The sequence below is a fragment of the Acanthaster planci genome, linkage group LG09, assembly GCF_054643075.1.
Source record: "Acanthaster planci isolate LZ-2023a linkage group LG09, COTS_SCS, whole genome shotgun sequence".
Lineage (NCBI taxonomy): Eukaryota > Metazoa > Echinodermata > Asteroidea > Valvatida > Acanthasteridae > Acanthaster > Acanthaster planci.
The window spans coordinates 11,590,239-11,878,596 of record NC_141785.1 but is presented as its reverse complement, the minus strand read 5'-3'; the positions used below and the strand labels follow the sequence as shown (position 1 = coordinate 11,878,596).

General features: G+C 41.5%; 9 protein-coding genes, 1 long non-coding RNA gene and 1 other non-coding gene across 27 annotated transcripts in view; 8 read left to right on the top strand and 3 right to left on the bottom strand.

Annotated features, from left to right (window-relative positions):
• Positions 1-1,426, top strand: part of LOC110982011 (monocarboxylate transporter 12-like) — a 6,342-nt gene extending 4,916 nt beyond the window's left edge. Inside the window, exon 5 of the mRNA XM_087141747.1 lies at positions 1-1,426. This exon is cut by the window's left edge and continues 131 nt beyond it. The gene's annotated coding sequence lies outside the window, so the exon portion shown is untranslated.
• A 3,379-nt stretch (positions 1,427-4,805) lies between these two features.
• LOC147798138 (monocarboxylate transporter 12-like) lies at positions 4,806-10,973 on the top strand. Of its 2 annotated transcripts, none has more exons than XM_087141609.1 (4): positions 4,806-5,197; positions 8,177-8,320; positions 8,880-9,722; positions 9,938-10,973. In XM_087141609.1, the coding sequence occupies exons 1-4, from the start codon at positions 5,059-5,061 to the stop codon at positions 10,063-10,065; spliced, it is 1,254 nt and encodes a 417-aa protein (XP_086997735.1). In that variant the 5' UTR covers positions 4,806-5,058; the 3' UTR covers positions 10,066-10,973. The 2 variants fall into 2 exon arrangements, with proteins under 2 accessions (XP_086997735.1, XP_086997734.1); XM_087141608.1 differs by having other exon boundaries at positions 4,806-5,239.
• A 7,747-nt stretch (positions 10,974-18,720) lies between these two features.
• LOC110981966 (carbonic anhydrase 3-like) lies at positions 18,721-25,029 on the top strand. The gene is made up of 8 exons (XM_022240034.2): positions 18,721-18,879; positions 19,675-19,710; positions 20,052-20,228; positions 21,116-21,264; positions 22,760-22,852; positions 23,056-23,122; positions 23,497-23,663; positions 24,087-25,029. The coding sequence occupies exons 1-8, from the start codon at positions 18,828-18,830 to the stop codon at positions 24,219-24,221; spliced, it is 876 nt and encodes a 291-aa protein (XP_022095726.1). The 5' UTR covers positions 18,721-18,827; the 3' UTR covers positions 24,222-25,029.
• A 7,593-nt stretch (positions 25,030-32,622) lies between these two features.
• Positions 32,623-55,916, bottom strand: LOC110981994 (proline dehydrogenase 1, mitochondrial-like). Of its 3 annotated transcripts, XM_087141181.1 has the most exons (13): positions 55,129-55,716; positions 52,600-52,808; positions 51,519-51,551; positions 49,509-49,543; positions 49,219-49,362; positions 44,858-44,922; positions 43,125-43,309; positions 42,684-42,765; positions 42,124-42,216; positions 41,604-41,750; positions 39,939-40,213; positions 38,956-39,044; positions 32,623-37,221 (listed from the first exon to the last, which is right to left on the bottom strand). In XM_087141181.1, the coding sequence occupies exons 1-13, from the start codon at positions 55,570-55,572 to the stop codon at positions 37,028-37,030; spliced, it is 1,995 nt and encodes a 664-aa protein (XP_086997307.1). In that variant the 5' UTR covers positions 55,573-55,716; the 3' UTR covers positions 32,623-37,027. The 3 variants fall into 3 exon arrangements, with proteins under 3 accessions (XP_086997307.1, XP_086997308.1, XP_022095788.2); XM_087141182.1 differs by lacking the exon at positions 41,604-41,750 and having other exon boundaries at positions 55,129-55,916; XM_022240096.2 differs by lacking the exon at positions 51,519-51,551 and having other exon boundaries at positions 55,129-55,712.
• Positions 55,917-62,274: 6,358 nt separating this feature from the next.
• LOC110981989 (histamine H2 receptor-like) lies at positions 62,275-113,413 on the bottom strand. Of its 8 annotated transcripts, none has more exons than XM_087141092.1 (6): positions 112,996-113,413; positions 86,447-87,547; positions 84,898-84,921; positions 83,281-83,311; positions 77,934-78,076; positions 62,275-65,013 (listed from the first exon to the last, which is right to left on the bottom strand). In XM_087141092.1, exons 2-6 carry the CDS (start codon positions 87,507-87,509, stop codon positions 64,481-64,483), a joined length of 1,794 nt encoding a protein of 597 aa, XP_086997218.1. In that variant the 5' UTR covers positions 87,510-87,547; positions 112,996-113,413; the 3' UTR covers positions 62,275-64,480. The 8 variants fall into 8 exon arrangements, with proteins under 8 accessions (XP_086997218.1, XP_022095770.1, XP_086997217.1 ...); XM_022240078.2 differs by having other exon boundaries at positions 86,447-87,603; positions 112,996-113,407; XM_087141091.1 differs by lacking the exon at positions 112,996-113,413 and adding an exon at positions 108,603-108,622 and having other exon boundaries at positions 86,447-87,603.
• Positions 113,414-116,471: 3,058 nt separating this feature from the next.
• On the top strand, positions 116,472-126,420 carry LOC110982021 (iron-sulfur cluster co-chaperone protein HscB-like). Its single transcript, XM_022240145.2, has 6 exons — positions 116,472-117,097; positions 117,510-117,606; positions 119,391-119,480; positions 120,085-120,226; positions 123,098-123,145; positions 125,536-126,420. Exons 1-6 carry the CDS (start codon positions 116,493-116,495, stop codon positions 125,628-125,630), a joined length of 1,077 nt encoding a protein of 358 aa, XP_022095837.2. The 5' UTR covers positions 116,472-116,492; the 3' UTR covers positions 125,631-126,420.
• Positions 126,421-128,074: 1,654 nt separating this feature from the next.
• On the bottom strand, positions 128,075-128,147 carry Trnaa-ugc (transfer RNA alanine (anticodon UGC)). The gene has a single exon. It is a non-coding gene; the product is annotated as a tRNA-Ala (tRNA).
• A 1,043-nt stretch (positions 128,148-129,190) lies between these two features.
• LOC110982005 (uncharacterized) lies at positions 129,191-132,944 on the top strand. The gene is made up of 5 exons (XM_022240116.2): positions 129,191-129,429; positions 129,541-129,666; positions 130,657-130,774; positions 131,121-131,235; positions 131,835-132,944. Exons 1-5 carry the CDS (start codon positions 129,354-129,356, stop codon positions 131,970-131,972), a joined length of 573 nt encoding a protein of 190 aa, XP_022095808.1. The 5' UTR covers positions 129,191-129,353; the 3' UTR covers positions 131,973-132,944.
• Positions 132,945-133,030: 86 nt separating this feature from the next.
• LOC110981975 (mediator of RNA polymerase II transcription subunit 13-like) lies at positions 133,031-208,648 on the top strand. Its single transcript, XM_022240048.2, has 34 exons — positions 133,031-133,718; positions 138,862-139,135; positions 157,536-157,620; positions 160,529-160,615; positions 168,184-168,329; positions 168,804-169,004; positions 172,233-172,388; positions 173,672-173,906; positions 175,637-175,792; positions 182,767-183,588; positions 183,971-184,145; positions 184,792-184,987; positions 185,704-185,828; positions 186,185-186,260; positions 186,716-186,939; positions 187,587-187,727; positions 188,395-188,441; positions 188,977-189,704; positions 191,019-191,144; positions 192,397-192,567; positions 192,996-193,093; positions 193,602-193,727; positions 194,207-194,330; positions 194,887-194,946; positions 195,381-195,722; positions 196,600-196,868; positions 196,994-197,185; positions 197,969-198,195; positions 198,780-198,922; positions 199,669-199,955; positions 200,525-200,791; positions 201,524-201,685; positions 202,535-202,641; positions 203,448-208,648. Exons 1-34 carry the CDS (start codon positions 133,650-133,652, stop codon positions 203,578-203,580), a joined length of 6,777 nt encoding a protein of 2,258 aa, XP_022095740.2. The 5' UTR covers positions 133,031-133,649; the 3' UTR covers positions 203,581-208,648.
• On the top strand, positions 206,922-272,246 carry LOC110981990 (plexin domain-containing protein 2-like). 7 transcript variants are annotated; one of them, XM_087140877.1, is made up of 16 exons: positions 206,922-207,060; positions 220,720-220,943; positions 225,166-225,323; positions 234,086-234,229; positions 237,555-237,624; positions 237,981-238,106; positions 241,937-241,990; positions 250,488-250,552; positions 251,453-251,546; positions 252,788-252,883; positions 256,643-256,785; positions 259,851-260,016; positions 261,987-262,082; positions 263,133-263,246; positions 264,952-265,118; positions 267,702-272,246. In XM_087140877.1, the coding sequence occupies exons 2-16, from the start codon at positions 220,850-220,852 to the stop codon at positions 267,798-267,800; spliced, it is 1,686 nt and encodes a 561-aa protein (XP_086997003.1). In that variant the 5' UTR covers positions 206,922-207,060; positions 220,720-220,849; the 3' UTR covers positions 267,801-272,246. The 7 variants fall into 7 exon arrangements, with proteins under 7 accessions (XP_086997003.1, XP_086997002.1, XP_086997005.1 ...); XM_087140876.1 differs by having other exon boundaries at positions 261,984-262,082; XM_022240088.2 differs by lacking the exon at positions 206,922-207,060 and adding an exon at positions 215,446-215,841 and having other exon boundaries at positions 261,984-262,082.
• Positions 272,247-278,612: 6,366 nt separating this feature from the next.
• LOC110981993 (uncharacterized) lies at positions 278,613-285,358 on the top strand. The gene is made up of 3 exons (XR_015426337.1): positions 278,613-281,012; positions 283,972-284,113; positions 284,969-285,358. It is a non-coding gene; the product is annotated as an uncharacterized LOC110981993 (long non-coding RNA).
• Positions 285,359-288,358: the final 3,000 nt, after the last annotated feature.

Sequence of the window (288,358 nt, the reverse complement as noted above, 5' to 3'; positions counted from 1 at the left end):
CACTTAGAAGGTACACCCTGGTTAGTCACAACAGCAAGAATCACCTTGCATTTATTTAATCGTTTGCTGCAGTATTGTTAGACCAGCCAACCCTATATCATATCCTCCATTATCCAGCATTATGTTCTCTTGATTTCTAATTTCAGAAAACTGTCACCATTACTAGACCCGTTTATATCCGTGTCCCTAAATGTACATTTTTTAGAGTAAGCCTGCATCCTAAAATCCCACGTTGGACGGGTCAAACCAATTCACGGAAGAGGGGCTTTCGGTAAATGAAAGAAATGACATTGTGATATTCCTACCAATCCTACGCATCACTGCTAATGTCAAGTGGTTTACTGAACATAGTTACGGTACATCTAGGTTTGTGTTATGAGTCATCTAGCTAAAAGCTCCGTTATTTTCCCGGGCTGCATATTTCCCTTGACAAACGATGACGAACATTTTGATTGCTTAATGGCAGACATAACTTGCATATTAGCGACCGGTTCAGCGATACACACGCTTATATTTATATATGAGCGTATATCTATATATACGAGCAGCCAGTTCGGTATCCGGTTCGTAAGTGTGACGTCATTTCAGTTTAAACCACGCCCACTGCACATGCACTCCACCGAGAGTTACATGCATTGCGGGGGGGCGCAAGGGGTTTGCACGTGATGTGCGCACAACAGTCTGAAAGCCTATTCCATTCATTGAAAGGGGGTGTCCATAAGGAACTAATTCATTCAAATTTACAATTTCCAGCGTTTCCACTATCTACATTGTTCATCGACAGAGGTCCATCTTCAAGCAGCTAAGAAACAGGGGATGTGCACGCCATCGCTGCACAATACTGAATGAGAAGAATTTGAACGTAGGGGGCGCTTGTCGCAAAACACCCTTCCACCCCCCCATGCATTGACTGCCGTTTACATGGAACCATGGAACCGGAAGTTAACGCACAACTTCAGCGATCGTCCATAGGGAGACTTCAAATCATGGCGCGTCGGACTTTGTGACGAGGTCACTTACGAACCAGATTCCAAACAGTGCGTGCCGAGCCCAATATGAAGTGCGTCCAAGGTCGTGTTCATCTGAAAGAATGTCAAGTTTGTAGTTTCAAAATCTGCTAAGAGTACGTAGGACAAGAAGTTGAGCATGTGACTTAAGGCGTTAGCAGGGCGTTAGTGTGAAAATAATTATCTCATCACTTCAAACTGAAAATCAACAAGGTGAGACGAGTTTTAGTTACAAACGAAGTGATGGGGCGATCACTACATCACAAATCTTGATGTACAGGTCATTAAAAAATTTACTGGGTCATTTGTGCGAGATAACATCTTTGGAGTATTTTAATAAATCGAAGTCAAATAAAGAAGGAAACTGATCATCTCGAAACTTATCCCCTCTTCTTCCAGGATGACGGTGTCATTGCTTTGAAACTTCTTGACATAATGCATTTGTATTTAATAAGTGGTTTTCATCTGATATCGTGAGAATACAGCAAACTAATCTCAAACGTAAAACATTAACTGACTTTGATGTGCCACGTCAGGGTGCACTTTCATATTATGACATCAACAATCCTCGTATAGTGCTCAGCATACCACTCTCAACATTTTTTGTGAGTTGGCTGGCTGTAGAAAAATTCTTTCGATTTTGAGTTATCATCACGTATCACTGTACTTCCGGTTACCCTGGATGCCAAGGTCACGTGACTTTCCTCTGCAATCAGTAATTGTGCCCAAGATAATGGTCTACTACGTTTCTAAATATCCAATTGCTTCCTCATTCAAATCAAGTTACAGTTGGAAATTCTTGTTTGATGCCTGACGTGTCACAGTGACGTCACGAAGGCACAAATATTTTGACATCAGAGTAAGATAGTGGAGGTTTCGAAGTATCAAAGTGTTTGAAAGATTTTAACCGTTGTATTAATCTGAGTGTTTACAAATTTAAATTGTTCTTGAAATTAGACCCTTCATTAACCTGGAAAGGGAAAGTTAAATGACTTATATACCCAAATAAATTGGTTGCCCAGCTTAAGATCTATCAGATCCCAAAATACGAACACCATACCTTTATCAGTTCATGAGATACAGCTGATAGATTTTGGTTATTTTTAAACTAAAATTGTTAGTAATTCAATACCTCTTGCATCGTCTTGACGTTACATATTAGTTTGCATGACTAGTGATAAGCGTTACTGTTCATGTCACGTTTTGATAAAGTTTAAAATCTTGGGAGTATGAGCCCCTAGCTGGACCAAGAGAGGGCACTTTTCCTATCAACAGGGGCTCCTTTGGTGGGAAGTGCACTTAGCTGGTTCACAAACGAATATGAAATGTTCGCGTTGCGGTCGCGTCGCAACCAACAAAATGAGTGCTCCCCACCAAAATGACTCTTTTCAACCGATGAGGGGGTGCTTCTGCTCAAGGCAGATTATTACCGTCCAGAAAAAATGGGAGAGACATGGACCACTACAAACCCTAAAAAGGCATTGAAGAATATCAGGAGACTGCACACCGATAAAGGCACAGAATGTTATCAGCGCCCACATGAACACATATTTCACTCCCATTCATAAAGCCTTTCAAGTAAAAAAGTTAATCAAGTTTTAAACTTTATAAATTTCCAGCGATTTTTTTCCGAAATTTTTACTTTATTTTTCCAAACACCCCTCAGGCCATTTTATGGTATACACCTCTTGGGAGTAATTGCAGAGAATCTCCTTATAAGGAAATTGTTGTGCGTGTGGTGTATACCGCTTGAGGTGGCGCAGTGCGCGATGAACCACGAAGTGAGTCTCATTGGTAGTAGTAATAGTAATGCGCAAACATAAGTGAAGAATGTGAACGTTCAGATATAATACACACGTTTCACACTTACACCTACAGGTACATGTATCCACACATTTAATACACGTAATCCTCTCGCTTTCATCTGTCACCTCCAATTAAAATTAGTTTCACCATCGCACTCATGCATTCAGTATACCAAATGTCCGTGTGCCCTGGCACATTCACCTGCCAGTTTGTTTCTAACAATGGTGAGTTTGTTTGTGCATTCAATTGGGGACCCCTCTATGGGGACGCTTTAATTTGCAGCTAGGCTGTTGATGTCAAAACTGACAGGAAGCTGCGTGGCTTCAAGATAGGGATGTCAATAAGTGCACCAGTCAACCATTGGGCAATGGTTGCACAACAAACGTGATATGTAGACTGAGGGTCTTTGGCGCCAATCTAACGACGATGGGCGCGTCCACGTGGAAAAATAGCTTCTATTCAATAAAGTCCTGTATGGTTTCGCTTGCCTTAGCAAGATCATTTAAAAAGAGGCTTGCGCACGGAACATGTGAGGAGCAGCACAGCGGAGTGTGATTTTGGTTCAGATAAGGTCGCATTGCGCAAATTTCAACAATGAATTACCATGGTCGGGAATACCTACAGTATCGACGAGACTGCAACTATATACTTTTTGCATCATACAAGACTACTTCGCCTTATTAGAACGTTCTCATCAGCTACAATGGACATCACAGTAAAGCTCGCCAAATAACAACGCCACGATTTGCATTTCCATTGGGTGCATTCGATTAGCTTCCCTGAATACACCAGTCTTTTAGTTCAAAAGAGCCCAAAAAGTTTATCCTTGATGGTGCGTTACCGGATCCCTTGGATAGGAAAAACAACGTGCCAAGAGTTAAGAATTCTCAATCTGTTTCGTCTTTTTACTTCTTAATAAAAGTCAAATGGAAAAGGCCTTCGTAAAATATTTGCTGGCGTATCAATTTATAGAGACTGAAAAATTACCTGACATAAAAGAGATACATCCTACCAAAATTAACCTATCACTTCCAAAGATCTAAAAATGCATGAAGACCGGGCACTTCAGTTTCCTCGTAAGCAGATGAAGAGTAACGAAATTATGTATTCTGGCAATCGTTCGGTAAAAGCCAAAATAAAAAGAGATACAAATATTTTAAGCATTTAAGCATAAGAAAGTAAACGTAAACGGATAATCTGATTTTATGAAATATTTCAAAGTTAAACTGAAAATTTAGTGACAAGAACTATGTCAGGTAATAATCTAGAGTCCATTGACTGCAGGTAGTTAAATCTTTGCAACGTTGTACAGTCTCATTTCACACAAGTACATGAAGTGAAAACAAACTCGCATGAACAAGGAGACCTACGAACAAGAGTGAAAAGTCTTTTATGAAATTCGCTTTTTAACTATCTCCCTATCTTCCTAAAGTGTCTCGGGCGGTGGAGCTTCAGCTACAGGGATCATTCTTTCAAAACCTATCAAACATAATATGGTGGCTCGATGTAAAATTGCCACAGGTGGACCGCGCGAGGGTTCCGGGAGGTTGCTGCGTGGCAGGCTGCATTGACCCATGAGTGAAGCAGTTTTGGACTTTCTGAAGCTTTACATCAAAAGTGCGGCGACGGAACAATGCAAATTCAGCCTTGGTCCAAGGTAAGGGGTGAGTCGTGATCTAAATAGAGGTATTAACAGCAAGGCCGAATAATGGTCCATGCGTAACGGTCATCAGTGACACTGGTTTGGAAACGGACATGCTTGAGTGGTGTTAGGGCACTGACCACGACACTTTGAATACGTTCCTTCACTGTAACAGGACAAAATAATTCATGAATTTACTATTTACTTTTGGACTGGAAATACTACCTAGCATAATGAAGAAACAATGGGACAGAGAGAACCCCCCCCCCGGCCTTTGTGTTGGTCGTTGTTATACTGGTATCTCGGAATTCTTTTCAGACATCTGGGGGGGTTTTAATTGACAATAGGCTGGGGTGTGTACGGTATAGGGATTGAACTTGTTGGGGGGGTACCCCTCTGTCCCATTTCGTGCCTGGTATACTACCTACTTATTGTGGTCATCGCAGTTGGAGCATATGATGTGTGCAGTGTCGACCATAAAAGCAGAAGGCAGGGCAAAAGGCATTCCACAGTATTGGACTGGGTGGAACTTGTGAGAGACGTGTGCACTTGCGGTGATTATGCGGAATAGTTACATGCCGTGAAACTTAACTAAAAGGCAACATGAGGGTGTCAGGTCCCGGATTTTTAGCGACAGTTTCTGTCTTTCTGCAGTTTTTTGTAAACATAACCACCGTGAAATCTCTTGGCATGATGTTGGTGGCCATGCAAGAGGAGTTTGACTCCGACACCTGGGTGCTAGGTACGGTCTTTGCGGTCATCGAGTGTGTGAGTGATCTCTTGGGTGAGCATATATTTCTTAAGGCTATCATACAGACTTGATGACAAGTTGTTAGATATGTTTGGTCCATGAACTTCAGACGAAAGCGGTGGGCGCTGCTCTAGTCTAAGATACTGGCCAAGTTTCGATTATAACGACTTATACTTCTCGTATTGTTGTGCGGGCAACGCATATTCGGTATATTTCTGGGGTGTGATCCAATCGCGTAGCGCCATGCAAACGAGACGACTCATTCACGTCTTCCCTGCATGGTAGGCATATCGTTTATCTGATGAACTGAAGCAAAACGCATCAGTGTGAAATAGTTTATTCATTTGAGTCGTCACTGTCTTATAATTAATGTTATCCTCAGACAAAGTTGAATTCTCAATTCTGATCGGTCGATCTATGACAACAAACAGTGGGACATATAACTTGGCGTTTGTTCCACCTGCGGTATATCATGGCAAGCCATGGTTCCCCTGATGAAGGTGCCTCGCACCGAGAGCTCGGGTCATTTCATCCGGCGAGCACTTCTTCCATTTTTATTCACTTTTGTGCTATTTTTACGCTAAAAGCAAAATGCACATCTGCAACCCGAAGGACTAGACGTCAGAAAATTCGGCAGACCTTGGCCTCGATGAGCACTTGCAACCTTTCTTTTGCAAAATTTACCGTCAATTCCAAGGTGGCGCGTTTTCGCGCATAGGTCCCTATAGGCTTAACATCTTTACTGCGCGTAAAGTTTGCTTGCGGATAAATTCGCTATAATGTGGTGCGTTTGTGTCCCGTATAATGTTTTTCACATGACGTAACATGACGGGCAAAGGCATTTCAAAAAGCGTACCATATCCGTGGCCGTGTGTGCATTTTCGAATCTGTGTATTTTGGTTGGCAGCTTCATGGACAACAGAATGTTGGAGACTTCGAAGGCGTGCGCATTCCCATGCATATCTGTGTAAATTGAACGATGACCGTCAAAAATCACGTAACTGAAAACCCTCTCGAGACTAATCCGAGTAGACGCCATCACTGCGGTGCCATCGCACTCACGCGCACATTCCTCGGCTGACGCGCGCGTGCTGTTGGCATATCACGACACCCTAATGGTCGAAGAGGCATGTACCATACGTGTGAACAGCAAAACATTTACACCGATGTACCACAATATAGTCGTCAATAGCCGCAAATAATATTTAAAAGGACCGGGAAACGTAATGTAATGTTTGTACGTACAATTCGTGACGATCGGCACGGGTAATAGCCCCACTTTCGAATTTATAGCCATTCAGATGTGTGTTTGCTTTTAGCGTAAAAACTGTGCAGTGCGTTGAGTTACAACAGCGCATTATGCGGGGCTTGACAGGAACCCTTCAACACTTACGAATTGTTGCCTGCAGTGTAGGGGTCCATGGTGTTTTGTACACCCAAGGGGGCAAATGACACTCGAGACGATGGCGTAATTTTGGGTACGAGGGTAGATACCCATGATGGTATGACCATGATGGAGACCTGTGAACATCCGTTCGTGCACCCAGCTACGCTCGTGGAACAAGAGTATGCTCTGATCACCGTTTCTGCTGCTATGTCAATACGTTTCAACAGAATTTGGCGTAAATAATGTTCTTTAAACTCAACCAGTCGACATAATCCTCAGGGTTTTATGAATCCCTGGTTTCTTTGTTAAACACGTTTGTATCGGTGATTTCTCCCTCCCCCAAAAATAGGTCAACAAAGGACATCAACGTCGATAACTTTCTTTAAAATTTAGTATTTAGTTTACTGTTCATTTGTTTCAATTTGTCAGAGTGTTTAAATTTATGATGCAAGATCCTTTCATGCAGTGAAATCTATTACAATGGTATAACAAAACAATTATTGTTGTCTGCAGTGACGGGGTCCATGGGTTTTGTACGTCCTCGGGGCCAAATGACATCCTGGACTTGGCTTGGCCTGGCCTCGAGTGCCATTTGCCCCCTCGGGTTTGCAAAACACCATGTCACACTGTTGTTGCCATTGATCGACCAATCAGGTCGGAGAATTCAAGTTTGCCTGAAGATAATACGAGTAGTTATGCCCTCTTGAGTAAATTAATGAGGAGTGGAGCCAAAACTGGAAAATCATCGACGTGTCAAATGTGAGCCTGGAGCTAGACCGGGAAAGGACGCCATTTTCTTACCGAAGGAGGCTCTTTCGGAGCCTATGGTCGGAACTGAACTTCGCTGGTTCACAAACGCCAACGAAATGCATGCGTTACGGTCGCATCGCTAACAACAAAATGAACACTCCCCACCATCTTTTCAAACGCTGAAGGGGTGCTTCTGCTAGAGGCGGAATGTCGGCAAGTTCATGAATATCATCCTTGCTACACGTGTTGCGGCAGTAAGATTTCTCCATAGCAAATAGACTGCCCGCGTGGAAGTCAAAAGCATTTCTCGCATGTTATGTATAAAACTGAAAACGAATTCTCCAAATTGGTAAATGGATGGCCAATCCTCAGCAAACTGGGGAAGAGGTATTCAGTGTCCCTGCCGTGTATGTACAACTGTATCCCGCGTGAATCGCGTGCGGAAAACGAAACCCACTCAGTTTAACCGCCGTACTTGGATAAGAATATAAACACAAATAGCTTTTTTCGCGCATATTCTTGTTGTAATGTAAAATTGTAATAATTTGTCCAACTAAAATCATTGCGCAAGGCCAAGTCAGCAGTAATTTACAAAAACTACCATCCACAAATCCACTGCCAAATGACTTACTAGAGTTTACCGTGATTACTTGATGGATAGAGGAGAAAAACGCAGTCATCGTTGACAATGCTAAGCCACGGTTAAATTCTAAAAGGTGCACGAGCGCATTTCTTACAATAATACTAGGCAAGAATACAACAAGACAGGACAAGAAAAAAACCTAAGACCAAGATGAAGATGATTCTGCGTCTCGTTTTTCTCCTTTGCGCAGGACCATTAGCCGGGCCTTTGGGTAAAAGATTTGGTGCCCGACTGGTTGTCATAGTTGCTGGTGTCATGGTAACGGCTGGGCTCATCATTGCGTCACAAGCATCGAGCGTTCTACAGCTGGCACTCTCACTGAATTTATTACTAGGTAGGATGTGCTTTACAGTAATCAAAGCGAGCTTGACCAGACCAGGTCACTCGTTAGTTTTAAAAAAAAGTCACTAATGGCGTAGCCACGGCCTTAGATACGACTTGACTACTCAAGCAAAGTGACGTTCGTAATCACTGAGCGGAGTGATCATGAACAGTGGGGTAACCGTTATGGACGGTCACTGTACACCAGGCCGGGTATGCAATAGGGTCCCTCTGGGGTCATCATTATCTAACCATTCGTACACAGAAATTCCATCAGTATTCGCACAGTATCCGTTCTTCGTTCATTTCTCATCACTGGTTCCTTCTGTCGTGAATTACGGGACGAAGAAATAAAGTAGCGGAACCACTCAGAGTTGGAACCGAGGTTCGCTCATCAGTCGTCAGCGATATGGCTTTAAGCATATCGTGCTTCAATGAACCAAGCGAAGGGAACATTTGGTTTGATCAATCAATTTGTTTAGGAAACGAGGCACTTTTTTTCTCACATCAGTCCATATCGTATTTATACCTTTAATGGGGAGACTAAGTCTTGTCTTTTCCTCCGTTAACAGCGACAGGATACTGTATGGCCAACGTTCTGACGCGGGCTACCCTCGCACAGCATTTTGACAACAGAGACTTCGCTTTGGCTTCTGGAATCGGTCAAACTGGCAATTCATTCAGTCTGATTACCCAACCTCCTCTGATACAACTGTTTATAGACACGTATGGATGGCGAGGAGCTTTATTCCTCATTGGATCAATTGGCGCCCATCTTATAGTATGTGGCGCACTTCTCATCCCCGCGGTTGAACCAATTAGTGGCAACAATTCATCGACCAAATACGTACCCCTCGAGCCGCCTACCACTCAACAAAACCAGATTGACGGAACCAAAGACAGCAACATGTCGCGTTTCAAATCTTTCTGCCGAAGCGCATGGAAAGGTTTTGACTTTTCCCTGATGACAGACTACAATTTTTGGATTATAACTTCCATGGTCGTGGTTAACAGAATCAATAAGGGTGCATGGGTCATTTACTTTGTTCCACACGCCGTTACCAAGGGTATTGACAATAATACAGCTGCTTCCATGGTGGCAGCGGCTGGATTGGCCCATTTGATGGGTATCCTCGTATCCAGTGTGGTTGTATTCAAAAAGATTGTCACGAGTACCAGCGTTATGTTGGTAACCGTCGTCCTCGTATCCACTTCATTTCTCGTTGAACCACTGCTGACGTCTGGGTGGTTGATATCGATAAACGCCATTGTCTATGTAGCTGGAATGGCAGCGGTTTTCGCCATTGGTGACGTCATGGTGAAGGAGTTCTTAGGGATCGATAGAATGGCCAACGCCATCGGCTGGATGGGCTTCCTGTCTGGAGTCTTTCGGTTTTTTTCCGGATTTGTTCCAGGTATGATCCTCTCTATTAAGATTAGGAATGGCTTTTAGGGGTACATCTTAGAACACAAGAAGAGTCCCACTGAAATCAGGTATACATGTACTTCCCACATACATGTACCTACTTCGATCAGATAACAAAATTGAATCTTTACGTTAACTTTGCTTCCACCATGACCCAGAAACATGCAGTAAATTATTTTAAGAAGTGTTCTGGTTTTTTTTCAGGGTGGATTTATGATCATTCTGGTAGTTACGATCTGGCTTTCTTCTGCCTTGGCGTCGTCCAGATGGTTTCGGCAGTCCCACTTCTTTGCTTGTGTCTGCACAACAGCAACCCTTGCAGAAAATCTTAGGGCTAAGACGTGGCATTTTGTTAACTCGTGAGAAAGGATTAATCTACCTATTAATCTAGTAGAAATGTGTAACAATGTGATTTAATAATACATGGAGGCCTAACAGGACCTGGCAAACCTGTTCCTCGGAGCACGTGCGTATCCGTAGCTTTTGGTGGGGGGAATCAAAAGCGAATGCAGCTTCGAGCTCACGTTTGTTCATGCCCTCACTTAGTTTGTGCACATGCGTACTGTATCCCACTATAGCCAGAAGCCAGTAAAATGGCTCTTGACTCGGACAGGTGGACCCCAAAGGCAATCGGTCAACATCAAGCTCAGAAAACGTTGTTTGCCCCTTATTTACATACCGATTAGTATTTAAACACTCAAAGTCCCTTTTGATAACTTGCACATGACAAAAATACTATTTCTGCCAAACTTTTGCCCGTCTTTCTTACGTACCTCCAAAGTAACAGAGTCAGAAGTTGGAAGTGAAGCCAACATTTTAGAGAGGATTTTTTTTAGTTTCGCCGAGTTTTCCCTGACATTTCTCTACTAGTGAATGGTGAGGAATATTATGAACGCTCTAATGAGAAAGTAGCATGTAAGAAAGAAACTGTATGGATGACAACGGAAAGTTTTTGTTCGGGTCTTTTAGTCGGGCAATTTGACGTCGTTATACGTATTAGTACAATGCAGTAAAGTCAACTCGTACCGAAACGCACTCGTCCCCAGGTGTGTGTGAGTTTGTTTCAGCATTCAATTGGGGACCCTGAACAATAGAGGACAATAAGGTCCCCGATTCACAGAGGGTCCCCGATTGACAACTGTGTACAAAACATATGGGTGGTCTTCTAAAAAAGTTAAAGTACAAACAAAAGAGGAACAATAGGGGGTCCCCAGTTGCAGGCAAATACACACTTGTCTGTGTGTGTGTACGTGTATGCCATGCCCAAAATCCGGACATTTCATTTATGACCGCTGTCTAGTCATGTCGGACTCAGTGCGGAAATTTGAATCCGCATGAAAAAAGAACCGAACTTTAGACAAATGGTTCTCTGTCTTGAAGAAATGAACTGATGGATACAAAGGATTCATCAGTCTTCCAGTAAGTATCACCGATGACCCGAGGGGAATCACGGAAGGTGAAAAACACGGAAAATGACGAAAATGGGTCCCAACAAAAAACGAAGTAAAGTTCAAAAAAAGGTTTCCTACCTGGAAGAAATAAATTTTTTTGATCAGAAGAGTTACTAGTCTTTTATGTGAAATCAAGTAATTTCAAGGTAAACCCAGCAAAAAGGGAAAAATTAAACACAAAGTTAGCTAAAACGATAAATTTTCATATCCTCTGTCGTAAAATTGACGTTTTCCACTTCTTTGATTAGTTTCCGCAGATCTGTCTTACCAGAAGCTATTATATATCACCATTTGATGGATTCTTGGCAATTTATTCACACAAGAGATCTTCCAGGGAAATGGCAGAACAAATCTCTCACCGATATGCGTCGTCTGCTAGAATATCTGTTTTCAGGCCGACGACCATACGTTGCTATTGCGCATGCGCGAATTCACAAACTGAATACACCTACAGTCTATGGGGACCGAACATGCGTGAGGTAGCTAGCTCATTCAACATAATGTTGGGGGGAAAATATCAAAAGCCTTACTTACGGTCTTGATAGCCTTGCTTTTATTTCGTGATGTTGGGTTTTGGTGCTAATATTTGATAAATAAGAATACCGATTACTGATACCCTACTGAACTTGAAAGTATTATTTGTAAAATAAATTAATAAATTACAAAATCCGCAGCCCCTGCTGGATACGCCATTGCCATGGAGCCGTATCACTTTCTTGACGTGCTCGGCACCCGCGACAGAAGCCACTCGTATAACCTCGATGTCAACATTATAACTTTCATTATAGGCGAGGCGGGAGCCTGACGCAACAAACGTCTAATAACGTTCGTGTATGCCAATTTTCGGCCTGCCAGCAATCGAAGCTGTGTTGGATCGACAAGGCTGTTGATTTGCTGAAAGCTGTTAGCAAACTATATGCTTAGAAGGTGCGCTCTGATTGGCCAGAATGGCAAGAAACATCTTGCATTAATCGTTTGCTATGGTATCAGTGACCATCTAACCCCATATCTTGTCCTTTATTATCCAGATACGTTCGCTTTATTTCGAATTTCTGAAAACTCTCACCATTACTAGATCGGATGATATCCGTGTCCCTAAATGTACACAATTGTTAGCGTCTGACTGCCTCCAAAATGCCACGCGAGAAAGGGTAAAAAACAAAAACCTTTTGCGAGTTAAATTTAAGTGAAATCTGGTACACTGACTTCTCTAAACTCACGTGAACATAACAATTAAAATTCTCCACACTAAAACACTACCGCGAGTTTCGGGGCAAGTGTTTGCTCGGTCACAAAGGAGATGCCTTTCAACAATACACTGTTCTCAATGGATAAGAAGGGCACAAAGGAACCAGTTTATTCCAAGGATGGTGGTCGCTCCACAAAAGCTTGCCCGAATCACGAGGTATAGCAAGCGTGTCTGAATTCAAACTATTACGTTTATGTACAATCAGATAATTCATTGTAATAAGCAAATGCCTTATTCATGGAAGAGGGACTATCGGTAAATAAGAGAAATAACATTGTGATATTCATACCAATCCCACGCATCACTGCAAATGTTAAGTGATTAATTATATCAGCCGCGCAAAGCGCGCTGATATACTGTATAATTAATCGTCGACTTTATTTCTTTCTTTCTTCGGTCAAACGCTCACAAAAATTGCAATATATTCCAAATTCATTCACCGCTAGCTGGGCCGGAGTTTCATGTGTAGTGGCTAGCATGTTTGGCCAGTGGTCACTAGTGGTCATTTTCTTCAAAATGTAAATGTTATGCTGTATAAAGTTATATGGAGGGGGATGGACAGAGTTGCAAGGAATCAGATGATTCAAGATTATAAACATGGCTGTGTCAAGATGGTTGATTTAAGTTTGTACATTGAAGCTCATAAGTGTATGTGGATCCGTAGACTACTAATAGCAACATCTCTAGCTAGGCTTCTTTGTTTATAAGATTAGTGATATTCAGAATGTGTTGTTTCTTGAAGTTGGTCACTTTAGCATCACTTATTTTCTTCAGCAGGTAAAGTAGCCACATCAGTTTTGGATTGACATTTTAAAGCCTGGAGTCATTTTGTTAAGTGTCATGCCCCTTCGCGGGGCAGGATGTGCTTGAAAATGTTTCGTGATACAACCATAGAATTACGATTTGCAAAAAAAATGTACTTTTTAAGCACTGGGCTAAAAAAGGAGTTAATTTTGTAAGTGACCTGCTCGGCAGTGAAGGTCACTTCTTAAGCCCAGATAACTTTATGCTAAAATCAGACATCAGGATAAACTGTTTGGAGTGTGGCGGGGTTATTAATACCGTTAGAAATTGTTTTCGTAGCATATTGTCACGGATCAACTGTAATATATATTTTCCACTAATTCTTTTTAATTTACAGTTACTTGCGCTGGATAAAAAGGGCTCTACTCGTCTGTATTATTTTTTTACCCCTTCAGTGAAGGTTGTCCATAAGGTTTATTGATAGATGGGAATGAAGCTGGCTTGTAATCTTCCTCTTATTGGTTGGAGTTATGTAGTTTGCCCTTTCCATTAATATGAGACACAATATTGCGATGGTTTCAATATAGACCTACTCGCAGAATCTCGGCCGTTAAATCTTATTTGTATAAAACTCGAAAGGAGATTATGACTTACGCTTTTTTGGCCAAGCTGAGAGTGAAAGCTTGATGCATCTGTTTTGTACTTGTGAGTTTTCTACCTCTTTTCTGAATCAGATTGGTGATTGGCTTAAAAATACCCTGACCATTGATCTGCTTTCGAATAACAATTTCTAATAACTCCTCAATTTAATTCTTTTGCTTTGCCGCTTCCATATTTGTAAGATGAAAATGGACGAAAGTAAACCATCATTTTTAAAGACGATTTAAAAAGATATTATGGTATAAACAGATTTATTTTCACATGTAACGGAAATTCTGTTAAATTCAGTACTAAATGAGACCTTTTTTCTTTGCTGTTTAATTGATTAATGTTTAATGTGAATTGACAGTGTTTTGATTTCTTTTCTTTGTTAAATCTAATGTAATACACAAGAGAAACTTGAATAAAAGGCCCTGAGTTGGGGGGGTACGTAGAGAATTCTGTGCAACGCCCGTTTCCCGAAGCAGGCTATACACGATTTGCGTAGGCCTCTGCAATACGAACTGCAATATCCGTCCAGCCAGCTAGCCATGTTCACCTTGCTTGAACACTAGACTTGGACGACCTTGTCATTTCTGCTAAGAGGCCCCTATGACATAAAGACCTCCGCAGCCATCAGTTTATGCACAAAAATCTCTGCTCTAATATTCTTTAGCCCATTTAAGCCGCACTTGCCAGTATGTGTACCTTCAACATTTCCACATGAACATCAGCTGTTCACGGCTGATATACCCGTGCTTCCTGAAGCACATTAGCTCTAGTTGTAGACTGTTATGAGTCATTTGGCTAAAAGCTTTTCCCAGGCTGCACATTTCCCTTGGCAAACGGTGAGGAACATTTTGATCGCTTAATGGCGGACATTTTGCCTTCTTCCTGGATGGTACCGCTCATTTTGTCAAGTTTCAGAACTGCACTTAACCGAATCTTACCGCATGTATTTGATAATTTTTTGAGTTGAAAGTTTGCCACGTAGACAGCGATTTTTAAATGGATACTTCAAATAAACTAAAAAAAAACAACGACTTTGGTTTCCACTTATCCATGTGTTTGTCAGGGTATTCTTTGTTTTTGGTGTCCTTTCCAGTTCCATTCCATTTACTTTAATTCTGATGTTCCTTCGCGTAAGAACTGTATTCGTTATGTTATATTTGTAGAAAAGCGAGCTTGGGGGGTAGCCGTGTGATTACTTGACCCACTGACCAACGTCTTGTAAAATAACTCATGCAAAGACAGTGCGGCGAGCCCTGGAAGTCTACTTTTTTCAGTAAGGATGCCATAAAGTACCTTGTGCATTGAATTACGCCATTCCCAGAACTTATCATTCTAAAATAGCAGATTAGCAGAAGCTTTACTTTCTGAATCTAATATGCCACTGTGTCTATCACTGTATCCCTGAATATTAAGCTCCTAAAGTGTCACTAAATAGTGATTTTTAAGTAAGTTTTTACCATCTTTCCAGGGAGGTTTCCCGTTCAGAGCACATTGTGTGCCTTCTCATAACGATGCATGCATGGCTGTTACGTAGCAGTCGTGTTGCGACTCTTGGATGTTTTATCCATGGATTTCGATCCCTTCTTCACTATTACCGTCTCATGGTGTAATTTAAGGCGAAGTCCTCGCAGCGCAATCGCATACCGGCCTTGCGTTCAGGGGTATGGAATTGGGAATTTGAAATATTCAATTTAGACATTAGATTTTGGGTTATTTAGACGTCAAGAATTATTAAAGAAGGGTTAGAGTCACTTGAACAAGTTCTGTGAGAGCGCTGAACTTATGAGTCAGTGTGATATAACAAGCTTGGTAACATCATACATAAGAACAAGAACATCTTACCCCTGTTTTCACTCCATCTGCGTGTCTTCGTTGATTTGGCGTCCTTAACTTAACAATTTAGACAGACCTTCTTGATGGCAAACCACTATCGATGCAAAGATCGATGTCTGCCTCGATGGACATTTTAAGCTTTAATTTCATATCTCGTTTCGAAAAGATGACTTTGGAGAACCTACTTAGTAATAACTTTTTCCTAAATAAGCTTGTCTTGATTTAAAGTTTATCGCAATGATTTGCGTCACTTCAAGACCCCAAGACAGATCTCTTAATTGGAAAAATCCTTTAAGCCAAAGACCATTACGTCCATTGAACAAACGAGTGGCAAAATTTTACAATCAGACTTTGCTTCTCAGAGAAACTTATTTTGAATCCAAAGAGACGCCGCACTTACATTTCGCTTCTCTATGATCATGGCAAGGTATTACTCATTACTCCTGGCCATGCTTACGTACGGACATTATGAAATTTTCTCTCATCCAAAACCCAGGCTGATACAAAATCTTCTTGAAAAGGGTTGAACAACAGTATAACAGTTTATTGACACACAACCTACCAACCTACATACATGTACGCGTAGGTGTGTTGTACGTGTATGCCAGCTACCACGTGACGTCATTCCATTTGACCCCGGCTAAATGTCATTTCCCGGACTGTATATTTGGCTGGTCTATTTTAAGTTTTTCTTCTTATAATAGCCTTTGCTGATTTTGCCTCATATTTCGACTGAGGCGATATTGTCACTAACAGAAGCGGAAACGCGGTTAATTGGGATTAATCATGGCCACAAAGGTAACATAAGTTTAACGCTTCAGCAAATGACAGAATGGAACAAAGTAGCCTTGTCGCATGACTAGTGAAGTTTTCGAGATTTAAAGAAGGAAAGAAGAGTATTGAGGTTTCCTAACAATGTCCACTTCTGATGTTGTGAAAGAGTGAAAAACACAAATCTTCCTCTTCTTTTTCAATAATTAAACAGTTGAATCCTTTTTAGTTTACATGTATCGTATAAAGCTAAAATATGCAGCTGTATTTGCACAAAGTTAGGATAGCAATGCTGTCAGAAAGATCAACACTTTTCTGCGAAAGGAAACCACCACACGCAAGCTGTCGCTTGTCAACAAAACAATAACAGGTGCGGCTTATTTCGGTTGGATGGTTAACTTGCCGTCAACGCCCGTCAATTAGGACACTGCACGAAAACTAGACAATAATGCTAACGGCCGTAAACACACCGTTATACAATGTGTAATTGTTACAGGAAAGTTGGAAATTGCCTCAAACACGATCAAACCTGAGACAATTTTCTTCTATCAATCCACATCAAACAAAAGACCAGGACCTCAACCGTTTTAATGATTTTTAAAATCGGCAGCACGGGTGTGAATAACTGTTACAGGCAAATTAAATGCATAGCGAACACTACTCCTGCAGTTGCCCTTTGGTACTTCCGTGCTACTGTTGAGTCAACAGGCACACAGTGGGCTGTGACTCAATGGCGAAGATTCAGGGATAGTGTTCATGTTTCAGTTTTCAACCGAAAAACAATCCAATCAAACAAATATTTTTAAAATGGAGAATATAGGAAAATCTTTTATTAGGGAGACAAGGGATGAACAAACTCAATTGTTATTTCATGTGAGAGCTTTCCTATTGTGATAAAGATCCAGGACATGATTGATCTGGAAAGTCTTTAAGATATCCCATTTCCATCAGTCCAAGTTGCAGCAGGGGGATAAGCCTACAAAGCACGGACATCTTTCATCACAAATTATTTTATTGCCCTCGTTTTTTTGTTTTTGTTTTTTTCTTTCTGTTTTTTTCTTTCTCTCCACTTTTGATTGATACCAGGATCACTCCGGGAGTTACGTATTGTCTGTAACTCGGCTACCTGTTATCAGGGATCTTATTCAAAATCTCGAAAGTGCCAGTTCTTATTTTGACATGGTCCCTGAAGGGGAGAATCCTTGCTCAAAACTTGCAATCCAGAAACATTGAAACGAGTAACTGATAGTTAGAAGGAAAACATGCTAGACCTTTAAAGGCATGCGCATACGCAGGCACACGCAGGTTTCAAAATCCATTGCATAGTATAAGCCAATTCATCACAGGGAAACATTAACCCTTTGCACATATTAAAACACATTTCTCACTCCCTAACTATGTTACTATTTTCAATTAGTTTTTATTGCTTACCCAATTTCAAGGACATTATAAAAAATATTCAAAGTTGTAAAGTCCATCAGGGGTCAAGAAATGCACATCTACATGTACACTCTATCCCTTCTCACGAGGGAAATTAGATCATCGTTTCGGAAATTGTTCTAAATAAAGTTTTCCTTTAAAGGGTAGCTAAGTGCAAAACTGAATTGACTCAAAACCGCCATTTTGGTCAATGACTGTTCCCGGCCGTTTAAAAAGTATATGCATAATGCTAAATAAATTATGATAACGAAGATTCTGCATATATATGCAGTCGCAAGGTAAAAGGGGGATCTTTAGTAGGTATAAAGTTGACATGGCACACTTCTGAAATGAAAACAGGGTAGTTAAGAAACTCTTGAGGAAGTTTCCAGAAAAAGGTCCTTTGACATGAGTTCTTTCTGAGGGATTGGCTTTAAGCCTGCATGACTCACTCTCATCAGCTATTTTTGTCATGGGCCAGATCACCCTCGATTTCCGGCCAATAATAAAATGTTAAATATCCATCAAGGGCAGCTGATACCTTTTCATGATCACCTCTCTTTGGCTCAGTTGCATAGGTCGAGGTGTTCATTAATGCAAATTGACAAGACCGCCCTCTGTACGTGGACAAGATGACTCATGTCTTGTTAAGCTAGACGCCTATTTCCCTCTCAGGAAAAATCCACGCCAAGCTGCGCATGAGGAGAGAACCGACACAGCAACCAGCCAATCAGGAGCCTATTCTATTTTTAAGAGCTCACGGGCGAGCCACGCTGATGCTCGGCAGGCTTCCAGGGTTTTGTGGACGCGTGATGCGCTACGGAAATCCAACCGGATTTAGGCCAGAGCAGGGGGGAGGGGGACTGGCTACCGTATAAAAACCCGACGAATCTAGTCAGTGATCTTATTCATCGACAGCCCCCCCATCAGCATATCAAGCAACAGGATTTTTGGAGGAGTCTGGCACAGCCTAACGATGCAATTGCTATTGTTCGTCTCAGGATTATGTGCTATCATTCCATTTGTCCGTAAGTATCAAAATGGTCACCATTACACAACACCTGTAGCGGTACTGGTACCCATTGCATAGAATCTCCTTTTCCTTGACTGTTCCCCTTCCTCATTTTATATATCCGATTCCAAGTTAGAAAGAGGAAAATGTAGGGACGGAAACCAGTACCCCAGCAATCCATTTCGCAAAATGACGGACGTTAGTGCGTACGCGTGTGCGGGACCTATTTTGTTCTCTTAAAAGAAGAGAATTTATGCAGGTATTGTATAAAACAATGAATGTTTCACACTCATGCAACGGGAAGAATAATTTCATGAGGTGACAGGTGAAATGCCGAGTGAGAGACATTGCCTCATGAAATCGAACATTAGTTTCATCTCTCACCTCGTGGAATCATTGTTATCACTGCATCATTAATATTCATTATTGTCAGCAATTTCAGTTCTTCGCTTCATTAGATGAAAGTGCACGAACAGCCTGATATTACTGGTATTTTGTGGACTTGTAACTTATCACCAGTACCGCTCACTGAGCTTGATTTGCTGCTTCTTGTCCGAACAGGTCTGATACTATAGGTCCTGTTGTCTGGGCATGTGCCTTGTCTTGACAAGTCCAATATGAAACATGAGAAGCTTTTAAATTTCTGCGAACGACCGAGGACTTGGACTTAGATACTCAACCGCGTTTCTGTTCCCTCGTATAAACCTTTTGTTCTGTGTCCTCACCCCAGCGCAAGTCAGTGTACTAAATTAATAAAGTTTCTGTTTTGTGATGCATGAAATAACATTGTCTATTAATGTTTACATTTCAGATACAGTACCATGGGGTTACCCGGAAACAAAGCCAGGTAAGTTGATATTATGAAGATTTACACAGTCAACGTTGAATTTTACAACTTCAACTACACTACCGAAAGTCTTGGATTAAGCACGTGGTTCAATCGTTTCAACAAGAAGTTCAGCGTTCGTGTAAACTTAGAAGTCGTTGGACCACTGTCAAGCCTTAGGCCAGATTCATACTCATTTTGGGGGACTTTACGGCAAATGTTCGCTTTGCAACGTCGCAAAGTGACGGGAAAATTTCACTACAGCATGTGACATCAATTCTCGCCTAGTGTGAGACGGCCTACATTATGTCTTTGACGATGCCGTTTTCTCTGTTTTCGATTTTGTCCTCCCACCCGTCTAGGTACCGACTACTGGCCGAAGATCTTCCCGCTTTACTGTTCTGGGCTTGCCCAGTCACCGATCAACATTACGCCGCGTACTGCGATCAAAATGACCCCTGCCTCCTTTGACCTGATCGGGTTTGGTACCACCCCGCCGAGAGGGGCGAAGATCACCGTGCAGAACGGCGGCCTCAGTGGTAAGAGCTGTGAAGCTACAATCTGACGGCACGTAAAAGTGTTTGTGACGTACGAGTGATACAAGCTACAAATAAGACGGGTGTTGGCACGGCTTCTCGGGTATATCCTCGTCGCTTCACACTTACTCAACGACGGCCGGGTTTGAGAGAATTTCCTCTGAATTCGACATTTCTTTTCTCGTGCCCGAACGGCAAGATCATCACCTCTATAACCTATGAGCGTTTTTGGAACTGGATCTTACACCATCCTACGGGCGATGTTTCATTTTGATACACAGCATAGTAACACAGAAATTAATCCGTTATGGATTGCTATCAAGCAACTTCAGTGACTCAAATTACTGTGCTCTTAACCGGTACTTTCTGTTTTCATTTAAAATACTGCATTGGTGTATTTCGTACTTTTGGGCAGCTAGTTTGGGGTGTTTTGTTCTTAACAATTATCGTCATTTAAAAAAAATGGTCAAAGCAATCTATCAAAATAGAACCCAGCTGAGTCAGTCACTCTGAACGGGACCCTTCACGCGGAATAAAATCAACTTCCGCTTGATGTCTATTTTTAAAGCCAGTGAATTACTAACACGTGCGAGCTGTTATATTTGATGATTGTCTAGTAGCGTCACGCTTGCTGTATAGCGATGTGCTACCAAATTGAATTTCCGCCCCACCCAAAAGTAGTCGCAGAACTGTAAGGTGAAAAATATCAGGGAGCGCCGAGGTTGCAAAGACTTCTTTCAAGGGGGGAACGGAAAGCAAAGTAATGATGTCTTGTGTACAAATGCCGTGTACTTTTCCAAATTTCGAGGGGACACCAATACCCAAAACACCTTTCATTTCAAGATTTCACTCACCTTTGCGTGACGATATTGACTGATCCTGCTTTGCAGCCCAGATCAAATTAACCGGCGACTACTTGATGTCTGGGGGCGGGCTACCCGGTCGACGGTACCGCGCAGCTGGGATCCATTTCCACTGGGGCAGTACCGACAACCAAGGTTCGGAGCACACCATTGACGGAATGAGTTTCCCTGCAGAGGTAAAGCGACCACACCAAAAAGTTGTAGAGTTATTGGTGAAGCTTTCAAAACTGGAGTCATAACTTTAGGCTACGTGCTCTGGGCTCCTTAAGCACGCCTCGCCAACTCGAGATAAAAAAATGCTCCCAATACAACGCATCATTTTTGCTTGAGAATCGAAGATTTTTTTCTCTGGAAAATGGCTTGAGGCAATGTAAACTCGGATTGTTTCATAGACTGGGGGTTTAGGTATTATTATATATGTATATATATACACCGAGAATTTCAGATGAAGAATCTTAAGAGGCCTATGCAATAATACAGGCGTTTCACAATAGTGCGCCTCCAAGAGTTTGTAACACATTGACCAATCACAATGCGCGAAATCTGTCGACCCAACGCACGTTTGGAAAGGGTCGACAGATTACGCGCACTGTTAATCGTGAACGCGTTGCAAACTCTTGGAGGCGCACTATTGTGAATCGCCCGTATTGCATGAAGCTTTTTTTTCACGAACAAAATTGATGCTTTGCCCATGCAGTAATAAAAATCAACCTGGAAATCGATTGATAGCCACCCAAACGTCTCCACCGATCCGAAAGTATCAGACGAAATAAAAAACACAGGCAAAAAACACATTTTTAACACAGGCAAGATTACACGAAAAACACAATGTCAGACGCCCCCCAAAATTTTGTGTGCAAGAACTTCTAGCTTTCGACTGTGTCGCTCGGGGTTTTTTTTTCACGTCACGAAGTCGGCTGTGAAATCCTCACGCATGTCTGTACAGGTGTACATGGCTGTGTCCGACTGCTTGACCACGGGATTGAAAATTCTACACGCTACCCATAGGAACGGCTGTCGTGTTTTTACTTCTTGTGAAACCGTGCTTTACAGACTATAAACAAACTTAAAAAGTACTTTAAGCATTTGCAGTTTTCTTGTCCAACAAGTTTCATTTTTCTATTTCCCAAACCTTGCAGGAACACTAATTTGTTGTTGAGAATAAAAGAAAAGGTGGCTGTCTTGAAAATAAAAACAATAAGTAAAAAGTCCCGGCTCATATTTATTTTAAAAACCCGGACGCCAAACAAACTCCAGGGCCTTGTGTGTAAAACCAATGAACATTTTTAAACGAATATATTTCAAATTAAATTCAATTTATGATAAAAAAGCACGATTCAGTTTTAAAGAGATAAAAAACAGCGAAATTGGAAAAAAACGGTACAGAAATTTACATTTTTATTATTCAGTGAAACCACTGTAAAAAAAAAGGATGAAACTGGTGTCAACAAATCGTAAGAACATGGTGGAGTGCAGAATACAACCCCCACTCCGTTAGCGGATTTATCCCCCACTCCGTTATCCATTGCGGATATATCCCCACCGCACCCACGCGATTTAAGCACCCGACAGCAACTTCCCATATATGAGATCCTAGCCGCGCCTAAGTTAGTTGATTCTGACACATTCTAAAAGCCCATTTTCATCAACGTTTCTTCGCTTCCATATTAGATGCACCTTGTGACTTATGACACGAGATTTTCCACCGTAAGCGAGGCTGCGTACAAGGTTGACGGACTGGCAGTGCTAGGATTTTTTCTAGAGGTAAGTCCAATGTCATCCTGGTCTACCCGCTGAGTGATCCCGAAAGACCTATCTAATTCCTTTCGTCTCATTCTCCCCATCGGAAGGGAGCCATTCTTACAAAGTGCCGAACCTACACACTGATTGTCCTATCTGTAAAGTCTCATGCAATACTGGATTGGAAATGAAGTCACACAACATATTTTTCAACCTTCCACACTCAGATTCAGGATTCAGACAACCCGGGATTTGTTCCATTCTTGGAAGCTCTTTCGAAGACGAAATACGATGGTAAGTCCACCTCTGCTAAGAATGACCGAACTTCATCATTCGTCAACATAAAGTACACAGCCAATTTATAAGCATGTTTCCTTCCCTACACAGATGAACGACCTTACCTTTCAGTGGTAGTGTCTCATTTTTGTATTTGGAGTAATTCCCGATGAATGTTAATTAAAGTGCAGTAACTAGCTCAAATTCTCTTGCTGAATGTTCACTCAAGTGAACAGAGTGATTTCTAACAACGTCTAAAACATCTTAAGAATGTCGCCTTTATTCATTGCCGGACTCCAAACGTACGAGAGGCGTTTTCAGTCTTAGATAAGGAACGCATGCTCATGCTCGTTCGGAGTCTGTTAATTTTCCTGTTGGTATTTGCATTCCAGGCAACAGTATCAATCTTGCCACTCCCTTCCCGATCTCCAACTTGTTCCCAAGCACCAGCATCATGCAGCCTTATTTCCGGTACCGTGGATCGCTCACAACGCCGACGTGTAACGAGGTTGTGGTGTGGACCGTTTTCAAAATGCCGATCAGAATATCACAAGATCAGGTAATTTCCCTTCAGCCGACTTCCCCTGCGTCAATGCTTGCACGCTTTGGTGGACTCCGGAAAAATAAAAGTTTGAAGAACATGTAGAACTATGTCCACCTGTCTTATCCTCGGCTGTACCACTATTTTCTATCCCAAACATGCCGTTTCCAGTAGAAAGATTATGTAACGTTTTATTTCTAATTCCGTAACTGACACAATAGTGTGAAATCACAACAGTTTTTTTTTTCAATGGCAGGGGTGGTGAAATGAGCTCCTGACTCCACTGTAATGCAGATTCAAGTAATTGTTATGCAAGTGTCACTGGAGCCCGACCATTTGCCCTGGCGTGCCAGGTCCAGAAACGAAAGAAGAATATATGCTTCGTTGTCCATGTCAGGATTCCCACTAATATACAGCTTTCCTTTCCCCCTCCTTTTCCAGCTGAACGTCTTCCGTTCACTTGTGTCGAACCGCGTTGGCAGTTCTCCAGACATTCCGATTGTCAACAACTACCGGCCGCCCCAGCCCCTCAACGGGCGAAAGGTTTTCCACTCGGCGGGTATGCTACGCGTCTAACTTAGGATGGATCCCTTCGGGATCAACACGGCAGCCATCTTGAATCCTGCAAACTGCCATTACCGGGCAATGATTCTTTGAGTCCAAACATAATACCCAGCCATGCACAGCATTCTAGAGGCGAATTAATCTTGCTACCAACACAATTACATGCCGAGTCGTTCAATACCAAGACGCTGTCCATTCAGAGTCAACAGTATTCAACAAATTTCACTTATTTACTTACGTGTGGATGTTATAATGGTGGACACGCCTTCTCCAAACGACTACATGTAAATGAATCCCTCCCTTGAACTGCAGGCAGTTTAAACTTCATACGTTGCTTTTTTGTGAACGTCGTCGCCCCAAACATTGAACAGGTATTTGTAAGCACAAAACGACCGCACCAGAAGCATTCATCATAAGCCCAACCTGAAACAACATAATTGTACAACCTGTGCAACCGCTTTATATTTAGCTCAATGTTTGTTCAACGTCGTTATGGTTATTCAATGTGAAATGATTTCAGAGAACTATGAAGTTTTAATTCTGTCTCGTGTCAAGTTATTTTATTTGAAAATAACTTCAATGTAAATAAAAACCGAATAATCATAACTTTGTCTTACTTAAGTTCTTAATATGGAAGTTGATATGAAACACATTATTTAAAAACAGAAATGCACAATGATTTGTATATTCAAAACATTTAAAGAGCTCAAATGCATGCCTTTTTATTGTGAGGACTTATTTTCTCGTACTTTGTAATTTGTGTTGATTGACTCAAGACAAACGGAATGTGACGGAAAATAAACCAAAAGTTTGAAAGGAAGTGCAGGTCCCCGAAAATGCGATGTTTATTATGAGCCCCGTGCAGGGCCAAGAAAGGACGCAATTTTTTTAGCAACGAAGGCTCTTTTAGGATACATCCACATAAATAGCCTGGAAATACGTCCGCCAGGCTCAGATAATAATATTGTTAGAACATGAAATTGGGGGATTTGAAGAGATTTGAAGAGGTTTATTGCACCGACACTCTGGCCTGGACTTGCAGCTTCTAATTCTGAGCGATTTGAATGCAATAGAGGGATTCCAATACGACGCTTTTAGCATCGATCTGCGCACTTCCGCGTTTGAAAACGACGCTGTGTGTGTCAGCTTCAATTCTTAATACGATCAGACTATTGAAAGTAAGGAGTCAAGACACAAAATACATAAAAGTATGTTAAATTCAGGCTTTTCAGGCTGAAAAGTTTTGTAGAAGAGTCTTTCAGGGTGACTTGACCCGTAAAATCAAAAGAAAAAATAACGACAATTGACCGCGAACTAACGTACCTGCGATAGTCGTGTATCTTGTGCAGTGGGCGTGGTTTAAACTGAAGTGGCGTCACACTTACGAACTTGATACTCCACGTACTGTGTGGACTCCGCGGTGTGGTCTACTGTGGGTGGGAATGTTTCAAAAACTCATTGGTCAACCAACTAAATATTGAAAGGAAAATGAAAGACAACTTATTAATCATTTTTCTGTGCAGCCTGAACACCTGTGAGAGTTGAGATTATTTAAAAAAATTTTGAAGTACAGGGATGAAGCACTGGTGTCTATGAGAATTTATTTGCTAGAGTGAACCCTTTTGTCGGAAATGCACTTCGCTAGTTCACTAACTAGAATGAAATGCACACTTTCAGGTTGCGTTGAGGCTACCAGTAGAATGGACACTCCCGACCAACATGGCTCTTTTAAACCGATTAAAATGTGCTTCCGCTAAAGGAGGATTACATTCAACTACTACATATCGAACTGTCACACCGGTTATTCTATTAGTTCCCAATGTGACTATCACCGTTCTGAATAAGCGGGGACCAAACGAGATCAAGAGAGGGCGCAATTTTCCTAAGAAGGGAAGCTCTATATAGGTCGAGTTCGGGCGACCTGTTCTTGACACGGGTTTCACGTTCGCGAGCTCGATTGGCGGGAACATGCCCCAAGAACACTGTTCTCGGAACAGATTCACACATCACCTCCTCGTCAGGGTTTTACAGGAACACACGGAAAACTCGTGAGATTTGATTTTTGAAAAGCTGCAAAAACTAAGATGGCTTACAAAACTGGAGACAATGGAAAGTTTTAACATCAATAATTTTCCATGACAGATATGATTTTTTAAATGGAAAAGAAGTTTGCTCAAACAATAACTCTCGGAGAATGTACCAGGACGCCGCCATGTTGCATGTTTGTTGTATGTTGCTTGCATGGTACAAGTAACTAGTAGCGATAACCGGTTGTACGTTACCAGCGTTCGAGCGGCCGACCCACAAACAACAATTCGAGCTGTTCGTGATACGAAAACAAGCCGCCCGAACTCAGCCTATGTGAGAACGGAACTGCAGTTCGCTGGTTCACAAACCACTATGAAAGGCAAGTGTTACGGTAGCGTCGTTATCAACAAACGAACACTACCCGACCATATGGCTCTTTACAACCGATGAGGGGGTGCTTCTGCTCAAGGCAAATTCTCACGCTGTCAGCACGTACGGACGCATAATAAAATCTGGACAAGCAATGTAGCATTCGTGATATGGACGTCGTTGAGGCTACCGGAAGTACAGTGGCAGCCATTTTACCGTTCCGAAAGTTCACGTGTATGTTCATGGCGCTCATTACCAAACTGCGCGAGCAGGATTTGCACTTAACAACGTAGCACCAGGCTATGTCTGATTTCGCGCGCTCTGGTCGCAAAATGAGGCGTCGTCTTTGTTAAAGAATTTTCAGGAAACCAAGCAAAATGATAAAGTTTTCATGACAAATCTAAATGATTTTATTTTTCAGTAGCATTGATTTTGTGCCCTGTGTCAGAAAATGCAATGAAAAACTCAGTTTTAAATTACCTCAAATTGTTTTATTTGTCACCTAAAATGCATTGAGTGTTGCCGATCTTGATCGATTTCTATTAAAAATAAGTTTTCCTGCTTATAAAAATTAGATTTATATAAAGAAGAAGAGTGTCTTAATCGCTTAATAGCTTGCACAAATTTGAAATCCGCCGTATCATTTGTAAACTAAGTTTGAATTTGAACCAAATCTTTGCGCCAGTTCGCGTGAATCCAGTCATTTTGTAATGGAAAAGTCCGTCACATATCTAATATATATCTAATACATCTAATAATATCTCATAGCTAATCAAAATTTACTGAAAATATGTGGCGTCCGTACATGTATACGGAACTCTCTCCCTATATGCAATACACCATAATGTGTAATAAACTATTTGAGTACCACGAAGAAAGTAAAATATTGAGCCTAACTTTATGCATCAAATGTATCTTGTTTCTTTTCAAGTTGACTGCCACGTCTGAATTCAAGTTAAATATTAATAATTATACATCAAGGTTTCATTTTTATTGCCAGCGTTATGAACGAAATCTTTAACGTTTTACTTGAGAGCTACCAAGACGAAATATACATCTTTAATTGCCTCAACACTAAGAACAGATAAAATGTTTTCAGGGAAATTCTAATGGAAGACATGAGGCTCGATATTGCAGTAAACTGACTGAGTTCAAAGACTTCTAGAGTCTATGAGTTCTATGAACCTTTCTTTTGTTTGCAAACAATAACCACCAAGTTGTAATTTTGGGGTTGACGTTTGTGGAAATTGCCTCTCGGTTCCCAATATAAGTGCTGTCGCCACAAGGCTTTAGAGTCTCCCGTCAGACCCAGCACTCTTAATCCGCATTTGCTCTCGATTGTTTTCCTTTAAAATAGACCAGTTTCAAATGAGCTTCAGCCTTTAAAGCTGTCACTGACTCGTGAAAGTGTTCGATCTCCGTCGATTATTCCAAGCCATGCAAGGGCAGGACGTAGTCAAAGCAGAATGTATACTATAGTATGAATTCATGGGACCAAACCCATTAATAGGAAGATTATCTTTACACAGAGCTTTTTAGTTATGTAATATCTCAAAGTTTAATGAATGCTTTTGCCTTGTAAATTCCTTTCGACTGAGTGTACAACTGAGTCGATCTGTGAATCGATTTGAGTATTTGATTTGGTTAGTTGTGATTTTCACGTTCTTTTCCTACCGAGCAGAAAATAGTGACGGCTCGGATGTGGTGCGATCCTACAACATCCTAGCCTTTGATCAAGGCACCCGCGGCGAAATGGATAGTCAAGACCGCACGACGAACTGCATGCAAGCCCAAAATTAACCCTGCATGCGCATGCATTTGCCGAGCTGTGTGAGTCGTGGACTGTACGCGCCGCCGCAAGCACCTTTGGAGCTTTGTTTCTAGTGGTTATCTGAATTATTCAATATGCTAATATTTATGAATTATTCACATTTCTCTGAACCAATTGTGTTTTGGGGGCTAAATAGTCCGAGCATGTCTAGGCTACGTTCATGATGTCTTTGCACGGTGCGTCCTGGTATTTGAAACTTTGCCATATCCAGTTTGAAGATTGACAAATACGTCTTGACCCCACGGACGTATATAAAAAAAAACTGGACTTGCAACGCCTTTGTATGAAAAAGAAGCCAACCAGCGTCCATTTTACCGAGCCGAATACAAAACCGTGGGTTGGCTCCCTTCTATTGACGTCAGGAAGAACAAAGGCTGGCATTGCCGGGAAAGCTTTGTATTCGGCTCGGTAAAATGGCCGCGAGTGGATTCAATGACTCTATAAGCTGATTAAGGGCATTGCGAGTCCAGATTTTATTATACACGTCCATGCTTGACCCTCCAGAACAGCCTTCACGGCCAACATTTGCTGTGGTTTCAATTTGTCGATCGGATACCCAAGCTTTGGTGCTGCATATTTGAGGCAATTCTGGAAGAGATTGTCGTCTGGAGCTTACATCACTGCCGGAAAGGACGCCGTGTTGAATACGCGCGCCATTGTAATGATGAATAATTTATTACATGCGCGACAGATGTCGATCGTTTTGATTGGTGGAGACTTGCGCATACGCATAATCGCACTGCTACCGAAACGGTAGCAAATGTAAAGAAAAACATAAGCTACGTGGGCAGAACTCCAAAGGCGTGCGGGGCGTGCGTGCGGTTCTAGTCTGTAATAGTGCGTTGTTTGGTGCTTAAACTAGTCTCTTCCAGCTCCTCGCTCTTGAGCGATGATCCATTTCGCTGCCGGCACCTTGATCAAAGGCTAACAACATCCTGGCGAATGCGACCTGTGCTAATCCCAAACACACTGCTCACTGCATGCACTGCAACCGTGCCCCTCGCTGGTTCGATGTTTCGTCTGCGAAATAATGCCGCAAATTGTGTTTGTGGATGTTGTCTGCAACCAAGTGTGGTTTGTGTCGCGGTCTTTGGACCGAGACTACCAAGACATAGCTCTACTAAGTGGAGCGTAATCAAGACACGTAGACAGTTTCTGTATGATCCGTTTTATCCATTGATACATGTACATATGACACATCCTGGTTTTTTTCCTCTTAAGGCACTTCTAAAACCAGACTAAGGACATTGCATGACATCCTGTAACCGCACAATCCAAAGCAAACTTAGCAACCAAAGATGAAATCATGTCTGCTTACCATTCTTCCACTGTCCTTCCTTGCTCGCACGCTTATGTGTCTCAACACCGAACCGGGCGCGGCCAGAAACCGGGTCTTTCCGGTACAACTTCTGGGGCCTCAAGAATGTTTTCACATGTACACGAGGCCCTATACAAAACATGCTTAACATTCCGTCGGATCAGCGCACTGCCCCGGCCCCTTGACATGGTGCAAGTCGGCCATTCAGTAGGTTTGTTCTCCATGCTTGTCTTGGCCCGAGACTGGTTTTACTGTTTTTCACGGTGGACCAAGACATGAATCAAGTCGGATTTACGTTGCTGTTCCCTAGTTAAACATCCCTTCAGCCGGTACGCACCACACGGTCGTCGAGCCACTGACCACTGCAGTCAGCTTGCCCAGCATGCAGCTCGCATAATCCTTATAGGGCGCCCTCATTTGATGCCTTTTTTGTCCGTGTGCCAAATATAATACGTCACCAGTTACTCTGGATACCAGACCCGATGATTCTGACTACCCGAGGAATCAAGGTTGCACAAATATTTTAAAAATACTCACAACTCTCACAGGTGTTCAGGCTGCACAGAAAAATGATGTTCCACACGTCCTCTTTCATTTTCCTTTCCATTTTTAATGGGTTGACAAACGAATTTTTGAGAAATTCTCGCCCAAAGCAGACCCCCCCCAAAACGAAGGAAATTTCACTGCCCAGGAAAGTAGCCATTTTGAAAATGCCTTCCTCTGCAAATTGGCTCAAATAGTGCCACTTTCGGACCCGATTGCATCCAACTTGCTCAAAATTGGAAGCCCTGAGCCCGGCCCAGAGGTCCAGTCTCATATTTTTTTTAAATATTTGTGAAGTATGGGGATTTATCACTGCTGTCTATGGGAATTTATTTGTAGTGGTGCACCCTCAAGGGTCCGGTGTGGCGGTCTCAGCCACGGACGTATATAAAAAAACCTGGACTTGCAACGCCTTTGTATGAAAAAGAAGCCAGCCAGCGGCCATTTTACCGAGCCGAATACAAATGCGTAGGTTGGCTTGCTTGTATTGACGTCAGGAAGAACTTCTGGTCCCTGACCCTTGCGTCGTATCCGTGGGTGATGCCTGACCTAAGATTTTTATCAAGAGTCGTCAGGGAATCTTTGGGCAGGGAACCAGACCAGTCAGAAGTCCAACTTGATAGGCCAATCGGACCCCCCGTCGGTGATATGCAGTTACTCATTATTGCATATGAACGACATGATCTTGCATACTGTATACAAAATTTCCCCAATCAAAATAATCAGACTTGTAGACTCGTTCGTTATAATGCAGGCATAAAACGACGTAAAAACAAGTTCGGCACTGTGGTTGGCTGCAACCACTTTTAGTAGATGACCCCATTCGTTGTGCACAAACGGTTGGAAGATTCTTTAAGTTGGATTTTCTGAACAACAGTTGAACTCATAGTAGTAAGTGGACACAAGAGGCCGCGAAGAAACTAACAATGTGCGGCCTCGATATCCAAAACAGAAACAAAGACGTTAAAGATATTCCGACTTGAGTAAAGTCTACGGTTCACCGTGCAGATGACATGCGCTGGCGATGGAGGGCGGCACAGCCTAATACCGCACGCCATGCAGACTTCGGTTTTTCGTAGTGCGCATGAGCAATTATTCATGAATTTAGAGTGTGAGGTTTCGCACGGTGCACGGGCCAAAACAGTGAAACTAGTCTTGGGGCAATATTATCTCCACGCCTGCCGCGATTTTTTTCCTTACGTGGGCGAGTCAAAGTACATGAATTATTCATGAGGCTGTCAACTGCACATGCACCATGTAGTACATGCACAGCACGTGTGTGCACCGTGAATTCTGTGAATGCTTCCATATCCCGAGAATGGAATGTAATTAAGTCTGAACAATAACTTCTTTGGTTACATTTTGGATAGTTGCAAAATGTGTGCTGTCCCTTGAAGTGGACTAGCCGTTTTTAATTTGATAAATAAAGTTGTATTTTTTGTTTCATTTTTTATCTAAAAACAAGTCCAAGGTCAATTTCCATCTCCGTTCAAATCAACTCAAATTTCCCCACCAGTTTCTGAATAGTTTACATGCACTGTAGTTGGGTTTAATTCATGGTTTGATCAAGTTCAATTTTTGTGTCGAAAAGGAAATCCGATATTGACACAAATCAGAAGAAGACTTTTGACATTGGAAAATCCAGATTTAAAGAGGACAGCATAACCCAATCCTTGACATTAGCTTAAATGAATGATGATAAGATGCAGAACTAATAATAAAACAGTAAGCGCTTCATCGAATGCAGTAGTTTCGGGACGAATGCACGTAGCCATTATTTGGCAAGCACGTTGGTTTATCCTCTACGAACGAGCAATGGGCGGGGCCGCGGGTTCACCTCGTTTTCTGTTTTCTCCAAATGACGCAATCTACATTCAGAGTTCGGATCTTGGCATGAAAAAAACACCCCTTTTTTGCTTGTTATAGGTGACTTGGAAGACAAAATGACACTGCGTTTGATTTGGCTACTTATTTAACCAGATAAAATTAGAGAAAACATGTTCTACTAAGAGGTGCTCTTTAAATCTACCGCCAGCAGTTTGGATATATGTTCACTACCGTCATATGTGCAGGCAGATGTACGTGTACATGCACACCAAATTTGAGACCACAACCAAAGATCGTATAGCGCCGAAGGCGCGACCACAAGAGACCTCAGCTGCGAAAACAAATTCTGACTGGTAGGGCACGTACTTTAACGGGGACAATAAAATGTCGTCTGTATGTCATTGCTATTCTGAAAAAGAACAAGAAATAACCCGTAACATGAAAAGGATTGCTCTGGCGGTAGTAGGCTCTAGAACAAGTAATGTTAGGACACAAGATGAATTTCTACGATTTATTTTAAATTCAGAAAATGTGAATGTTTATTCACACCTCAGATGAATTAAATGGGCTGCTTAATCAGTGAAAGCATGAAACAGGCAGAGGGAAGGACTAAATCTGAGAAACTTGATTTTTTCCAAAGGAACTTTGAAGGAATACAAACTTTAGAAAAAAAACCTTACATTGAACCTTTCTGGGCTTATATTAATGAAAAGGCTTTTGTTGTCAAAATCTCCACCCTCCATGCTGAAGTTGAAACATGCGTCTAATGTGTATCTTGCTCTAGCTCATTTATTATTCATACATATTCTGGCTTTTACAACGTTGTGAGCACCAGCCATATTTTTCTGTTATGGCTGGTTGTACTTTTATCCAACTGCTCTTTTTATTATGATAGCTTGTATATACATCACAACATCAACCAATCATGCGTAATTTGTTCAAGGACTCCACATAAGACTCGGAAATGTTACTATAAGCACGTTCACAGAAGGCACATCCAGAACATTTTCATTCCTGACATCAGAAATACACCTCAAAGTTTCCACCAGGAAGTGGGTATTTTGCCGTCGCCGACCGAAGTTCTGAAACGACATTCTGCTGGGAGTCGTAAAATGGTGCAGCTCCTAACGTGGCCCACCTTTATTTATTTTTTTTTCCTGTGAGAGCAATATTGTTACCTCAATTACTTTCACAATGAGTGAAATTTGATCAAGCTCCGATATTCCCGTGCATAAATCTCAAGTTTCTGTTTCTCTGTCAAAATTCCGATGAAATTTTATTACGGCCCCATTTCCTGGTTTTTTTTCTCAACCAAATGAACTCTATTAATATGGGCCACAAAACAATGGAATAATTTCCTCATACTTAAAGTTGGGTATGTGGGTGAAAATGATTTTTCTAAACGTCATGGACTTTGGAGGACTTCTTACATGTCAACGTGAGATTTACTGAAATATGTTTTTGAAGTGCGCCATGTCAGAACATTTGAAGGTTTTTCACAAAATTTCGGCAGACCGGTCGAATAGCTATCAACAGGTACTGCCGGAAACAATGACGTCATAAATATAGCCCAATAAAAAAGTCCAGGAGCAGGATATCGTTTGGGAACTTTTGACGGTGACAGATATATATCCACTGCCCTTTTAATATATTGCAGTAAAACAAAATGTTTTCAACCTCAAAATTTGTTTTAAAATAATAGAAATAATTATTCTTTAGAGTATAAAAATATATTGCAAGCACATTCAATACAGAAGAAAAGTGTCTGTAATATTCAACTCTGTGTACACACACACAAACATTTCTTATCATAAATCATTCCTTAAAAAGACTTTCAAAACAACCTCCATGTTAAAGTGATCCATATGCCCCAGTGTTCCCACGCCTATACACTGTACGCCACTCTTATCACCATCACTAATTCAATGGAGCCTGCTTATATTTATTTACTCTGTCCTATCGGGAAATCACGACCTTGGATTTGAATCATGGAGTAGGGCAAAGCTGGCTGGCTGTTTTGCGCCGGTCCTGTCTCCTGCGATAGGGCTTTGAATTTTAATCAAATGAGGCAGCGGTGGAGAGCTGTAGCCAGTGTTCGATACTTGTGCATGCTGTAGTCTCACATGGAGACACCGCACCGCGTGTAGCCAACATGCCATACAGTACAACATAAACTGTTGAAAATATTTCTTGTAGGGGTTTTCCTGAAGATATACCCCACATATATATTTGTAATGGACGTTTGTAATGACACACTCGATAAAGCGAAAAGTGCAAACGCTTTTTTAAAAGAGATATTGAGCCATTTTATGCAACAGCGTCATTAGAAGCGAGTATCGTTCCTTGACATATCACAAACTGATTTTTATCGACACAATTAATCCCTACTAAATTCTACACTATTCGAATTGTGTAAACCCAGACGACAAAAAAAATGTCGCTAGCAAGGTCCTCAAACACAGAAAAACCTTCACCGACTACCCCATGTGTAATGACGGAGCACAAGCGGGAAGGAGTAGGAGTATCCCGCGGTATTACTGTTAGACACGGTTGTGTAACATTCGAAATTATAATTCACAAAGACTAACTCGCAAGGGATTGTTTAAATCTGAAGTTTCATAAATAAGAATTCTAAATCACATCAAAATTCGGTTTATGTGTCTCAAACCTCATTCTCATATACAGAAAAGTATAAAGAAAATTGCAAGAGTCACAACTGTATCCTAACACGGCAGGTGTTTTGGAACTTGCTCTAGTTTCGAGCAAAGCTTCCTATAGAACGAACCTAATTTAAAGTCAATTTATGAATTGTTGGTCAGAAATACAAGGCTACCAAAAATATGAGGCATGAAGAACACCTTAATAAAAAGGTGTTCGATGTGACAACTCAATGTCGATCCAGGATAAAGTTTCGAGCAAGGAACTAGTCGGAGGTTGGCAAAGCATCATAAAGAAAAGCCAGAAAATCCAAAGACGAGTTGCAACCGACGACAAGACGGCCCATGGGGCGTAACTATAACCCCCGAACGAAACAGAAAATTCAGGAACAAAAACGAAATCACTAAAAAAAAGTCTTCATGCCAAGGTGGTTGGTGCAGGAATGAGCCCCACAACCAAGAGTCAGTCATTATAAGGGGACACACCCTCTTGGGCTCAATGCCATTACATAATCAAAAGGCATGGCCTAGCTCACAGATCCAGCCAAACTAATAGCTCCAGGAATGTCATTCACTAAAAATAAAAATCAAACCGGTATGCAAATTAGATGCCACACAAACCTAAATAAGTGACCAATTGACCTGAAAGCTCAGGTCGGTTGGTTAAAATATCAACTGGACTTTCGGTTAAGCAATGTATTGCTGTGACAGAATAAAATCACAGCGAACCTGATTTGTAAGTTCATTGAATGTGGCTTTAAAAAACTTTTACAAGCTAATGACCATCAGGATGGCCTTTAGTTCAATGCTGGCTTCATATTTATGTGTTTCACGTTCTTGTGAAAACCACGATTGCAAGAATATCATGATTTGTTTAGCACGAAGACAGGAATTAAACGAATTTTCACTGCTTGAAAAAGGCTACTGCATATTTGATAACCGCTGACTCACAAAATAATCCATCAAACGTCTCGTTTCCACCACAAAAGCTCAATGGCATTGTAGTGTTGGACCTGAACAATAAGCAAAACTAAGTTGTGGAAGGAAACATGTGCCAGACACAGCAGCAGATGCTGGAAAGCCCTTTCCTTCATGGTAATTTTTACAAAGGGAAATACATGCTTAAGGCTCGATCATACCATTAACCTGCCCGAGTACTACCCTCTTCAAACATCACCTGTCTTTATAAAGGCATTCGGAACCTTTGGTAGAGGAAACTTTCAAATCCTCCACTGTGCTGAATGGCTTCCTTATACATGTACTATGATTTTCAAAAAAAAAAAGAAAAGATCATCCAGTTCAATGCAGAGCAACTGTTTTCACAAGACAGCGTCCTATTTCTCTAAATAAGGTCCACCTGGAGAATGGGGCTGTAGACAGAAAAGGATTAATACTTAGTTGCATTAGTACATTTGAGAGCAACTACACATTATTAACATCAGATTTTTCTTGATAAATAAACAGAATGGAAAGACACCGCATGCATAAAGCTAGAAAAACAATATTGCAACTATATAGAAATACAATTTCTTTTTGGGGAAAAACACGTAAGAAATAAATAGTAAAAAATGAGAACATAAGTGAATGTATGCAGAGTTAGCAAAATAAGTATACATAAATTTCTTCAGAAGCAGTCAGAGAACACTTACACAGGTTTTCAAGATACTCTGAGATCACTGAAACTAAATTTATCCTGTATTTGCCCAAACAATATCTTCAACCATACATTAGTATGGTTGAAGATATGCGTCACACTTCACAACTACAAAAGACACAACTACAAAAGACACAAATGCTGCTTTCGTTGACTGCGAGATTACAGAAACCACAAGCAATCTGTCATGTTGTGAAACAACATGTATTAGTGCTTCAAAACTGGCACCACTTCTGTTTACAAATCTTAACAGTCAGTTTGTCTGGCTGAAATCTGCAGACAGTTCATCACCTCTGATTGTCCAGCACATTATTGCTTCATCAGTGCTAAAAATGGGAGGAGTTTTATTTCATTTCAGAATATATTGTTCAGTGTCTTAAGGGTTTCATAACAGGTTTCGGAAACTTTCTTTTTTGGCACTTAAATGATTCCTCAATACTCCATCCCAAGAACAGCAGTAGTACTGTTTGTAAAAAAATAATGCTGGCCCCTTTTTATTCCTAAAGGGAAAAAATACTTGGCAACATGCCAAGAGGGTGGGGGGGCAAGGGATGCACCACTGGCTGTTATTATTTTCTGTTGTGGATGAGATCAAGCTTGTGTGGGAGAATACAGCACCTGTCCCTGTCGAATCCTTCGCCTGAGCTCCTGCCATAGGAGTTGACGCTCCTTCTTGACACCCTTAAGCATGCCCCGGTTCTCCAGGGCTCGGCGGGAGAGGTATGGCAGGACGTCTTCAACAGGGCCGTAGGGGACGTACTTATAAACGGCATACCCCGCTTGACCTGTGAGTGATGATGTTGAGGAAGAGAGGGTGCAGCTGATTTAATGAAAATCCCGTTTGTAAGTGACTTCGTCACAAAGGCGGACGCGCCACGATTTGTAGGCTCTCATTGGACAATCGCTGAATATTCGTGTTAACTTCCAGTTCCATGGTTCCATGTAAACGGTGATCAATGCATGTAACCCTATGTGCAGTGCACGTGTGCAGTGGCAGTGGTTTAAATCGAAGTGATGTCACACTTACGAACCAGATAGAGGTTGTGCATGGAAGCCATCTTTCTGGCAACTGCTTATGTTATGGAGGGACAGCACATAAGGTGTGCTCAAAAATATTCATGTGTTTTTCCATGAGGAACAAAACCTCTTACCAGCAAAATGGCTGTCATGCACAACTTCTGAAGTGATGTTCACTTAGCATCTTTTCCTACAGTGTACTTAAACGGCTCACCATGCAGCTGGCGAGACAATATGAAGATCAACACTTCTGAGGCAAATTTCCTCAGTGATTCAGTGCAAGGAAAATACAGGTTAAAACCCAACCAACTTGACACTGTGATCAATTTATGACAGATCTGCAGTCACGTTTGTAAGTTCACGAACAGGGAATGAACAGAACGGAATGATGTTGCTGCAGCTCATTTGCGTATCTTGCAACTTGGCTCGAGACTCAACTTCGTTCCCATAGGTATGATCTTGCAGTGCCATGTTGGTTCCCAACATACCTTGCATGATTTTAACCTCTGATACTGTATTATTTAAATATCCTGCTATTTGGGAGATTTAAATTAGGACTGTAGTGTTGTTTTTTTGTTTTTTGGGTTTTTTTTTCTGTTGAATATTTTTATTTCTTTATATTTTTTATATATTTCTTTATATTTTTCATCTTTCATTTTATTTCAAATAAGCTTAATATTTTTAAAGAATATCTTATTTATTTTTAATTTCCAGTGAGACGCGGGGTGGTAGGTCCCTGTGGCCATAGTGAGTCTCCTTGCTTTTGTCTCCCCTATGCCCGTCTCGCTGGGGTATGTTTTTATTTCTGGCATGAATAAATAATAATAATAATAATGTGTCTACGTGTGTTGCAGATTTATGTGTGCATGACGTGCAGGCGAATACCAGCATAAGAGTGTGCGGCTTGAGAAATATGCAGGCGTTTCACTTTACGCCTATGTGTATTCATCCTGAATAGCTAGTCAGGGTCATTTTCATATGCTACACAACCAGGGGCTAATGGTGGAACACACACGCAGCCCCCGGAGTAGAGGTTGCATGAGACTAGATAACTTGTGAAAGACTACTGGTGGGTTGTGAGTCAGTCTAAATCAAGCTGAACATCTAACTATGCTTGATGGCCTAACAATGTTGCCTGTAATTCCGAAAAACATACGTTATTTTTTATTCTATTGCACTGATGAGCCAGTTGAGTATTCCAACTGTGCATATCAATAATGAAGCGCATCCCAGGCTCGATTAAGAACAGCAACGGGAGACACGCTAAGTCTAACCCTATCAGCTTGGTCATACACTGACTCGTAGACTTGCTTTGTTCTCGAAAGACCTTGCCCTATTGAAATACCTAGGGGGGCTGTCAGTAAAAAATGGCACCAAAGTTTGGGTTTTTATTTTTTGTTCCAAAACATAACACAGGGTTCTGAATGATTTGAGGAAAGTAAAAGTGGATAAGAGTATACGGACAAGAACAAGGTCCAACTCTGGGGTGGAAGGAAACCTACCTAGCGGGAATGAGACTTGGTCACACATGCCCAACAACTGGCCAAAGTAGACCACACGATCTTTGGGCTTGATCTTCAGTTCTTCCATTCTGGGGGGAGCAAAGAAGAGAATTTCCGATGTGAAAAAAGTAAAAAATAATCAAAACGAAGCCACCAAGGATTGGGCTTGATCCCACTAGCCGTCAAATGATCGTGGCAGAGGAATTTCAATTTTGGATCCCGTCGGGAAGTCAACATTTGTTAGGGTTCCCCTAATGTTTGAATGTGTCTCCGCAGGGCGGTGGCACATACATTACTGTATTTCCCCTTTCACATTATTTCCTGCTCATGTAGCAACATGGATCCCCTGATAGGAGTAACAGAGGAAGTCCAGCTTCCTGTTTTTTCTTTAAAGATGAGTACTGGCAATGAAAAGAATTGAATTGATTAACAGGAAGAACTGGCCGGGAAACAAAAACAGACTAAGCTGGCAAGGCCAAGGAGATTAGGAAACGGTGGTATCATTTTTATCAACAGAAATCTCCCGGAGGTTTTGACAGTGGATTTGATTTCAAGTTTTTTGTGGTCAGACAGTATCTGTTACATGGAGGCATGATTTCATAATTACCAATGTGTAACATGATATCACTGTACTAGTACAAGATACTTACACTCCATAGAGATACCACATCTGTGACATTCTGAAGTGATTTGATTTGGAACAGTGCCAAAAAAATGACAAGTAGAAGAAAATTATATAAATTTACATGCAAATAGTTGAATTATTTTAAAACATCAAACAATGACGTTACCGCGACTTCACTTTGGGTTTTCAACAAAGAAGTCGTCTTTCACCTTTCCACAGAGTTTGAAGACAACCAGATGTTCCTTCAGTATATGGGAATCCAACTATCAGATTTTGATGATGTCATCATGACATTTCCAAACAGGCTTAACCATGTGTGCAGCATCTTCAAAATGCATCAGTGCTAAAAAAAACTAACCTTTCCACGGCAAAGCAGACCGTTTTTTCATTGTGTGACGCCACCATGATCTTCACGCTCCCCCGGTTCCGGATTGTCTCCAAGACCATGTCCAGGCATCGGTGATACATGGCACTCGTGGCCTCATAGTTTGGATTGATGGGGTCCTCGTAGCCGATCTCCTTGGCTCGCTTGCGCTCCTGGTCCATGTAAGCGCCACGGACGAGCTTTGCACCGAAGTGGAAGCCCTCTCGGTGGGCCAGTTCCATGTCAATGCTCAGGTTGTTGAATGCTTGCTGTTGGAGAGAAACAGAATGTTACCTAAAGTCTCTAATTGAGAGATTTGAGAGAGGTTCTCCCCCCATGCTTGTTTGCTGTGAACATTCATTCAAAGGGTGGTAACTCAACAGTCAGGCTGAACCAATGGTGCTTCCTTTGTCTTCTGCTTCTTTGATTCAGGGTTGGCATCCCAACCAGGCTGACAGGTCAATGGAGTTTTCTGTCCCTGCCTGATTAATTGGGTTTTTCTCCCCCCTCAACAACTGAACACCTCTTCGCTGTCTTCCTTCTCCAGATTTCGTCAGGCTTGCAGGGTACAGTGCCATAGGCACTTTTCAAGAATCCTTGATTTCGTTTCCGGATATCATACAGTAAAAGCATACTGAGCAATAAGGGTACACCTCAACCCTGTATTTGACACTGGTGTTAACGTAGTCCAACTCATCCTAAGTCCTTCTCATAAGTAACAGATTACAGAATTCACCCTTTGCAAGCAGCCACCATACGCAAGCACAGCCTCGATCTGGCAGCTTTACACAATAGCTATAGCTGGTTCAGTAATTCCCGTGTATGTTGCTTGGTAATTTTGCACCTGCTGCGTCAGCTCTTATACCATGCGATTGGAAAATATTTCAAAAGCTGGGTTGACGTGATTTTGATGCAATTCTACAAGCTGCCAGGTTGAGGCTCTGCCTCCCACATAGGCAGCGTACAAGGAGCAAATGACAGCAATGCTGAGGTCACAGTGCACAGGAGTAGCCCATGACTTGATTTAACACTGGATGACTTGTGACGGACCTGAAGGGACTTATGAGATGGCAGACATGAGCAGAAGAGTGACAGGCAAATTCAAACAATGACCATCTGTAGACAACTGATTGATTTTCGCTCATAATCTGAACACAACATGCATCCGGGGGACCAAGCACACTTGACCAATGGCTGACATGCAAACAAAATGAGTAGTCTTGATTTAAAACTAACAACAGTCAAGATTGTACAAGGTATGAGAGGAACGCATATAGTGTGGAAAATGGCAGCATTTTCAACATGTCTGCCTGCACTTGCCATCATTGCTGGGATCGCTCATAACCATCTGTACATAAGATACTGAGGCTAATTTCATTGTGCTGCTTAAGCGAAAAATTTGTTTAAGCTTGAAAAACCCTTGCTGGATAAATCAGGTTACCAGCCAAAACTTCTTGTGATGTATATTGTTTTGGAATGGTTTTTTACCTGTCTTTTGGTTAGCATGACAATCACATAGAGTTTGAGCTGGTCACCTTTGTTTATTAAGAAAGGTTTTTTCGTGCTTAAGCAAACTCAGTGCTTAAGCAGCTCTATTAAATTTTGCCCCAGATTGTCTCCTTTACTCTTGTCAATCCAAGGTCAAGCCTACACGTGTACCTTCAAGTAGCACTGATAAGTGTTGAATATGGTGGGCTGTTCCTTGTTGAACTTGCGCATGAGTTCCATGGCTAGCCTGTTGATTGCTGGCTGGAAGTAGGTTTGCTCGGCGTCAATCATCAACCTGACGCCTTTGTCCCGGGCTCTCTGTTGAATTTTGTTTGGAAAGGAAAAGAGAAAAGAGCACACTTGGTCCCATGAAGTCTACAGTTGTGCCTACATGTACCTAGAGCATCTTTTCAAAGCCGTGACCACAAACATGTTTCTGCTTTGGTCACTGGTTGGGTGTTTTCAAGACTTTGGTTTTTCTGACCAAACAAGAACAACGTTGGAATTGGTTCCTCACTGATTCCAAACAACAGAAAATAAGTACACAATTTTTGTTGTACCCAAAATAAGCGAATTCAGCTGAAATCAGCTGAGTGAGTTTTTTTCCCCGCTTAATAGCTCTGTGAAATTTAGCCCCGGGTGCTATTCTTTACGTGCAATGTCTGAAGTTATTTTGAGATTCCAATCCTACCTTGGCCAGTGTGTTGATGCGAGACAGCATCCTCTTCATCTGACTCTCCTCCTCCTCGGTCAGACTCAGCTGCAGAGGCTCAAGATGTCCTCTCTGAACAGGTGAACAAACGTTAAAAACAGTTTATCTGTACCGGCACGAGCCTGTGTTTGCATTGCTAGGCACACCTTGCGGCAAGTTTGAGCATCACATTACAGAGTTATGAAGAAGGTCCAGTTTTAGAGGCAGGAGGAAACCGGAGTACCCCGGAGAAAAACCTGTGAGAGAGAGTATGGACTTGAAACCAAATGCACTTAAAGCCTGGGCCAAGCTGGGACTCAAACCCGGGCATCATTGGTGCAAAGTGACGAAAGAACTGCTACGCTAACTCACTTCCTTGAAACCGCTATGCTAACCCTTGACAAGTAAAATAGGCAAATCCAGCAACACTTTACTAGACATTCTTGATGGCCCCCAGCAATGGTAGAATGCACTGACTTGGGTTTTGTAAGGAGTGACTGCCTGGCACCATGTCTCCATACAGAGCCTACTTCCCCGCTTGACTTATTATTTCTACCTACCTGTATTTGGGGGACTTTGAAAATTTTCGTCAGCTTGATCTCAGGCTCCATCAGCCTGTCCCAGTCGAGGAGATCAATACGACTGAAACCAGACAGACAAAGAACTTTGAATTAGAAATATTCTCTACAATGACAGGACAACTTAATGCGGCACTTACTTCCTGGGCCAAGCCAAAGAAGTAGTTTAAAATCTGCCTCTACAGGCATGTGGAGAATGTACCAAAAGCACACTAACGGAACACTGTGTTTAAATGTACATCTTTCTAATAAGGGCTTGATAAATTATGTCCTATCGGTACCTCAACGTCAAAGAAAAGTGCAAATGTAAACAAAGCGTGATGCAATTATGTTACAGGTCTGTGGAAATTTCAAATAATTTAAGGGACTTTCTCCAGGGAAAATCCCTCCAAAGATGTGTCCCCAAAGGTGAAAAATACTGACCCATCCTGATCGTAGTCCATCCAGGTGAACCACTCTCCCGTGTCGTCGCGCGATGTGATCCCCAAGGCCTCAAGCTCTGACTGGAACTGCTCCTTGGTCAGCTGCAAATCAATAAGGGCGTTGTTGGTTCCCGCTATCTGGACGAACACTTGTCGGGTGCGGATGAGGACCTCAGACAAATTGAGCTGGTTACATAGAAAGGTGAGTGTTAAAGGGATTCTGAACACATAATAGGTTCGAGTTCCGTTAAATAAATCACTTGATCAGCAAATAAATACGCACGAGTCTGGCAAAAACTTGCTTGCCAACATCTTTGGAACTTGGACAGTCTCAAGTAATAAAATCCGCATGACACTCTGACTGCACGGTACTTCTACATGTGCCCAAGGAAATGAACTCACAAAAAGTTTCACCATGTCTGAATAGATGCCCAGTCAGGTAAACGGCAATGATTGGGGGAGGGATGACCCCCTTTTGGCTCCACCTACATGTGGATCAGCAAATGTTATACCCTGAGAAGTTAGGACTTGATTGTATACTACTGATACAATCGGGTCATAAAATTTCACACAGTTCTAGATCTTGATCAGTAATCTGTCATTAGTCAAGGACGCTTTGAACCTGCCTAATGGATGGAGTGAGCCAGCATCCGGATACATGTAGCTGATACAGATCCAGATAAATGTGAACTATATATACAGGCCCATAAATTCCACATTAAAACAGGTTGAGCATAAACCCATGACTATTAACTGTCTAATGGGCAACATTTTTCCTTAATAATTGGCTCAATAAAGCATAGGCAAAGCACATGGCACATGCTGTATGTACTTCCTGTCAACAAAAGCCCCAATGCATTACTGCTATAAATGATTCAGGCACTCGGTGAACAGTTTGGGGATTCTCTCCACAGACTGTGACCCTGTAATGTGCTGTGGCAGTAGCTCAATACAACAGCAAGCAACGTGTTCAGATCACTTTCCCTACAATCACTTGTGCATGCACATCTGCGTTTAATGTCACACTCATGTGACTTTTCACAGGACATGAACATGCAAGACTCATCGAGTCAGTAACTTGGGGGGGTACCAGTACATGTACCCCAAAATACAATGCAAAAAAACAACGCAAGGCAAATTCGATACAACTGGGAAGGGTTCAGAAAAATGAAGAGGCCAATCGTCTGGAGTTCATGCAAGTCCTGGAGTCCTTAAAAATGATCCGAATTGTTCGTTTGGATGCCCATTGTGTTTCCAACTTCATTTTCGTTTCGCACTTATAATCGCTGTGTGACCTCGGGTTCTGATCAGTTGTGGCTGACCTCAAGAAGCTCAAGAAAACCACAGATTGTGCATGCCCATCTGTACAAGTGGCGAGAGTGGCGGTAAACTCAAGAGAAATGACTGAACGTGCTCTAAGTGCATATTCACATATTGACATTGCACACAAATACCTTAAGCTTCAACCAAAGACGACTTCACTGATTTTACTCACGAACATGGTTAAATATCTATTAGCAAACTTACTGCAATCCCTGAAACCCTCTTGAAATATGGCAAAAAGAGTGCTGGACACCAAGACAAACATGGCACAAGAAAATATGTGTCAATGATTTCATGAAAACCACTAAGGCATGACCACTTTCCCAATTTCATTACGGTTCTTGATGTAAGTGCATTAATTGGTTGTCGGGGCAAGGGTGATCAGGTAAATATTAATTAGAGACAACTTACAAGCATCTGTGGTCTGCCTAGGGCTGTGAATTTAACTGCGGTGAAGCCATCCCTTGATGTGGCACCTGGATAGAAATGAAACAGCATTGGAAAGGACAATGGTTGGTATCAAAAACAATAAACAGCAGTAGAACTGATGCGTATACACTGTATGCAACTTAATTGATGACAATAAAATGACGCCTTTGAATTAAAGATGCTGTTAGATACTGTGCACCTTACCTGTATAAATGGTTTGATATTGTTATTATTAACTGCTCTGTAAGGACACTGAATACATGTGCATTATGGAAGTTCCATTAATAATTTTGATATTGATCATCCATGAAATGACGCACCACCATCATGTTCATTGCTTTAAACTGCACCGTCTAAACACATGTTGGATGTTTGTTTGCTGGCTGTGGTAGCTATTTGTTCCGAAAAGCCAGTTGCAAATTTTGTAATCTTGGGAGAGAAAGTTAAAACAGACCATTACTTCCACAATGAACTGATGTTTAGTGTTATTACATTTACTGTAAATTCAAAGATGGCGCATTTGCGTGCATATCTTTGATGTGCATCAGGCCAGTATCTCACAAATTGACATAAAGTCTGAGTCACTTCAAAGAATTTGATGTCAAATATTACCTTCCATTTGACTGAATGCCGGTATTCAATCGTACTACATTCTAACAAAAGCAGAGTCAAATTACATCATACTTGTTCACAAAAAGTAAAGGATAATACGGAAGCAAAGGTATTTTTTGGCCTCCTAGTTGGGCATATGCATTCAGCTGCCTTTAAGTTTCATACACTTTAACACCTTGAAATATGCTTTCAGGATGTAATATCAGTAACCAAGCAACTGATTTTTTCTATTCTCCCCTTGACTATTTGATTGCAAAATAAATATTCAACAATTAATCCAACATCTGATATTGAGTAATTGGCCCAGGCCCAACTGGCACACATGAATGTAGCACACGAGTATGGTCACAGAATATGGTTATATTCACAAACTTTATTTTGACATACATGTAAGTTCCAGTGTTGGAAAGTTTTTAGTTAATATCCCCATACATGAATTCCATATACCTGTGGAATACATAGGGAATAAATCACTGATGGAGATAATCCAGCCAATAATTTCATATATTTCCTCTTACTAATATATACATATCCACAATATGCTTGAGTGTCAGTTCATGAAAGCAAGATTATTCCCTCTGCAGATGCCACAAAGGTTGTTGGTTCAAAAAACTCCAGTGTGAACAAAGATTCATTGCAAATCTTTATACATAGCCCCTGAATAACATTAGGCAAATGACTTGATGGGCATTACAAAACTACATTGAATACATAGGGAGAACAGACAACATGCTGGTTATGAAGCAAATTCACAAAAATCGTTTATACATTTGTAAATACATGTACAATCTCTTCTTTTTCAAGCAAAAGTCAGGATTTCAGCAAGTCTCAGGCAGCTCTGTTTGTCAATCTACTGATGATTCAAAACTATTCCAAACATACAAACAAATACATGATTAAACAAGTCATATGGCAGAAAGCATTTGTTTCTTTAATGCACAACATCTGGGCTGGTTTTTCCTGGATTCAAAGCCTAATTATGCATGTATGATTTTATAAATGTACATGTATCATCACACGATTATCTTTAAAATATTACATTTCACATGCTTCATTGGCCACCCACTCAGTTGAAAAACAACATACATGTACATGTACAGTTAAGCTGGTAAACTTTGCACATGTATGCATCCAACCTTAACGTTAATTTTCTAAACATGTATGGACAATATGGCACTGACAAAAAGTTCACAATATGGTGGTAGTTTTATTCATTGTACTGGTTAATAGCTCAACATAAAAGGCTTGGTTATGGTACTGGGGTGCCTGGGAAGTGAGTACCAGCACACCGTGGTGCCACTATGGACAACCTGTAATAGAGCTGAATACAGGGCTATATTTGGCAAAAATTAAAATGAGGCGCCACTGGTTCCTAAAAAAAAAGTAAGGAGCCAGGTCCATTTTTGTACAAACTGTACACACATTTGCAAAATATATGCAGACAATCTGACAGAACACACGGAAACATTATTCAGTATGTAATATTATCTGCATGTCAGACAGGCTTTGGATTTTGTGCTTGCAGAAGAAATAAAGAATGGCCACTAATTACATGTTTTTGGAAAAAAGTTGAAAGAAAAGACAAGGCATGTTTGTTCTCTTACATGTACATTTGAGTATTTCGTACCTGGGACTGGACTGGACCAAGGGAAGCTTTGGTTTTGAAAATCAAATACATTTCGGACTGAAACAAGTTTGTTGGGCTGGAATTGTGGCATGCATAGACTGCAAATGCATTAAGAACATGTGAAATGTGTCAGCTCCCCATACACACTCTATACAGCGTGTGACCACAAACCAGTCGACTCAGGTACCTACAGGTGCATGTAGTACCTGTACATGTATGTGCGTGTATGTACCTGCATGTAAGGTACGTTGCAGTTAACCTGGGCTCATGCTGTGTACATAGTAAAACAGAGAAAAAAACATGTGATCATACAGCCACATCCCTCAGTGCACCAGAAAACTGGGCAGTGATCGTTTGTGAATGACTGACAAGGTTGGAACCAAACTGGCTATTCATTATGTGTGCAGCACAGCATGCAACTATAACTTATCAATGTGCAATGATGCATACTCCCCCATTTTGATTCCAACACTTGAAACACTCACGTCACAACTCTCTCTATAAACAACTCTGACCTGCAGAGTTCCCTCGGCATTAGGCCACATGAACATAATACCCAGTTTCTCAGCAGCACCCAAAATTGGTGCCGCATCCATTTCCTGCTTTTATTTAATTTATCAAATAAGTCTGGTTGGCAGCAGGATGGCAGCAAGGTACAAGGCTGGTTTTGAGAAAATTGAGACTACCCCCAAAATTTTAGACCAGTGATTCATTTAGATGATCCCGAATTCTCCCGATCATCCCAGCTGAACTGTTCCCAAGTCAATGTACATGTATTTGTTGGCAGAAATAGATGGCTTTAAACATGTACATGTACATGCATACCTCGTTATTATTTAATATGCAGCTTCGTAACTACATTGGAGGCAAAGTAAAGTATGTGTACTTCATGAAAAAAAACGAACATAAATCCCAAAAAATGCACGGCTCATTGAATGTTTCAAAAGGTTCTGATGAGAAACCAAGAATTCTATTTAGGTGGCCTTACAGCACTTTTAACCACATTCACATACATGTACATGTACAAGCACAGAATGCATCATGCATCATCGACTGCAAATGGCAAAGCACTTTTTTAGTCTGCCCGTGGGATCATGCTCTTTCCAAGAATCGGACTGGCAGACTGTGGCCCGGTTGCGATTTGTAATAATCAAAATGCACCTGTTTTCTCATATATTGAACAGCGTTAGAGTTAAGGACAGCCTCTCATGATCAGTCAGTCAGTCAGTCAGTCAGTCAGTCAGTCAGTGCACATTGCAATGGAAAGCCAAATCAAGGATACAGAAATATTTGCAAAAGTTCTCCGATTTCATTTGTCACGCAGCCTTGTTTAATGTGAACATCCTACAAACACGGCCCATAATGAGCTCCACTTGCAGGACAATGAACCCCCCCACATTGCAAAGAGAGACGCTAAGCCTGGACATCAATGCAATTACCATGTGTGCCCTCTGCTGTTGTGAAGACCCAAAAGTTGGTTCATTTTTGGATGCAGAGCATTTGTTCGTATGCTGTGCCACGTGCATACAAAGACATGTGATAAACTGGAGTCCTTCGCTCTTTGCACGCTGCCGCAATTGGCAAGCAGAGCCTCAAAGTGGAAGCTTCGGTGAAAGAACTAACGCAGCACGCACAAAATTACATAAGTAACACATATGAGAATCACTGAACTTGCTATCTTTTATGCGTAGAGCTGCCAGGTCGAGGCTCTGCATGCCTTATGGGGGTAGAGTGCAAAGCGCGTGTGGGATGCAGATGCCACGCAACAAAGTGCCCTATGCACCAAGCCCATGCAGCAGAATTTATAACCAGCACCTAATAAAAAGACAGCAGCTGTTATTCCAAGGGCGTTGGTAAGGGGTCAAAAGTTGACATCTGAAGATTTGCATGGTGGGGGAAACAATGCGGAGTAACTTGCGGTAACAGCTAAGAAATATCTCCTTGGGGAGTCTGGTACCTGGTGCTACCGCTAGCTACTCTACAGGGTCAAAGGTTAAAAATCATCCCTGTCCCTGATCTACAACCCCTACCAGTGTCCTCAGTACACCAGTGACTGGGTGGTAGGTCAAGAGCCCCTCAATCACCACCTTGACCTCAAACTCACCAGCAACATCCACACAATCCAGCAGGGTCTTTAGGTTGTCATCACATTTTTCCTCATCTTCATAGAAGTAGGTCCGTGCACTTTCCACGTCAGCCCTTCTGTCTGCAAACTCGCGGTAGGCTTTAAACTGTTTCAGGTGGGTTTCTGTGGTAAACAGGAAGGGGAAAACATTTCTCTTACACGATTATCCATTTGTGAACATTTTGAACCGGTTCTTAGAAAGATCAATTTAAACATCATTTTCAACATTTCCATATTGTTACTTAATAAAGACAATGTTTGCAGTTCACCTTCTTTTCCCGTTTCAGCATGAGACACACAGGACCTGGCAAGAAATGAAAAAAGACAATAAGGCCATTGCAGAAACAGACAGAGTGCTTTCAGTGTAAGATGTGAAAAGATGAAGCATACGATATTCCTAACATTGTACAACGGATGGTAGCAATGCGACAAGGGTGAACAGGATGATGACGGTGATGGCAATGGTGAATGTCAAAGATGATGGTGGTGACTTGTGGGTAGCATAGAGCGAAGTCAATGAGAACGCAAACGGAAAAGGATGTTAGTGGGCCAGGTACACACACAGGTGATCCTTTTTTGAAATTTATAATCACATTTTAAGTTTTTGCACTCCCCTCTCTAATGAAAAAATTAGTTATGTCTGAAATTTACACTGAAGTTTTGTTAATACTGTAATAGAAAAAGCAATGTACCTTCTTATGTACAAAAAATCTTGATTTAAAATAAATGTTTCATGCCAACAACCTTTGCCAGGAACTTGTGCCTAAAAAGTGAACTTAAGCGGAATGTTCAATTCTAACAACCTTCTGCCGAGAATGAAGTTTGCTTTACATCCTCATCTCAGTGGAATGCTAACGCCGCTTTGTTGCATGCATGTATGAGTATATAATGTCCTTATTTCAGGCAAATACAATGAAACACTATCTTCCTTTTTTTGATTGTTATATTAGCCCCTTGCCAAATAAAGATATTTCAATGCTCTATCAATTTCCTGAGAAATCTGAATTTGACCTTTGACCAACTACTTACCCTTAGGATCTTCATCCAGGCACTCGCCTGACTTTTTTTTCACCGCTTTAAAGTAGCCCTTGACCTACTGGTGCCCACCATTCTGACCTGAGTCACTGGCCAATGTGAGGGAAAGATTGACAATTCTCTCCCCTTCCCCCGCCCCCGGCCCACACTCCCTACCCCCACTATGGTGCACCATGCCAGTGGAAATCGTTCTGTATTCAAAAAGTAGCAGTGCCATGCTTAGAACTGAAACTAGTTCTACCAGTGAACTTTTGTCAACCGCTGATGAACTTTGTCAAGTAACCTATGCACAACAGTTGCACATATGTCCTGTGTTTTGGCAAAATAGGCTAGTGGTTGACCGACAGTCAACGATCAGTCTTGCCTTAAATATTTCACACTGCCCTCTATAATGAATAGCTTGTGTGAAAATGCCAACGCATTTTAAACTCAAGTACAGGGCCCACCTGAGTTGGCATGGGTTGGCCCTAAATCATTCAGTGAACCCTGGCATCTAACTCAGGACTCAAACTGGTCAGACACCAGAAACCCCGCTCGCAGAGCTGCATCAGTGATGGGAGTTACATGTACATCACAAGCATGCATGGGCAGTCTTGTAAGCCTGTTCAACAGCTCAGGTGGGAAAAGTAGCTTTCTTTTGTATTGAAACATTGATCACCAATTTGTGTGGGTGGGCCAAAGCATGAAGAAAGTTCACCCCTGGTAGGCAGTAGCTTTTGCCTCAAAATGCATATTTGCTTCATTAGTGTTCAAGAGTGAGGTACATGTACTTTCACTGAATTTTGGGTACTAGTGTTTAGTTTTAGTGTTTTGTTTTGGTACATGTAGCTGCCTGAGATTCTTTTAATTAGGGCAAACCCGTTATATATAATTCTTTTAATTAATTATACATTGTTCACTGGCAAAAGCTATGACTGCGACAAAGCAAAGAAGGTCAACTCCGAGTTACATGGGAAAGCACGTATGAAGCTCTATTCTCCCTATCATCCATGCACTAACCATGCACTGTTCTATATCCCATCAAACCATGTTCATTTCTTCACAAGGGGTGCAAGTGGAATGGACCTTCAAACGTCCACGTCCATCTGCGTAAGTGTATGTCTTGTATTCATGCGAGGGGGTGACCTTTGAAAATTGCCCATACACAAGAGGCCTATTATTTGTGCTTCCTGAACACAAGATTGAAAGAAGCTGTTGGTGTCACCCTTAACCTTGGAGAGTGTGATGGATACAGAATGTATCACCTTGAGTGGTCCTTTCCAAGGCTTTGTAGAGGCCTACTTCATGAACAAGAAACCAAGTGATGATGATGAATGATTTACATAGATCTGTTCACGTCCATGTAAGTAAACACTTCAAGAATGGCAGGGTTGATGACATTTTGGGGGCTGTATTGAGGAGATGCCAATTTGGATTTGCACATAGCCAAAACTCAAACAAAATGCATTGTTTATGTATGACTTGTGGACTAGGCCAATCAGATTAGAGGGGGAAAGGCAGTATTTAAATGGAGCAAAGCAAGCAATGCAATTTCAGAGGTTTGTTGCCTCCCATCATTTTCAGGAGACAATTTTTATGGAGACGCTGAGCACAGCAATTAGCTACGCATAGCAAATATTTCAACAGTTTCAACAGAATACCAGCCAAATATATGTATATCATGATGCACATTATCCCTCATGGCTGGTTCTCAGCTGACTTTTGCTTTGCACAAGAATTTACGACACACAAAGCATCTACTCAGCTGCAAAAGGAATTCAGGCCAACTGTTGACAACTGTTGTTAATTATGATTTGACAAACATTATCCAAAAAATGGATGATTTGGACCAGAGAGTTGACCATTTGGAACCACTCCATAGGGCGTGGTCACACCACTGGTTATCAATAGGCAATATGTATCAGTGCAAAGGAAATCATTCACATGGAAATACATGTACGACGCTTGAGTCGGAGACATATGCTAAATGTTCAATAAGGGCCATTTTTGTGTAGTTGTTTCGAAAATGGCATTGCTGTTAAAAAGCTCCGGACAAATGGCCAAATTTAGTTTGCGATTCGCACCTCAACTTGCCCCAAGACATTACATGAGGTCAGTGGCCAATTCATGGAGCTACACGATGGGTACAGATATTTGTTCAGCACGGCAAATTTCGGCTCTGCAGAAGAAATAGGGAACCAGCCTTAAAAAAGACATGTGTTGGATATTGTTTCCGACTTGTTCCTTGCTCGATTTTTCTCAACACAGAAATCTGGCAGAGCGATCTCCGTTTGCCTCGCAAAGCTCTGTGACACGGGGCCATGCATGTCTCCAGCTGACTCTTACCCCATCTCTGCCTCCACAGCGTCGCTGTGGGGCATGTCTTCCTCTACACTGTAGTCGAGGATGGACCCCACACCAAACTGGGCAAGCCGGTCGATGGTGGGCTGGATGGACACCTGGTCACGGCCGGCGACAAAGTGTCCATAAAAGGTGGCATCCATGGCAAGCTCAAACAGACGTTTACCGAAAACCTTCCTGGAGAATTTCATGATCTGGACATAATTAGGATAAAGAAAAAATAATATCTTGGTTTTGGGTTTGAATATTTTTAGATCTAGTCACAGTCACGGTCAAACAAGGAATTACTCAGAAATGACATGACTACAGCATTATAAAATTGAAGTGAATCTGGTCATTCCATAAGGTTTGGGCACAAGTTGTGACGGTGTCCTTGTTACATGGGTAACTTTTATCGTCTGCCATGACCTGTAGAGTAGATCCTTTACTCTGTAAAAGTAACACACACCTTTGTATTCAGCCTTGCAAGATGTAAAACAATGTCAGTTTGGAATCCACATGCAGGGAAATAGGTGTCCATTTTATGGAACCCATGTAACAATTGACACCGTCACAAATTGTGCCCCAACCTCATGGAATGACCCAAATAACAACAAATGATTCCAAACAAATCTTACTTCAAATACATAATGCAAAGTCATTCTACCTTTAGAAGATGAAAAAAATTGCTGCCAATACCATGAAAGATACTAGCATTGTAGTGATGCTCTTTGAATTTTTGTATACATGTACTTCCATTAACAATTTTGAATGCGTAAATATAACACAGACTTTCCAAAGATAGCTCAGTATAAATACAGATTGGATATTTTTAATCAGTCTGTTCTTTTTTTTCCACACTGCACTGTTTACATGTCGTTGGACCTTGCCATGTTTACATCTGTTATCCATAAAGTGAACATCCGGTTTCCACTCATTGGAGCACCTCACTCATTATGGTGGATTTATTGTACCAGGACAATTTTTTAACACATCAGTATACTTAAAATACACCACTCTAATTTTTACCTACTATTTGTATGGGCAGCCAAAGTATGCAGAACTCCCTTCGTTTGGTTGGTTTTTATTTCTCTTTCAATATCATCATCACCTTCACTTTATTTTCCATATGATTCATATATTGTGAAGACAATAGTCTGTATGGATGGAGACCCCTAAAAAGCATTGCTTGTCGAGTAGAGGTCCCCAGTTATTAATACAATTAATTCATTCACAATGGACATTTGTTCCATTGATTTTAAATAGGGTTATATTTTCAATTGGTACAGAGGAACATGTATTATCATCGGGTGTTTTAACACTTTCTGAATTAGGCCTATTCTTGTATTTTGAACCGACAGCCAACCATAGCTTTAGCTGCCACAAGTAGGAAAAACACGACTGTGACGTCAAAAGAGCAGACCCTACATGTTACCTTTTAAGTGTGGTTTGAAGAAAAGACCATCCGTGATTGCTATTAGTTGCAAATAGAGTGCCTCTTGGATGTTTGCTTTATATTTATTTATTCACTCATGTGAGATGGCTAATAATAGAGTTACGTTTGAAAAAAATCAGCTTTATGACTGTGACTTGTGACATGGAGACCACAGGGTTTATGACTGAATCTTCTCATGTTGTGAGCCTTCACGGGACTGGGTTCTTCCAGGGAAACAAATCACTGCATTGGCTTTGCTGGGGCTCTAAATCCTTTATCATGTTTAACCCTAACCCCATAGACTGTATGTAAAATCATAGAGCAAGGTCATATTGAGATTGGAGGATTTGGGACTGTTGGGACTATGAATATACTGGTAATCAGTGGGGTAGCTAGGATTTTACTGGGGGGGCACAAGGGGGCACAAGCATCTTACGGGGGCACCAGCTTTCAGGGGTGTGGTTTTTTGGGGCAAGCTTTTGTTAGCCTTGTTCAATATCCATTCATAGGTTTTTTAGTGGGGGGAGGGGCACCGGGAAATTGTAGGGGGACACGCTTCCCCCCTCCCCCAGCTACTGTACACCACTGCTGGTAATTACTTAGAACGTTTCAGGCATATCAGGATACTCAATGTGGAGAGTCCCATTCATGGACATCACTTGACACCGTGTGCAGAGTGCACATTGGTCTGAAAAAATGTTATTTTTCAAAAGTTAAAGGCTTCGGAAAGAGTTCCATACACGGATGCCACTTGACACCCTGTGCACAAACCCTATGGGACTGGTCTGAAAAATTTTAAGTTTTTTCTAAGTAAACAACTTTTCTGGACATGTTTTTGCTTTCTGACAGCTAATAGGTCACTGTAGGGAATATTTCCTTTCGTCCGTATATGGAACTTCCCCAAGGCCTCTTTATTTTTCTGGTAAATTTAACTTTTTATCATGTTTAACGTTATACTAACATGAATAATCACTTTCTGAAGGCTGACGTCCTACCACTGTAGCCTATGGGGAAAAATAATGATGTCTATACATGAAACTCTTCCTGGATCCTTTCCAAATTTGCACAACTCCCGCTCATGTCAAGTTATGAAATCCTACCTCTTTGTTGTAATTCACCAGAAAATTCAACTGGCATAACTTGAAAACCAAGAAGGCCCTGGCAATTTCCAAGGTGGTCTTGCTGCGATATGCCTCCTTGCAGTCACAGAAGACGGTATCTAGGCCTAAACCATCTGCCCTGCCTCCAGGATGTCTACGCTTGTCCAAAGAGGTTGCCGCCGTAGCCATTGTTGCTGGTAATGGCCCCACGGCCGCCGAGGTTCGCCGGCCATTCCCCTGGAGGACACGGGGGCTGTGGTTGGACAGTTGCCGGCTCTCTGCGTTGTTTTCGGCATCGTCGCCATTTTCAAGAGAGATTTTTGTGCCAGAAGCCGCCGTCGTTTTGAGTCGAGCAAAACATGCTTTCATTGGATTGATACTTCGAGAAAAATAGCAACAGCATCTTCTGAATGAAACATTTCCACATATGGCGTGTCTAGCCATCCTGATTTCGCTTACTAAAAGGCTAAAGTCACTGTCATTTCAAGATTTGAAGAAACGATACTTTCTCTTCTACAAACTTTCACAGGTACATATGACGACTCGGCTTTTTTGTATTACGTAAACTATACTATAGTACGAGGCCGTAATACGATCCGATAGCATGGACCGTTTTCTAATGTTCGACTACGCCTCAGTAGTCCAGGCTTCATCTGTTTTTACCACTTGACTGTGAAGTCATTAGCTCAAAAGTAAGCCTAGTGGTACAACCTAAATATCGTATTAATTATGAAAGAGCAAAATATTACAGTTTTAAAATTCAATTCAAACGCTTCAGACCTTGGATCGGGAATTGACATTGGAGATGAAGCCTGGTACCGAGACGAAGTCGAGTATTCAAAAACGGCAATGGGTGCAAATATTGCGGACAGGCTCGATCATGACGTCAGGGACCCACCATTCTGTTTAGGAGGCGGAGTTAAAGAAATTGTAATTAACGTACCTCTTTTAGTAAAATATTACCATTTACTGCAATTTAATGGAAAATTTAGATTTTAAAGGATTAGTTTTTATTGGTATCTTCTACTGATTTATCAACCGAACGAGGCAAAAGAACTGAGTAACACAAACGCGACCCCCTATTTATCGTGACGGCTTAGATTGGTCTGGAGGTGTGTCAGAAATAGTCTTGACCCAAGACGTCGGGGATTCGTAGTTGTTTCATTTCTGTTGAAGAGCACCCTCGCACAAAGTGCAAGCTGGCGCACAGTCTAATTATGAGGCGTGAAATGGCGCGGCTATGCACGATGTCCTTTATCAAGCACTAACGTCTTGAAACCAAGACTAGGCACGAGCGTGCTTGGTACAGTACAATTCCCATCAAAGCTATTAAAAAACCCTATGTTAAGGGCCAAATAAGTAATAACATACACAACAACATGACTGACGTTTCTGAAGCAAACATAAAATTATTGTCTGGTCCCTAATCTAGGTGCTTCAAATTTCTTTTATTTTTTGTGTTAACTGATTACATTTTAATTATTCCCACAACCACCCCCCCGAAAAACGATTTTTACGAAGGCTGCTTGCTGCCATTTTTCAAGTGGCAACCCTCAACTTTCTCAGGCACTTAGGACCATTTTTCAACAGTATTTTTCAGCCATTTGGCTCTCAGATGGATTTACAAAATATCACCATTTAGGGTGTCACCAAACAATTTCCTTTTTCTAAGGAACTGCAGGACACTTTTCATGCTAATAAACTGGCCAGAAGTTCTCACTTGAATTAGTGGACTGCACCTAAAGACGTTGGTTAACCAACTAGCCGCCACAAGAGGGCGCTATCACGGCAAATCAACTCACGAAGTTGTGGGGCGAGTGCGAGCCGTGAACTAGTTCGAGCACTTGTCCAAGCCCCCTCCTTCAAAAAATATGAGGGGTGCATTGAAAGTAACGTAAACATATTCATGTAAATGGTTCTCTTAAGTAGGCCACGTCCGAATCACATGGCTGTGGCTTGAAATTACACACAACTTTATGGGGACTGGCTGCGGCAGCCAAGTAATTCGGACACGGCCTTATATTATATTGGCTAGACGGACAATTACTACCAAGGCACCATGCAGTCTCACCTGCATTATGGCCAAGATCTACAGCCGCCTGATTCTCAGCAGGATCCGAGTATGCATGGACGCCGCAATGTTGAGATACGACCAAGATGGCTTCAGAGAAGGGAGGTGTCAGTTGATCAGTACACTGCACTTCGAAGGATCAAGAACCATGGCCGTCCTTATCTTCAGAGACTTTACAAAAGCTTTTAAATGGATCCATTGCAGGAAAATGATGAAGATCTTAAAGGAGTGCAGAATGCCTCCACGCCTTCTGAAAACCATTCAGGCCACTTACACGAATACCAAGACCAACTTGATCACCCATTGAATTGAAGGGGCGGTGTGTTCGACATCCTGGCTAGAGTCCTCCGCGGGGGTACACGCCTGCCATTTGTCTTCATTGTGCTCAACTACATCCTGTTGCAAGATCTCAAGGACCACGGTAAGCTTGACGTCATCATTATGGCATAGAGGTCGAGGAGAATCCAGTCAGTCAAGTTCTCAGACCTGGACTTTCCGAATGATATCGTCCTGCTCTCAGACCAGACCAGAGAAGCCTAAGAAATACTAAGACGAGTGGAGGAGAGCGTAGCAAGGTTAGTCTATTCACTTGGACGCCAGGAGGAAAGAGTAAATAGCATAATGTGGGACAGCGTGAACCCTTCGAAGATTAATTATGGTACATGCCTCAAGCGTGTTAAGACTTCAAAAACTTGAGTCCAGGATGCAGAGCTCGGAGAAAGATATGAAGACCAGAAAACCCCTTGCTCGGAGAACACTCAGTGATATGAGCAAAATCTAGATGTCCCACCTATCAAGGAATCTCAAGCTAATTGAAACCATCCTCATCTACGGGTGTAAGGTAAAATGTATAAGGACCCTCATTCAGCCTTTGGTGAAGTCCCTTGATGGGTGCTGTACAAGGATGATCCAGAATGTCATCAATGACAGCTGATAATGCACACGACCAATGAAGAGCTGCATGGGGATCTCCTGATTGGCATCCGTTAAGATTCAGAAGCGGAGATTGCGCCTCGCAGGTCACTGCTACCGCCATGCCAACAAACAGGGTTGTAAGCCCCCTGGCACGGCAAGCCATCCAGGGGGAGATCAGCAAAGACGATAGTTAATGTTCTAGTGGAAGATGTAGAAACTGACAACAAAACTTTCAGCTGTATGGGTGACCATGACGAGTGGCGTGGCAGGCAACGTGCTCTTCTCAAGCCAAAATGACTGTCTGACGGATAAGCAGGTGGATAAACAATAGTAGATAGTCCAAGCCATCCTCGTTCAGGCGATGGATAACTTGGACTAATCCATATTAGCTATAACACCTTGCAAACGGACTTTGTATCTTGATTGGGCGAAAGCTAGTCACATGACGTTGATTTTCCCCGCTATTTATGTTGTCTTACTCACTGCCAAAATTAATTAATGAAGTCTACCCTTTGCAACTAAAGGACTGTACCAGCTGCAACCAAAAGACGCCGGTCCATGATGTACGTTTTTTTTTTTTTTTGGTGCATTGCGTACGCAATGCGTTCATGCGTTTCACTTGAAATCACGGCCAGGACTTACGAATCGACTCCATTAAAAAGGCGCCTTCCAATACGCACGTTAACACTCCCGCCAAGCGTTGCGTATCCATCAAAATCACTCCCGATGCGATTTTGACGGTCGAAAGCAACGCATCCGTGCGTTATGTTAATGGAGTCGATTTTTTGTGTCCGTGAAAGTGGAACGCATGAACGCATCGTGTATGCAACGCAGCCAAAAACGTACATACTGGAATATGGACCTTTCACAATAGTGCGCCTCCAAGCGTTTGCAACGCGTTGGCCAATCACAACGCGCGAACTCTGTCGATCCTTTCCAAACGCGCATCATGGGTCGACAGATTTCGCGCGTTGCAAACTCTTGTGAGTTGCCCGTATTCCAAGTGCATGCAAGCGCTGCAGAGCTGGGTTCAAGTACTGAAGAGAAGTTTGGAAAAAAATCTTATTAGTTATATTCAACAAGTTTCTTATTCAAATAGACGTACCTTTTCCTATTGAGATCAGATTAATTAGTTATCGCTTAAATCAAGCAGAATCTGTGTAAGAGGTGCTATTGACTGGTTAGGCCTTCATTGGGTTAAGGGGACAATCTTTTTTTTTTTTGAGGCAAATGAGGATCGAGTCACGGAAACGTTTCTCTGGCCTCATAACGTTTTCGGTGCCCACAAAATAGGTGAAATGGCTAGTTTTTACTACACCACTCAAAGCATACAGTCATTATTCATATACATCTGTCATTATTATCTCATGGTGCAATAAACCTTGCCTCCGATGATCCCTCGGCTTCGCCATGGCAAAATAACTGTTTTATAGATCACCGAGGAGTTTTACTACACCACTCGAGTCAGTCTTTCAAAGGTGTCCGTAGTTTATGGTTCTCGTTTCCGACCGACCCCTATTTTAGGCTGCAATCGAGAAGTATAAATCTTTTTTTCTGTTGCCGACCCTGTCTTCATTTCCTACCAAGAAAAAAGTGCTTATCTCAAGAATTCCCTCAGTCGACAGACCCTCCTTTAACTTACAAACACATGACAACCACGAAATTAGCTGCGAATGCCCCCATAATGCTGCTCGAACCTCGCCCATGAGCAATTGCAGTTGGTCATCGCGAACGCCCTCTCGCGACATGAGGTTCGTGAACGGAATGAATAGCAGCCTCCAGGAAACACGGAGCCATTTTGTCTTGCAGAGTGTACTTTGTCAAGTTGAAGAACTAGTGTAGATTATGAGCGAATTCCACGAGGAGTATCAAACATGCTAGAAATGTGTCAGATAGAGGACAGGAAACAAGCCACTAATCTCAGCTGGAGGTGGGAAAAATGCAAGGGGGTCATTCTGCATCACATCAGTAGAATAACATGGGGGAGGGGTTACATGAGACACGTGCCCCATTCCCAGTGGGAGTTCTTGCCCCTGGCCCGTTCCTCCTCCCCATTTAAAATGTTGAAATGTGCACAGCTTTAATATGTACAAGCCATACTTCATATTCCGTTCATTGCCTCCTTGTGTTCATCCCTGGCCCCAGATGCCCCCCCCCCCGTCTGACTAAAGTTGTACTGCTGCTATCAAATCTAGAGCGGGTGTTCGGTTATTTCTTTGGAAGCATTTGTTGTGTTAAACTATTTTACATTAACATCTAATTTCTAGGAAGTTACAGTTATTGAAAATAAACCTGATTATTACAACAGTATGTGGTAAATTTGTTTTCTTGGTTTTTTTTTTCAAGCGTAGGCCTATTTCTTGAACCAAGCATGGTGTCCAAACGAATCACCTCACATTACTATCACTCTTGGGCTGAAATTCTTTCACGTGAATCACGATTTCGAATTTAGCCTAACCTCGTTAGTGATACCGTGCACGATATGGGGCCGATGGGTACCCCCCCCACATGTCCAATCCTTATACACACTCTAGACTATTGTTACCCAACACATCTCCCCAAAAGTCTGTAAAAACTTCCTGAGATTCCGATCAAACAATGACCAACACAAAGGTGGGGGGGTTCTCTCTGCCCAATATCTTGCATCATCTGTCGTTAGTAATAGTAAGAGCACTGTTACAGGCACAATTTTAGATTCCAAACCTTTTGTTTTTCATTGTTTTATTCCTGATAATGTAGGTTTTCCCGGAAAGTTTCGGAAAATGTGTAAACGAATTAGTATAAATAGCAGCATTCTACAATTATAACTCAGTGGACACGACACATCAACTGTGGGAAAGATGACCATTTGGCCTATCCATCATTTTTTGCGGGCTGGCAACATCCCCGCGTCGCGCTCGACGCCTGAATGATACATGCGCACTTATGGCATATCATGATCAATTTGCGATCAATAAATATTCAGTATCTACGACTGTGGTATAACAAACCTCTTTCTTACAATGTAACAGTTGCCCGCTTGAACATGTGTGCCCCTTCCCCATGAAAAAATACATTGCACAGAAGGGCCACAAAGTAGGAAAACTTGGAAAGCACGAACAGACACGCATCTTTATTAATAGATTGATTTCGGCTAATTAAGCACTGTATTCATTTAAATTACTTAGTTCTCAAAGAATCATTTGAGGTTTTTTGCTGCATTAACTTGTTCCATATAGTTATTTTTTCAAGTTGCTGCTTTGAAAGAGGACTAGCCTCTAGGGTGTTTTCTCCGAAAACTAGTTTTTCTTTAAAAATTCAATGTGTGGCTCTTCTTAACGGTGACGAAATAATGTCGCTATTCAACTTTAACGATGTCGCCATATCCAGTGGTAAGTTATCTCGGAAGTCGTCTTCCAACTTATAAGATACTGTCATGCCGTTTTCCGTGATTCTGAGAAACTTCAGACTTTCAGAGATGCATGATCATTGATCAATGTTCCCACAAAGCGTTATCGTTTAACTCCGTATTTAATTTAAGGGGTAATTTATCTCTGATGATCCAGTGTATCTTTTTGTTTCCACATGACAGCATATTTTGCAATTCTTGTTGAGCATTTCAAGGTAATAATATTTTAACTTTTTTACGAGTAAACTGTAATGTATTTTCCAAGGCAAAAATCCCATATTGATAAAGTGTAATTGGTGTTAGAAAAAAAGAGGTAAGCTTTTTGAAAAATATTCTAGGAAAGACAAAATTTTGGCTTTTGAAAAATACCAAATGGAGTTCGCGAACAATGAGGAATATTCTTTTTTCTCTTCAGATAAATACGCTGGCAACCTCCCCACATATAAAACTGTCGAAGCCGAATGCCTTGCTGGCTCACGTCCAGGCTTACAAGGGGCCCAGGGAATGGCAAAGTCTTGAAAAGGAAACGTGTCACAGCTCCGGTGCATGCACAAGGCGTAGCGCATTGCTTCGTTTCCTAATCCTCGCATGAACACGGACTATATATTGAGCGCATGCGCACCCATGTCACTGTTAATGAACTTTATCCAATGAATGCTTAACAAAATTACGTCATACATATACCCTTCCGGATTCCCTTCCCAGTAGCGCGCTAAAACATAAGGGCTAAAGATGAAACACTTTGGAATAAATAGAAAACAAGTGGGAAGAGTCACAGTAAATGATAATAGTATAGATCTTGTTTAATTTATTTAAGGCAACATACGTGACACATTCATAATAAATTACTAGATGGAAAGAACATCGCGCAAGGCGTTTGACTATATATGTACAAAGTATACAACTGCCTACACATTTTGTAGTTACACAATTACATTAAAGTTTCCCCAATTTAACCCACCACAACTAACCCATCAACTTTGTCAGGTCCATTTGGAATTTTTTCGCGAAGTATAATTTTTAAAAAGAAATCTTGGTCTTTAAAATTCATCTGGGCGAGATTCTCCGAGCAATAGCATAAAAGTTAAAACAATGGAGTTATTGAAAATAAAAAGCCAATCCAAAAAGTCACAAAGAAATTGCTGTACTTCAGAGGATTTCAGGTGGACATCAACATAGACACAAATGAATGCTGCTCTTAAGTACCTCAACTTGCTCTGCAAAATTACAGTTCCTCGTGAAAAACGTTTAGTTTTTGTCTGTAAGGCACTGCTCATATTGCAAATTCGACTTCGGGAAGTCAAATCTGACAGAAACTAGAGACAAGGTGAAATGCAGTGAAATAGACAAGTCTCGAATGATTTTTGTTTACTCTTTCAATCTAACATAATGAACTTTTCGATTTTATTGTCTGGTCTCTGTAGTTACGGTGAGAGCGATAATTCACTCTTTCGGAATTGTGCAGTGGTACATATAACATGTTTATACCAAAAGAAAATTTCTTAATAGGCATTAAACATTCTTCCCATTTCAATGAATGACACAGCGTTTAAGTTCTTTATTCTCAGTACTTGGTGTACAGTTAGTTCACGTATGTAAAGAATAATATTCCCTTTTTCCAACAAAAACAATGTTGGGTCAAACTTCAGTTTTACAAAACAAACTTTTTTCTAAAAGCAAAAGGAAGAAAAATGTTTGAATTACCCAATGCACATTGCACTCTAGATTAGATTGCATTTACTTTTGCATGTTTGGTCTCAAGATGACATAAAAATCTTTTTCCACTACATTACGTTCAACTTGAAGCTTTGCTATAATACGCAACAGATGAGTCTCTCATCTACTTATCGTGGCTCATACTGAAGTGCTGTAGAGGAGAGAACTTGACACTAATCATGATATGCTGTATGGTAATTTTCAATGTCCGATTGCATTGACCATCATACACATGGGGCGCAAGGTAAGCATCCTTTAAAAACCTAAACAAGAAGTTAGCCTTTGACTTAGTACACTTTTACCACAGATTTGGCTTGTAGTTTAAAGTTTAATCTAAACACATGCATATTTTAGCAGCTTTTCTGCAAGGCAAAACGTTAAATTTCAAATGTAAGCTTCAGCTTTCTTTGGGGGCAGAAGGCTGAACTCTAAAACTGCATATTGTTATTGTTTGTGCTCATTCTGATGAACACTGGTCATAACTTTTGTGCAATGTGTGGTGGATCGGTGGCATTCTTTTGATGAGCAGAGGAAGTACCTCATGGCTAAGGTGTCTCAGACATATGGCTGGAAGCCAGTTTGGGGCAACACCGTAGCTGCATAATGTAGTCAATCAAACCAGGCCTATGCGTTCTTTACCAGGACAAAGGCTTACAGCCTAGGGAATGTTTTCCTTTCTAAGTGAAGACAGGGCATAGAACTCAAACATGTGAAGAGAATTGCTACTTTTTTATTGTTTTAGGTTATACTTTTATTGTAAGCTTGAAAATTTCCAAATGGAAATGATGGCATAAGAAAAACTGGAACTACGGAAATCTCGGGCTAAATGCGTGAGAATTAGCCACCGTGACATGCATGTACATATCTATCCATCCTACAGAGACCACAGTTTACTTAGTACTGTAGAACATAAGACGATTACATGTATACATGAAGCATTTAAATACTTGTCCAAGGTTTTTTTAAAGCCTTCAAAAGAGCTTTAAAGGCTCTTTTGTTTAAATTAAAAGAATAAATATATATTTCACAGTTTTGTGCAATTGCGAGAACAAATCTTTCAGCAGATAAGGAAACATCACTCCTTTGAAGTCTAATAACCACTTGTTGACCATTTACACGCACCCTCTGTTTTCCACTTTGCTGATGAAGAAATGAGTTAACAGCATTAAGACAAAGGAAAACAAGCAAGATGCAAATGTTTGTAGGTAATGCCTACTGCTTCTGACATGTAATCAATTGCACGAGGGCGCTCGTGCAATTGATTATACTATTGTGGATCGTCCAAGCAGGGCTCTCCGTGCCTTGGCATCTGGCTCCCAGTTAATGTTTGGAATTTGTTGAGTCGGGGGCTCCTGTTGTTTGAGTCCAATGGAGAGTGACTTTTTTAACCCGCGCTTGCCAGGGTCCGAGCGGTAGGGGAAATGGTTCTTAGCCCTAGGTGTGACCTCAAAGTGCTTCCTCTCCAGCCACTCCTTGTCCGTCTCGCTCTGACTGCGCCTCAGTGCCCTGTCCGGCAAGAAGACATCGTCTTCATCATCATCGCTGGAGGTGCCCTGGAGTCCAGTGTGTCCATTGACCCCGACTAGCCCACGCAGCCAGATGTCACCGTGGTTGGTTTTGACATCCTTGACAAGGATGGCTGTAGGTCGGTTGGTGCTAGATCCATGATCCCGGCGGGGAACTGGTGACGGTTTCAGGATGCTGTTTAGGCTGCTGCTTTTACTGCCAGGTTGGGATCCCGGATAACCCCCCTGTAAGATGCGGCTGCGACGCAGCAGAGCTGGAGACGCGAATTCTGCAGACAGATTGACATAAAAAATCTCATTTATTAAGGTGGAAGATACACGTACATATAGTTTCATGTGAATGCCGTAATGAGGAATGTATGGTACTGCGTCGATCACTTCTGCACAACTACTGGAAAAAATATACAACTGTTAGTACCATGCATGTGCTGAATGGAGACAAAGATATAAGAAAAATGAAGTTCAAAATCCACAATAAATGAAAGGTTTCTTCCACAAAGGTAGAGGAGATATTCTTTTGATTCATTCTTGATATTTTACACCGCTTTAATCACTACATGAAAAAATTTCATAATTTATGTATTACAGGCAAAAAAACGGCAAATTCTTTGTTGATGCTGGGGAAAAACTAGTAATAACTGCACACTGATACCATGGCTTTGTGAAAATGCTGTAACTTAAGAGTAACTGGGTTCAAGAATTTGAATGGGGGGGAATAAATTCCAAGTTTAAATTCCAAGCCTCAACATTGGAAAACCTGTCATGTGTACAAGGGGAAAGGCAGTGTCAAGGGAGCAGATTAGGCAGTATCAAGCAGCAGGTGGGGAGATTGAAGCCAGTGACCACTGGTAAAGTACGTTTTTCATAGATACAGAAGTAACTGGGTGAAAAAAAAAGCCGCCTCCTTATTCACAGTATACAAGTCAGTTACAGGGCATAACCTGTAGCATGTGAGAAGTTACTGAATTTGTGTTTGGAAACTGCACTTTGAAATTGCCTGCTTCTGTAAACACTTCACTCCACAACTGCTGGACAGAAAGTGAACAGAATTCAGTTGCAGTTTCATTCCTTATGCCAGTAGTGGATGTCAATTCAACACTGTTACAAAATTTGAAGAGTGAACCAAAAGTAGGGAATGTTTGAGTATCTCTCTGACTCATTCAAATTATTATTTGTTTCAGAAGATTCAGAGAGCTGTTTCAGATCCTGTTTCAGAGGTTGAACACAAAATGGGGAAGTTTGGTCATTCCAGTCTGTTTTTCAATTGATGAGTAGAAAAACCACTGGTCCCAGATGTGTATGGTAGATTTCCTGCATTTGACCGAGTTTGCTAACCTAGGCGAAGTGGATAATTCACTTAAGCATAATGTCAGGTGAAATCTTACTGACATGTAAAGTCATTTAAGAGTAGTTTTTATCCAATTTAAGGAACATTTTAAAAATGTTATGTCCTCAAACCATATCAAAGGAAAAATGAAAATAAACCAGCAGTTGACATTGATGACCAAGTGCTTAAACTGCCCAAATGAGCAATTTCAAATAAATAAGGTGATCATGATCCTAGAGACAATCTGTACTAAAATTCCTTGATAAGCCAAAACTAGAGTAATAAATTTAGATGAGAAAAGCTTGCAAAATGAATTGCATGGCTCATTGGCCAGGCAAATCTACAGGACTGATCTGTGAAACCGTGAGGCTCCATAACAAAACACTGAGACCTAATGCTTCAATTTTCATTAGCGCCGCCAGACAGTGTGTGTCCATGTGGAACTCATTTGCAGTCTGGCAATCTGTCGCCAGTGGACTCCAATTGGTGGTGCTCCAATGATGCTTTGAACAATTTACAGCAAGCAGAGGTAGATGATTAGAAGCAAACGACTTGAGAACAAATGGATGCTGGGGGAAAACGGGTGTGCATAAACTGTAACTTGTTTGCAGAACTGCAAACGTGTAATGTTTTTAGTTATTGCCAGTGGAAATGCCTTTAGTAACTGCAATGTGCTGAAAGAAATACAGCGCAATGTAGGTGTCCAAGGTAGCCTGTTTTCTGCGACAGGATTTATAACGATGACTGCTTCACTATTTTTCTCAAGGGTATACTTTTTAAAATGCTTTGACACTCCACCAAGCTCAATATTGTGAGTTTCATTCTTGAACAAGATGCATGGACTCAGCTACACTTGGAACACTGTCTGCTTTCCAGCAGAACCGGTCACTTTTAAAATGTTCTGTAACTTTGTAATAAAATAACTTTGCAATTCACTTGTGTGAATGCATGAGTCATAATCATGATGATTAAATATGATGACTGAATTTCAAGAATTTCATGGTAATCACAGGGAGGGTCCAGCATGAAAGACTCCAATTTTTTTATTACTATAAAGATACACCCCTTGAACTCAGCTGGCCATGGGCCTGAGGAAAAACCTAAAGAAACGACGGGCAAATATGGAATTCTCCAGCCTCTCCCTATCACACCATCACTGGCTTCCTGCCCCTAAATGGTCCTAACATTTCTGACACTTGGTCGATAACAGCATAATTTTGACAGTGACACCCATGCCAGACGGCATTCATAAAAAAAATCAACATTCACAATACTTCCTCTGACATTAAAATCCTCCAGGCACATTTCCTCGTTAAAATTTCACAGTCAATGTGCAACCACTGCATTGTACATCAATCATCAACAGCAAGCTTAGGATGTAGAAAGGCTATCACATTATCTTCAGATGGAAATTACCCAGAAAATTGCCCAGTAGTCACATACCAAGAATGCTACAGTTGGCTTCAACAAGGGCGAATCAGGTCAATCTACCAATCAGGGAGGTACTTGTATATGCCTCACAGCTGGGGATCACTTAGTTCATAATAGCTCAGTGAGAGACGAGTCTCCATTTCAGATGAATAAATGCAGACATGTTTATAATCACACAGATTGGCAACCATGCCTGATGTGAAGGCCAGGCCACAATTTTTGTTTTCCCTACCACATATTCGTTATGGGCCCATAAAACAGAAATCTGACTGGACGTATTTCATGAAGCCAACTGGTATGATTGGACCACTGTAGCAAAGGTCATGCTTGATGCATGAGCACGCTTGGCTATCATCTACAAAGTCTCTTGTGTGCCATACAAGGCTATGTACTTGTACATGTACATGTAACAGTCCAATGGGTGTTATTTACTGTGTTCCTCCCTCAACGACTGGCGCTTTGTTTGACTCGCACTGGAGACTTTTTTAATTGATTTGTATTGGGAAAATTGACTTGGATACAACATCATCAGCACACGTACATAATTACAAAAAACTTTCGCAAACACTACCTCCATGGCTTTTAAGAGTCACTCTGAAGTTAAAATTGACCATAAATGACTTGATTTACCAAATGCGGTTTTTGGACATCACACAGGGTTTATGAAAACAGAAAGTCCTGAGTTGTATCCAGTATTGGGACAACTAAGGGAACCAACGACCAGAGGAAAGGAACCACAGAAACCCATCAAAACCAAGGCTATTTCAAGTGACAGGGCAGCTAATATGCAAATTATAAGTAAATAAATGACTAAATGAATAAATAGTAACAATGTCCCAATGAAGAATCTAAGGTAGGGTATTCCTTAGCTCCACAGAGAGACCAGAAGTAAAATTTTCTGCAACATCTGAGGGTCAAAAGCAGTAAAAAATCAGAGTGGTGAAAAGCAAGAGTTCGTGACGATACATAAGGTCATGGTCAACGTATGACAAGTGTTACTCCAATTATGGGGGTCTTTTCCTCCCTGCATGCACCATTTTGCAATAAATACTATCACTACATTCATGGAGGAAAAGACTTTTGAGGACTTGGTGCAGTTGTGCAGTTGGGTCTTGCTCACTGCTATTTTATTTCGAGACGGTAAGTCCGTGTCTACACTAAGCAGTGACACAGAGAGTGGCCGATAAATTATGAGATTATTTTATGACTGGAGGGCCAAAAGGTTCCAGTATTAGGTAAGGGTAAAAATGTAAAGATTTACGATATTGATTTTGACATCTGGAAATCATAGTAACCTTTGGAGCAATTATAGGTACAAGGTTTATGACTTTGCTCTTGTGAGGTAATCATTTGCTTACTGGTCATAGTCGGGGAAAGTTTCAAGGATATGGTCCACTATAAGATCTTCCTCCATGACACATTGTACTTCACACTTCAGGAGTGAGGATGGACAAACAACGTATACATACCTTGATGTTCTCTGGAAGGGTGGGTGTTGGAGCAAATATGATAGTATCCTCCATACATGCCACATTATTATTAGGAACGACTGTGACAATCGATGATTTGTTGGAGCAGAACCCATTGTCAGGCCTGCACATGCATACATACGCATGTAAGCAACACTTTTCAAGTGCAATATGCACAAAAGTAACGTTGAGCAGCGACGCATGGGCCATAGCGAATATGTGGTGTGGAAAAAAAAAATCCTGGCCAGGCCAGCCAGTGTCTCTCATATTTGACCTCTCAGAGCATAGGAAAATATATTCAGAGGGATTTTCTCCCCGTATTCAGAAAACTTGCAAACCATATTGAAATCTTTTCTGTTTCGGTTATAACAATGCTTCCATAGACTTGATATGCATTTATTTCCTGTATTTGCTCTTGAGTGAAAATAGTGAAATCATAATGTGTAGTGTGCAAAGTATGTGCAGGGTCAGGCTGAAATACTGATCTAGCTCATTCCTACGAGTGTAGATGCCAACTGCTCCGAGGTACGTTATGGTAAAGGTACAGTGTATATACGTATGTCATACATATACCCTTCAATCCAAGGGATCTGTCATCGAGCACCATCAGCATCATTAACATGTCAAACATCGTAATATAAGTACTACCCTAATGTCAATTGCAGAGTACACAATGTGCACAAAGAAAAGAAGTCCCAACTTGTTTCATAAACACTGAGTAGAACAGCTTCTAGTTGTATTAACTTCGGTTAACCCTTCAATGAATTAGCACTGTGAGCTATTATGATGCATATCTTCCCCAGGCTAAAACAACAAGTGATACAGCCAAAATTCCTAAAAAGGCACGTGCATTGAAAACTCATGAAAAAATCATGAGAAACCTGATAAATCCATCTGCGAGATTACTTCCTTGATTTCTTGGGCATTCTTCTTGTCCCAGGTCATAAAACGGTCCATCCGGAATGCTTCAGGAAGACTCTGACTCTCCTAATTAGTGTAATAAGACTCCAGCGCGTTATATGTAGGACTGCGATTGCCAGAGTCAAATAATGACATGTGGGCTCCTTGCCGAGAATTGATGGATTGTGGAAAAACAATTGGCCCTATAAAGAGGGACCACTGGGAGGGATTTTTGGGGGACTAAAAAGACTTTATAATATTGCTATGGAAAATGAGCAATGTACATGTGAATATACCCGGACAACAACAATTATGTGACTTGATACCGGTCAATAGTTGTAAGGTCCTTTCCTCGTGGCGATTGGATCATTTCATCTGTCACCAACTGCGATTTCTTCTTCAACTGCATGAATGTAAAACATTCAATACACTTGTTTTATACAGTAATGTTATAAATGCCCCGCTGGACAACTGTTTGCAACACCTTTGAAATGAGACATATATCTCACAGTCTGTGCAATGGGATGTTCTATTTACAACCCAACACGGATTAGAATGTTCTATTTTTGCAGTGTGGCCATAGAATGCTTTGCAGTTATTAGTGTGAGTTCGTGAAATGGGATGAAAAACTCAGTGGCTGGTGATTGACAGATGATGGTCTTTTCAGGAGTTTGCATAAAGTGAAATGTGAGTAGGAAAGCTGCAAATCATCAAATTAAAGTTCAATTCCTCATCTTACATTTTCCTTCAATTTTAAATGGCTTATCCGATGGCTTTTAGAGATATTTCTATCAAGAGATGATCCCCTAAAAAGTCAGGAAGCCCATTGCCATTTTAAAAAGTGGTGACTACAAGATCCAATACATAATTGAGCAATTTGGAGGGCCCTGTTTTGTCTAACACTTTCAGAAATACAAGCTGGCAGTCCTGGTGGGATCTACCAACCTTCTTTGCGATAAACCATCCAAACCACGCCTCACAAAATGCTCTAATCTGTGCTGGCAATTTGGAGCCTATTTACTGGCCTGCAACCTGAAACCATTTCCTAGTATGGGCATCAACAGTGGTGAAGAACAGTGGGTAGGGCATCCCATTTATTAATTTCACCACAGGGACCCTCACCGATATGCCAGCTTTGTTAATACACCCTTGTCCCTGGGCCAACCAGGAGATTTATTTTTACTTCTTTAATTTTTGGGGACTGCCAACAGTTGATCTCTCCATGCATTCCACGTGTGTTCAGCAACATCAGAGACCTGTTTCAAGACTTAATTCATCAAGATCTGTGTGAAGGAGTAACTAGCTTGATCTTCACTGAATGCAAATACGTCAGCATGAGCTTACAAATGCAGCCCAAGCTCCGCAATCCCGATGTCAAGCTTACATTTTACTCCTTCATGCTCAATCAGTGCCTGATAAAGTGGGGGGGCCTGCCATCTCCTCATCAGGAGCTCCTGGAGATGTACGACCCAATAGGATCATGAAGGATGATGGAATTAGGGTTCCTTAAAATGTACCAGTGAGTTTTGAGTTTTCTCGTGGGTGGGGGTGATGCTAGGATGGATGTGTCAGTATTACTATAATTCGTCGGGTGCCCAGCAGAAGGGCATAAGCGCACTTAGGCCCTTTCACTGGGAAGCATGATCACAACAGAAAAAATGTTCCCAGCAAAAGGGAGTAAGAAATATACTCTCTTTATTTAGTAAAAACGGATATAATTTACTACAAAATCAACCTGGGCTGTACAAAAAGTAACCTTTGAACAAGAGTGTGCTGATGGGAATAGCCAAAACCTTCAAAGGATTGTGCATTTCTAATGGGTAATGGGACCACCATACTCTCATAACACACAAACACTAACTACATGATAAAAAACTGATTTCTGCAGACCTGTCCAACCCATGGAGCTATATTATGTGCACTAACTTCTCATCCTCCGTGCGAAAAAATTTGACACATCCTAGGTGCAGACATTTTGAATCGATGTGCATGCTCGTAGAACATTCAAAATGAAATAGAATGAACATCGAACTGTGTATTTTGAATGCAATGTGCACCGGGTACCGATAAAATTGTTAAAACACCTGCAGCGCATACGTGCACACCTAGAGCAAAATGAAATGCTCATTTACTGATTGTGCGTTTAGGTTTTTGCGCATTGGCTTTGTTGATGCATCGTTTTAGAATACAGAGACATACAAAATAGCAGTACAGAGCTGTACAAAATCTCTATTTTTCACAGGTTTGTGCTTAAACATGGATACGTCCAGCAGGCATCATTCTGTATATCAGTCAGCACTCTAGTTTTTATATACAGCTCTACTGTCAGATCATTGAGACCAACACTTCTAATTTGCCAAGGAATTCAGTAAAAAGTACAGTCAACTCAGTTAATACAGTACACTGTTGTAGCAAAATCCTGATATCAAACAAATATTACGAGAACCACAATTCTATGAATTGTTGTGTTTTCTTTGTTTTTCCACTCCTTTTTATGAGGAAATCCTGGTAAAGCAAAGTAATCTCTCTGGTCCCTTCATATTGTATTTAAAGAAACAGGGCTGACTGCATCAGTATCAGTGTACTATGTGGCTGTGATCACTGATCGACCAAAAAGTCAAAGAAAACAGAGCACGCACTTTAATAAACCTGACAACATGACTGCACTGACAAATAAATAACCCAGAACAATTTCAAAGGTTCTCCGTCCAAGGTAATCGTTTTTGATTTCCAATTCCTTGGTCAGTAAAAGTTTAATTTAGTCAGGTTTGGGTGCCGCAAAAAAAGGAGGAAAATCATACATCATGCCCAAGCACAAAAAGTCAACAATGTGACCTTCAACAAACGTTTATTCCATGCAGTTGCATATAGTAAACCACTTGAATTGATTTTCATGGAATGCAATATAGCATGCTTACAACAGCTTTGTCAATACTGATCTCGAGCATTTTTATTCCACGAAAGAACAAAGTATCGGTGTCGGTGCACTATTGTTTCAGAGTACATAGTGCATGTATATCTTCGTATCCTTGCAGCCTCTGTCAAAACTATACTGTGCCACGTACATGTACATTAACTGAATACATGTATGTCACCAGAGCCAGCTGTACACCAGAGCTATCTGTCTGCTGAGCATAGAATCACACCAGGTTGTTCCCACAGCATGTACCTAACTATGTGCTGTTACTTGAGTTTTCTGCTGTGTGAGCCGTTTCACAAATATCAATCAGGACAGATAACTTCGCCTCACGGAAGATAGCGCAGCAAATATTGACTGTGCACATTGAGCTACGAGGTACAAGCTCAGGAAACGGCTACAAATTACTTTCGGGTCAGATACAGCTCTGGCGTGCGGTGGGCTTAAGGTTTGGGAGAATGATTAATTGAGGTTTCTTCTTTGTACTAATAATGATTTTGGGGAGGGGTTGTAGTGCTGTTACTGCATGTATGTACACAGGTATGTATGTACTGGTGAATAAGTAAATGTTGATATATAACGTCTTTCAGATCAAAAGAAGCAGTGACACAGACACATCAGTGACCAAAATAACCGAAGAAATGTCTGCACGTGTGATTTCCTGTACCACAGCTGAAGTCCATACCTTCACGGTGCCCAGTTTGGTAATAAAAGTCCACTTGAAAAAAGTGTATTCCCCCATGCCCCTAAGAAATTTCACCCTTGTTACACTCGGTACTTCTTGGGCAGGACAGAGCTTGTTAAAAAACAAAGCCATAAACTCCAACCCACAGAAGGGGTAATTTTTTTCCCAAGAGAAGTCCATCTGTTACATATACATGTAATAATAATTATATGTACATACCTGAGGCTTCAATCAATACCCTCTTTGTGCTCAAATGAAGACAATTATCCGGGGATTGTAACAAGTGGAAATGGGACAGATGTGCATACAGTATGGAGATATTTACACAAACAACTGCACTGAAGATTTTCATTACATTACATTTCATACAGTTTGTACATTGCTCACTGCAGAGGATTTTCACCTTGTCACATAAGCCATGCAGCAAAAGTGATGAAGTGCTTACATAATAAATATATAAAGCTGGACAAAGAAATTGACTGGTGTGGGATTCGAACCTGCAACCCCCATAACACAAGTGCTCAGAGCTATAATACAGTGGCACTTTGTGCATTTTCCGCCGTGTGGCCATACATCAATGTCATTTCCCATTGTATCACATGCATCTTATAATGAACAGTATAAAATGCCCCCAAATTTGACTTAACATCTTCGGGAAGTTCATATAATGTATATCATGTAACGAAATAGTCAGTTTTTTCTAGATCAACCCTTGCTCCATAGATTGGGTCTTTCTCAGCCCGCGTTTCCTTGAAAATACCATTTTCATCTACTTTATCATCAATTCTAAACTTCAGTACTAGTTAATTGATTCAGAAAGTGCCAAGCAACTATATCCTATGCTCAACATCTGGGGAAAACCTGCTTTCAGAGAAATGCAATTTAGCTGTCACTTTGTAAATAATGAAGTATTGACTGCTTGTGTAAAAGACAAAGAAAAAAAAACCCACTGTCATTAGGGACAGTCCCTGGTGGCAACTCAATCAGGAGGTAAATAGAAAAAAGCTTCACGTTCACAATAAATAAAGCTACCATAAATCCTCTACTGAATTAAAATCTGCCGGGCATGACACTACCTGTCACAGAAATTGCCCGTGGGTGATGTCAACCATGTGAAAATCAATCTTCATAAGTTAAAAGACACAATTAACTATGCTCTCTTTCTGAGCAATGACAAAACCGACTCAGGGCAGTAAACAATTACTCTATAAGCTCAGCTAAGTGCACAACTACAGGGGCAAATCTAGGAATTTTTCTGGGGGAGAGGAGGGAGTCATGCCAGTCAGAATTTTTCATGTCCAATTGTTGTGGACAGGCAGAAACATAATTAGGCTTACCTTTATGGACGCAGTAGGATGTCCTTTTATGAACTGTTACAATAATTTCATTTCATTTTAAAGTATTTGGTTATCTTTTATTTATCTATTGTTTGTGTCTGAGTGGGAGGGTTGACCGCAAAACCCTCCCCCCCATCCAGGCTGAAAGTAATTGACTTCTTTGTAATAAAAGTGGGCCTTTGAATACAAAAGTGACATATTTACATATGCAGGCTCTATCAATACATGCGGGCTCATGCATGATCGCTTTTCACACTAATTTGGACTTACCCAGGTAATTAATTACCCGGGTAGTTGTTCATTCCCCGGTAGGAACTAACCCGGATAATCGGTTTTACACTACAAAACTTCACCCCGCAGTTTAGCAGTAGCTTACCCACTTTCGTGTGAACCAGGGTAATTCGCAAGAGCGGCAACCCGGAAAATCGGGTGCACGTGCATGTAGCTCAATCTCCTACACTACAGAATCTTAGCAAAATGGCGCCTGTCATGACATTGGAAACCCCTAGCATTGATTGTACTTCTGAATTTTGCCTGTTTTGCCATAGATAATGAAAAACAAGCGTATGTGAAACAAAAAACATATATCGGTAAAGCCACGTATGTTCAAGTGTGCAGCATGAGGTCGCGACTAGTGCCTTGCGAATAGCGTACACAAAATTAATTCTAAAAGAAAAGTTACTGTACTCCATATGAAGTACATGTGAAAATAATGCGCTGTCCTGTCTGTTCAACAAAAAAAGGTAACGGGCAGTAGACACTGCTGAAGGTAATGCAGAGAATTGTCGAGGCCACCTTATCCGGGAACCCTGAGATCGGTGGGTTAACCCACCTTGGGAGTAAGGTTAGAAATTACCTGGGCTAGTGGCGTTTTGAGGCAGTTAACCAGGAGGATTTCTAACGCCGAGAAAGGCAGCATGAATGGGCCCAATACCCTGGGTTATTTTGGGGTTTAATTTTTCAATAACCTCGAGATAATCTGGGTAACAGCGTCATGTGAAACCTGCTATATCCCACTACATACCCTAGCAGTGCAGACATTCCTTAAACTTGGTGAAAATCCTCCTTTTTCTTGGACTATGAATATTATCGTTGTGTTGGACTTCTGTTGATGGTTTCCTTGACTGTTCCTCTTTGTTTTTCTTTAGAAAAACTTTAACCCAGAAGCGCCTCTAGAACAGTTTTCCAGCATGTAACTTTAAGTGATTGGTCCACACAAGGTTTGCACAAACTGCATAATGGGGACATCTTTCATTCATGGTTCCACACCAAGCGTACCATGCATAAGATTGACACCACATACACTGACCTCTCACAAAAGGCATTAAGAAAATGCGTGTAAAATTTGATCCCTTCTGCACTATCCATTTTCCAAATATGGGATTAAGTACTTTTCGATGAGTTTGTGAGTGGACACAGAAATGGAAACATTTTCACTCAAGTGGTGCAAGCCAGATATTGTGCTGGTTGGGTTGAGCAGCACAGTAGGCTTGGGCAATTCCATGATTGGAATAGAGTTTGCTTCTGTTACCTTACATTGACCCCAAATTTCCCCGGCCAAACAAAAATGGGCACTCTGCTTAAACAAAATTTTAATATATAATAAGGAAGTGTTGCAGTGAATTACTAACAATTTCGAAGTCATCAAAGACCATGATTGGAAATGGTTATTTGCAGGCAAACATGTTCAGTATGCCTAGTTCACCAGTTTCTACAGAGCAAGCAGTATCAGAGGCAGATACAGAGCACGTGTGCATGTACAAGTTTTTAAAGCAAATTCAAAAGCCTGTGCCTCACCTTAAACTGCCCAATCTTTGAAATCATGTTGGAATCTACTTAGAGCAAACCCCATGTAAAATTGGCAACCAAGAGAACTTGATTCTTAATAAATAAAACAAGTGGAGTAATGTTTCCAATTCAAAGAAGTCAAAGATATGAATGTCTCCCGCAACAAAAAAGTGTACACTAAAGCCAATGAAAATCATCCTTCGACTATAGGCTTCGTGAAATGCCAACATACCACAATTGCAAGCAAAGAACAAAGCAGGCCCATATTTTTGTGTTTTAGTGCTGTCTCTGCTTTGGGCCATTGTCCAATACTCAACTTCGTCTCCGTCTCAGGCTTCATCCCCAATTGTGGGCCTGAGGCATTTAAATCAAATTGGATTTCTGTAATTTTTCGTTTTCTTGCAACATATTTGATGTTTTGTGGCACTATTAGACTAATCATTGCGCTTCCAGCTTCAAAGTCAGGTTGTAAAAAAACAGCTGAAGCCTGAGACGGAGCCAAAGTTAAGCACTGGAAAATGGCCTTGTACTAGTGCAGTTTCCATCTCCTTTTCTTTCGTAGATGTTGAAAGCACTGGCATACTAAAATGTCTGTCAGTTATTAAGCTGGACCTTTAATTCAAGAGTGCAACCTTTTCTCACTTGCCAGGAGTCCCTGGCTCACAGACTCATGTTCAGTGATTCCAAGAATCAGTCGCGATTCGAGATTTACTATTAGAGCAAATTACTGAAGCAGAAAATTCTTTTTCAATGTGATCCTCCCTTTCCCCATCCTGTTTCCATCCACATAAGGGGCCTCCTTGGGTAGATAATCAGCTTTTCACCCAACTACAGACCTTAAAGATGTCTAGGACCAAGCAGAAGTCACTTATTATGTGCCATTCCCTATCCTTACTACTGACTCAATCCCCACAATGCACTTTTCCAAATGCTCAGAAATTCAACAATTTCTAAAAATAGCCTTGCAGAAATCTCTTACATGAAGACAAAGTACATTCATACCATATGTCAACCCCACAATCTGGGAAAGTCCCTCAAAACCCCACATGCACTAATTCCAAGAATGCAGTGATCCTGGAAACAAATCATCTTTCCCTCACTTGGAAGCATTTCTGCCAAACTGAAACTTAATGACCTTGCGGAACAATGCCTAAATGTCTACCTGTAAAAACAACTGTTGAAGTAGACTATGAGCTCGGGTGCAGCATTATTTTTTAACACAGAGCAGGCCTAGGAGGGATGGTGATTCAATGAGGTGCAGCTAGGGTGTGGGATATGGGTGGATCAAGACAAGCAGCTGGAGAATGAAAGGGGTTGAAGAATGGCAAAATTTACCATGGACTTCAACACATGGGGATGGTGAACCTTTCTCTCCCTTTTTGCTCTGTGCTGACATGACGCCCTGCTGGCCCCACACCTGCTGGTAACATGAGCTTTTTCTGCAGACTAGCTCTGGAGTCAATATACTGGGTCTAGCTCTGGGTCAAGGAAAATAAAATTGGGTTACGGCAGGCATATAAACAGTTCAAATGAGAAAGAACAAACCTCCCCAAAATGCAAGGCAAATTTGATTTGATAATCCGTAGATTTTATGCGAATGACAAACTACTGTTTACATAATTGTTAATGGCCACAATTAAAACTCCTACTCAGAGGCTGATTATTCAAATGACACGTGCGATGTATGTATGTATGTATTCATTCATCTATAAATATTCATACATTGTCAAATGCGCATGCGTGGATAAGAGCTTGGAGATTCAGATTCAGGAATTAAACAGACCTAGCAACAGATCACAATTGCAGACCACTTTGATAGGGTGGGCTCCCTAATTATTCCACCAGCGTGTACACTGTCCCAACTATAGGAGCATAACAACACAGAAGTCACTGTGCCTTGGGACAAGAATGTAGAAAAGTTGGAAGGCAAACCATATGGCTGTGCTATAAATTACAAAACACACAAGCAAAGGTGCTCTCTCTTAATTCTTGATTTTGCAAAAGCTTCATAGCTCACTCGTGCATAGATTTCTCCAGCCGTAGCGCTTGTGTTCCTGGCTACTCTAGCCAAACGTACGTGGCGTGCTAGGTCCCAGCACTGCGGTGTAGGGCCTATGGATATTTAGGCCCACACTGGTGCTTAGAGATGATGAGTACTAAATGAAAGTCAGTCATGCGTGAGGCTCCACAAACACACAGGCACCAACTGGTGACTGATCTTCAAGGGAGGCTATCCCTTGGTAATGCAGAGCCCTCACTGTTGCACACTCACGCACACGATGCAGAGGAATCCGATTAATGCAAGAAAGAAGAATCTTGGGCGGCTAGGACAGTTAATTTGGCAAGCTGTCTGCTGCCTAATCCCTACCCCTTCTCACCGTCAACATTCAGATCAGTCTCACCTCAACACGTGTCCAAATACATCTCCCCCCTCGAACATAAACCAAAATTCATCCAGCACTCCCTGCAGCAGTTTTGACTTCCCAGAAGGATGGGGATTACCTTACACAGGCCTTAGACGAGAGTTTACACAGCCAGAAGAAAATTCCTCAAGTTCTCTCTCGAGCATTGACATCCCGGTACTTTTATTGTTGACATGACCCACAAATTATCTGATGATGTTATGTAATGCAAATTTCAGAAATAAATAAAAAAATTGTCAGAAGAACACAGTGGCTGATGCTCCAGATCCAATTACAAACGTGGAGCAAACCTGTGTAAGGCGTGGCCTTAGCTCAAGAAACACACACACTGACATGTACATGTACTCAAGCCAACATGACAATTTGTAAATTTCTGATTAATAAAAACTCTCTCATTGGATTTAGAATTACATCCAAATTTCACTGACGGGGTTAATTGGTTCACAGCTATTTGAAAACTTGTGCATACACTGGTACATGTGTACCACACAGCGGCTAATTGCCAAGACTTGCCAGACCATGGAAATTTTCACTTTTACATTCCTACAGTAAATGGCATATACAGATTGCTTTATAAGTCTCTGTGCCTGCTGCTTAATTTAAAATAATCTTTGAGAAGTGGACAAAGGCTGCCTTGGCAGAAACGTGTGTTTGCTACGGTGTGTTGGAACTATGCAGTACATGACAGGTTTCAGGGTACATCTTTGCTTGTCGGCTTTCTGAGAAAGTGATGTACAGCTCAGCAAATACATGTACTTCCTCCATCCAATCCACTCTGACTAGAACTGCCCTTGCAATGGAAAAGACAGTGTAGTGGGAAGCTTTCCAACAGGGTTCATGGCATGCCGTGCATGGCATGCACATGCATATGGTGCAGGTGTGATCGAGAACTGTATTTGCAGTAGAAACTTGATGCTACATGTATGCTCAAGGCAACAGCAGCGGTACGATTTTCAAAGTGGGGTGGGGGAGTTATGAGACCATCAGGCATATGCATCAGCCATAAATAGGCCGATCCATTTAATATGCCTTGCCCCATTATACGACCTGCAAAATGCGGGAGGGGGATCCCCCGTGAAAAGTGGGGGCCACTGGCTCCTCCCTGGCCTCCCCCCCCAATTTTGCCGCCAGTGACTCCATCCATTCTACACATGCATAAAGTGTGTGCCCAAATGGTGTTTTCTCCCAGAAATGGATAAAACACTAAAGCTCTTATTCCTGTGTACATGGAACAATGTAGATATAAATTAATTTTGATCATTTGTGCTGAATGACCTAAAACAAGCAACATATCCATGAAGGGGGGGACAACTTTCTCCCTGTCCTACCCCTAATAACACGGTAATAAAAAAAGCAGTGATGCCGTTGAATACCACTGTTCATTCCTCTTCTTGCCACAGTGTTGGTGTGCCCCGGCAACACCTGGCCACTTCAGATGTTGTCTACGTATCTACTTTCAGTTTGTGGAAAAATTTGTGCCCATTTCAAAATATTTTACACCTTGACATGCATGCAAAGGGAATTGACATGCACAACTACATGTACCTATATAAGTAAAGAACAGACCGCATATGCCACATACATGTACATGTACAGTCACCCTTTCAGAAGAGGCTGGCCTTGCAATGCCATCAGTAATTAGCTGGGTCTGCAACAACTTAAAGGCAGAAGCTCCAATTTCAAGGAATGATTTCAACAAATTTTCAAATAAAAGATGCATAATTTTCTTTGGCAACTATTCTACGATTTCAAATCAAAACTGTGGACTTAAATGCTTAAAAAAATAGTCCAATCCCCTCACTTTCCTCAATAGCATCTACACACAATCTAATAACTAACAAATTTAAGTCAGAATGCCAGCAAACCGAGCAGAGAAGAACGCAATTAGCCAGAAGGGCCTAAATTCCCATGCAAATCTCATCACTGGAATGTGCAATCAACAATGGTACATACTTCATTTAGGGCAAAGGAATTTTGATGCAAAACACATTAATGATAACAATTTAGCTGTGCCAATGTGGCACCACTCACTGCTATCTCACTACTGTGGCCTTGCAATAAATTAAATACAAAAGGGAGTATCGAGCCACCTTGGTTAATATCAAATGCAACATCTGGGGCCTGGGCCCCCCCCCAAAAAAAATGAATGAATAAAATGCAGAAAAAAAGACATCACAGGGAAGTGGTTGCTATACACTGAGGAGAGGGATCTAGTGATGGGGTAATACATGCATGCATCTCCATGGACTTTTGTTAGTGATGGTAAGCACTGCTCCAAACTGGTGCTTGATTTTTTACAAGCTTTCATCAGGACACAGACATATAAGTACACGAACATGAGACTACGATTTCAACTTCATTTGGGGATATTTGCCAATTTGGAGCCACGTTAATGAAATGAAGTGCTGAAAGAAACACCACCAAATTACATCCTCCATAAATATTTTCTATATAGGCCTTCTTCCCCAAAGTTATCTTTTCTCTGAAAGACAATTTTATTGATATATCTATAATGCATGTATCTTCAGTGGATATACTTTCACTAGAAAATGTAAATCACCATCTATAGTGAAAGCTACGTTTTGTCATCAAAAAATTTTAATAAATACATCCCAGAGACTCATTCCAGCGATGACGCTTTTTTCCTTGAAAGGGAAACAAAGCCTGGAGTCATTAGAGACAGAAATACCCACATACATGTACTACCGACATTAACAGGAGAAATATGTTGGCCAATGAAAACACTCATCAGACTCAGTTAAGCAAACGATTAAAGTAATAGCAATAAAACTGTCAGGTACTGTACTTGTGGATTATTCATCATTACAGAAGAAAAAATATGGCGTCAGATCCAGTTACGGTAATAAACTTTCACGCAGACAAATGAGCATGAACAACAACATGAGCTCAGCTGGTCCATATTGTCAGCAGTGTGTCTGTGAGTGCTGGCTATGGGCTGCTCTAGGCGTTTGCTTAGTGGCTATGGAAACAAAGCACACTTAATACCATAGGTGCACGCACCTCTGTCTTCTCTTGGTGATGAGACATACATGTATGTCCCTGTTGATGAATGGTGGCGAAATTTGATTGCGCCAGTCTAAATAATCCTGCACCCCCTAACAAGCACCAAGGAAGAATCACTCTGATTCATCGACATTGTAAGGAACACAGTTTTTGTCTCGTGCATTGAGGTACATGTAAAAAGCAAGCCAGTCTTGACAGGAAACAATGACATCAAAGCATGACCGTGGTATGGCATTGCAGATGAAGGGGAGAAGCAAGGAAAGAGGCAGGAGGCGGGAGGAGAGTGATCAATCTTTGGTTGCTGCCTGCTCAATCAACACATTCTGGTAATGGCGTTACCATCACAAAGTGAAGTGAGCTGGCCGGTCCACTTCAGTATGCGAAACTCCAAGGAATTTATTTCGGCATCAAACTTGCAGCAGCACACTGGCACTGCCTAAAGTTGCTTCACTCTTGCCAAATACATCTGTTTACATGTACATGAAGGATTTTTTACTGTCAATATGTGGCATGCCTTGCACCAACCAAAGATTGGCAGCAACGAACATGTACAGTGAGAATCGCATGCAAGCTGCCTTTCCTCAAGTTGTGCAATTATCATGCAAACATGGGGTGTTCCTTTGCAGGTGGAAGACACCTTAAGACACCTGTAAAGTTCAGCTCCAAACATGGGGAAGCGTGGGATTTCATAAACTTTTTTGGATGCTGTGTTATTGCTACTTTCATGATGGGAGCCATGTTCATGTTAAATAATGGAAGGCAAGATTCTTCCACCTACATGTACACATATTAAACTGCACATGTAACTTTGAGCAAATACCAGTACACAGCGATGGAATTTACGTATGTTTAGTGTTCACTGGTAACAGGCCTTTAGACTGAGACACAACACTTTGTTTACATGTGGTTGCATCTTTCCTACAGTGCTCAGTGAAATTTGGGCTGCCTGGCTCTACAGGAAAACCTACACATGCAAACCAAGTGATATCTTCAGTACACAGGCCTATATTCTAATGCCTATGGGATAAGAGTCAAGATGCCCATACCCAGGCTGCACTTTACTTTTCAATCAAGCACTACCTACATGTACATGTATCTATTGTCAAAGATGCAATACAGTGAACATTTATGTATTGTACATCTGCAGCGTTCAGGGGAGAAAAGACGACAAACAAAGAGAAGCTGACATGAGCGAGCAACTACATGTACATATACAAAAAAATCCACACACTTACCTGCTAAGCCTCAGGGCAACGCTGGAGCTGTCTTTGTTTGTTTGGTTTTTTTTAAAGAAAATATTGTGTAAACCAAAAAAAGTCACAAAGTAAAACAACGGAAACCAGCATGAAGGTACATGAACACGCAGTGGTAGCTGCTCTGATCAAAATAAGGATTTTTGAGACTCATGGTTGGGGTCATGATGGTCCTTGAAGTTTTGGTTTTACTCTACCCAGGCTTACAAAATTCCCCTGAAAATCAAATGGAAACTGATCCCTTAAACAAACCCTCGTCAGGTCCAGGGTTTATCATTTATCATTTCCTTCCCGAGTTCTGACTGATTACCAAAAAATGTGTCTTACTTTAAAGTCTACCTTAAGTCATAACTGAAGAAATGAGAGGGCTAAAAGTGGTACCCAACATCTGAAATACGGAATGAACAAAAACTAAAAAAACTGAAGTAAATATACCACTGGATGAATACAATTGACGGACTGAGGGAGTGGAATTTGATGGAAGCAAAACAACTGGCAGTAAGACAAACTTTTTTGCAGGTCCCCCAAAGGGAACGATGTAGCACTAACAGGTGGCATGATATATGAGCAGACAGAGCTGGGATTAAATATCCTAGAGTAATGAGACAGAGTAATGAGAATTCCGTTTTCATTTCCTTATACTGCAGATTAATGTTCATGTACTTTGGCCACAAATGTTTCTGTAGGCCAGCTGGGCACAACACCCATTATGGCAGAGAGATGGCAATTTGCAACGCCTGTTTTAAACCGCAGATTTACCCCTCTGCCTCAAAACAACCATTGCACTGCAGCACACAGCGGTACATTTACATGCATAACAAATGACAACATTGGCACCATGACAAAACTGAAAACATAAAAAAAAGAAAATAAAAAGAACAATATGCCAAAAAAAAATTTAAAAAGAGACTACAGAAGAGGAGGAAAATCCTCAATTTGATTGAAACGCCATCAAAACTTACCCCCTTCCACTGTTAACAGTATAGTACTACATTTTCATTGTATGCCTACATTGTATGTACATGTAGGGTGTACTGAAATTCCAAACTTTCAATTTTAAGATCTGAATGGGCTAAAAATGATGCTCTAGCAATATTTAAGACCTTACCATATGGAAACAGAACAAACCAAAAAACTTTGCCCAACCTAAAATTTAATTGAAACTTCTGTTAAAAAGTGCCAAGTCACATCAAGTCAGTATTTTGGTTACTCCTGTGGAGTTTCCCGGGTGAAAACACCCCAATGTACAATGTACACATGAAAATGAAGCAATGCTTAAATCAACTGTTGATACACATCTTTGTACGAAACTTGCCAGATGGCAGAACTTTGCAATGTTACTGGACAGGCAAGGGAGTTCAATATGACTGACTCCAGGAAAACACACTGTTCACAGTTTGACAACTTTAACTACCGTACATGTGATTTCTTGAAATACATCTAATTCAACTTCAAGCACAAAACGACATATATCTTCAAGGCCCTTTCCAATCAGCACATGCAGTTCACCCACCTGGTAACATATAGCGATTCCCTGAATTATCGGAAAACCGAACTACAGTGTAAGTTAACTGAAAAAATGATAAACATGTAACTTACCCCCATTGTTGGCTGTCCCGGTGTCTGTAGAAAAGATAAAGAAATAAACAATATAATTCAGTCAGATTTAAAATTCTCAACAACAAAATACAGATATAAATACATTTCTTTCAAGTTACTGTCCAACTGAACAAGTCTTGGATGTCCTAGAATTTTGAGGACTGACTGAGAAAGTGCAATACAATGCTGAGCTTGTTTACATTTTGTAAATTCAACGTTTTGTATTTGTTCACAACTTAAGATGAGAAGTTGAATCACTGGTTTCTCTTATGCCCTCATGTCCCTGCCAATGCCAGAAAAAAAGGACGAAACTTTTGTTCAGAAACAGGGCAATTCAAGTTGTAGGCCTATGGCCATGGAGTTGATGGTTTTTCAATTGAAGCCGTGCTGATGCAGGCAGCCCCAGGAGTAAAACCTCAGAGGACACTCAGTCTGGAAATTAGGTCAAGACAACAACCAGATCAGCACTGGGCTCCCTAATTTCTATTGAACCAGGGTCGTCAGACTTGCATCTATTAACCGACTATAACCCCTTCAACCTACATGTGCATGTAATAGCCTGTCAATACAATTCCAACACTGCATTATGGAGATAATATTATGCAAATTGTTCGTTTTCAAATTTATTCTCACTCTGCTTCTTTTCTTTCCTTTTTTTCCCCAGTGAATCAAGTTATTGGTAACTTTTTACCGTACAGTATGTTTAATTACTTGACAACCCCTCTGCCAAAATAGGGGGCTTCCTTTTATAGGTGCCGAGGGCATGCACTAAAAATTTCTCCAGCCAAAATTCTCAAATACTCCACATGCATAGGGAAGTGGGATGAACACAAAGACACACATGAAACTACATGCAATAGATTCAAAGTGGGAGAGAGGTAGCACACATGTACAGGAATATGCACAACAAAATGTACATGGTATGTTCCACCTCTCCAACAAATATAAACACATTTTCAAACACCAGCCATTATTATCAAAAATTGTAACCAAGAAGGGAATGTGTCCCCCAAAATCCTTTCTAAATTTGCAGCCCTGGAAATAGTCTAAATAAAGGGTAATTTTTAAGTTACACTGATTGATGTATTGGTAGGGGTTCTCACAATGATATCCAATTCTTTCACGTGGTGGTAAGTTAAATATAAGGCCTAAAAATAATGTTGTTTCTTTGTTGCAAGTGTCTCTCTACCATAGAGATTTCATTTAAAAATTTTCATTTTGTAAGGATTTGGTAAAGTTATATGTGTTGCTGTGGTAACAGACTGACATCTTTGCAACATAATGTATAATGTGGGGAAAAAGCTCACTGAAGCTGGTAAACAAAAAGTAATCTGTTGATGTTGATTGTTTTCCAACATCATCACCAAAACAACAGTGCCCTAATTTCTGTAAACACAAATGAAATTTGAAATCCAGGATGACCTTTGCACAGAACTGTACTGCAACAAAAAACACACTTCATCAATGAATATTTGAATTAATACTGATATCGTTTAGCTTTACTATTTAGCTACCAATGACTTTCACAAAATGTTGTTTTGAAACTTACCAGACAAAAGACTGCCTTTAACATTACAGCAGAAGATCTTCCTGAAGGCTTTTCGGTAAGACTTGGCCCTCCATGCATAAATAATTGGGTTGAGTGCTGAGTTGGTGTAACCACTCCAGTATGCAGCCACATTCAAGATTGTGGGAACTTTCTGGAAGCCGAGGGAAAATCCCAAGGTTGAGTATACAAAGTAGGGAGTCCAGCAAATGAAGAAGGCCACAAAGACAATGAAGAGGGTGATGGTGATGCGCTTCTGCTGGTGGAAAATCTTGTCCTCCGTCATGCTGGTGTGGCTGCGAAGCCGCCGACTGTATTTGCGAATCGTGTTGAAAATGACGCCGTAGACGAGAATCAGGCACGTCAACGGAATGATGATGCCCACGAGGGGTACATAGAGCCCGATGATTTTCTCAGAGAGTTTCTCCGGGTATTTGGGCCCGCACTGTGAGGTGCCAGGCTTGTAGACGTTCTTGGTGAGCCCGACCAGGGGCCCAATGGCACAGGTGAGGCCGATGAACCAGGCGAAGGTAACCATGGCAATCGCCCGGCGGAGGTTGATGATGCGTTTCAGTGGCAGCACCAGGGAGGAAAACTTGTGCAGGGCAATGGCCATGAGCCCATGGGTAGAGGCCACCAGAAACAGTGCCTCAAAGAAGGCATTGGCATTGCACAGCACCGGGCCAAACGTCCAGTCGCCTTGGATGACTGTGGCCAGCGAGAACGGCATGCAGAGGACTGAGACGCCCAGGTCGGCACAGGCCAGGTTGGTGATGAACATATTGGTCTTGCTCCGCATTCCCTTGAAGAAAATGATGGTCAGGATGATGAGTGAGTTCCCAATGATGCTTATCACCATGACGATGGACAGCACCGACGCCAAGGTGATGACGACTGGCAAATCCCAATACGGTGGCTGCAGCCCGGGGGCTGGCGTGGTCAAATTGTTGGTACTGGCAGAGTCCCATGTCAGAGAATCTGAGATGTTAGGAATAACTGTTGCATCGGTTGCAGCACTCTCCGTTACTGCCATGATGAAGACAGTCTCAGTGTCTGCTTGGCTCATAGTCTATCAGATGTTTCTCCTTGAGTGTAAGCTCTCTCCTTGAATTGAAGACAATTGGAGCAAAGTAAATGGCAGGGCAACTCAACACAGAACTCTGAAAAAGAAACAAAAAACTTTATTTACCAATGTAAAGTTGTGGCCAAATATCTCAATTTCATAATTCTGCTGAAGCAATACTTCTTTCTTTTTTGGAATATGATTTCTTTTTTCCTGGGAGCAATGTCAGTGGACGGTGTAAGAATTAATATCCAACATACAAAATATGCTTATATTGCATAATTTTCACTGTAGTATGCAGAGATTCTTTGCCTACAGTAAGCAACTTCATGGGTCTGGGAGCTTCTGAAAACAATTCAAGAAATCAAGGTGATTTATGTACCATAGCTCTGTGCAGGTAACGTGGAAAATAGTAATCAATAAAAAATGATACTGATTAAGGGATGTCAAATACTGTTGCTTTAGAAACAGACTGTTTTTCCCATTAATTTTAATGGGAAATGAATAAAACGTGACTCTACGGTCTGGTCGCTGGCTTGCTGGTTCCACAATGTCACAGTGTGATCCGGGATCATGTGGCTTCACCATAATGAGTGCTGCAGTTAAATGTCATCTCACTAATTCTCAGAGACACACACTGGTCCATGAAAAAATCCATTAGATCAAAAATACATTAGATCTCCTCCGGCTCACTCAAGAGCCACTAGTATTGAAAACAAAAGCGGTGACACATGACATCACGGATGATAGATGACATTTTTGAAAATTTCATAACCTGGTACACAAATGGTGAGTCTCTCCTTAGGGCAGACACACTCTACACCAAGATTCCCCTTTTGTAGGAGTTACACGTAGGTGTACATTGGACATGTGTCTACAGCCGATGCTGGAAATTTAGTTTGGCAGTTGGGAGGTTTCGGTGGTTGAAAAGTCCCCACTGGCAAAGCGTAAGACTGCAGGTTTGTGTCCCCCTCGAGAATACCTACCAAATGTCTAACAAAGTCTCTCAGGAAGTTATCATCCTATGTTTAAGGAACCAAATCTTTATTAAAATCTTAACAGTAGGATTTTCTAGTGCAATATAATCCATGAAAAACATCTGGAACAGCACTCATGCATAATTGAATTACTTTCAGAAGCAACTTAGATGGTACAAACACATGTGTAAAATGCAATCTGTTTTAATTGCAGACTTCCAGACACAAGCTGTTTTTACTGTACACTTCTGCTGGAACTAAGGACAAAAAAAAGTGAAAAACAAGGAGGTTTTCCTTTCAACAGGGTAGAGATTTGGAGAAGAAAAATCCACAAGGTTATAACCAAGGCAATAATAACACACTGTAATTTTACATGGCTTTTTAACAGCTGTCAAAAAGGCAAGAGATCTCTCCAAAATGTCCTGTGATTATGACAATCTTGCACATAATTTCTGGTAAATGGTAAATGTTAATGATTATAAATGTCTAACATCCAGACGTTTTAGTTCCACATCCTGGCATCAGGAACCACATCCCTGCACCATTCCTGTTACTGTATAGGAGTGGGTGCTTGGAGCACTACCGTACATTTAAAAAATACACGTACAGGTGCATGTACAAGCAGAATGCATGCTTATTTTGTTTGCTGACTCTCCAGAGAGGTTACGAAGGGGACCAATGATCCACCCACTGTCTTCAAAGGGAACTTGTAAGGTTCCTTCACTGCGTCCCCTTCATTTTAAAGCCTCTTTGTAGAACAGTTCCTCAATTGATGGCCCGTTCAAAGCCTCTGGTCACGCTTTCAAATGCCTTGGATCACTGAACCGGGTCTAATGCTTTCTACAACCAGATTACAATGCACTGTAGGACTTGTTATTTTACAAACTACTGATAACTGTGTTCTACATGCTTCATGCATGTCAAGTTCCGTTGGACTAAGTTACTGGTCCATCTACTGGTAACTGAATTAGTGTTCTCAACTTTTGATTTTCCATAAACATTTTCAAACAATGACCAGAATATTCATGTTATGTCCTAATATCAGAATAGAAACCTTTTCAGTTCAAACTGGGATTTCTGATTTTGAAGAACCTGATCGGGTAAAACTTGTACCACTAATTCAAAGGGACATCAAGTGTTCAGGGGTACTATGAATAAATATCACAGGAAAAAATCCTGAATTTTCCCTTCAAAAAAGGAATACCACACACTAAACCAAAATTCAAAATACAATTAGTTCACAGCATAAGGCCTTTGGTGTTATAACACACGTATGAATGTGATGTACTGTACATGTACATCTAGGCCTACAGTCCTGGCCCTCAGATATCAGTTATCCCGCTTTGAAAAATCCTGTCTCAGTCACTGACAGCAGTATAGAGTTTTTCCAGAAGGCGGCCATGGCCACCACCTCCAAAATGGGAAATGATGTGCAGAGATTTAAAGACAAGAAGACAATTATATGGCCTATTTCATTTCCCATATTCAGCCTTCACCTTATAAAAAAAAGTTATTACCATCCCTCAGAAAGCCTATAAAGTTACCAATACATAAAGAAACAAATTAAGAACTCCTCCAATTACTTCAGCCCCTCCCTCAACATTTTGCTCTAGATCTACCCTAGCTAGAATGCATCACACAATCTAGTAAATTGCTTCATGTATTATTCACTTACACATGTACACATGTATGTTTATGCTGTCCACTGTAAATCTCCAATTACTAATTACTACATTCCAGTATGAGTTGTTACAACATTGTGTAACATTATATAGTGAACAGTATAAATGGGTGTACGTGCACATGTATGTGGCTAGTGAATACTGGGAAAAAAGGAAATAAATTATGGGCTTCGTGTCAAAGTCAAAAACACCAGGCCAACCCCCTCACCCACTACTCCGCCAGGAAGGTAGGCAGAATTCTTCAAATTTCTGGCTCTAATGACACTGACGGATGTTTTCTTCTCAACTCTTTTTGCAGGAATATCCCTACTCTTTTGAAAAGATGTAAGAGCATTCATTTCTACTCATACTATATACTTTCTAGAAATTTTTATCGTTGCTACCACACCCTCTAAATATAGCAACATGTAGAATTTACATGTATATGTACAGTACATGTACATGTACATGCACACAAAACATGCACAAATGTGGTCACAAACATTGTACTCTGCAAGGTGAATGGTGACATATACAGTCATATTGATACAATGCCTTTGTAACATGGATTTCAGTAAGCTCTGACACTTCTGCCTAAAATTCTGGGCATACAAGAAACAAGTTTTACGTGGTGCTCTATGTTCATGGGTGTCGTGAGGGAATATATGAGGGAGCACTTGTCACTCCTGGAAGTACCGGCGGTACGTACAGGAGAAAGAAAAGAAAACATCAAGGAAAATGGAAAGAACATAAAAAGTATTAATGGATGGAAATTGCCAATTCCTTCAGAACTGTCCAAGAATTGACTGCTCTATCACTGTTTATTGTTGGTCATTCTACTACAGAACAAATGAATGTTTTGCCTCTTCCCCCGGCCCCCCCCCAAAAAAATGGCCCTAGCAAGTCTAAAATTGGGTTACAGCAGATGCACATAAAAATTCCAGCTTTAGGATCAGTTCATATTTGGCATGAAAGTAAACGCGAACAGATTTGTTGGTGTCAATTTTAAACAGAACTGCAAATTCGCAAAAAGTTGAACACATGTATACCGGTATTTCATCTCTAGTGAATTTTTCTGTAAACATTTTGTGAAGTCAAATTTGCTATGCTTTCATATTTGTAGGATGTCTGAACCGGCCTTCAGTACATGTATTGCATACATGTATGTACACTGTTTTTTTTTTACTCTAGTTGTGACTTGAGAAAGTGCATCTGTGCCTAAAAGCCACTGTCACGGCGCTCACTTTTCCAGAGTTGAGCCTTTAATCCCCGCTTCACCTAGATCCAACTGCTATCCTAATCCACTACAAATAGTGCATGCCTCCAATGAAACTGACACTTTCTGTTCCCAAATGTATGCATTCACCAGTCCATCAAGTCCCCCCAAGGATGCAGCTTGACACTCTGAGCTGCAGCCATCTGTCTTCCTTAGACCATTACTATCACATAGTCAGGAAAACAAAAGCATAGGGAGAGGGGCAGAACCAGTGGTGTAACTAGTGCTAAATGTCCGAGGTGGGGGTGGGGGCACCCAGGGCTGTACATATTTTTTCAAGGGGGCACCATGAGAAAGTAAGCCTAAGCTACATTTCAATAGAGATTATTCATAGATTTCAAATGGGGAGGGGACAGGGGCATCCACTGGGGAGGAATTGCCCTCCCCCTGTCATGCCATCGGGCGGAGCAGTGAAAGTACATGTTTGGTACATGTACATTTCCAAAGTTTATATGTTGCACATACATGTATACATTATGCGGGAACCGGGCCGAGAATACTTCCGGTGCAAAGTGTGAGGACAGGTCTGTTCACTGACACTCCAATACATGCAGCTATAAGTCCACATCTCTGACCATTTTGAAGCAAAAAGAAATTAAAATACAAGACAGTGAACTGAAACAGAACTGCCAAAATCATTTTCAAAAAACCTGACTCCCTCCAACACTGATGCAACAACTACTGTACTGCACCAATATTGAAAGTGCACTGCCATGTTAAAGTTTAGCTACGCTTTTTGGGGGGGTTACAATTTTTTTCCATTTATTTTTAAAAAATTGGATCACCACAGGGTGAGGAAACAGGAACGACAGGAAATTCTACCCTTGGGTAAATGCTTACACAAAGGCACTGAAAACCTCAGACATAAAAAACCTCAAATTTATCACTGTGGTTTTCATAAACTGAAATGGAAGTACTGGTACAAGCATGTGGTTTATTCCTCCATGGTACAAGCAAAGACACTTTGTGAGAAACAACAAATCATTTTGGTTTCCCTGCCTGACGTGGGAGTGTAATGTAAAGAGGTATGCATTTATGCTCAGCAATAGCAGCAGAAAAATTTTCAAAGTGGGGGGGGGATTTGTGAGACCATCAAGCACCAACCATTAAAGGACTTGCCATAAGGTGGGGGGAGGGCAGGGACAGCCCCCTCTCCTTTCCGCGATCGATGATGCTTAGTAAAATGGATTTGGTTTTCACAAACTGAGATGTAAGCCAGCAGCAGAAAATATCATTCAGAGAAGACTGATTTTGGACAGCTTGACCAGCATTGATTTCATTCATATACATGGGGTACAAAAAAATTGAACAAACCCAGAAGTAAAGACAAGACAAATGCTAGTGTGTGCATGCACACAGCACAACTCTGGCATTCACTTGTGGAAACAAACATTGGAATGTATATACCACTGTTGTGCCAGCTGTGAGCCATCAAGAACCACTATCAAGTGTGTCAGTTCGTAATGGGACAAGTCTGGTCAAATAGAATGTACCTGTAGACCAACCACTCGAAAAGAAACTATAAACAATTAAACCAACAGAGTTTTGTGTTAGATTTCTGTAAACGTCACGTGCATGCACCTTCATATGTAATGTACACGCACAAATACATTGTACATACATGCATCTTACTTGATTACAACCTTTTCATAGAACCTTTATATGCTTCAAAGTGTTCTGTATCAGTTGCACCACAGTTTTATTCCTCCATGGTTGCTGTTTGTCTACCCACCCACCTACCAGTCTCTCTACTGAGTTTTAATTTATGCTGGGGGGGATTCAGCTTCTTTAAATCTGTCCATATTCCACTACCTCTCCCGAGTCCCCTTAATCCACTTGCCCCTGAAATACATTTGGCCAAAGACAAAAGGAATGCTACTCAAAGCAGAGCCCAGCGGCTGCCCCAGTGTAAATCTCCTGGAATCTCTGGTTCACAGATGAAGGACCCATTATCCTTGTCTCCATGGGCCGGAAATGCCTGGTGTTATTTTTCAGAGAAATTTGAAAAGCAAACACAGTGAACATAAATCTGTGACTGGTATGACTGCTTGGCCACATTGCCTGCACACACATACAGACTTACAGTGTGTCACAAATGCTGAGTGGATGGATGACACGAACCTTACTTAGAAAATGTATTTTGGGGAACTGTCTACTCATATTTCATGTATGAAAACTATATTCTTTTCTGCTCATCTTACTGGAAAGTGCACTTTTTACATTTTCTATTTCACTGTGATCTGTCATTTCAGGAAGAACTGTCAATTTTGGGGGGTTTCTGTTCAACTTGCGAACAGTTCTGAAAAAACATGACTTACTGGCAGGCCATTTACTGAAATAACACAAGTCAACAACAAAACAATCTAAAGCCGGCTACCGGTAGGCCTATCTGAATTTATGACAAATTTTGGCATTGACAAGGGTGGAAAAACAGGCTTCTTCCTGGAATGACACTGTAATTTGAGCTCACTTTAGCATGAACATCCCGGCAAAAAATGCCCGCAAAATGGCACAACAAACATTGAAAACGCCCGTATGGTTAATGGCATTACAAATGGACTGCATTACAAATTTATATTGCATGGGCCTTTCAACAGCCAAAAAATGAGGGAGCAATGAAAAATGATGTCCAAGTCCATCAGATTACCATTAGTTCTGCTTTCATTCATATTTCAGATCAGTTCATGCCAGTGTTATTCTGAACAGACTTTACTTCAAGTTGAAACAAGGGTTTTAACTGTTCCAGTTCTGTTGAAAGTAAGCGTGAGTGTTTCCCAAGCACACTCCGAGGAAAGTGGGGCCTTCGTTATTAAGCCAGAGTTCAGTTATGAAATACGAAGAGTGAAAAATAAGATGTCTAACTTGAAAAGTTGAAGGCTAAAATTGATGGGGAAATGGAAATTACCGAATAAAGTGGGATAATTATCTAGCCACCTTTACACATTCACTAACACATCTGTTGATCAACCACTTCATAAAAGAATTCTAGTCACATTTCCCAATTTAAAACATAACTTTCTTTGAAAAGTTTGCACGTGTGCAAGCTCACTGTGCAAAATACAGATGAATTACAAAAAAAGAACAGAAGAAGTAACCTCTTGCAGGCAAAAGAGGAAGTTGTTTCCATGCCCATTTTTTAAAATGAAAATCAACTGTATTCCCCTTGTGAACGTATAGCGGTACATGTGTCCCCTACTTTCAAAAACATTCCACCACTCCAAGAAAATTGTTTAACAACATCCTTAAATTCAAATATATACAAACTGGAAAAAAGCAAGACATTTGTTTTAACATGTAGATGAGTCATTTATGTACACGACATTGTGATGGTAACCAGCACTACACCATGGCAACAGGGGCATAATTTGCACAGCCATTTGATAAAAGGTTTCAATCGTTCGCTTTTCTAAAAAGAAGTCTATTTATAACTGTAACAGCAGTACCTTTAGTATACTCACAACCTTAGTAAAATGACATTTCTCACTGACAAAAGAGGGAGAGCGATATGTTGGGAGGGGAGGGTGTACTATGGCTTTCAATATCTCGTGAAGTCTGTGCAATGAGTTGAGGTTTTTATACACTCAGAGCAAATCAATACATGTTCTTGTTCCTCCTGATTTCTCAGCAACATGAAACCTGGAACTAATGCCATACAAGTGTGCACACACCATACATCAGCACGCATGCTACCATACATGTACTTCATACTTACCACACGTTCTGTCTGAATTGAACCTGTTGAATGGGATAAGAACTGAAACTTCACACTTAAAATGAAAAGGTTTCCCCTTCAGAGTGACAGCATCCTCTGTGGCTACCCGGATACGCACGACCTGGTGGACTCCCTGGTGGACTCATCACTTGTTATCATTCAACTCAAGCTGCTGTGAATCACTACCGGTATAGATCTTGCACAACACGTGATCAGAACATACAGCATACACACATATGGCTGATGTACCGTAGCACGTGTACATTGCACACATAAGGCATAGCCCCACCACACTGGTTTATCTTTAGACTCAACTTGCATAGTCACAAACGGCATCAAATATTCAAAGACAGTGCTCAGAAATCTGAGCAACAGTACATAATGACTAAGGATTAACTTAGACAGTTGTCAAAAGGATGCTGCGAGGACGCAATTGGTTTCTCATCACAACACGCATTAGAAATTTAGGGGATCAGAGCTATCTGGTGTGCTGAGGCATGAAATGTGGACAACACTTGAACAACTTCTCAAGGGCTTTAACAGAGATTACATCACATGTGAAAGTACTGGCTGATAAAAGCCTGTGTGGGTGTACATGTCCCTCAAATATTGCATATGCATTTTAAGGGCTATGCCTTGGAGCTGATTACCAACATACCTGACTCATCAGAAAACTGTTTCAAATTATGGAACTCTTTCAACCACTCTTGAGAAAAAATCACTAGCTTTTAAACAGTTTTTGTTGGGACATTATAAAAAACATGCTATATGGCAGATGTTTTACTTTTTGTGCATGTACTGTATATGCAGTTAAAAGGTTGTTGCACATACTGTGGGTGGGACAGAACTGGAAAGTTGACTGCATATTTCAAATTTGCTTTTTCTTTTTCCCTTTGAAATTTGAAGTTCAGGTTTTGTACAAGCACTACTACCTGGGTACCATGTTTTACTTACTGTGGTGCATTGGTTCAGCTCAGTTACTAAACAAGGTCTTGCTGAAAACATATAGCCACTCCAGGCTTTCTGTGCTTTTTCCAAAAGGAATAAGTTATGTAACATTTCCTTTGCATGTTTCCTCTTTCTTTGATGATACTTTGAACGTAACATGTTCCTGATTTCACAATATACATGTAGTAACCTTATCCTATACACTTAACACTGCTCAAATAATTGATAAAAAATTATGGGGATAAATTTTGTCCCTAAAACTCATGTCCCGACTTTCTATCCTATAGTTAACAGATAAAAACTGTCCCTGTAAGCTTCAGGCAGGTAACTACCCAATCTTGCAAGCAGTGCATGTGTGCGTGAAACGCATGTGAAACAGAGGTACCCCACCTCCCTTTTTCACCAAAAAAATATAAATACAAAAGAAGAAAAAAAGGGGGGGAGAAGAAATGAAGGGGGGTCATACTGCCTGAAATTGCACCACAGAGTACATAGAATCCAAAAATGCCCCGGACCACGTGTTGTAAGGGCTTTGTGCTACTCACTCATGGGCACTGTACCATTGTTGCTCTTATTCACACCCCTCCCTTTGGGAAAATCCTGGATCTGCCCCAGTGGACCTCCACAAACAATAATGAATATTCATGTGTAACATGGGACAAAACCTAATGGGTATTTTCCAAAGAAAATTGCCTCAAGAGAGCATAATTCCTTTGTCATTCTTTTGGATTGACTGATTGACCAGAGGGTTGACTCATCTTGCATGATCTGATATAAGATACAAAATTTAGCTTTTCTTTCATAATGGTGATGTTTTCTAGATTCACTTGCCAAACCTCTTCAAGTCCACACATTTGAAAGGGGCAGGGATGGTGGAATGTGAAGTTTTTGGGCGCATACAATGATGATTTAGTTACCCTCCCCCCAAAAAAGAAAGACAAACCAGTTTAATTTATTTTCCTTGTCTATCAATCAAGCTTTATTAAAAGAACTTGACAGCACACTTTGAAATTAAAAACGTGAAGGAACTGCTGATCAATTCTGTAAATAATCTAAACATAGATCAACTCATGTGTTTGCAATTACAGTGAACAGGCTGGAGGCAACCTCGTTTATTTTGGATTCCTGAAATGTCTACACGTGTGCTTACTATCTGGTTTGAGTGAGCGAGCATATTTCACTTTTGTGTGATCAATCCCCATGCAGCCTCATATTATGAAGTGGTTTCTATGAAGTGGGCCATTTTCAAAGATCCATCTCTGCAAAATACAAGTGCCCACCACTAACACATCAAACTATGATGTTATCAATAACACAATACACACCCTGGCATCTACATGTAATCGGGGAAATGCCATAAAAATGCAGTCTCTTTAGGCCTGGTTCCCACTTCATAGAACTGCATGACACACTATAAACAGGAATGTCTGTGTGCCTGGGCTTGAATGTCTGCCTGAGCAACGTGAGTGGTCAGATCTGTGTTTACCTTGCTCTTGAGCCTCAGAATGGTCAACGAGATAAAAAGTCATCATTCAAGTCAAAGTGGCTACTGTTAAACCAATCACAGTAAAGGAATCTGATTATGCCAATAGCTCTAGTCCTGGCTTGTCAGAGTAGTGAGCTCTCCCAAGTAATGAGACTGTTTTCTTATCCAAGAGGCTGTTTGGAACACCCATTAGTATAGGCCAGGGTGAAGACTTCTCATGAAATGGGATTAGGGGATGTAAGTACATGTTTGTATGCATGTATTTCGAGGGGAAGCCAGAGAAGCAAGTCAAGTGAACCACTGTTGTAATTTCCTGATCACTGAAATAAGTACAGTAAACTCCCGTTACAATGCTCCTTGATAGTCTAATGCTCTTCCTGATATAAAGTTCTTTTTCCACTTCCCTGGCTAAAGGCCAATCATTGAGCACACTTTTCTTTGGTTATAAAGCTCCCCCTTATACTGCTTTTCCGGATATAACACTCACTAGTTTAAGCCCCAGGATAAAAAAAAACATATAAAATGACTTCTGTTACAGTGCTGTTAGCTCGGAATGTCAGATTCTTTGCACGTCCAACAAAATTGCATCATGAGCCCATCCGCTGGTATACTGCAAGCTTGCCCGCATTGTTGTACATGTACGTGCACCATACATAGTTAACCTATTCTTTTCATTCATGGCGCTAAGGGGAGATTCCACTGGGTTTGTGCGCTTAAGGAAAATCTCTTTCAACTCAAACTCTAGGAATTCTTTCAACCCAAAGTTTTCAATATTTCCCTAAAATGCCCTCCTCTACATTTTCCTTTCATCATACCCTACCCCTTAAGTGGACACACAAAACGTTATGGGGACATCAAATGTCCCATAACCCTGTCAGCCATGCTCAAACAACAGGAACGTGGTCCCCAAAACATGGTGTAGGCCTACAAGTGCACTACACAATGCCCTACACAGTGTACACATCATACAGTGCTGTACATACGGTGCACTGTGTGAGCATAAAGCAAGCCTGAGGAACAGGTGTGTGAGGGTCCTTTACTGCATGCCAAGTTTTGGTATCGGATTGCGAGATTCTGTACAAGCACGCACAGCCATTACAAAGTGCCCTCACCTTCAAACACGTGTAGATCAATTTAGATTACGATAACTAGAGTTGAAATTCCGGTGCCCAGATTTCAAACTGTGTTGTACATGTACATGTCCTACATGTATAACTACACTCATGTATTGAGCACAGCCTTCGGCACTTACTTGTACAGGCCTAGTCGAAGTTTTCTAATTCTTGTGAAAAGCATGTTAGAAATGATAGTGGGGGGGAGACAGGAAGAGGAATTCTTTTATGGCTGACAAACTTTGGATGGTTAAGTTCAGAAAAATATCCATACAGTCCCTTCCCCCATGTGCACCTTTCTCTCACAGAGAATTTCACTGGCCTACTGTCCGTGTGCATTATCTTGTGTGTTGGCACCAGTTCCTAATTGTACAAATCCTTTCAAGACTGTTGCTGATGACAGTGGGCCCTGGTTAGCGTAAAAACAATCTCCTACACATGGGTTCTAATGAACTCGGCGCTAGCCATCCTTGCTTGACTGTCCCAGGACACAATAATTTCTCCAATGACCTCAGTCTAATCATAATTCCATCAGACTATTTCTTTCCATCAGGGAGATGTTAATTTTTAGTAATGGTTCTGCCCTTACACCGACATATATTCACATTAAACACTGCTCAGTTTTATGAATATAATGTCTGGGTAGAAGCCATTATCAAAGACAGTCTTCTCAATGTTTGGTGGCCATTAGATGTATATGGGCAGAGATAAGCACTACTAATGCTGGTTCACTGGACTTGATGCAAAAGTGATCTGGTTAAGATAGATTGCAAGCACTCAACAAGGAGAGGGACCTGCTGAAGGATGGAATCAAACAATGTTCTGACCAGATTCTTAACGACAAGCTTTATGCAGGATGTGTAGCATACAACTATGTAGTGGCGGAACAATTTTCAAAGTGAGGGGGTGGGGAGCCAGTTGTGAAACCATCAGGCATCAGTTATTAAAAGGCCCATCCTTTAAGCCCCATCCCATTATGGGACCAGCAAAAAGTGGAGGGCCCACTAGCCCCAACCCCTCCCCTTTCCGCCACCAGTGCATAAGTTCAGTACTTTAGATCCTCACAAGACAAAAGTTACAGGGTTTAAAAATGATTTCAAATTCAAATGAACATGACTGGAGTAAGTGTTTTCCTGTCTTTTTTCTTACCGCTGTGAATATTAATGATTGCATGGGAATAACTACTCATTGTAGGGAGTGTGGTTCCTCATTGTAGGGAGTGTGGTTTATTCATTCGGAGTTGTCTCTTCTAAAGGCGGATCTAGTTTTCCACAACATAAGAGGTGAGGGCCACTGTAACGTATGTTGAAACCTTGCCTTGCTGGGATTAATATGGGGCATACCTTCAAAAATTGACATTTGTAATGCTTTTTCCTTCATTAAAAGGCAATTCCACATAAACCTAAGAATTTTAGATTTCTATTGATAAAATGACCACAGTTGAATGGGGGGGAAGGGATGGGTTGCAACCCTTCAATCCCACAATTCCATCCCTCCACTCCAATCTGTTCAGTATAACCAAGTAGGACTCTCTCCATCATCAGTAACCATGCACAAATCTCATCTTAGAGGTTGGAAAAATCAGGGTAACCTTATTTCGAGGAAACGGCCAGAAAGACAGGTCATCGTTTCAAATAATTTTCCAGGCAGGGAAAATTGGGGCAGCTTTCTGGAGTAGTTTGTGGACTGAAAAATCTAGGGTAATTTTGTTTTTACTGTGGCAGAGCTGTAATGACAAGACTATAACTAGACTCACATCTGATTCCAGTCACAATCTGTGGTGACCCAAGCCACCTCAAGTTCTAATGGGTAAATAGAATGATTCAAGTCACAGCAAGCAAATGACTTGAGTCACTGTTAAATTAATTTGACTAGACTTGAGTAAAAAAATTAGTGACTCATTACAATCCTGTGTTGGATCCACGCCCCCCTCTCTCACCAAAAAACTTGGAAATTGTCCATTGATCTTGCAAATTAAATGTCAAGAACTCTATCTGGAGAACTGTGATATTTTGACCAATTCTTCTTTTACGGTGCACTTCCTAAATCCAACTTTATCTTTTTCCAAGCAGCTGGTCAGCGGCCAAATGGTAAACAAAACCCAGACTAGAGTGACTGAGATTTGCATAGATCCTTTTTGTTTCCAAAAAACGTAGAGGCTCCTCTTGCTAGGATCTGATTTCCCCTCTGTTGTGTATTTTTACCACAGAAGAAAGCAGTTCCTGGCCTAGCTCCTACAAAAACCTCCTACAAAAATTTATAATGGTACATTGTACATGCTTATACCTGTAAGCTCTGGGTGATCACAGTGAAATCCAATCTGTGAAAAGATTTTATAGCTCTCAAGAAGGATTTAGGGCAGACCTTTGGAGCCTGTTTATCAACTGCTCTTACTGGTACATGTAATTGAACCTGCCTGCGTACCACACACAAGATAGCATGCAGTATATTTGAAGGGCAGCAGATGTTATAATTAAACCAACTGCCAGCAACACACAAGAAACAGATTTGTTACTATCACCTCTGAAGGTTGGAGTGGGGCAGGATGCACTTTACAATGACACGTCTCATTCTCAGGGTTTATACCATTGCACTAAGCACTAATGAATACTTTTACACCTTTTACATTTCAATCCAAGTAATCAGAATGACAGGTGGAAACGCATTATGTAAAAAATGTGCAAGCTTATACGTTATTCAAAAACTAATGTAACAGTGAGGCTTCTGGAATGGCAACTTTACTGTGACTATTTGCCCAGAAGGATAAACCAATAATTAAATATTCATTTGGTGCTGCTTTGGCACGCAAAGTGCAAGAATTCTGCCTATTCAAGGCACTTTAAGATCACAATTCAGATATTAGACTTCTCATGTACAATAAGTTGATGTGGAGAGACTTCGCCATACCCCCCCACTTGAATCAAACATTCATATCAAGTTTTCATAAATTCCTTCCAAGACCCAGCAAATTCAAAATTCTAATGGATAATACTGAACTGTAAATGTTTAATAGACAAAACCAGAACAAAATATCAACCTCAACCGTTCTGAAAAGACCTTGGAACAGTTGGACTAGTTTGGATATTAAAACCTGTACTACACAGCGATACTTGATGTGTGCTTTTAAAATAAATGTAAAATGTCGTTTGACTATCAGAGCTTCTGATTTTGGTCCTGAGAGTCATTGCGTCGGTTGAATTATCCTTTGAATAAATAAATTAAAGCCTTTTTTGCATGCAGCTGAAAACTGAAACTTGTTATTTGGTTTCAAATCATTTGGAAGTCCATGCCAAAGGATGCTTTACTGTACAAAGTTATGTACATGTACATACATGGATGTACTGCATCATCAGGCAAGCATTGTGGAAGCTGGGTCAACATACTGATTAACCAGTGCCAATGTGATTGGAGGTCAAATGGATCAGGACAGCATTTATTCAGCTCCGCAGGCATTGCAACCAGACCCAATACTGCTTTGCCCGTTTTGTATAGAGCTGATGCTGGATTGAGTTGCATGGCATGTGAACTTACAATAGGACAGTAACAGGTGTGAAAAGCCATACAAGTCTACATACAGTACCACTGCTGCAATATAATGAATACTATTCATGTAGGGCATACGAAACAAGTCGATATTGCAACAAAACAGCCTCATTTCTTCGTCTCATTGTCTCAGTAAAGTCAGTCTTTGTTGATAGCATTCTTGGTTTGCACAAATGATTCAACATATGTAGGCACTTTAAGTTTTACATGTACCCAGTGGATCATAATGAAATAACTATCTCTCAAAACATTTTTGGACAACTGTACACATTAGTAGAAATTCATTACCATGGGTAAGCCTACAAGTTTTTGAAAAAAAAAGACAGTGGAAATAACAGGTAGTCTCGTCAGTTTTAATTCCACTTCCCTTTTGGGGGTCAACCTCCTGTGGAATGGTCAATTTACATCTACCGGTGCCTCTAGAACCATTTCGAAAGAGGAATTTCCTTGTAAAACAATATATGATAATCCTGAAAAATCTTTGTCGATCTGCAGCTTGAAACTAACTGTCCTTTGAAACCTACACCTCGCTGCAAATTGTTCAGGTCGTGTAAGTAACACATGTAGAACTTTCCATGTATTTTCTGTCTCATTCTGTCTATCATCACGAATGCACATGGATGTACATTATGCAACCCTACAGCAAAGGATTTTTTCCCATTCCACCTGAAAAAGTTCACACTTCTGACCTCAACTGGGACCCCAGGTTCATGTCCTTGCGAAGACAATGTAACAAGTATCTTATTAAGCACCAAGTCAAAATGAAAACCTCTCCAGACACGCTTTCACACCCTTTAAATTAAAGCCCTCACTACACCCGTGCAATATGCTACACCGAACCGAACCATCGCTCTCTAATTTTCCTCGCCTATCTAAAAGGTGTTAAGTTCTGGCCTAAATGCACAGACGCATGTAGGAGGGAACACTCTGCATTCCAGTAATTAGTTCCTTATTATCAGACCGATGCCATGTAATACACAAATTAATCAAAGGTCCTTCGGCCAGTTGACGGGGTGGACACAAACATGATGCAAATAGTTTCCTTGGCAAGACTGGGGATCGCTAATGTGCAGCACTAAGCAAACGTTAATACGCATATGGACCCAGCTTTACAGAGTCAATTCTAGCTGTGGTTTAGACAGGATGTGGGTTCTTAAGTTAATCAATATGATGTGTGAAAGGGGAAATTAATGCAGGTGATCAAAGAGCATCCCTTGGTAAAACATACATGTTTGCAAAAAACTTCTGAAATTAAACTTGCAAGCATTTTCAGGTCATCTGTACTGATTATAACACTGTTGACAGTAACCAAGGAGGAATGCAATCCGAGTGAGTCATTCAGAACCTCATCATCTAACATTGGTATAAGTTACATGTACCTTTGGTCAACGTGTGTGGATCAAACTCCATTTCAAATGACATCAAGGCAATGTCATCTGTGGGTCGGTTTAAATCTTTAAATCAAATTTCTTCTCTCCCAATACAATGCACATGTTTGTACATGTAGCACAGTCCTTCCCCCTTTACCACTTGTTTTTTTCAAATATTCAATATTTAGATTTTCGCTTGTTTTCATTGTTACCTTTGAACAGTGTGGTTGTTTTCGTTTCAATTCAACCTTGCTTTATCATATGATCAAATTAATTAGCTTCAATGTATTATTTGTTACTGGTGGTACTTACATACATGTATGTGTACCAGTTTTTAATTTGCTCAAATATCACTGTTTTGCAAACATGTTCTTAGCACTGGGGAATTACTCATCCAAAGTCCCACAAAGAACCTGTTCAGTGCCACAGCAGCACCAGGTGGAAGGATATAGATGTTCAGGTCTGTATGTACGCAACATTGTGACTCCCTTGACACATAAAAAGAAACTACACAAGTGGTTGGTTGCACCCCTGAAAGTGTACAAATTTAAAGGTAGAGGGACAAAGGAAGCAAATGTGCTCAGGGTTGGGATGGGTGGAAGGAGTACGGGTAAGGGGGAGGGGATGGAAGATTGAGGAGGTGGAAGTGAAGGATAGGGCGTGTGAAGTGGAGGAGAGGATGTGGAAGGGGTGGTGGAGGGAGAAAGGATAGAGAAGGTGGAGGGGTTGGTGCTGGGGAGAGGGTGGTGAGGGTGAAGAAGGGGTGAAGGTGGAGGTGAAAGATAGGATAATGGAGGAAGTGAAGGGGATGGAGGAGGTGGAGATCGGGGGGTAGTAGAGAGGATGAAAGGAGGAGGCAGAGGTGGTGGATAGGATAGGGTAGGAGCAGGAGGAGGTGATGAACATAGAGGAGGTGGAGGAGATGGAGGAGGTTGACAGCAGATTATGAAGGTGGAGAAGTTGCAGTGGGGGAGGCCGAGGTGAAGGACAGAATAGGGAATAGGCAGGGACTCGGGGGACATGATGTGGAGGCCATGGAGAAGGTGACGATGGAAGAGATGGAGGAGGTGATGATGGAAGATGGGATAAGGAAGGTGAAGGTGCAGGGATGGAAGAGATGTACATGTAGCTGATGGAGGAGGTGGAGGTAGTACAATTGGAGGAGATGGATGACATGTACATGTATGTAGTAGAGATGGAAGGGATCGAGTAGATGGAGGTGTTTGCAATAAGAGAAGCATCGGGTGGTGATGTTAAGGTTTGTACTGGTCAGTATCTGATACCGAAACATTTTCTGATATCAAAATAGATAATTCAAGGATGTTCAGACCAACCGAGCCACTGCATGCTAAAGCACAGAGAGATACTGGGAAGTACATATCACTCATAGTGGCAATGTCTCTGTTGCAATTTTCTGAGAACAAAAATACAACTTATTATAAATTTTATATTTAAAAAGAAAGAAGTACAGCAAAAACATAAAAAGTGGGGGAGAGGCCCAAATTAAAGCTCCAACATATGGGTTAAAATTGCAAATCAAAAATTTTAAATCAGGTAAATTGAAACCCGGAGGTGCAATTTCAAGGGTTTTAGTGCAATTTAGTAAAACATTTCTATTTCATGGTTCCTTAAAATGTGTGTCCGGCACTGACTTACGTGTAAACCAACCTGCGCCCCTCTGTGTCCCCTTCCCTCTCAGAAATAGAGAAGGAAAAAAGTCTGGTGGCAGTCCACAAAGGTCACTGTTTTAACTGTGACCCCAACCAATGACTGCCCCCTCCAGAAAATAAGGGTCCCAAGTGCAACCCCCCCCAAAAAAAAACTGTAACTAAGTTACACCATCAAACAACCCGAGGTCATTTATCCTCTCATGCACTTTTGAAGCTTCCTGCTCAGAGAGTCACAGATAAACCGATATTATCACACTCAGCGGGACAGCCATGTACCAGTAAATAAATAAGTATCATTAAATATGACCTTCAAATACATATTTTCTTTCACACACAAGTAGGATCCCTTAATAAATTTGACCTAGCTGGCATCAATTTTTCCAGTCGTAGATTCCATGGACACTTCCACATAAAATAAAGGGGGTTGCGGGTACTAAAACTTATTTCATAAAACCAACTCTGAAGAGCAAAGCTTCTGGACGTTGTAAGAACATTGGTAACTTTGAAATGTCAGGAAAGTTTTAGGAAATAAGTTATAGTTAACCTCTGAAAATAAAAGGTACAGTACATGTACATGGCAAAATTTAAGCATGCCCATTTATTTTCATTAATTAACCACATGCAAACCACATACATTCTGACTACAAAATCTGTGGACAGCAGGACACCTCTGTTGCATTACAAATAGGTTATAGATATTGTATTCTTGCATTCTACCCCAGCACTCACAAACACCAGAAACTTTGTGAATATCTAGGTGTATTGGTTTCAATAATATAATCTACATGTAGATGATGTACCAGTACAATATTGCAGACAACTAATGGGGAGGACAGGACAGGGCAAAGAGGGATTTCCCTTGGGAGCGTGCCACAGATGGAGTAGTTGAAATCCAATTTTCCTGACAAGGGGAACCAGGATCCACTTGGGACAGGATAATGAACCACTCAGGTCATAAATTTGTATAGGTATTGTATCCTAGTATCAGTACCGTTTTTCCCTCAAGGAATATAAGGTTGGGGGTGAAATAAAGTACATTGTACATCATGCTAGTGGTATGTTACAGTAAGGCAAAGTAAAAAAGAAAAAAGATGAAGCGAGGCTTTTTATTTTTTTCAAGATGGCCCCCATTTTAAAATTTCCTGCAGCTGTTAGGGTTTCCACTGTTCAAAGACACGTTAAAATGAAAGACAAGTTGGACAAAAGAACTGAACATATTTACCGTGTCGTTTAGTGTTGTATTGGTCTACATTAACAGTTTTAGATGCATTTGCTTTAACCGCCAAAAGTCAAGAATTATTTTTGATGAGTAATTTTACAGATAAAATCAAGCACCAAATGTCAACTCTCAAAACCTTCAAGTGTACATATGCCAAGCTGTAAATAAAAATGTGTTTGTGGTTTTCCATAAACATATGAAGACTGATCAAAAATATTTGAGGCACTTTTTTCTTCTTAACATTTTGTCGGTTTACTTTTACAAGTCTATATTTTTTCTACTACAAAGACTTTAGCCTTTGGGACTTGTGACATACAATGTATCCATCACTGTTTGACAAAATTTTGACTTGCGTTTTGATGAAACCAAACAAAACAAGATTCAGGCTTATGGTGAGCATGAATGATTGACAGAAAACATCAGCCGTGCTAAACTGTTTCTCGCTCCCTCCCCTGGAATTTTCTCTAAGTCCGAAAGCATCAGTGAAAATGGGATCAGGAACCAGACGACAGCTGTGCAAGCAAATTCTTAAAAACGTGCTCGAGCCTGAGCTCAGGGCATTTTCGAAACGAGTGGATTAGGCTTACTTGTCAGCTTCACGGATTCCAGCCATTTGATGAAGCATCCAAAATGCATGCGAGGCTCCGATTGGAACCAGTGAAACCAAAAACCACTTGCCTTGCTCTAGACTCTCAAGAAGACGTGTTTTGTGATTGCACGTCGATTTATGTGGTGTACAAAGTGACCGACTGAGTCTATACTAAAAACTCTGACTCACTTATTTGGCAAGTACATTTATTTATTTTCTGATGAATTTGTGGACTTTTTCTGTGTATGTTTTACTGCATTTTTCATAAAATAAAAAATAATTTAAAAATCCAGGCGGCCTCCAAAAAGGAAGTGGGCGGGGACGACAGACATGTTTTTTTTAACTTCCCCTAAACGTGACTGGAAAAAAAATGCATGGTGTAGTTACTCTCAAATGTGAAAGGGTTTTGAATTTGACACCTGTCACCTGTCTTTCCTCGAAGTTAAATTTATTCATCTACAGCAAGACAAATATTACATTCAAAGTCACTGGATTGTGACAATTCACAGCACTTTGCATTTACATCCAATAGAAATGGCATTGCCAAGATGCCGTACATGTGACATCAGATGCTGGGCGAGATGGACAGCTGGTCAATGTTGACACTGACAGAATTCAAAACCATGTCAACATACGAATGGTTTATAAATAACAGGTCTGTAGCAAGCATTCATAAAGCCTCAATATTAAAATTCACATGCAATGTTTTAACCTTCAAAGAGCCAAGTTATTTTGACCCATCTCTCAATAGCAGGGGGTGGATTCCATCCCCTAAGAACTCGGCTGTGCCACGCCCGATTTTTTAAAAACTTGGCATGCATGTTCAGACACTCCTTATTACAAATGTGAAGTCTGAACTCAATCAGACAAATGCTTTTGTTAATATGGTCACATGTACATGCATGCCAGTACACATGCACTGAGCATGGCATTGGATATACATTTTTGGCAGACCTGTGCGAGAATGATACATTCAATTTTGCAAAAATGGTCTCAAAATGACCACAAAGAGTTATTCTTAAAACTCTGAAAGGCTCAACTTCTGAAAGAAATATGCACCGCGGCGATATCCGAAAAATGTGAGGGGGGATTATGCCCCTCCCCCCTTTTAGGGTAGAAGTGCACATTCTAAGCATTGATGTAGTGCATGTGAGCCTCCTGTCGCTTGTGTGCTAGCAGTAGCTTGAATGTCCATCCTTGACCTGAAACTGTAGGCTCCAATGCTGTACAAAAGCAGTGCCTCCTTGTCATTCCTGCTTACTGTTTATGCTGCACCAATAAACAGGCAGGTCAGCTCACAAGGGTCAAGGGATGATGACAGGTTGGAAGCAAATGGGGCTACACCCCCAACCTCATTAAATTAAGCAGCAAATTGATTAGGGTTTTTATGAAAAACATGCACAAAGAGGAAGGATTATTTTTTGGGTAAAACTTGTATCATATGTTCATTTCCCTTCTACTCTAAATGAGTTAAATGCCAGAAAGTCGCTGAGATTACATGCAAGATGTCCTAAAAATTATTGAGCCCCTTACCCAAATTTGGTTCCGGATCTTGGAGTTTACAGTGTGATGCAGTCATGGCTACAGTGTCCTTAATGGAAAATAATACACAGCAATCACCTCTGCCCTCACAGATACCCATCTATGTTCCTGAGTGGGGAGAAACAGTTGCACCCCAGACACATTATGCCAAAGAAACCTGAGCCTTGCAGCCTCCACTTTCTCTAAATAAGAGAGACCATGGAGATAGAAATGTGGAGAGAATTGCCCACAAATTTTGAGATCTACGAGTATCCAAGTTCCACACATGTCTAAACAAAATAGAACAGTTGATTGTCCCCACTCGCATCCACTTTTGGAAGCATCTGCTTTCCTTAAAACTTTAATTCCTCTACAGTCCACATCTCCATTAAAAAACTTAGAAGGTGGAGAATACCTAATAAGAACTGTCATTTTGGAGGAAAATGTTGTCCAGCAATTCTGAATGTAAATTTGACCAGCAGACGACTTGAAGAAAACAAACGAATCACACTCTCCTCCTTCCCTTAAAAAAACCTGGACGATGTAACAGGTTTTCTTTTTAACTTGGTCCGATAGCATCTGATAGAAAGCCACAGTGAAAGCCGTATGCTTAAGTACATGTGTTCTGGCACTGACCAAGTGATAGTACTCTAGTAACATTATTATTTTCGGGTTTTGAGTGTACGCAATTAGAAATATGTACATGTGTATGTACCTTTCCAGCAATGTACAGGTTTCTTACTCAATGGATGAGGCTCTCAGGAAACAGCTTCCTCAGCAAGTTAGTATTAAATTTATGTAGCATGTACCAGAAGGAGGCCGTGGGTCTGAACTTTTGTGCAAAATCGAATGCCACAAATCAAAACCAAATCAAAAGTCAGAATTTTTAGGAAATTTTAAGTTAGAAATGGTTGGTGAAAAAATAAAAATTGGGGAAAATATTGCACACCTAGTTGTGCCGTCCACTGAATTGGGTCGATTCTTTTTTTTTCAGCAGTCAAAATTCTTGGGAAAGTTGGGGAGCCTAAAATTTTGATCTTAGCAGAATTATCCTCTCAGGGTTCAAGATTCTGCTGAGATCAAAATATCAGGCCCTCTAACTTTTTGGATAATTGTGTATTTTAGGTCGCTGTAGCCAGCAAACAGTTTGAATCCATTCTGATACTGGTACCTTTTACAAATCAATGGAGAACATGGTAAACTAGAACGACAAAGCCGCCATGGCTCGCTGCTTGTTATGAATTTAAATTTCTTTACTGTAATAACAGGAAAGAAAGAGACATCCAAGTTATACAAATATGGTTACTAAATTAAACAAGAAAATACTGGCCAAGCTTCATCAAAATTTGTTACAAGATTGGTTGACATAAGACTGCAACACAGATGTACAAGATATTTTATCGACCTTAGCAATGAAATTCATTGTACACTAGGAGAAAAACCCTAGGAGTTAGTGCTGTATGCAGACTGTGTGTTGAAAGGCACCTGTTGTTTAAAAGTAAATCAACAAAGACCACCAACAAGGGAGATACAGGTACAAAAGCTTCACAGTTCTTTACAGGAGAGAGGAATGTCTATAGAATGTGGGTCCAGTACAGTTGGACTAGACCTGGATGATTATATAAGCAGAGCATTTGTGAGTGTGATGGATGGTGCATAATTAAAATTCCTCTAAAGTACAGTTCTGCACTTTGTATCCAACCCCACCATCCTATCCTCTACAATTCTACCCCCATCATCCATATCCCATCATCCCATATCTACCATGTCTACTTTGACTCCACCCCTAATCTCATCTGTCTCCAATCCCACATACACCTTATCTTTCCATCCATATCCTACTCCACCCTTCATCATCCTATCCATCTCCTACTCTGCCCCCTCCCCATCATCCTCTCCATTTCTTACTCTGCCCCCTCCCCATCATCCTCTCCATTTCCTACTCTGCCCCCTCCCCATCATCCTCTACAATTCCTACTCTGCCCCCCTCCCCATCATCCCATCCATTTCTTACTCTGCCCCCTTCCCATCATTCTATCCATCTCCTACTCCACCCCCCCATCATCCTAACCATCTCCTACTCCACCCCCTCCCATCATCCTATCCATCTCCTACTCCCCCCCATCCCCATCATCCTATCCATCTCCTGCTCCACCCCTCCCCCATCATCCTATCCATCTCCTACTCCACCCCCCATCATCCTATCCATCTCCTACTCCACCCCCTCCCATCATCCTATCCATCTCCTACTCCCCCCCCATCCCCATCATCCTATCCATCTCCTACTCCACCCCCCCATCATCCTATCCATCTCCTACTCCCCCCATCCCCATCATCCCCTCCATTTCCTACTCCCCCCCATCCCCATCATCCTCTCCATTTCCAACTCCCCCCTCCCCATCCCCATCATTCTATCCATTTCCTACTCTGCTCCCTCCCCCTCATCCTATCCATCTCCTACTCTGCCCCCTCCCCCTCATCCTATCCATCTCCTACTCCACCCCTCCCCATCATCCCCTCCATTTCCTACTCTGCCCCCCCATCCCCATCATTCTATCCATTTCCTACTCTGCTCCCTCCCCCTCATCCTATCCATCTCCTACTCCACCCCCCATCATCCTATCCATCTCTTACTCCACCCCTCCCCATCATCCCCTCCATTTCCTACTCTGCCCCCTCCCCCTCATCCTATCCATCTCCTACTCCACCCCCTCATCCTATCCATCTCCTACTCCACCCCCCATCATCCTATCCATCTCTTACTCCACCCCTCCCCATCATCCCCTCCATTTCCTACTCTGCCCCCTCCCCCTCATCCTATCCATCTCCTACTCCACCCCTCCCCATCATCCCCTCCATTTCCTACTCCCCCCCATCCCCATCATTCTATCCATTTCCTACTCTGCTCCCTCCCCCTCATCCCATCCATCTCCTACTCCACCCCCCCATCATCCTATCCATCTCTTACTCCACCCCTCCCCATCATCCCCTCCATTTCCTACTCCCCCCCCCTCTCCATCATCCTATCCATTTCCTACTCTGCTCCCTCCCCCTCATCCTATCCATCTCCTACTCCACCCCCCCATCATCCTATCCATCTCTTACTCCACCCCTCCCCATCATCCCCTCCATTTCCTACTCTGCCCCCTCCCCATTATCCTGTCCATCTCCTACGCCACCCCCTCTCCATTATTCCTTCACTTCCTACTCTGGCTGTCCCAACATCCCACTTATCCAGCCCAACCATTACACCAACCTTATCCAGCATTTCATCCACTTTCTACATACATGTACCTTGTCCCCATGATCCTCCTCCTACAGGTACCCCTCCCCAAACAAACATTCTAATCTGTCACATGGAGTCCTCTTCCCATCTCTTATAAGTTACATTTTTCCCACATACTGTACATGTACGTTTGTATGTGTCTGAACACTGTCTATATATACATGTACATTACAGGAGTGCTCAGTACATACGTTCGAATTCAGTTCCAGATGGCTGCCTTTCTGTGTAAAATTTCCAACAGTTGTTTCCCCAAAATGACCGAGGAATGATGAACAAGAGAATTCAGAGTGATTTCAGCACGTACAATTGAGCAGAGTTCCATAAGAATTCAGTAACATAGCCACTTCCATAAGTATGTGCAGTATGTGAGTTCCCCCCCCCCTTCCCCGGAAAAAATACTGGCGCCGTCCATGCCCATAAGGGCACTTCAAATAACACAGACATCACTTGATATCCCATGCACAAACCTAATGAGACTGGCCTGGAAAATTGACATGTTTTCACAGTAATTGCTTACTTGGTTTTCCCTGCAAAATTTTGCTCTGAGGACATGTTATCACTTTCTAGTGGCTAACAAACCACTGCAGGGAAAAATGAGTCATGTCTGTACACACGGCAATTCGGAGCCAGAAGTGCATGAAGAAAAGGGTGTTCTCCCATTCTTCCAAAACCCCTTCCAAGATTCCATGAATTATCCTTTCTAGGACAGGATGCGTTTTGGTTCAGGAAAAATATATACCACATAAATGAAAAACGGAAACGTTACGATCCTATCATCACAAAAAAGTGAGTGAGCAAACCGGTTCGAACTGTTGCCTGACAATTGAGGGGGGTACAAGGTGAGCGGGCCTTCGAGGGCGACTGCTGCCGTTCTCCGCAACGTGAGCTCCCATGCCCGCGATCGTAGAACAAGTCTGTACCGCGTCCCGACCCAGAGAGTCCATTTGACACAGCACATTGTGAGTCCAACCGCAGTCATACCATCCAACTTCCGCAGAACATCAAATCAAGGATCAACTCATGCCGATTGGAACATGGAGGTAGGAAAAGATGGAAGTAAGAAGGGCCGGGTGTCTTTAGCCAAAGTTCACGTCACGTAACTGCCAGAAATATACTCACCGTGACTTGCAGGGCAACAATTTGTTCACTTCGATAAGGATGGTTCCATCATGGGCTGCCTGAAAGTATTTTGTCGCATCATAGAGCAAGGAACAGATGGTCGGATCACTTGCTGCTGTTGGTCTGACCATAGAGCGAGTTATGCTCTGATGCAGTACGGTAAACATCACATCCTAAGTTATTGCACTGCAAGTGTGCGTTCACAATAGTCCTGTACGGCATCAAGTCCGACCATGACGCCGCGTCGGCGGTTGACGGTGTGACGCGGCGAGCGCAAAACCTCCCGATGCCGCGCATCCACAGAAGATTGTGCCCCTGGCAGCCAGGCAGGTGATGATCGGGGTCACTGGCATCCCGTGACATCAACAGAAAGGAAGAAAAATCGTTTTCACACTAACAAGAAACCAAAATCCAACGGCAAAAAAGTCTTTTTCATGTTAATTGGAAAAACAGCTGGTATAGCCATTTGCGAGCTTATCAATTTCAAGTTGTTTCCAATTATGATTTGCTGATAATCGTTCACAATCCTATCATAGAACTATTTTGCATGGAGGCGGCAGGTCGACTACATTCAAACCAAATTCAAGCCTGAGCGTATTTTTTAGGGGTATTTGGGGGAGGGACGGGGTAGATTTTAAAAACTGAGATGAGTAACTCTTGTAAAGTTGAAGAAAAATATCGTAGCGGTCCCAATCTGGAATTTTAAGTGAAAAACAAGAAGCTGCTTCATGACTGAGAAAACTTGCGGTGTTTTTCAGGGACACAGAAGACTCGCGTGAGAAAGGACTGCCAACATGGGTGTAAGGCGATGCCAACTTCAATGTGCAGGTTCTGAGTGCTGTGCACAAATTCAAACCCATTTGAAAACAGTGTAAAAATCCACAAGGTTCATGGCTCAGTTTTATGCAAAGTCCTCATTTTCTCAAGCAAACATCAAATCAGTATTAATTTTGCTCTCCCCCCCCATTTTTCGGTGGGCTAGCCTACATTTTTCCAGTGTTGTGAGAAAACACTCAATTCAGTGACTCAAGTCGAGTCATTTTAACATTGTGACTCGAGTTGAGTCGAGTCATTTGGTCAAGAAATTGAATCAAGCACTTTGTGTAGTCGAGTCAAGTACTGAGCTCGAGTCAATTTGAGTCACAAATTTTGAACAAAATGCAATAAATACGATCGATATAAGAACAGCGCTGTGAGTCAAATTTGAAATTGCTTTTCATTTTTTGAGACTCGAGTCTTATTAGCTTGTACTCGAGTTGAGTCTCCATGAGAGATTCCAGTTGAGTCGAGTCATTTGGTCACAGAGACTCGAGTTGACTGAGTCATTTACCCGCCAGGACTTGAGTCGAGTTGAGTCATTACAACTCTGCATTTTTTACTGTTCACATAAAAACAAATTCACCCCCGAAGTGATAGCAGTCGGTCTATTCAAGTGATAAATTCTGCGAATTCATGTGCAGGAAGGAAAGCGTTCGCTATGGCCACGCGCGCGTTGGAAAGGGCTCAAACGAGGGCGTCCTGCAGGCAACTTAACGGTGTGGCTTATGCAAGTTGCTAATGCTTGATTTAGAAAAGTACTTCAATTGGTCCTGATTACGGCACCTAATATCATTCAAAATCGGTGGAATCAGAATATGTTTACTCAGGAATGTAGCATTTTAGTTGAAGCCCATGCAGTTGTGCATTGACCTATAATTTTTTTCCCTTTTTTTTCATTTTTTTCGTTTTTATAGAATACATAATTTTACGTAATATGCACAGTAAAGCTCAAATACCAACTCGTTCGTTTTACTTCAATTCGAGCCTAAGGTAGCTCCGATAACCTCCTACATCATTTTTGTCATCAAATCAAATTATCAGCAGTAAAATCAATTGAATAATAGCCTTGGAGGGCGCGGATTCTTTCGCCGACATCATCTCATCAGAAAAAGAAACCGACTGTGAAAAGTGTGTATTGTAAAATATCTTTCTCAAAACATACAGCACGAGGATCAACTTTTATAATCTCCGCGCAAAGACTGGACACATATAGAAGGCACACCGTTCGCAGGCTGCCCTTATAGGGTATAGTCCAATAATTCAAGCCCCATTGAAAACAGTGTAAAATCAGCACTGTTCGGGGCCCAATAACATGCACGCCAACATCCCTGAGATTTCTGAAACACAAATGAAATTCTTGTCTGGTCACTAATTCTTTCAATTTCTTTTCATTTTTTGTGGGTTAACCAATTACATTTTTAATTATTCCCATAAAACAAAATCGCCCCCAAAAAGTGATTTTTCCGAAGTCTGATTGCAGCAATTTTTTCAAGTGGCAACCCTCAACTTTCTCGGACACTTAGGACCATTTTTCAACAGTATTTTTTAGCCATTCTGCTCTCATATGAAAGCTCAAAGACCCAGGGAGTTGATTCTGTCAAGGATTTACACAAACTCACCATTTTGGGGGCAAAACAATCTCCTTTTTCTAAAGATACTGGGGGGCACTTTTAATGCTAATGAGCTGATCAGAAATTCTCCCTTGAATTAGTGGTCTGCCCCCTCAATTCAGCCCTCATCTAACGCACACAAGTGCACAATGAACGTGACGCGTGGGAGGGAAGAAGCTACACCGTTAAGTTGGCAGGACGCCCTCGTTTGGTCTATAAACGAACCAGTTCGATATCTCAATTCGCCCCGAGTTGAAGTGCACCCCAGTCGGCGAAAGAAAGACAGGTGGTTACAAGCAAAGAAAATCTACAAACGAAATTGAATGAGCCACGGGAATAACGGGCTTCGAGAAATCGCTCGAATGTGAATGCACGTTCACGAATTGGAATACTGTTCACACAACATTAAGACAAACTGTTCAAAGCCAGTGGTATAAATTTGTGTCAAAAATATGGGGGGTGGGTGGGGGAGGACTAGCCCAGCCATGAAAACTTCATTGGGGACGAGGGAAGGGGCTGACATCATAATGAGGGCGATGTTCATGATACAGATGCACATTCGTAATTATGTGTTGGTTCCTTCAGAATATTACATGGCTCCTATGGTTATCCCAGTGCTAGGGCCTATTCCATTTGTTTTGAATTCTGAATAATCTCCACAATCTGCCTTGTTGGTTTTTTTTTCTCACCACGAAACAGTGAGTGTGCAGCGGATGTTTCAACACCTCATCCCCAACTCCCCTAGCCCGCCCATGATTGCAGCGTGCGCCTATATACATGTACACGTAGGCTACACTCCAAATTTCATGCCCTCATCAAAAGTATTAAAAAAGTCACCCGTCCCCTTGTCGGCCATCTATTTCAATATCACGTTTGTCACTGCAATCATAATTTTCATTCCCTGTGGCGGGAAATTAAATGTGCCCAGACCATTCTGTAAATCTGAAAATGAAATGAGCAGTTTAACAAACTTGAAGAGACCTCACACAAGCAGGATGTGCACGTTTAAGTCTGGTTTTTGGCGTAGACAAGTTTGAAGGGGCCGGCTAGAGGGCGTTGTTCATCAAAATGGCTGCGCCCAGGATTGTATTTAATCTGGTGTCAGTAGTGAAAACTGAACTGAAAGCTATCCGTCTGATCCGGAACGCATCCATGACACCTTCTCAAAGTTATTCTAGCATGACAGACGATATCAGTCGTACTCTAGCCGCTGGCAGAGCAAAATGTTCCTCGCCCATCCACGGCAAAATCAATGAAGTTGAGTGCAATGTTACTTCACGTGTAATAACGTTAGATCGCATTGTTAATAACGCGTTGAGACGATGTGATGTCATGCCCAGCCCAGGAGGACCTAATTTTTCATTGAGCCATAAAAGCACTTGCACGCCCTTGGTACTGCTTTCTCCAGATGTGATTCTAAGCATACTAGAGTCTCAGAATCGGTTGGCTTTGCGGAGGCAGATACTGCAGCCTGCTTACTACTGGAATCATGTTTCCCGCTGTAGCATGTCTAGTGTCGCTCGTAGAAATTACTGTTCAGTTTCACGGACTTGCTGGAACTGCCATGCCTTGACCACAGTTGCTGATAAAAGTGAGGTGCAGTTTTTCTGTGATTCCTGTCATGCTATACAGCCAGTGAACCCAGATTCAAACTTCTTTCAGATAATGCTATGGTACGTTGGCCTACGTGTATGTAAATGCATTATTTTTAGTAACTTTATTTTCAGCACCAACTTTTTTTTTTAGAAATCTGTCCAAGTTAGTGTCTAGTGAAGGCCTAAGACCAACAAGTGTAAAGGGGAGCATGTTAATTTTAGGGGGCATTTTTGTGAGGAAGGGGGTTCAGTACTCAGTATCTACATGCGGGGAACAAGTTTAAAAAGTAGGGTAAGTGTTTGTTGATAGCAGTCAAAAATTGTTGTAGTCCTTTATGGTATGTGTCTTAGAAAACTTTGAATTACTCCGAAACTATCAGTTGCCACTTCTTACCAGTCTGCCACCTCAAGAAATATTAACATCTGTGGAGTGGTTCAAAAATAGTTTGCCAGATTTTTTAAAAGGATTTTTCTTTGCTAATACTTGCAGTGATCAGACCTTTGACATTGATACTGAACAGCTCACACAGACATTTAGAAATCTTCAGAGGCAGTTGCACCCTGATAAGTTCAGCATTATGTCAAAGGTAAACCCATTTTATTGCTCTTTTCCAATTCCTAATTCAGCACTTATCCTGTTTGAATTTGCTTTTCCCGGAAGTCATTGATGGTAACTCTCTGAAATCTGCTACAGTTCAATTTTTTTCACAGAGGAGCCTAGCCACTTATTTAACATATGTTATATGGACATTGATGTCCCAAACTGGCCAAGTTGCAGCACTGTTTTCCCCACTGTTGCATGCAGATATTGGCAGAGTCTTGATGTTTTCTACCCTGGAAAGCCCAGATCTAAGGCTCATGGCTCCAGGTGATTCCCCACTGGAGCTGCAATGCAGACCCCTTTTTTGAGCACGTAGGCTTTATATACGAAGCCGGGGAGCCTGAAACCGGGACAAAAGAGCTCAGCCTTTCAACAAAAGACAGCGCTCAGAACAAAAGACTGAGCTGCTGGGCATTACAGACATTTTTTCACTCTCAATAGTGGAAATAATCGAGGCTTGTTTTGAAACAGTATACCACGGTTTTGGCATTTTGTGCGAGCGGATTACAACAAGGGACAAATGCGCTCCACCACCGCAGCAATAAGCTACACAGTACCGCTGCACGCTAATCTGGCCCCTATTAAAAAGAGGTCAGCAGCGCACTGTGCCAGGTTTGTGAACAAAAGAAAGTTATATAACACCGCACAATCTGGGCTCTTTTTACAAGGCTGCAGGCCTGGCTAAAATACTCGGGCGTCAATAGATTTTGTCTGTCAGGCTACAGTGGCCACCAGACAGTAATTCATGTGAGTGTCAACATCCATCAATTGAAATGATGAATTTGGGAAGATTTTTGAAAACTGAAAATCTTGAAATTTGCCAGTATGAGTGCACTGCATTTTTCAAACCAGCCGGCAACATGTGGTTAACCACTTCGGGCCGGGGCATTTTTCAACGTTGAGGATGCTGGGCCGGCATGACTATCATTTTTTCCGTTTTCAAAATCCTTCAACAATTCATCATTCCATTTAACAGTCGTTTATAGCCGCACGGAGTAATCTTCAGGCACTACTCTAAGTTGACAGGTGACCTTCATTGACGCCCGAATATTTCAGCCAGGCCTGCAGCCTTGTAAACAGAGCCCAGATTGTGCGGTGTTATACAACTGTCTTTTGTTCACGAACCTGGCTCAGTGCACCGCTGACCTCTTTTCAATAGGGGCCAGATTAGCATGCAGCGGTGCTGTGTGGCTCATCGCTGCGGTGGTGGAGAGCTTTTGTCCCCGGTGGTAATCCGCTTGCTCTAAATACCCCAAACCCTGGTATACGGTTTCAAAATAACGCTGGATTATCACCACTTTTGAGAGTGAAAAATGCCGGTCATGCCCAGCAGCCTGGTCTTTTGTTTGGAGTACGGTCTTTTGTTACAGGGCCCTGTTTCCTTTGTCTGAGTTCGGAGACCCCGGCCACACATGTAAACCATACAGCTCCGATTTCGGAGTCCCCGGCTGGTAGTGGTTAAGAGAATCTTACTCCTTTTAAATCAGTGGGACATTTTTCATCCATAAATCGTCTATTTTCATGGGGATGCCAAAGGGTGGCACATCAAAACAACGAACTCAGTTTGCTGCTTATGCAAATTTAAACAGAATTACAACAACTGCAGCCTTAAGACTCATTCCGTGGGATCCACTCACAGTTTACCAAACACAATGGAGCAGTTGTTCATTAAGCAGAGGATCCACTCAAAATCAAGTTTAAGCTTTATGTTTCGGAGCCAATAGGCCATAAGGGTCATTCCTAATTATGCCTGATGATACACTTAACTAGGAGGAGCAAGATTACTCAGCGATGCAATCGTCAGAAGTCAACAAGGCCTACAGCACTTTGCTCAAGCCACTTTCCAGAGGACTCTACCTGGTAACTATCTCACCATCTTTCCACTCTGTAAATTCATGTACATAGTCCATTTCCTTCCATTTTTGTTTCAGTTTTGCTTTCGATTGTGTTGTAACCCTAATTCCCTGGGGTATGTGCAAAATTATATTAAAATTGGAGGGTTGAGGACTGTTAGGGTTAATTCTCAGGCTTGTCACCAACTGTTGGACTTAATGTTTTGACGATATCTGTCTTTGCACTCCATGAAATCTGAGATCTGGTCAACCCCAAGCATGCGCCTGTTTAATTTCACATCTGGCCCTAATTTGAAAGTTTCCTGACTCCAGCATAGGCACTGAGGAACCTGCATGGGCATGACCAGGATTTTTTTCTAAGCCAAGGAGGTGGGAGGGGGAGTAACATACTTTTATCATCAGCATCAGCAATGAATCGATAAACCATTAACAGAGGAGGGGGGCAAATCTTTTTTATTTTTTTTCTTTTGTATTCTTCCGTTTTTTTGCCAGCCCTCTCCCCAGGCAATGCCCATGGGTACCCGATCTATACTGCTCAAAAGTCTGCTCCCTCCAAAAGTGCATAATTACTGGAACTTTCTGGCTTTGTTTTGGCTACTCTGTGTTTGAAGCTGGAACTGAATGGGCTGACGATTGAGGAGGGCGATGCTGGAATTGAGCCAGGGTTCCTGATGGAGGTGATGGAAACCAACGAGGAGCTGGCCGAGACTGATGACGACGCCACAGTGAGGAGGATAGGAGAGGAAAATACAGGTCAGTAGTCAGGCAACCAGACCAGTCCAGGGGTTAAGGGAGCAGGTTGTTGATGACCCTGCAAAGCCATCAAGCTTTGAATCCTTTTTATGGCATTATTGCACCTCATCAGGTGTAGGTGTTATCAGCAGAATAACAGCTTTGATAATTACTGGCTGTGACAGTTGTGCAACTTCCATGAAAATGTGAACAGTTGGTCACATGTAGGTCATCTCTGTCAGTATACTTGGTGGACTCAAACATTCAACTGCCTGAATAACAGCTGTGAGAAGAATAGCCTTGGTGCTTACTCTCTGGACCACACTGCAAGTCAACGTGATTTGTTTTGTGCACACAGGCCTAAGCCTGTTCGATATGATGATATTTCACGATATTTCGATATGATGCTGATAACGGATATCGTGTCGTTTGTAAAAACACATATCGGGATATCGTGCAAATCGATATGCTGAAAATTATCGCGATAAGCTCCAAACGATGTACTGTACATGTACATATGGAAGTCAATGCACTGCGTGTTGAGCCCTTCATTACTGCATTTAGGCCACACAAATACCCCATTGAAAACCTCAAACCACAAAGTCACTGTTGGCCCCAGCAGCTGCAAGGGTCTCACAAGTATTTAGGGGGCAGAGCCAAACCAACAGTGTAATGTATTGTACAGTAAACTCCAGCTACGTCGGCTCTCTCACTTGGGACTCGAGATGGTCATACGGTGCCCGCGGGCCGCATACGTACACGGCCGTTTTCCAATACTCAACTTCGCCTCCATCTCAGGCTTCGTCTCCAAAACCCATGACCGATTATGGGCCTGAAGCATTTCAATTAAATTGAAGAACTGTAATGTTTGGCTTGTTTGCATCTTACTTGATGTTTTGTGCCACTATCAAGTTTGCTATTGTGCTTACAACTTTAAAGTCAGGTTAGTAAAAAAAAACTAGTTGAAGCCTGAACGGAGACGAAGTCGAGTATTGGAGAATGGCCTGCATGTTCAGTTCGTTGAATAAGGCGACCCCCAAAATGCACAGAGCGCATGCGTGTAGCCCAAGAGGGATCCCAGGTATTGATGTACTCAACCATGTGCATGCATCAGTCAAGCTGTGTGGGGCTTGTCGCTTGACGCTTCTAGGCAACTGTGGCAAAGGAAACCAATACCGAAGCGCGATATTGTTATTGTTGACTTACAAGAAGGATTTTTTGTGGTCTTGTAGAAAAGGGACTGAGTGAAACATGCCGACTTATCAGAAATAAATGATGACTTAGAAATGAGGTGAGGGCGTCAATACCAGTAGCCCCTCGAGTAACACGCATGTGCTCTGTCCATTTTGGGGGTTACCTTATTTAGCAAACTTTACCGCTTATGTGTGTCGGGAAATGGCTTTTTCTGTACTGTGCGATGATATGATATATGATAAATTAATGTCCACAATTTCCATGTTGAAATTTGCTTTCCACCAGCATATAAGAGTTCTAAATGTGCAAATAATACATATGCATCTACATTTTTTTTTCCTTTTTTTTTCCTTTGTTTTAATGTGGCTCTTGACATAATGGTGATTTCGGTCGTGTTTATTTTAAGACTGGAAAATGGCGTTATCACGATAATATCGGATATCGCGATATGAAAAGAACTGAATATTGAACAAGCTTACACAGGCATGCTGATCGATACTAAGAGGAGACCCGCTACCAAAGCTTGATTTTGAAGGCAAAACTTATTACCTTCCACACAGAAAGAGCTGTCATAATTTCGGCCTGAGTCAAAAACACTGGATGCCAACTTTCTGAAGAAATCTTTGCTGTTACGGACAGGAACAAATATTCACTTTTAAATGGCCTTCACTTGATTCAACTGGACTCAACTAGGTGCTAAGCTGCAACTCAACTTGGCTCCTTGCCATAGAGTACCAAAGTGAATATGTTAATGCACAAGCATGTGCATAAAAGTCATTAGAGCGAGAACCAGCGTGTGAACCAACTTCGTATGTACTACACCTCCTGGTTCTAAATGACGTCACACTTCGGTCATCTATACCAAGTTCACTTGTTTACTATTTGTCCAAATACTCCTTTATTCACATTCGATTTACATTACCATGTGCCACCGTGAGGTTGCCACAGCAAGGTCATTTCTTGCTGCACATTGCAGAAAATGGTTAACAGGGCAACCGGATCAAACGATCCACTGGCTGTGCATTGAGAACCGAATTATTTCTGATATTTGTTTGTCAAGGAAGAAGAGTAGCATTGAAGATGCAGTCTGGACAGCAGTGTTTGTTAATCCTTTCCATTTTATTTATTTTTATTTTATTACACTTTTCCACTGGCTGTTGTAAAACTAGACAAAAAAAATTAATACATTAAAAACATGTACATAAAACATTTGACATGACACAACAATCAGATGACGGGTATAAAAAAACATGCTAAAAAGCCAGTGAATGGCAAGATGGGACATGTGACCAGCACCTCTACAGAGCCATCCTACCATATGACGACCCCCCCCAAAGAAAATAAGACAAGTGGGACTTTATTAATTTCTTCTTTCTATTTTGTGGCATGTCCCTATCTATGAAAAATTTGCCCAAGTAGTTTACTGACATAAGCTCAAATGCAAATTGCAGCAAGTTGGCCATGGTTTTATCAACCGTTAACTTGCAAAATGGCCTCCCCATGGCAACCTCTTGGTGGCGCACTGTCTTGTGAATTGCCTGTATTATATTCGATTTGATTTTTCCTCAGCCATTCCTTCCCAACATTGAATTTGATGAATTGACAGGTTTCGTGTAGACCCAGTGTTGTTTTGCATGGAACACCATCTGATGTCAGCCTTTCTTTTTTCTTTATCTTGTTCCTGTTGTTGACCTGCAGTGAAACTTGGAGCTTTCCTGAAGGATTTATCGCAAGCCTTCTCAGAAGGTAAGTTGTCCAAAGTCCCTTTATAACCAGATTTTTATTAATTTCAACTTTTTGTAGGCACCTTTCCCGAATCCACCATAAAGTACTGTGGTTACTATGAATAAAGTGCTTTTCAGAATGATTCTGACATGGTTTGGTCTGTTTGGAGTGCATGGTAATATATAAAACGTTGCAAATACATGTACCGTGTAACATACTCGTGGCCAATCAAGCGTTCCAGTAGTGGCCAGGTTCTACATAGCTGAACCTATCAAAATTCCGCGAAATCAAGATGTGTGTCTTCAGTGGAATATGGAGAGTTTAACTGTTGAAAGCCAATAAACAGGAATGTTTAGAAAAGTATGTTAAGTAGGGTACATGTATCTGCAAAGGGAATTTAGACAGAAGGGAGGTTTGATGTACCCAAACTCAGGCATCTCTGCAGCAGGAAAAAAAGAGGCCAGAATGCCGAGATTGAACAGCAGCAGAAAGGGGGAGGGGGCACCCAGATAATCCTCTCCTTTCATTCCTTTTATGTTTTTTCTTGGAGACAACTTTTCCTTTGTCCACTTTCACAGTGACACGGCCTTTTAATAGCTTTAAAGGCAGGGATGCCCACTATGATAAGAGGCCCCACTCTGGGCCTCCTCTGGTTGGGTGTCCCCTTCCCTTTTGTAAATGCTAGGCACCCCACCCTATTTTTTGTAAATGCCAGACCCTCCCCTGTTAAAGGCCCATTGATTCCACTTTGCTTCATGCATTACTGCATTGCATTAACAGTGAACATCATGTCAATCAATCAGTCATCAAAGTGTTAAAGGTGCCTATATCCACAGAAGTGATCAGAGACACCGTGAGTGACTGTAGTGGAATAGGTCTATGAGAGGGACAAACTGCTGCTGAAAAGGAAGGTTTTCAGTCTTCCCTTGAAAATAGTGACAGAGTCTCGCTTGCCTGAATCTCCAATGGCAATTTGTTCCATAAACGTGGAGCGGCACAAGCAAAGGCCCTGTCACCATGGGAAGCTGTCCTACCGCGTGGTTGTTCCAGCAGCATTCTGTCTTGTGTTAGCTGGCAGCATGTAGCACTAGCACACTGTTTCCTCTTCACACCCTTGGTAGTCTTTCATAAACACCCAAAGTCTTTGGCAGTGTTCTAAAGTGAGCATCTGATTGAACTGGCTATGGCTTGGTATAATTCATGCATGTGTGGCTGCAGCTGCTAATCAGTGGCTCCCATGCAGCCACAGACACAGCCACAACATTTGGACATGGCCTAAATCAGTGCGTGTAAAATGAAGATTCATCAATACCTAAGAAACATTTTCCATTCCTATTGGGTAACAGCCTGTCACTTGGCTTGGCTTGGCAGTCAGGTTTGCAAGGTAGTTCTTTCCTCGTCTTCTACCTCTGTGGTCCCGGGTTTGATTCCCGGCCCGGTCCACTTGTGGATTGGGTTTTCAGTCCCTACCTGACTCCGTGAGTTTTACCCGTAATATTCCTCTGGGGTTTTCCTCCCACCTCTAAAACTGTAACTGCTTCTTACTGTCTCCCCTTTACTGATGTTGGTGAATGTGGGTCGTTTGGCGGCTGCCCGAGGCGCCCTTTTATGCCATCGGCTCAACCATGTTTATATGTATTCATTGTTCCACGCTTAATGTCTTCATTGTACCGCGCATTTGAACATATCTATATGAAATTTTGGATTTATAAGTGAATAAATTATTATTAAATGGTTGATAAAGCCCCTGCTGGCTGTTCGCCACCTCACACGGTGTGAGTGCGCCACATGCACACCAATCACCATATAAGGAGATTATTTATGACAACTAGTGCAAGGAACATATCACAACATGGCTAGAGGGGTGTTTGAATGAAATGCATTAAATCGTTGGAAGTTATATTTTGTAAAACTTATTTTAACAATTTTATTTAAAAAAAATAAAACTTTTACTGACTTCATGACTCAGAGGTATTTATGAATGGGAATGAATATGGGTGTGACCAGTCTTGAACATTTAAGACTGGCTTAGAAGAGTGGACGCTGATGATGTCCCTGGTCTTCAGTTCAGGCATTGTTAGTGCCTGATTTGGTCTTAGTAAATGAACATTTATGAACAGCCAAGTAAGTATTTGTTCCCTTAGTAACACCTGGAAACTGGCCATTTTACTAGCTATCCATCTGAAGTTTTTCGGTCACTGCTTTCCTCAGCATTTAATCAAATTTCTAATCCAGGATCCATTGAGTCATGGGACTGTCTGTCAGTCTGTTGATCTAAATTGTTGTTAGTTAGTTTTGATGTATTTAATCAATAGCTCATCCACCCAGCGAACAGTTGGTTTGCTCATGAATCAGAAAACAGAAAAGATGAAACATTTCTCAGTTTCTTTTTTTTTTCTTTTTCTCCTCAGGCAACTATCCCCAGGCCAGGGAAATACTGATGAGACTGAAATACTTTTCCAACATAGACGACAAAGTCAAGGACAAACTGGAGAAGAGTTTTTGAAGAAATGATCCACTTTAACAAACAGGGTTGGTTAACAATTGCGCTATGACAGTTACATTTTCTCAAGTGAGGTTAAGGATATTTATCCAGTGGGACTGTAGCTTAATAATTTGTGAAGATGTAAATTGGAGTACCTTGGACCAGGATTTATATTGTCATGATTTCAAAAGAAGCTGTATCAGAAACATTTGTGCTATAGTATCCCTTTGGGCTGCAACTAACTGATTTCATTGTCTGCCAAGGTAGATTTTAAACTAAATTTTTAAAATCAAATTCAGCTTGTTATTTTTCAGCGTATTTTAGTTCCTTTTTAAATCTTAAGAACAAACTATAATTTGTCATTAAAAGGTGTCCTGTGTTTAAATAGGACTCCTCTGTTACTGAATTCTACCTACTTTTGACAAAGCAAACAGCCAACTTCTGACATATTTGTCTTGAAGCACTTTCTATAAATCTTTTAACCCATCAATAATTTACAGTTTTTAGACAGAGAATTGGCAGCAATTTCCGCCTGATGAATCTATATGTAGTTGGCGTCAGATTGTGTAAATATTCCAAATAGGCTAAATAAATTATGATATACTCTTAACGAGATTACTTGGGATTATGAGTTTTAGCCAAACCGTTGCTGGTTTGATCAAGCAAAAAATACCCACAAGCAAATGAGTAATTAGGATTTCACTTTTACTCAGCTTTATAACACCATGAACTTTCTGACAAAAATTAAAAGCTGTGAAATTTGTGTAAATAAAAACAATATGTTGAGTCCTGGATTCTTTGTGCCACCTCATCCCTGTCCCCTTTTCATTTTTTTTTCTTGTGTGTTGTAACAAATCTTGGTTTGTGTCTCGAGTACATTTGCCCGCCTGCCATGCTGCATGTGCGCCGATTGAGGCAGTTCCCTATTCCAACAGCGCATGCTTAACCGCGTCCGAGGTCATTGGGACACGCGTGTGTGGTCTGCCCTATCAGTGCGGCCCTACGCAGCGCGCGCGTACTTTGTTCCCGAATGACCTTGCTTTTTACCGAATAAGCTCATTGAGGTGGTAGCGTGTTTCTCTGACTTTAACTTTTCCCACAGATGATTGCAGGATTTTTGTGTATACATATTAATGGAATATGGTTTTTGAACGTCGGCAATTTGGACTCGATAATTCCCCAGAACAGATTCTGCCAAACCGAAAAAAGGAACTGGACAGTTCTAGGTATCGTACCCGATACGATACAGACTCTTGCATATAAACAAAGAGAAACGGAAATATTCGGCCATCGATCCCGCTCGCATGCAAAGCGAGCGCTCAACCACCCCAGCCAGCTGATCATCCACGCGTTTGATTTTTACCCTTTCCAAGTGTGAAACCAATCCTTGAAGAAAAATCCTTGGAGGAGGTGGGTATCGACAGCAGCGTCTCTCGCATGTAAAGTGTGCGCCGTACCATTTGATATAACCCCCTACAACTTTTATGTCATTTTTCAACTAATTCAGTTTTGAAATAACTATGAAGAAACGAAAAAACTCCCTCGAAGATCTTGGCATTGATTTTGGTGCTTCCCACATGCTAAGCGAGTGCTCCACCATTGAAGCTAATCTGTTACTCGTTCTGCTCTATTTTTCTTTAGCTTTTAGACAATTGTAATTTTGAAACCTGTTCATAAAAATTTCTTTATAAAAAGAGAGGTTTCTAGAAGATACGGGAATTGATCCTTGCACCCCTCGCATGCAAAGCGACCGCTCTACCGTTTGAGTTCGCTCGTCGCCCAAACAGGGGGGACTGATGGCCTTTAGTGAGTAAAATACGTCACACGGGGTCACAGCAAACGACGCTCAGAGCATTGTGGGTAAATTTTTGTCAGGTGGGCGAGCTCGCGCAATGTGTCACACAAGCGGCTGTTATCAATTCCATATTTTGTCTTTTTCTTCCTCTTTGCTGAAAATATTCTCACTACACTTTATACATTTATCAAAAATTGATCAAGATAACCAATGATTTGAAATATAGGCCTATCGCCAAAAGACACGTGATCAGTGAAACTTCGTGAGAGGATAAATTACTGCACTGTGACTGTACCAACGCCATGTTGCTATCACTTTGCCCCTCCCAAAACATTGCCATCGGAACAAAAATTAAATAACCTTGCAGTTACAGGTCGTACACAATACAGTATAAAGCAATCAGCCCTTCCCAGCGCCATGTTCCGTCGCTGGGCGACGAGCGAACCATTTGAGTTGATCCACATTTCAGTTTTCGAAAAAAACTGTTAGAAACAAATTCCATCAACAGAAGAAACAAATAAGTTTTTGAAGGTCTGACTAATGATCCCAGTACCTGTCGCATGCAGTGCGAGCGCTTTACATTTTGAGCTCGTTTTCTTCAGCTTTTAGACTATCGAATCAATTTTAAAAGTTTTAAGAAACGGAATCCTTCAAGAGAAAAATTCCCTTTTGGAAGATCCGGGTATCGATCCCGGTACCTCTCGCATGCAAAGCAAGCGCTCTACCATTTGAGCTAATCCCCCACGTGGTTCTTTTCAGTATTCTTCAGCTTTATTATAAGAAAATTTTTCTTCAGTACAATGCCCATTTTTCAAACGAAGGAAAAAAAGAAGTCTCTTTAGATCTGGGTAACGATCCTGGTACCTGTCGCATTATAAGCGTAAGCGAGCGTTTTGCCATTAATTCCCCATGCACGTGTATGACTGAGTCTATTTTTAGAAAATTCAGCACTGAAAAGAAACTCCTAAACAAAATCATTCAAAAGAAAACTAGTCCTGGTGTGCTTTCCGGCACCCCTCGCCACGGCAAAGCTACAGTGCTATACCATGTGACCTTATCCCTCACACGTTTTCAAATAGAATTTGAAACATTCGGAAGCAGTTGTCTTCAAAACACAAGAACAAAGATTCGGGAATTGATTCCATACTATAACTCTCCTAATCGAGCTCGAGCCAATCTCCTACACTTTTTCCTTCGGCTTTGACACAATTCAATTTTGAAAAGTTTGAGAAACGAAGTCCTTTGAATGGAAAAAAGGTTTCTTCGGTCTTTACATAATCCAGTTTTGAAAGAAACAATTTTCTTCAATAGAAGGACAAAATAAGTCAACGTAGGATCCGGACATTGATCCCGGTACCTCTCGCATGCAAAGTGAATGCTCTAGCGTGTGAGATAATGCCCCATGCACCATTCGCTTCCTTTATTTCCCTTCAACCTTCAGAAAATTAATAACCTTTAAACGAAAAAAAGCCTTTTGGGAAGATGTGGGCGCCGATTGTGTCCTACGTTTGCTACATAAATATTTTTGACTATATTCTTAGTTTGACTCATACCACTGGACACTGACTTTGAAATGTAGCGTACAAAATGACAACCTCAACAGCTGGACAACTATAAACGTCTATTGATAACAGTGGCACAAAACATTTAAATGCTACTATTTGATTCATAGAAAAAGAAGCATGTGGTACTTCGTCTTTGCGCAGCGATTTGGACGCGCGCTTCACAACGCGCAATGATAGCGCGTCACGCTTTTCGAGCGCGTACAAAAACTGCAATACGTATCTGCTCGCGCGCTCATATCTCAAGATGTTCGTGTCGGATAGGTTTGCCTAGAGATTTATGGTTTCTTCATCTTGTTATCCTTTACGAACCTGGAATCACGGCCTCTACATCTTCAATGGACAAACGTATAGAAATACAGTGAAGCTGGTCAACTTTCGTTCATCATGGGACTCGCTCCTAGTTTTCCAATCAAAACGCAACCGATGAATTTTGTATCAGTTCTGGCTTTTGACACCTCAGGTATCGTGTTGTATCTGTTATTGAAAACATGACATCCTTGGCCAACCTTTACTGTTGGGAATGACTCTAACTTCAGCACTATGTTTTCCTTAATTTTATGTTTTTGAGCAGGGAAACGGCGGAAACATTTCCGGCAGAGAAACGATATTACCGAGTTCGAATCCCTCACCAGTAAGTATTTCGGTCGCTTTGTTGAGGAGAGACAAAAGGCACAAGAAGCGAAAGAAAAGTTCAACGGTAAGCGAAACACGCCCAGACAAACGGATGACATCTCACAACCGAACTTGCGCTTCTAAAAAACCATAGACATGCAGTGAGAAAACTGGCTGCGAACCAACAGGCCAACGACTGTGGTGCGAACAAAAATAGTTTACGCATTATTAATGCCTTGAATGTCCTACCTTCAGGGCATCACTTTTTCGTCTGGAGGCCCTCTCCAATTAAAAAAAAAATCTTATTGCATATGTATCAGGCCAAAGTCATTCTTGTAGTACATCTTGGACAGTGTTTGTGTCTCCCACTAAGACTCTGAGGCTAAATTGGCACTTTTTTGTATAGCACATAGGAAGGAAAATGGAGGAACTCTTGCTATTTTTTTTTGCAGTTAAAGGGGATTGACTTCTCTAATTTTGGAATAAAAGTGAGCCCAAAGTAACGATTACCAATACCACATTGTATTAATTTTTTTGTCGTTATGAAACTTCAGCAAAAACCTGTTAAAAACTACCGTTAGTCTTGAGTGAGCGCAGTGGCGTAAATCTGCGAGGTCCTTACACAAGTCTGACACTAGGGGGCGATATTCATAACACAGATGTACATCTACATGAGATCCGTTTCGCATTCCTGCCGAATCTTACATCAGAACGAAATATTTATGTTTTTTTTTAATTGCTCACTCTTTGAATGCTATTAAGTACAGTTTGGTTGTTGCGAATTTCGAAAAAAATCGTTAAAATCTGCGTTTTTTTCCCCACTACAAAAAGAGGGATGATTCAATAGCCTCGGTCAATACCCCATCCCCTTGGGATTTACGCCCATGGATGAGCGCATCTTACTGTATGTTGTTTCTAAAAGTAAGCAATTCTTATGTAATTACCAAGTAAACTTTGCAATCCAAACCTGTAGACTGGTAATACTTACCCCCTAAAATAAAGAAAGTATAATCAGATATAATAAAGTACAATCACATTAAAGATGAAACTGCATGCTTTTTTCCCCATCTTTCAGACCTTGTCGGTTTGGCGGCTCGTTTCCCGCAGTGGCATGAGAGTGACATTGCCGACTTCAGGTCTATGTTCATGAATTTCGATCAGAACCACGATGGCTTGATAGACTTCCCAGAACTGTACGCAAGTCGAAGTAGCTAAGTTTATTGGTTAGATTGCAAGCAACAAATTTTCGTAAATGACCAATTTGAAGTATCCAAGACTTTCCTACAGTCTGCATTAAAAAAAAAGAAATGATAGAGCTCCGTTGCAGCTTTAGTGAGATTGCCCGCATCTCTTCCCTTTCATACTGAAGAACATATAAAATTCAGTTTTCCCACTGAGGATATGAAGTGGAAATTCAAGGAGTTTCTCCATCGGTTATCTATGGAGAGTATCACCTTATGTCATCATTAAGGCCTACCCTTCATGGTTTCATCAGTGAAGTCACCGATTTTTGTGTTACTTATTCCCCCCGTTATATAGTGACAAAGCTCTCAACGAGTTAGGGGATACATCTGCCTATCAAGTCCGCAAACGCAAATTTGACGAGATTGACGAGGACCACTCTGACAGTATCGACTTCGAGGAATTCCTTCACGTAAGGACCAAATCGTAGCTTGTTGCTGAAAATGCTTCAGAAAAATTCGGATCGGTTGCATTTTTGCTTGCATACAACGAGGAATTTGATATCTTTACCGGTTCAACCTTTTCGGTACAAAGAAAGGGTCTAGCTTTCCTCTGACACCACTAATCACATGAACAATTCAATTCTCTACCTTAGTTACCATCACCGATCGTTATAGGAGTAGAGTAAATACAATTCATTTGAAACGTCACCAGTTATTTCACAGCAGTACGATAACCGGATAAAAATGTCCCGGAATATTAAAACATGTACGTTATTTATGTCTTTTGTGAAATTTTGTGAAATCAAAGAATTACACTTACAACACCGATGCCAATTCCCACCCTTAAATATATTATTCATTACTGATCTGTTTCTTATATCGTTTGCCGCAACTTTTACCAGAAATTCTCTCTGGACTGTGGTAAATTGGTCAAAACAGCAGCAGCAACGACAATTATAGAACGAGACTGTACTTAATGTTGGCCCTAAAGTTCGAAGTGAACATTGGTGTGTGTATTCGTATTGTGAAAACGTTTGTTCAAGTCAACCCTTTGTTTTTTCAATCACAGTTGATCGACAATGTAATGATGTCATCTGAAGAGGGTATCTCTGGCGCCCTCGGTGATATGTGCAAACGGGAAAGCCAAAACGCCAACATCCTGCGTCATCTGTCCATCGAACAGCAAATGACAGCGGGGCTATTTTAATCATACGTGGGTTGGAAAAAAATGAACATTGTTATTTGTGTGGTCCGATAATAATAAATGCTGCAGGAGTGGATATCACTTATTGCAAAGTATTCTTTTTTACAACGTTGGTTTTATGACAAAAGTGTACCGTTGATAAAAGTGGTTTAGAAAAAAAATGGCCTCTTGGTGACTCAGACAGATTGATATTTAACAGCCCCTTCTCTGTAGATTTATAATGCATAAAGCTCGCAGTGCGCAAGTAATAACGCCCAATAGTTGTGTCAAAGGATTTCCATAACGCGTCATTACCCAACATGCATTTTGAAAGTGAGAGCTTTATGTGTTTAAAGTGTATAGATACAACTGGAGCACATGATCCAAGCAAAGATCAATTAGAGTGATTAATTGATCTGAGCTAGTGGCGAAGTAGGCTCTGATTGGTGCCCGAGTTTGAATAATTCATCAACCTCTCTATACCGTGATTCAACGATAATGTATTGCTCTCGCATAATTTGTTTTTCAAAATAAAGGAAATAGCATTTACAGCTCGCTGCCCCAGCTGATTAATAGAAATGAATCTCTCTCAGTTTTAAGCATGATCTATTTATAATGCTGGTGATTATCGTCATTATTTTAGTTAGTTTTTGTTCCTTTTCCTCTTTAAATCCTCTTAAATGTTGTATTCTGATTGAAAACAAGAATTATCATTTTATCATTTTTAATTTTTTATCCTGTCGTTTCTCCCTGATAGATGTTGCAAAAGCAAAATCTGATGCCATTCATTTCATCAATATTTCAGCACAATCTGCCCCAATATTTTTGAGAATCGGCATCTCGTGTAACCTATCTCCGATGAAACCGAAAGGGCAGCAGAATGTAGGCCTACATGTACGTGCACAATGAACCGCAACACACTAGGTTATAAAAGTCTGAGTCCACCAACAGATTTTGTTGAAAATGTTGGACAAATACAAGACCATGTCACTGAGACTCGTCCCTCTTCTTTCGTGTAAATTTTGTCGTGTAAGTTAAGATCATGGCTTCAAACAAGAAATGTTTGTGTATGTGGATATTCCCCAGATGGGAAAGGAACAAACAGCCATGTTCTAATCTACAGTACTTGGCCCGCGAAAGCGTAAAAATAGAAAAAGCTGGTATTTTTCAACACATTGCCTAATTGTATTTGCGCCACCTAGTGAAACGAGTTAACCATTCTGTGACCTCAATGAGCAGACATGGGGGAACCCGTCTGCACATTATGAACGTCACAGCTATTCCGCTATTGCGTCAATAAACACAATGAGTATGCAGAAAGCCACGCAACAGACAGAAAAATACCTAGACAGCTTCCCTTTCACGCAAGATTGATAGCCTTTTCTATCAGAAAATTTCATTTAGTTGTGATATGATGAGCTATTTTGGTGAAAAACTTGAGAAAAAACGTGAGGCCTGCCGTGTCGCATAGCAGGTGCAGGAAACAACAAATTTGAATAAAAGTGACCACGTGACGTCTTTTGGCCAATCCATCAAAGGGTAATTACCGCCTGAGTATTTTGCCCTTCACTGTGTCGCCATTACGTTACGCGAAGCGGACTAAAGCCGCCCCCGTGGTCGACGTTATCTCGGATTTTTACCCTATTTCTTGGATCATACTGCCGCAACGGTCGTGGAATATACGAGAGCCATGTGTCGAGTATGACTGCCGCAAATTCGGCGGCGAATGGTGCCAGTTTGGAAGATTGTCACACCAACTTGTTCGCCCTGGTAAGTTGGAAATTCGGGGTCAGATTGGTTGTTTGAAGTGCGTACGTCAGGAATGGATACCCCATCAAGCCGTGACCCGACAGCCATGGCCGAAAGACATGTCGGCAGAAAGTGACCTTGGACCAAGGGACACGAAGGAAGAATACGATTAGAAGATCATATTTTCAGCGTTAAATTTCTTTCGTTTAGTGACCACAGACGTATTTATCAGAATGCCTCTGGCTGAAGTCTTTTTACAAGCGAAAATCCCCGCAAACATGTTGAAATGTAGGTGCACGTCATTCACGTACGTTAGGATTACGACTACGAGGAAGTCAATCGAAGACGCCATCATCATGACCAGGCCGTAATTATCACCGTGATCACGTTTGCGGTTATGTTGAATACCAGGAATAGTGCTAAACACAAGGCCGAAAAGTTGGATCACATTTTTATTTTCAAATGCACGTCTTGTGACCATTGTCTATTTGCCTCATGCACTCCAATCATCAGATGCCAACATCATACAGGTATTAGGGCCTATGATATAGTACACGCCTAGGCTTCATTACTCATGATATTAACAGATATCGCGTGTGATCTCAGCCAAAAGACAGTATCATTCCAATTCGGCCTTTTCACAGTAGGGTGCCACCAAGAGTTTTCAACACGTTGGCCAATCACAATGCACGAAATTTGTCGACCCAATGCGCATTTGGAAAAGGTCGACAAATTTCGCGTGTTATGATTGGCCAACGCGTTGCAAACTCTTGGTGGTGCACTATTGTGAATCGCCCGTATTGACACCGTAAAATTTGGAGACTGGGTACTGTGTCCCAGCAGTATGTAATCCATAAGCACTCTTCAGAAGCCAGCAATATCCTATAACTATTCAAATGTGAACTTGTTTTCGACAGTTACTATTTGAGCAGCAAAAGTGATAGAACGTTATTGGTCATTGCTATGCTATAAAATTTATGATAACTCTGGATCAATCACATTTGCAGATCACCTGATTAAATAAGAATTAAAAGTTGTGTAGGCAAACCTTTTGTGAGATTTGTATGACCAGTGTGAGTGGGGAGATGAGATCATTTTGCTAATGGAAGAAAAATTTTGGTGTTTTTGCTGTTTCTTTGTACCGTTTCTTCTTGGCTTTACCTTGAGGAAGCTATCTTGAGTATTAAATGCATTTGATTAAATTAGAGTGCCATGTACATGTATATAGGCCTACCGTTCTCCAAATAGTTGCAACGGTACCTCAGACAGTTTTGAGGTCATGCTATTTAGCGTCAACAAGAGTCAACAACCGTCAACAGAGACTAGTGGCGTCAGCAACTTGAAAATACCGTAAAGATTTAGAAGTGGTTTTATCATATTTTAGAGACTAACACCTGCCACTGTGTAAGAGAACAATGAATTTGCTTCCAGATTCCCGCAGGATGTAGGGGGCTGCCATCTTTCTTTTCTCAGCCCTCTGCATGAAACTAACATGGTGGCCATTCGGGCTGCATGAGCAGGTCCATCTTGTCACTCACAGTTTGACACTCAAATATCATTTCAGATACATGTAGTATGATACATTGAATATGATATGTAGGAGCCTGATTAATATTGTGAATTAAAAATCTTTGCATAAATAGGTTTGAATAACTTGATGCTTTATTGACGTTTGTTGACGCTAAATAGCATCACCCTAGTTTTTGCATCGCTGATGCACGTGATGCAGTGTGCATCATAGTACATAGTGTAGACCCTATAGGCGATGAGGATTCCAAGACATTACATGTAGGTCAAATGACTTGCTTATTAAACAGCTGATGATTGCTTCGCACAAGCTCCCAATCTCCTGCCATAAATTTAGATGTACCGTATCAGAGGCTGTGCAGCATGCATTGTCTGAAACTGTCAACTGTTGTAGAAAGTGGGAATTTATTTCCCTTGAAATTGAGTATGCGTGAATGCCGTGAAGAGATTTGTTTTCAATAGAATGAGGGTTTATCAATTTGTACGTAGAGCGAGGCACAGTGTCCTTTGGAATACATGTGTGCAAAAATACCGTCTGTATGGAGCTGACTTCATTGGTTACCATGCATTTTGTGTTCACTTACGATAGCCAAAGAAGGGAAGCAGTTACACTCATGCATTTCGCGAGCAGCACAGTGTGCATGCAGCATGTTTGTACATGACTAACAACGTGGGCATTGTTTCATGTCTCATGGTTGGATATTGTCTTATGTTTTTACTTCTTAATGTGTCAAATGGAAGTTGAAAGTGGTGCAAATATAACATGAATTAGTGGAAGTGTGAAAAATAAGTTCAATTTACACTAGCTAGAATTAAAAAAAAGTGATAGATATTTCATTTTGGACTAACGTTACTAATGTAAAGCACAGTGCATGGTGTGCTGCTAGATTGTGCATATCCTTTCACTTGCTAGCCAACACTAGCCACACAAGAAAGCCAACACATAATGAATAACGGTGCTGTTATGTGGAACTGCGTTTTAAATGCATACTATCGGCAGCTACATTCTTAAGTGACATTGTAAAGTGTACCAAATTCATCAAACCAGCAGAACAAGGGCACGGCAGAAACAAATAAACTGAGGTCATTGGATCTGTCAGCAATTAGAATTAAACAAAACAATAAATTTAATATTTAAAAAAAGAAGAAAAAATATACATTGATGAACTCCACTTCAAATAATATCTAAGGAAGTTCTACACAAACTGGATGGCAAAGTACATGTAAAGATTACATGGAGTTGACTAATACCAGGTACAATGAGCAAAGGTGGGAGTTTGACATGACTTGTAGCCATCAGGGAGCACTTGGGTAGAAAATCAGTATTCTAGTGAGGACTGGTGATGGTATGCTCGTCTACGGAGAGCACCGAGTCAATCTGGCGCAAGCCTTCTAGGAAGAGCACTGAGTCGGTCTGGCCTAAGTAAACTCATATACCAGACAACAGCAAGCCTGGGGAGACTCACAGCCATTGAAGAAGATATCTGGTGGCCCGGCGGGGCTAAGTGGGAGCCCACTCTTAGCATCGTCTTGAATCAGCAGCTCGTCTTGGGTGTTGGCTATTAAAACTTAATAGTTGGGGACACACATCACAGTGATGAAGGGAAGTGGCCCAACTCTGACCTTGGTGGGACTGCAGGAGTGCTGTGCTTTTCATTGCTGTATAATGAGAAAACCATCAGCCTGGGCAATTTTGGTAGACATTCTGGGAGCAAATAAACATTATTATTGAAAAGAATGCTACAGGCACCGCTTGGTCATTAAAGTTTTATTTGCGCACACAATTTTGTTACACATCTACATGTAGATCTACTATATCTTATGAAGTGGAAAAAATACTAATTGCCAAAGGTTAATTTGAAACAACTGTCGTCAAGAACGTTCTGGAGAAAATCCCTGGAGGTGTATTCTTCCTTGAGGGGAAACAAGAAACAATGCATCGCTCTGCCTTGTGATTTTTCACTTCCTGGTCGTAAAATAAATCCAAGCATCTGATGCATGTGAATATTTGTGAAGCAAATTTGTGTGAAAATCCCATTAACAAAACTTAGGGCTAACAGAAACTGAGGTTTTACAATACAGTGAAATGTTTCCATAATTTTCAATTTTTACCATTGGTAAATTAACTTATCCCTCACTTGGCTGGCATCACCTAGTTAAATTGATCGGGCTGCCTTCAATGTACACATACCGGTATCTTGTATTAAATTTGCATAGCGTACATAATTTATTGCATTCAAGGCCAAGAAACAATGTAATTGATATTGCTCAGAGCAAAAACTAGTGGATGAGTACATGTACATGTACACATACCATGCATGCAATGATGAAAGAATGCTCTGACACTAATGCTTGAAAATCCTAGGATACACAATGGCCAAAGTTCACTGGCCCAGTGGGCTGTGTGTACAGAGAGTGCATACCTTAATGCGCGTATGGTTTAATGCTTGAGTGACCCACTCCATTGGTGCGTCCAAAGCGCCTGGGACCTTTTGCATTGTAAAATTCTGTGTGCACGGTGTGGCTCCACGACACACTTCATGCACACTGAGCTTTTCAGTGAGTAGTTTGTCTCATTGTCAGAAATGGCCATTGAGTGGGTGGGAGAGAAACAACGGAAGAAGTCTAGATTGGCAGGCAGTCGTCATACATGTATGTTGCCATTAAATTTGGCTGCCTGTATTGATCATGGCGTTTCGTGGTTTTAGAAGGGGGAGGATGCTGTGGCTGGTCTTCATGACTGGCATGTTGACAAGCGGAGCATTGGGAAAGGTCAGGTGTCAGCCAGGCAATGAATCGTGGCGGCAGTGATAGGGATCGGCTGACTTGAGGTCCATGTGGCATTACATTAATGGCATCACTTAGCACTACTGGATGTCAACAACTTACACATCCCAGTGTTGTTGGTTTTTTTTTTTTTTCCATTTTCCCGTGTGCATATTCACGTAGTCTGTGTTGGCTCATTAAAAGTTTTTCTTTCTGAAATTATGACAAATACTTCACATGCTGTATGTGCATACATCAACAGTCACAGCTACGCACCTTATTGTGAAACATTTTCATATTTGTTTTCCTGGTCTTCATGTTGGTACAGTTTAGGTAATTGAATAGGTCCGAGTGGAACAGAACTCAATACAGCTCATCTCAAATAAATAGTTCCTGCTGGTAACATTTGTACATGTTGGTAGTAAAAGTAATGACAGGCCATTCCCTGATATTTGCTCGACACGTGAAATGTTTGAATTGGGAAATGGCAAGAGACTGGGATTTTGTTTTATAAATAGTGAGTGTAGTGTGCCATACTTGGTAAAAACTAATTGAGTGGATACAGGTTGGGTGTTAACTGTTGACAAAAACTGGAAATGTGACTTACAAAATTATATATCGGTACACTTTCCATACGTGTAAGTGTACTTTTTGACTTTTATTGATTTTCCACCCTGTATATACATGTACCAGTAGATCTTTAAGTCTCACTGCGTGAATCAAATTGCCAGTGTGTGAAAAATAAAAGTGATTGAACCAATCAAAAAACAAAAAATGGAAAAATAAAAGTGATTGATTGAACCATTTAGATCTCTGTGTACACATTTACATGTTAACTGTGTCTTTCCTTATCCCTCCTTTATTTTCCCAGACGGATCTCTCGGGCATCAAATGGCGTAAGTTCAGCTACGATTGCCCCCAGGAGCCACTGGGGCCCCTGGAGGACCCCGTCCTGGTCTCCTACTCTCGCTGCATCGCGGCCAACATCCTCAGCGTCTGGCGCCGCGTCCCCTTCATGAACACAGACCTTCTGCTCTCCCTTGACGTGCCCATGAAACCGGACCCCATCTGGACCAAGGAGCTCTGGATTTACTGGTATGGGGACGACCCAAATCTGGAGGAGAAAATCTCGCCGGATCTCAAAGGTAAATAAGTGCCCGAGATGTGTCACCTTTGCTGATGCACCAGCAGCTGAATGCCTTTGTTGTCTGTGAGCAGGAAAATGTTGGGATCTTGTCAAATAGTTAATAAGAGCTGTCACTTCTAAAGGGAATCATTTTTCCAGAATCCAAATCTGTTTTGCAAGTCCTTGTGCAGTTTTTAATGTTGAAAGGAATATGTCCCGTTACTTTTTTGCTCTTTGACTTTTGAACTTGTGGACATGACTTTGCAGATGAACTTCATGGCCTGTAACATTTGTTTTATATGAGAAGCACTGGTAATTTGAAGTCTGTTTCTTTTGAGGAAAAGAAACTTTGCTAAAGACTTCAGTTCATCTGTTTGCTTGCTGCCAGTCTTTGCATCCCCGGTTTGCCCTTTGTAACTAAATGCAGTCAAAACATTCAGTTCTTTATAGCAGTGGCCTTTTTCCTACATACACAATGGACACCTTCGCAGATCTTGTATGCTGTGTGTGTACACACACCAGATCTGGACTATGACCAGTGCGATCCTGATAGAACCCTTTGTTAAATCTCTTGATAAATAAGCTGTTGCTAAAAAAAAAAATATGGATCAAAAATACTTGAAGGTCACAAGATGCAAAGTCCATATCTGCACTGCTCTTGTAGAATTTGGCGGAGCTGTTGTGTGCAGTTTACTACATACATGTACACATGTATTTACTGGTACCTGTGTCTTCTCATTATTCATTATACAGATAAGTGCATGTACAGGTACATTATCAACGTGCTCGTTTATTTGTCTTGCTGATTCTTGCTGGTATTTCCCATATGGTTTTACTTGAACCTAGAGACACTACAAACAGGAAATGGCATTCATACAAATTCATATTATTAATTGAAATATTATTCAGCGTCAAATTTTATTTTATGGGCATCCATTCTTTCTTCCATCAGCATTAAAAATCCCTTAGTTTGACCCCCAAATATCAAATTTTCCAACAGAGAACATTTCTTGGTTCTGTTGTCATTCTGTGCAGGCTAATATGTGTTCTAATATGGTGATAATGAGTAGTCATCATTATTGTTATGTTGGATTGAAAGGGCTTATTTAAGAGCACAATAGAAAATTAGTAAGATTTAGATTTGAATGAGTTTGAATGATATTGCTGTTTATGTCATGTATTCTTAAATTGTATTGTCGCCACATTGAACATTGCCATTTTTGAATTCTAATTATATGGATCTTGGTGCAGATGTCAAATTCAGTGTCTATTTTTACACATCTAGTTAAACAAGGTTGACCCTGAATGAGAGGTCATACAGATAATAACAAGGATGCACAAAATCTCTTTGGAGAGATATCTGGACTGTGCTCCTACCACTAGAGTCCCTTCAGTTTACCTACCTACCACACCGCTGTCAGAAAAAAATAGGTCAAGAGGCCAGCCTGAAATCATGGCCTCCCTTAAATTATCAGTGATGGAATCTGTAGTGGATTGAAGCAAGAGACCAGGCTCAGCCAATTGACAAGACTATTTGGGGCTATAAAATGTCGTTTGTGCCCCCACACAGTCTCTGCTGCTGGTGTCAGTGTCGTTGTCTACTGTTCAGCTGCTGTCTCCCTGGATTCATGGGCCAATAGCTTGCTGGTGCAGAAGCAGATTGTCAAAGTTAACACAGGGCTTTCATAAACTTTTTTGACAAAGGAGTATTATTATACTCACTTCTTTTGTTTAGAGGAGTATTTGGATCTCCTGAGGTAAGAATCTAGAAGTATTTCACTTCCGGGAGTGAAAGCAAGGAGTATTTTTATGTCTTCTAATAAATGATTATGAAATCAAACTCAGTACATGAGATTCGGTTTACATTGTCATCTTAAGCATAAAACAAGTTAGGTAGTGCTTGCAAGGGCAGCTTCTCAATAAGATCGGCAAGGGTGCTCCTGATGACATTGGAAGGTGAGTCATTGTCAGTGTCATGGCTAGTTTTGTGGAAGAGCTCCGACAGTTTAAGTTGTCTGTACGCCATTTTGACAACACTAATTCTGCCGCGTGTGCCGCAAGAGGGCTATTTTCGAATGATCGATTACTTTGTCAATGCATCGGACGGTGCTGCATGCTGCTCTGACCTGTGCTACATGCATGGCGTAACAATGTTTTGATTGGTACCAATTTGATGTTATCGAATCCAAAGTGCACACCATGCAGGCGCCATTTACATGAACAGCCGCATTCTGTACCGCTGCAGCACACTGTATTGCACATGTACACGTACACGTGCAGTTTAGTGAGACATCGTGCACGTCACCGTGCTTTTTCGCCGAGCGACATCGAGCAAGTGGAAGGCTTGCCATCAAGCCATGAGGACGAAGTACCGGCATGATTGAGTGGCATGATATTGCTAAACAGTTGCCCTTACAACGTATTTGACATTCTACAGTAAAAAAGATTCATTTTGACCCTAAATACTTTAAAAATTTTGAAGTATTTAGGGTCAAAATGAATGCATTTTTTACGTGAAGTTATTTTCGTATTCTCCTTTTTCATTGCGTAAAATACACCAATACGCACGCTAACGGAAGCCTTGTGAATAACGAGTGGACTGCTGTCAGCACCCTCAAATTGTGGAGTAATGTGTAGGTGTTGTTTGCCACACTTGTTGCAGGAGTAACCAAATTCTTATACACGTGGAGGTGTTTTCTTTGTAATTCTGTCTCAGTAAATTTTGTCTGTTGATTAAATCCGAAGCAGACGTGGATATTGCTTGCCATGATCTCTTGTACAGTTGTTCCAAAGGTGAAGCCAGTTTCCATTGTGGTTTTGCCTTTCAACACTTCACTGCATCAGGAGTTAACACAGAGCTCCATAATGGCTAGCACCCTCGGCCCAATTGTACCAGTACACATGACAAGTGGTGGGTCATTATTGGGGCATAAAGAGTGGGCCAACTCACTTGCTTGTCCTCTTAATCCCTGGCAGGCATTTAGGATCTTTTCTTTCTGTCACCTAAAGGTTTCCATACCAAGTGAACAATGCCCAGGGCCTGGGTGCGTGTATAGAACATGACAGCGTTGGACCACCTTGGTGTGTTTTTCTTGTAGATCCAGTGCACTATTTTTGCTGCATGAAGTCTGTCTGGAGGGATAGCGTTAGTCCGTACGCGTACATGAGAAAAGCCTTTATTGCTTAAAAGGTCAGACTTCGGAGAACATCAGTGAAGCTTTGTGTAGTTCAGTTACCATTTCACCCACCCCCTGAAAGAAAAGGCTTGAGAGTCATGTTTTTCATGTTGAATTCTTATCAGTGATGTCATTGCTTGTTCTGGATCTTAGTGCTGTCATGTCTGGCTATGTACCAACTAATCTTTAACATTCAGATTAATCAGAGCGAGGTTTGTCATTCATGCACATGTATACGTGTACTACCATAGAGGCCACTAAGATGTGTGCTATTTATTCACGAGAGAGTTGTTGCAGTTGATGTATCAATCTTTTGAAAGGGAAGGCTTTTCAATGAAGACTTTGAAAAAAAAGATTTTGCCAACAGTGGCATGTTAGATAAACAAGTAAAGGAAAAGGTACATGTACATGTAGCTTTGGGCCAGCTGTGTATGTACAGTGGCTTAAAATGCATTACACTATAATGGGTGTGAAATCTCCACATTTTAGCGGATTTCCACTTTTTTGTTAATTTGCTGAATTTGCTTTGTGTGTAAACAGCAACCTTGGACCACCGATCATGGTGCTGTGATTGGCTGCTAATGGAATATTAATATTCATATGTGTATCAGTCTTACTCTTTGTAGCCGTTTTTGCATGAGCTGAAGTAGTGACTAACAAGATCCACTATAACTCGTGGTAGCACACATTTCACTGTAAATTTGCGGCTTGAAATAAAGTTAGTAAATTTTTGCTTTCGCTGATTGAGGGCTTTGTAGCAACTGGTGCGGGGTGCATTATTGTGTGGTTTTGCGTCGCTTTCAACAGGCTTTCAAACAATTTTGGACATAAACTCATCAAAATATCAGTGCAACACAAATGTACAATTACCCATAGAGATTCTGATACCGTCTTTGACAAGACCGATCCTCAAGTGACAAATCCACAGAAGTGGATTTGAATGGAATACACTGGTAGACAGGCAGACAACCCAATCTGTGCCGGGAAAATCCAAAAGCCTGGACATCTGATGTGCATTCTTTAAAGAATTGAAATTTTAAAACATGGTTAGATCAGGTAGGAAAAGGGCCAACTCGCTCTACAAACCTTGGTATTTACAATTTTGGTATACCTATTATTACGGCAGTTCATTTTAACCTTCAGGAATTTCAGCCAAATGAAGGACAAGTAAAATTAAATTTTGCATAGCCTAAGTTCCAAGAAAAAAATAACTAAAGTTGCACCAAGAGGCTGTAAAATGTGGTGTAAAATGCACCACAGAGCATCTACATTTCAAAATTTGTCTGTGGCCCCCACACTACATATACATGTACATGTTTCACGCTTGCAGTATCAGCTATCTTTTCTGTTCCACGCACACCCCCTGCTATAATTGCCATCAGAATTTTGGCCATAAAGAGTGCATTGATGATCGACAACACAGAGTGTTTTTGACTGCAGTGCGTCGTCAAGTGAAGCTATGTGTACTGTACATGTACACCTCTGTACAGTTTACACTGTACGTTGGCCTTCATGTATGTGTTTCGGTTGAAACCCTGCATATTTAACAAAGGAAATTGATAAAAGCCTTTGCCAAACATTTATCACTACCCAACCGTTCTGTGCATAGAGACAGGAATCATCCTGCCGTGAAACCCACAAATTTTTCCTGCCTGCTTTGGGTTCACTGCTCAGTGTTGCCTCTATTATTATGCCCTTCATTGCAGATTCAGGTTTGAATGGGCTCTGTTGCAAATAGTTATCAACCTGATTATTGCATTGTAATCCTGCAGGGCTGTGTGCATGTATTTCCATGCCCATGCTGTGCTGTGCCCGTACATGTAGTATGGCTGCATTGTGCTCGCTGTTGCTGTTCTTGATGGTGGTGCAGCATCACATGCAGGATGTAACCTTGACAGTAGGCATGCCGCCTGGGCGCCATTTTTCTGCTTGGGGCTGACAGTGATTTGACCTTCACACGACTGGGCTATGTGATCCAGCCCTGTGTGTCTTGATTTATTTTAAGCACATGGACTACATCATGTATGTCACGTGTGTATGAACACATGTGTATGCAGGCCAGTGTAAAGAGTGCTTTTTAGTATTTTAAGACCCTTTGCTGTTCAAATTCACGGGTTAGATTTTCCTTACATATTAATATTGCAAGAATGGGAATGCAGTGCATTTTTTAAAAATCATCTGTCACTGCTAATTGCAAGAATGGGAATGCAGTGCATTTTTTAAAAATCATCTGTCACTGCTAATCATAGAGAGGAGTGCCAGCTACAACATCCCTTTACATAATATACTTTATAGTAATATTGATTAATGAGAGGCATTGCAAACGAGGAAATGTTTCAGCTTCACGCTTTTCGAACTAGCAATACTTGGTTCAGGTAAGTCCAGGTTTAAAAAGTGATACTGTGATAACTTAAAAATCAACCACCATTCCCCAGAAATGGTAACCGAAAGCGTCAAGAACAGAAAGATCTAAACAAAAAATTTCTCTGAAATTTAGTCTCCTTTGCACATGGTTAGCTCAACTTTCTTGAGTTTGAATGTATAGATGCAGTTTTTATTGTCCGTTATTTATCAGACAGTGTCAATAACTCTGTTAAATCTTGCTTAGATAATCTAACTCCAGGGACGCTGACAGGCTACAGAGTTTTTGACTGTAAAGTGTCCAAAGAAAACATTGGGATAAGCTACACGGAGAAACATTACACATCACTGATTTGGAACAGCCCACAAAATGTATGAACGTGTGTCACATTCTTCCCCCTCCCTTCCAGCCAATTTAAAGCATTTGGCCATATCTGCCAGTTGTCCTGTCTTTATTTCTGTTAGCAAAAGAGATTATACATGTATGTGATGGCTCAAGTCATGACACGAATTCCACCATGCGCCCCACCCTGTACAAGATCGAGCAGTTACTTGTTTCTCGAGGGAATAGCACCACGAATTCTTGCAGCATTTGACCAATTTGGCCATACAAAACTACCACATCATGCACTGCTGTATTGAGTGCAGCAGACTTAGTTTGGAAAGGGTTTATTATCGTTAATATCATCTTGACTGCTCAGGAAACTACGCAGATTTCCTCAGTGCAGCGGAAGCTGGCCAGCTCTGAGGAGGGGAGGGGGGTGCCAGTGTTGTAATGTCATCAGGAATGCAGAGGGGCTTATCCCAAGGATTGGCCAGATTATTGCTCAGGTGAAGATGTGGTTGTTCATAACGCTGCTGTTCAGCTGGAGTGTATAAATAGAATTTGTTTTATTCTTAATACATGTAGATGCTCAGTGTTATTTGGAGTGGTCACCCCTACATGTACATGTATGGAGGATTCTCAGTTCGGAAAAAAACATTAAAACTGATATTGAACAAGTACAGGACAGTATGAATGAATCTCATGTGCACACAGGCAAACAATGGCCAGAGTACATGTACATGTAGGTGTGAAAATTCAGTCCAAATGGCAGACCTAAATGGGCTGTAAAAACATTGTTGCATCAAGAAGGTGGGAATTTGAACTTTACCAAACTGCCCAGTATCGTGCTGTGTTTGACCTTATTTCTGGGAGTTGATCAGAAGAAAGTTAATGGCAAATGTGTAGTCTCATGAACGTGCAGGTTCTGTTGTGTCTAAGATTGGTTAAACTGGAGACAAATTAATTTGATATGTTAATTCAACATTGTAATGGGCATCCCAGTGTACCGTTCGAGTGTACATGTATGCTTGCATTTGCTGAGAGGGAAGGGAGTTCACTTTCAAAGTAGCAATTTTTTTTTTTCAAAACTCTAACTTTTTCAATTTGTAGACGCAAGTTTGAAAGTGTCATTAAGAGCATCCTCCCCAGATTCCTTCCAAAAGGATTTAAAATCCTCTTGAAACTATTTTTCACATGTAAGCCATTCATCCCCCAAACCTTAAAATGTAACCACCGTGCTCATTGTCCCTCTGGAAAGATCAAGTGTACTCTAAATCAGATGGTATTCTGGGAGCTATTTATAGTTGTCGCTGGCCGTGGCGTGGCGTAACGTCTTAAAGCTTTAGCAGCACTGTGCATGCACTCCTTACACTCTCCTCCCTTTGCGCTGTGTAATTATCAGTGCTCTTGTAAACCACCACCTGCCGAGTTGGGTTAATTTTCGATCCAATTCCCAGGATAAATGCTTGGATGCTGGGGCCATCCAGCGGCGCTTCATATCAGCCAAGCCAGGGACAGGTGACTGGAGGGGAGGGGGGACAGAGATGTACATGTACACATGTATATTAATCGGCCGGGTCGACTCAATTTATTACCCTGGGGGCCATTCTTTAATAACATTGGAAGACACTGGCAGGAATATGATAATAATTTGGAATAAATGACGGGTTTTGAGGAGCATGTTTTTCAACCCCAGAGGGTTGTGATTAGATAACGGCGATACTGCTTTCCCTAATCATCTGACAGGTTTTGTGTATTTGTGTGTTTGGAGTATGTGTGTGTTTGCCTGAATATTTTATGCTTATAAATCTTACTTGACAGCAGGCTCATTTTATTTTACTGTCAGAGTCTCGCTATTGGAAAAGGATGAGATCAGTTTATCAGAACTGCAGAATTTAGATTGAAATGTCTTGGCATGTGCTTCAAAAATGCATGTGCAAAGTCTTAAGAAAAATATAATTGACAAAACATGTGCAGTGTGATATTAATCACAAGATTAAATTAAACTGATGAGATCAGTTTATCAGAACTGCAGAATTTAGATTGAAATGTCTTGGCTTGTGCTTCAAAAATGCATGTGCAAAGTCTTAAGAAAAATATAATTGACAAAACATGTGCAGCGTGATATTAATCACGAGATTAAATTAAACTGATGAGATCAGTTTATCAGAACTGCAGAATTTAGATTGAAATGTCTTGGCTTGTGCTTCAAAAATGCATGTGCAAAGTCTTAAGAAAAATATAATTGACAAAACATGTGCAGCATGATATTAATCACAAGTAACAAGTTTGCTGCCCATCTGAAGTGTTTCCACATATTCTACATTTGCTTGGGTTTTTTTCCGGAAATTTCTTCAATTAAAGGAACAGAATTCTATACCAAAATACCATGCCTGCCATGTTTGAGAGAAATAAAAAATTTACTCATATGGTGGTAAATAGTAATGTTAATAGTATATAGTGAATAAAAGTACTGTGCATTTCTTTTTTTCCAAGTTTTTCTTCTCCCATGAAATTGCCAAACACCATATGGGAAAGTTCACTGTGTAGGGTAGATCTTGCTCAAAGGAGAGTTTTTGAAATGTCAACGGGTTAATTCCTGTCTGATGGAGGTGTCCATACACGTATATACTACATGTACATGTACCTTCATAAACAAAATCTCTTTCCCAGCTTCCCAGAATAGGATATCCCCCTATTGCCATCTGCAGCCTTGCATTGTGTTCACAAAGCAGAAGGAATAGTGTGCAGGTACACATAGCAAGTACATGTACTGTACATGTACGTAGCCCATTACTCACACACACATGTACACTTATATACATTGTACATGTACATGTACATACCCTGTACATGCACATTGTACCCACTGTACGTGTACAAAACCTTGACCCGGTGATCCTTTGTCAGTCTTTGTATGTACTGTATATATGCATGTACATGAATGTGTGTTTGTGTATTCACAATGTGTATTCTGCGAATTCCACAGTTCTTGAGGGGCTCAGCCGATTGCTTTGGAATTTTTCTTAGGATTTCGTGGAAGCCCTGAAAATGTGAGTGATGACCCCTCAAGGTTCACAGTTCAGGAAAGCTGGAAAAATTCTCGTAAGAGCAGGGGATACCTCTACACATCTACACGTAGTACTCTTGAAATTGAAATGTTGGCCTTAAATATTTGTGCATTTTATTGGAAGTTTTATTCTAGAGAATTCCAAAAATACTGCCGTTGCATTTGGTTGTGTCAGTTACGTACATGTACATGTACCTTTGTTTCTGCCAAGGGACTGTTCCTTCAGCAGTTCCTTGCAGGTTTTTCCCCCACTGGTCCAGAGAGAGACACAGCTGTCAGAGTAACTATTTTGGAAGCATTCCCTTGGTGTGCAGGCAGTCTGTGCCACCTGTTGTAGTATACAGTGCACTGCCCCTTCCCTGATTGTTTTACTACCCCTATCAATCAATCAATCTCCAATTTGACATGACTAACTTAACCCATACCACTCGTCTGGTTTGACCTGAGAGGGTCAAGCCAGATTTGTGTACAGTGCTTTGATTATGCAAGGTACATTTGTCTGAATGTAAGTCATCTGTCATCCATTACTTGAGATCTGAGTCTGACTCCAGAGGCTCTGTCTGTTTTAAAATCCCTTTGTACCCTGATGATTTAAATGCATTGTGAACACTTTGCAAAAAAGATGTTTGAAATTACAAATTCACTGTATTATTAATAGGTATCATGTTTCACATGGGACATTTCATACACCCTACTTGTAAGTAAATGTACGTGTACAACATGTATATTTGTGCCATATTCTGAGTAATACTGGAAATTAAGACATTACTGCAAAGAGTCTTTGAGTGTTCTTGTGTTCACACCACTGACACCAGGTGCAGTTCGACCAACAAAAAAGGGTACATGTACATGGTGGTGTTGCAGTTGCCAAATGCATAACATAAATTTCCACTGCCGTGGCATGATGAATGTGTTGAATTTCTCAAGCATTGCAGGAATGCCAGTAAATCAGGATAGGCGCATTGGCCGGTTTCCCCTTTTTCATTAGATAAATTCTTCACGCCAGGGCCCGAAGATCAAACAAGAAAGGGGTCACCTTGTCTTGGGTACATGATGTACTGCATACACGGTCACATGGGTGGGTTGTTCGGACTTAAATGGCAGCAGAAGGTTGAGAGGAGGCTGAGAAATGAAGCGACTCTCGACAAGGAGTGAAGCTGGCACTGTAAATGGATCCGTTCTGGTTAGATTGTTCAATACTACAAGCATAAATTATCTGGGTCATCACCAGCCAAGTCATCTTTTGGGCTGAGCGGGAGGCCAGTGTACATGTAAAACCAGCCAGGCATTTTTATGCATAATGACAGATTTCCCTGACTCAGAAAGCCTTGGGGGAGATTAAACTCTGCAGGCTGATGCACATGTAGTATTATAAAGGCATTAGGCATTCCTTTTCTTTGTACCACAGGCTGTTTGTTAAAAGGAACAAACTAATGCATGCACAGCGCAACAATCAATACAAATACAGTACATCTTCATGGGCAGGTTGTGAAACTAAACACGTTGTGGGCTGTATAGAATTATGTGTTAAGATTTATGCATCAGATGGAGTTACCATGTAACTGAAAAGTGAAAGCACAGCAGGACACAAGCAAGGGAAGTTTTTCCAAGTCGGTAGGAGAAATTGTTTTCCCTGAATGTTACAGAGACCCTTTTGTATGAAAAAATGTGTTTCCCTCCCCCATTCATTTTCTAATGATTATTGATGTTTGATGTGTAAAAACACTTCCGTCTTGTGTTTTTTTTCCTGTTTTAAGTAGTAGTAGTGAGATGATTAATTCAGTGAGCATTTGTATGCAAAATGTACATGTACAAATAACAATCCTTACTTGACGTGTTAATAATAAAAGCCATGTGTAAAGCAATTAAAAAGTGCCGATGTATGTGTCAACAAAGTCAAAACCAACATGCCTGCAGAGGTTTTTTTCTCCCAAAGTGGGCACATACATGTGGGGGGGGGAGTAAAAGGAATCTTTTGATTTGACCACCAACAAGGTGAAGTCATCAAGCATTCATCTGGTTCCCCCCTCGCTGCATCAAGGGCATTGCTAATAATTGCCCAAGGATGTGTGGTAATAGGCAGGGGTAGCTGATTTAAATCATTTTGATTTAAATCAAGTTAAATGAAAAGATTTAGAAAAAATAACTGATTTAAATCAACGTTTAAAACTGCCTTTTGAAAGGGCAGCAATGTTAATATTTAGGATTTTTTTCACCTTATTGATATTTTTTCCCTAGGTTTCTCACATTTTAAATGCAAATATAGCTCTGTTAGCCCCATGGTACCGGTCTGGGGTACCAATAAAACTGTGGTTGCACATTTACCTGGAACATTTTATCCAGGTTGGCAGGGATTTTGGGTTCAAATTATCCTATTCCCTTAAAATTTATCTATGCATTTCAGTTTTGATGCATGAATTAAATGAGCCATAATCATGAGTTTAATTAAACTTGATTTTTCCGTTTCTGCTTTTGAGTTTAATGTAGTAAGGTATCAGCGTACAACTACACGTACCTTTTATCTCTATTTAATTACGACTAGAAATGTTGGTCATTACACAGTGAAACCAGAACCAGTAACAAAATGTTCTTTATACAGTGATTTTCAATCCGGCCTAAGGAAACTGGATCATTTACAAATCTGATAGACTAATTACGTTGAACAAGGGTCTTAAATGTTGGAACAGACTCTGATACAAATATTAGAGTTTGGTGATACACCAGCTTTTTACAATACATCTAGCTTGTACATCATGTATATATGTGTGGTTGACGGCATTTCACTTACTGGCCCTTCAGTTTCATCTCCTTTAACAAAATCCAGGGAACTCTAGTTTTGTCCAAACTTATGGCCCAGTTCAAAACCTGGTATTGTACCCTTGACACTTGTAATATTGATGAAGGAACTGTCTACAGGTGCATGTACCGGTAGATATATAGGCCTATTGTATGTTCACCAGGGCTCTGACAATATGAAAGAGGGATATTAAATGTGTTTTAAAGGCCGAAATGTAATGTTAATCAAATTACTGGATTTAAATCTCTTTGACTTTCACGATAAATGCCAATTTGCCCCCAGTTTTTGATTTTGGTTATAAATCTGCTTTAAATAAAAATGTCTTATTCAAATTTTATTTTTTTTACATATATATATATTTGGTTTCAGTTTAAAAAAAAATGTCAAAGCCTCTTAATAGATCACATTAGCTGATGTGACTGCTGGTGTCAGGCTTCAGGTAACATAATTTGTCGTGAATGCCAGACTAATGAATTGGTCAGGAGTTTTGATATCCTGTAGGTGGCATATAATCAAGGTGACTGGCTTCATTACTGCATTGCTAGTACTGCACATCGTGTCTCATGTACATGTACAGCACATCTCTGACCAAATCGGTCTGCAGATTGGAAGGTAATCAGTCTATGTTGGTTTGTGAGGTAGCTTGTTTCTTTTGAATAGATTGCATGAACAGGAAGAACCATGTACTGGTACAGGTACATTTAAATTACACACCTACGTGTACAGTAAGTAGCTCATGCAGCATACTGGCTGTTCTTTTTTTTTCTGTACACAAGTAAATTTAAAAAATACATGCTCTACAGTGTAATACATTGCATGTATTAATTTATTCACTTTTCCTGAATCCTCCAAATGTAATGCAATTTTCACATAAATGTATCCATTTCAGATTGCTGTTAACCCTAACAGTTCCGAATGCTACAAAGTACTACTTAGTAGTAAAATGTACTCAGCCCTGTCCTTGTAAGAGGACATGACATTGTTATTCTCTGAAGCCATAAAATACAATAGAGAAGACAATGTACCATACAGTGCTGTGGCACTATAAATGCATAGTTTTATTGTTCTCTGTATGAGTAACAATGGAATAAACCTAGCCAGAAATAGTCATTTGTAGCGCTAGGTCCTTTAGGCTCAGAGTGTTACGTAGTATTTTGTAGTACTGAGTACACTAAGCCATACAACGCCGGTACTGTTAGGGTTAATGGACTGGCCATGAGGGCATGCTCATCAAATCATATTTGATTAAGTTTGTCAACATAATTGCCAAATTTTCTTTATCAGAGGACAGTTAATGTTTGAAACTACACGTATACGGTAGAGCTGTTGATCATTACTGCGGGCATTTTCAACAGACAGCATGTATTTTAATGCATCCTATAAAAATTCACATCACCAGGCACCTCCACTTTACAAGTAAACACTTGAACTTTGCCTAGCATGAAGGCAGCTCTGTCTCCCCCAGGGAGGATATTTATAGCTCTTGGGTAAAGAGTGTCTTATTAGCTGGGATTGCTCCAGATTGCTCAATGTGTGTTTCTAAATCAGGGTTTCATCTAGGATTGCAATATGTGCATGTACATCTCCCAGCTCAAGTCAAAAAGTGCCTGTTCTCTCCCAGGGGAAGTTATGAAACTAAAATCCTTTGATGCCATGTGAGACTGAACCTGTGTTTCCAATGCACAGAGTATTTTGGAGGGAAAGATTTAAGATTTAAAGCATGCAGTTTGAAACACTGTTGAACAAGTCTGCAGTAAAAACAGTAAAAAAAAAAAGGAGGGGGGGTTCTTATGAATTTGAACAAGCAAAAACTGCCTGTCCATATTCATGTCACCTGTGAGTTTAACACCAATGTGCACTTTTTCAAACTTAAATGGTTTTTTAAAGTTTATCTTCAGTGCCTGGAACTCTTAAGATTAGATGTTGGCATTTGTGCATAAGAGGTTGTGGGTCGTCAACTTGTCACAGGTTTGCAGATCACTGACCTTTGTGAAGGATCTTTAGTGAGTTGTTGGGACTGGGAAGGAATAGTTCATGTACAGTAAACATGTCTGTGCCTTCTCACTTTTGCTCTGTGGCAGTACTGGTAAGGTTCACATGCAAATAAGGTGTCATTGGTTTCGTGGTTCTGTGGAGGAATTGGAAACATTTGAGGAAGGTTCCCTCAATTATAAATGAGTAAACATTTATTCTTTGAAAAGCCATGTTAGGGACAACTCGGGAGGTCCTCTGCTATTTAGGATGAAGTTTGTATTTTGAAGTAATTTTCACTCTGGCCCAGAATGAAAATCACAAGAGTGAAATAACAGCATTTTCAAAGGGCCAAATTAGGGCCAAATAATGAATCATATTTCCATTCTCACATTTAGGGTGTATAGTCATGGGCATCAATTGGTGGGGGAACATCCGTCCCCCACTTTTCCAAGTGAGGGGGTACTATATCAATTGGGTCCCCTCCTTTTTTCCCAAACCTAAATGAAAATGTATACCTTGTAAAAGCATTTGTTAAAAAAAGTGGCTGAAGTGGCCAAAAATTGTCTCAAATCACTCCACAGAGTATCTATACTCCAAAATTTTGTAGGGCCCATGAACGGGCCCTGGACCCCACACTGCTCAGGGCTTTGCGTTCGCATTTGTTCTGATCAGGGTTATGTCCCGTCCCCACCCCTCAGTTTTCAAAACGGATTGATGCCCTTGAGTACAGTCAATCAGTTGCTGTGATTCCCAAAAGCGCCTGGTCTGCCACACTTCTGTACAGCCTAAAAACCCCCTTGATACTCTTTGGTAAATACTGCTTGTATGTACGTGTAGTACAGGTGTTAAAGGTGTACATGTAACTCTCCTTCCACCAGTTTGATTTTTATTTTTAAGATAATATGTACAGCGCACTTGCTAAATGTGTGGAATTCCATACTGTTGATGCCCAACCATATTTCCAGGTGTAATCGTTCATTTTTTGTAGTACCTTCTGGTCATGTTGCCCCGGTTACCAAGAATGTCACTCCAGTTATTGTCAGATTATGTGGGGGGGGGAGGTGACCCCGAGGTGGGGCAAATATCAGTAGAGTTGTCAACCTGTTGTACATGTAGCAGTTGGGGTATTCTGGGACTAGAGCCAGGAATATTGGGGGAGAAAAAGGTCTTCTAAAAGGGGCCAGTGTTGAATGAGGAGTAAGTCATGGGTGTATTGAGGAAGCCAGAACAATGAGGAAGGTCACGGGAAGGCTTAGGGGCTGCCTGTAACTTTGCCCGGTGAGAAAACTGAGACAGGATGTCTTGGCCTAGTCTCCTGAGTTATTTAGGGCCAAGGCCGTTTTGTTTGGTAAAATTGCGAATGGGATGAGGTGTGTTGCTCCATTGGCAGAGCCTGAAGTCGATCCAGAAATTATGTGCGGATGTTTTAATCTTAATTTCTGATGAAATGAAATACATTGTACATGCTTTGGGCTGTTTTCTTGATTTGTAGAATTTCAAGAATTGCGTCTTTCTTCCTTACATTGCTTCCTTTCATTATGACATCACCAACCTTAAATGAGCGTAGTGTTGCTAAGTAAAGTATTTTTTCAAAAATAACACCATTTCAAAGGGGGAAGATATTTATTATGAAAAATGAAGTAGACCAGCTGTCAAAAAGAGGGAAATAGGTGGAAAGGCTTGGGGTAGCACCATGCGAAGGAATATATCTTTTATGACTGTGTGTGGTTCTGAAAAGAACCAGGAGTATAATCAACGCTTCGGACTGCGTGCTCAGTCTGTCGTCAGGACATGTACGTGTAGGCCTACTCCTTGAAATACGCAGTTCTCTCCTTAGGAAGGAGGATTCCCAATTTTGAGCATGTGATTATTAACATTTGTCAGGAATGCTTTGGAGTACGGTGTTGTTTTGCTGCATTGTTCCTTTTTTGGGGGGGATATGCCATTTATAACTTTGCACCCTCCTTTCTAAAAAATTGACTTGTGCTGTTAGTTTTGGGGTGTCATCCTAATTGCATTTGGGAGAATACATGAAAGTTATTTAGACAGGCAAGGGGTATGAAAATAAAACACAAATCACCTTCGTTTTAAGGATTGGCACATGCACTTTCACATTGCATATGTTTCGTCTTTCATGCTTTCATTTTGCTAGTTTTGTCCTTTAGATTCGCTAACAAACGTACGTTTGTAAATTTTTGCGTCTTGATCTTGTTGCACGGATTTTCATCCCAAGAGTGCAATATTTTCCATTGTCTTGTTTTACCCACAAAATCTCTCATTCTGTGAACTTGAGGATGTTCAAATACTGCATTGCCTGTACATTGCACGATGAGCTTGATAATGAATAATGAGTCAGTTAATCCTCAATTTGAAAGGGGAAAAAAGAAAGAGGCAGAATGTATTGTGCAGCATTTACATGTACCACACTGTCCACTTCTTCAGTGCCAGCTGCTAAACAGCTATATTTTTCTCACAAAGATAGGGGCTTGATATTATTCAGTCTGTGTTAAAGCAGGGGGCCAAGGGACCCGGGCTTGTTTACTCATATTTTGCCAGGCAAATAGTCCTTGGGAGAGGAAGCTTTGTGCAGCAGCGAGCACATGCATGTGTGCATCGTTCCCCTTGGATTTGGAGAAGGCCATGTGGCTGGAGATACCATGTGGCTGTTGGGAGCAGAGTACACGTGGGTCGCGACCCCCAAAGTGCCGGGGTCTCGCTTTGTATCCTGAATACAATTCACATGAACCCGGGCAGGTTACAGAACCTTACATTCATCTGTGTACATGCACGTGCTGCCGTTGCACTGCAGGGAGAAAAAAAGCCGGTTCCACAGCGAGCAGAAATGCATGAATTCATTAACCGACGGGACACCGGTTAGCCCAGTTGTTTCCACAAAGCAAATAAATCCAAAGTGCAAGTACGCAGAGCACGGCGGTGTTTGTAAATTAGTGCGGAGGATGCTACAGGAATTCTGATGTGCATGGCAGCCATTTGATATGATTATTGCAGAGTGTGGGAATAAATTGGGAAATCAATTTCAAGTGTGTTTCTGTGTAAGAAATCGTTTTGTTTTTGTGGTTTTTTTTTTAAGATCTGTCATTAAAAAGAAACTGGCTTATGTTAAGTTATTTTATTGAATATTTTGGTGAGCCCACTTGTGCTTAGATGGATGTAAACCTTTATTTCATCAAACAAGTACCAGCATATGGTCGGCTCTTCAGCAAACACTCTCTTCACTAGGCAGTGTCACAGAGGATAAAAATTCGCCAGACCCAGAGATTTTGCATGAAAAGAAAAAACCTGCCAGCTGAAATATTTACATGTTTTGTATTGTTCTTAATCTGGTCTCATCTAATTTTACAACATGCAGGAGTCTGGCAGTCAGTATGGATTGACAGATAAAACAGCACAAATTCAGGAAACCCTTTAGGGAGTTGTACTGTAACTTGTTTGCTTTTAAGTACATGTACATGTACATACGTGTACATTGTACATGTACATGTAATGTGTTACTCTGCCCCAAGTGTGTGAAGAAATTGAAATCAGTACATGTGCTCAAAATTGAAATTGCACGCTGCATACACAATGCATGTTGGCCTACTTGTAGGCCTAGCTTTGTAGAAAGTCAAAAGAATTTACTGCAGTGCATTGCAAGGTCACAGAAGTATTGGTGTCAAACCATTGCAAACCAGTTTCAAGGCAGTTGGCATGTTGGTTAATGTGGAGGTTTTACATTTGTTTAGCTTTATCCCCACTTCTGTTTCTGAGGTGGTGTGTGCACCTGATGTGAGATGCATTCCCTTTTTTTAAGAGTGCGCAGACATCCTGATGTGTCTGCAGTCGGGTCCAGGCAGATTAATTATGACAGTGCCTGTTCTGTGCAGGGTGTCGCCGTCCACCACGCCACTGAGTAGTAGTGATGTTACTGAATGTTAGATCTGATCATCTCTCTGCAAATTTTTAACTCGGCACACTTATACATAGCACCCTTTCTGCCTGGAGGTGCATGTATATGGACACGTGCCTGCTGTGCTTTTATTATTGGGAATTGATCGTAGGAGGAGTGGCAAATTTCCTCGAAATCTTGTGAGATTCACACTCCGGCTTTCTAGTTGCTCCTGACTGCTCAGTGGGTATGCAAGGTGGGCGGGAGTAACCTTTAAAGGTTCTTTCTTCTGTCACAAATTCTCCCCATCCAATCAGACACACTAAGCTGAATGTTCTTTCTGAAGAGAACTTGAATGAAAGGTTATTGCCGTGGAGATCTTGAGAACACCTACGTTTAAACGTGAAGATTCCAATTGTAATTTATTCGGCTAACTGAACAAAAATTGGAATCACATTGTATGATAACCTACAACACTGGCTGTAGATGCATAACTTGTTTAACACTTTAATATTGCAAAAATGGAAAGCAGGAAAATGAAAGAATCTGGCAGTCCCAAATTGCCAGTCTGACATGACAAACCTTGCGATCTTCCTATCAACTTTTTGCGTCCTGCTGCGAGTCAAACGATAAAGGAATTGAATGGGAGGTCTCGCAGTCATGAGATTTTGAATGCAATGTAATCATGTAGGGTACCATGATATATTTGATTCAAATACCAGGTAAGTTGTACCAGGTCAGGGCAGGCATGTGTACAGTAGCTGTCACATTTTGGACTGTTTATTGTTCAGTTATTCATTACGTCAGATGTCTGTTTTTCTTTTCAACAGAAGTTGATGAGGGCACATGGGACAACGGACTGTCGTACGAGTGTCGTACCCTCCTTTTCAAGTCTTTGCATAATCTAATAGAGCGGTAAGTCACCTGTTATTGAATGATATTTCTGTCCCATGGGGGGGACAACTCGGTTTCTGTATTCCATTCGTGATAAAAACAATACAAGTTCAGGTGAGGCACATTCCATAAGCTGTTTACTTTGGTCCACTTCATTCGGGTCATGAAGGAACTTTTGAAACCAAGATGTGTACATTCTTGGAACTGATCTAAAACTATTAAACAAAATTAAATGCACTGTGCTCACTAAATATTGACAGAAAGAATGATTTTAATATTAAAGTTTGTCTCTGTTTTAGATCCTTTTTGGTGGTCGTGATAACATTACCTTTATGTTACTGATAATGCTCTTCTTAAAAAAAAAAGAAGAAAGTTGGTTCTGATACTCGGCTGAGATTTGCTTTTCCCGCCTGTCTGGAAGGTAAAAGAGCAAGGGGCTGATTCGTGATTGATTTCCCAGGCTATGGGGAGACGGCACATTTCTTCAATGCCCATTTAGCTGTGCAATTTGACAGCTGGGGCTCTCCATTTGTCATTATGCATGCAGGCAGTTTTATTCTCAGCCTCCAACCCTGCAATTTGTGTTCACTCCATAAAAACCACAAACCACCCTCATTTCGTTGAGCTCGGCTGGTTTTCCTGCCTATCCTGAACGACTGGGAAGTTGCATGCATGTCTATTACTGAATGTAGTGGTGTAAAAAGTGCATGTACATGTACAAGTGCATTGCATGCACAAGTACTGTATGTGTACTTAGATGGATAGTACACTCATACCATTGTACTTTAATAGGCCTCACTTGTTATTTTTTGGATTACAGATTTTTTTTCATTGTTGCCAATATTTTTAAGGAGGTAGTGTCAGGATGGAATGAATATAAAAGTAAATACTCGTCAGAGTTGAGGTCAGTCATTGTTCTGTTTTTATGGGTTAGTAAATAGGGAAATTGGTTACGAGCCAGAGAAACTGGTGATTTCTGATTGTAAATAATAATTTGAAATGTTTATTTTTTTTTCTGACAGTGCCGCTGCAAGTATTATTGTAATATTTTTTTTTCTACTTGGCCAAATTTGATTAATATGTACTATTTGCTTCCCAAAACTGTTGGTACGTCTTTAGAATGGAAATAAAAAACACACACACAAGTGACCCTAAGAGGCACAAAAAATATGGGCCGTTTTCCAGTACTCAACTTCGACTCCGTCTCAGGCTTCAACTGTTTTTAACTAGCTGACTTTGAAGCTGTATGCACAGTAATTAGACTAATAGTGCCACAAAACATCAAATAAGATGCAAGAGAGCAAAAACTTGCAGTAATCCACTTTGATTTAAACGCTTCGGGCCCACAATCGGGGATTGGTTTCGGGGACGAAGCCTGAGATGGAGACAAAGTTAAGTATTTGAAAATGGCCAGGGTGAATCATGGATAACGTTGTGAACTTGATCACTTTTATCTGTACAGCTTGTGCACAGTACTACCATTATGTACACGTACATGGTCATCCAGGATTGCATATATTTATTTGGGATTGTCCAGATTTAAGTGGCATTGGGCCGATGCACACTTGTATCTGTCATGTCTGAAAGAATTCCTCAGCTTTTTTGCTGAGGCTTCCCACTGTGCCTTATCTGTGTATTACATGTATTAGTGAATCCCTCCCCTCCAAGAGGAATTTCCCCAGGAGGGATCCTGCATACATGTTGTACATCTGCTGGGGCGTTATCTCCAGATTTCACAGAGCCTTCACGTATGACGGATGTCCCTCTGGTGACAGTGGGAGAAATGCAGTCCGCCATTTGATTTATGTACATTGTACTAGTAGGCCGCACAACCTCCTTTAGTGTTAAGAGATTACATGTGCTTAACACACTACGTGCATGTACAATGTATATCACATGCCATGAATTATGCATCCTTTCTTCTGTGAGGTTTGAGCCAAAATGTCAGCTTTGGCAGCTTGGTGAAAACTGACTGTAGGTAACCAAATAAATGTATAGGTGGCCGTCTATCTTCCTGACAAAAAGTGAATATTTTATGAATTACTTGGCACATGTACAGATTTGTACAGTTGATTCATTTCACTGTAACTATTTTTTGTTAATGTAATTTAGTCTGTACATGTATAATAATTTTAAATTGATTTATTGGAGCAGCAGGTGCTCACTGTGCCCGACTGTCCTAATTGCAGAATGCAGTTAAGTGACCTGTATGATAAGGGATTGTAGGAATGTCTTTATTGATCAGTTTATGCTGTAGCAAGCAGGGGCATGCTGACTGTATAGTTTGTCCAGACAGAGTATTGCAAAAATGCCAACAGCTGTTGGGCCCAGGTATCATGGTATCCTTCCCCTTGGTGAATGTGGCCTGGACTGAGGTCACAGGTCAAGCCTTGAGGCTGGCCAGATGGAGTTGGTCAGTTCATGGCAGTTTCAGTTCACACAGTTCAATGACAAGTTGGTGAGCAGGTGTGCAGTACTGGTATGCGCTGACTACTACAGAAAAGCTTGCAGTCTCCAGGCCTTCAGTAAGGACATTACGCACTTTCATATATGCTTGGAGACAGCTCTTGTTATGTCATTAGCTTAAGGGGAATTCAGCTGAGGAGGTTAGCCTACGTGCATATATTAAGCCCCTGTCAGTTGACCCTGAAGGGGTGGGGTTTATATTTACTGCATGGGGGGTGGATCTGGCTCTTGAGATCTTGGCAATTTCTTTGCAAACCTTTCTTCAACTTGTCAATTTTCATCCATTAGAAGTACATCTAAAAAGTCTCCATTTAGGTTCACAGACGGGTTGTTATGATAAATTATCATTCACATTATAAATTAGTTTAATTGAGAACTTCATTTTGATTAAGCTTGCTGAATGTTCAAGGCTTATTTGCTTCTTATACGTTTAGTTTTCTGGGATTTTTTTTATCATTTGCAGGTGCCTGTTGAGCCATAACTATGTCCATCTTGGCAAGTGGTTTGTTCGTCCCTACGACAGCCTTCCTGCCTCCCCTGATTCATTCAAGTAAGACCCCCTCCCCCAGTCATTGTCTCTTTGGTGTAGGAACGAGTGACTAGTCCATTTTACTTCAGTTCCCATAGCCTGGGCAAAACTGCGCTTTATCGGTGGATTCCTGGAACCAGCATATTTCCCAGCGCCTTGTCTTCTGTGTAAGACATCGATGAGAAAATACTGGATTTGGTGTTGGGCCAAGTTGCAAAATTTATCCGTGAATGGTTCAATGCATCCGTTGCCTCACACAAAATTGAATATTGATCAGTTCTGCTCTTCCTAAGTGGTTTTAACTTCCCATATGGTGCGTTATCAATCCAAGGGGATTAAATGTCAGTGCAGTTGAATATGAATCGCTCACTCCCAGTAAACTGTGCCCTGCCAAATTGGGAACAAATTCTGCTGGTTTCTTGGAACCAGATGTATTGCATACAAACATAGCAGACTGTTGCATTTCATAATGTTATATTAAATTACTGGAGTGCTAATTTGTCAATGCACAGGCTCCCAGATATTTTAATTCATGGGCATATTTGCAGAACTTAAAATAATGAATTCCGAATTATGTACTGTAAATACAACGTGAAGTACACCATTTGCCTACAATACACAGCCTGTTTTTTAATCATTTAATTTAGCACCTGCAGGGCACGCACACACAAAAGTGTGTATTTGCCTGCAACTGGGGACCCCCTATTGTTCCTCTTTTGTTTGTACTTTAACTTTTTTACAGGACCACCCATATGTTTTGTACACAGTTGTCAATTGGGGACCCTCTGTCAATCGGGGACCTTATTGTCCTCTATTGTTCAAGGTCCCCAATTGAATGCAGAAACAAACTCACACACACGCACGTTTTTTACATTGCTTGTGTTGCTTACACTAAGCAAAACTAAATACTCATTTACTGATTGCTTTAGAATATGGATGCAGATGTGCAAAAAACCATACAAAAGCCACACAAAATTTCAGGTTTTCCATGGGTTTTTGCGCGAACATGGATACACCCAGCAGGCTTCGCTTGGAACTGCGAATTAGCACTCCATTAATTACATAGCTCCATGTTGCACATGCTGTGTAGTGCTAGACACATTGATAAAATACTGGTTCCCCAGACAACAATCTGCCCTGAGTAAACAAAGCACTAAATCATCAGTGCAGACATGCTGGTACCCCCCCTTGTCCCTCTGTGGTAGACCTGGTATGTACATGTATATGTACATGTACAATGCATGCACATGTCAGTTGCTCTGTGGATTTCCGACTGATACTTGGCATTTGGTGTGTAATAAGTGGGAAATCCAATGTTTCCTGGTAAATTAATCACTTAGTACGCAAACATTCTGGCAACAACAACATTTGTAAACAAGTGAAGTATTTGGTTGTAGGCATGCATGTCCGGGAAGGCTTCCCGACTGTCCCTCACTGAAACCTGAACCCTTTTGGTTGGATACAGCGAATGGAGTATTTATACTAAACTGGCTCTCTTTCAAATACACCTTCATGCTGCCTTTAAAATCCAATACATAAATCTCCCTGATCTGTCAAAAACCACCAGAACGTTGAAGAAGACACAAATTTTGAACCAAGTAATGTGCCAAACAAAAAAAAGATAGTTGTGTTTCTGTTCACTTCACGCAACCTTGAGAACCAAGCAGAGTCAGAATTCCTTTATTTGAAAAAAATTTACCAATTAAAAAAAAAATTATGGAGCCACACCAAGCCGGCCTACAATGTTAATATTCCTGTACATGTACACGTATGTATGTACACGTGTACACGCAAGAAACAAAATTCTTTGTCTTAAATACACTAACCTTATTTGCACAATTTCACGTAAGCTAGTCAACCAAATGGTGTAATCTATTAATCTGAGGGTTTTTGTAGGGCAATGTATTATAATTATATTATGAGCATTTTAAATGCATCTGCAGTTTGAATTGATCAGCCAGAACCTAGACTGCCGTACGTAAAGTATTTTAAGTGATTGTGTCTGCATTAATCTTTCTCCATTAATTTTTCCTTTGATGTGACCACTCGTAAAAAAAAAAATTCAGACCACGCTCCCCCATTCAACAAATCAGCCTGGCTCGACTGCTGAATTAGCCTGGTAATACATTAACGCCGCTGACCTTGTGCACTACGGCCTGGGTGCGGGTATTATGTTGACGTAGTGCATCTTCATACCGCCGGGTCGTTTTTGACCACGCATGATTAAACCAGAGGACATCTGATAGGCAGTTGCCCACCACCGCGTCAGTCATCGTCAGCCGCAGACAACCACGCCGGAGAATGGCAAATTTTGCAATCCTTTCCCAAACTGGAAGGGAAGAAATTAAAACGGCGATTGTAGGATGTTGCATATTGTATGAAGCATTAGCATATTGTAATGTTAATGGCACTTAAGCCGTACTTTCTTTGACAGGATTGCTTTTATAAGCCTGAAGTGCACTTCACCATTTGTGAGTTGCAGTGAGAAATGCAAATCTAATTGTGTGTGAAATCTATCCTATCCAAACTTTTTCTCATCTAGAAACAAATTTAAATGTAAATTTTGATGAAACGATAAAGCAAATATAACATCGGTATTTCTACAACTTGCTAATAACTCTGGACCAGTATTACCTCAGCCAAAATTTCATTTGTTGGTAAGCGTGAACAGAATAGTTGATCTCAGTGTACTTTTGTGTCGCTTTGTCCCCCGTTAACAGTCCAAGCACAATTTGATGAAAGAAAAATTCTCCACACATGTACATGTACTTGCCCATGTAGTTGGCTGGATTTAAAAAAAATTTGATACAAAAATCATTTGATACAATGTTAGATCTGAATTCCACTATTGTGGCTCAAAAGATACAAACTTTTAGCTGGCTTCTTCCCCCTACCAAAAGGGATGTGGTTTCACTGATCATGAGATCAAGTGTCACAGGTTGCTGCATAATCATATCAGGCCAAGGTGATAGACTGTATTCGTTTGTCATCCATCGTGAATTGAAAGTGGGATAAATTGTTTCCTTTTGGGGATGTGAGAGTAAAAAATTATAGCAATCAAATATGACAGTTTTTGTGTAGAATTATAAAACATTTGTGATAAATGATATCCACATTTGTGAAGGTTTTAAGCCACATAAAAAAAACCTGAAAGCGAGGCTTGGAATCCCAAATAGTCTGGCACCACCCCCATCCAACATAGAGTCTGGGAACAAGATTTAAAAATGGCTTCCCCTGAATAAGGTCCATTGAGATCAGTGTGAATGCATGTACATTTTTGTACATGTACATGCATAGTTGTGCAGTACATGAACTCAGTAGGCATTGTACCCATACCTGTAGTGCAAACACTTATTTAAGTTTCACCAGCAGAGCATGACTTCGTATGTAGCTGCTAAGCAGATAATATTGCTTAGCTATTTTTTCTGTGTTAAGCAAAATAAACAGAGATTCAATATCTATTTATATACTTCGCACTTGGTAAATTGACTGGTGTCCGCTTCTGCTGCGTCTGTATACTGTATGTGTGCATGTACATATGCACATGTGTAATGTACATATACAGTGTACATGTAGCCACGTGCCTGTTCATTTCCATGTCAAGTTTACATGCACCAGCCTATTAGTTACTGCTCTTGTACGATTGCAATCAAGTTTTATGCTTCTTCCCTCTTTTAATGGCCTTGTTGCTGCAAAAACTCTTGGTTTTTTCAACGAGAATGCATCAGGTGGTCATTCAAGTTTTATTGCTGCCTTTGAATTCTGTCGGGAATCTCGCTGTGCTAGTCATATTACATGGCAGCCAAACACATATTCCTGTTTCCCACATGTCCGTATTTTTGTTATTGAAAGATGTATTTTTTTTCAAATGGAAAAAACCTTTTTTTTTTCATGTGTGGATTGCTAGATACGATTTGCAATGTTTTGCAGGGAACATGCAAAGCGATGCCTCTTCCAAAGTTGTTACATCCACATGAATATGCTTGATAAGCCCATTGCAAAACATCTCTACTCAACTGAAAAAATTAAAATGTGCTGTACATTTCATTTTCTGCTGCTCTTGCCTGACATGCTTTTTTTCAATCATACTTACTTTCATGTGATGGCTTCCCCCAAAAGTGTTCCCATGTTCCATGGCGGAATCAATGCATATTAATTATGGGCAGTCTGGATGGTTCCTTATGCATGAACCTTTTTTGGCACATCCCATTGTCACCCTCCATTGAGCCATTGGGGCCCCCCACACTGCAGGATTCCAGTCACCTTGATAACAATACTTATTTGCATAAAGACCCAGGCAAACATCAGCACAGCACTGGCCAACAGTCTGCATCCTCTGATGTGCTTTTTATTGGTCGCTGTGCAGCCATGCATAAATGAACACTTGCTTGCATAGTGATTACAGTGCCTACGGTAAGCACTGTATACATGGAGCTTTCTTCTGAAGAAAATGATGACTTGATGTGTATCAATTCTCTTTTCCTGCCTGTAACTTTTTGATTGAAACCAAACCAAGCCATTTTGGGGGCATTAATGTTTAAGGCCGTTTCTTGTGTTCAGCTTTGACTTGAGCATGGATCACCACATTGCCAGGTTTTGGGGCTGGCTGCCTGCCTTCCATGGCCCTTGTCATGCGTATGAGATATGTTCTTTGTTTGATTTTTTTGATATATAAAGTTGGAAGGCATGCTGTTGACACGCTTGCAGTCTGTGTGACTGACATTGAATTGATACGTGGTCATTCAGTTTGACGGTATTGTGGCAGAATGAAGACATTAAAGAAATGAAAGAAACCAACATGTGCCCCCCCCACACACACACAGAACAGGGCCATACCATTCAGTTGGGCCAATTCACAGTGTCACACATACCATTGTGGTGTATGCAGGTTTGTGGAGCTCCCCTGAATGGAGTGTCATTTTTTCCATAGATCTCATTCAAATAAATTGACCCCTCTGTGCTGGTATTCGGCACCTTTCTCTGAACATCTTCTGTATCTCTGCCAAGAAGTGGCAGGGCACCAGTGCGGCATCACTTAGTGTTTTCAGTGACACGTAGGTCAAACCCAAGAGCAGGGCCGGATAGAAAAGTGTTCGGTTACCGGGCGTTATTGGATTCTCTACTTTTGCTCCCTCGCTCCTCGCCCCTCCTCCGCCACTTTGCGCTACCGTAGCACATCTATTTACAAATGGAAATTTCACTCTGCGTTAATGAGGGATCATGTGCGTGCGTGTGGATATGGCAAGGGGTTAGTGTGTGTCTGGAGGGCACTCCTGTTGTTGTTCACCCGTGCATGTTCTGGGATATAGTCGGGGCATATGGCCGTGAAATGTATACATGCTTGGGTGTTAAGATATCTGCGGCTGTGATCTGGGCCCAGAGGGAGGGTGTGGTTTTGGTGTATATGTGGGCTGTCAAAGCCGATTCCCGATTCAGAGAAGTGTCAGTTTAAAACATTTTGACAAACCTGAAATAGACAATGGTGCCGCAGATAGGATAGGATCTTCGTTTCATGATTTTATGACAATGACATTGACATTGTCATCAAAGTAGAATGGACAACGAAATCAAATGGGTTAGTGTTGTGGAAAATTTATTGAGGAGCCAAAACTTTGTTTTCAGTTTCTTCCACACACCTGCACATGTACAGTACTCATGTACTTGATTACTGTTGAAAAAAAAGGCCAATCAAAAAGAGCCCTAAGTAATGCACCTTAATCATGTTGCAGAAAGACTTCCTTTACAAATTTGATGTATATAAACTTTTGCCCCTTGAATTTTGTCACATCAAATGCAAAATGGTGAATAAGGTCATCCAATTGAAACATTTGCAGAATCTTTTTGTTGAAACAAAGGAGAATGGTTGTAACCGCGATAGGAATGACAGGAATAATGATTAGTGTTCAATTAAAGGGGTATAAATAAACTGTGTTCTGCTAAGGTGTATGTAAATTTTTGGGCAAGACTGGAAGCCCTTTTAATTAAAAAAAAAAATGACTTGCCATTGGTAAAATCACAAAAATGGGACTACCGAACATCTCAGTTGAGAGAAAGCAAATAAAAGCCTCAGTCAGTTTATAAAGTATTTCCACGCAGAATGTTATACATTTCATTTGAAGCATCACACTCTTTTACGGGCGTCTGGTGCAAATATTTTGTGTGTGGTGCATGTGGCTGTCAGAGGAGTCTTGATAAAATGGCAATACTAGAAACCCAAAACATGAAACAGGTCCATGGAATAATAGTTGAAGTAAATCACATACCCAACAATGGGCTAATCTTGTATAATTACTGCTAAAAGTCAATGATGTATTCCACCTTTAAATAGTTCTTGTTAGTCTTCCATTTCCCTCCCCCCCTTGCATCTTGCGAATGAGTAATTTCTTGACATTTTTGTGAAACCCCACACCATCTTGTGGACACGAAATTCAATTTATGCAATTCCACAAGGATGGCTGACGTCAACATGAAGGTTATGTGGTTCCTTGGAAGTGACGGTGTGCCCCGACAGCCCAACGCAACGCACGCTGCCCCATGTCATTGATTTGGTAAACATTCAGAGCCTGGAGGAACTGCTAGTCTGCAGTGCCCAACGTGACACAGCACAGTCCCCCCTCCCCCTCCCACAATCTGATAATGAACTTGTGTGCTTTGCATATTCACGAGATCCCTAAGCACACAGGTCATGCATAAAACATCCGAGAAGGCTTGGCACCGGTGTGTAGATGTACATGTCTGGATTATTCAACTGCGCTCTGTGCATTATGCATTTCAGATGGCATTGAATGTACAATGCTGATAATTCGAAAGACACAAGTTGTACACTGCTGTAAACCGTTCTGTGATATCTTTTGTGCCAGGTGTTTTTTACATGTACCAGTACACGTACATGTACCTGTACTTTTGCAGTGTACTTATTGATTATTTTGTTCAGTTGACCATTGTTGTAATTTGTCCAAATAAATGTACAGTGGATTGGTAATTACATGTCAGTTGCACGTATAAAAACATATGCATGTAATGTCCTTATAATAAAATGCTGTGTAAGATAATTCTTAAATTAATAAACCCCACTACATTTTTAGATACTGCCAGTAGATAATTTCAGAAATAAAAGATTTTAAAAAAAATTTGAGGGCTGCAAAAAACTTGTCAGACTTATTCCAAAGTTCTTGAAACATATTCCCGAAGTAGTTAGATTTCGAGTAGGTTTTACCCTTCCTCCGAAAAATTGTTGGCCAGAGTGCCTTGAAATAAAAATGGAAGTGTCTTTGTGGCTAGTCTTGAATGCTTTTGGTATTTAGAGGGCCTGACATTTCTATCCCAGCAGAATCTTTCTTAAAGGTGAAACGACTTTGAGAAAGGCATTGAATGCCGAGGGTCGAAATGTCAGGCCCTATAACAATTTGAACACAGGTTGTGGAAAATGGTTTGCAGCGTGTTCAAAAGATGCCTAGACCTCCTTCCAGCTTACGAATGAAATGTTGTCAAAAAAAGAAAAACAAAACCAAATGAACTGCAGAGGAAAAAAATGAAATTTAAAAAATGGCATCACTGATTTTTGATGTTGGCTCTCTTTCTCTTTGCAGTGACCACCTGTCCTTTGCCTTCAGTTTCTTCCTCCATGGTGAGAGTACGGTCTGCGCCAATGTGGAGGTTGCCCTCCACCAGCCTGTCTGCAGACTGTCACTGGACCACTTGGCCCTAGCACAGGGCTCCGCCACTGGCTTTCAAGGTAGGGCTCCTCCAAGGGGAAGGTAGAGAGTACAGAGAGAGTGAGTTCTAGAGGAATTCATTTCCTGGCTCCGAAAAGTCAAGGAGGATCAGGAAATATCGTCAAAGTCCCTGCCAAAAGTTTTGATGTTTGGGACTGGCCCACAGGATTGTTTGTGGATAGCGTTCTAGCTTTTGTTTTGATTTTTTACCTTAACTGCCATTTTGATTGGCATGTCCTGGGGTTGTTTAATATAAGGGGAAAAATTTATTATCATTGAGTTGAAGTTTTTGGCTCAGAAATATCAGCCAAGAGCCAGTGATTCCCAGTATGCAGCACGTGATGATTTGGCCGATGTGAGTTTTGTCCACTATTCTGAAATGTTCCATGGTTGGTGTCATGCCAGCTCACTGTCTTCAAGAACTTTGGCCCAGTTCTTGCCCTAGTCAGGACCATCTCAGTGACCCTTTTTTCCCTTCTGTTTTGCACATTTAGTCATTCTCTCTCCGTACGGTCTGAGCGGTGTGCTGACCGGCCACTCCTACAAAGCGAGTCACTCTGCTAGTCGGCGAATCCTGAATGAGTGGCACCACTTCTATCCAATCAAGTTTCAGGGGGAGGAGGAAAGCAGGGACACGCCCTTGGATGAGGACAGCCTGGAAGATGGCCTGCCAGCTGTTGTCGATGTCCTCGTTGGTAAGTTTAGCGTGAGGGGGAGTCTCACCTGACAAACCCATAATCTTACAAAGTTTGGAATCCTGTGTCTCTTTCCCCATGTTGACAAGTGCAAGTTTCTGACAAACTGACCAGCTGAAGATTTTATCCAAGCCAGTGGGGATCTTGCCTGACCAGCTTGGGACACCTACCTGGGTGAAGTTGAACATGACTCATTTGACAAACTGGTCCACACCGATACAGTTTTACACTGTATCGGTGTGCAGCCAGAACCTAACCTCACAAAAGTTAATTGATGGCTAAAATAAAAACAGGAAACTCAACAGTTGACTGACACAGAAGGCATTTCATCACCCAGCAGAATGCCATTAGGCTGGAGAAGCTTTGCTCACTCTTGCTTTAGAAAGGAAAAAAACAGAAAAGATTGGATTGAAGTTTTTTGGTGGTTAACCCTCAGGAATGGCAAACTCAGTAAATGATATAAACTAACATTCATTTTTGATTCACTACTAAAAATGTTTAGGATATTACTCGGTGGCTTAATTCTCTGATGCTCAGCAGAAAAAACAAGACACCCCATTGTGACATTCTCCCCCCCCCCACCCTTGTCTGCCTTTCCCCCTTGTGCACCGTGACTCAGAATTAGGCCATGCCTCCGTTGCGGAGACCCAGAGTCATACTGCTTAATCGCTCCCTGATTCATTTGATCCGGTGGAGGGGGCCCCCTTCCCAGCCTTGACAATCAGAGAGAGGAACAATCTCGGCCGCAGCCGCCGGTAAGCTACAGGTTGTCAAATCCCCGCTCGCTGTCTCAGCCGCGTCCCAATTACTCAGCAGTGGTTGGATATCACATGGGTTGTACTGAAAGTGCAGTAAGCTGGGAGCTGGTGTTGTCGGCTGCAGCAACTGAAGCCCTTATTTGGGGGGGGGGCAAAAATGATGTATTCCCGAATCCCATTTTTAGATCAGGTGACATTTGGGGCTTAAGGTTATTCCAAGTGACCATGACATGCTTTTGCTATAACAGTGGTGCTAAGCCCTGCATTGGAACAACTTCAAATGTAAAGTAGCATTATTTTTTTTTACTTCTGTGCAAGTGAATAAATTTAATGAAGAAGTCAACCTTGAAACGATAGATACACTCAAGTGCCATTTCTCAAGAAATTGATCCAGTTGCCCTACTGCGATATTTTTAAATACATCGTAACCTTACAACTTTTTGAAAGACCCGCAAGTTTACTTCTGAATTTCAAAGCATTTGTGCTTTAAAGGCTGCAACCCACCTTTCAAAACAAAAGCAACATGTCTTTAAATGTTCAACGCGCTGGTTACCACCAATTTTAAACATGTTTTGGATGAAATCATTTATCAGTAACATTTAATTGAATGATGTGTGTACCTTTATTGTCAGTCCTAGTTGAGAAGTAATGCTCTTTAGAGACCAGAGGCATGGTTTTTATTCCTTGTTCCTTTCGAGTTCTGTCACATCCCGTCTGGAGTGGAGGAGGTTGGGCATGGGGGCTACCTTCCTCCGTGCTTGACAAGCCACAGGTGTCGCACCGGACAGTGAGCACCTGGCCCTGTAATGTTAATCGTTTCCTTTCCATCTTCAAATGATATCCATTCCATTCAAATAGTCAACAAGCACTGTAAAATTGGCTCTGCTGTGAGTCTAGGTAGTATGGCTTCATCCACCTGCGGCCCACAGTTAACCTTGGGGAAAAAACCCAGAATCTACATGTGAAGTAGAAAGATGCCCTTGTGTGTATTACCCTTTAACAGGAAACCGGGTAGATCGACTTGTGGTGACTGAGTTTCCTCGAGGGAGGGAGGGGGGGAAGAGAGACACAAGTAAAGGCATGCAATTTGCCGAGTGACAACCATGGTAGCCCAAACACTGCAAGGGTCCCATCATCTTTTGTCGATAATTTAGCCTCTTCCGTGGCGTGTTGTCCCAACAAAGTCATGAATCCATGCAATGGAATGAGACAAAGGTGCCAGGCACAGATCGGGGTTGAGTTCTTGCTGCGTTACAGCACTGGAGTGCTGTTACTATTTTGGAAAGAGATGGGGGGGTGGGTTCGGAAAGCAGTGTATATTTTTGGGTTGCCGTAGAAAAGCTTGTCATTATTTGAGTGAAGACCTTTAGTGACAAGACCACTCATTCCACCTCAGCAAACTGGGTTTGTGAATTGCCCAACCCTCTGCACTTGTGATCACATGGTTGTGGGTTAGAGTCTCATCTGCGCAGGCTTCTTACATGTATGTGCCACCAGACACTGTCAGACAGCACTGACTCGAGAGTGTTCATAGAATTGAATGCATTGGTGGTGCAAGATTGCATCAAACCTTCTCATTGAATGTTAATGTGTAATACACATTGCAAGGTCATGGGAGTATCTTAGAAGTGACAGAAAACAGTCCCAGCGATCTGCTCTGAGTAGTAGTGTTTTTTTTGGTACTCACCATAAAGGCGCGCAAGTATTTTCGCGTTTGACGCAAAGCACGTTGAGTAGGCATAACTAATTCATGCCGGCTTGTATGGTCTTTGCGTACACACAGAATGCATGCAAGAACCCGCTTGTAACCACCTGTCTTTTTTTCGCCCACTGGGGGCGCACTTCAGCTTAAGGTGGATAGTAGATAAGGGTAATTTGAGTAGAGTTTCTTGAGTTCTCAGTTCCTTTACCCCTAACCCTTCAGGCAGTCCAGATCCTCCAAATCCAATGTGAGGTTTAGAAGATTTTCACAGGAGTGGAGAAGGGAGAGCCAAGTAATGGTACTTCCCGCAGGGCTTGATGTCCCCGAGAACGTGTAGATTCAAAGGATATGTCACTAGGGGAGGATCTTGGCGGATTGGGAAAATTCCAAGCAAGAATGCCAGTAAATTGAGAGTTCTGTTACATGCTATACATGTATCTTAATATAAGACCCCTTCCATGCAGGCAGGTCCAAATATCTTTAAGTGTGTGTCCACTGGTTGGATGACTCATCTTGCTGGGCTGTAGTGTCGGCAAGGCCTCTGACCCTCCGTCCACACGGGAAAAGGACTCGCTCAACACCTTTGCAAGAATTCCTATTCCCACCTTCAAAAAGAAAAACAAAAGAAAACAACTCCTTCCATACTGCTTGATCAGTCACCGTTTCCCTCGCACCTGCATTGGCATGAGTCAAGTAATTGATCCATTAAGTTTGCATATTTTAACTTAGTCCCCCCTTCCCTTTTCTGAATTATTTTTTCTTTTCTAGCCGGGGTGCGCATGCTGTACCCCACTGCGTACGTCCTGGTACCGCAGAGCGAAGAGATGGCCCATGTTCCCATCGCACCCATGCCGGGGACCACCTATCTACCCCCTCCCCCGGTTCAGAATGCCGGAGCCAGGATACATGGCATCACAGCAGCAGGTTGGTGGACCTTCTATTACACTGTGATCACACTGCTCATTCAGAGCAAGTTTTCATTCATTCCAGGAGCAATTGTCTAGGGGAACCTATCATTAAATATCAGGGAAGTCAAAATCAATTGAAATCTTCAAGCTTAAACTGACTGAGATCAGCCCTTCATTGATAGCAAGGGGGGAGGGAACAAAACTAAATGTTTATTTTCCAGCCACCTTGTGTCTGCAGCATCCCTGCGAAGAGACTGTAGTAAGAAGTAGAAGTTTTATTTTGTTTAAAAATGATAGAGTTGCAGGGTATGCACCTTTATACAGCAAATCTAGAGTAACTTTGTTCCATTGATATTACTTGTATTTACATTTCAAGTAATGTCTTCAACAAGGGGAATCTGGGAGGAGATCTACCTTTAATTTCTGCCATCAGTGGCTAAGCTCGTTCAAGCAGATATTAGAAGGGCTGCAGTCATGACAGTGAAGCGTATCACAGGTCCCGTGGGTCATGCCCATCACCGTTACCAGTGGAGCTGCTGTGTAGGGGTGGGAATCTGTGCTCACTGTCGCGGGCTCTGTAAGTGGCGCAAAGGCTGTTCAGTGGAGTGGGGAGGTACGTCAGATGGGGGCGGCAACTGGCTTACCATGCCATCGCTTCACTGAGGCATTTCACGCACCCGGACGCGGATTAGTAATCCAGCTGTATTTAATCCATTTATGCGAGTGATGGACCTCCCTTGTCCAACGTGATACTGGAATGTCAGATCCGCGCTGACTGAGATTTGTCTTGACACCAGGACAAAGTTGAAAAATTGTCTCTAAGTTTCTGACTTGTATTTATCTGTACTTGAATGTTATTTATTGATACAGATATTATACTTGCCTAACTGCCTAATTGCGTATTCACTGCATTCACTGCCTACATCTCCTGTGAAGGAAATAACAGGCAGATCCGTTTTCCATTAGAAAATCAATTATGAGAAAAACAGCTGTAATTCAACAGCCATATGAAGTCTTCTCTCTACATGCCTTAGGCCATGCTGGGAAGCCGTCTTTGTTCCTCCCAGTCAGGGAGTAAGACAGTTGTGAAGTTACTTTAAACTAGTAAAATTAAAGCCCTCATTCAAATGACTTGAGAGGCTGTTGATGTATTTTTGTCCAAACTTTTTGAAATTGGTCCTACTTAATGATAATTCCTACCTCCCCCTCTTTCTTTTCCTTGTCCATTTTTTATCAACAAAAATCGATACCGTTCATTTCATTCGCCAAATTACTCCTGATGCTTTTTTCTTCCGCCAGCCATGTCCTCAATCTCGCTAACTCCGCCCACCTCCCCACCTGACCAGCCATTGCCAGGTGAGGCTAAGATCACCATGGTGTCATCGGGTGTGTACGCGAGTGCCCCGGACCCGGCCCTGTTCCCCGCGGAGTCGGACCTGCTGTCTCCACAGATGCTGGCGGGTCGCATGGCCGGCAGGCTGTGGCGGGAGCTGACGGTGCCAGCCCCCGAGGTGCCGTCATCGCAAACGGTTGCGTAAGTGGCCTGTAGATCACTCCTAGAAAGCTCATGAGTCGCAGGGTTCCAGCTGGCAAAATCTTAAATGGCAACCAAAGTTCTAGCCAGAACGTCCTTTCATAAGACCTTTCACAAGTAGCATGGTGAACAGTGACTACGGACTGTTTTTGACCCTGTTCAGTTGAATTGCTTATAACTTGACTTGCAGCCAGATGGTTTGTGATGGACTTGGGATGTTCTTTCAGGGGCTTATGATGGATTCAACTAAACCACTGTTTGGCTCTTTTTTTCCCCGCCAAGTACATGTGCTTTTGTGAAGTGCCATTATTTGACAGTGGTAACATGGACAGCTGGAACCCTGAGTCAGTGCTTTACAGCTTACTGATCAAAGGGAGTAGCAACTCTGTCGCTCCTGTGGCACGTGGCATATTCATGATGTTTATTTGTCAATATCATGATTTTCATTTGAGACTCTTGGTTGTTTGGGTGATTCAGTTTGCCATTGACGGACCATGACGTGGACATGTTGGCATAGATCAAACCTGTGAAAATTTTATCTGTTTTTTTTTTTTTCTGTCGAATGTGCATGTTTAACACAACTTTTCTCATATGCAAGGGGCATGCCCTTGCAGAAGGGGAAAGTTGCCCCCAGATCAGGACCATGTTTGGCTCAATGTGGCTTGGGCTTGTGGTGGGACACAGCCATGTGCCTCTGCTACTGTGAGCATGAAGAGGTAATTCCCATGGCTGCAGCAAGACACAAGACCGGTGTGCATGTTATCAATATACTCCAAAGAATTACTAATTAAATTACTAATGACAAGTCCTTATCAAATGTTGCCTTGCTGCGAGGGGAACTTTCCCAGAAGATTTTTTTTTCTTGAATTTCCTCCCTCAGCCTAAGCTGCTCATGCTTATAGCAAACCACTTGTCACTGATTCATCATCGCCTTGCCTTCATCAACCAGACACGCCCTTCACTGAGTTTTGTTAACTCCAGTTGTGTCACAACTAACCCCCCTTTTGATTTAACAGACTCAGACAGTCAAGAAATTCCCTCCACTTGATTTACCACAGTCCACAGACACATGGGAATCATTTTGACTGATTTTGACTGATAGGACAATTTTGTCAAATATAGATCTTTGCATTAGGAGGGTTTATTTTAAGGTTTGAGACCAGGTTTCATTTGCAAAATTTGTGATGAGAGTCAAGTGAGGGTCAGGCTGAGACGGCAACTTTAAAGGACAACTAGCGAAAAAGGTTGGATTCTAAGAACTTCTCAGGAAAGCCTACTTTAGTGTCGGAATGAGCTTGCAATAAAAGAAAAAATACAGCATGTGAAGATGGACCAATAAAGGTGTCGCCTGAAGTTATACATGTATTTCTGTCTCCTAGGGCAGCTTAGTGGAAAATCCTAAAGCCAGTTTTTAACCTGGATCTTCTAGATTCTTCCAAATCCACCCGGAGATTTGGTAGGATTTTTCATCAAGGCCTTTCCCAGTCACTGTTACTTTACATGGAGCCTGATGCTTTGGAAAATGTTAATACCTAGATTACATCCTTGGTTTCCTGAACAATGGAGGATTTGGTTGAATTCTGAAAAGTTGTTCATGAAATGCATAGATGAATCGGGATCAAGGGGAAAGTACAGTCCCGTGCTGGAAACAAAATCTTCCCATGAGATTTGTTCCCGCTCATGAACTCTGACCTGTGAGCGTTTCTCATTTTCCCCTTGACTACTGGCAGTGCCCCGTCAGTGGATTCCAGTGTGCTCCCGTCCGAAGATGGCTCGACAGCAGCAGCGACGGTGCCAGCAGCCGAAACCAGGAGCACGGCCACCAATACCACCGTCACCTGGGACTTCAACGACCCCAGTACCCGGGCCAACTGCAGCTGCTCAAGGTGAGAACGAGGCGGAATGCCATCCCTGATGCCACTCATGCAGATTTAAGGCCAGTGTTTATGACTCTTCATGTGGTGTCAATGTAGTAAACAGTTACGCATGCACAAGTAGGTCTTTTGTTCCGTACACACGCATGTTTGAGAATTTTACAGTGCCTGAATATATCCTCTTCATCTCACTGGGTGGGTCATTAATCATGTGTCATGAATTAATGGTTTCAATACACAGTATGGCATCTAGGCTAGAATGGAATGATCCATTCTGCATGTAATTTGATTGACTATGTAACTATTAGCACAGTTGCAATATTTATAAAGCTGTAGCAATGCTCCCAACATGATATGAGCGGATTTCCTCAGTGAGGATTTATTCAGGTAGTTTAAAGGATTTTGCAGGATTGGTGTAGCTGTTAAGTGTTAAAACAGTTCATGTTTGCGCCATACGGTTCTGTGACAGAGGACTCTGTCTTTCAACTCGGCTTTTTCTCACGGAATGGAACAGTCCATCTATCGCATGAACTTACTACCATTGCATCCCTGAACAGTCATTGTTTGTTCATATATCTGCCTGGAGCAGAAGCACGCTGTCATCAGTGTTCATCTTGTTTTTTGGCGACATGACTGCAAAACATGAACCAGCAAAATTGCGCCCTCTCTTAGTCTCGCTGGGGGCGGATACTGTCGCACTCCTATCACACTTGCAGCACACTCTCGCATTTGCAGCTGTTTCAATGTCAGAAGTTCAGATGACATCTCTCCTAAGCTTGCGTGATTAGAGGTCTAGTTTCCAGACCGATACAGACCCAAGGGTATTTTTAAATGGAATGTGAGTGGTGTAAGTGCACCAGGTAATACCGGGTACTGTACGGCGCAGTCTTGGCTCAACTGTAGCCACACAGCCGATGTGTTGAGTCATAATCCCCCGCACTCTCTAGCTGTTCAAACACATTATTCCTTAGTCGTGTCACTTTTTTGTGTAAGAAAAAAAAAGAAAGGGAAAAAAGGATTTAAACACTGACCTATTTGGCAGCTTCTTGTGAGACCCAAGTATTGAAATTTTCTGTGGATTTCATAAGGAACTCGGTAGATCCATTGATCCTGTGGCATGGAAAAGTTGGATGAGTGTAGCACACACTGAAAACAAATCTGTACCACGCTGTGTAATAGCATGACACCAATTGGGAATACACATCAAACGGGCTTTGGTTGCATACCACTTGCAAGGTGTCCAGGACTGACTGAGGATTCATTGTTTGCTGTCAGTTTGTCAGTGTTGCCACATGGTCAAATATTCACAAACTTGAGCCGTGTATTGAGCTGCTGGAAAGACAGTCTTTGCCAAAAAAAATGTACATGTACATGTAGCTGAAACTTTGGGCACCGTTTCAAAATGTGCCGGCTGATGCTCTGCAGGTTTTGTCCATCCTTTGTAGTGAAATGAATTTGAAAGAAAAAAAATCAAACCAAACGTTGGTGATAAAGGAGGAAAGTCTGTCAAGGATCATTAACTGTTCAGTGGATAGACCATGAATGTTTTCTCTTCTTTGTGTAGCATCAAGGGCAGATCACAGTTTTCCTGGGAATATCTGGGGGAAATTGAAAGCCAACTGTGGAATTACAGGTCTGAAGACTTTGGCAGACTCATCCCTTCAGTATTTACAGTTTTTCTGAAATATTTTACTTGACATGTATTCCCTTAAATTCCATGTCCAAATGCATGTTAAATGGCAGACGAATGTATCTCGAATGTAGAAATGCATATCCCTATCATATAACGAACACTTGGCAACACTTCCTTATTGCATTTTCGTGGGTCCCAGCCGGAAACATTTTGGGTTGTAACTCAACAGATCTGACACACAGGAAGTGAATATGTCACCTCCATGTAGAGGTCCCGCAGATGCGTCTCCGTCTGTTTGCCCCTTTAAGTTGGGCCGGAGAAGGCCATGTTGGAAGGGATAGGGCTGCATCTCTGCTATGCAGCTTGTGTCTGCAGGGTCCTTCAAGTGGGGTTTTTTGGGGGGGTCTCATCCTCAGTCTGTGGCTATCTGTGGCTTTTCTTGAGTCTGCGTGCATTCTGTCTGTGTTTCTTGTGGTATATATTAGGTTGGCTCATTTCCAGGGGTAGGAGGATGCCGTGATACAAAAATTGATACATCTACATGAACATATATGGGTCATTCCATGAAGTTGGATAAGAAAGTGTGACAGATTCAAATTCGCTCATTTTTCATTTTCCTCCCAAGTTTTGACACATTATTGACTGTGTTTCTCATAACTAATAACACTTTTGCAATAACTATGGCAGACAAGGAAATACTCAGGTATTACGCATTATGCAGCGGGTTGTGGATGTAGCATGGAAACCACACAGTTTCAGCATAGATTTCTCCAACTTGTCCAAAGTAGCAATATTATGACAATTCATTTGTTAAGTTCCAAACATTGACAAGTATCCAACAAAAATAAAACAATAAAGAAGGGAATATACCGCAAGAACAATTGTCAAGGTAAGTACATTAACTCTTTTTGGGAGACTTTCCGGACCAAGTACCGTGCAGTCGGGCTGAGCATTTTCCCCGTATTCGGTAGGCGTGGTAGGGTTCAAATGAAGTGTAATCTTTGTGGCCATATACGGATGCATGGATGGCAATACTTGTGTTGATCTTGACCATATTTATCCCTGATTATACTCAAAATACACTGAAAATATCACGTCAGATTTCACAGAAAACAGTGCAAAAACCTTAGCACCTTTGTTTACAATTTCTCAGCCTGAATGTTGCCAAAATCCTGTCCCAGTGCAGGTTGTGAATGGGGGAACCATGGCCTGCCGGCCTGCACGCACCACATTGCGTTCGCTAGTACGGTTCCTTACAGAGCAGAATCGCTTTACCATTAATCCTTGAGGGATGTGTGGAACTAGATGTATTGGCAACAAGACCATACCATGTTTGACCTGTAGTGGCGTGTACCATGTCCTTTTTTTATGTTTAGATAATACCGTCACTGAAGTATGCAAACTGGAGTGATTGCTTAACTATAGCTGGTTAACATTTTGGGTTTGAAAATGTGCTCAAAACCTGTTTATATTAGAGTTCAAGGGGATAGCGGTACCACCCCTATTATTACATCATGGTAACGGGCTAACGGTCATTACAATAACAAGATCTAGATGGAACTTGGAAACAGGCGGAGTTTTTTCCAATCAGATGTAAATTGTAAATAATCAGAATTTACCAAGCCTGAGCACACTACACATGTTTCAAATTTTAAGGATTATTTCTTTCTACGATCCTGTACTTCGAAATCAGTGATACCGGCCTCTAATGGCCGAATTTACTTCCGACAAACTTAGGGTGGTGTAACTGCGTCATGGATGTAACGTGTGGAAACTCCGTGTTTGGCAAACGGGAAAATACATGCCTGACGACATCGGGCATGTGATGTTTTGTTTGGCGAATTCCTAGCAAGAGCTGTTGAAGCACGGAAGAATCCATTTCCAACAAGGGGCGTACTCCGCCACGTCACAGAACACCAAGGGTTTTGGATGCAACAGAATGGCTGGGGAAACCACGCTCGGCATCCTGGCAAGAACAAATTGTTTCTTTTGAACTAAAATACAGCAGCGAATGCCAAGTTGAGAAAAAGGACATCTGGTTGTAGTGTTCAAACCGTGGTGATGTAGCTCGCAATTATTTTCCAGGTCCAAAAAACGAACTCCTGTTTCGGACGTAACGTGACTGTTTGAGTGTGGAAACCACATGTTACATCCGTACCCTCGAACAAAACAGGTTCACTTATGAAGGTGGGGTAGTTAACATAAACTATGTAGTGACCTGTCAAGGGTTGATATACACGTAGGTGTGAACATGTTAAACATATGGCAATGTTTACATTTACTTTCAACCCACTCTCGTCATTTTTTAAATGCCCATTTATTTTGTCACCAAAAAAATGGTTTGACATATCCGGAAACCACTTTTGTGCTTAATGCTGCAAACAATGTTTCCGCAAATATGAACAAAATGGTTCAACAATATACCTCGATATGTGTTCTTTTTAAATGAGTTAAATTTAACTGGCTAATTATTTGAGTATCTATGTGATTTACTCCAGACCGTAGGCAAATAACCAGTTGTTCCCCAACTTCATGGAATGACCCATATGTGCTGGAGCCAATCCCAGCATATACATGTAGATGTATCAATTTTTATATGATCATGAGTTTGTGTTGTTTTGTTACCTCTGGAAGGAAGGCCAATAGTTAACTGTGGAAGGCTATACACTTCCTGGAGCAGCTGTGATCCAGTTGCAACGTTCACAGCTTCCTGAAATGTAATTGCCTAACTGCGACAACACTGTCCGTATGCCCAATAACAAAAATAATGTGCCCGAAATAAAAAAAATTGCACCATGAAAAAAAACTTTTCCTCGACGTTACTGGCAGTGGCCTCCAGTGGATACTGGGGTTGGTGCCACCAGAGTAATGTGTGATAAGGTTCTTATTTTCCACAGGCAGTTTGAGAAATTGGAGGGGTGTAGTAGGGGAAGGAGGTCCATTCATCACCAAACCTGGACATGGGAATTATTCTGGTCCGGGGGGAGGGGAGGATGGGGGATACTGATGTTTGTTTTGTGGCACCTGTTTTTTTTATGTTTGTCATGAGATCGTTTCCAGGGTGACTGGAGTCTTGTTGGCTCCGTCGTTGCCAGGAATAGCTCCGTGAAGATGGAGGGGGGAAAAGGGTGGAGGTTCCAGGGGAGGGGAAAGGGTGGAGGTTGCAGGGGGGAAAGGGCTCGGCGGCAAACAGCCCGGGGCGCAGTTTGGCCTTTGAGATAAGCCATGTGGTCTGTGTGTTTGCACCTAGGACCTACTCGACATTGTGAAGTGTGAACTTGTGCACACGTATGCATCCATTCAGGTAAAGGTGGCACCGACAGTGCTGGATGAGTGAGGGGGGTGGCGTACGTGTGGCGATGCTGATATACCGGCAAACGAAAGGGGCTTGGAGAACAAAGCAAAGGTTTACCTGTAGGATCTCCTGTGTGCAATTGGATAAGGCTGCTTGAAGAAATTCAAGTTGTGGCATTGCTTCTCCATAGGCAAAAAACCTGAATCTTGGGGTGTAGAAAGGGGATACAAAAAACCACTTCACCTTGTCCAGTTTGGTGACCTCTGGTTCTTTCTTCTTTGCCTTTTTTGCCACAAACTCTTCCTGAAACCCAGCTGAGGAAAATATTCTGCACCTGCAGCACGCATAAGAGGCACTGCCTGTCATCTGATCTCATCAGTCTATCAAAAGGACTTCCAGCTTTCTGAATCGCCATGCATTACTCTTAATCTGAAGATCTAGATCTAGACTTGAATCTAGATCTAGACTTGAATCAAAGTCACGAGGTCATCTGAGAACAGTCTTTTCTGTGTGCTGGCAGTGTTGGATGAATGTGGGAAGTTGGGGCCCAGTCCTGATTTCAGTGTATTTATTTTGCTTGTTTCACAAGTTCAGTACAGGAAATAACGCAGGAATTTTTTTTTTCCGGTGGTGTTCATTACCATGCCACAGAGCTGTGTTCGCAATAAAAACCTAGGAATCTTGTCACAAGTCTGTTCATGACTTCCTGAGAGTTCAAAATGTTAAAACTAGAACAATTGATGATTTCACCCTAATGCCTAAGTGACCCCAAACTGTCCCTTGTTCCTTCCACTTGCTTATGGCTCTGCACATTTTTTAGGGCAAAATGCGATGGTAATATTTTTGTTAATGGTTTTGGTGTGCATATTGCAAAAACTGAACTGTGACAGATCCCATAAAGGCATGCTAAATAAAATTATAAATTGTGTGATTTCAACTTTCTCTTTTGGCCATTGACCTTTATAGAAATTTGCCATCACTAAAGAATTTCCCTCCAGCATGAAACTGTTCAAAATTTTTGATTAATTAAATTGTTTGTGTTTGGAAAGGCATAGCTGAGTCAGGTGACACCAAACATGATTATTGTCAATGTACATGCACTCAGCTACTTACAATCCCTTCACATTGTCCCGGAAAAAGTCCCACCAGTTCTTACTGCACCATGTGAGTTCAATTTCTGTTGTCCAGCCACTGGTCAGTTTAGTTTAAGCTAGTGGATTGCCTCATTGTAAGTATCGAGTCTTGTCCAACTAACAGCCTTAGTCCTTCCCTTTTTTCATCTGCGATCCTAAAAAAATGTCGTCAGCCTTCTTTAAAGACTCAGTTTCCTGATTCGTCCAATATTATGCAAAATGGTGCTTTGCTTTTCAAAAGGAGAGGGGGCGGAGTGTTACAAAATCATGGGCGTGTGCTAGGAGAGTGGAAGTTTCTGATTGCAATGCATCCTGTTTGCATTTTTTTGGCCAGCCCGGTCGCCAAGCAGGAAGCTGAACTAAGCCCATTTGACAGGTTACTGGGCAATTTTTCACATTCAATGCTTTAGGTTTTTTGAAATCGGTAGCCATGTTTTTGTGATAAGGTTGACTGACTTGCCAGAGAGTGTCCTTTGGAGTGCATGTGGCACGTGACATTGTGATCATGTCATTCGTCAAATTGTTTTTGCTCAAGTTTGACAACTTGCCCACACATGCTGTGGAGACATTGGTTTTTTTTAATTGCAGTTTCTTTACATTAAAATAGAAAACTTATTTTCTGTTATTTATGGTCATGATCACAGAGCTTGCATTTAGTGATTACTACTACCATCGAGTGACAAATCCGAAATAAAGAGGTATTTGGAGGCATACAAATTACAGTATTCAACCAAGGTATTCCTATGCCTTTATTTAATATGTACCTTATCTGTTACCATATAACCCGAAGAAAGACAATACCAACTTGCAGCAAATTTTCCACTCACCGGTAAGTTCAAGTTTCAAATAGCATTAACAGAAATTGACTGAATCTTGGTGTTGTGTATTCTTAGGGTGAAATTGTACAATTTTGACCTTTTTGCAGGCAAAAGTCATTGAAGCAGAAGGGAGGTTTGGCTTTCAGTAAGTCCCATCCCTCCAGTCACATGAGCAGCAAGCACTCCAAGTCAGACTCCAAGCAGGAGCGTCAGCAGCGCAACCAGCGGCCTGTCACGCCATTCCACCACCGCACCATCACCTGTGAGGATATCCTGGCCCTGGAGCAGGAGGCAGTCAACCAGCGGCTTGCTGCCCAGCAGAGTGCCCTGCCCAGCCTGCCGGCCGGAGCAGCCACAGGCCAGGCCCAGCCCCAGCCTTTGCAGCAGCAGCAGCAGGACAGCAAACTCACCCAGGGCAAGTTTACCCAGCCCAGCCCGGCTGCCTTCCGCCCTATGGGGCCCGTTGACTCGGTGCTGACCGAATCACCGCCCTCTGTTGTCCCCTCGCCCCTGTTGCCACCACCTACAGGTGCCACCACAAGCGCCAACGAGAGAACTATGCCCGCACTGAGCCCTTACCCTCCTCCCAGGAGTGGGAGTGATTCGGGAACGCCCACGGCCACCAGCGCGCCGGCCATCTTCGCACGGTCGGATGCAATTCCTGTGAACCAGGACCACCCGGACGGGCTACCGGTACCGCCCATGATGGGGACCGCCCAGATGATGGACTCAATCCCCAGGGGGATGGACGCTCACCTGATGGCCGAGCATCAGAAAGAGGAGCGGGAGGAGGACCCATTGTGGCAGTGCTTCAAACTTCCCAGTGGATTGGACTGTAAGCGACCCCTGCTGCCTGCTCAGTGTTACGAGTTGGACGATGCAGATGGCGGAGGTTGGGATGCACTCTATGAGATGGACAATAACATCGAGTGAGTGTTAGCTTCGATACTTTGTCCTGATAGTGTTGATGTGATACACAAGTCCACCTTAAATTCTAGACATGTGAAGGGTTTGTTCGTCAAAAGAGATGATTTTCACACCTGAAGACTTGGTACTATATCAGTGAGCGTGAGCAGATGGGTTTCTTGTTCATCGGCAGAGATGAGCAAAACTTTTAGCAGTTGTGAGAGTGGTATGTCCATATGTTGATAACTTTGTGTCAAATGTCACAGACTCTGTAAGCCATTACTTTAAAACTCGTTAGGGCTTTCAAAAAATTTTTCTTAAATTGGAAACTAGTGTTAAAACTCCCTTCTTTTAGTTCTTGTGCAAAAAATGACAGGGAGGACTTTATTTCCCTTTTTCCCCCAGAGTGTTCTCCCAACCCCTGAAGAAGTTGAAGCCAGAGAGACCTCTGCTGACCAACCAGGACCTCCTGTCAGGCAACTTCAGCGTGGACCAGCTGGAATATAAACCCGCGCAGCGTGCTGCCTCACCAGAACCTGTTGACCCGTATGAGTTCATGGAGCACGACCCCTCGCCAACAGTGAGTTCTTCCCCGTACTTTGGTTTGTTGTTCACATCTGAAAGGGTTGAAAAAATTGTTGACGTGAACATTTTTGGATTTCTGCTTACCTCTCTTCCCCAAATTAATTGAAGATTAGAGTTCACAGGAATGTCAAGAAAGTGGTGCCGCGTTTGGAACTTGCTGGAACTTATTGTGCCACATTTAGAATCTGCACATCTGCCACACTTGAACTTGTGTCTCGTAAAGATGGATTATGTTATACTAAAGTTTCTTGGTCAAGTTCCCTGACTGCATGCTAAATATCACGACAGCATGTTTCAGATGTGCTTAGTTTGGCTGAATGAAGCACATGATGCAAACGGGATAAACCAGTTTGGAATTCCAACAGATCATGCACACAGTGAGGCATGTTGTAGGTTATTTGAGAACGCGAATATGCATGCACAAGGTCTAGGCTAGCCGGGCAGTCCTCATCCAGCTCACATGTTCTGAACATGTTTGTGCTGATGCAAAGTCAGATGGTTTGTTCTGAATGACCTTGCCCTTGAGCTGAGCTGGCTCATCAAGTCATGCATGCCAGCAAGCAGAAGCCAAGGCGACTCAAATCAGTTCCCTGTCAGTCACACAAAGCCCCAACAACCTCTTTATTTCTTCGCTCCGGTAGAGTCGGGTGATATCCTATCGCAGCCGCGGCAAGGACGTCAAGGGGAAGCCCAAGGGGCTGGCCCCGCGGCGGAACAGCAACCGCAAGGAGCGCAAGAAGCTGGAAGAGGAGGCGGTCCGGCGGGCGGAAGAGGAGAAGATGAAACAGGAGCAGATGGCCCAGGAGCAGATGCAGAGCAACTCAGTCGATGACAAGGGTAGGCCCTCCCATCCACTTCTCCCAGGAAACAGCCCGTGATTGCAGTAGCACAGCACTCGCATGCACATTCCTTAAAGCCAAGGTGCACGTGCACATTGGCAGCCTGTTGTTTGCAAGCATGGTATCGCAGGAGTAAAATGGCTTTTAGTTCTTCTCACTGAATTGTTTTGTCCTTCTTTCTTTCTCGTTTTGCTCGTCATCATGAATCGGTTTTTCGATTTTCCAGTGTTAATTTGTTTTGTGTTACAGCACAACTTTGTTTTCCTTTTCTGACATACTCCTTTTCCTTCTTTGTTTTTTAACCTGTTTGACTAATTCTTTACCAGGTCACCAGAACATGTGTATTTAAGCATTGGATTTCTTCCAACTTGAACGTGATTACTCACATTTTGCTCCTGCAAAGTCTTTACTACCGATAGTTTCACTGACATGTTGACAACCTCTTGGTTCATTTTTTTTTTAATAATATTTGGTTTAATGTTTTCTTCCATTTTGTTTGAACAAACAAATATATTTAATATCTTAAAAATAATTACTGCTCATTTGATTTGTAACATCGAGCTCAAGGGAAGTTTGACCACTGATGTACCTGTCCTACGTAGCAGCTTCTCCCCCCAGAACAGTTCCCCAATTTGAAATAGATGTAGCTGTAGTGAGTTCTGCTGGCATGGCAACTGAAAAATTTAACTCCATGTGTCACATCTTTCAATACAGGCCCCATGTCCAACCAGTCTGTAGGTCGGCTGGATTCCAGTAGCCTGATGCAGGTCAATGACCTCAAGGTCACCTACGAGGACCTGGAGCAGCTGTTCCAGCCCTCGGACGACGATGATGATGGGGTGAGTAATGTTGGGAAACTTAGCCTTGATTGCAAACTCTGTTGGTGGGGGAAAGGAGTCTCTCAGTCTCAGGTTTTCAGCTTATGGTATAAGCAATAGATGACAGTGGCTACTCTGGTCTGTTTTCCAGTGGGCAAGTTGTATTGACCGTTGACTCATGATGATGTCCATGCCATTAGGTTGTAGTCCTCGAATGGCTATTTATGTTCACAGTGACGGTATTGGCTATGCTCCAGTGGGCTTTGTTTGTCTGGCATTGGTTAAGTGCTCTGCTGGTCCATTTAGCAGTGGCCATGCCAACGACACAGATACCACTTCGTGTTGTGGACTGAGACCAATGCTGTCTTTCTTCCCAGGGTCCCTTTGAGGATAAGAGTCTTGGACCGCCATCAGAGGAGGCCAAACCTCTGCCGGGGAACACAGGCCCTGTCGGTGAGTCGGGTTGGGGAGAAACGCGATACCGAATAGATGTGTGACTAATGCTCACGTGTGCTCTGGGAATCACATCACACTCAAAGGCCACGTATGGACCATCTGTTTCAAATCGTTATTCAAAAAAGAAAGAGCTGAAGGAAGCCAGAGATGAAGAATTTTCTGGATTGGGGACATATTCTGTACTCTAGTTTTCAAAAATCTTTAAGCTCATTCTGTGTTACGGGCCTTCTCAAAACATTCCATTCTTCCACCACCCCAGAAATAACTTGTAATGTCTATTCGTAAGTAAAGTAATCATGACTAGACTACCTTAATCCTGCAAAGTCTCCCAAGACTGGATAGATCCTGAAGGACCCAAGGACGTAAGAGATTGACAAATTCTGCCGTCATGGCCCAATTGTGTCCAGGATCTCTGAAACCCAGCACTATATTGTTCGGAAATTTGCATGCAGGGGGAGCCTACAACAGTGCGACGGAGCTGGCCGTGATGTTCCCCACCCCGCCCTCGCTGGAGCAGCAGAACTCCGCCTTCTCCCCTCTCAACCAGCCCTGCCAGGAGTACCTGAATCATGGTTCGGTGGCGGGCTTGACACAGATCGAGCAGAGCAGTCTGGGTGACATCTCGGAGGTGGAGGTGGATGACACCATGGGGAGTCCCAAGCCAGACTCCATAGAGGTGAACAGTCTCGGCCAATTTGTCTGTCTGTGCCTATCCCTCATTCTTCCGTCCCCTCTCTCCTCAAAGGTACCTGACTGTTAATCCATGATGTGCCCGGGACCAAAGGCATTGCCTGAGTAAACAAATTAGTATAGCACCTGAGCCAATGTAATTTGCTGAACTGAAATAGAGAGCCCTCACAGTCCTGAATCTTCCAATTTCAATATGATTCTACAAACACCCTAAGGGGTTAGGATTAATCAATTTACCCCAAAACAGAAAATTTGTATCTTTACTTTAAAGCATTCATGTCAAAGCTTATCCAGTAGTGAATGGACTTGTTTAGGTACTTTGACAGATGCAGTTGAAGATTCGTTTGGCTTTTCTGTTTGTATAGAACTGTTTAATAACTGTGCCAAAGTCAGGTGCAAAGTTTGGAGGTACTCGGAAGTTCCTGTTAATTGAATTACTTTGGTTTCTAATACAGCTTCTTGCCCAGTTGACTGAGGCATATACCTCACCTACCATATTCCTACAGAGCACGGCAGTGTGACCATTAAATTGGGCTCAACTTTCAGCCTGTGTCATCCAACAGCACTGTACATTATAAAGAAAAATTCCACCCTCGCCAAGTTACTTCATAACATAATGCTCATTTTCCACAGGACTGGAGCTATGTTTATAAAACACCGATGATAGAACGCTTCGTCGGAGCAAGCATGTACGCACCTCTGAAGTCATTACCAAGTAGCAAGCTACCTCCCCTCAGGATACCAGAGAACTGTATCTACAAACCCTCCTGGCAGGTGAGTTTAAGGGTCATAGTTCAAGGGTTGTGGGTTGTAATCCAAGAGGTATGGGAAAGTCATGACCCATAATGAGGCAAATCAAAATGACAAGCCACGGTTCCAACTCAACGTCTAATTATGGTTGCGGTATTACGCTGTTCACAAAATGTAGTGAAGCATCCCAGGGATCCAGAATGAAATGTAGGCTTCAAGTTTGAAGGATGGCCAACCTGATTTGTTGTGCTGTAAGTGAACGGCTTTTTGGGGTTGATTGAGAAGCAAACCGACATGCTCAGATTTTTCCAATTATAGTACGATTGGACAGCCAGCCGCATGCTGACGTGTATCACAGATGTGGGCCTCCATTTAAGGGGGTCAAACTGGAGAGGCAATGCACGCAGCAAACACAGTTTGCAAAATGGCTTTCATGGGCAGGTACCCGGAGAATTGATGGTATATAAGTTGAATGATAGCATTGACAAATATAATTACACATGGAAATTCAACTCGGGAATGTAGGGTGAATACATGGTGGTTCAGACATCAGGAGATTCTATGTGGATCTTCTCTATGTGTTATTCTTACAGGTGCATTTCTTAATATGCATCATTGGCAGGATTTGGTTGAAGTGTAACTGTGTTTACATGTGTATTGACATAACTGTCTGGACTTGTTCCCCTACCAGATTCCACTCTCACCAAAGCCAGAATTTATACCTACAACCAAAGAAAGGTAAGAAACCAAGCTGAAGCCTACTCCGTATCTGCCTCCTGACATCTTGAAAGTAAGAGAGGAACTGAAATCAGTGGCTCTCTGTTGCAGTCAAATTTGTAACCAGTTTTGAGCTGGTTTTCAAAAAAATTTCCTGAGCTTGGACAATTCAAGTATTGTGTTAAATGTGGCTTCTGTTGGACCAACAGTCTTGGCAATTTCTCAAAATGTTACTTTTGAAATGTGTACCAGATTCTTGGAAATTCTGGGCTCTTGTCGTAATCAGAGTCAGTTTTGCTCATGAAGCCCAGACTTCTCAGATTCTTCAAAATCTACCAAGAGGGTCTGAATGCTTTTGAAGGGTAAGGACAGGAGAGATCTAGTTTCTTACAGTGGTCTGTGAACTTGTTTTTGACAGTGGGCTGCGATGCCTGTTGTAAACACAAATACAAAGAATGCACCACTGGGTTCCACAGAGTGGAGGTCTATGAGAGATTGAGTTCTCATGAGACAAGCATCAACTGATGTTAACTTGACATCTTGATTGTTTGTTTAGTGCAACATCCGGTGGTGGTCAGTTGATGAACTCACCAGCCTCTGCTGCCGTCCCTGTGGGTGTGTACCCTCCTGGTAGTCAAGGACCAAGGAGCGTCGCTAACACCGACATTGCCCCCTCCCCGGCCTCCGAGGCCTCCTCCTACATCAAGAATCTCAACTCGCTGGAGTCGGCCTCCCTGGGCTCCAACATCCCGGAGGCGCACAGCCTGACAGTCAACCTGGTGCTGTCTGACTCCCAGCTCAACCTCTTCAAGGACCGGAACTTTGACAGCTGCGTCATCTGTGCCTGCAACATGACCATCCGTGGCAGTGAGGCAGCTGCCGCTCCGGGCTACGACACGCTGGGCCCTTGCAGCTGCGGCTTCAGCGCCGTCATGAACCGGCGCTACGGCACTGGCAGTGGGCTCTTCGCGGAGGACGAATCTGAAATAACAGGCCAGTACGGCGACGTGGCCCTGTGGGCCTACCACCGGGACAACCCCATGCTGGCGGCTGACTTTGCCCGCAAGGACCCCCTGGCCCAGGAGGGCGGACTGACGAGACTCTACACCAGAGACGGGGTGCCAGTGGGCACGGACATCCTGAGAACTTCCAATGCGCTGTTGCGCTTGATTCAGGATCAGTGTAACACGCCCTACTCCACCTTATGTCGATTAAATTGCATTGCTAAGCGAAAGAACATAAACAGCTCAGGTCAGCTTGCCAGAAGTCAGCTAGAAATAGAAGGTAAGTCTTACAAATTTTATTAACATCCCCAAGGCCAGTTCATTCACGTGAAAGTGAACGGAAATACGAATTTGTGATGTCAGATCAAATATTCGTACTGCGAATTCGCAGAAGTTTAACTCATTTCAATTCGACTGAAATTTCACCACAAATCTTTTGCAATTGCGTGTAGTATGAACTGGCCTTTACAGATGCTGGATTCTGCCATTTCCCAGCTATAGGTTGTACACATTTCTTGTTTTCATTTAGATTTGATCACATGCCACTTAGGTGATGCTTCTAAAGTAAAGCCAGCGACCACAGTTCAAGTTGTGTATCTGAAATTTTGACAAATCAGAACTCTCATCCAAGTATGCAACCCCTGAGATAAATGCCAGTTGGATAATTGCGAGAAGTAGATTTTGCCTGGCATTTTTATAGGAATACATTTGCATGCTCTGCAAAGTTCGCATCATGATTGCATCATAATGTAAAAGATAGAAGCGTAGAAATTACTGGCTAGAAATGATCTTGCTAGTGATTTTTGTCACTGTGTGACAGAAGTTGTATGCTGTCAGTTTACCTTGAAACCCTGCAGCAATCTCTAGTCATTGTTTCTTCAAACCGCCGCTGATACAATTACACACCAACACCATTGAGGCAAGTTGTTCTCAATTGTCATTTGATTTCTCCCCAATTATTCATTCTGTTTAGAAAGGAGGACCTTCATCAGTTGCCATTTGTTTTGCCCAAAAAGGAAAGAAAAATCATGCAAGATCATTAGTCTAGGGCTGAGTCAATTCGAATCATTCACTATTTGAATATTCAACATTTAATTCGATCGAATATCCGAGTATTGGGTCATACTGAAAGGCAGATTGTTAATGAACAAACCATATACAAAATAACACACACAATAGTACATTATAATCGCTAGCTTCTTACGTCCAGGAGTATCTCCAGCCACGATTTAGCAAAATTCAAGAGATGAACAATACTTCTTGCCCTTTTAAAAATTTCTGTTCCTTTTTAAATTTTTTAATGAGTAATTTACTTTTTGAATCGTAAGATTTCTGTCGCTTTTCATTTAAATCTGCTTGAAACAAGCCTCCAGAGTGCAACTTTTCTCATTGAAAACAAAAGAAAATTCTCCCTTTTCATGAATTTTGCATTTCAAATATTCAGATTCGGAAAATGATATTTAAATATTCGATGATTGATTGATTATTTGGATATTCAAATATTCGGCACAGCCCTACATTAATCCTACCCTGTGTCGCAGTACAGCGCATGCGGGGTTGTTATCTAAGATGGTTTTGCTTGTCTTTTTCCCAGACGGTTGCGAGGTGTGTTTTGCAGCCTTAGAGCAGGGTCGTCAGGTAGCCGAGAACTCCAGCAACGCTAAGCTGGACGACACGCTCCTCAAGAATTCATGCCTACACAGCTGGCCTTATACCCCAGGTAAAAACTGGGGCGATGAAACAGCTGTCCCCCCTCCTCCTGATCCACGAGATGTCTCAGAGTCTTGGCTCTAGATTCTGCAGATCTGAGCAAAAGGATCAAACTTGTTGGATGGTGCTTTGACTCCAGATTGAATGTCTCTAGTCAGCCACAGTTACAGATGAAGGAGTTGTCGGGTGTCAAGCTTGCTTTTTCCCAATTTTCCAATTTTAGACTCGGCTTTTCCTTGAATGCATTTATTCCACTCGGAACTCAATCTGGGTTGTATGACTTTCACTTATTGTGGTCTTGTGTTCAACTAAAGTTGAAGGTACACGCTTATAACCTGTAGATTTGAATGAGGGTTTCTTTGGGCTCATAAAATAGTACATTACCTAAGCAGGTATTGGTATGCCCTGAATACATGTACCTTTATTGGAGGTGGTGTGCGTACGCACACCAGGCAACTCAACATAACCCTGATTTCACTTTGAAGATTCTTTTTGACACTGTGAAATGTGACATGAATGTAATTAATGATGAACAGCACTGATAAATAGGACTTATCTGTAAGCATTCAAAGCTGTCGGTCTGGAAGGAATGGGGAAAAATTCTGCCCTTTGTTTAGAATGAAAAGGCCTGTGAGAAGAGTATGTTTGACGTGCGGTTGAAAGCGAGAAATGTTACGTTCTTGTCTGATATAATCAGGAAGGCAGTTCCCATAGGCGAGGGCAATTGGGAAGTGAACGGTTAGCGTTATGGAAAGCCGGTGTGCAGATATGTTTAGAAGATTTGATGTGGCCCAGTGAAACTGAAATAAAGTGAACCTGTGGAGAATGTCGTTTCATCAAGCCAAATGATCCTGGTTTGGCTTAATGAAAGTTTCTGTGGTGGACCCTGGCAGAACATCTCAAAGTGCTTCTTGCATCCAAACAACTTTTTCATAACCTCCAACAAAACAAAGTTGTTTCTCGTGTAAACCTTGATTGGTTGGACAGTGGTGAGCCTTAAATGAACGTGAAAAAATAATGAACAAAAAACGTATTCGTTTCCAATTACTTTGGCACGACATACCCCACCTGAATTGCATGTAAATTATGCCATAACTTGCTGCACAAGTAAGTCATGGACGTACACAGTACATGAAGCTTCAGGAATTCGGCTGCAGATGGAAGAATCGTAGAACCCTGCTCGAAGAAATTTTTCTCAGAAGATCATTCTTTGGTAGTAACCTGATATCTCTCTTTCTATCAACCCCCCATCCCCTGAACAGGCCTTTACCGCAGCCAGCTGTCCTCCCAGGACATCGTACGCACCCTCTCCTCCTTACAGCCCCTCTTGCAGGACGCCATCCAGAAGAAGAGGACCACAAGGTTATGGGAGCGGCCCTACACGGTGCAGGGACCCCTCACCTGGCAGGTGTTCTTCAACCTCGCTGCAAAAGGTACACGGGTGGGGCGGGGAGGGGCTGATTGAGGTTCAGGGTAGCATCCCAGTATACGTCCTACTCCTAAACCACAGGTGGCATTCTGCCGTCAATGGGCAATGGACTAGATTGGGTTATAGAGGAGGGTGCAGATTTAAACCTGCCATGTTCAGCCACTTTGGTGACAGTGAATGAGGAGAGATAAGTGACAGAAGGGTATTCATATCTGTCAGCTTTGGAATGGTTTTTATGTGCAAAGGATGTCCCATAGTCTTGATGCCGTTTTGGGCATGGCAGAATCCAGGTACCTTCCAGCAAAAAAATAACCTTGGAATGAGGGTTAAATGAACTTTGATCTTTTCAGAAGCCAGACCATGCAGGATTTCATTTTGTACTGTGCATTTCGTCAACATTGTAACTTTGGACTGCTGTCTTGATTTGCTCAGGCTCATCAGAGTCTCCCGAGCCGCTCCCCATTCCTCCCCTGCTGGTCGGCTACGATAAAGACTGGTTGTCGTCATCGCCCTACGCCCTGCACAACTGGGTAAGTTCTTTCACGGTGTATGGCAGAGAATGCCTGTGATTGGTTTTCGTCAGAATGTGTACAATCCTGTACCATTAAACACAGGCCTGTACGTGGATGTACTTGAGAGTTGGTCACCTTGCTTTTTTCTCTTTTGGGAGAATACTTGCGAATGGAGCACTGGACAGCTAAGTTCTGTTTGAATAGTGATGGTTGTTCCTTGAATGCCTAGCTCTGTGTAGAAAGAAGGTTTTTTCTGAAACTTTTCCATTTTTATGCCTATTCAGCATTAGTGCCGAGGATTCACCCCTTCCTGGTGTAAGTTAATGGAAACAATTTTTGTTTGTAAAATGCTTTTATCCAAGTATAATCAACCTTTCAAAAGTTATTTCAGATGTGGACAAAATCAATCATGAAAGCCACTGCATTAGGTTTTGTTACCAAATGCTTTTGTTTTTACGATAACTCCTCATGCATCCATACGAGTGGATCTAATCAAATCAAGCCTTGCTCTGGTCTCCACCAACAGGAGAAACTATTACTGGAGCCCTACAGCACCGCTCGGGACATTGCCTACGTCGCCCTCGTGCCTGACAACGACTTCATCCTGCAGTGTGCCAAGAGTTTCTTCAGGGAAGTCACGGCTGTTTATGAGGTGAGGTAGAGCAAAGGCTGGTGCAGCGTCTTTGGGGACTTTGAGTTTCCTTTCACCTGTTCATGGGGTATAGCTGGACATGTCGGATTTCAAGGTTATACTTGACAGCCTTTGAGAATTGTCTGGGAATTTGTTGCGGGCTAAGTCAAACCATGGAATTCAACTTCAGTTTTCAGAGTGAGCCGTCTGTGAGCGTATCCACATAAAACAACCGTCAAGGCCTTTTTTATCAGCAATTTGGTTTTTAGTTTCCACCAGGAAGAACAGGCTAAGCTCTTGGCTTTGATGTATCATCTGGGTTTGGCATTCTGATGAAACAGTTGATTGTTGCTATTGATTTCAACTCTGCCAATTTCTCCCACAGGCATGCAACTTAAAAGTGGTTCCGGCAACTTCCGACTTATTCTGTCGAGTAGGGTGGCACATGTTCAGTATGAGTTCAATAGTTTGTTTTTGTTTTAATCCATTTTTGTATCCAGAGCTGTCGACTTGGCAGACACGCACCTATTGCCAAGACACAGCGTGACGGCATCTTCAGGATCGGCAGCAAGTACGCCTCCAAGGTAGCAGAGGAGCCCGTGGACGATTGGTTCTCAGAAATAGGTGAGTCCCAGTGCAAGTTCCTCCTTGAGTTGGCATGGCTTTCATGAGTTTTTGTTTATAGAACAAAAAAGATCACTCTAATGTTAAAATTGCGCGCCAAGTTACGATGTAGAGTTGTTCTTTAACACACTGAAGTCCGGTCCGAAATGCAGTTTGCACAAAATACACAAGGGGGCAATTCCACCCACAAGTTGATCACGTTGCCAACCTCATTATCAAACATAACTCTCAAATGAACAGAGGCGTTTGGGGGGGAAAAGGACAGTGGAAGCAATAAAGTGGTGCCTTACACTCCACTATTTTTTTTACTGAAACTTTTTTTTCATGAATTAGGATTGATAATTACGGGAGGTCAGTAACAGCATAACCAAGCATCCACTTTTACGTGGAATTACCGACCAGCCACTTCCCAAGTGCCATGACTTGTACAGACAGCTTTCATAACTAGTAGCTTTCATGACGATGCGCAGCAGGTCATTAGTTCCCTTGAGAAGAAACTTGTTTCATGGCATTGGAGTTGAACTGTTGCGTGTTGTCTTGTTCATGCCTCCTTCAGCACACTTGCCGGATTCATGCAAGCTGAAGTTGTACGCTCAAGTCTGCAAAGCCTATGTGGGTGAGTATTAACCCGCGCTGTGCTACAGCCCTTGAAAATGTTGCAAACGTAACAATGGCCTTGAGAACAACGGTTGAAAGGAAAGCCAAGGTTTGTGTTGCGGCAAATTATTCCAGGGCATTGGGGTTCTCGCTAGATACTGCAGAGAAGGGGGAAATGTGGAAGGATTGAGTTTAACTTGGAGAACAGGGCCATCATAGTTATGCATTGTGTATTGCATCAGTATTTCCGGTACTTGAGAGCCCCCTGGAATCAGGCTTGCTCTTCCTGGAGTTTCACCCTATCCTTCAGTTTGTAACTTGCTGCTTTCTTGGGAAGAATCTACTAAGCTTGGCTTTATTGCTTGACTGGAATGTAAAAAGTCTGTTCTCTCTCATTTTGGATGCCACAAGTCATGCTGAAATCAAACCTGATTCTTTTTTTAAACCCTGCAGGTCCCTTCTTGAGTGGAGACCCGCCCGACCACACCCTCTTTACCACCTCCCGTCATGACAGATCGTCATCTTCGTCATCATCGTCAGCCCTGTCTAACCTCAGTAACGTCCCTGGGTCCACCTCAGTCGTCCCCGGCGGCACCCACCACCTAGCCGGGGCTGGCCAGGGTGGCGGCTCGGGCGTGGCCGGGATGGGCAGCAGTCAGGGTAGTGGTGGGGTGTCCTCCTCCATGTCCCAGGGAATGTCTTCCGGGGACGGATTGGGATCAGTGGCAGGTGCTGGTTCACAACAGGGTAACATGAACATGCCGGCTCCAAGCACAACAGGGCCAGCAGGAACAGGTAAGGAGAGCATGGTCTCCAAAGTGGCACTGCTACTCTCTTAGTTGCATTTCCAGCTTAGTAGAGTCTTCCCCTTCCTGGTAAACCCTCCTGGGTTGATAACTGGGTGTTACAAGTTGGAAGATGCTCTTCTGAAACCAATTTACTAAAGAAAAAGTCTGTAAACCCACAATGGGATAGCAGAAAAAAAGTGGTGGCAAGTATTCATTTTAACCAGGGCAGCCTCATGAATATTAAAAGAGATAAGTTTTCTTCTAGCTGACAGTTGGACAAACTTATTCCAGTCAGTAGCAATGAAGCGATATGTGCGATCTGGGTGCAGAGTGGCAGAACTGGATTGATTTATGAATGTGAATCTTCAAAAAAAAAGGATGGTTAACCCTAACCCCCAGGCTTTTTTTGGTAGGGACCCTCCTCAATCCTCCAAAATCCTCCAATTTGGGGGCTGAAAAAATTGGATTCTCCCTTAATCCTCGGAAATCCTCCAAAAATTTCTTGAAAATGTTACTTGAAGGTGCACCTACGGCCTCAATCCTTCAAAATCCTCTGGCAGTTCCTGTCATTATGTTAAGGCAGTACGAATGGCATTCTTGAGCAGTGCAGTTGATTCAAAAGAAATATCAGGCTGAATTTATACATGACTGAGCAACAACAACACAAGGTCTAACCCATGACCTTCATGCTTGGCATCCTTCGTAATAAGCCATGCCATTCACCCTCAATCCTCCAAAAAATCCTCCAAAACCACCCAAAGGATTTTGGAGGATTGAAGAGGGTTAGGGTTTTCGCTAAAAAATACATTCAAAATGTTAATGTGTTAACAATACAAACCTGAATATAAGATTTTCTTTGTATTCTCTCTCCCATCCCTTCTCAGGCTCTCAGCAGGATGCTTCCTCTTGCTCGGACAAGTCAGACTCCAAGGAGAACGAGACGGGCATCAGTATCCCCGAGGACAGCGACTGTGAGAAGCCGCCTGCCCCGGCCGTGGTGGTATACATCGTGAACCCCTTTGGCCTGGAGGAGGAAGACTATGGGGGTGGGGGAGGAGTGGAGCAGTCGGTCTCCAGCCTGGCCTTGCTCAAGAGCTTCGCCGAGGTCCAGAACCACGTGCAGGGGGAGCTGAGGAGGAACCTCATCCTGCAGGTAGGCAGAGCTGATTCCTCCCCCCCCTCCTCGGTCCGAGAAGTTGCTCGAGACAGAGTCAAAACCTAGCTTAGGGGTGATAAAAGTTTGGTTTGCTTGACTTTCCATGCCCTTTTTCCCCTCAGATCATCCCACTTCGCCAGATCCTTCAAGTGGCCAACAGCGACATGTCGTCCCGCCTCCTGAGCCAGATCAAGTGCCACGCCTTCTCCGTCTTCTCCCAGAGCCGGCGCCACCTGCAGCCTTCCGTTGCCGGCCAGAGCCTGACCGGCTTTGGGCCGGCTGCCGAGCTAGACCGGATCCTCAAGAGCAACAAGGTCAGTTACAGCTTGGGGAAGAAAAAAAAAACAATTTCTGCCCCTTCCCCCCCCATACATTCCTCTCCCAAACAACTGCAAATAATGCCGTGACATCTCTTGAGTGCTTGAAAATTACATGCACTTAGAAATTTCCATAGTCTAAGAGACCTGCCTCATTCTGTACTCTGGAGATTTTAATGACGGGGAACCTGTTTGACTGCATTTCCCTTGCACTATCTGTGACCTCATACAAATTTGAATATCTGGTACACGTGACCAGTTTGTAAGACGTGCTTTACAGCAACTCTTTGTTGTACCAGCTGTATCTGGCAGAAAGAAACAAGACCGTGAAAGTGAATATTTTGGTGCCTGTTTGGTTTTATCTTGGTGGCAGTATCCATATTCATGAGTAAAAAGGGAGAAAACTCAAATGCTTTACTGATTTTAGGTATTTTTTTTTTAATTCTCCAGATTTCCTTTTCTTTGATGATTCATTGTGTTGAGAGCATGGCAGTAAGCCGATGGGTAACCCCTTCTCAGAAATGGTTTCAAGGAACAAATGTGGGGCTCTCAATTTGAATAGAAAAACCTATAACCTGAGCAGTGTTTTGTATGACTTACATCGCAGCAGTGGCATCCTCTGTCAGCGTGAAAAGCGCGGCCAATTTTCAGTGTTTACAAAAAACTGCCATTTTCAGCACACTTAACTCCACGCCGAATGTAAAAGTGCCAAAAGGTAAACTTCATTGCCTGAAAACGTTCATTTTCAAGGAGCTTTTCTTTGTCGTTTTTCTCCAACAGGGCCCAAAGCCCCAGTATCGCCTCTACTCCCCGCCCTACATCCTGACCCCTCTGAAGGACAAGCAGACGGAGCTGGGTGAGTCGTTTGGCGAGCTGCGGCAGGCCTGCTGTGAGCTGTTCTGCGGCTACTGCCTGTCCCACGACCAGCGCCTGCTGCTGGTGGCCTGCACAGACTCCAAGGGCGAAATGATGGAGACGCAGGTCATCAACATTGACGTGCCTAACAGGTGAGGTGGTGGCTTTGTGGCCCGGAGAGGGGGGATGAGTTACTCTGTATGCTGGTCTGGCCGACTATGTGTCTTTGTCCTGAGTAGAGATGCGAGTCTATCCTGACTGACAAGCCCATGGTAGAGTGTTTGATGGCTTGGGGAGTTTTGCTGTGTGTTAGTCATGTTGTTTGTGTGTCATCATGCAGAGGGCTAACATCGATTGGTGGTCACAATCAGTAACTGTTTGGGTTGGTCATGAGATGAGTAATTTGGTAATTTATTTTTGTAACCAACTGTATCCTTTGATTCTGTTAATGTTCAGGATGCCAGAAACATTTTTTTATCCACTTAGAGTCCACACTTCTTTCAAGATTATATATTACAAGACGGCCTTTTAGAAACGGTTCATAACAAAACCATAGTGTTTGTGAATGTCAGAGTATGTTGCTAGCTTCACCCACTTGTCAACTGTCAGCTTTTTTCTTACATCTTAGTCTTTGGCACGCAATGTTCATGGCTAACCCTTCATTGCTACATAGTAACCAGTTTTCTTCAAGATTCTGATGTCACCTGAACTCTGTTACTTTTTGTTCCATCTTCAGAAAACGAAGGAAAAAGGTGTGCGTGCGGAACATTGCCCTGATTAAGCTGTGGGACTTCCTGATGGGTGTCATGTCCAAGACGGCCGTCCCCTGGAGACTGGTGGTCGGCCGCTTTGGCCGTCTTGGCCAGGGTGAACTCAGGGGTAAGTCTTGAATGCCTGAGATGGTTACTCTGTCGAGAGTTAGTTATTATGCTCAGAGGAGTTTATGCAAATAGGATTTCATCCATGAAGTTCTTAATGTGTGAACAATCCAAACCAATCAAGTTCAGAACTACTAATGAATATCAGTGAATTAACCCATTGCTTTACTGGATCCTTGAAAACACTTCAGCTTCTATAAATTTTTATTGTAAAGTCGGCATCTTTTGACAGCAAGAGTTAATGAATCTTCCTTTGGCAAGGTGCAGTGTATTGCTTTGTATACAGCACTTATACAGGTTATTATCCACACAAATGCAACCTTCTGACCCACATGACAAGCCATGCCTCCAAACCAAGGTTTTCCCTGCTGATATCAATGCGAGGTGGCCCACCTCACAAATTCTAGTGACCACTGCAGTCAGAAACCAGAACCCCAGAAGTCTGAGCTTCTGTTGGAATAGTTCACCTTTAAATTGCTCCGATTGGCAAAGAGGGCCACAGAATACAAGATGTAAGTTGTTTAGAGGCATTGGATTGAGTGTAAGCTGTTTATTAGAGCACATACAACTTTAGGCTGCGTTGGCAACTCTGACACTGTGTTTGGGCACCTAGTTTGTTTACAGCAATCTTTGGGAGCCACGTCGTACTCATCAGCCCCCCCAGGGGAAACCCTGCCTCCAAGCCATTCCATAACTAATGAATACTCTGCTGAATGCCATCCTCTAAATGTTTTCTCACCTCGCCAGACTGGAGCGCGCTGCTCAGCAGACGCTCACTGACCACCCAGAGCCGCACTCTGAAGGATATGTGCAACATGTGCAACGTGACGGGCAACAACGACTACCCGTGCATCCTGAGCGCCTGCCTGGTGTCCATGGAACCCGAGCCGGGCTTGCGCATCATGGCCGACTCGGTGGCCGCCGACAAGTGCAGCAAGAATGCCCAGCGGGACCAGCCCTCCTGCCAGCTGCACACGCCGGATGACGCCACCTGCACCCACATTCATGTCTTCCCCACCAGCGCTACCAAGCAGGTGAGTGAGCCGCACAGTTCTTCCCATCCCCTCCCTCGACGCTCATGGGTCAAGGTCCCGTTATAATTAGCCTGGTGTAGTAAGAAATTTCGACACCAGCAAGTTGTGGACTCGCCAACTGTTTCGCTCGTGACGTAGTGCACGTAACAGTGACATCTAACGGGGGCACTGGAAACTGGGATTCTGTGTGGGGGGAAAGAGACCAGATTACATGCTAGTCCAAATTTAATGGGACACCATCCAAGCAAACCTTTCAAGTTGACTGCGCCCTTCAACCAGCCTGGCATCCGTGTGTTCACTTTTTTTAAGTGTCATGCGTGAAATAGTGGAGGTTTCAGTTCAAGAAATTTTAGCTCCTCCTCATCTTCTGCAAGGACGACTGTTTTCACCATGAGCTGTGTCATTAATGGAAGAGAAAAGAGTAACTAGGTAATCAACACATCAATAGATTAACCTTGTTGTCAGAAAAAATAAATTCCTTTGGGCTTAGTTGATACGAAAGGCCCACATTAGGAAGCACCCCCATGAATGATCTTGTCTGTCTTCCCCTCCCCTTCCCGGACTCACAGGTGGCTAGCGGGCCTTACCAGGCCGAGCCCATGATGGACCTGTCCTTCACAAATCCCACGGACAACGTGCTGCCAGCCGACGATGATCTCCTCTTCATCACAGAGGGGCTGGGCAACCAGGACCTGGCCCAGATCCTGGGGCTGGGCTCCCCAACCAACATGGGCTCACCAGTGCCTTCCCCCGGTGGTGGGGGGCACTCGCCTGGGCCGAGCTCACCCAGTGGTCAGCAGATGAACATGGCGGTCAACAGTGAAAACATGAACAAGGTCAGTGGCCGAATTGATACTCTCATTTGCTGGAGGTTATGAGGCACCTCCCCCCCGCCCCCCAAATTGTTCCGTTGTTGGTGGTGTTTGTGTTAACATGTTTTCTAAGCGGTCAGTAGATGAACATGACAGTCAACTACAAAAAAGCTAAAAAGATCAGCTTTGTACCAGAACACCAGATGAACTACTTTCTTTTACTAGTGTTGTTACCATTTGAGCACTTTCTGAGTACTGTCTTCACTTACAGATTCTTGGCTTTCAATTGTGCTCAAAGTAACGTAAACATTGCCAGTGCACTACAAATGAAGTATTTGTGGAAAATATATACTGATGACTTTGGATTCTTAAAAAATGTTTTCCATTAAACATTTGGGACAGAAATATTGTAAAAGCGATGAGAGAATTTTCTTGGAGTACAGTTGTCTTTAAAACCTTAACTCATATTGCCTGAAGCCTGTAATTCCTTTTGGGCAGCTTTGTCCGCACTCAACCAGTGTTGAATACCTGACAGCAAAGGTTTTCCTTGGAAATCATTGGAATATAGCTGAGATTGTTATTGTCGGGGGGGGGTCAACCCGATATAAAATCTCTCAGTTTTGTCACAAATCTAGACTCCAAACACCGTGCTGTGGACTTCAAGTGTGGGATGTCAGGCGACCCCACTCACTCTCCATCTCCAGCAGATGTCTCATCTTTTCTTGTTGCTTCACTGCCTCTTCCTCTTCTCCTCAGAACACCAACCAACAACTCCTTCCGACCGAGCCAGAGGAGTCCCTCCTCCAGCAGCCCCTGGCCATGGGCTTCTTTGTCTCCACGGCCAAGACTGGACCTCTGCCCGACTGGTTCTGGTCCTCCTGCCCAGAAGCTGAGAACAATTGCCCTGTCTTCCTCAAGGTACTGAAAAGAAAATAAAAGAACAAGAGCTTCCTTCGTCTTTCATCCAAGTAGTGAAGTTTGCATCTTCAACCTGAGGAATTAATTTTAATTCCACATGGGACCCCTTTAGATTGAAAAGGGGAAGAAAAGCATGGGAAAGTCATAGAAATCGAGATCATGTAAGGGGTATTTTTGATGAGCTGCTCCCAATGTGAAAACGGAATAATGATCAATTTAAAGGCTCTCCTTGTAAGTCTAGTAGTGGTTGCGATAGTCTTCCAGCTCATAATACTAAACAACTGTTCTCTGCAAAATGGCGTTGAATGTCATATTTTTCATATTGTCATAAACAAATATTGTCCTGAAAAGTCATGGAATTTGGTTTTCAGATTTCTGATTTGGGCAGATTTAGGAATAGAGTGAGGTTGTGCCTAAATCAATTGGAGTTGCACGCGCATCGATGGCACGTGGCTGGTGTGGCCACCTGATCGTCTCCTAGAGATGCACATGTCATTTCCAGCCAGAACCATAACTTTCAGACAACAAGTTCAATTTGATTACTCAGCTAGTGATTGGTCCGTTTTTACTGATTTCTGCGGTTCGGTATCTTGATCACAAATGAAATTCTTGTCTGGTCCCTAATCTTTCATTTTTTTCAATTTTTTGTGGGTTAACCAATTACATTTTAATTATTCCAACAAAACAAAATCACCTCTGAAAAATTGATTTTTGCGAAGTCTTATTGCAGCCATTTCAGACAACAAGCTCAATTTGATTATTCAGCTAGTGATTGGTCCGTTTTTACTGATTCCTGCGGTTCGGTGTGTTGATCACAGCTGCTCATATTTTTGTCTCTTCACTCTCCAGGCTGCGTTGCATTTACACAATGCCTCCGTGCAGCAGATGTCAGATGACATCTTGCAGACTAAACACAACCACCCGCTCGACTCAAACCTCACGACAGATGTACTCAGGTGAGTGGTGTTTTCTCTCTAAGAGTATGCCCATTGCCTCGTCCCGGAGTCCCCCTTCATTATGTTTGTGTGAAAGGCTCCACGTATGCACTATCACCAGTTTTATTTAGACAAAGAAATCAAACAAAAAGAAGACAAGGTACTCTCATGGGTGGAATTGGAAACAAAATATCAAGGGTTCCACTCTCATTTGATTTCTGTGTACTCTGTGTGCAAGAAATCTCTAATAACAATGACAATGAGAAATGTGGATACCAGCACCATTGCTGAAGCACACCCGGCCACCCATGCAGAGGCATAATTGGTTTGTGCACATCAAGATGAAAACTAGCCCCATGTACCACGCACTCTTAAACCACTGCATATTGTACCCCAGAGCTCTCATAAAGAGGTCACATAGTTCTGTAATTAACCAGAGCTTTTGCCAGATGGCGAGTTGACATGCAAGGATTTCCTTTGCCCATGGGACAAACAGAGGTTTATATTTAACTTGTGTTGAGCCTTCAAGCAGCCATGCCCTACAGCCAGGCGTTGTTTCCAAAAAGCAATGATGCATTAAGAAATGTCTCACAAACCTTGGATAAATGACCACCGAGGATCAGCATTTATAAAGTCCAACTGTATAACAAACAGACTGTGCTTCTTTGTATCTTATCCTTTCAAAAAGTCCTCTTTTTTTCCCGGCCGAAAATAATAACGTACCTGGGACACGCACGTTGTGGGGTAATACTGTGGTTAAGGAGTCCCTAAAGGTTGACATGTCTCGGCGAATGTTTAATTCCGTCATCATTATTTGTCTTCTTCAGGTATGTACTGGAGAGCTACAACAGTTTGTCCTGGCTGACCGTGGATCCGGCCAGTGGGGACAGGCGCTCCTGCCTTCCAATCCACCTCGTAGTCCTCATGCAGCTGTACAACACTATTGCTGCTCTGTTCTGACAGGGGCCCACTTACTGTCGCCTCTTTGGAACCCCCAATCGTAAATCAGCCAGCGGACACTTTGTGTGACGTGGCAAGTGTGCTGGCAAAACTCAGACAACCACGAGAGTAACTGAGACTTGGATATGAGAGTTATTTACTTGAAACAAGTCAGCAACTTTACTTTCTTTGAGTCAAGACTCTTGAAATAACTGGAACTGGTTTCTTTGTACGTTTGGAGGTAAGGGAGATCTTATGCCGGCCACTGTTGCGTTTTCTTTTTCCGCCCGACATTTCTCGAAGTTAGCCACTGAAAGTGTTCTAAAAAACGAGATTTCGTTCAGACTGTGAAATGACCTCAGAATCAACCTTGCTGCATCCATACGTGTGAGGCCAGTTGCCCTTGTGTGGCTCATAACATTGAAAGAGGCCACCCCAGAGGTTTCGTCAGAAAGGCTTACGCAGGCGGCCATTTGGTGCACCCTTTGGCGTGCGTGTTTACATTGCTGAATAGCAGTTCCCTGTTAGGCTGTGTGCAAGCGGTGAACCAAGTGATTGAAGACAGCAATCGATTTGGCCATCCAGATCTTCTCAAATTGGGGCAAAAGCTCATATCCCTAACCCCAAAGAGGATGACGACCTTCAGTTGGATTATTGCGAGCACCTGCTGAAGCTGGAAAGCCTCTGTGATGTGGGCAGAGTGGATGACCCCTTGACTGGAATCCAGAGGTCGTAAGAATGTGCCGTAACATATCTGCATGAGTGCCAAACTTAAGTTAACTGCTTCTGCGAAACTTGCAGAGAAGACCGTCCTTGCTACTCACAACCAACCAGCCAACTACAGGACTGTTCATTTCGGAGGAGGTTTAATATCTCAGCAGAGTCATTTTGACAGCGATGTAGAATGAGAGAGATTATGGGAGAAATGTCTGCTGCCCTGTAGCAATCATATCATTGCATCTGGACCTAAGCATCTGCTGCCCTCTGTGGATCACGCTTGTCACCATTAGGTGTTTGCATGAAGAATTTGAGGAACAGTGTGCACATTGTGTCAAGTCTGAACAGACCTTCACCGAAAATCTCCGTCAAGATTTCAAGCGACATGAACAGCTAGACACCCCCAACCGTATTTTGCAGAGTGAACTGTTTTGATTTAATTCCCTTTGTTTATTCACTGGTTGCAAAGAACCTTGTGTCACATTTTGCAATGGCAGGTAGCTGCTGCACATTGGGCCTGTTCGTTTGACACAGATCTGGAAAGTTGGTTCACTCCATCCATTAGGCGGGTTCTGCCGTCCGTGAACCAGTTCTGGATCACTAGTCACGATCCGGATCCACGTGAAACAAACAGAGCCTTTGTCTATGTGTCGTTTGGGCCAAACTCTACAACCTACACAGCAGTGAGGTTTTTTTTTTAACCCACAAGTTGCGTAATAAAGTGACTCCCCGATGTGTTGCATATTATGTGGGTGCTTTAAGTGCACTGCTTTATAGGATGGGTGCTATAAATAGGCACATAAGTGCATAGATGTTATGGAGTCACAGTTAAGACAGTTTGTTTTTTGAGCAGGTGTGCACTATTTGGGTCACCTGAAATGCTGGCAGAAATCACATCCTCCCCCAACCCCTTTTCAAATGTCACCCTTGGTCGGACCCTAAAATGTACGCATTTCCAATGATTTCATGTCAGTTCATTGTACAGAAAAAAAGAAGAGAAAACAAAATACAGGATTGTTGGAAATTATTGCAAAAAGATTACTGGTAACTCGTCCAATCAAAGTGTTGAAACTTTGCAAAGTGATTTCCAGCTTTTCAGGTACCATTTCTGAAAAGCTCAGTGGCATATCAGGAAGAGCTTATTTAAGCAAACAACACTGGCAGTCGTAGAGCTGAGAACAGACAGCCCTCGCAGATGTTTTTATGGTAACACATATCTACGGGAATCTTGTATTTTGCTAAAAATCACTGTACGGGTCTTGCCCCTTCCTCCCTAAAGAAATATTTTGGGTTTTTTTCCGAAACCAACCTAACTGGCTGGAGTATTGTAACAGACTGGCACTTCATACGATTTGGATCGGAATTGTTTGGATGTAACTCCCCCTCTGATGTGGCAGTTGACCACTACGAATGGCACATCTGCTCCACCAAAGAAAGAACTGTTTTGTACTTGTTGCCTCCTTCTTCCCCAAATGGGAAAAGAAATCCAAAACAAAAAGAAACAAAAACGATGCCGACCAGTCACTTGCCAATGCAAACAAGTGGCCATGTTCAGCACCTTTCTGGAGACTCCCCTGGACACGATGGAGCACTTCCATGGAACCTTGCAAACAAAGAAAGAAACAAATGCGATTTTGGTTTGGGCATGACAAGAAAATGCCGCCCTGCAAATTGAAATGGAAATGCACAGAAGGCTGTGACAGGTGAGAGATCAACTTCATCATTGTTGCAGATTTTGGAGCCAGGGAAATTTTTGGAGGGGATCTCTTACATGACTTCTCCCTGCTTATTTCCAGATTAAGCAAGTTCACCACCATTGAACCCCCTAAACCTCATAAGGTTGAAGGAAAGGCACTCTGGTTGCGTCATTAAATTGAATGTATGGAGTTGCCATTTGTAGTTGCGCCTCCCTCCTCCAAAGTTTGTACTATACCACTGTGACATAAGTTACCAAAGTTATAGACAAATTCTGCTCTTTTTGAGATGCACTCTTCAGTGGTGTACTCTTGAGTGATTTGTTTTCGAGGAAGAAACGAGGCAAATTTGAATTCTCATAAAGGTGAATCAGAGTTCTCTATGATTAATTAATTCCAGCCATTTCGCTAGGTTGGCTAGAAGTGATCAATCACAAATGATGCATGGAGTTGAGCCAATAACAGGTGCAGTGACTCGCATTCCCAACATACCTCCAAGCTTTGGCACCCTGCCATGATGTTCTGTTTTTCCCGCCTCGGTGTTCAACATCCGGAAAATGTATTTGGGCAACACTATAACATTGCTTAGTTGTGAGTTATTTACAGGCCCCTGGTTTGAAATACTCAAGAATGGATTAACACAAAAGTGTGATATACAGCGGTCCCAGGTCATGATCACAATCCAAAGGGATCTGACAGGAGGAAAAACATTCACAGTGGTCTTTCATAACTTTCTCGGTTGTGTAACATTCTCTTTTGACCTGTGGAACCCTTACATTTTCAGTGACTTGTTTATGTACCTCCTCCCTATGAAATCTTGTAATTTTGGAATGAAGTCCTGGCAAACCCAAAGCAAACTGCTAGTGTACAAAAACGTGCCACGGAGGAGCACTGTGAGGGACGGTGAGCAAATCTTGTGGGTTTGGCCGGGAGTTTGTCCAGCAAGTAGTGTTCACCGAGTGCCGAGAAAACAAGCACTAAGAAAGTACAGTCTTTCTTATTTACTGCTGTTTGCTAATATGAGTGGTTAGTTTCACTTTTTTCGTTTTCTCCTCTTACGGGGAGGGCAGCAAGGAAGAAGATTGACCAGGTAAGATACTATTTCTTCTTTGTTGATGTGGGAGTAGGTCTTGGTATGGTGCAGTGTTTTTAACAAGGTTTCTCAAAGATGGTTTGCAGAACTCAAACAGAAGCCATAATGTGTTAAACACTCACAGCAACCTGTGGTAGGACATCTCAATAGGATATATGGCAGGTACCCTGGATGGTGATACCTGGAGGTGTCAAACACCCCCAGTCGTTGACCTTGACCCCTGTGTAGAGTCCCGATCAGGGGTTTGTGCCCACAAGCTGGGATCACAGGTTCATGGCTGGTTGACCTAAGCCTTTTGTGGTGAACCCTTGGAGGAGAAACAGGATACCAAATGGTAGTTTTGCAAGTGGTTTGAATTAAAAAAAAAAGGACATGTCAGTTCAACTGTTGGACACACAAAGTGCTGAGAATGTTGTTACCCCTCTCCCATTGTTTTCATCTGCACATTCAAAGATACCCCGAATGCATTTCAGCCCAAGGCCCTACAGGGTCATCTGGGCATGGCACTTTTCCTTTTGAAATTTACCTTCAACTTCATGCACTAGAGTGTTCCTGGGGAACAAAAACACCTGTTAGATATTAAGAATGGCATGGATACTGTTCCCCATATTGAACTCTCCAATAGGGCACAGCTGTTGAAATGGCCGGACAAATTTCCGACAATCCCTCACCCTCCCCTTGTAGGACTTTGTAACATCCGTGTGCTGATTTGACACATTGGTTTCTGTACATATGTACAGAATCTATGGTATATCATGCAGAACAAAATGTGTACTTTGTGTTATACAGCAGAGCGTAAGTATTCATTATACAAAAAAAGAATATCGGTAATATCTACATAATATATTTTGCCTTTTGGTTTTTAATGAAGTATTATCATTATTGTAATATGGTTAATTTTCCCATCCGTGAACATTTGTCTTGATGGTGACAACATAAGTGTGTCATGATAGATAAACATTTATTTGCCTACTTGTATATAAATATTGAAATTATTGTCAATTGTACACAAACTGGGTGTATATCGGTGTACAATGTTTATGTAAGTTGATAAAGTATAAACTATAAGAACTCTTTGTAAATGTACACAATGACTGATGGGGCAAAACAGAAAAGAGGATATTTGTCTCCTTTTTTTATTATAAATATTGACAGAGATTGTAATCCGAGATGATCTATCACCATGGAAACAAATTAGATTTGGAAGAAAAAATTCATGGTGAGAATTTTTTTGTTTCGTTTCAGAAAATTGTATTTTATGTGTGTATGTATTGAAACAAATTACCGGATGAAGGGTGGGCACGGTGTCTGCAGTTCTTTTAATATGGCGAAGAAAAATGTTAGATCACGAGTCATTGTTTTAGAAATAAATTATGTGAGTTCTATGTTTGAACCTATTTGAGAGGGTGTATAGACTCTCACACCAGGCTGTGTGTAGTCTCTTCTCAAGCTGTTAAATGTCATCTCGATGATTTGTTTTTCTTTTGGTCCCCATAATTATGATATACTTTTCCACGTGATTTGTAGAAATAAAAGTAAGTTATTTGTCTCTAGTTCAAAACCCAACAAGGGAAAGGAAACGAAAGCCGATTCCAGAGTACTTCTTATTTTTCGCCTGAGTTTTCCTTCATTACACTCCCCCCTTTTTTTTCTTTTTCAAAAAGTCACGTCCCCCTTGTAGTCTATGCTTCCTCGCCCCAGGTATCTACAACGCGCTACCAGGTCACAAGTGTCGTGTTGAACCTTGCCTCGGGCTGAGTTCTACGATACTGTACGAACATGGGAGGCGAGTAGTGTAAATCATCACGGTTTCGGAATCGTTTGCAAACTAGCGGCCAGTTTCGGGAATTTCCAGAAATCACTTTTCCGAGGCATCGCCTTGGGAATTAGTTTGCCAGCTTCAATTGAGCCTGAAAGTAAAAGATAACACAGTGAGCTTCTGGAACCCTTGCGTGGTCTGCCTGTGGCGATGTTACATGCGGTCGTCCTATCACGGCTGATAATTTTTGAAAGAATGATTCCTAACCATCCCATGAAACATTGACGTTGGAATTTTACCTTTGTTTTCCTCAAGTAATAATTATTTGAAAAAAGTCACCTGGAGATTGTTAAAACACGAACTTAATTAACTGTTGCTTACGTGAAAACAAGATTGTTCAATTAACGTTGCAAAGATTTACATGTACCTAGCTGCAGTCGATGGGTTCCAGATTCCGAGTTGACATGACTTAGTTCTTGTCAGCAAAGGTTTGGTAAAATATTGGAATCTTTAATAAAAGCAGATTACTTCATGTTTATAACCTTATAAATTAAGCAGGATCAAATATTTTGATCTGCTTTTATTTTGGCTTTTCTCGACTGTAACGTATACAAAGTTGTTGCTAAGGAAATGTATACCTTTGCGCGCCTTAGGGTCAAACGTTAACAACGTGGTTCTGGTCGAGCTGCGGGCTGGACGTGTATGGGTTTCAGGAGGTTTGGTGTACACGTTCTAATATAACTGGACATATGTGTGGGCGCGGGCGCGCTTTCTGTTTCTTGCTTTAGTTTGGGGAGTAGAACTACATTTCTGTAGCTGTTTGAGAAGTTAAAAGCTCAGCAGAGTCATTAAACCTTGATTCTCGATTCTGGATTCTCGATTGTCGATCCTTGATTCTTGATGATCACGAGTGAATGACCAAAGAGTACTAGCAGCTGGCTAAGCAGAAATGTAACATCGACAGACTACCATAAAATTTCAAACCGTCAATGTTCATCGGAGTACGAGACTGCAGCATTGCACTGTTCTTCATGTGTTTTAGATTTCTGGAAGTTATGGGGTCAATTTTTGCAGGATATTTCTCTTTAGGTCAGGTAATTGTTCAGTGTCTATAAATTGAGATACTAGCAAATATTTTCCAAAGCCCTTTACCAAGTTGGATTTTTTAAGAAGTGACTGGACGAAAAAATATATATTCTTAAATCTTTGCATGTTATTTTTTCTATCCAAGGTATCCGGAAGCGCGCCATGAAAGTTGACCCCTGATGGGCCTACGGTAAGCAGCGCTGGATGGATGAGCCAGTTCTGTATTCCAACAGCGCATGCCCAAAATCAAACGCGCCCGAGGTCATTCGGACGCACGCGTGAAGTCTGCCCTATCAGCGTGCGCAGCCTTTCCGCTAGACTTGAAAGCAATTCGTTAGCCGTTTGTGTTTCGTCCAGAAGGATACCGAGCCAGCATGCTGCGTCGTTTTAGTTCTAAGCCTGTTCACCATTGCCCTAGACTGCTTTCGTCCCGTACTTACAGACGTCCTCCGAACGTAGGGACCGGTAGCGGGTGGTAATGAATTGGGCAGAATCTTGCCGAGTGTATGTAAATGAGGAATATGCCCGCTCACTGCGCAAATCAAGCAGGAGCTGACAGCATATTTTGCCCTTTCTTCTTCATTTTACTGAAAACACTTCATAAATTATTCATTTATCTAAAAGTTAACTCAGTAACCACTGATTTGAAATAAATTGCCGTAAAATGATTTTGCGATAAAAATCATTAGAAAATATATTTCCCTACTGTGATCGATAGAGGCGTAGCAAGGATAGTTATTTGTGTTTTTCTCGCGTCCATGCTGAAACGTTTTTCATGCTGAAGCATTGCTATTGGTCTGACAAAAACTTCAATATTCAGTATCCAAATTAACTGGGCAAGTCACGCACATAAAACGAGTGCTAGCGACCGGTCTTTGTATAATAGGGACGGGGACCAGTCCAACTGCATTGCGAAGAAGGTGGACTACACCGACTTGATATGAACTTGCGCACTGGCAGACTTGACTCGCGCTTGCTTTGTTCCTGTGCGACCCTGGTGTTACACAAATACAGCATGGTTTGAAGGGAAGTAGTGGGAATCGCGTCGGGAGGTAGTCAAGCTGACCTACACTTCGGGATCAGTAATTCCCACTATTTTCCCGAAATAAACCGTGCTGTATTTGTTTTACTACACTTCATGAATATTCAAACAGAAATCTCACGTTACTGCGGAGTGCAGATGTGCATAGGAACAGGGCTTCATAGTCTGGTGCTGACATACGTTTGTGTCTTTACTTTAATAGTTATCAGGATACAACTCCCGACTGGTTCCGGGACAGATTACATATTTACGTGGCAGGTTCCAGAGGGATTTTTGATGCTACCAGAAAAAACTACGGCGTGGCAGCGAGCCAGGTGGATACTCACCGCTATGACGTTACCTGGTCGCGTATCATTTCTACTTCACAGACGCGAGGTGGAATCGGCCAATGACGCGCTCCAATTTGCTCCTGAATATTCATGAGGTGTAGTAATTTGAAATACCGAATTGGCTCATCGTTTGCAGGCGTGACGAAGTAAAAGGTCACACAGCGAGTTTCCACAACCCTTGCGCGGTCTGCCTATGGGGATTTTACATTGAGCCGTGCTATCATGTTCGATAATTTTTGGAAGAATAATTTCTAACTGAAACCACTCCATGAAACACTCATGTTGCAATATTACCTTTGTATTCCTCAACTAATGTTTAGGAAAAGTCACACGGAGATGGGTAAAAAACGAATTTTATTAACGACCTTTCATGTTCGGCGATATCGTACCTACGTCTCCTTGTTCATGCACGTTTGTTTTCACTTCCCATGCTTTCGTGAAAACGAGATTGCACATTGCATTCCTGCCACCAGGACCATCTATGCGCCCACGTGCAGAAATGTTAATTTATTAGTGAAAAGTTCCGTTAAATACAGTGGATTGCCCAGTTCCGCAAATAGAAACAGTAAGGTTCCTCGCGTCTCAAAATCTCTCTTTCATGAAGAAGTTCTCGTTCAAAAATATCCGGAAACTATCCTGCTACATATGACACTAAAAAAATTTAGAAAGTCATTTGAAAGACGAATGTTTGCGAGCTTATTTCAGTGGTCGGTAGTTCACCCGGTTCCGCAAAAATTTGCCGGTTTCACAAGTACCGCTATCTGTATGGCGGGTCATGTTTTTCCGACACTTACGGCTCATGCACATTGACCGCGCGCATTGAGCTGCAATTGAAAGAATCGTTTGCGGAACTGCCAACTGGCCAAAAAATCCTGCAGTCACTTTTGTTTCCAAAACACATACATTTGAAAATGTACGGAACGCGTATTTTCGTGATGGTAAAACTGATAATTTGTGAAAGCAGATGGTCGTTGGTTTAGAAAAAGTCAACGCCATGATCGTTTAACTTAAAGAGCAACAAACGCAACATTGCGCAGAACGCACACTTGCTACTGCTGATGCGATCGGCGAAAAACAGTCGTTGCCGACCCATATTTTCGATTTTTCGGCACTGGGCAAATTTCGGAACTAGGCAGTCAACTGTAATAACAGGATATAAGTTTCAGCGTCATTTTCTTTATTAAGGTGATGCAGAAATAATCCTTTCCTTCAAAAACTATTACACAATTAGTCTCAGGTCTCAGAAGGAGTTTTGAGGCACAAAATAAAGACAAAATAAAAATGGGAAAGGACGGGGAGAGGAAGAAGGGGAAACGGGGAAAAGAGAAGAGTGTTAGGACGGGGAACTCAAAATATCACAGTCATTATTCGGGGGACATGTAGGCCTACCCCTCCCTTTTCCAGTTGGAAGCACCAGCGATTGTCCCCTTCCCCCTTTTTAAAGCCGTATCCAAAATAAAATTCTAGGTCTACAATAAAAAATGATAGGTTTACATACATTTCAGTGTTTGACTCTTAATTAAAAATGAAATAAATGTTGGCCAGGCATCACAAATTGCCTAAGATTGCACCATAGAGTATTTAGAATACAAAATTTTCCAGGGCCCTTAAGCGGGCCCCGGACCCACGCCGATAAGGGCTTCGCGCTGCGCCCTCTCATAAGGACATGATTTGGCCATTGATTTTGTGAGACGGTTCTCGGACACATTTCCACAATGGCACAACCTACCACCAATTTCAAACGGTCTAGCGATGCCAATTTGATTTCAATTGTTTTGTATTGTGGAAATATCTCTTGATCAAAGAAACTCAAAACACACGAGGGCATACTGCAGTTTGTATGAAAAGTTATCCGGAAATTCGGGAACTGTCAGACTGACTCTATCTTGGTTACGTTTGTCTGGATTCAAGTATAGATTCTGAGCTGTAAAAACATTTTGGCTGATAACATTAAGGGTCCGATAACGACCAACTGAAGCTGTTTTTCGACAGTTGCGAAATTCTGTGGAGACCTTCCATTTTTAACGTTCCAATCCTAGTTTTATTATCACTTTAGGGATAAGACGACGTATTTTAGATGACAATTGATATAGTTAACTTTTCTGTTATGTTTAAACCACACAAGTACACTTAAAAAATTATTCAAGGTAGGGGCAAAGGTAAAAAAAACCCTTGAAATTCATGCCGTACGTAACAAAATGTAAGTCCGTCGTTGGAATCCCCCCACCCTTTTGACAAATCCCGGATCCGCCCCTGATGATTACCGAAAGCACCCAACTCGATCAATTGGAGGATCGGAGAGGTTATTTATAGCTCTGTTCGAAACGAACCATGAGAATAGATTTTGCTGGAGAGGGTAGCTTCGACAAGATCAAAGGAAAAAACAGTTTTCGTGTATACATGGCAAACCAACAACAGTAGTGCTTCTGTTAAGATCATAATTTTCTTGGTGCCTTTGAACTAAGTAGATTGTCAGCTTTTGAGTCTGTTTACCTGATAATGTAAAAATGGTTTGTAGTTCAAAAAAAGTTCAACTAAGCTGGAGTCATTTCTTGTGTCCCAAAGGCGTCAGTTTCATTTTAAATTCGTCGACCAGTTGTCAGTGTTTTGACTAGAGTTTGGAAGGCTTTTATTACTATCATGACGTCAATTTAATTCAGTTAACTGGATAAGATGCCCAAGTTTTGTCAAATAAAGTGAACGGCCACGAAACACATTGCAACAACTTTCCCCACCAACTACATGTATTTCGAAGGATGGATCTTGGAAACACACAAGATCCATCAACGGACGCTATTTTACGTCATTTTTTGCCCCGTAAACTACACGTATTATGTCCTAAGTAGATTTACAATGTGCCACCTCTGAGTTGACATGAAAATAGAACTGAGCGGGGATAATGAGGATGTAATATTTTTTCATAATGCTATCCGCTGCGAGCTGAAGTGCCCCATCAATCGGCGAAAGAAAGACAGGTGGTTACTAGCGGGTTCTTGCCCGCGTTCTGCATGTACGCATAGACCATACATGAGCACAAAGTTATTCCAGCGGGTTCTTGCGACAACTTTTCCATACGTTTTGCTCGTGGAGAAAAGCCTGCATGTGGTGAATATATTGTACATTTCAGTACAGAAACGGACTATGAATGCGCCTCATATCCTCGCTCAATTCTATTTTTATGTCGGCTCAGAGGTGGCACATTGTAATCCACTTAGGACATAATACATTTGGTTTGCGGGGTAAAAAATGATGTAAAATAACGTCCATTGTTCTGGAGCATAAAATGTATTTTGAATCCTCTGTGAGGGGATGGCCATACATTGTGGTCTCTCGTTCTTTTCAGTCCACTGATAGAAAATTAAATGTATTCATCTCGAAACCTTAATTATCAGTGTGCTTATACACAAAGTATTTGAAAAATACTACTAATATAAGTACGATCAATGATGCGACACTGTCAAGTTAACTGTCATGTTTGAGGTATCGGGGGAAATTAAGATCAGATTACGAAAAAGTAGTCACATGACAACTGCCAGCGCTCGTCTTTCTCCATTGGCGTCCTCAGTTCGTCTATCAATGCTGTATGTAAAAATAAGTTCAGAGAACTGAGCACAGTGCCTCAGCTTAATCGGACTATTAACAGCAATGGTGTGTTTCCGTTACATTCATGACAGCCAATTACCACATGGGATCGGTAATGCCATCCTTTAACCTTAGTATTAACCCTGACAAGCATAAATAAACGTGTAGGGTGGGGACGAAGTTTTGCATTTTAGTAAAGTGGAAAAGCCAGTGGCTGGGGGAAGGGGGCGGGGAACTTGCCCCCTGATTTTTTTTTTCAATTTTTTACTTTAGAAAGAAAACAACTCAACTGAAAAAACCTAATAGGTGAGTAGGAAAGAAACTAATCGGTATATTCATGTATCAAATAAATAGGCTATATTTTGTTCTCCCCCATTGTCAAGTTGAATGAGCCCGAAAGTGCATTTGCTTTTGAATCCCCCCCCCCCGACACCAAAAGTTGAATAGGCCACTGGGAAAAGCATTCCGTGAACGTGTGCCAAAGTAGCATTCTTTTATTGTAAAAATTACTCAGCAGCTTTAAAACTGTTCAGTCGCGAAAATCCTTGAAAAATTCTTGATTGCTTGTGTAACGATTAACGTACTTTGCAGAGAATAGTGAGGCAAGCATCGGCTTAATAGTGATTTTGAAAAAAAAGAAAAAAGTGAAGCTTTGTGTGAAAACCTCTGACTCTTTTACTCATTAGTAAACCGCAAATTGCTGAGTGGATGCAAGCTGTTGAATTGGCAGTGCGCAGCCCACAACCCCGTCATCACAACGAATGAGAATCAGTCAGTTTTGAAAGATCATTTCCACCATTCCGACTGGGCAACAGTATTCACAGGTGCGTGTCCACCGCAACGCGTGATTGTAGAACTTCAGAAAAGATCGTCAGTGCCCGCGCGACGATCAATTTAGAGCGGTTCGCCTCACGTGCACGTTTGCACCGGTAGTATAATAACTTGTGCGGAGTGGTCTCACCTGAACTTTGTGAAGTTAGGTAAGTGCCCCTGGTTTGAATTAATAGAGAATGTCGTTTTTCAACTGTCTTGTTAGGACGCTTAGCGTATTGTAAATAGACAGTTGCAGACAAACCTAGTAAAGCAATTAAGCGTTGCCTCAACGCAGTGTGCAGAAAAAGCCAGAATTAGTTGGACTTTGGGTGAACCAGAAGAACTAAACAAAAAAGCCAAAATTAAGGCTCCAAAATGATTAAGTCAGTGGTAATTTGAAATATGGTCTTGGGGATACACCAACTGTCAGGATGTCCAGTTTAGTCAGATAGTCCTGGTCAATTTCTTTGAAGAACTGTTCAACCAAAAAAGAAAGCAAGTACCTGAGGTCAACCGAGCATATTTGTCGTAATAATATATCGATGTGTATATCAGACTGTCTTCAGTGTCGACAATGAGAAAGTCCCCTAAGAACGTGAGAAATGCCTACATTTTACATCCTTGCATGCTGCGGAGATTATGCAGTATCCCACCAGAACTCATTTTTAATTATCTATTCTGCAGAAACTTCCAGTTCTAAACTTAATTTGATTGCGTTTCACCGACGGTGTATACTACATATATACAGCTCGTCTGGTCCATGTGCATACGTCAATCATGAACCGAAAAGCACGCATTGGGATAAGTATAACGTATAACAACATTTACGTAACATAATTATTGTAACTTCGTGGTCGGAGTCCGAAATTTGACCGTATACACAACTTGTGTAAACAATGTTTAACTACATATAACAAGTAATTTTAAAATTAAAGACTGATTGTGTATTTCATTTGGCCACATTTTACTAAAATTGTGTAATATTTTGAACGAATTTCTTTTTACCAAGACGGCCGATTCACAATAGTGCGCTTCCAAGAGTTTGCAACGCGTTGGCCAATCACAACGCGCGAAATATGTCGACCCTTTCTATATGCGCATTGGGTCGACTGATTTCCTGCATTGTGATTGGTCAACGCGTTGCAAACTCCTGGAAGCTGACTATTGTGAATCGCCTGTATTGTATTTTTCTGCCTGTGAACGGCACATTTCAGTTAGTCAGTGTGTGCACGTTAGTCGAAATTAAAAGAAAAATGCACGATCCGGTGAAAAAAGACGTAGAATTGTTTATGTTTTCTCTATACCTATTCAGTAGCGTAAAACAAATTAGGCTTTCAAAAAATGCCAAGAAAGATTGAATAAAAAGCAGGTGAGAGCTAAGTTGTTCTTTATTAATGTTTTAAACACAAGCAGTAGGTATTTTATGCTTAAACTGACATGTGTATTTCGCTTTGTCAAGTTATACAATCTTGCCGCTGCGTGAAATTTATACCCCCTTTCAAGTACTTCAGTAGCATTATAAATCTTTTTTAGCGTTTCGTTGTACCCAGATGTATAATCAGGATGGCATGCAGTGGGATTGGGTTTCAGGTTGCTTTAAACAAAACTTAGTTCAACAAAGCTTGATTTCCAACACAAAAGAAAACAAAAGACATCTCTTTTGGGGATAAGAATTTCCATATTCGGAAATGGGGCATACTTTGACTCTCTTGTAGACTGCCTGTTGAAAGGATTACGGTGCCTTTTCATTTATACTTATACAAATAATCCTATTCATATAAGCTCCGCGAAGGGGGAACCCTGAAAAGAACGGAAAAAGAAAAGAAAACAGCCAAAGAAATGAAAATTAGCACTGAAATATAATACAATTATTTGCTTGAGAAAATAAAATAAAAGCGACCCCCGCAGTTAAATGTTATTGTTTTAACCAGACTGTTCCCCCCACGCCGAAAAAAAAATTCTGGCGACGCCCATGCATATTTTTAGCCAATGTGTGTTGCCATTTCGGAGCAAACCTCAATGCTGATATCATTTTAACATTAAAATTTGACAATGTAGGAGATTTCAAGAGGCAAAAACAAAAATGAAGTGAAGGTGAAAGGAAACTATTACACACACTTTTTCATAAACTGGATTGAAATCCCCAGGCTCTTTGACCTTTCACTCGTCACTAACCACCCATACAGCGCAAGGATTATTTTACATACATGTAACGTACTTTTTGTCGAGAACTTATTGGATTGAGTTAATTTAACGTGAACACAGTTTGGCACTTGCAGCCTGGTGCGCATGACACGTATGCGTTCAACCTGAAATGCTTTGAGCGTCCAAAGCTGTGAGGCATTTAATGTGTTACGTTTGTAAAAGTATTGTAATTAATAAATTTTGACAAATGAAAGTTCATTTGTAACCTTCAAGTCCGGTTGTTTCTGGGTGGCACTTGGAAAGTGTAAGGAGGAATGAAATTGAAAAATAGTCTACCCCTCATCTTAATGGGGAAATTCACACCACAAAGTAAGGTTTCTTTGTTTTCGTTTGTGCTGGAAAACATGCTTTGTTGAAATGAAACATCCCCTTTATTCCAATCAGCAATCTAAAACCAAATATCACTGCATTTCACTGTAAAGATACATTTTAAAACGGCACGTTGAATAGGACTTATGAAACTATTGAAATATTCGCTGCAGCGGGATATCAAGTTGACGCCGCGGCAAGATCATATACTCGCCGCGGCGAGATTGTAACTCCAAAAAAAAAAAAATTGCAAGTGGCCCTTTTACGCTTCCGTAGGTTTACGGCCTTAGTAAAAGGACTTACCACAAGTTTCTCTTTGAAAAAATCCTTCAGATTCACAAATTGGTAATAAATGTGAAATAAAGTAGGATCCAACTGTAAAATAGTATTTATCAAGAAAATATATTTCGAAACGACTCAAAACTAAGAGCTTTGCTGGGATGCATGCGTTCTAACCAGGTTTCCCAGACTGTTGTGTAACCCCCCCCCAAAAAAAACAATTTGACTGCTGGTACGCGTCGCGCCGCAAAACCGCCTACAGTAATGGTGGAGTGAGGCGACCGCTTAGGTGACCGCTTCCGGTGAGCGCTGTAATTCTGAGCACGTGCAGTCGCAGACCTGAACTTATTTGGCAGAAGTCGTGAACAAGTGGTTGACGAAGCTGGAGTCACGGACCCGTTTCTTATCATTTATTAACTTCCTCCGTCGGGTGACCGTGGAGCGCCCTGATCATTACATTCCCAAGTGCTGTGGGAGAAGAAATTAGAAACTTGCTGTAACAGTGTAAGGCATTTGCTTTTCTGATCCCGTGGTGTTTTGCCATGTGAGTCATAATCATGATACCGGTAATGACCCGCTCCTTCTCAGACTCGTGCGCTGGAAGCAGAGATGTTGAGTCCCGCTTTCGGTACGACTGTTTTTGCGGTCCGAACAGATCACTTTATTGTGTCTGCCTTCAGCAACACCCCTCCACCCAAAAAGTTTAGAATCTTGCAAGGAGTGACAGATACTGCTTGGCATCAATTTTCTTACACTTTGCAGTGTGCAAAGGGGCCGTAAGCCGTTGCGTAACACAGCAAACACCGTTGCAGGTTCCTTGCTCTGTGGTTCATCGATTCAGTTATTGGTCCAACTCTTTTGTGATTCCTATGCTGTGGATATATTTGCCCAATTTTTTCTTCAAGGCTGAATATGTAAAACACTCTTTTTTACTCAAATTTAGCATAAGCAGGGTTTTATGCAGGCTGCAGGTAGGTGTGTAACTACAGTTTGTGTGTTCAAAGTGTTTTTGTTCGGAGGAGGGCATTTCTGTCCCTCAGTAAAACTCCTAAAAACAGTTCTTCCATGTGTGAACATAGGAAATGAAAAGCCACTGTGCTCTACATGTGTTTCCATGGAGAGAAATGTTGCACCAAACCAGAAAATGATAAAGGCAAACTGCTTTTTATCAAAGTAGATCTTCCTTCTTATGAGCAAATTTGTTTGAAAAGCTTTTCAACTTAATCCTCTGTGGGTAGGGGGGGAGGAACAGGCAGTGGGTGGTTGGAGAAGATTTCTAGGATGGTACACCCTTGCATCGGGCAAGAGTAGACTCTAAGTCAATATGAGTAATGAAACAAGAATTCTTCACTGTGTACCAAGCCCCCCTTACAGTGTGATTTACCAGTGCAGGTACCCACCTGTTTGCGTTGAGTTGGTTGGTTAGATAACATAGCCGATGATAGAGGACACAGATTAGTGTGGTGATGGCTTCAACCCTTTCGGGTGATGCCAGCCACTTTCTCTTACATTATCAATCAAATTGTTCCAAAGAATCGGTGATGAAAATTAGATGGCAGTTTGAATATTGTGACAAAAATGTATTAATTATTAATTACGATAAGAGTAGGGGGCTGATTGAAGCAGATAAGCAATGCTCAGCACTCAACAATTATGTTTTATGTCTGATATTTGTGAATATGTGGAACATCCTGTTATTGACCGTAAGCTGTGGTAAGCCCATTTATTTTCCCACTTATAGGTTGTGAACAATTGTCCATCTCACCTGTCAGTCGATTAACTCACCCACAAAGGTGATGCCATTGAAATTTATACACCTGCCCATGCTTACTAAAGTCACTTGGCAAGAAAAACATGTCTCACACTTTGAGCACACACTGCTACCAGCAGGTCACAACCCTTGTTTGTTTTGTCCTTTTTAAAAAACATCTCAGTGATCAGCCGTGGAACACTGTACTGAAATTGTACATGTATTGTCGTCTTATCTGCTAGCAGTTTGGCCCATGTTCAGCCACTAACTTCAAACATGTATTTCAGCCCAGTGTTATTGAGTTACTGACAGGGAGTGATAACAGCGGTGAATATTTCACGGCGTTTAATTCATATTTGAAATGAAGGGAAGACGCAGTAGTTTAGCATGAAAAATTCATTGAAGATCAAGATTCCAGATGGGATAAGATGCAAGAGCTGTTTTAGAACTATATAATGCTCATCAAACTGCAAATTGAATTTTTCTCTTTTTTTGTGTACAGGTTTTTGAACTTGTGACTGATTGGTCCATAGTTAATTGACCAAGCGACAGGGCTTTTGTGTTAGACTTTGTGCAACCTCCGTGGTCAACTGGCAGCAAGTTATCCACTGTCTTATTTTAGCTGGTCTGTCATGGCAAGGAGAGAGCCTCTAACTGTGATGCCACTGACTGCTCTCTGGTGCCTTCTGTGGCTCGTTTCAACCCTTCTGCAGCAGTGCTGTGCAAGTAAGTCCAACTGGCACTTTTCCTTCATTTTCATCTCTTGGCTTGGCTTCAGGGGCCTTTCAGTCCTTGGGTTGCCAGGATTTTGAGGGGTTGGGGGCATGCATGGACGTTCATCACTTGTCTGAAATATAAGTCTAATGTACAATGTAGGCCTACTTCCCCTATGTTTTTTATTTAGGGTCCTGAAAAAGTGTAGGGGACAAATGATATGATAGCCCCCACTTTAAAAAGTTACAGGGACACGTCTTCCTGTCCATCACCAATTGATACCTTTGGTCTAAGACAGCACTTACCAGTAGAAAAATGATCAACCAATGAAGGCCAGCGGAAGGGGTCAAATCCCAAAGTATTTTTAAACTCCATTGATTTTTTTGGTTTTTAACTCTAACCCTAACCCCCTGGGTGATGGGATGAATGGGGATTCAAGTGAGGTGGGCATTTGCTAATATGGGGTGGGGATATAGTGGGATAGGATATGAAATTGTTTGGGTGTAGTGGGGACTAGATGGGGTTGGGTGGAGTGGAGGAACATGTGAGAATGGGGTGTGGCAAGATGCGGCTCAGGTATCCGTGAGGTGGAGATTAGGTGTAGTTGAATAGGAATTGGTTGGTTGGGTCTGGTTTTGTGGTTATGGTGGGTGGTTATGGATTATGCACTTATAATATCGTTATGTTTGTATGTTCTGCATTTATCTTGAATTTGATAAGATATTTGATATTGGATGCATTTCAGATAGCCATAACATTTTTGGAATCACAAACCCATCACAAAACTGTTCAATATGTGTGTAGTGAAAGACAGAGAAACTACAAAGTTTCATGTGTTTCTTTAAATTTATTGATTTGCGTCCCAGTGAGCCATGACAGCTTTACTGTTGTAGTTGCACATTAGGCCTATTATAATTGCTGAAGGGTGGGCTCCATTGTCAACTTCCGTCTTCTGTCTGGGCACAGAAACAGTAACTGAGCCTGGCAATTTTCATTGTGATCTGTTATGTGAATAAATTTGGGTATGTTGTTACTTGAGTTAGAAAGTAGGTTCTGCCCAAAAGAAACAAAAGCGTCTCATATCACCTTCCATCAAGGGCACAGAATTCAAGAAGAAAGCAAGTCGACAAGTGCACCTTTTTTCATAGAAGTTGAATACATGTATGCTGTGATTTCATTTGAGAACAATTATGGTGCCACTCCTCGAAATCCATAACAATAAAGCCTTAACCACCCGAGTAAGCTTGTGAATGTTTTTGCAAGCTCTCAGAAAAACACTGAGCATACTGTGCCATTGTTATTTACGTGTGCCTCGATGTAAGGGCAAAACCTGTTGTTAAAACTAATCCATAACCATAAAAAACCCTCTTTGGGTACATGCCTCATGAAGGCACCATGGTGAGCCTGCACGTAGCTGAATCATGAATGCGTATTTCTATTGTTACTTCTGTTTTATTCCACTGTACCAGGGACAGTTTTTCTATTTGGTCATAACGCATCACATGACCATGTATTAACGTTTGATAATGCCTGCCGAGAAGTTATAATGCCCGCTGTGTAAATCACATGCTGGCTCATGGGTATGAGACAGTTTAATCAAATCTGATTGGTCAGGAGTCTGCTTGCATGTGAGGTATCACGTGCATGCCAAGTTCATTGAAGGGGATTCTATTGGACAGCTTTCAAAAGGAATATACATGTACATGTACCGTAAATGGATGAGGGTGTTCAGAAAAATGAAAGTAAAGTTTTAGAACAAAATAGTTGCAAATCTATCATACGTTGACTTCTTATGACTCCGAATAAAAAAATATTTATGCATGGCATTAAATATGTGCTTGGCCAGTCTAAAACTAATGTTTAAGACCTTGCTGAGGAGAATGAATGCTGGTAATAGTATGACCCTGGCCTGTGGCTCAGCATTAGTCGTGTCCATTCCCTGAGCCAAGATCGGCCATGCACGTATTTATTCCCATGTTTGTGTACACATTTATGTGAACATACAGGCACATGTGCTTGCCAGTATTGCAGAGGCCTGAGTGTCAGGAAAGGCAGCATTTACAAAGCACTTAGTAACCAATTCAAAACTTCAAAAGCTTTGAAACCTGGTGTTTGTCCTATTGAAATGTTGCTACACGTAGGTCAAGCACTGTAGATGTATTTTGTGTTCCAAGTCTTGTTAAAGTTGATAATTGCTCAGGTATGTAACATAAACCATTTGTAGCCTACCCTGTGAGCACCTTTGTCATGTTTTGGCACCCTCTCCTGGAATTCCATCCTCAGTGGTTCAGTTCTTTTGTGTTGGCTTTCCTTCCTTTAGCATACCTTTTACTCTGAGACTCTCTCATGACAATTACTCCTTTCAGGTTTGCATCAGGGCACATCCATAGAGCAAGGACACAGACCCCTTTGCCTACATGTACTTGTCTGAGATCTTATACAGTACATTTACTGGTAATAGCCTAAATGCTTTTGTCTGTTTCTCCATCCGCTACCAGCAGCACAACATATGTACCTACATGTAGCTGGCCCTGTGCCAAGGCCAAATTCAGAACTGTGGACGAAGAATTGTCCCCTATGATGAGCTTGTCCATGTTAGTAACTTGCGTAGTTGTGTGTAGTCCCCACAGTTGTGGTTTATGCAGTGCACTGCGAAAGGTTGATTGTGAATTTGGGTCAGAATTGGAGGTGGATTAGGGAGGGGATTATATCCTTTTAGGGTCTGGAGTTTAGGTTGGAGGAGGGCAAGAAGACTAGCCCAGTATTGATTGACACAGTGCTCAATCTGTTCTGTTCTTTGCTTTTTCTGTTCTTGTCAGTGGTTTGTGCAATATTGGCTGAATTGGGGTGGTCTGTTGCAGGTTTTTTTTTATGCGAACACTAAAGACACCAAATACACACTTTACAGTGAAATCCCTGTGGTATTCAAAGCATGATCCGTGAAACCATAATATGAATGCTTGATATTAACACCAATTCTTTAACCTAGATGATGATGGGTGCATGGTTATTAAAAATTCTTTATTTTCTAATATTTTTATATTTGCACAAGCTTTCCACTCTACCTACTTGTATCTGATCCATGTACTGTGCATACGTGCCCAGTCAACTTTCAGAGGCCTTGATCTGCTGTTGTCCTTATCCTGAGTCTTTTGTGAATGTCTTCACTGTCCATAAATGCAGGGGTTGAGAGACCTTTTAGGGGATTATCTGTCAGTTTCACCTTGGGATTTAATTATGACAATAACTTGCTGTCAGTTTGGGCCTGTTCATTAGACCTGTTTGTCTGCCTGTCTCCGCTTCTAAGGCCTAGCTCTCTTGTAATGTTGCTGGCTGGCTGATGATCCTGTGTGGAGGCCCTTGATTATAGGGTTGGAAGGCGGGTTGGAGGAAGGCCAAAAGACTGGCACAGTATTGATCGACACTCGAGCTCAATCTGTTCTTTGCTTTCTGTGCTCTTGTCCAGGTGTTTTGTGCAATCTTGGCTTCTTGGGTCGTCTTCTGCCGGTTTAATTTAACCTGCAGATGTCAGGATCTCCTAACATGTACATGTCATACAAAAGCCTGTGGTATTCTAAGCCTGAAATGCCTAGTTGTCCCCAAATAATTGATGATGTTGTTAATAGCCTTGAAACCACTTTAAAGACTTGAACTGGTATACCCAGTTATTAACTTAAATCGCCTAACCATCAAACCTAAATGGCAGTGATGAATGATTAAGGCTGTAATTTTTTGTTCTTGGATGTCCTTCAGTTACCTTGAATCTGATCAAATACATGTAATCACATATTTAAACATAAGACATCTTCAATAGGTATACATGTACATGTATGTTTTTTTTGGAAATCACAATCACTACAGCCCCCACTTATCTTTGACTGTGGTTTCGCACATCCATTAATGTTTGTATGAGAAAAAGACAACCAGCTCAAAGAATTATGCTTGTGTGCTTGCCTAGGAAAATGAAACTCCCTTTTTGTAAGTTTTCAATGTTCTCGCTCAACAACCTAATCTTGAATGAGTTTCATGGTTCAGGATTTGGTGAAAGGACATATGGGTATTTGAAAAAGTACCTTGCGTGCACACACCGTGCATGCTTAACTACACATCTACTTAACCCTAACACTCCTCAGTCTTCCAACAGGTGAAGGATTGAGGAGGGTTAGGGTTAACCCTAACCCTCCTCAATCCCTCACCTGTTGTTAATGTGCCCCTTTCATATATATACACGCAGATGTTTGGACATCAAAGTCGCCCGTCTATGAATTGGAGGGAATCACTGAGGAGCCCCTGGACTACCTAGTGCAGATACATGCAGACCATCACCAACGACATCGCCGAGAGTTGCCAACGCAGCAGCCTGAGACGGACGCAAATGTGACGGTAATTGTGGTAAGTCCTTGGACGGGCATCTTGGATATGCTTCTGTTGCTTAATGAAGAGTGCGCCTGTTTGTTTATTCAACAATGTGTCCTGCAGGTACTATAAAGCATGTACATGCTCGTTGTGGGCCTTTACTCGTGTCATGGATATCAATGTTGACACTTGCTCGTGTGTTTGCTATATGCCAACTCCAGCACTGAACATACATGCATGCTGGAGTTGGTATGCCCTATCAATCTTCATTGAATGACCTTGCTTTTTAGAAATATATGTACAGAGCTGGCTATACCTGAAGGGGTCAACACCTACAATCCTGGACGAATCTCACTGGGCCTCCAGCCACGCCCCAGACCCCCTTTGAATGTTGGGTCTGTGTGCGCAGTCTGCACTCCGGCTGGACATGACAACGTTGACGTGGGGAGGATTGTAGCTAGCTCTGACTGATTTCCACAAAGACTTGAAAACTATTATCAGGCCATGCACCTTCAATCTGACTTGACAGAAGGCAGCAATTACAATACTTCACAACTTTTGAAGGCTGGGGCCTGTCCTCATGAAAGCATGTGGTTGCTAGGTGGAGTAGATTTATTTTCAGCAACCTGTAATTGTGGTCTAGGTCTGTCTCAGCATGTTTATATAGCTAAATTTGCACACAGCATAAATCAATTGTAGCCCACTCATACGGTAGTGTGCCCTGCCACCTGCCTCTTCCCTTCCCAAAACTCACCCACAGCCAGGCATGACAGTTGTCCAATTGCTTGGGACAAGCAATTTCTTCTTTCAGGCAAGTAAAAATTAGGGACAAATTGCCCGATGGACAGGTACTTTTTTCTTGAAATAAAAGTGTCAGTTTGTCATGGCCAAGAATAGCAGTCAGCAAATTTACCTTTGATTTGTTTTTTTCCTCTTCACAAAAGCTTAGAAAAAGTGGTAAAAAGTATGCAGCTGTGTGGTGTATAATGATTTTTGCTTCGTTACGTACATGTACAAACTTGGCATGAATTAAGCATGCTGTACCGTTAGCAGAGCAACTTCCCATACAAGGGAAAATGCACACACAAATTAACTGTTAAATTCCCAAGGTTGTGTCTGGGTACCAAACCTCATTGGTTATTGCATGCGCAGAGCAGCAGAACTTTTGACGGCCAAAAGCTTGAAGACTCTTTTATATGTGGCTGTGCATGACTTCAACTTTAGTGAATTTTGCTCGGTACTTGTGTGTGTACTTTTTGCATATATGACACCAGGCAAAATCGTTGAGTGGTTTAGAAATAGCCGTTGCCTGAACTTGTATGATGCATCAGAGTCCTGTGCACTCCCTGCTCAGACGCAGTAGTTGGGGGTGATGTATATTCATGTCGTATTGTGGCGAAGAAGGAACTTACTTTCCCGAGAAGCAATGAGCAACTGAACCAGGGTTTGGGCAAGTAAAATCTTACCTCGGACAAGTAAATTTTCAGTGCTACTTGCTCAATGGACAAGTAGTTGAAAAAATTACTATTGAGGCCTGCCCTCTGCAGTGGTTTAGAAGTGTGTTGTGTTAATTCCTATTCTTCTATTTACCTTATAGACCACTCTCATTTTGCCTGCAACTTGTATGGACGACCAAAGTTTGCAGGGATGTCACCTTTTGGTTGTTTTTCGATTTTAGCTCAAATGTGTTCAAATTAAACATTTGTCCCATTAATTTAAATAGGGTTGAATTTTTATTTACTATTAAGTAGTTAGGGCTATGCTGAATATCCGAATATTTGATCAATTATCAAATATTCAAATAGTATTTCCAAATTTGAATATTCCAATGCAAAATTCATGAAAATGAAGGGAACATTTTCTTTTGCTTTAAATGAGAAAAATGCACTATGAAGCTTGTTTCAAGCAGATTTAAATGAAAGCGACAAAAATCTATCAATGATGCAAAAAGTAAATTATTCATTAAACAATTTAAAAGGAACAGAAATTTTCAACTGGGCAAGAAGTATTGTCATCTCTTAAATCTTGCTAAATCATGGCTGGAGATACTCCTACATATGAGAAGCTATTATAGTGATTATAATGTACAGTTATGTGCATTATAGCAACTGATATTGTGTATGGTTTCTTTGTTAACAATCTGCTGGTCGCTATGAGCGAATATTCGGATATTCAATCGAATTGAAGGTCGAATATTCGAACATTGAATTATTCAAATTGACTCGGCTGTTAAAGTAGTGCGTGTATTATTAGCTGATGCTCCCATACACGTAGCTGTGGGGGATTTCTAATGCTTTGTGAGTTATTCTTTAACTTTTGTACGGATGACCAGCCATAATTTTAGCATCCACTTGTTGGAAAAACACGACCTTGATGTCGAAAGAGCAGATTATATTCACAATTGCTTGAGAAAAGTTTGCAAGGACAGAATACTTTTCAGATGCAGGCCAGTCAGGGGGGAGGTACGGGGAATGAACCCTACCTGATACATGTAGTTTGCTTGTGAGTTGTCTTTACATCCAGTCATGGGTGCAATTTGCTACTGTTTGCATTTTATAATTATCGTGGGAGAATGATGTTGGAAGTTGATTGCCTGACTTCCTTTCCCAATATTGAGATTTTCGAAATTTGATGTGATTAAAAAATTTGAAATCGGCAATATTGATTTTCAATAATGGAGTTAATACATCAGCAGACCCTAGTGCACATGCAACAAGCCTACTTTCTGCATTTCAGTTTGATGACTCCCTTCCATCTCTGGTCAGGAAAAGGAAACCAGATGACGAGAATATATCCACAAATTAAAGTGGTTCTAGGTACATACATGTATATAGCTTCACCTGTGGGCAAGAAATGGCTCAAACAGTAAAGCAGGATTTGTAGGCACTGTCTGTTGTTGTTAGCAGTGGAGTTGTTTAATCAGAGAGGATCAACGTTCTTGGGAGGTTTCTTCCTAAATTTCGAGCTCCCACATTACATGGAATCTTGCGCATGTTGCATTTAAAAACAGGTAAAACTCTGGTCTTTGAGCACCACCCGTGGGTGTCTTATAGCCTGTCTGAGCTCGAACATGAAATTCATTTGGGTTTGGAAGCAAAAAAAAAAAGATAATAATTAATGATGGTCAAAATGACTCACTGTACATGTACATGTAGTTGAAAATGAACAGTAACACTTGTTTGACTTTTTTTTATTATTTCTATATTTCAGTCTACTTATAGACACCCAGTTGGACCTGACGTTGCATAACTTGCATGTACAAGACAACTGAAATACCCACACATATTCTGGCTTGTGCGTTGCCCTAAGCATAGCCTCATGGAGCTTGTCTTCCTTTCCCCAAGCTTATGTCAAGAGCCTTCCTTCCCTTACCGGAAATACCCGTACATGTACCCTTGCAAACATCCGAAAGTCATTGTGTGAAGTAGTGACTTACTTGTTCTTTTTTTCCAGTTAACAATCGCTCATACGTACTTTGAAGAGAAATGTAGTAAATGCCTTGTATGTGTTTTTTTCCCCTTCCCGGTTAGCCTAGAGCTGTTTTCTTAACCCTCACCTCAGTGAGCATTCAAAGTCAATTGTGCTAATTTTGTATAAGGGGAGAAACGTGGGGGGCATTGTCAAACACACAAGTGTTGGTAAATATTGATATGCTGTTTCTGACGATTGTCCTGGGTTGCCTGCACATTTATGCTGTTCTTTCATCTGCGGCTGCACCTCAACTTGTTAGTCCACTCAGCCCCAGGCAACATTTAGTCCAGTAGACATGGTAGAATAGGGTGTATGCCGCCCTTGTATTGAGGTCATGACATTGGTGTACACATCCCCTGCTACAGGGGCAGTGCCCAGTCAACTTTTACTGGCATACTTTCATTGAAGGCAAATCACCTCACCAGACACAACTTTTTTTCTCAGGAGTTTGGCTGCCCCCCAACCCTGAAGTGATTAATGCCCCAACCCAGAAGGCTCATTGAAATGCTGGTAGTGGTCTATCTGAACTGGTTATTGCCTTTTCATGGCCACAGTGGTACATCTTCTTGACCTCGAGTGCATTTGTTGCATTGCAGGTGTTGTGTCGCACATAAGAAAACCTAAAGCGGGTAATAGTTTTCCGTTTGTGTGCAAACGTTCAGACCCAGTAGAACTTCCAAAATAAAAGTGCAATTGTGTTAATGTTTAAATAAGTTCAGAGGACTCTGTAACAGTGTTTGTCATTTTAGTTAACCGTACCAGTAATTTGAAAGTTCTAGCTTCAAAAATGGACATGTCTGAGTTACCATCTCAAAATTGGGAGAGTTTGTGTGGGAATATTTTTGGTTTGTGCTGTTTTCAAATCAAACAAGTAGGATTTCTCCAGTATACATCCTGTGAAGTTGTCAAAGTTTTGAAAAGATGTTTATCTTTTGAAAACTATGAAAACTATCCTAAGCTTCAATTTGATACCAAAACAAGAATTTCTGACAGTTATTTTTGGAGAAAAGAGAATGTTACTTTTGGGTTGCGTGTTTCGGGGGTCACCCTGTGTACAGTATGTCTTGCCCTGTGCCGAGTGTAAATGAACCTCAGTTCCTCAACACCAAGTAAACCTCAAGGTAGATTTTTTTTTTTATTTTTTGCTTTGGAGGCCAGGAAGGGAAGTGCAATGAAGTCCACAAATTTCTCTCATATTTTACAAAAACAAAAACATTTTGCTCCTATCATGGGGATCTCAGTGCCCGCCAGTGCATTGTTGGAAGCAGAAACTAGAAGAGTTGAATTAAAGTGAAATAAGGGACTAGGCCTATATACATGCACATGTACATGTACATGTAGCTTGGGGCATCCTCGTGTATGTCCACAGGTGTGATATTGTTGTTTGCTCAAAATTCAGCAAGGACAGTATTTCTCTGGAAGTCTATTGTGTACCCTCAATTCCTGAGCCTACATCAAGATGCCAATAATCAAGAACAGCATCCAAATACTTATGGCCCAAAATTGCCAGGGCTAGATGAGTGGCCTTGTACAGCTCTCCCGGGGGTTTGCCTACTGGTACATAGGCCTACAGGTATATTGCCCATGTGTACTTGAAACTGGGACAATGAAGTTATGTAACAGCGACTGCAGTAAAGTATTCTTTCTTGTAGTGGTTTTCGAGGTAATTTGTTTCTTTCATGAGGTGAAGAGTGGGGAAGTTATAGAGAGCGGCTCTTCATTGTTGCCTGTAATAGACCGATTTCGCCCGCTAAATCATGTGACCTATAGTGGGTATCAACCCCCTAGCAATGTGTGTTTTTAGTGTTGTTTATACAAACGATACAGCCAAGTTGTGGTATACTACTAGTGCATCAGAAGTCTGAGTATGATACCTACATGTACCATCAGCTTTATTTTTGGTAAATGAAACGTACATGTATGAGACACTTTGGTTTGGGCATTGCTTGGGTGGGCGCTGTGTTTGTTGATATTTAATACCCACTATAGGTCAAGTGACTTAGTGGGTGTGTAACGGGGAAAAATGGCACACTATAGGAAACTCACAAAACAACAAATACTAAGGACAAAAAGGATTTATTAATGAAAAAGTACTGGGAAGAAATGAAAAAAACCCAAAAGGACTAAAGAACTTAAAAGATTTCAACCAAAAGACTAAACATTTAAAAAAGACGAAAACCTAAACCCAACACAATATGTAAAATAGACCTAATGAGTTTACACTTGGACTTCAGTCGCTGACTTCCAGCAAAATACGGCTCAATCAGAAAACCACACTCCAGTTAGGAGGAACAATACATGTGGAGGTGACTGGTCTCTGCTGATCTGCTACACTGAGTGTGGCCAGACCAGAACGAGGATACTGAGACATATTAAGACGTTAAAACTTCATTTTTCCTGAACAAATGAACAGGATCCTGAAATGATTCAAAGTTGTTATTGTCACAGCTGGAAGTAATAAGATCAGTGTCCTCTTACAAATTGACTGAGGTAATTTACACAGGCTCAGCTGAAGTTGCTTTCTCCAAAACAAACTAAATTAAACTCGGAAACTACAAATATCAACCATTCCTGTCTGAAATAAGCGTGCAGTTCATCAAAGTTAGAGCTAGAAGAAATGGATAGAAGTATCAAACCCTAACAGCTGTGTGATAATTTGGAAATTTGATTTCAGTGATGACTGCATGCACTTTCAGGATTAATGGTTCTTGTATATTGCTTCCATTGGATAAAACTCCCCCCAAAAATGAATAATTGGAAATATCTCTGCAATGCATCGTCAGATTTGAATTAAGCCTACAATTTTGAAAAGACAACATCCAAAGCTTCAATTTGATACCCCCCAAAATTTTGACAATTCTTTTGGGAGAAAATAAATGTTATTTTGGGGTCGCATTTCTTTCTTTATCACCCTATATACATGTACATGTATGTAACATTGTGATCTTTCGACATCACAGCACGTAACCTGCAAATATGGTACAGTGTATTTTTTTTTGTAGTTCACAGTCCTGAAGGCTTGGTCAAAAAAAGAAGCAGGCTGAATCAAAATAGGCTTCTCATTAAAAAATATTTCAAACTTGCCAACAAATCAGAATTAAACATCAGTCATTAAAGAGAGAAAACTTCAAGAGTGGGGAAAAATGACAAACAAATAAAAATTCGGGGGAATATGTAGCTTACAAGGAAGAAAACTGCGCCAATAGCGAATGCTCCAGAATGCAGACAGAAAAAAACACAAAATAGAAACGTAAGGTGAAGAATTTTAGTAAGCATTACTTCACAAATCAAATCCACTTCAGGGAACCAGAGAAAGTGTTGCGAAGGAGTAAACAAAGGAAATACAGACAGGGGAACTGTTGCTTAACCAAAGTGTAGAGCAAACCCAATAAAGACTACACATTAACAACATGGTCACAAGATAAACAGACCAAGCCAACCATCCTTGCAATGAAACACTAGTAAAAAAAAAAGCACTTTCGTTGTCTCTAATAAACCATCTTTAAGAGGAAACTTAGTTAAGATTTAAAGCACAAGAAGCCAGCTAGGCTACTTCATCAGAAAAGAGAAAGTTGCCACCGTGACATACAAACCACCCACGTCAGTATTTGTCTATATATTTCAAGGACCCATGCTCAAGATTTGTCGTTGGGTTTTGACCCAGGAAGCATGTTGGTGACTCACAATCCACACCTCTGTCCCAAAAAAAATAAGCAAAACACAAACAGGTACAAAACTATTCCGGTGCCTGTCTTGGCGAGTAACTGAAACCTGGTTTTTGAACACTCTCATGGGATTGGACTTGGTAAATGTGAATTTGATACAACTTTGGTTCAATGGTGCTAGCTTTTCCCATGCAGTGTTATCTGATGATTAATGTACATGTACATGAGATGCTGTCGAAGTTTAATTGCTTTTCTTTCCTTTTATAAATTCAAGTAACTTTTTTCAAATGATTTTTAAAATTCAAATAACAGAAGTATACCACAAGGAATAACGTGTCCTACAATGTACATGTACATGTAAAAGCAGAGTGGTGATTTAGTGTAAAAAAGTGTTTATTATGTCTTGTAAAACTTTTCATTTAAGTGTCCGGGTTGTTAATGAGATTCAGGTGACAAATTCAGATAAATAGATACAAACTTTATCATAAGGAAATTTAAATGGCTTCCGCAGTACAAACAAACATGAATTTCAAACACATCTTTTGCATATACATGTAATAATATATAATGTGACTCTCTAAGCACTGGCATTAAAAAGGAAATACCTGCACATATGAAACTTTAGCCTTTAAAATGATGATGAATGCAGTTTATAATAAGGAAGTATGGAAATGAAATGACAATTAAGGATTAAAACAATCTCTCAAACATGTGACAAAAAACAGACAACTGTTGGAACTAGTGATTTACGAAGTGCAGGATTCCAAGTCTTGTCTGTTGAAGACAACATTCTCCCTTACTCTTTCAACCTTAGGCTATGGTACTGTGGGCGGGATGGTACTGTGGGTCAAACTTAAATCGACTTTGACACACACGTGGTCATTGTCGCAGAGTATTCCTAGACTCATCATGTGCAGAGTGTGTAATAGTAGATGTGATTCTTCCTCCTTGGTTCACCACCTGAAGAAAGGCACCTTTGTACGCCTTCCATATACACAGACTCCAGGAAAAGTGAGGTGAACACTGTACAGTATGACTGACAGTAATGCAGAACATTTCAAGGATGTATTGTCTATTTCAAGAGATTTCACCGTACCCAGGAAAAAGCCTTTGTTGTACGGTACTTTGCCAGTTGTATAGTTTGTACACACTTGAGTGTTATCCATATTTGCCACAATATAACCTGGTCAACAAAAACACCTTAGCCACTTGAGTCTAATACTGGAGGTTGACACATTGTTCTCTTTGGCCTCTAAAAAATAGGAAAACCGAACCCCTAAAATAACAGGAGCATTTATACACCCCCTCTGGTGTGTAAGAGAACTTGGATTTTGCAATTGCATCTAACATATTACAAATTATGACTTCATCAAGTTATTTCATATTAGGCTTTCTTGATAATGTTGTTGCCAAGGCCAAAAAAAATAAATGTGTGTTTCCATTAACAGTAAAAAAAATTAGAATGTGTGGGTGGGTAATTTTTTTGAGGGGGTGTCCAATTTTTTTTAGCCAGTGTATACATGGCATATTTTTGGCATAAATGGTGGACTGCATAATTTGCTGGGTCGGGTCAGGCAACTGGAAATGCAACTTGTCTCTTGTTTTGCCCAGTTCTGGGCCATGTATTTTAATTGCTGAATGTAATAATTCTTTTCCCCCTAGGAGGACAATCACAGATACTATACATCTCAGTGCTTCCGGTCCGACGCTGGCGGGAGTGCATTCTGGGTAGACTTGGACGATCAGCGGATAAGACCCCTCGTTGAAGCTCCTGAAACTCTAGCAACTGGCGCAAGAAATGGAAAGGTATGGAGACTTGCCGTAGTGTCATACAGTCTTTCCGCCCGGGCACATTATGCCCAGAGGGGGACAGAGAACATGTATATACCTGTATCACCCCCCCCCACTTTTGGGACTGATTGGGGTTGGCCATTTGATCATCTGCCCCCTTCCTCCGCCTCACCTTATGGTGGTGAGACACAAACTGTGGTTTAAAAGTTATTTTTGAGCTTTCCAACAAGCGAAATGTATCACGAGTAAACAACAAAAAAAGCTGAGCAAAATGTTTATGCACCGTTTTAATAAAAGGTTGAGAGGCAGGAATGCATGCAGAGTTAAAGTGCATGTACATGTATGTGTGATAAACACATACTGTAGGTGTAAGGAAGGAATATAAAATCAACCTTATATTGCCTATGTGGGATTGAAGTGGGAAAAAAAGGCATAAAGTAAAAGTAATGGCCTTGTTTCCTTGAAATGACACCCATTGGCAAAGGGTGTTAGAACAGTGGCCCTATTCATGCCACGATTGGTGGTTTAGCGTGCGGTTTTGATGTCAGATCTCAAGTGAAACCATGGGGTGGTCATGTTGCCACCCAGACGGATTGCCCACGAAAAATGTACCAGCTCCCGTGCTATACACCCGCAAGCTAGGAGAACATTTTCCCACCAGTTGTTCCCTTCTTCATTGTGGTTTTAATGGTTCAGACTAAGTTTAAGAAAATTTGGCTGTGAAATTTTAAAGAAAGACTCGGGAATGAGAAAGAGGTGAGCCAGTCTAATTTCTGGACACACCAGGAGCTTTTATTCCCTTATAATTTGGATCTCTACGATTTGGTACAACATGCAGGCACACAATGAGGCATTGTCGTACTGCATCTCTTCCTTAATGTGCCACATTATCAGCCACAGTTAAAGCAAAGTGGAACTCAAGATAAGTTGCCTGTTTGCCTGAAAATGCCCTGTATTTGTCCATTCGGATTCTGCTTTTTTTCCACCGTCTTACCTTGGATAATTTAATTATACATAAAAAGATAAGCCTTGCCACTAGTCATTTTTGTTCCATCTCAACCTTCCTATAAATTTAATGCTGTGTTTACTGTCTGGTAAACAAAACTATCATTTGAAACTAACTCTGCTATCATGGCTATAGTGTTATAGCACTTGGCTCATAAATTTTTTCTTTCTTGCTAAGCTCCAGCTTGGGCAGATTGGGTGGATTTGGCCCCACAAACAATCAATATTGATGGTGGCACAGAACCTGGAATTACATGTATTCAATTTTCGGGTTAATGGAGGTACATATATCGGGTATTAGCAGATTGGAAATAACTAGCCGGCGGTACCTTTCAGACCACAGTGACAAAAGTCTTAAATCTGCTCTCTTGGAAAGTAGAAAGCAGAAATATTGACTATTCAAAAATATTTAATCTGCATTTCAATTAGTGGCAAAGTAGAACGGCATTATGAACCGTCATTGTGGGGTAAAGAATATAAAATCTGCTTTTCACATAGCAGAAAATCTGGAAAATGGAGACATGCTGACTGTTTGATCTGCTTTCCTGGTGGCAGACAGTAGAGAAATGCATTTTGCAATAACAGTCAATCTCTTGTTTTGCTGTTTTGACTGTATATCCAGGTGTCCACTTTGGGACTAGTATAGCCTCCATAACTCGGCACATATTGTTGTTAAGCCGTATTGACAATCTTTGATTCCATTGTGGATATCTGAGAATCTGCTCAAAGCTGATAATGAGATATGGGCCGGTACTGAAAATCTGTCCAATTAAAGTATCACATTGTACTCTTGTTGAAATGAGCCAATTACAGGCATTTAAACCCAACTTGCTCTTCATTTCAGGCGATTAAATGACCGTAAAAATAACCCCACTTTCAAAGAAAACCCAGTTGAGAAGGGCAGAAGCTGTGTGCATGACTGCCTTTATATGAATTGTTTAACTCCCCCCCACAACATGCATTCCTTTGCTGGAACAATTTCTTGGAGTCCTCTTAGAACCACCACTTGGCAGAGAAATACAGTGGCACCTAGTTGCATTTGAATGTGTCAAGTTGTGGCATAAATCATGCTCCTCACCCAGTACTACTTGTATATTCACAAGCTGCAAAACCACCTGCTGGGGCTCTACGCTCATTAATCCAACAGGATTGTCCCAATTCACCCAGTGGATTATGGGGAGGGTCAGGCTAAGCTTACCTGTCTGTACATTTCCTCCTTCAGTTTGTTAAGTACATGTGTGTAAACTTTCATGTACATTTCTTTTCTCAACTGGCTGAGTAAAGCATGTAGCGAACCGTAATACGCGTGTGTAGGTGCAGTTTGGTTCGTGCCCATAGTCTGGATTTTTTTGAAACTCTGCATGCCACCGGCACCCAAGTCCCCACATAAAAATGCACAATGTATGAAAAAATTGCTTTCTTCTGTTCGTTACCGTGGCTGTTGCCACCGGTGACTGTTTTTCTGTGGTCACTATGAGAGAGGCATCAAATGTGTAGGTCTTTCTCTGAGAAAAAATTCCCGTGTAGCATCACAGTGACCTGTCAAATTACAATTTACCAAAAAAGAGGGTGCCCTTTTACTTTTTAGTGGCTGCCTATGTATTTTACATGTATTTCTTGTTATCTTACACTTTTTAATCTATCAAAATCTACCTTCTGTGTATTCATCGCTGTTTATCTGTCCTGTATGTTGACTGTTGGTTGGTTTTTACGGCTATCATTCAGGACCGTTTCTTCTCTGTATTCTTGCCTAGTGTGAAGTGAGTATTTTTGGAAGTTTTGATATCGTCCTTGCTCCCTGCACAAAGGACTGGAAATCAATATGGCGGCTAGCGTTGCAGGCATTCGTAACCAACCTCCTTTATTTTGTGTTACTCCTTATCCTCGTGGAAAGCCTTTGCTGGGAAAACTGTGTTATGTACATACGTAAATCATCTGGATCTATACAAAATCAACTCTCAGTGGAATTGAAACCATGGATATTGTTGCCGTCCTAGAATACCGATGAATAAATGGACAAAACATGGATGTGTTACATTGTTTTGAAACTGTGTCGTTGTTAATGTTCATCAAGTTAATGTGCTATTTAAATTGATTGTAACTGTTTTTAAGTATTTTATTTTCTGTTAGGGTTAACCTCAACAGACCTCTATACCCTAGCAGTCATTCACCCTCCAATGTCAATATGACAGTCATCAACCCTCCAATGTCAATGTGATTTTACCTTTAATCCACACATCCCACAAGCACGACTTGCAAGTTTTTTCTTCCGGTGTCACTGACAATCACTTTCCAGTTAATTTGTCTCCTACATGTTTATCTGACTCCTTTCCAGAATGTTCACCTCAACTTTGTATTCCCTTTCTATGGCCATGAAGTCAGTTCCCTTGTTATCACCACAGGAGGTGAGTTGTTTCTTTTCTTTTAGCTTGAGACGGAATGAGACCTGGAAGCAATCCCATTTTGAGACTTTTGTTCAGTTTTTTTTAATACGCGAGGTGGGACCCCTGTGAAAACAGTCTGATTATTTGACTGTTTTCCTTTTCGGTTAAAGGATTTTGATGGAAAAAATGTAAATTGTCTTAGTTATTTTCTGTTCCTGTCGCAGTGAAAACAAAATGGAGGAGACTATTTTCAAAATCGCCAAAGCACGACAATTGCCTTTCAAATTTCTGAGTACGTGTACATGTATGTAACCCTTGGAAACATTACACGTTGCCAATCAATTTAAACATCTGTTTTGGTCATTGCTTCTTTACAGGGTTCATTTATGCTGGGTCATACATCCACAAACATTTGGCAGCCACCCAGTACATAGCACCATTAATGGCCGACTTTTCTCCCTTGGAGTCATCTCCAGTCACCGGGGTTCGCTATTTCGACAACGGTAAGTGATGCGACAATTGTGCATGTGTCCATGGTACCCATGTAAACCCATAATCCTTGAGCTGGGGCCATTGGCCAATTTCATGAATTACTCAAATGTAAATGTGTTTCACAGCTGAGTCATGCAATGTTCATTGTATAACTTTATGTCTACGTGAAAAGTGTGTTCCTTCCCCCTCCCCCCCCAAAAAATAGCTGGTATACAGGCAAATTGTACTCTGTGGGCTGGTCACATTGCACAAATAGCCTTCAAAGAAAGTTTCAGGTGGCATGTGAGCCATATTGAATATTTTCCTCCTTGCTGTCTTGAGGAGTCAGTGGCCTCCCCACTTTATTGACTAGCCCCCCCCTGCCACTTCCTGCTGGTCCTATAATGGGGTGAGGCTTGATAGATTAACCTATTAATGAATGATATGCCTGATGTTCTCACAACTACCCCCTTCCTCTTTCAAAGTTGTTGCGCCCCCGTTGCCGCTCAAATGGTATTCGTCGTCCGCCTCTTTTTTGAATGATAAATGATTCATTCATGACACTTGTGAGCCAGAACATACCAATGAATTGGATTAACTGCATTTCCTTATTCAATCAGAGTTTAAGAGTCTTTTTCTTATAATGGTCTGCGTAAGTTTATGGAGTGTGTTCATTCAAATTGTAGTGGAGTGAGACAAGGCAATGGATGGGCAAGTGGATGCACTATACCCAGCAAGAAATGAGACCGAGGGGTACCCCCCCAACATGTCCAATCCCTATACACATTCCAGATTATTGTTACTTAACACATCCCCCCAAGATGTCTGAAAGGAATTCCCCAGATTCCTGCGAGACAATGACCAACACAAAGCAGGGGGGGTTCTCTCCGTCTCATACCTTGCTGCATATGGGATGCACATACACAGGGACCGGACCATAACTGCCCATATTGGAAAGTGGTCTTGGGATGTCTTTAGCTTATGTCCTCAGTGAGAAAGTGACTCATGTCAAACGGGTGTAGAGAAATCCTTTCTTTGTCGATGCCATACTTGAATCCTATTCAAAAAAGTTGGCTAAAGTCCGACATGCACATGGTATTCGGATTAAACTTTCCACCTTTTGACCCAAACATTTTCAGTTGTACCTGGAATTTCCAGAGGAAAATGATGTCTAAAAGGTGACCTTGGAGGAAAAACCAGTGCAATCTAGGGGAGTGAATTGTTTTTTAACAATGTGCGTGCCCAATTTAGTGATATCGACCCTAGTCAGCCTATTTTTAAAAATCTAATCATTACTCACATTTCACCGTTGCATGGTTGTGGAAATCTCATACAGTTATTTTCATGGTTGACTACATGTAGATGATCTAAACCATCCGTTGTTTAGATGATATTAGTCAACCTCTCATGAACTATAGTTGTCGCTCGAACTTGCCTTTGAATGTACTTAACATTTTACAACAACACTTCAGCCACTGCTATGGAAAATAAATAGGCAGCATTATTGAGCACGCTAGATAGGGGTTGTTGACTGTCACAGACTTTGAGTTGCCTTTTTCCTTGTGTTGTTGACTGTAGACAACTTTAAAGAAATGACTTATCACTTCGGGAAAAGTAATTTGCAACTTGAACAAATCTGAGTTGCTGATTTACTGACATTTGTTGGAATAATGAGAAAAGTGGACTTGGGGAAAGTCAGCACATCCTCTGTTGGAAAGCAAACAGCGATTAATGGGGGAACTCTAGAGTGAACTTTTTGTAGTAAGGTCATTGTAAAGTAAAAAAAAAAGAGAGCAATGAAAGGGGCAGATAGATCACTGAGCAAACTGGTGGTATTGCATTCATTTTGTGCCCCCTCCCTTCGTGGAGGTGGCCCCAAAGTGGGGGCAACGGACATATCACCCCTTCACTCCAGTTTGTGTTTGGTGCTTGCTGACTCAGTATATGTATGTCAGTGCTGCTGCCCTGGATGGCTTCGCCATCTGCATTGTCTGAATGTCTAAACATTTCTATTTGGGACCAGATCTGGTGTTTGTGCCACTAACAGGTGGCTGACAAGGCACTTCACAACTGAGCTATGGACTATATTCACTGTGAACAGATCATCAGCCATTTGCAACTTCGACCGCAGCATCCATTTTTTCTGTTTTTCCCCCTAAACATTTGCTCTTGTGCACGTCTCCCTGAATCAGGCCTTGGAATTTTCCATTAAGCTCAAATGTGCAGCAGTCTTAAAGGGAAGGGTTTTTTTGGTTGTTTTTTCCTCAACCAAGCCAAGAATGTTTGGGAATCGAAGATACCGATAGGTAAATGATGAAAATCTTTCAAAGTGCTGAAAATTCTTCATGTTGATTCATCTGTCCCCATCAGCTTTCCAGTGGGCGGAGCCAGTGGGGGCCCATGGTCCACTGAGCACCATAGGAAAGCAACATCAGTACAGAGGTCTGTTGGGAGCTGGCCTGAGAATTCAGTGTGATTCTGTCTTGTTTAGCAATGTTGAATTACCCTTTCCATGACAGTATAATGCTCATTCATCTAAAAAAAAAGCAGAAATGACTTAATCAAACAAAAATATCACCAGCTATCAGCCCATTTCAAATATTTGCACCCTTCCTAGCATGTTTGAAAGGCTAACTTTAAGGAAGGGTTTCTGTGCTGTTTCACTGTTATAAAGACTGTAATCACATTTATTTTAGCAAGAAATTTTGATCATAATTATACTCTATGTAGTGCTTTCCGTCATACCAACAATCTTACAGTGTTGTAGTCGAGTGCTTTTTCTGAGTACCAAGTACTGCCGAGTACTTTGACTGCCGAGTACAAAGACAGGTCGAGTACAAGTACTGGTTTCCAAGTACAAGTACTTGCAGTTCCGAGTACAAGTACTTCTAATTTCGAGTACGAGTACAAGTACTTCTAATTCAAAAGTAGTTTAGAGACTCTAAGACCTGCCACTGTGTAAAAGAAACACTGAATGCAGATGACATGGCTACAAGAACAAGTGATCTGGCTAGCAATGTCACGGTCACTACACGTGCGTTGCAGCAGTTGACACAACGTGCATGGCGCGGCGAAGTCTATTTTCCAGACTCAATTATTCAAATGCCTGTGATTTTCTGTATGCTGGGTTCGTCGTTAAAATTTTTGGGTCCAGACTACCAATGCCCAAGTAAATCGCGGGACCATTCTGGAGTACCACAATATAATTTGCGTACGTGATTGGTTAAGTACGTGCACAGACGGGGAATGGGTCGTATACATTAATGGTCCCACGTTCAGCCTTCTCTTCGTCAGAACCGTATCGAATATCGGGTCATTGGAGTCGATATTTTTTAACCTTATTTTAATGGCTGTGGTAAGTTAACTTAAAGGATATTTTTATCGATTACTGTTAATCAAGTATGAGTACTTTGATGCTCGAGTACAATTTTTGGATGTCGAGTTTTGAGTATTTTGTAGCCCGAGTACAAGAACTGTAGTTCGAGTACAAGTACTTGGACGTCAGAGTACAAGTTCGAGTACAAGTACTCTGAAAACAGTACTCGAGTACGAGCACCGAGTACAAGTACTACAACACTGCAATCTTAACCCTAACGGTCCTCTGTTCTCCAACAGGTGAAGGATTGAGGATTGTTAGGGTACTTCCTGCCCTCTCCTTTCAAAGATGTGAAGGAATGGGTTTGACAGTCAAAACTGTTGAAGTCGAATTCCAGTTATCATCATAATTGTGAGAGCACCCTTGTCTAGATGCTGTAGAAAGTGAAATCCCGATGACACCTTGCAATCAGAATAAGTGGCTCATGGTGGGGAAATGTGGATGGATGCATCGGTTGTTTAACAAGACCTTTATTTTCTTTTGAAGGAACTGCTTTGACAGTGGAATGGCGAGAACAGAATCTTTTGGGCAGCATTCGAGGTGAGTGAATTTTACCTTGAAAAAGTGCATTTTGAGACTCCTCAGGATGACCAAGGCGCGGAGTTGCCCTCAGAATTTCTTTTTTGTGGGTGGGGCGTGAATGCTCAAAATTAGTGGTCCTGAAAGTCAATGCATTAGGGGCAATTTACAGTACCGTGTGCAACAGCGGCAGAATGATTTATTTTTTGGGGGGGCATTTGTGAGATCATCAGGCATCAGCCATTGAAGGACCAGCCAAAAGTTGGGAGGGGGAATGCCCCCCTGCTTCTGCTGCCAGTGACTGTGTGCTGCCAAATAGTTACCTAAGATAGAGAGGCAGTTGTGTGCAGGGTTCCAGTCAAGCAGTGAATATTTGTGAAGTTTTAAAGGAACACATTCCATGTAGCCCTGCATCATAAGAGGTGTAACTGGCTGCCATGAGTTACTGTGCATTTACTTTCAGCTGGAGTTTTGACTGTGCTGTTAGAAATTTGCCAGCCAGAATCCATTTTGGGGCCAAGTCAACATCGCACTCCACACACTATTGCTTCTTTGCTAAGCCATTTTGAATGCAGAGATTTCCTTGTTCGTTTTGTATGTACGTGATTTCACAAGTTAGCCAATTTACAGGTGCAAATAATAATACGACTTTGAGGTGCGCATATATATATTTAAATATTGCGAACAAAACTTCAAGCAAATGCCGGTCTGTCAACTGTTAAGGTATGTTTGAGGTGAATGATTGGTTGCACAATATGAGTAACTTCAATTCCCCTACCCCAACCGAGGACAAGGAGGAAAATTGATCTCCATTCATTTTCCACTGGTTGACAATCCTGTTCACCTACAACTGAATTCTGTCTCCAAACCCAACCAGAGGTTATTGACCAGGCATACCCCCCAAGAAAATTTCCAGCAGGTGTACAAAAGTGCTTTTCTGCTGAACTGTGGTATTTGGGTGGGGTCTAATAAGGTAATAACTTCACCTTGAGTTCACTATCTAAGTTGTGAATCTTGAACAGTTGCAAACGTGGGGAAAATATAGTCTGGCTTTCTTTTTAGGTTGAAGAATAAAAACATACGTACTGACCTTGTATGTATGCTTTTTGCTAGTGCCCTGTTTACTGTAGGTTTTAAGTCCTTAATGATTGAAAAGTATCTATTACAATGATGGGCCTGGTCAGAATACTAAACGTGGTGGGGCTGCACTTTCCAAGCCTCAAGTATAGCAGACATCAGCGGACTGAGCCACCAAAGTATGGGGGACATGCTTTCCAGGCCTCTGGCATCCATTACATACACTGCGATAGGGAATGGGGCTGTACAGTATCTCCTGGGCCTCTAGCTATTCTTGGTAGACAGAGAAGCAAGAGTTCAGACCACCCTGAATGCAGAGCCATGCCTTCTAGCCTCTGGTGCCTCAGGGAGAGATAACAGGCCTGCTTCTTTTGGACCTGCAGCCCCTACTCCAGGCAAAATTTGTGGTAAGAAATTGGGCCACTCCAGGGAAGAACAAATCCTCGGTACTGGAAATATCGGTCCTGACTGGGAGAACCTGCATAACCTCCGGGATACAGACACAACCCAGTTGGAAAACAGATCATCTGGTACTCACTGGAGCCAGAGAGATACGGTAGGCTGTTGCCATCTTTAACAAGAAACCCTGGTGCCATTATTCTAGCTCTAGTCCCTCTTCGTCAGAGTCAGGTTTGAGCTATTTTGAGTTTCCTTTCACGTCACAGTAGGTCTCACTCCCACAGCATGAAACAACTGTTTTAACAGGGTTTTCAGCAGTTTTGGGCCATGACAGCATATCTTTGATTCCCAAACCGCTGTTGGCCTCACACAAGATGTTTTGCCATCCAAGTCAGGCAAACGTGTCAGTGTGTCCATCCTTCTGACGATTTGTCTTCAGATTCCAACCACCCACCATGTCCCCATTCAGATGCGTGGTCATGCAGCTTCAGCCTAGGGTCACAGAAATCAAGCAGAGCATGCATGCACTGCAGGAAAGTAAAATGCCCCGACTTCCCCACGACTGTTTGGTCAGAAGAGGAATCTTCTGTGTTGCCGTCCCTTTTTGCCTTAGACCAAAGGTGGCATGCACCATCAGCATACCATTTGCAGATGAACCGGCTCCGAAACAAAGTGGTCGCCAATCTTGTAAGAAATGCAGGGGCCCAGCTGAGTCCCAGGACCAGGATTTTCCGGCCTTTCTGATTGATAAATGTTGTGCTCATTGAAAAAAAAAACGAGCATCTTCTCGTGGCAAGAGATGCCATTTTGGGTACTGAGGTCCGATTTTGTTGATTTTCTTGCAGTCGCGACTTTGTCAGATACAGTCAGGGACAAAGTCACAACTGCTTCTGACTATATATAGTCACAGATATCAAAATTTTGCAAAGACTTAGGCCCTTTATTGTCAAGACAAGTGGGTACTTGACACCATTCAACTCCACTTTCTTTGTCAATATCAGTCAAAACTACACACTTTCATCTCATACCAGTGTGTCAACATATTCTAACACACAAAAATACGCTGGTGGCTGAATCCAGCCAACCTCAACATAGGTCTGTTAGTTGTTCCAGCCAGACCGACGGTGACATTAATAATGGATGTTTCCAACCAGGGCTCAGTTGTAGGGAATTAGAAATCAGCAGAGAGGGCCTTATTTTGAGGAAGGTTCTCATGCACTTTTCATCAGATGATAAAAGGCTCGGCAGTGCTCATCAAGTCAGACAACTTCACCGTTGTCACCTACCTAAATCACCAAGGATGTAGTCCACCAGCTCTGCCTACACTCCTGGAATCTCCTATAACAATGTTGCTTTATGAATGAAATAACATGGCCAGCACTCCACATTGCCGGCAAGCTGAATCTCAGGACAGGTGCTCTCTCTAGGGAACGATTTGTCCAATGGAATGGACACTACACTCTTCAGATACTGCTGTAATGTACAGCTCTAAAGACAAGCTTGATGTTAACCCTGTCTTGAATGAACAAGTACGGATTGTCTCTGACTGGATGCACAACAATAAACTGGCTTCGAAACCCAAGGTCTTGACTTTTGGTACATCTCAAAAAATAAAAGAAGCGGAGGCGATATTCTGGAGAAGGTGACTGAGTTCAAATATCTTGGTGTATGGTTTGATCCATATCTTAGATGGGATACTCATATTGATAAAAGTGCTGTTAAACTCTCTCAGAGACTTAAAGTGGTAAAATGATTGAGTTGGTATATGGACCAATATACCCGTTCTACTTTGCATAATGCTCTCATTCTGCGTCAGCTGCCAATAATTACGTAAATCGAATTCAGGTTCTCTAAAACCGGGCAGCGAGAGTAACACTTGGTTAAAGGGTTAGAGATTCACATGTTTTTATATACCGAATTGAACTAGATGCAGGTTCGGCAGCGGGCTGAGTATTTGAGAATATTCTGATGCACAAGTGCATTCATGGCATGGCCCCGGAGTATTTGGCATCTGCAATTCAATTTCAAGGTAGTAATCACGCATATAACACAAGATTCAATAATAGTAATAATGTTTCTTTTCCAGGTGTAAGAACAGAAGTGGGTAAACATTCATTGAAATTCTCTGGAGCCAAGTCATTGAATGCCTTTCCACCTGACATGAAAACTTGCCTATGCTTGTCAGTTTTAAAAAGCAAATCAAGGCACATATCTTAAATTCAGATAATTAACAGACAATCTTAATTATTGGCCAAACTATGTCATCGAAGCAATTAATCATATTATTTTATCTTATTAATAATATAAGTGTGTGATCCGAACACCATGTGTTCAAAGGTCTGCCAGTGAGCTCATTTTTATGTATTCATGTATTTGTTTATAGACTTTTGATTTATTCACAAGTTTTACTCTTTCCCGTATTACTGTTCTACGTAACTTCTTTGTAAGTAAAATGTTTTTGCTGTGCGTTTAAATATAACGGTTTTATAATAATTTCAAGTTTTAATGATTGTATTTCAATTTAGGGCCTCTATGGAAAGCAGTGCTGTACACTGATGGAGCTTACCCTCATTAAAAAAGACTTAAGTAAAATAGAATAAAAAAGTAGTGAGCAACATCCTCCAAAGGCTTGATCCCCTGCACATAAACCAAGATCTGTTTATGTCAGCCTTCAAAAACCACCTGCTGGTATACCGTGCTGGCAGTCCCAATTAACTACCTGCTGGAATGCTCCCCTCCAAATCCCAACCCCAGTGCTTGGGCAACTCCCATAAACTGGGCAAACATACTGAGATGTGCATTTCCACCAATCTCTCACCTTCTGAAGGTTGCAAGATAATTCTCACCTTTGATTTGGGATTCTCTTCATCAGGTTTTCAAACTTTCACTGACTTTTTTGAAGAACTCATGTTTGTAATCATGTATCAACGACTGGTCGATTTCTCTTGATAACTTATACAAACAATGGTACATGTGCATGTACTAGACAAAAGTTGATGAGTAATATTGCCTAACAGTTTGCTGATCGGACTTGGCCGTTTTCATAGCTGTTTGTTGGCTGTTCGGATATATGCCTGTTTGACAAGCTCATTGTCCCTGCAAAATTTTGAGCTCTCCGGCAATAATCCGCTCTTGGCACGCTGCCATCATAGGCATGCAGAGCCTCAAACTGGCAAGCTTGTACAATTACGTCAGAATCGCATCAACACAGCTTTCGAAATATTGTCCAGTTGTGTGATATAAGACCTGACGCAGCATGCGCAAACTTACCCAGCAATATACGTGCAAATCACCGGACCAGCTACATTAAGCTGCCAGATGCGAAGCTCGTATCTGCTTGCCTACAGCGGCAGCGTGCAAAAAGCAAATGTGCAGCCCGTGCTCTTTTAGACACACTGAGTGCCCCGATGCACAACGGTTCATATTTTTCTCCATGAGCACTTGCAGGTGGCAAGTCAAAAATAGGCTAACTTTTGATGCAGTTTGATGTGTTCGGCGAGGCCTCAGTTGTATTTGTATCAGTAAACCTGCGCATCAGAAGTAAGAACAAAATTTAACAGCGAATACCTCCACACTGGGAAAATTATGGGTTCAGTCCAGTCACTGACATGTTCTGCACTTGCTTGTAGGTGATCTCAAACATTTAGCTACATCCGTTCTTCATCTGCCAGGATTGATATAAAAACCACTCACGTTCCGGGAAGGCCAACCATGGGTGCTGCACTTTGAGCAGCTACCTGTTGGTTTTACGCAGACTAAAATAAAAGCAGGAGCATACACAAAGTCTTCTGTTTCATAGCTGTGCCAAGGAAATTTATTCTCCGGACACCGATTGTAGTGGCAATTAATCCATTAAACATCCAAATGTAACAGTCAGACGTGGGTACTCAGGAACAGAACCGTGGGCACACGTTAGACCTGAACCCTGGGTACACCAGACCCAAACCATGCTGGCACCCAAAGGTCTGTACAGTTAAGCTATCATCACAAAATTTCCCACTAATGTTGAACATTTAGTCGGGAGTGAAATTGCCTATATAAATACACAGTGTAACCATTTCGTTTTCCCACTGGTGTTGACATTTAGGCAGGAGTACATGCACATGTATAGCCCCATTGGGAAAGGCGTCCCATGCGACAGTAACATTTTTCATTGGTCCAAAGTTAGTCCGAGGCAATTAGCATATTAGCATGACTTCCAATCTGCGTACTTGCGACTTGTAATTTGCATACGTGCAACTTCAATTTGCATGTGCGGCACTCTCCCTTTACTTTATCAAACCAAAAAGGAAAGCAAAGTTGACTTTGCTTTGCATGACATGAAAACACAGCCCAACGCAGACCAGTTGTGCTCGTGCATCTGAAAGTCACAACAAGAGAAAAAGGTTTCTTTACAAACAAGACCAATGCAACTCATCAATTCAGACTCCGCACAGCGGGCAAAGATGGGGACATTCGCTGAGTATGATGCCCAAGAGGTGTTATTCACATTCTGCAATTTCATCAGTTGTGACTCTGCAACGGTGGCGTAAATCTGTGTCATAGGGGGCGATGTTCATGATAAAGATGCACATCCGCAATATGTATCGAATTCATGCAGAATCTTACATCTGCAACCACGCCCACAAAGTAGGACTTTTTGCTCCAGGCAAAGACTTTTGTCACCACATGCACCAGGTCAGTTCCCGGTCATGCCTGCACCTGTAGGACTGTTTTATGGGAGCAAATACAACCCTCAGGTCTCCTCTTTGTCTACATTTCATTATGCTGCTGTGGAAGTACAGTAATATACCAGTCACAACCCAAACAGCCTCCACCAGTCAGCACATGTCTGTAAACAATAAGATACAGTTCTTGATAACGACCATGTAGGCTCCTTGGGGTGACTGATCTTTCAAGAATTTTTACTCTGCAGTGGTTGGGGTCTGGGCTTGTGGTGTCTGCCTGGGGGTGAGGATTACATGGAATCCTTGCCAAGTTGGCCCATTAGGAAAAAAGTTGTGACCATATTTGGTGGTTTGGTGCGGCTTTTATCACCGTTCTGGTGACACCAGGGTATTGCTTTCCCTTCTTACTGATATTGTAAACATTTCAGTTGTTGGGTCAGTAAATTCTTCACAATCCGCTTTAATTTTTTTGCTCATCATTAAAAAGTGTGTGTGTGTGTGTATTGGGAGGAGGTGATTCAATAGCTTACCCCTCCCCCAAAAAAGAGGGGGGAGGATATATACCCCCGTCACTCCCCCCTCCCACCATGTACGCCTATGATCTTCAACATCTGATCTACTTGCTAAACCCTGTTTTCAGATTTTGGCTTGGTTTCTTTTGTTTCCTGTTGTTGTATCAAAATGGAAACATGTAATGTTTAGCCCCAAAATGGGCAAGTTTGAATGACGACTAAATAGTTTTTTAGTATGTGCCATACTGCCAACAGTTCCAACTGTAAAACTGTACAAGTAGGGCCTATATTGAATTATCAGGGCCACGCCCGAAGGAACTACTGTAGCTCACAAAATAGTAGATTACAATCAATGTGATTAACTTTACAAGCAGAACTTGGACACCCACGTGTAATAACTTGATGTAGGATATATGTGAAAGCAGGCACAATTGAATGACAAGCGAATGTCATACCACACCTCACAAGATGGAAGGCTGAAAAGCAAAGCTACACCGAAAAGCGCAATATGTGTAGTGAAGTGAACCAAATGGTTTGCCCCACCTGCACAGCGGAACTCTAGAAATGCAATCATTACTGTAACTGCTACAATAACAATACTGAAATTTACAAAGAACCATTACATTCCTACATAGTGCCACAAAGACAGTAAAAACATGGTGAGAGAGGGAGCACTATGACCAAACATAGAGGGCGCACTTCAAAAAAAATACACAAGGTCAGGGACTAGCGACGATACTGTATCGACTGGTCACAGTTTTTTGTGCTTTAAGTACAAGGTTTATCTGTTTTATCTATCTCACCATGTGATTTGATTGCCAGGGTTTTTTTCTCATTGATTCGCCGAGCCATTGATCACTTGCATGGTGTATTGAAAGGGAGAAGGGAATGTAGGACCCATCCCGAGAAGTGATTTTCCACTTTGCTCTGGCAGAAACCATTGCAAACCCTGGATCGTAATGCCAGTATAGATAAGAGTGGTTACCCCATCACTATTGGAAGGAAATCTTAAAACTTTCAATGTTTGAGTGCCTGTTAACAATAAAGCCCATTTACTCATACCGGCAAACACAGGAGAAGAAAGATGAGTTGGTATCATTTGTCCTGTTGGCTATTTTCCTGAAAAAATATTCCTTCTTTTGGGTAAAAGCCTTTGAAAGTGAAATTAAAAAATAATGTGCATATTAACTAACACATAGGAAAATAGGTTTCTGTTGTTTCCATGAACAGTTTGAAGATCATATCGACATTGAATTCAAGTACAGATGTTCCATTGGTTTTGTTCGCTTCAATAATTTCAATAAAGTTAGCCCCGTTAGCTCCAGGGTGCCTGTAGCGTTTATCGAACCTGCATACCATCACTTATGATTCAAACACCAGAGCCACTCCGTGTACAAGCCGGCAAAAACTGAATTAAACTTCAGATTAGTGCTGTGGAGGTCAACTTTGGATTCAATTTTTTGGATGCTGTTACAACTCAATTCCATGTTTGGGTTATGCTTTTTTGCATTAGCTTTTAAACATGTGTCTCAGACTTAGACTTACATGTAGGTGCTCCTGTACTGCATGCACATGAGGCCCGTCAAGGCACCCCACCATTTGCTGCCACCAATTCATTGGTTGGCCATCCCCTCCATCTCCGTCTCTAATCTGTTAATATCCACTTAAGGGCTGGATTTGCAGGTCTTGTCCGGGGGAGACTTGTTATGTGTAGCCTGCATGTACGTAGCCAGCGCAGGCATCACTTTGCATATGACTGACACAGGTAGCTGCTTGGATCTTTCTCTGACCTCTGTTTGACTGAATTGTGCACTTGCACTGTCTGACATTTGAAATCATTTGTGCATTTTACTATTTTTCCAGCTGGCATATTCACATTCCAAGTAACAGTCGTTAAGGATGGCAGAATCATATTCGCGTACAAAGAGGTGAGATAACCATGTGTTGTTTTGCTGATTTTATGGACTACTTCAATTGTACACCTGCATGGTTAGGACAATGTAATTTGAGAGGCTGGTGTTCGTTTGTTGAGAAGTGGTGTACTGACAGTATTTTAATGTTCACAAAAGGTGACGTGAACATGTGAGTGTAGGATATTCATATTCACAGTATTAAACCAAGCATTTTGCTACAGTCAAAGAAGCGACTTTTCAGTAGGGCTGAGTCAGTTCAAATAATTTACTATTCGAATAGTCGACCTTCAATTCGATTGAATATCTGAATATTCGGTCGTATTGACTGGCAGTTTGTTGAGAAACAAACCATATACAAAATCAGTTGCAATAACGCACACAGTTGTACATTATAATCACTGTAATAGCTTCTCACATCTACGAGCATCTCCAGCCACAATTTAGCAGAATTTAAGAGACGAATAATACTTCTTTTCCTGTTGAAAGTATATTTTCCTTTTAAATTTTTTAATGAATAATGTACCTTTTGAATCATTGTAAGGTTTCTGTCCCTTTTCATTTTAACCTGCTTGGAACAAGCCTCCATGGTGCAATTTTTCTCATTTAAAACAAAAGAAGATTCTCCCTCTCTTTTCATGAATTTTGCATTCGAATATTCAAATTCAAAAAAATAGTATTCGAATATTCGATAATCCATCGAATGTTCGGATATTCGGTACAGCCTTACTTTTTAGCTTTTAGCTGACTTCTTGCACATATTGGGCTATCAACCTTTTTGGATGAAGCCCCTTGTAAATATTTTTGGAAGCCTTGCATGTGATGGAACTTTTTGTTCACTAGAAATGTCAATTTCTAATGATGTGCCAAAATGAGGAAAATGGAAATTATATGTTTTCCCCTTGTTGTATTGTTTAGATCCCTATTCCGGTTGACAGTATCTCCGATGCAAGGCATCCTGTGAAAGTGGGCATAGCTGACGCTTATTACATTGATGAACTCATTGCACCATGTAAGTTCAAGCATCGTGAAGCCTTTTTTTGTTTTAAAGTTGGTTCTATTCGTCATGGTAAAAAGAAATAGTTTGCATGAGCCTCGTTAATTTTGCACTCAGGCATTCTCCATTGCTGTGTTTTTATTTGATTTGAAGTTCATAGATCTAAGCATGAAGAAAAAGTTGTAGACTTTGTTGCCATACTGATGAACTGTTTGCCTACTACAAGATCAACTTACAAAAGCTGCTGTGAGATGGGGGGCTACGGCAGGATTCAGCAAAATAAGAGAACCCCCCCCAAAAAAGAAAAGCCATCTTACACCCCTTTTCTGTTAAATTATCAGCAACAGGAAAAGAACCTCCAAACCTGAATGATGTAAAACAAAGCCTTTGATATCCCCCTCCCCCATTGATATCAATGATACCACTGCCTGTAACATTGTACATAATGTTTTTTTCCCAGGCTGGGGTTTTATGATATTACCCTTCTAGTGCACCAGTACATTTATATTGAATTGTGAAATTCCACTGCCACACTGTCTTAAGTTCGTGGCTTTACCTGATCCCAAAGGAGTTTGACAACCCTGTGTTAGGGAAGCAAGAAAAGTGGAGTGAAGTGCTCCACTCGGACTCCTTGCAGTCAATTACGACAACAATAAAGCTGGGGCAAATAAATTTGGATCTCTAATTATGATATAATTTGTGACCCAACCCAGCAAAATGAGTCATAAGTCTCAAGCTTTTTTTTTTGAATACAAAATATTTGAGAGAATTGTACACCCCATAAATCAGTGAGAAATTAACCCTCAACATTTTTCACCCATGGTACAATGGTGTATCCAGCTTTTGATGTGGCAAATGTGGCTTCAGGCTTAGTCAACATGATGTTCAGCCTTGGAGAAAAAAAGATCAAAGGCTTTACTCAAAAGCCATGGGGGGGGGGAGAGTTGCCCCTCCCTCACTCGCTGGATATGCCACTACCATGGTGTGTCAGTTACCATCAGGATGACAGAATGGCTGATACGTTAAAACAAAGATCTCATTGTGATTCTCTCACTGCAAAATAAAACCAAATTACCGAAGCGATGACCTGAAGACTAATTTTGTGGGATTCTGTCACATTGATGCCATCAGAAAAAAGTTACAAATCATGTTGAGAGTTGACCATTGCTGATTTGGTTGAACTGCTTTGATAAATTGTTCCTTTTTGGTTTTGGGTTTTTCATTCCCCTCTCCTTTTTAATGTTTGTTTCAATTAGTTACCAAAAAGAGGGAGATCTTTGAGTACCACAGTATTGATATCGATACCTCAAAGGTCAGCAGTGGAACAGCAATTGTAATTTCTCCTCTTCCAAGTAAGTTTTTTGTATCTCCTCATCAAATCTAGAGTCCCCTGTCACAAATGGGTCAACACCCCCAAAGCTGATTTCACACTCATTTTGATACATTAAGTATCACCAAGCCCATGATGATTGGATTACTTTGGGCTGTTGTAATCTGTGTTTGTCATTTGAGTGATTGAATTGGTTTGATTTAATTTGAAATGCTTTTTTTGTGGTTGAACCACAGCAAATAAAAGCCAGACTGTTGTTAAAATAAGCAATTAATAAACATAATTAAAATGACAATTTACTGTCATAGAGGCGAAAACGTACAACATCAACCCCATGAAATTTGAGTCATTATGGAAGAACAGAGAAATGGTAATTAATTTACCAGTCAGTCTGATCAAATTTGCTTTAGGAGTCATGGTGTCAGAATCTTAAGAGTCTCTGGGGGCAGATCCGGGAATTTTTGTGAGGGAAAGGGGGGGGTCAAGCTGGAGCTTTTGTTTAAATGTCTCAATTTTTTGTAGACAAGCTGAAATGATGATGAAATATTACATAACATTCATGGCTTGCAATGGTATTGGTGTGTCAGAAGAATTATTATTTTCACCCTTTTTTTAGCTTCTGTTTATCTCAGGGGGAGGGTGGGGTTTGACCCAATCCCCCCCCACGGAGGGAGGGTGGAGTTTGACCCAATCCCCCCCCTCCCCGGATCCGTGCCTGGTATCACAACATCAGCATAACACATAAAGTAAATTTGGGACATAAATTGTGCAACTTTCTTCTCCTTCAAGTATGAAACCCACATGACATCCCTTATTGAAATTAAGAGAATGCTCTTTTTTAGGCAGATGAGGGCGCTGTTTGTGTTAGATGAAGATGCTTAATCCGTGGGTTCAGATTATGAGTCAATCCAGAGTGTCCTTGTTTGATATATTGTTGCTCACTGGCCAACTCTTAGGTACACAAACAACAAATAATCAAAGAAAACAGAAATGTAAATTAACAGCAAAACCTCCCAATTAATTGATGGCAATTAAATTACTAAAAGTGCTGAAATGGCCCTAACATTGACTTCTGGCTCCTTCAATTTGACATGATTTTTGCCCACATTGACTCCTTCAATTTGACATGATTTTTGCCCACATTGACTCCTTCAATTTGACACGATTTTTGCCCACAGAATTACAAATTTTTAAAATGGGACACCAAGAAAGCATGCATTTACAATGACTGCATAAAAATTATACATCATGGCCCTGGAAGTAGTTATATTGTCAGATTAAGTAAAGAAAGTGAAATGTTGCTACTGCTGGACATTTATAGTATTAAATTGTCTTCTGCATTTGTACTTGAAATACGGGTAAAAGATTTTCTTCCTGAAAAACATCAGATTTACAGTGCAGTACAACTTCATGATTCAACAAGTTTTTTGTATGAGAAAAAATTACTGTAAGAAAACTTAATCACAGTTAGTTGCACTCTTTGGAGTAAATGTAAAATTTCAAGATCCAATTTTGGCAGAAGATGTCTGAAGAATAGAGCATACACATAATAGAGTCAGTGTGTATGAATACTATGATCACGGAGGTTTTAGGGAGTAGATCCCCTGTGAAGCATTGCATTAACTAAGAGGTTAAAGGTCATGTTATGCATGCATGGATGAACAGCTGGTTGCATGATGCAGCATAGTGTACATGTACATGTACTGGTACCTTACACGTGCGTGCACAGTGGTGTGATAGAGCATGCATTGTACAAAGTACTCTATACATGTCCATAATACTTCCTTATTTATCAGTTCTGCTTGTGCAGCTTATTCAAAAACTTGTAAAGAAGACACAGACAGCTGTCATCACAAAAGGTCTTTCTTAGACTGCTTAATAGTGTTTGTGTAACTTTGTGGCAGACAGTTGGTAGTGTTTATATTAAAGAAAAATGGCAGCTTCCAAAAAGTCTGAATCTGTGAAGGTCCAGCAAGTGGCTCATTTGTGTGTAACTGCATGCATGTTGTTGGTTATCTCGCCCATGGTTTCAGCACAGACAACAGTGTCCACAGAAGGTAATGATTGTAACACAATCTGACCGCTTTTCTGTCATGTTTGTTTCAGACATTTTTATTCAATTTCAAAATGTGTATGAGTCATACATGTACATATGTATATAACTGTAAAACCCAAGGTGATAGTGCCGTATATGGACATCACAACTGTTTCCCTGCAAGGCTGCAGTGGCATATGCCATCAGAAAGTGATGTCCTCAAATTTCAGATTCAGCAAGGAAAATATTGAAGTTAGTAATCATAAATTCCTTACAGTTAATTTCAGACCAGTCTCATGGTTTGTGCACAGGGTGTCAAGTGATGTTTTTCCAAACCCAAGCCGCATCATGGCTGCCATGTACATGTACATGCCTGTACTTCAAGTGTACGTGGTTTTTTTCAGTCCTGAGGCTCCGAGCTGCTCAGAGATAGTCGCGTACCTCTGCTCTCGGGTCTGGGTGATATAATTTGATAGTCTGCAGTTCATTTGGTGGAAACGATTAAGTTTAAAATGATCCGAAGGTTCTGCATGCATATCAAAGTTCAGTTGTCTGATCAGACGTGCCAGACAACTCTCATTTTGCCTTGTATCGGTGCACAGCCAAAGTTTGAAGAAATGTCACCGTTTGGGTTGGTTTTTCGGTTTTACCTCCAATTGCTTCAAAATGGACATTGTCTCATTGATTTTAAGTAAGGTTGTATAATTTTCATTTAGTAGTATGTGTATTATTTTCTGCTGTTCTATTTTTTGTGGGTTTTTTAACACTTCGTGAATTATTCTTTTACTTTTGTACCGACGGCCAACCATAGTTTAGCAGCCACTTACAGGAAAATCATGACTGTGACATCAAAAGAGCAGACCTTATTTAAAAGATTCTTTTTCAAGGGGAAGAAGTCAGGTGCTTATTATTAAACCAAGGAAGCTTTCTGGAACCTTAGGACTGCTGAACGTTGTGTCTAATTCTGATTTTTGACCTGTGGGATTAAGCATAATGTGCTGACAGTCGTCCTTATTCCCTTGGCAGGTGAAAGATTGACAAATGAACCATTGGATTATTACCTTAAATGCTTGGATTACTGAATCATACAATCAAATCTAGTTGTAACAGTGTAACATTCAACCCACCACTGAAATTCCGTAATCTTTTTTAACCCTGTCAATAAAACCCAACTATAGTCCTGCAGTAAGTCTGCTGCAACTATATAGTCGGCATATTTCTGTTGAAAATTTCTCATTCTCCCCTAGATTTTTGTGGCTGAGACCTGACAGAATTTTTCAAATATCGTTCATCCATAATATTTACAAAAAGTAGATTTGACCAGCACATGTTGCCATTGTAAATAATAAACGTTAGGATATGACAATGAGACACGCCGTGGCCCATGCCCTAGCTCTCACTGGCACACATACAACTGTTTTGCACAGCACCAGGGTTTGGACTGTCTTATCAATTCTAATTGGCCCATGTGCTATAGTGTTAGGATGCAACATAAACAGTGCGGTGTGTCATGGGGGAAATTACTGGGGAGGGACGTTGTTAAAAACTGAAAGAAAATATGGCTCATCGGTTGTGATCATTTCAAGACTGTCATTGGGTTGCCGGGTGGGGGGTGGACCATGAACATCTGGTTCCCCCCTCCCGTTAGTCAGTTGCATGAACTTGGGATGGAGTGAACATGTTCTGTGAGCTCTTTAAAACTGGCGTCCAACATCTTGTGTTTGGTGTGTGTGTGTATGTTTACAGCTTGTAATCTGAAGACGTCCTGCAGTAGCTGTGTTGCCGGCGATGTTGCCTTCAATTGCACCTGGTGTCAGCAGCTGAGCAAGTGTTCAGACGGCCTTGACCGACACAGACAGGGCTGGCTGCAGAGTGGATGCCATGAGCCGGTGAGGTCAATGGCTAGTTCGATCAGTTCAAATGGCAATTACCCACCTGCTTGAACCAAATATATTGCCTGTAAGGGGGCTTTCTGTAAAGCACATGTACATATGCGCAAAATGCACACATGCATATGCAGTGGTTCGGACCCCCTCTTAACCGAATGTACACCTGTTTCTCCTTGACTTATCAAACAGATTATTGTAAATGATAGGGGTGAAAGGAGCTTTGTTTTAATTACATCTATGTATAAAAGCTGGTCTCTTGGAATTCAATTCAAGTTAATGGGAATTTATTAAAAGGAAAATTGGCGCTCAGTGTACTCATCATTGCCTAGGACCCCTCCAATCCTCTCTCTCTCCACCCCTGCTTCCCAAGGTGTAAATTATATCATCATGCATACATGCAAGTTATGGACAGCCCTAATCCAAGTTGTCTGGAGATATTTTATTTAATAGGTTCGGGTCAAAAGGTATGCTTCAGCTCTGGTAAACAGGGCTTTGGGAAAATCTGTGAAAGTTATTGAACATCAGTAGGCCTACACTGCACAGAACAGTCCACTTTACTCAGAGTAAATGTGTAGGACTACATGTATATGTGGTCTGGGTATTAAAACATTAATTTCATTGGAGTGTGTGGTTGATGTACTGGTGGGGAAGGGAGCAGGGGGGCCTTTTTGCAGATGCCTGATGGCCTCTTAACTGCCTCCCCCTTTGAAAATCATTTCACCACCGTTGGGTTAAGTTGGCATGCAAAGGTGTCTCTGGCCAAACACTTTGGCAATTCTTAACTGTACTCGGGGAATTATTCTGTCTCAAAAGCAGCCAATTTCGCTACCTTGGTTCACCTGGTGTTGAAGAATATAGCAGGGCAGTTTCCTCAGACATTGTTAGGCCAAAAAAAAATCCTGCACTGAAAATTTCCCTTGGTAAATCTTCCCAAATCTGCCACTGTGCAGAAAACCAATGGCATATTCTTTCGAAGGAAAACTTTCAGGGGACACGAAATCCCCACATAGATTGGCTGAATTTTTTCACTCCAATGAATCCCGCCCGAACCGCCTGATGGATTTACATATAGAAGCATTTCATCGAATGAATCTTGGCCCCTTATGCAGATGAGCAATCACACGTGTGTGTAAATGCCTTCTATCATGGATCTCCTATTGTTTCTCTTTTGTTTGGACTTTAATTTTTTTGGAAGGACTCTCGTTGGTTTTGTATGTATACATGTACTTGATCTTCAACCGTGGACCTATTCTCAACCGTGGACCTATTCTCAACTGTGGACCTATTCTCAACCGTGGACCTATTCTCAACCGTGGACCTTTTCTCAACCGTGGACCTTATTGTCCTCTATTGTTCTGGGTCCACATTTTGAATACGTGTACAAACTCACTAGAGGTGGTGACTGCAAAGGCTGTGCAATGCAATGATTTGTTTATGCACAAGGTGGAAACCGCTTGGTGTGCCAATTAATAACTCACCGAAATAAGCACTGTGCCCAAGGGGGAGGGGGTTCTGTGGCACAACGAAGAATCACTCGATTTACATGTATGCCAGTCGGTCCATGACATCATACATGTACATAATGAGACTGCTGATTGGCCAGAACATAAACTCTTTGCAGTATCTTTTAAAGACCATTGCGTTTCTAAACCCACCAGGCCTCCTTCTAAATTACTCAGCGCCTCTGCTCTCAGTATAAACTTTGCCACAGGGAAACCACTACACGTACATTGTACATGTACAAAAATGTACATGTACATGTATGGAAACCACAACATGTATTTTTACTACTTTGCATAATATCTTTCACTGTGTTACTGAGCGGCTCCACTAAAATAAAGACGGGGAAAACAGGGTTTCTTGGTGGCAAAGGAGTCCCAGAAGCTTGAGTTCCTGGCCGCTGAGAGATGAAGGTGTTACCACAGTGTTGGTACTGGAAGAAAGACAACGGTGTCAGCAGAGGATCGTTTAGGAAATGGACATCAGAAACATCAACGGCATCAAACCCTCTGCTGTGATCCATTCCCTATTTGTTTTTAACTGTCTTTCACCCTTTTTTTTTTGCTTCCATGCAAATGGAAGAGTGGTTGAATTTACATCCTGCCGAATACACCGAGCGACTCCACTAAAATAAAGACGGGTGAAACAGGGTTTCTCGTTACCTCTTATATTTATATATTTACAAGAAAGGGTCAATGTTGGGGAGGTTGAACTGTCAGACAGTCACTAAGATTTCCTAATCATGCCTCTCCCTTCCTGAAGACCAGTCTAAATTTGGTGAAATGCAGCAGAAAGATGACGGATAAGCTAATGGCAAAGCTGGATATTGCTGCTGCAGGAAGTCACACCAAAAAGGCTGAGAATATTGGCAGAGGCAGGAGCGAATTGAGAGAGACGCTTATGCTGGCACAGTTGGTTTGAAATCAACTAATGTGGCAATCTTAACCTACGGGAAAACTTTGCCAGTGCCCAAGAATGTTTGCTATTCAACTTGAACAATGTGTGGAATGCAAAATATTCAAAATCAGCATGTACAGATTTGTGGCAGCGCTGCGACAACTAGAAAAATGCATAAGGCTGCAAAAAGGTGCTAGTTAAAAGTAATCTACATGTAGCTCTGCAGCCCACAGCAAAGAGGTTGTCGAAACTAGCACTATAATTGTGAAAGTATCTACACAATGAGACTAAATTTTATTCAAAAGAAACTGGTGTCGGGTAAGAGCAGAGTGAGAACCCGACCTGGGTTACAATTGCTTGATGTGTAAATGAGCACTTTTTAGGGAAAATGCTTGATAATGTACCTATTTATTCAGTGGGGAAAAATGTGGTAGCTTGAAACTTCCACACAGCAGCAGGTTGGACAAATAGTACAGTATTTATTGGCAGTAAAAGCATTTTTGCTGGGTGGAGAAGTTATTTATTTAGCCCAATTTAGTACTGCTGATCTGACAGTTGAAAACTTAAAGACAGTGAGCACTATGCAAAGCTAGCCGGAAACCAAGACCTATTTGAAGATTGAAATAAATTGCAGATCATCCTGTTTTGCACATCATTTGTTGCTCTAGGAGAATTACATTGATGATGTTACCAAGTGCCCGGAATACATCCCCCCGACAGAGGCTCCAAGTCGGCGTCCAACAGCGCCACCTGCCAATGTGAAAGTTAAGGATACAACCACAGTGCAGAATGCGGTGGCTACAACCAAACAGAAAGCCATGACAGGCCCCACAGGCAAGTACAGTTGCAATGGACATGTTGTGCCCTGACTGGCTTCACATTATGCTAATTTGTCTAGCATTAGCACAATGGATCTCTTTTTTATACTGTGCTGCCGGTTGAACTTGATCTTGGTGTTTTTGTCCACAAGTCTTAGTCAACTTATTCCTCTTCATTTTGGATGTTTCCAGCCACTCAAAACTACTCAGCCAACGCCATCATTTTGGGCTGGTTTACTGGGTATTTTAAGATACAGTAAGATCTCAGTAACTCAAACTCTGTTGCAACTGAGCTTACTTCATTGCCACCCAAAAATAGGCTTTTTTGTACAAAATTCCTCTCTCTAAACTCAAAAGGCTAACGCTACTACAGTTCTTCATCTCCAAGTTTTCATGACAACGATCCAAAAAACCACTGCAGCAAAATACCTCAAAAAGTGTAAGGAGGAATGCGAGACTAGGGTTATGAGTCGCAGCAAAGAGCTGTGTGTCTTTTCCCCCCGAGACCACTTGTGTGCTGCATAAACCAGCCTGTATCCACAACAAATCCTGGCTTTCAAGCTGGCGTGATTGCTACTGCAGACCCAGTTGTAGCCCACTTGTACGCAGTCCAATTGCTGACTTTACAGCGGCCATGTGACTGCAAAAAGAAAGGTGGTGTTACTACACAGTGAAAAACGTCAAGTGAAAACAAATGTTATGCTGTATTGAAACAGAATGGATCAAACAACACAGATGTTTTGCCACATGAAGGTACAGTGTTTGAGTGGTAAATATTTATCACTAGAAAAGAACCAAACAAAGACTAAAACGTTGATTTTGTGAGCAAAACTATGTATCATATGAATGTATAAAAGAATGAAAAAAACCACACTAATTCTTGCCAGTGCAATGCATGCTGGTTTTGTTTACATAAACAGTACTTGTACGTGTTATGACTCCATGGCTCAGGAACTTTTCTTAGCTTGAAATTTGGGGGAAGTCCAATTGTTTTGTGTCCCTTCCCCAGAGGTTTGAGTTGTTAAGAGTTTACTGTACATTGATCATGAAGTGCATTAGACTTTTTCTGTTAATTTAACCAACATAGCATTTCCCAGTACCAATGAACTGTTCTGCCTTGGGAGGAGATGATGTAGAAATGTTTAGTTTCAGAGGAAAGTCCCCGCTTGTGGCATGTGGCTGAGTGGTTAGGGTTTGCACCTCCCGATCATAGGTTCAGGGGTACAGATCTTGTTGATAGTTACCCGTTGTGACCTTGAGCAAGTCACTTTTAATAGTCGTACGTGCCTTTCTCCGACAAGGAGTAGATGGGTAAATGAGTAAATGGGAACCTGCAATGATCATTATGATTAAGCTGTTTGCACCTGAAATGACTGCTTCTGTGCTGAGATCGTTTCAGGAATATTAAGATGTTGTGAACTGAATAATAAAAATAATTTATCAGTGCCTCAGATTAACGCATACTGTTTGATGCTATGCTGTGATATGGTGTGGTATAGTATGGTGTGGTACATGTGTGAGTGCAGCAGAAATGCTGTGATATTGGTGGGGGGGACCCATGCTATCAGGTACATGTACATATACAGGTAGAAACTGAAAACTAAATCTTGTACATTTGCCTGAGGGAAACATGAACCCAGGTCGTAGAAGTGGAAGATGAGGAAAAGTACATGTACCACTGTGCCCATTTCACTCCTACTGTGGACTAATATCCTATTCCAAGGACTTCATGGCTGGGAGGAGAGGGTCTTCTGCCTCAGATTAATATACCCTGTACCTTGATTGATATCAATCATTCTTAGCAGGCAATAGCCTCTCAGCATTGCTTACCTTCAACAATGTGTCATTTGCTTGTCAGTGGGGCTGAGATTTTCCAAGGTGTTGATTCTCACGCCACTGAAATTTTTCTCTCTTTATTTACCAAATGTTCAAAGAACTGTGAATGTGAGGAAAACCTGCAGATTTCTGTCTTTTGATAAACAGTAGGCGACTGTGAAGGAGTTGAGTGTCAGCATGGTGGCACTTGTGATCAGGGCCTCTGTAAATGTCCATCAAAGTACCAAGGAGCCAGGTGTCAGAAATGTAAGTGAATGGTTTGATGAATTGCTTTTTGTCTGTGTATTTTTTTACTTGGTTGTAGATCAGGGTGTGTGTTTGCTGAGAACATATTACTGAGAACTCAGTCTTGCCTCTTCTAACCTGAAGTGTAGTCCATCATCATTGACAAGCCGTGACTGGGTCCAATCCCACAGACCCTCCAAGCAGAGAATACTTTATTGCTCGCTAGATTTGCTGACAGAGAGAGGAAAGCCAACAAGTCAGAGAAACAATGACAAATGGTATACCGGTGCACCCCAACCAGTAGCGTGACTAGGATAAATTTTGCAGGGGAGCACTTGGGGGGCCCTCAGTTTCGTCACAGTTAAAAGACTGACTGAGACTTTTCCTTCTCTAATTTCTGAGCAAGGGGGCACAGGCCTCCACAAAAGCCTTCCAACTGCCCCCTTCCCTTGTTTTAATGTCAATGATTTGTACATGTACAGTGTACATGTAGCCCCCTCATAGAGTGAAACAGATAAAGACTTAATAGCATTGCTGTTCCACACCTTGCCAAGACATGAGATGGTTATGCGCATTCTGTCGAAAAGAAGTCATGGCTTATTAACATGTACATGCAATCATGCAAATACCTGTGTAGTTGCACAGACGCATGCCTGTCACTCAGGAGTTCATGCGATTGGTCAGGCACAGCCCAGAGTCTGTATCCGTGTGATGGATACAACTGGTGCCAGTCAACAGAAAGGGCAGGGGACTGCACAAGTCAAAGAATGGCAGCAGAGTTCCTCCTGAATGAATCTGAATTAACCTTAATCCTCATCTCTGTTCATAACCTCTCCCAAATGATCCTTGTACATGTCTTTAAAGCCTCTCGTGTTCATTTCCTGCCATTTGGTGACATAACATGATTTTCACGATGCTTTTTCCCCCATGTAATCTGTGTTGTTAGAATGCATGCCTTACAAGTACTTGAGTCCAGCTCAGGTGCTTTCGTCCATCACGTTCTTGTTTCTGGCTGCTCATTCTCCTTTTTTTCCCCTCACACAAATGCCTTGCTTCCGTCGCTACAAACAGACGTAGAGAACCACTGTCAGGGCGTTGCATGCAAAAATGGCGGCAGTTGCGTGGAGGGCCTGACCACCCACTTTTGTGACTGCCCAGTAGGAATCTCAGGCACTTACTGTGAGGGTGAGTTAAGAAACCAGGAGTTACCAACATTTGTGTTCTGCAGTGCACTCTCTAGTACACGTATGTCTGTACTTTGGGTCGAGTTCTGGCTATGCCAATTTTTTTTTTTGTAGTTGAGTTTTTCCCGGCAATATTGCTGAGATGATGAAATCATCCACAAGTTGTGCATGATTAAATAACCCCAAACTGTAAATGTACAAACAATACGGCTCGCAGAAATGTCTTCTTACACAGACTAATCAGTTATTTTGGCTGTGTCCGAAACGGGCTTCCGGAGCTACGGCTAGGTCTATTGTCTGCGCATCTCCACGCATTTCCAATGGAGTGAAGACCTAGACTTAGCTCCAGACAAGAGATTCGGATGCAGCCTTTGTTTCATGTCTAACCTGGTAAACATGTTGGTAAATAGTTCTAATTTCCCCCCAAAACAGTCACCATTTAACACCCACAGCATCAAGGACTGCAAGGCACATGGAAACTGTTAAACTGACATGCTGCAGAAAGGCAGTGTTGGTATTTTTTTTGTATCGATACTTCAGGTATCAAAAAAACAGGAATGATCATGATTGAAACCTTGCTCTCTCTCTCTCACATTCTGAATTCAACTGTAAGTCACATGTGAATTTTGTAAACCAATTATGAAGTTTAATTTTTTCGTGAATGTACAGTATATGACTGGATCTCATTGTACATGCAGGTATGGTCTGCAGCACATGTAAAAGGTTGTGCCAGGATGGAATCCGGACATGTGTAAAGTTCTGGTACCATGCAGTTGTCATGAAATGCTGGACCATGGACATGTCAGGCGCGTGATTAAATAAGGGAATAAATATGTGCTTGGGTGGTCTTAAATGTGCGGGTAATTAAATTAAATTACATGTTCTCTAAGGGTCATAGCCACCAATTCCATTACATGTATTGCTGATTTTGTTCTGTGTACTTGGAGGTATTTCAATTATTGCTGTAGGATAAATAAGTTGACCAGATACATTTTGATAGAATAACCACTCCTATCTTTTCTGTTCAAATTCGCCTCAGTGCATTGTTCATTTGACGAGGTAAAGCATTTCCATGCACAGGTTCTAGGCGCTAGTCATGCCTTTGCATTCTTCCTAAGCTGACTCTTGCTTGCTAAAAGGATTTTCCCTTTGTAAACTCATGCTTCTCATGTGTTCTTCCTGAATGTTGGAATTAATTCTAGGGCATTGTCGTGCTCATTTTTGCATGGTTGTACATTTTCACTCCCTCAAACTAACCTTCGAAAAACATGTCCCTCAATGGGTTCAGAAAGCGATTGTCCAAATCAGTTGGCTACCCCTAAAATGAACATGGGCTCCCATAGAAGTCACTAGCTAGCCCCTGCAGGGACTTCCTACAGATGTACTTGTCACGGCTGTCTGAAGCCAGGACATGGCTGTAAGACATCTGAGTGGGCTGTGAAGGTAATGACAAGTTAAAATCTACTTGATCTGCGGCAAGAGCTGTGACAGCTAGCCTCCCTTGGATACCAAATTGCTTCACTGCAACTTACACCGAGGTTTACATACATGTACAGTGAATGTACAGTTATGTGACATGCATCTCATCCTGTGCTGCCATTCAGTGTCCCCAAGTCCTCTCTGTGGCTTTAGGAATCCAACCCTATCCCATCCCTCGCCCCATCTTCTCCCATCATAATGCTCCCCGTATCTTTTTCTCCCGGCAGTCGTGGATGGTCCAGCCACCCAGTCAAAGCCCTCGTCCAGTGCCAAACTGACTGTTGGTGCTATCATCAGCATCATCCTGATCACCCTGCTGGTCCTGGGCCTGTTCTTCTGGGCCGTCTATGCTTACCGGCACCCAACCTCACCCTCGGGACTGTTTATTCTAGAGGTGAGTACACAGGCCTTGAATTTCATCACTGGTAGGGCAAGGCCACTTTGGCCTTCAAGATTTTCACAATTTCCTTGCGCACCAAGGCCAATGGGAAGGGCACTAAGGCCTAAGAAAAATGGAAAACAGGGCATGGAGTCAGGTTGATTAACTTGACCAAAAGAGTGCAGTTAAAGGAAAGAGGAAAAACTTAATTTGGTCATTACAATCTTCATTAAGTATTATTATAGTAAATTGTTTATTTTCCATAAGGCTCGTATGGAAGATGAACTTGGAAATTTAAGACAAATGAAGAAAAACTGCTTTCACTCTTCCACCACAATTTTGGTTAGGAGTTATTGGGGAAGAAAAATAGGGAAAACTGATGTTTGGTCATGCAATATGCATGGCGCAACATGCATGGCATTCGTCCAATCCATTATGAAATGTAACGTCTGATCTGATCTAAGATCGAAGTTGGTCGGAGTGTTGCTTTACATGTATCCCCCCCCCACAGAAGACAGATTTCCTCTGGCATCCCAAACTTTTTTCACGTTCACGTTTTATACATCAAAAGAGAGCTCAGTGGGGTCTTTCTAATGCAGGTTTGTGACCTTCAGATTAATTTGTGGGATCCAGTCTCCAGTGTGTTGAACCTTATGAAACCCTACTGCTGCATGTGATGTAACAATGCCTGGATCATAAATGATGACAAGCAGAAGGCAGAGCAGTTTGTATTTTGTAGTTTTAAAAGAGGTTTCAGTGGGAAGCACCTGCAGTGGTACACTTCGCAGGGGTTGTACTGTAAGGCAACAGTGTTCAGTTTTTCATTAGGAGTTTATAAAATAAAGTTACATGTACTTCACTAGAATAAAAAGGCATGATGTTTCTGTCTTGACTGGCTTGTCATTTAAAGTACCTTGACTTTAAATTTGCTGATCTTAATTTTGCTAATGTGTTACAGCAAGTTCTGTAATAACATTCACCTGTCAAACCACTTACAGTATCGACTATCATACTTTAATTTTTGTTACATCTGAAATGACAATATCAATTCTACCATGTACCATACATGTAAATCCAAAAGTCTCATAGTTTGCAAATTCAGCAGGAAATGTAGAATTGACTTGGAGCGGGGCCAGCTGGCGCTCTTCATGTATGATTGTGCATTGTTACATGTACCAGCGCAACCTGTGTCCTTTGTTACGGTGTGAGCACTAAAGTCCTGGCCAAACTTTGTACCTCAGATATTTCCACCTTTGCTGCATGCAAACATAAAGCAGTGACATACATGAACAAAAGTAAGTGCACAATGGCAGATGGGGGTAGTTTTCAAATTTTGACCCTTGCATCCGACTTCAGAACCTACATTCATTCAAAAGAATTCTGCATTAGTCTGTCGGTTGGTGAAAAAACCTCCTGCAGCTTTTATGGAGAGGCATGTGATCCAAAAAAGCATGTGTGGGTGTGTGCAAGAATGTGGAAGTCATCATTTCAAGAAATATGTCTGGTGGCCACCGACACGTAAGGTACATGACAGGTGTCCGTTGGGTAACTTGTGGTTTTGATTTATGCAAGCCCACATTCATGCACACAGCACTTTTTTGTTGTTATTGCAGTTAGGTACAAGAAGTAGCAGCCCCAAACTGCTCAGGAGTTGAAGGACAGTAAACCAAGGCCTTCAGAAAGCAGAGAAAAAGGAACTCTCATCATCAACACCTGCACACTGTCCATATTCATTGGGCTGCCAAATTTAATTGTTATGCTGAAATTAAAAATACAGATGGAAAACATTAAATTGTTAAGGCTGTACTTGCAACTCATTTTGCAGTATCAAGTCACAAATGTTGCTGCATCATTCATACAGGAAAAAAGCAACAGGTTTGTCTGTCAAAGGCCAAATGTGATTTGCAACCATTGGTCAAAGACTGTTTGATTCAGCCATGGGTGTAAATCCGGAGGGGGGTGGTATATATCCCCCCACTTTTTGGCCAGTAGGCCACTGTTTAATCATCCCTCTCCTAGTTTTTCGTTGTGAGAAAAAAATGAAGGTAGATTGTGAATGTTTTTGGACATCCTAACAACCAAACCAAAATGTATTTAATAGCACTCAAAACGGAAGAATAAGAAAGCCAGGTATATGTCATTCAGATGTAGGATTCTACATGAATGTAATACATATTACAAATATACTTCTGTATTATGAATATCGCCCCTTTGAGTGACATGCTGTCAGAACCCCCCTACCCTTTCAAATTTCTACGTATTTGATGGCTTATTGAATATGACTTTTGTAGTTGCTCCGGGCCTATCACCATAGAGCTCCTAGCTCTATGCTATCACACACACACAAGTGTGTATTTGCCTGCAACTGGGGACCCCCTATTGTTCCTCTTTTGTTTGTACTTTAACTTTTTAGAAGACCACCCATATGTTTTGTACACAGTTGTCAATCGGGGACCCTCTGTCAATCAGGGACCTTATTGTCCTCTATTGTTCACGGTCCCCAATTGCATGCAGAAACAAACTCACACACACAAGAATTGGTACGTGTCTCACTACCTTCATAACCTCTGACCTTTACGCTGCTTCCCCACCTCACAGGCCAAGCACAGAATAAGGGGCAGGGGTCGAGGGGCAAACGGTGTCAAGTACAAGTATCATCAGCATATGGAGGGCAACCAGATCGACTTCCAGATCTGATGGAGGCCTAAGGACCTGCATTTTGTGGCTGCTGAAGGCACTGTGGAAGCTTGGAGTGGATTGATGTATGATGCACAGGAATTTTTTTTCTGTCTTTGATAATCCTGCTTTTAGTTGTTTTGCTTTTTACTCTCTGCACCAATGTCTGTCGTCAGATGTTCAGTTCGTGTGTTCTGCATCTTGTGATATACAATCTAAAGGACAATAGTTTCCAAACTCTGTAAAGGAATAATTGGTGGCATACTTAGGCAAGGGGAGGCACATGCTTGGACTTAAAGTGGTACAAAGGGAAGACCAGACCAGTCAACAATGGGGGAGGGGGGGACGGAGGCCCCTGGCAAGCAGATGGCTCCCGGTCGGCTAAACCTATTTACAAACATCAAAATTATCAATATTGTTCTTGTGATGTGCCCCCCCCAGCTGGAACTGTGGGGGAGGAGGAGGGGCTTTGGGCCCCTCCCCCTTTTCGAGCAGGGGATGGCCCCCACACCCACACACTTTTTGCAGGTTCTATAATAGGGTGGGGCTTAATGGATTGGCCTGTAATTGGTTGATGCCTGATGGTCTCACAACTGGCCCTCCTACTTTGAAAATTGTTCCGCCACTGCCGTTAGCCTGCTGACTACGTTATGGGCTCTGGTGTGTTACACTACAGTGTTTGTATCAGTGATAGATTTCCAATGGGCACAGGATAGACAGTGTCTCGGTCCTGTGAAAAATTTGGGGCCTGCAAAAGTTGAGGACTTATAAAATGCCGGCGCGCCTTAAACATGCACACACAGCCCCACCACCGGCGGCGGAACGATTTTCGAAGTGGGGGCATCAGTTGTTAGACTATCAGGCACGAGCCCTTAATAATAGGTTGGTCCATTATGCCCCACCCAATTATAGAACTCGCAAAAAAGTGGGGGGAAGGGCAAGGCACCCCCAGTCGAAAAGGTGGAGGGGGGCCACTGGCCTCCCTGCTTCCACCGCCAGTGACCACCCTCACTTACTCCTGTGTACATAAACTAGTGTTTTCAAAAGTTCTTGCATCTCTCTTGGAACTTTTCACTTCTGGGGAGGCTACAAAGTAGCACATGGATTTGTGCAACTAAGTCGCAACCAAAAATACAAGGCTTCAGTGTGCTTATTGGCACCCTGATATGAACAAGAGTAGTACCTTTTGAGACTAAATATATGGGGCCCATTGCTTAATCTGTGGCCTTGGCTTGCATTCACTGTTTTTAATAGCTTGACCGCATAAGTGCAGCATAGATATTTGCCTTAACTGTACACTTGTCCACAGAGTGTCCTGTGGGTGACTGCTTGTGGGCGCGGTGCCCAGGACAGCATTTGTTCCTTTTAAAATGCTTTTGCAGACAGAATGTAAAGTTGTGTTGTTCCTTGGAGCAGTCTGTGTGTTCGGGGTAAATTTTTTAAAGTTGTCATTAATACAATTAAATTAACAGATTTATACTTGAACAGGCAATTTGAAATGATAGGTGAACCAAACTGCAGTAATTCCGATAAACCGGGAGAGTTTCGCCGAAGTATGGCATTGGAGAAAAAAAGGAACAAGAACTGTGCTTTACTCTGGTGCTTTGTAAGTTTAGTTATTAAAGTTATTATTTTGGGTTGCCGATTATCTTCTGCTTATGTTAATAAACTGCATGCTTAATTAAGTCATGATTGTAAATAAATGATTAGATGATTGGCAAAAGTTTGTTCCAGTGAAAGAGAGCCAAGTATTTCCTAAACTTTGTCACAGAGTTTTTTATCCAGAGATTGATTGTCCAGCTTTTGTTGCACTGACAGGAGATGAGATTCGTTCATATTTTTGTAGTTGATAGAAGGCAAATTAGACTCAGTCATCATTGGTGTCATTTTGGTATTCCGTTGAATGATGAACAGCGCTTTTGTGTGGAGTACGGTGTGTGCAGATTTGTAGTTAGTAGCTGTCAGGGCCAGCGTAGTGTAAGTGTAACGATATATATATATCTATATTTTTTTTTTCATGGTACAATGCACGTCGTGATACTGAGGTCCCGGTACAGTATGCATTGCAGGAGGTTTTTACTTTAGTTGAAGTTTGGGCAGCTGTTGGATGCATATGTGCAATTTTTACTCATGTCTTTATTCACAAATTAGTCATGCTCTGTGCTTGTGGTGTGGATTTTTTTATGTGCGTTTTCCTCCTGTGTACAGCTACATATGCAACTGCTGCAGTTGCTTACTTCTATTTAATGTTCATTTCGGAGGCCTAATATGAAGAGGCCACTATATATCCACGTTGTACGAGATACGTCTTCCACAAACTGGTACTGCTCTTCACCTGAAATAGTCTTACATGTGTACTTTCAGTAGATGCAATCTACACTGTATTCACAGCCGAGTACCCGGAAAATAGCCTCTTGTATCACGACGCTGTCTCACAAACTTCTCATTTTGTAATAATTGTAGAGGAGAGAGAATTGTAGAGGAGAGAGAATAGCAGGTTTATGTGAAGAGGATAACGTTAAAAAGTTACGAGGCAGTGGATAGAAAGAAATCTGTACATTTTTGTTGATGGTTGTGGTACATTATTTCAGTTTTTGTATAGCATGTGCTACACGTTTGCCTTTTCTTGAAATGTTTATTTGGTTGAATTTGAGAAGGTTGTTGATAGAAATAGATCCACCCTTTGTGTTCAACTAGTCTTGGTACCATTTTTCACTTTTTTTGGACACAAAGAACGGTACTTATACGCACAGGTATCACGCACGCATTGATCATGTGTTGCGTTCGTGAGTTACGGCCTTAGGGCTCCTCCCTCATCAGATGGGACCTGAGTCAATTGCCAGCCCCAGAACGTCAAGATGTCCAATGAGCCAGAACTGTTGAATTCATGGCATACTTCTGTGGTCATTGATTGAGGCCTGCGCTGAAGATTAGCTGTGGTTTGAAAAAAAAAATCCTCATTGTCATGCTGCACTGCTATGACTTGTGCGTGTGAAATTATGAGGCCGCTGGGTCTTTTCAAAGCATTTGCAATGGATGCTCTTCAGTTTACATGTGTCTTTTATCGTATAGAAGGATAACTTTCAGCACTTTGATAAAATATAAGAAATTGGGATAGAAATATCTTTCGATTATCTCTGTATCATGTTATGTAGATTTATGAAGGGAGGAAGATGCAGTTGGCCGGTCTTAAACTTTGAAGACTAGGTCAGGTGAATGGACACTGAGAATATCCTCACCTGTAGCTCAGGCATACAAGTCGCATCCATTCTCCTGATTAAACTTAAGATTACAAATTTCCAATAATTTTGTTTATATCACAACTTTTTGTTTTCCAATACCTCTTACAGGTAGTCCTACTCCTTATTCTTCAACTACACACAAAATCACACACTGACACCATGTTTGACTTTTAGCATAAATTTCGAGTGGCTAGTTTATTTGGTTTGTCATTTTCAAAGCAAGTACTTTTGGCCACACTTGGCAAAAAAATAAATGATATTCAGATTGGCATGCACGTGGCAAGAGCGTTAGGTGGTTTATCAATATTGTTTAGGACTGGCCACATGACTGGCTTCCAACAAATAAGAATGAATTAACTGTTTTATGTATTTATGAATTGTATTTTAAAGTTCAATCTCTATTACTGTTTTTTACCACCAAGGCATAAATTTTTATTGTTGAAATGCTACTTTTTTATTTATAGAACTTAAAGTGATACGTTGAACCTAGAATTCTAAAGAACAAGTTAGCAGTGTTGCAATAAGCCTTTTGCTAGCTAAATTAGATTATAATCTGGTACACCGAGTTATCTGATTCCACATAAACATAACAATTAAAATTCCCCAGACTAAATTCACTGTTGGTATACGTCGTGATTTGGGGCAAGCTTTTACATAGCAACCACCATCTCTGGAATGGACTGGTTCCTTTGTGCCCTTCTTACCCATTGACAACAGTGTATTGTTGCAAGGCGTCTCTTATGTAACTAAGCAAAAACTTGCCCGAATCACGTATCGAATCACAAGGTGTAGCAAGTGTTTTTAGTATGGAGAATTAAAATTGTTTTGTTCATGTGAATTTTAAGAACTTAGTGTACCAGATTTTATTCAAAACTCGCAGATGGCTTATTGCTAGAGTCTCTAGCACCGGGGCCTGATCAGTGATGATAACATGCCTTTGGCACAGTTCATTTGACAAGTTCATGACAAGACTCGGTGTCTTGCCACAATTAAATGTGAGGCTTTGTGCTTGACAGTACACAGGACTGTGATTTCTTAGGATTTATCCCACTGACAGGATTTTTAGCTTTTAGAGTTGTGGACTTTAACTTTAGAGGTTTTATCAATCAGATTTTGCTACTTTTTGTACTTTGTACATAACCAAGTGCAAGATGCACGTAATCATAGCCATTTGTGAGAGACCTTGCACCTTTCTAGCTATTAAAGCCCTGAAAAGTCAAGAGTATTTTTTTTTGTTATGACACCCCGTCTGCTGGACGTTTCTGAGATTTCTCTTCATCCCCCAATCTCTGCAGTACCGCTGTGCTAGGATATGAGAATGAGCAAACAAAACACAGATGCAGTGCACATCGATGGATTTGTCACTTGAGTTCCAATTACAGTGCTGCCAACATGTGAGTGCACATTGGAATTGGGTGTCAAGCCATCTGGTGCCGTGCAACTTGTTTGAAAAAATTAAGCATGAGGAATGGTCGAAGCTGTGTAGCACTGTTCCAGTTGGTTTCGGCATGGCTGTATGTTCTACATGCACAAAATGATAAACCACTGCAATTGTTGCCAGTTAATCTTCTCTTTACCATGAAGGAGCTAATTAATGAACCGGTAAAGGTTTGCAGTGTTGAGGAAAGACAGGACATGGAAATATTCAGAAAAGAGTTATGTTTTTCGTTGTCCTTAGGTTTTATAATTCCGGTGGTCCAAGGTTGTTCCATTTATTACACTCGCGTCTGGGCAAAGGGGCAATTCACTCCATTCATTTTGTACAGGGATTTGCATGTTTTCATCATTTTTTTGCTACAACATGATAAACATAACTGAAGCCTTTTCAGTACAGTGTTGGAGATATATTCATAACGCAGAAATAGTGAAATTTCGGGCACATTTGATGTGAAGGTTAAGAGTTTAGTCAATAATTAAGGTTTTCCCTACAGACCACAACACTATTTTTGCTTCTTTGAGTTTCGATTGTGATACGGAATGGCGGACAGCATCCTGACCACGAGTGAAATACCTCGTGGACATGATGATGAAAGTGGTTACTTGTGCTGTTCTAATTGTTTGCAGCCTTGCAAGCAGCAATGAAGCATGAAAAACCAAACCCACACAAGAAAGCATGAACTGCAGAATGATTTTACACTATCCATAGGCCTTCTATAGATTAAAAAAAATTCAAAACTATTCAAGCTTTGAAAGTTTGAGTTCAAGCATGACGATTGCCCTTGGTTGCACGCTTTTCGGGACAGTCCGGTTTTGTAAGATTAATAACAAATGGAGGGGTTCCGAAGTGCACAATCCCCGAATAAAGACAAAAGTTATCAGTGTAAACAACAAATGAAAAGAGGAAAAATACCTTCAATACGGGCAATTCACTATAGTGTGCCTCCAAGAGTTTGAAACGCGTTGGCCAATCACAACGAATTTTGTCGACCCTTTCCAAACGCATTGGGTCGACAGATTTTGCATATTATGACTGGCCCACGAGTTGCAAACTCTTGGAGGCGCACTAGACTCTCCGTGCATGACGTCATTACGCAAAACTCACGCTGCATCGACAACCCATTTTCAGAATGGCGGACCGGGCAGACACACAGGAAACAACACGTGGGTGCGGTGGCGCGGCACACATTGCACGTGGAGTGCACGGTGGTCGCTTTAATCCGTTATTTTTGCAACTTTGTGGATCATCAAGACAACACGCAAGAAATTGGTTTCTGAGGAATTGCTGGCACAGTACATATACGTGATGTGGAGTGAGTAGCCAACAATGTCATAAATGTACATTGTATTTTGCTTTTATTAATTCACACATACTGGCCTATACTCTACAGGAATAAAATTCGTAGGCCTAGTCCTTGAGACCAAAAAGGAAAAAAACCATGTTGAGACCCTGGAAGTAGAACTAGGATCAACACTGGCCCAGGTGGACTCCTGATAAAATGAAGACAATGCCCAACCTGGGCTAGGATCAACACGAGACATATCTACAATCACTGACAATACATGTATGGTCCATTTCTGTGAAAATGATATGAGTAACTTAATAGTAATGTATGCCCATGCCCACTTAGATTTTGCACACAAGTTGTAAGCCTTATCGCATCGCAAATACTGCATGGGTGATTTTGTACAATGGTAGAAAGGCATTGTGGGAAGGAAAAAGGAGCAAACATTGCCCCTGTTTGCGATAGGGCTTGTTGGTTGTGATGATGTGCTCACGTGCAGCTGTAATACTACTTTTACTAGGCTATCCCATGATATAAGCCTAAGCCCAACCAGCCCAACTTGTTGCTGGCTGGTTTGAATCAGATGTAGCAGCGGGTACTGCATGGGAACAACTATTTCAAAGATAGATTTACTCCGGGGAGATGTAAATTCTAGTGGTTAAGATGTCTGCACTCGTAAGCAGGAGGTCGTGGGTTTGAGTCCCACCCGAGTATGTTTACGTTTTTTCACAAGCCTTCGGGGGCTTACGATGAATATACAGTGTTAAAATGCACGTTGGGCAGGGCAAAAAAAAAAATACCCAAACTTAACTTACATGTACATCTCCCCGGCGCAAATCCTTCTTTGAAATGAATTGTTGAAATGATATTTGACGCGACTGCATCAGGATGATGTACTGTACTCTTAGATCAGTTGATAATATTTTGAGTTATATGTACAGTAGACTCTACGAATTGCCTTTTTAAAGATTTGGATATGGTCCTTTAAAACATAGCAATGTAAACAGACTGTATACTCATCAGTGAAGTTGCCAACTTAGTCTGGAATCAACTCGATCCGAGTCAACTCCGTCTCTGGTCGACTTGGTCCCATGTCAACTCGGTTTCGTCAACTCTGAAAGGCAGGCATCATTAATTACCACAGATGAGACTGCAAAATCCCAGTCTTTCTTGCCAGACTGACAAACTTTGGCATATAAGTATTTCCAGAATTCTAACATTGCATGTACTGTTCATGTAAATTTACTGACATGTACATGAGATGCCTGGCCTTGTAATTTGGGCAGGCCAGGCACTTGGATGTATCATTAATTACCACAGATGAGACTGCAAAATCCCAGTCTTTCTTGCCAGACTGACAAACTTTGGCATATATAAGTATTTCCAGAATGCTAACATTGCATGTACTGTTCATGTAAATTTACTGACATGTACATGAGATGCCTGGCCTTGTAATTTGGGCAGGCCAGGCACTTGGATGTATCATTAATTACCACAGATGAGACTGCAAAATCCCAGTCTTTCTTGCCAGACTGACAAACTTTGGCATATAAGTATTTCCAGAATTCTAACATGGCATGTTCACTTTATTTTCAAACATGTATACAAACAGACTGTATGTTAGCCTATTAATTAAGCCTGACACAAAATTCAATGAAAAACTTGGTTCCTGATATACAATGTATGCACTAGTAACTTCTGTGTTACATATAAATTGTTGTCAGTTGCTGTGGAGATCAGTGGATTTTCAAAGACTCAAGACTTGAACTTAGACGTGGACCTTCTGGACTCCGACTTGAACAATGAGAACTTGGCTACCAGGACTTGGCCCCAATTCCCCCTCGCTAATTTTTAACTTTATTTTACCGCGCAAGACTGGTGGTCTATGCGTTTATATATCTTTGGTGCCGCAGCATGCGCAAAATGGGAAAACAGGACACGACAAGGTTTGGAACGCTCCTTGTTATATTTGTAAAGGGAGGCTAAGGCCTAACAAAAAATTGGGTGTGTTTCCTTTTACACTGAAAAATAAATTAGGGTGCTTGGTTGGGTTAGATATATTTTTTTTACTTTAAATTTTTATAGCCCCAAAAATTATGATGATGGTCTATATTTTTTTTTCGGGGGGGGCGTGTATATTTGTAACGGGTACTAAGTCAGTGTCAGATTAATACTGTACATGTGCAAGTCGATATTACATATCAGCACTGTGATTAAATAGTAAAGCAGCTGGTTGTTGAAATGTACAAATGCACAAGAACCGTCCATCTCATGCAAAAAAAAACAATATAATGTACAGGACGATGTACATAAAATTAGGCTCAGGGCAAGGCACCATAGGTTTTTATATTTTATTGATTTGTCGAATTAAAAGATATACATGCAGACCTGTGCCTTGTAATTTCCTAGGCTGGGTCAGTTACAACAGACTGCCAGAAGTCATTAAGTCTGTCATGTGTCTGTGATGGGTCCGATGTCCACGAGCGGGGCGGAGTCAGACCCTTCAGTTCTACGGATAAATAAGTGACACAAATTCTTCTTTTTTCAATCAAATTTTCCCTTAAGAATGAGAGCAACCATTAATCTTGAGGTACTCGGGCTAAAGGGGGTTTTTACACCAAAAATCACAGAAGGTTTCCTCATCATTTTTCCGTTTTATTCCCAACAATCGCACCGTACCGTACATTTTGTGTGCATCACACAGTGCACATAAAGTGACAGCTAAGGGCCAGTACAGTAGTCATTCGGACTATTTTTGGAGGTGGCAGCGTTTAACCTGTTTAGCCTGATGGCATCACTCCAGTCACACAGCTCATGTGATAATAATAAGATTCCACCCCCTCCTTGATACATGTATATGAACAAACTGACCTTGCTAAATTGGCCATTGGCCCGCGGATGTGCACTGAGCGTGTGATGCACACAGATTGCTCAGTGCAATGTGATTGTTGGGAAGAAAATGGGAGATACATGAGTAAACCTTCCAATTTTTCAAAATAAGATTGGTCTTTAAGTCAATTACACAGTTTTCAAGAGCTATACATGTACATGTAGATACCTTAAGGTTGCTCTCACGTGAAAATTTGATTGAAAAAGTTGAATTTGCATCACCAGTCATGATTCCTCAAAGGCTGGATTAAAAAAACAGATAGCATTGCAACTCCATATAAACAAACATGGCCGCAAGTCACATAGATTAGTGACTTTAGAATATCCTGTAGGCAAACCCCACAGTTCTTGGGGTAAACCTCCTAAACATGTTCTTATTCTCAGGCTGGGCCTGTCACCTAGCCCAGATTGGACGGCACTTTCGGTCTCTTCAGTTAGGGTTATGTACAAGTACCAGTACGAGACCTGGGTGGGACCACGAGGGGGCACAATTTTCCTAGCAACGGAGGCTCCTTTGGTGGGAACTGCACCACAGGAGACTATGAAGTACATGCATTACAGCTGCCTCGCTATCAGTGAATGAACTCTCCCCACCGACATGCATGATGTGGCTCTTTTCGACCAATGAGGGGGTGCTTCTGCTCATGGCAGAAAGACCTACATGTACATTTCAGAAAGAATTCCATGAAGATTATGATGTACAATTCATTTTTTCCTCCCACTTCCAAAACTGAACATCTCTTCATCATCTTCTTCACTCATTATCATCCTGTAATTGGCACTGTTTGATGATCAGATAAATTTAATAAACAAAATAAATGTAGAAGTAATATGGATGCTGCTTGACACCCTTTGCACAAATGGACCATGGAGAAAGAAAACTTATGACTTGTCTGAAATGTTCAAGTGTTTCCTAAGTAAATACCAGCAACATTTTCACTGCTAAATTTCGACCTTTTAGGACGTTTTTATTGCTCTGAGATGGCTGGTAGTACCTTCATGTACCAGTTATACTAATAATGTTAGGTCACTCTTGGGAATTATTAGTGGCATCAGTAATGGATTTCTTTCCGTACATGTAGGCCTACATCTCGACTAATGTCAACGATATCAAGTAATCGTGCCATTGAATCTTGACTGTTAGTGTTCCCTCATGTAGCCCACTTGAAAAAGTTGCCAAAAACCCCACGTAAACATTTGAGAAGTTCTGTAAACCTTTTATTTTCTATTATTACCTAAATTTACATACACTTGAACAAAAGTTTGTTAGAAAATTACTTTTAATTTTTGGGCAGGTTTAGAGGTGGTCATGTTGCACCGAAGGAAAAAAAATTGGAAAATGGAGCAAAAATAAAAATTTCATTGGAAAATTGTAGTGAGTGTGTAAAATCAGGGCATTTGAATTAAATTTATAGTGGGAGTTTGATGAAATTTCACTTTGAAATTTGAGGTAAAAGTGTTGCTCTGGCAAGGTACTGGAGGCAAAAAATCAAACTGCGCCAAAGTTAGGGGGCGCACAGTTTGGGGGCTTCAGCAATAAATGAAGAATGTTGCTGTGACAACAGCAAAAGCTGAAGGGATCCATTGTTTGTTTGTTTTTTTATTGTAGGAGGAAGTCACTAAGAGAACTTAACACCCAGAGTCGGTGATGACATCCGTATTTTATCTCCTTTTTGTTCTTCTCAAGAAGCGGGCTCAAGAGAGACTCAAGTTCCAGTGAGGACCCCAAGTGACAGCCACTCTGACAGTGATGAGCAAGAACAGTGGATGGAGAAAACAGCAGGTAGATAAGCTGTCATGTGTCAGTCATATTTGCCATCTGTGAAGAAATCAATTTTTGCAGGTAGATTTGGCCCTACTTTCCTTCTCAGTACAAATATTGAAGTTTTATCTCAATCTGTCATATGGTTTGACAGTCACTTGGAACTTGGGAATGGCAGCAGAAAAGTATACATTCTTGGTTGACCTCTCTCAGAAAAAGGTGCCGTGCGAGAACGGTATGTTGGATTTTCACAAAAATGGTGTCAGAATGACCAAAAGAGTTATTCAGAAAAACTCCAGAAGGCTTCAGGAAAATAAGCACCTTGATTATATTGGAAAATATGTTACAGAGCACCTTTAAGGAAAATATGTTTTCTCTGATTTTATCAGTTCAAATAAATATGGAAGCATCCAAATCGAACGTAGTGTCATTTGTCTTTAGAGCTCAACTACATAGTAGTCATGATTTTGGTCATCACACCAATTTGTTTAAAGGTACAGTCCACATTTGTCTTTTGTGGATTATTTTTTTTGAAGCAACAAATTACTCAAAATCTAAGAAATGAACACAAAAATGTACCTGATGAAGATGAAGTGTCAGCTTAATAGTGAATACTCCATATTCTGAGAGAACTGTTCTAGGACTTAAGATTTCATATCCAAAGTTGCTGAGTCGTGCCGTAAATTGTGCCTGAATTCAGCATCTGGGAAACATTCTCATATTCAGTTGAATGCAGCTACACCTTGTCACCCCCTGAACTGATGAATTATAGAAACTGCTAGTGTCTGTGCATCGTGTCAACGCTTGCACGCATTTCTAATAGTGACTTTCCAAAATTTTGAGAAGGCGCCTGCTTGAAATCATTGTTTCTTCATGATGACCATTTGCCAGAAAGAACAGTTTCTCACAGAATTTAGCCCTCTATCTAAACCAAGTATGCTTTTCAACAACAATTTTGGATACCTTTTGGATAACTGCAAATGATAGACTGTACAGTACTTTGAACCCACTTGTCCTTGTACAGGGTTCCCTCAGTCATTGAAAATCCTGGGAAAAGTTGTCCTGGAAAGTCATGGAAAACTCACAGAAAATTTGTCTGAGGAAAAGTCATGGAAATCAAGATCATACAAGGGTGATTTTGATGGTGGTTATGGATAGTGGCTATGGCAGTCTTCCCATTTATTATATCAAACACATTTTCTGTGCAGAGTGGCATTAAATGCCATGGATATTGTCATATTTTAGTTCTGGAAAGTGCAGGAAGGGTCACTGAATTTGATTTTCAGATTTCTAGGAACCTTGCTTGTAACAATCAGGACCCAATTTCTTGGCGCTGCTTAGCACGCCATTTCACACTTACAGAGGCTCTGCATATTTCATGCATACCGTAAACAGTAAGTACAGCCAAATGCATCCTAACCTTGGAGGAAACATTTGCTTAAACTTAGTGATGTAACAACAGAGATCAACCACCCCGAATACCGCCAAATTATTGAGGGTGCTCTTTGTGGCTGCCAGCTTGTTTTTTTTTTACTCCGTCTTCTTAAGTCAGTTTTTTAGTCGTTTTGTCAGTTTTTTAACTGATTTCTGTTCCAATTTATGTGATATTTGTGTGCCTAGTGTTCTTTGTGCTGCTGCCCTAAGTTTTTTACTTGTTTTGGCCACTGGGGTCTGGATGGGAGTGGATTAGTTTGCTGATCTGAACTGTAGTGAAGAAAGTGCTATATGGCGGATGTGTTGCGGAGCCTGATAGGTTGTCTCCTGTTATGTACTTTGTTTGTCACCACCATTGCTCACCTCCACAACACTTGAGACTGGCAAGTAAACTTGTTTCTTCTCATCCAGACACTTCCATGTTAATTTGGAACCTTAAAGCCCAAATTGGAGAAAAGGCTGCGATTAGCTACGTATGGGTTCTGTAACACTAAAGCTGGGGTAAATAAGTGGATCAAGCACGGACAGCTTTGTCTATTAATTCCTGGTTTTGACCCGCCAACGGAGATCACTATATACATGGACATTCAAAGTAATCCTAGTCCTGTATCAACTGTATGGACTTCTGATTACCATCGCAGTTGTAATACACATTTCTAATATTTGAGATCCCAACTGCTGGCCCTTCATAGCTCTGGAGTGCCTCCTTGTCGTTTGTTACAGGAGAATCTGAAATCTAACTGTATCCTGAATTACCGGGAAAACGATCAGGCCGACGAAATCAACACCGAGGTATTCGCCAACGGTGTAATATCCCTGTTATGTTATTCCAGGGACAACTGAAATCTGTGACCCACCTGCCTAACAGATCAGCTCATTAATATACAAACCAGCCACCCCAAACCATGCCTACCTGGTGTAATGCTGTTTAACGCAAGGTCATTAGCCAATAAGTTTAATGACTTCGAAACCATTCTGGATTGCCAGCGTGACCCTGTTCATCTCATGGCTATTACAGAGACTTGGTTCTCAATGGCAAATCCAGCCAGTTTGTATCCGTTACCCTCATATCGTTAGTTTCATCGAGACAGACAAGGTGGGAGTGGTGGGGGTGTTGCAGTTTGTTTGTCAAGACATCTCTGCCAGAGAAGTCTTCACTGAACGTATTCCTGATAACCTTGAGGTAATATGGCTGCATTTAAAATCTCCCAGACTGACGTACCTGTTAAAGTAAGGTTACATATGTATTTTGCATTCACCACCCCGCTCTCAGTCTAAGGAGGTTTTAAGTGAGCATATCATAAACATGGTCGACGTTATACGGTCTGCTGTGGATAACCCAACCTTTATAATAATGGGTGATGTTAACGACTTGGACTCGGATGTCCTTCAGCACCATACTCTACTGGATCAAGTCGTCAAGCAACCAACAAGAGGAAACGCTGTTTTAGACAAGATATTGACTGATCTTGGCAATTTTTATACGGAACCTGACTGAACTTGGCAATTTTTATGTGGAACCAACTACCATAGCACTGGTTTCATCAAGTTACCTCTAGATTGTCTGTTATCATTTGCATAATACTATTGCACCAATTAACCCTCATTTCAACCTTACCATGATTCATCTGTACGGGCATTCGGACGATGGATAACTGAGGTTGATTGGTCCATGCTTTACTGCGATGATCCAGATGATATGGCTGGGAAATTTCATCAATTAATTATTAATAAGTATAAGAACCATTTTCCATCTGTTCTTATTAAAAAGCGATGTGATTATAAACCTTGGATGAATAATCATATCCAGATGTTGATGGTGCAATGTGATGCAGCCTTTAAGCAGAAAGAGATTATAAACGGTTACGGAACCAGGTCCAGATTGCCATTCATGAGGCAAAACAAAACTTTTATAGGCGTAAAATTGAACAATTAAAAAAAAATCGGAACCAGGAAAATGGTGTAAGCAGATCCGACGTCTTACTGGGCAAACGAAATCTCATGTCCTTTTACTCGATACCGATAAATTGAATTGAATTGATGATTGAATTGGCTAATGATATTAACCTGCACCTTTCAAAGATCAGTTGCAGCCTTCCAGCCCTTGATATAAGCCTGTTAACTCCATATTCACCAGCTTGTTCATCATCCCCACTTATATCAAGGCAACAGGTTTACACAAGCTTATCAAGGCTGAATACTTCTAAAGCAGGGCATCCTCATAATTGTCCTCCATGATTATTTCAAGAGTTTGCCTATGAGATGTCGATTCCAATACCCATATATTTACTGCATGTTTAAAAGTGGGATACTGTCCAAAAATTTGGAAAAAACATGTCTGTCCAGTTCCTAGGGTTAAACCTGTCAGCATTTGATCAGCAGCGATCAATTTCAATTACTTAAGTCATATCGTGGTTATTCGAAGGTTTTCTAGCACAATGGGTAATGAATGATATTCGATATTCCATTGATGTGCAACAATTTGGCAACATGAAAGGTTCTGTGGAGCATTATTTAATCAGCATGCTCAATACAATCCATAAGAATTTGGACAAACCTGGGAATTCTGTAAATATCTGCACTTTTGATGTTAGCAAAGCTTTTGATCGTATAAACCACATGATTGCAGTAGAGAAACTAATTCAGCTTGGCGTTGATCGCTCGATTGTACCCATGTTGTGTAGCTTTTTAAGTGACCATTCGCAAACCGTCCGATATCGTGGAGCCACCTCAAGAGATATTAGACTTACATGTACATGTGGTGTTCCCCAAAGTACAAAACTGGGGCCAATTATTTTCTTGGCTATGGTTAATGATGTAGCTAGTTTGTTGGCTAATCGCTGCAAATATGTGGATGAACTCACCTTACTTGAAGTGATCTATAAAAATCAGAATTCAGATATGCAGAACATTGTGCATTCAATTGTTGAATGGTGTGACACTTAAGATATGAAATTCAATCTTCAAAAATGTAAAATCATGCAGGTTTCGTTCTTACGTAACTTACCACCTAAACCTAAAATAACAATTCATGAAAGTCAACTCCAACTTGTTACATCAACGAAAGTACTTAAAATAATTATTTAAAATGATTTAAAATGGGATCAGCAAGTTACGAGTCTTGCTACCAATGCGTCTAGATGGCTATTTATTTTAAGTCAGCTCAAGTAAAATGGTGTCAGTGTTGACGATCTTATTACAATTTATATAATGTACATTCTTCCAACCTTAGAGTATGGAGCAGTCATCTGGTCTTCTGGCATATCAAGATATCAATCTCAACGTCTTGAGAGGGTACAGAAGCGAGCACTTCGTATTACTGTATACCCCAATTTGCGGTCCTTTACTGAATTGATGTGTAAGTTTGATATGCAGGAGCTGTCTGTTAGACGAATACAGCTCAGTCCCAAAATGTAATTGTCTCCTAGACATCGCCATTTTTACCATCAACTCGGCAAATGCTCTCAGATTGGGTACTTACGAATTCCAATAATCTGCATATCCCATACTGCAGAACACAAAGATACCAACAAAGTCCAATTATATACATGTCTAAACTGTGAAATGATAAAATTCCAGGTGCCCTCATAATTAATCCCAACTCCCTAGGGTGTGTTGGCGATCATGTTGAAGTCAGAGGATTCGGGACTGTTAGGGTCAATTACTTGTTTTACTTGTTTACTTACTTGTTTACATAATGGTGTTTTTTATCAGTGTTTTATAATGTAATACATTTATTTTAATTTATCTTTTAAACTGTCTTGTATTCAATTTTTGTAAATCAAACACTTTTAGTCATGTGACTTTTTGATGCTTTCTTTCAAATAAACCGTAATGAATGAATGAATAAAATAGTGCTCAAGGTTAGCACATTTTTCTGCTAAAGTTAGCGCAATTTGTCTTCCGACTGTGCTAAGAAGCCCTGTGAAATTGGGCCCTGACCCCACCCAGCCTGTTACACTCTGCGCTCCCCAGCACTGTATGGTTTTATGGATTTAACAGCGACCCACAATAAGAGTCTATGTGGTGACGGTTTGAAATGTGGATGTTTTGCTCATTTGGGGAGGAAATTATTATTATAGTGTGACTGAAAAACCTTAGTTGACCTTTTCTTGTTTTTTGTCATTTTCCCCTGTATTTAGATTTTGGAAGGCCTCATTGCCAGGTGAATGTACTGCCATGGCTGCCTACATGAACGTTGAGGCTGGCTAGCATCGTGGTACGAGTGGACTGACCGAGGATATCTCCAAAGTGAAGAGGCAGGTTACGTCATAAGTAGCACAGGTAAGAGTCCTGTGTTTCATATCATTGCTGACTTTCTGCAAGGATGAATCCGGGAAAGGGGGAGGGGCCAATTGGGGTCATGACCAAAAAAAAGGAGCAAAATTGTTTCATTTGAAAAAATGAAAGGATCTTTTTGGTCTGTTTAATTTCCTATCTTTTGAAAAGTAGAAATGCAGCCTAACCCCTCAAACAACTTTGAAAATTAAAAAAAGTTTGGCCCCCCAGAATCAAGTTTGTCCCCCCTCCCTGAAAAAACATAAAGTGCTGGATCCACCCTTGGGTGCTTGTGGCTAGCTTTTAGTGCAACCCTGACCTAGAGATGGTTGTGTGCATTGTGTCAATCAAGCAAGACGATAGGGATGAGGTTAAACCCTTGTAACCATGGGCAAGCTAGTTGAATGCACCCACTATACTGGAATTATTCACATTTTCCAGGCCTAAAGTTCCTTTCCTTCATGGTTTGTTGCTGTTTCATGACAAATTACCATTGATCAATGGTCCACATTTCCTGAGACATGTTCAAGGAGCAACTTGGGTTTCATAGTTTTAACAGTAAAGCTTATGAAATGAAGCATTTAATAAGACATAAAATACCTTTAGACCGACAACAGCAGGTGCATAATTTAAGGAAAGTCTCCATGTTAATAACCATGACCAACGCTGCCTTGTCCCCTGGGGTTTCATGATTTGCTGTGCAGCTCTGCTCTACATCAAAGAAGATGGATTGGGGGCAACTGTGGCAATTCTCCATCAAACATTATTTGGCCCTGTTGGTCTTTTTATTTAAGAAAGAAGAAAGAAAGGTCTCAATTTTTGCTCCAACTTAGTTCCTTTTGTGATTAATTTCTTCCCCAGACCTCCTCATATGACAGCTGTCGGTATGCCCCAGGAGAAGCAGACCATGATGCTGATGAGAAGAGCGCCCTCGCCTCCTTCAACCTGGAGAAAAGGAAGATGGAGGACAAGATCCTATGGGACTTCACAGAAATGATTCATGAGAATGTCAAGAAGAGGAAGTAACTCAGATAGATGCCAGTCCTCGCCTCCATCACTGAGGAGGAACAGTTTTCAAGATTGCATGAGGGATCCTCGTCAGAATCTTGGGCATTGATTCTCAAAAAGGCAAGGAAAGGACTCAGTCTTCTCAGAGATGCAGTTCCTTGCTTCCACCTTAGTGATGGAGCAAGTCTATCTGCATTTGTACACTACTCAAAGGATCAAAGGATCATACGTAGTGATTAATAATTTACACAAAATGGTATTCACATTTCAAAAAATGAGCGTCATCTAATTTGGCTATTTTATGGCATCAAAACAAGAAACTTCCGCTACAGAGTACTTAAGTCTCACGACTGGAAAAAAAAAACCCTTTGGTCAGCATCTTGTCCGGGTCCTTTACAGCCCTGAAAATGATGCATAAAAAATTGAGTTTTAACCAAGTAATGTGAGGGCACTATTTATGAGTTAGAATGATATCTCGGTAATGTGAGGGCGCTGTTTACGAGTTAGAATGATATCGCGGTGATGTGAGGGCACTGTTTATGAGCATATTCTGGTACTGTGAGGGCATTATTTGTGATTCTGAATTACAGAAATGAAGCACTTTGAAGAATGTATCTCAGCATGAAAAAATTACATGTAACTGTTGAGACCCTTTTATTCAGTAAAATAATGCAATGTCTGACTTGTATCTGTTTGCAAATCTTCCCCCAAATCACATATTTGTATAATTATCTGTAAAAATGATGATTGATACGAAAAAATCAAATTTGTGGTTGTCAGGACATTAAAAAAAAGCTTCCCAGTTTTCCAAAATTAAACCACAAAATGGTAAGAGGTCCAATATTTCGATCACTTTTTCCCAAAATGTCCTGAAGTGAGACACATACGTGTACATCATTTTACCAGAATAGGGTTGTATAGTACTGGCCAGTCTCATTCATGTCATTGTACCCCCCCCCCCAACTCGCTAAGACACTCCCATGCTCTCACCCCCTTGCCTCAGAGTCATCCCATCCTTAATTTATGTGCAAAGAGAGTGAAAGGTGGCCATTTTGGAGTTGTGCAATACTGGAGCAATACACATCACCCTCTGCTTTTTTACTCTTCCAGTTAATTGGGCTTTCAAACACGACTACCCAATTGCATTGTCTCACATTCTATGGTGCTCAACCAAGCATGAACATGAGCTTCAGTGTACAATAAGGGAAGTCAATGAGGTACACACCTGGCTGAATATTTCAAAGACAAATGTCTTATCCTTTAATTTTTTGAGTAGTGTATATTGGTTTACAGTACAATGCAGCTATAATGAACAGGGCACGGTCCATACACAATGCTTGGTGCAGCATACCTCCCCAACTATTGCGATTTCATTTGTACTGTTCCAATTGTCGCATTTTCATAGGCCTAAAAATTTAAATGTTCTGATTTCCGTAAAAAGGGGGAAAAAGTCCTGGCAAAAGAAGGCACTATTTGCCAAAACAGAGAGGGTGCCATTTGCAGAAAAAAGAGGGCGCTATTTCCTATGTTGAAATGTTAGTTGATACACATACTTTTGTGTTCTTGTTCATGTAAAAAAGATTCTCTTGTGCGGCTGCTCGTTTTGCTATGGACTCATAACATGGCCATTCCAATTTTGGAGTTTATTGACATCTTAACTTTTGTGTCACTGTCATCAGTCCTAAATTTGTTTCTTTAATTTAAAGCAAATTTATGATATTCAGTAAAAGTGCGCCGAAAATTTGGGAGCCAAGAGGCATCTTCCGTATACCGAATTGTTCATTATAGTGATGCTGTACTGTACTTTACGTGTACAATTTTTCATGACTTAAGAGGTAATCTGAAAATTGAAGACAATTGGTGAGCTTGCTTTTGAAGAAAGACTTATTGTTCGCCTTTAACTTGTTTCTTTTCATCGTAATGTATTGACTCATATTAATGCACATTAAAACATTCATGTTTACTTTTAAGTTATCAAGATGCTTTACATGTACTTCAAAATTTGCAAATATTTACCATTTGGAAAGACTTCAGACACTTTGATACTACTTTTTTGAGGACTAAAAGCTTGTAACTATTGCATGCTTTTAAAAAGTGAAAGTGAATGGTGTTCTCAATCAGGCAGCCAAAATACCAAGTAGCTGTTCTGAACCTCACTTTTAACAAGTTCGCCCCCCTGAACAGAGATATTGACAAATGGGAAGAACCACTGACATAGGGCTGGATAACTTAGTTGGTAGAGCACTGGTACAGTGTTCCAGAGGTCGCACGTTCAAATCCCACTCCAGTCAATTTCCTTGTTTATCTTTATAAGTTATTCCGTTGACAAAATTCTATGTGCATTTTGTATTTTCCAAAATTACCACAAAGCTGCAAGTTGCAAATTGTTGGCTCAGTGCTGAAAAGTTTTTACTGCAAAAATGTAATTTTTGAAAACATTCTAAAGACCTTACTCTGTGCACAAAAGAAATAGTTGATTTAAACAGTTTTTTATTTTTGCCATAAAACTATTTTTTTTCCCGCCAACATGTTTAAATTTTAACCAGTTGTTTCCCAAATTACTGTCTAAAACAATATTTTTCACTAAACACCTTTTCGTGCATTCTAAGGACCTGTCTAGCACTGACATGACATTTGTTTCATTTGAAAATATTATCTTGTAAAAATGCTTTGTGTGTATGTAAAACAATCACCATTTATTGCTATAACCAGTTAATTTCTATTTGCAAGCAAAATAAATACTCATTTATTTAAACCAGCAGAACAACTTGTTTGTACATGTATATCTATTTGTAAAACTGCAGTACTTTGCCATTTAACCCTTCTCCTAATCTGGACCATTTTACACTGCCAGAGTTTAAGGTACATCTGTCTCCATCTTTAGTTTTACATTACAGCCTCATCCTACATGGAAGCCCTGCCAGTCTTAAATATCTTCCAAGCTCCTTATATAAAGTTCCCTCTTGGAGCCTTTTAGTCTCAATCTTATAAAGGCTACAATAAACCCAACAGCAATGTGGAACACTAAGAAGCTATGTCCTTCAACCCCATGGGATCCTCAGAGATCTAATACTGATAGCCCCAAGCCCTCAGCTATCCACTCTACCCTTCCTATCAGCTCTCAGACTTCCAGCCCCTAGGACTTCCACCCTAGCCCATCTCCAGTACACAGTTTGGCTGAAAAATATTCTAAGTCCAAACAATGGAAGGTTTAACATTTAGAAACGAGCACATCTTTTCAAG

What these genes read in the sequence shown, in the direction of transcription:
- LOC147798138 (XM_087141608.1), top strand. Translation starts at nt 5,059, where the DNA reads ATGAGGGTGTCAGGTCCCGGATTTTTAGCGACAGTTTCTGTCTTTCTG. An exon ending in GTGTGTGAGTGATCTCTTGG is followed by an intron (nt 5,240 to 8,176) that starts GTGAGCATATAT and finishes TCCTTTGCGCAG; the next exon opens with GACCATTAGCCGGGCCTTTG. An exon ending in CTCACTGAATTTATTACTAG is followed by an intron (nt 8,321 to 8,879) that starts GTAGGATGTGCT and finishes CTCCGTTAACAG; the next exon opens with CGACAGGATACTGTATGGCC.
- LOC110981966 (XM_022240034.2), top strand. Translation starts at nt 18,828, where the DNA reads ATGCAATTGCTATTGTTCGTCTCAGGATTATGTGCTATCATTCCATTT. An exon ending in TGCTATCATTCCATTTGTCC is followed by an intron (nt 18,880 to 19,674) that starts GTAAGTATCAAA and finishes TTTACATTTCAG; the next exon opens with ATACAGTACCATGGGGTTAC. An exon ending in TTACCCGGAAACAAAGCCAG is followed by an intron (nt 19,711 to 20,051) that starts GTAAGTTGATAT and finishes CCACCCGTCTAG; the next exon opens with GTACCGACTACTGGCCGAAG.
- LOC110981994 (XM_087141181.1), bottom strand. Translation starts at nt 55,572, where the DNA reads ATGGCTAGACACGCCATATGTGGAAATGTTTCATTCAGAAGATGCTGT. An exon ending in TAGGCAGACCACAGATGCTT is followed by an intron (nt 43,310 to 44,857) that starts GTAAGTTGTCTC and finishes CTATGTAACCAG; the next exon opens with CTCAATTTGTCTGAGGTCCT. An exon ending in GTCTGCTTTGCCGTGGAAAG is followed by an intron (nt 39,045 to 39,938) that starts GTTAGTTTTTTT and finishes TGCTCCCCCCAG; the next exon opens with AATGGAAGAACTGAAGATCA.
- LOC110981989 (XM_087141092.1), bottom strand. Translation starts at nt 87,509, where the DNA reads ATGAGCCAAGCAGACACTGAGACTGTCTTCATCATGGCAGTAACGGAG. An exon ending in CGGGACAGCCAACAATGGGG is followed by an intron (nt 83,312 to 84,897) that starts GTAAGTTACATG and finishes AAACAAACAAAG; the next exon opens with ACAGCTCCAGCGTTGCCCTG. An exon ending in GTTGCCCTGAGGCTTAGCAG is followed by an intron (nt 78,077 to 83,280) that starts GTAAGTGTGTGG and finishes TCCTTGACCCAG; the next exon opens with AGCTAGACCCAGTATATTGA.
- LOC110982021 (XM_022240145.2), top strand. Translation starts at nt 116,493, where the DNA reads ATGGCTGCGCCCAGGATTGTATTTAATCTGGTGTCAGTAGTGAAAACT. An exon ending in AGTTCAGCATTATGTCAAAG is followed by an intron (nt 117,607 to 119,390) that starts GTAAACCCATTT and finishes ACACTTAACTAG; the next exon opens with GAGGAGCAAGATTACTCAGC. An exon ending in GATAGGAGAGGAAAATACAG is followed by an intron (nt 120,227 to 123,097) that starts GTCAGTAGTCAG and finishes GTTGACCTGCAG; the next exon opens with TGAAACTTGGAGCTTTCCTG.
- LOC110982005 (XM_022240116.2), top strand. Translation starts at nt 129,354, where the DNA reads ATGGGACTCGCTCCTAGTTTTCCAATCAAAACGCAACCGATGAATTTT. An exon ending in TTGATAGACTTCCCAGAACT is followed by an intron (nt 130,775 to 131,120) that starts GTACGCAAGTCG and finishes CCCGTTATATAG; the next exon opens with TGACAAAGCTCTCAACGAGT. An exon ending in ACTTCGAGGAATTCCTTCAC is followed by an intron (nt 131,236 to 131,834) that starts GTAAGGACCAAA and finishes TTTCAATCACAG; the next exon opens with TTGATCGACAATGTAATGAT.
- LOC110981975 (XM_022240048.2), top strand. Translation starts at nt 133,650, where the DNA reads ATGACTGCCGCAAATTCGGCGGCGAATGGTGCCAGTTTGGAAGATTGT. An exon ending in CCAAGCCAGACTCCATAGAG is followed by an intron (nt 186,940 to 187,586) that starts GTGAACAGTCTC and finishes CATTTTCCACAG; the next exon opens with GACTGGAGCTATGTTTATAA. An exon ending in CGATTGGTTCTCAGAAATAG is followed by an intron (nt 194,331 to 194,886) that starts GTGAGTCCCAGT and finishes TGCCTCCTTCAG; the next exon opens with CACACTTGCCGGATTCATGC.
- LOC110981990 (XM_087140876.1), top strand. Translation starts at nt 220,850, where the DNA reads ATGGCAAGGAGAGAGCCTCTAACTGTGATGCCACTGACTGCTCTCTGG. An exon ending in GGTTCGCTATTTCGACAACG is followed by an intron (nt 238,107 to 241,936) that starts GTAAGTGATGCG and finishes TTTCTTTTGAAG; the next exon opens with GAACTGCTTTGACAGTGGAA. An exon ending in AGCCATGACAGGCCCCACAG is followed by an intron (nt 260,017 to 261,983) that starts GCAAGTACAGTT and finishes TTTGATAAACAG; the next exon opens with TAGGCGACTGTGAAGGAGTT.